This window comes from Hyperoodon ampullatus (assembly GCF_949752795.1).
Source record: "Hyperoodon ampullatus genome assembly, chromosome: 4".
Lineage (NCBI taxonomy): Eukaryota > Metazoa > Chordata > Mammalia > Artiodactyla > Ziphiidae > Hyperoodon > Hyperoodon ampullatus.
In genome coordinates, this window is record NC_136917.1 from 119205813 (window position 1) to 119494170 (window position 288358).

Here is a 288358-nt window from a genome sequence, read left to right on the forward strand (position 1 = left end):
TTGGGTGAGTTTTGTCAAGCCCTGTGCTATTTTGCCATGTGTTTATGTGGATATGTGTACAATCTGAAAACACTAAATAGATACACTTTTCACTGATCTTAAATCATAATGCCCTGGGATTCCTGATTCATTGAGTCCACTGGAGGGGTTGGGGTTGGTTGACATCGGAGGAAGGGTCCTTATGAGTAGAGGCAAATGGCAGTGGCACAGAGCTCAGAAGTGGGTGCCAGCAGATACTGGCTCAGGAGTCCAGGGACAAGGCCACACTTCCCTGCTCTTCCCTCCTCACAGCAGAGACCAGAGAGGACCCAGAGATTGCATCTGAAGCCTGAACTTCCCATGCACATGAAGAAGCACAAGCTTCCTCTCACACAGTGGTGAAAAGCACAGTCTCCAGACTAGCAACAGCAGCAGCTGAGAATGTATTAGAAATGCATTCTTGGGCCCTACCCCATATCTACGGATTCAGAACTCTGGAGCTGGGGCCCAGGCTTCTGGGTTTGAACAAGCTCTCCAGCTGACTCTTGTGCTTGCCAAACAAGCACAGCTTTATCCCCAGCTGTCCTCGTGGCTATGAAAATGGGTAAGAGGAAGATATCCAGAAAGATCAAACATTTATCTAAAACAAAGCATAAAAATATCCTTCAAGCAAGATCAAGTCTCCCATGAATTCCTCTCTTGGGTTCTCAATATAACCAGAAAATGAATAAGAAATTTTTGTTCACTTGCAAAGAAATAGAGAAATCTACAGTTTTGCCTCCCTGAATTGTAGCAGATAAATCTTTACCTCCCCATTATAATTTCCCAGTGATATTCATTATGAATTAGTTCAAATTTGTATTAATTTCTTGGGTCATCATCAACAAAACTGTTAGCAAAAATGGCCCAGTGTTGGTCTATTTCACTACCGAGTCTATTTTTGGTAGGATTTTGATCAATCTGTAATGAGTACTATCTACAGAAGCAAAGAGCAAATGACTAGGCCAAAAGGTCCTTAAGTTCATGGCAGGATAAAAATATTCTGCTTTGGGAAAGGGATATGGTCAGTCTTTACCCTGTGGCAACTTAAGGGCCTTTCATAGTGCCTTGGCCTTTGTAGATGCTCAATATGGAGTTGGTAAATGAATGAATGGAGAATCCATATGGGTTCTACAGCTTGAGAATGCCTTACGGAAGAGGTGACACGAGTTGGGTAGGAAAGGGTGGGCAGAGAAAGAGTCAGGGCATTTTAGGTGGGAGGAGACAAGGATACATAGTGGACTGAGCAAAGGCGTGGAGTGGGGTCTAAATGAGAAGTGTCTGGGACTGAGTGGATGGCATTGGAGAAGAAACGCTATTCACAGGGGGATCATGATGACCATCATTGTCATTACATAATGTAAATGAGGTAGTAGTTAAATGAGTACTCATCCTCTGATACGTTCCCTACCGCGCTAGGTACAGGGCACACAGTGGAGAACAAGATAGATGTGGCACCTGAATCTAGTAAAAAAATGGAAACAGGCAACGACGGGAGTATGATAAGTGTGTTGATGAGTGAAGTACAGGGGAAGGTTGGTAGCTCCCCTAACCTGGGCTGGGATCCAGTGGATCCAGAAGTCTTCCCAGATGAAAAGATGTCTAAGTTATGACCCGAAAGATGTGTAGGAGGGAAGAAGAGGTGTGCAGTAGGATGGGACTGGATGGGCGAACCGAGGGCCAGATTCAGAAAGGCCTTCTAAGCCATGTGAGAGTCTGAGCTCTACCCAGAGGGATGTGAGGAGGTTTTAAACAGGGCACAGGACACATTTGTTTTGGAAACCTCACTCTGGCTTCAGTAGAGAGAAGAGCTGAAAGACAGATGATTGATTGATGATGGTGACTTTAATTAGGGAAGTAACAATGAATGGGAAAGGACAAGTTTAAAGAGCTTGCTGGAAAAAATGATTTGTCGTGGCTTAAAACATGTCCATAAATTCTTTGACATCACCACCACTGAGAGGTGGAATGTATGCTCCCTCCCTTGAATCTGGATGGGCCTGTGACTTGAGTGGAAGTGATGCTATGCAACTTCTGAGACTAGGTCATGAAAGGTGACAAAGCTTCTGCCTGGGGACACTCACTCCCTAGTACCAGGTACTGTGCTGTCAGGGAGCCACGTGTGGATGTGCAAGGCCCCAGCCTCAGCTGAGGTCCTAGCATCCAGTGCCAGAAGCATTAAGTGAAGAAGTCTTTGAGGTGACTGCCTGGCTGAGCTCAGTCTAATGAAATGATTGGTCTTGTTTTAAGCCACTAATTTCTGGAGTATTTTTGACACAGCAATAGATAACCAGACCACTACCCTTATATCACCCAATTAAGGAGATATCTTTTCGTCTCTTTTTCATACTGTGCTGTACTCACCATAATTTTTGGCTTCTGTAGCAACAGACATTTACACTAAGTGAAAACAATCTACAAAGGCACATGGAGTTGGGGAGTAAGATGTTCTGTCCGTCAAATATTCTCATTAACAGAGTAAGTACACGCTTTAGGCAAATTACCGCAGAGTACATAGATGCTTCAGGCAAATTATTGATTGCAGAGAAACACCATTTTTCAAAGAAACTGCCAAGTTTTAAAGAATGAAATGGTCACTATATACTGAGCATACTTTTTCTTTGATGGTTTTTTTCTTTGCCTTTAGAATCGTCTATTATTTTGAGGTGATCGTTATGCACATTCATTACCTCATTACTAAGTTGCCCCTCAGTAAGACTTCTGGGAACAGGTCAAAGAGCCTGGTTTTGCAGTCTGCAGAGAACCACAGCCGGCAGCTGCTCAGAGCAGCAGGGCTTGGGAAGGTCATGGCTGCTATTTATTGCTCACGATCTCTTTTTTTTTGCTAATGAATAGTTGTTAGCTAACAACCAAGGCCACATTCACCCAGGGCATAATAGCCATTTGAATGCTCTCTGTGAATGCTGGAGAAGATAAAAGATAAGTTGAGGGACAGGAAGCATGCCCTATTATTCCCTAAGACTTTGAAGGTAGAGAAATTTAAATCCTTTTTTTTTTCTTTTGCAAAACACCAGACACACATAAGATGTAATTAAGATTCTATGAGGCAGAGAATTTTCTTTAAATGAAGCTTATGCTTCACAGAGCATAGGCTAAAGAAATTCTTTTGATATTTCTGAACAGGAGGAAGAATTCATTTGTTTATGTAATTCTTCAACTAGGTGCAAACACTCTGAATGCTACTGACAGTACTAACAAGAGTTAATGTTTATATAGCATGTTCTCTGTGCCAGGTAGTGTTCAGCTTGCTCTGCATTTATTACCTCATTCCGTCCACAGTAAGTCCACGAGGTGGTATTACTATTATCCCTGTTTAACAGATGAGATTGAGGGGAGCCTATGGCCACACAGCAAGTCAAGGAGCTCTTAGTGCTCTATCTCTGAGGAGATTCTCCTGTGTCTTCTCTGAGGAGACATCATGTGGTACAGTGGGAAGGGAAAGAGACTAGGAATCTGGATTTTAATCTCAGCTCCACCAATTTGGACAGGACATTTTCCTTGACCTGAGGAGGAGACTTAGAAGATTCCTCCCACTAGAGAACTTCTGGTTCTATGGATAACAGTAAAGTTAGAGTTATCTCCGGGTTTTGAAACAGCACTGAATAAGGAGTCTGCAGCGCTCCAGGCAGACAGCTGGGAGGCTTCACCATCATGTGGGCCCTCAGAAAGAAAAGGCACAACCAACCCCCCAGGTGCTGGCCTTCAAACCATCAACGGGCAGATCCTTACGAAGAAGCTCTGACCTGCTGTCATGACATATTTATTTATACAAGATAAAACATCCAAAGAGAGAAAAGAGAAAATCATTAACAAATGAGACGAACTATAGGACCAAATATTTATGACCTATATAGAAAACTAAGGAATACAGAGAGTGTTATGTGGTTTTTATTGGCATTTATTTTGAAAAGCACGTGGATTGCCCATGACCAAAGTGGTAACCATTTAAATTTTGGCTTATTATCAGTTCTGAGAGTTAAATTCTGGTTTTGTTTGTTCTGCTGAGAAAACAACAAGTTTTCTCAGGAACCTTTTAATTTCTCTTATTTTTGAGAAAACTTGACCCTACTGAACATTGAATGAAAATTTCAAATCAATATGGAGATTCACATAGGCACTATTATTTTACAGATGAAAAACTGAGCGCTCAAGTATCTTGTCTAGGGTCACAGGTAAATGATGACAGAAGCAGTGAGAAAATCCTGGGCTATTTCCCAGCATGGTAGAGTAGGGTTTCAGACCACTATTCTCCTGAAAATTAGCTGGAGGTGGCCACTTATAGGGAAATTCCTTCCTCTTAGTGCTTATTGGGTTCCCCTGGAGACCGTGACCATGTTCCTTCAAGGATCCTCAGCCCTTTACAAGGGGAAGCCTCCTTCCCGCGGGAGCCTGAGCTTTCTGCTTGCCTGTATCTAGATCTTCCTGGTGGCACGACATATGAACGTCTCAAGGCAGCACGCCAGCGCTCAATGATCTTGGAAATTTAAGGAGACGAAGTGTTAGTATACTGTACACTGGAGTACGATGCCCGATTTCTTAGGAAGCCAATAATTCACTAGAAGCAGGCCCCCTCCAACTCAGACCCATGGATGGTTTGAACTCAGGGTTACTCAGCCCACAGGGACTGGCTGAGCGGCTGGAAGGTCCGACGGCTGACTGTCCTCTTGTTTAATAGCACCGTGTGGGATTTCCTGTCACTGGGGGTGTGGCAGAGCAGAGCATCCAAAGTGTGAGTGGTGACCTGGCCATTTATGTGCAGTTTCCCATACAGCTCATCAAATGTGGCCATAAGAGTGGGCACATCCTTCACTTTTTCCCTCACTTTGACCAGCTGAAAAAAAAGCAAGAAGAGTAGATTGTTATATCTCTGCAAGATTTCTTCCGTGTTCTTTTTATCCTCCAAGAAGCAGAGATATAAATGCAAAAAAAAAAAAAAAAAAAAAAAGTAGAGTGTGCACCTAAAGTGGTAAAAACCAGGGTACTGGGGCACACATAGGTATAACTAACTATAAGGGATTCCATAAGCTGTAAACAACATTCAGGATTAGTACTTAAAAATCACCCCTGGTATTTTATAAAAGGGGGGTTCAAGTGGCGCATACTATACGATGAAACATACCAGGGAAAGGAGGTCAAACAGTATGGAATCAAGTGTGTCCAATTTAACGATCAGAGCAGGAGGCAGGGTCAAATGATGTAGGGCTTTCTAGCTCATGGTAAGTTTTTTGGAATTTATTCTGAAAGCCATCAGAAGGTCCAAACTGGGACATGATCTGATTTAGATTTAAAAAGCTGTGTGGAGAACTGGAGGGTACAAGAATGTGGAGCCTAATCTAGGGGCCCCCATCATAGGCCAGATGAGAACAGGTGATGGTTTAGACTGGGAAAGATATAGAAAAGATGGAGAAGTAGATATATATGAAGTATATTTTGGAGATTAAACTGAAAGGATTTATTGTTGAAGGGGAGAGGAAAAGGGAGGCATCAAAGACATCTTCGCAATTTGGGCTTTAGTAACCTGGAGATGGGGGATGTCATTAACTGAGATGGGGAAGATGGCAGGATGAGATTTGGAGAGGGGAAATCAAGAGTTCTGTTTTGGACAAGATTGAGATGTCTGTGAAACATCTAGGCAGACATGTCCAGAGGTTATTGGCTACACAATTATGAGGCATGGGGGTGAGGTCTAGACCAGAGGTATAAATATTAGCATCACAAGTATATGAATGGTATTTAATTCTACAAAAATGAGTGAGCTCAAAATTAGAATGTGAATGTGAGTCTATCACATATACACAGGTTGTGTAATATAACACAAACCTGCACACCTTCTTTTCAAACAAGGGCTCCCCACTGAACCTTCAGGTAAAGTTTAAACACTTCTAACATTCTTAAAAAGAATAGCTTGTTTAGTCCTCATGTTCAGGGTGAGATGCAGCAGCATATGGCTTTCAAAAGAAGCAAAGCAGGTGAGCCGAGCTGGAGGTAACCTTGATCTCACTGCACATACTACATCAGTTCTTTTTTTCTTTTTTCTTTCTTTCTTTTTTTAACGACCTCAGTTCTCTTAAATCACTACAAAAATAAATATTAAATGGTCTCACTAGGACCATCCTACAATTGAAGCAGAAAACAGTTGGTACGACACTGTTTGTTAATTAAGTTTTAAAAAAGAAGTCAGTAAGGAAAGAGTTCACGTTGGAGCGTTTTCCGTCACGGTGCTGCAGAAAGTCCGCAGTTCTTTTCACCATTCCTCTAGTGGCACAACAGCACCTTCTCACCACACATAAAACATGTCCAGTAACTGGTGGCATAGACAGTAAATAGAGCATTTGTAAAATGCAGAGTTTTACAACATAAGACTCCACATGCCATCTCACAAAGATATTTAGAACTAGCTCAAAAGCTGCTGGAGTTTTAGGGATCAATTCACTTCTCAACAAGCAGTCCCCTGAGTAGCCTCACAGCAACCAGGGGATACACTGAACTAGAGGGTGAGCTTTCTAAGTAAATCGGCCTTATAGGCTTTGGAGGGGAGAATCAGATAAAAACAATGAGTATTTTTCAGTGTGAAGTTTGGATGCTTTAGTCGTATAATTCAGGCAACATATTGATGGGCCAGGTCTAAGGAAGGATTAACATCAGTGCTAGTGAGAAAGCAGAAGTTGTGTCAGTGCTGCACACACATGCACATGATCGTGTGCTTTAAAACCAGTTTACACTTCTAGTTCCCCTACTTTTCTAAACACACTCCCAAAAGGTTTAGGTCGGTCACAACCTACACAGAGCTAAGACCTCAAATAGAAAGAAGCTTTAAATTTAATCATAACCAGTTCGTTTCCTGACAAGCTCCGTTTACCAGCCTTCAGGTGGGAGTGAGGAATGGGACAGGGCTGGGAAGGCCACAGTGTGGCAGAGGTGGGGAGCTGCCACCTGCCCTCTGCTGCCAACCTGCCATCTCAGGTGCTAGCCGGAACCCAGCTGGGACTGTGCTACCAAAGGCCAGGGAAAAGGGAGAAAAGCTGGGGGAGGACCAACAGCCAGACCCCTTGGTTAGTCAGAATGACTACAGCAGTATCATTACTAACAATAGGATCACTGCCAGTAATTTATGATTCCCTCACAGTCTTTTTTCCCTGTAGGTTATATATGACTAGCCACGTACAAATGACTAAATTTTGAATGACTTGCAATAATTCCTCTTTATGTGCTTAAGCCATCAGTATGACACAAGGTTCATTTGTTTCATTTTGTTTTCAATTTTTAGAAATTGCTTCTTTCTCTTCACTTTTATTTAATTTTATTTTATAATTTTGCAAAGCATTTATATGGTTCCATTAGTTGGTCTATTCAGGAGCTAAAACCACAGTTCTAATGAGAAAAGCTTTAATATGGTTTCATATCCGGCAGGTCTAGCACCTCTTCTTTCACAGAGTTTTCCCAGCTATTCTTGCTAGTTTGCTCTTTCTACTAAACCTTAACTACAGGAAAAAACCTAATGGTATTTTTATTGAAATGTTACATTATCACATTAACTTGGGCAGAACTGACTTTATGAGGTTAAGTCTTCCTATCTAAACATCCAGTAGGTATTTTTTTTTTTTAACATCTTTACTGGAGTATAATTGCTTTACAATGGTGTGTTAGTTGCTGCTGTATAACAAAGTGAATCAGCGATATGTATACATATATCTCCATATCTCCTCCCTCTTGCGCCTCCCTCCCACCCTCCCTATCCCACCCCTCTAGGCCAGTTTGTCTTTTTACTTGTTTAGGTAGGGGAGATTTTCTTTTTGTTAAGATGAGAGATACTATAGCCTACTGTTTGCCTATGGGGATGATCCACAGGGAAGGCGAGCAATAGTGATGATGTTCAAAAGAAGGTGACACAACTTCTGGGCTGATGCCCTGGGCTGGCTGGGGGTGGGGATGGGCTCCCAGGCTCTAGAGAGGTGCCTACTGTCACCACGGCTTCAGGAGGGAAGGCTGAGCAGAGAGAGAGAGGGGCAAGGAGGCTGTTGGTGCAGCAGCAGTCCTCCTCTAATTGCTTCTGTTTCCTCTGTGAAACAGGAAGCAAAGTCATCAACTGAGAGTGAGGAGTGGGGAGAAGGAATTGGATGCTTAAGGAGAAAGGAAAAAGGAAAAGAAGAGGGCCGACACCCATGAAGACAGTGTGGGGAAAAGAATAGTGTAAAAGGAACAAGCTTTCCTAGAATTTCAGAGGATATATTGTGTTAGAGGAAAAAAGTCTGCACCCACACATAGACATCTAGCAACAGGAACAACAGAGAGGTTGCCGGATTGGACAGTCTCTTTAAAGAGGTGGCCTACAGGATTAAGGTATCAAGTGGACAGTTTAAAGAGTGTTCTTGCACCTTTACAGGATTTCTGTGGAAACCGCCTACTCACCACTTCTTCTGAGAACACATGTTTTTTCACAAATCTTGATAGATTTCCCTCTGTAGCATCCTTTAGTATATCTATGAGGGTTTTCAACATGTTTGACTGGATATGGATCATAATCTGAATAAAAAGAAACAAGAAAAACAAGATTGAGCTAGTAATCAACACTGAGAAATGTACCCCGTGAGATAAGCCTACATTTATAGGCATCTACCCTGCTTTCATGCCATTTCCTAATTCATTTGCTTGCTCAAGTTCAAAGGTGCTTTGAATGAATGCCCACCAGCCAAAACTTGTTTTCCAATAGCTAATCAAAACACCACAACTTCAAAACTTGCTAAAAGGCAGAAATGGAGAGAACGTGGATTTTGGACTCTGACATACTTGGGTCAGAGTCTTAGCACTGGCAGTTATAGCCAATTGACTCTGGCCAGGTATTTAATCTCTTTCAATATCTTTATTTGTGAAATGAGGAAAATACCTTTACACCTCACATTTTGAATTACTGTGAACATTAAATGAAATATCAGCACGCAGGAGGTACTCAACAAACATTACTATTAGATTCTTCTTCCCTATTTCCTCTAGACTCAGAGGATATGACAATCAGACAATCTCATAAGACTGGCTCTGGGTCAAAAGATACCTTTATCCTTTTATTTTTTTGGTTAGGAAATTGCAGGCATACAGATTGTTCAAGTATAAAGTGGAAGCTGGTTAAAGTCTTAATGAGGCACTCCTATTTATACTATAGCTATCAAAACTGGGTGCTTGTACTTGGCTTTCAAAATGATACCACTAACTACCTTCCATCAGATACAATTAACATAAGGAAAAAAAAGAACACATTTCCCCCGCACCCCAATTACCAATGTTCACTAGTCTAATTTGAAAAATACAGCAAAGTTTAAAGAAAATGAGAATAACTCAGAATCCACCAACTAATGTTAACCATTGTTTACAATCTCATGTATTATCTTCTAAATATATTAATCCCCCCACCCCCCAATTTGATTCTGCTTTTTGATCAATTATTATAAAGTGAACATTTTCTCGTAGCATCAAGAAGTTTTAGGAAAAAATAAAACCTCATTTTTAATGATGAATGCATAGCAATCCATCATATAAATCAAATAAAGCAATACCATACTTTATTATATCAATAAATGTCATACATTTTAAAAAATTGTTACTTTCTTAGACTTGATTCCCAGAAGTGAAATTCAAAATCAAAGGGTGTAAACATTTTTAAGCCTCTTGATCTTTAGGAAAGATAGTTTTTCTGGGAGAGTTATTCCTTCTTTATACCAAACCAACTAAGTTCTCTTAATAGTCCATTTTATAACATTGTATGTTTGTTGAGCAGTTGATCGGGGTGAGGGGTTATCTTTGGTCCTGAAGAACAGAATGAAATGGCCCCAAGCAGCCTAACTCCAAAAGCCCTGATCTAAGTTGAGTTCTAGAGCACAGGCAAAACACTTTGTAGGGAGGGAACATTCCGTGGGTCTCTCACAGTCAGGCAGAAGCGCTGTCTTTAGTCCCGACTGTATTTTCAAGGATGTTTGTACAGCCAGCAGCCTGGGAAGACAGACAGTGTCTCATCCAAAGCAGAGGGCAGGTATGCTTACTGCCCAATTTAAGAGATTTGGGTTCCCCAAGTTCACAGTTCCTCTCTTAAAATATAATCCCGTGTGTGTGCAAGAAGCGTATAGACCTCTTCATGTCGCTCTGTGGGAACTGGGCTCAAGAAACTGCTGCAAAAATGCTAACCCGCTGGCTACTGCTATTGCTATGAGTAATAAACTGTCCTTCTCTCGGTGTCTTGTGTTCTGTACCAGCATCCACAAAACTGTGGCAGGTTAACTCGTTAGCTCAGAAGTGGGGTAAAATCTCCAAGTCTTAATAGTTCTTAACAGTTTTGTTAGTAAAAACCAATCCCAATTTGGTTGGCAGTGGTCTGTCCTATCAAGGGCAAGAGAAGTCTACCTTGTTGATGCCACATCTGCAGTGCCTGGCACCGAGTAGACCCTCAACAATGAGAAATGAGAAAGGGAGTGTAGGTCCCCTAGCAATTTACAGGGATTAACCTCCTGAAGCTCATGCTAGAAACTATTAATGATGTGCTTCTGAAAGATTTCAACTTTTCTTCCTGATTTTTCCCAGTTTCTCTCCTGCCTCCAGCAACTAACCCTGATTCAGCGGGGATTTCAAGAGTAAGGTTCAATACCTTGAACTATACTGCTGAAGGGCAACATAGATGAGGCAGTTACTGATGAAAGGCAAAGAAAAAATTTAAAGCTAGGAGTTTGTCTCAAACTGAAGTCTCAGGGTACAATTAAGAAAGCTACATCAGGGTACAGTGCATTGCTTCAATCTTACAGATTTCCATCAAAAGGCTAGGAAAATTGAATTAGCAAGGAGCAGGGGGACTTTTCGTTAAGAAAAACTAGTCAAAGAACACATACTTCCCACCCCTCTGATTTTCTGAGACCTCAAGAAATGTGTCACTGGACACCTTTGACCAAAAAAGGGAACAGAAGCCCTGAACATGCAGACATCTGCATTTCTTTTCAAGTTTGCTATATTTGAAGTAGAATAGCACAGTGTGGTAGAGACTGCTAATTTTCTAACCAATATCCACATTTCCCTTCTTTGTTTTGATAACAGAGCTCCCTAACTTTAACTGATGCTGTCGTGTACGGAACTCAAAAACTGTATTTCTCAGGTTTGTCTGCAACTAGATGTGGTCATGGGATCAAGCTCTCGCCATTAACATGTAAGTACAAGTTGCTGGGTGAGACATTTGGGAAAGCATTCTTAAAAGGGAACAACTTCTTTGTCCTCCTGCGTTCTCCTACTTCTTGCTGGAATAGATGTAATAGATAGAAGTCATGTGCTTAGGATAGGGGTATGGAAATACAAGAGGCCAGGTCCCTGATGACATCACGGAATGTCATACCAGACCTAGACCGACCACCTCTGGTTTTCTACTTGGAAGAAAAAGAAATCCTCTAATTTGTATAGACTCTTGTATTTTTAGAGTCTGCATTGCTTCCAGCCAAATGCAGTTCTTAAACATATAGGTGAGATGCTGCCACAAAGGGATTTATGAGAAATAATAAGTCCTGTCTCCTTTCCTACCGGTGTGGCCTAGAACTTCCCAGCATGAGCTAGAACTTTAGGGTGGCCTTAGTGAGTAGGAGAAACAAACATTACAACATTTACCTGTGTTAACAAATAAATGATAAAAAAGCAGTGAAACTCACCACTTGTCAATTCCCCTGTAAGGTAATTCAATTCCAGAATGGGTCTAGATTTCTAGAGAAGTGATTAGAATTCAAATAAAATCAGTGGAGAACTACCCTTTGTTGGCCTCTGCTACTTTCAGACATATTTGAGAAGTGGAAATTAGTCCTCTTACATTAAGCAGCGATGCTAAGTAAAGAGGAGGCTACAGTTCTTCTGCAATTGATGGGTTTAAATTGAGACTCAAAGGGCAGAGTCAACACGCACATGCCTCGATGAGATCATGTGCTCAACCAGTTCGGTGCGAAGCAAGCATGAGCCGGGAAACGGGAAGCCAGGCCCTCTGGGTCGTGTCAGCAGCAGGAGCAATTTCAATGAAAAGAAAATTAAGTTGAGGGGAAAAATTAGGTAAGTTCATATTCCAACTGACAGCAAGAAAAGATTTTCGTGTAAGGCATTAATTTTTAAAGTAGATCAGAAAACAACTTCATTTATTTCTGCTGATACTGACTGAACAGACTCTATTCAGTCTACTTGTTGGGTTTCCATTTCTGAATAATCAACAAATTGCCCTTAAGGATTCTAAGCAGATGACTCAGCCTTTGAGAAGCTAGGGCCCAGAATTAAATTATTTTTTTAAAAACCTGCTCTAATAACAGAGACCCAGAATCTGAAAGATTATTAAACCTGAGAATGGCAACCAGCCCTTTTTCACCATTCCCGAGGAAGGAAGAAGAAACAGGCTTGTGTTGAAATATGAGAGATTTAGATTGGACACTTGCAAGAATTGCCTGAGTGAAAATTTTTAAACAATAAAACAATCTTTACGTTTCTGGACAATGGATAATTCTGCGACCCAATTCATGGAGGGGATGGTTCATATTCAAGATCAATTCAAGGATCCTTACAGAGCGCTTGCCAGAAACATGCCCATTCATTCGACCACGTTGATCGGCCGTCTCCCCGCCCCCCAACCCAGCTCTCCCAGGAGGAGCTGTTCCTGCTGCCAGGACTGAATAGCCGAGGAATCTAAATTCAAGGACATGGAGTATGTGCACTAATAGCAGGTTCGTTTTTTGACATCCAGTCCTGTGTTCCTTTCACCATTCCGGAGAAGCAGTTAGCTCCAGTCCTAGAAAAAAGACGCACAACGCTAATCTCTGTAGGTCTGGAGTGGTGGGGAAACCCTAGGCTCTGTATGTAGTCAAACAGATTTGATTGTGTTAAAAACTTTGACTCTGCTATTTAATTAGCTGTGAGAACCTGGGTAGTTTACTTACCCTCTGATTCTTCATTTTCCACGTATAATATGGAGAAATACTGTTCTGACAGTGTTGTATAAAATAAACCGACAAATATAAGTATCTAGCGTGGCACCTTAGCTAAAATAAACTGAAACCCTGCCGATCTCACTCTCTTCCATTTCTTATCAACCCTTATCGATCCCCCCATGCCCATTTCAACTCTAGGAAAAGCGACTAATGACCCACATAAAACTCTCACACTCTCCTGTGTTTCTTTCCCCCCTGATGCTATGAACCACCTGGACTCCTAGCAATTCTACTGCTATCCAATCATGAAATGAGTGCATCTGCAGGCCACTCTCTCAGAAGCAGATAAATATATCAATACTTGGAGATGCTGAGCCGTCTACATCCAGTAGGAAGCTGAGAAGAAGAAAAAATAACATATGCGTCTGCTGGAAGACCGGGATTCCTAGTCTGTTTGGCTTACTGGCTCAAATGACCTGGACTTCTGGACTCTGGACCTTTGCCACCTTGGCCTCCTTCAGCTGAGAGCTTTTCAGGCTGACCTGCAGTTTCTGTTCAGGTGCCCAGTCTTGGGCCAGGGGCTGCTTGCAGGAGGCCATGGCACGTAGGGCTATCAGCTCTCTTGGGTTTCGATCCACTGGTGCGATTCCTTCCCTGTCTTTTTCTGTTGCTTCCTCTGCCTCACCATTAATGCCGTGAAAACTCATTTCTGGGACCTCTTACCTCCCTTTTTTGTGGCATTCATCAGTTTATAGCAGATGCATTACCAGGTTTTACAGATAAGTTCTTAACTGACAGCTTTGACACTCATCCCCACTCCAGGCTCCTGCCCTTTGCCAACTACAACATCTCTTTTTGGGTATTTTTCTTATATTTAGTCTCTCCCCTCCCAAACCCACCTCTTTCCCTTTTTTCCCCCCAGGTTCTCGACTATCACTGTGTCCATCTTTCTGGTTCCCTAGGCTCATCTTTCCCTCCTGTGTAGGCATTTTGAAAAATAAATTTGAGGTCAAATATAAGGTAGTCTTATCTCAGACTTCTTGGTGGAACTTGTTCCCCAGAATTTACCATAAAGGCTTATCTAGTCCTTCTCTTGAAAGTCATCTGGGCACTGGTCTGGGGGTGACATTTGAGGATAATTATGGGCAGAACTGAAAACCATGGGAGCTTGCCGTTATGCCCAATTCCTGTTCATGGGTTCTAGGATTTGTTAGAAATAAATAATCCTTTCTATTTAACATATTTCATTTTAAACAAATACTACTGGTATTAGCAAGCATCACTGAACACTGATTACATGCCAAGCACTAACTGTGTTGTGTTCACTAACTACTTTATATGCATTATTCTTTCAATTCTCCTAATGAAAGAATGGTACTATTACTACTGCTACTTCCGATAAAAGGAAAATGGGGTGGTAGAGGTTAAGTAACTTTGCCTAAGGACTCAAAACTAGGAAGAGAACTAGCAAACTAGAACCCTCAGCAAAACTAACCTCCCAACAGAGAATGCCCTTTCACCCCCATGCCTCCAGGCCCACAGCCCTGTCCTCCTTCAGAACACTGCTCAGCAATCTTCTTCTCCCCAGTTCTCCTCCGTTAGCGCCTGCTGGCCAGCCCTTCGCTCCCCAGCCTGGAATACCACACTGGCTATGACCCGCTATCCCAGTTCATGTCATGCTGGTGTTTACCCATTTCAGTTCTTCAGACAATGTTTTCCTCATCTTGACCCCTTGATGTTTCAGGAGACTGTAAGTTCCTGGACGCTAGGGGCCTTCTTTTCAACTCCCCACAACACACGTACTCAGCATACAAGCCGGGCCTCAGCAGGGCCTAGCTGAGTGGGGGCTGTGATGTTGTTAATGACAGGAGAGTCTCGTAGTCTTTTCATTGCCCCAGGAAGGCACAGACGACTCCCTGCTCACTGAAAAGGTGGGCCACGGCAGGCTGGCAACAAAGTAAGGATGAAAATGGCTCGCATTCATTGAGTGCTTACCAGGTTAGATGCCACCTTATGCCGTAGGTGTACTGACTCCGTGAGTCAGGTACCATGGATAGGATGTAATCAGCACGCAGGCTCTTCCTAAGTCTCAGTGGAGAGACTGCAGAGTCCATCTCCCTTCTCTCTAAATCGACAGCCTTCTGTAGTCATGTGTTACACCTGCAGCATTTGGCCACCTCTTATATCTGAGCATATCTGTGTTTCCCACCTATTTATACACTCCTGGAAACACGTATTGACTCCTCTCATAGGGCTCCATTATACCTTTCACACAGTGATCAATAAATGAACAGAATGGATGAAGACCTTGGGAGATCAAAAGTCATTTGTACACAGACAAAAAAAATCTAGACTTCATTTTATCACATTTCAAGCCTTACTTTAAACCATAAGGAAGTCACTTACATTTAAATTAGTGCAGATTATGCTTTCTGGCTTCATGATTTGAGAAAAAATGGATATAGCTTTTGCCAGCTGGTTCTAAAAGGAAGAAAAACAAGTCATACCCCCAAGGCATATAAACATTACTCTGCCATCATAAAGATCATTTAAAGATGTCAGGATAGTCCTATTCATGGTGCCCCAGGGTTTTGAAGTCCACAAAGAAAAAACGTTTTTTGGTAATCAAAAATGAACATTCTATAAAGTGTTTCCTACAGTGGCATATTACTGAATGTTTTAACAACCTGCCTGAGTGCCACGTTTTAAGATGGGGGCATAAAGTTGGCATTTCCCCTTCTCTCAATGGAATGAGCTTTCAAAAAAAAACAAGGTTGAGAAATAGAAATGCACACCCATCTTTGACATAATTAGAACATAGCAGAAACCTCAAACCACAGAAGAAATTTGCATTGCCAAAAACACTGGAGATGGAGCATACGCGAGTTCCAGACAAAGCAGTAAGAGGAGGACGTTGCTGCATGTCTCAGAAGGAGTGCACAGAGTAGTTCTCAAAGGTGAGGGCACAGCCTGAAGAACTAAATTCCTGTTTACAATGATGATAATAGAGTTTAGGACTAGTAATGAGGTCTTTGGATCCTTTTGGTGGCAGAGGTGAGGCTAATCAAGAATTTACACAGATCAGCCATACTTGCAGGAAACATTATGTCACTTATAGCAGCAGCAGAGAAGAGACTTTTCATTGAAAATCACCTACATGCCTACTCCCATTGGCCAGGAAGAAATAGAGCCAATGCATATTTGTAGACAAAACTCAGAAATAAAGAAAAGTCCTGCTAGCCTAGAACATGGCAACATGGCACTATTCTCTTCTGACATGAATCTTCTGCAAGTGGCTGGTCTAAGCATCTTTCAATGATGAATAACCAAAAAAGAACCAGCATGTAAACTATATAAAGACATTATGAGGAAGAAAGAAAAAAAGGATTACAGCAAGAAAAAAAACAAAAACAAAACTGGCTGATGAAGAACTCCCAAAGGAAAAATGTTTTCATGGGTATAAGGGACAGAAAAGAGAAAAACTAACAAGATCAAGTCACTCAGAAGTGGAAAAAAAAAAAAAAAATTCAGGCAGGCCTCAGATTTCTCCATAGCAACATTCCATACTAGAAGACAAAAAAAAAAAAAAAAAAAAAAAGCCGAAGAAAACCTCAAGTAAAGCAAATATCACCTCACAATTTTATATCTGGCCAAACTGTAGTTCAGGTTTAAAAAAAAAAAAAAGGGCAAATAATTTTAAATACTAAGAACTCAAGGAGTACTGTTCCCCCGAGGAATTTACTAGAACACATTTTGGAGAGCCTTAAATTAAAACCATTCCCTGAGCACGTTACATGGTAAACGAATCATTTGAAATTTCCACTTTAATTATTTGAGAAACTTCTCTGAGTACAGCCTCCCTCATTGATTTTCCATAGGATCCTGGCCAGCCCCGTGTAAACAGCAGTGCACTTTAGGCCCTCAACTATAAATGAAAACATTCTTTGGAGGCAGAGGTATAGATGTAGGTTGCCATGGCACCAAAGGCACTGGTCTCTTTATGGGGACTTTTTCTTTATGACAGAGTCAGAGGAAAAAAGATAAAAGCAAGAACAAATGAAAGTAGTAAAGTCTTGCATACTCCTAATTCACTTATGTGCACCCCAAAGCCTTACCTGGTTCAGAGCTAACGCCACTGCAAAACAGGATGCTCTCCTGGAGAGGATTTCTCCCTTGATGAGGGCTTCTTCTCTTAACGTGGTACAGATTGTAAAAGATTCAGGGCTATTCTGGGGGAAGACAGGATTGCTCAATAAATAAATGTCACAAACCTTTAGGTTAATAAGATGATTAATGGTGCCCAGTGTTTCAGATTTCCTTTTGGAAGAATTTCCTGGAGCCTATCTCAAGCCGCTTAAAAGATTAAGCTCCATATAGAGACTATTTGCAAAGAGACTCAGTTATCTATATATTAGCAGCTCAAATCTTAAATGAACTTTATTTTTAGCTCTTTGTCGGTTTTCTGACTTGGGGCAGCTTTACCCACAAACGTACAGGTCTCTTCTCATCCAGGCAGGCTGGTTTCAAGACATAGGTACCATAACATACACGTGTGAAGAGTCAGCCTGCTACTACCATATTAAATGATAAGAGTAAAGCTTAGCAACACCACAGAACTTTTCCTTAGGGGGTTTCCAATCTGAAAATATCCATGTTAAGTCAAATGTTTGAAAACATATCTGAATGGAAATCATGAAAGAATCCCATAAAACCTTAAAACAAAAACCAAACAGAAAAACCCACACACACCAGGAAGATGAGTGATATACAACATAGCAGACAGCAGTGGTAAGACAGAATTCTCTTCCTTTGTCTATGTTGTAGGTGGGTTAGGTTTACCAGAGCAGCATTAGTTCTGTACCTGTGTGTGTCTGTCATGGCGTGATTCGTAACTCAAATCCTAAAGGAAAACCTGAATTTAATGAGGGGACGGTTCCCAGAATTGGCTTGGAATTTGTAACAGCTGAACAGTTCAATTTTTCAACTCCAGTCTCCACTGGAGTGAAACAAGTTATTCTTGAACACAATATAGGGCAGCAGTCCCCACCCTTTTTGGCACCAGGGACAGGTTTCGTGGAAGACAGCTGTTCCACGGAGCTGGGGGTGGGGGTGGGGATGGGTCAGGCGGTAATGCGAGCGATGGGGAGCGGTGGGGAGTGGCAGGTGAAGCTTCACTTGTTTGCCCACCGCTCACCTCCTGCTGTGCGGCCCGGTTCCTAACAGGCCGCGGACTGCCACCGGTCCGCAGCCTGGGGATTGGGGACCCCTGTTATAGGGGAGAAAAGTCCTCTGGCCCTTTGTAAGTAGTAGAGTTAAATTCTCTCCACTTCAGTATACGCTCAGGGAGACATCTCTAAGAAGGTCAGGAAACTGTGTATCACAGTGCTGAAGAACCGATGCTCAAGTGTGTGTCATGTTGGCCTCTGTTCACAGAATCATCAAGTGGCAGGACTGGAAAGGATCATCTAGTAATCCAGCGGTCAGCAAACTACGACCCTGGGGCCAAAGCCAGCCTATGGCTAAAAATGGTTCTTAGATTTTTAAAGATTTGTAAAAACAAAAACAAAGAAGATGTGACTAGGACCGTAAGTGGTAGAGACTGTATGTGGCCCCCAAAGCCTAAAATATTATCTGGCCTTTTATAGAAAAAGCTTGCGGGCTCCTGAATCCAAATGCTTCATTTCACAAATGAGGTAAGTGACCACCTCAAAGCCAGTTCACGTTAAAGTTGAGACTAGACTCCACATTTCTCAATTTCCAAGTTGGTTTCTTCCCCCTGTAACCCAACTGCCCCTCTTGTTTTGGAAAATTGGTATTGCTGTGCTTTTCAGGGAAATGTTTCAATAGCCATGTTCTACCTTACTTAGTGTTCCTTCATTTTCAGTATAAAAAGGTTTTGTTAAGTTTCCAGTGTTAAAACGGCAAGAATGTGTAGAGTAATGCATGGAATCTTGGTCACTGTACTATTTCAGTTACCATTTATGTATTCAATAAGTAATAAAGAAACAGTCTACGTGCAAGAAACAATCCTGATACAGTAATGAGACAGGGATTTATAAGTCATGCTCTCTGTTCTCAAAGAACTCATTTTAATGTCACATACATTTATTAAAGATCACTTGTGAACCAGGCACCGTTAGGTGCTGGCAAATAAAGATGCCTCAAGGAGTTTACCCTCTAGTGGGGAGGATGAAATGTGCATCCACTTAGTAGATCAGGCAGTGTTATAAGTGCCATGTCTGTGAATACAAATAGATCACAATCAAGGGATACTGAAGGACAGAGAGAGCACTTCCAACTTAGGTGATCACAGAAAAATTCACATGAGGACAAAGTAGCCCTTGAGTTCACCAGTGAAGGATGAGAGGGCCACAGAGAAGACTGGTCTGGTGAGGTCCAGCAAGAGAAAGAGGCCTCTAAAGCAGAGTGTGAACCCAGCATGCTGTTTCTTGTTCTCATTATCTACACAAATGCCAGAAAAGATGGAAAGACGATAAAATTGCTTTTCCCATGATAAAACTGTCTGACATGGCTAACTTGGGTTTGCTAAAAATGAACATATTTAAAATGGAAATATCTGCACCAGATGGAAAACAGACTTCAGGGGAACTGAATTTTATTTGTAGAGAAAAAAAAAAAAATCCTCTCTCAAACATTACCCAAAATGCTCTAAAAGTTTAGGGAAGACAGTCTTACCAGTTTGTAGCAAACTGCAAAAGCAAGGACGTAAGTATCTTTGTTGAACTTCACATCTTGGTTTTTCATCTCAATCAGTACTTCCAATGCACCTGTCAAAAGCCAGGAGTGGGCCGGTAGTGTTAAATGCATTCAAGTGAGTTCAGAGTCCTCTACTATTGATTCCCAGAGTTCAATCTGTTTAGCTCCATCTACTGAAAAGTATACTTCAGCACAATAAAAACTTTAAAAGTCATTTATCAATTAACTAAATTTCAAAATAAATTATCAGGTCATACAGGAAGAACTAGTATTTTAAAACCTATTATAATTGCAGCATAAGTAAAATCTGGGGTGTTTAAGTCATGATGTGATGCAATAATGTTTTCACACTTAAAGAATGGGGTCTCCATAATTCAGCTACTCATCAGGAATATAAAGATCATTTTTACATAGTCCATTGTTTTTCAGCAAACATAAATTGTGATACTTACTTTTATATTTACCTTTGATAAACAACATATCCATCAAAATATTGAATGATGTGGAGTCTGAGAAGAAACCTCGTAAATGCTAATGAAGAAAAACAATATAGTTTAGTTAAAAGGTAAAACTATTAAGGGAGTACTTATACTGCATCTTCTCTGTCTAGGACTGTCTACATATTTTATTCATTTAGCAAAAAAAATTTAAATGGTGCCCACTCTTTTGGGGTCATGCCTTTAGCAATGGGCACAGTGAACAAGAGGCAAAAGATACGGCAAGAGATCTCTAGGTTTCAGAAATACAGTGAAGGACGTCTTTATGCAATGGGCTCTGTCAAGCTTAGAAGAAAAGAAGCAAGCCGGTTAGCCCTCCTGGGGGTTGTCTTGGAACCTGGGTGCAGAATATTAACACAAAGTGGCAGCTATAAGTATGCTTGAGGGCTAAGGTGGGAGAGGCTTACACAACTATGATCCTCTTTTGGCAAACGAATAATAGTTGATTATTCACTTTTTGAAATAACTCACTAAAACAGTGGCTCTCAACATTTTTAATGGGATGATAATGTGACATATGCTATTCAAATACACCATTAAATGTCTTGTGCAAGTCTGTTATTTTTTTTTGAGACCCTATTAGGCAGACCCTATTCTAGGTGTTAAGAATAAAGAAATGGGGGCTTCCCTGGTGGCGCAGTGGTTGAGAGTCCGCCTGCCGGTGCAGGGGACACGGGTTTGAGCCCTGGTCTGGGACGATCCCACATGCCGCGGAGCAGCTGGGCCCGTGCGCCACAGCTACTGAGCCTGCGCTCTGGAGCCTGTGCTCCGCAACAAGAGAAGCCACCTCGGTGGGAGGCCCGCGCACCATGAGGAGTGCTTCCCGCTCGCTTAACTAGAGAGAGCCCGCGCAGCGATGAAGACCAACGCAGCCATAAATAAATAATTAATTAAATAAAAATAAATAAAAAAAGCAAATGCAAAAAAATATTAAAAAAAAAAGAATAAAGAAATGATGAAGGAGACAAAGGCCCTGCCCTAAACTCTAGTAGGGCTTAAAATCTAGGGGAGCTTAAATTCTGGCAGAGGAGACAATGAACAAGTGAATAAAACAAGCAGAAAAAATAAAAATATAATTTCAAGTATCAATAAGGGCTGTGAAGAACAATGGAACAGGATAAAGGGAACAGAGGAGATGACGGAAGGTGGTCAGGGAAGGCCCTCTGAGAGGAGACCTCAAGGAAGTGATGCAGATGTGGAGCACTCCAGTCGGAGGCCACGGGCCTGTTGTCTGAGAGAAAACCAGAAGGTCCACAGTGGAGTAAGCAAGAGGGAGAGTGGCAGGAGATGAAGTACCACAACGGGACCTTGAGGGCATGGTCAGGGGTCTGAGTTCTATGCTAAGTGGGATGGGAAGCCGCCAGAGCAGCCCCGTCCATAGGGAGAGATTGCAAGCCTCAAGTGTGAGCCATGTATGTGACTCTAAATTTTCAAGTAGTTTCATTTAAAAAAGTAAAAAGAAAGATGTGAAATCAGTTTTAATAATATGTTACTTAACCCACTAAATCCAAAATTTCAACATGTAATCAATATAAAACATTATTAATAAGATACTTTACATTCTCCTTTTTATGCCAGGTATTTAAAATCCATCATGTATTTTACACTACAGCCCATGTAAATCTGAACTAGCCGCAGTCCAAGGCCTCCAAGGGTACATGGGGGTAGTGGCTACCATACTGGCAGCACTTCAGGGTTCTGGGCAGGGGACACGACAGGGTAAGGTGGAAGCAGGATTAGGCTTTATGGCACTTGACTCTAATTCAGTTTATTTTACAACTCCAGGAAACGTATACATACATGAATGTTTCATGCCCAGGTAGGTTAAAAAAGACAAAAAACTTTACCCTCATTTTCTTTCTTTTTGTTTCTTTTTATCATTATACTCATGGCTATGATTTATTACAGTGAAACGTTTGTTTTCTTTTAATTATAACATTAACATATGCTTATTACAAAATAGTCAAACAATAAAAAAGTATATACAGTAAAAAGTGAGGATCTCCTCTAATTCTACCCCCTGAAGATAAGCAGTAGTTTAGTGTATATCCTTCTAGATTTTTAAAACATATATGCTATAATGTAAATATGTATGTATATTTCTTCTTTTAGGAAAAAATAGGCTCAAACTAATCCATACTGTTCTTAAACCACCTTTTCTCTGCTTACTAATATATTATGGTCATCTTTCTAATACCCAGGGTCCTTAAAAGAGGGGCAAGGTGAGAGTTAACAGTTCCTCCATGGATACAAGACTTTATATGAAAAAAAGTAAGAGGCAAAAGGACAATTTAGTTTTGGAGATTCTTAAAAATGTTAAAATGTCCCAGGGGGCCAGCCCTGGCCCCAAAATTTAATAAATGTTTCTGACCATGGATGAATTTATAATGTCTCTGAGTCCCCGTTTCCTCATCTGTAAAATGGAAATAATAATAGTACCTACCTCGCCAGGGCTATTGTGGGAAACAAATGAAATGAAACATGTATAATGCTTAAGCATGATGCTGCAAACTTGGTAAATATTCAATGAATAATTACAAAACTAATTATTGTTACTTTTGCTTTTAGGAAAATAAAATCAGAATATGTGAAAAGCAGAAATTCTGAAAACAGAAAAGCACTTTACAACATAGCCTTCAACCAGGAGTAAAAATACGAAAACAGGAGAGAGGCACAGGTGAAGAAGAGGAAAGGCAGTCTTAAAATGGCAGCCTGCCTCCAACTATCCCTCACTAAAAGCTCCTCAAAAGAGAAGATGTCAGTCCCAGGTGGACACACATCCAAGGTAGGTAGATACCTTGTAATCCATACTTACACCTCTTCCACACCTGTGTATAAAGAGACCTACACCTCTTCATAGGCAATGACTCCAAGGAAACCTTAAAAATCCAGGGAAGAGCTCATTCCCTCAACCCAGCAGCCTTTCTCTGAAAATCTAACCCAGGAATAATGTGTATAGAAGAGCTTCCCTTCCTAACATCACTGAAAACACCCCATCCTCAGCGCAAGGAAGTCACCATGGCAGGGAAAGCAATTGGGAGACAGTAACCTGGTCTTTGATGAGCTCCACTGCAGATTCCTCAAGATCCAACTCGTAGCACAACCTCATGAAAAGTGGTCCAAACTTGTACTCCCCCAAAGTGATATTCCTGTTCTCTGCATGGTACCTGGTAATCAAAATAATTCAGTGAGCCAAACAGTGGGACCTGAGGAAAGACAGACCATGGCATGCACTCTACTAGGTGTTGGGGACACAGCAAAGAATGAGGTCCTCTCACAGTCTGGAGGGGAAAGTGCAGAATTAAAGATGACCAGAAGAATCCTGGCAAGCAGAAGTATACTAGGCATTTAAATAAACAAACAAGGTCGTTAGAGGCCCACATACTCTGAAATAAAAGAAAGTAAAAATGCAGATTGTAATCATCTCAATTTACCAACAACCTGCTAGGACTGAATGTGAGCATATGTCAGGGAATAGCAGGGGTCTTGTATCTGTAGGCCCAGCAGAATGGACTGTCTCCTTCCATGCTCCTGGAGAAGAGCAAGGAAAGGAGTGGGGTGATGCTGTGTCCCCCTCAAGTCTGGCTTTATCCCCATATGGGATGGCAAACGACCAACAGGTGCATTTTACAATTTAGACCAATTTCTCTGTTTTTCTTGGCTAAGGGAAAAGTATATGTGGACTACAGTCACCTAGCCAAACAAATTAAATGCAGCTTTGAAATTTTAGTTTTAGAAAAAGGCTAGTTTCGAAGACAGTGATGTTTTATATGTATGTGGCTTGGGATTTCTACAAGCAGCCAGTCTGCCAGTTAGAACTGGAGAACTGAAAATCGCTCCCATAAATTTCCTTTCAATAACCAACTCTTTCTGCTTTAGACACCAAGAAGACAATCTGGTGACAAAACAAGTACCTCATGATTGCATGTAAATCAGATTTTAGGAAGCTCTGATTTTAAAGAACAGAATATTCTTTTACCTTCCGCTAAAATCACTGAGGAAAGTCATAAGAGCATATGGATAGTCTATTTTAAACATATATACTGCCAAAAAGAACGATGAGTGTACTTTTAAAGATATATTTCATAATCCAATTATAAAAGTTACAAAAAATATTCATTGCTTCATTTACAACAGTTATGAATTAACTTATTATATCAAAATATCAAGTTGTATACCTTAAAAATATACAATTTTTATTTGTTAATTATACCTCAATAAAGCTGGAGGAAAGAAGAAATAATTACGTTATTAAAAAGGCAATATAGTGTCATGATTAAGGATTTTTAGACTCTGATTCCAAAATGACAGTTCAAATCCCAGCTGTTTTACTTACTAACTGTGTAACCATGAGCAAATTAATTAATGACTCTGTACCTCAGTTTCCTCATCTGTAAAATGGAGATAAGAAAAGAACTCAACTCAGAGAGTTTTTGTGAGGATCAAATGAGATGATATGCCTGGCACCCAGTAAGCCTTACACATATGCTCCCTCTTATACAATGTAAGGCACACTGAGGAGGACATCTTTAAAAATCAAAGTATTTCAGTAAATAATCTCAAGAGAAATGTGTGCCAGATTAAAAACAAAAATGAAAATTTTCCTAACTTAAATGATATTCACACTAATAAAAGTGCTAGAAAGTCACAGAGATAGTTAATATCACCTCTTCTTGACAAGAAGCATTCAAGTTAGAGGATCTAAAACCCTTCTATAAACCAAACAACAGCATGTGGTCCAGACTATGAGGAGATTCAGTTGTTCCCCATTTTTGGCTCAATAAAGAGCTTATGTTCCGGCTCGTTGCTCTTTTTCCCCAATGGGGGGCCGCCTGTCTCAGGAAGAGAGAGAACAGGTTGGTTAGGCCGAGGATCGACCGCCCCCCACCCAGCTTGTCCAGCTGTCCATAAGTAGAGGGAAAGGACAGCAACCAGGCAGAAAGTATTAGCGTCAATAAAGGGATTATGAGTCATACTTTGAATGTTTATGACAAAAATAAGAGTGGAAGGAGCATTTAGAATGTTATCCTGTTTTGTTACTCTTGTAAACATCTGATAGCTTTGGGTAGTAAAAAGAAAACTGAGTAAAACGAGCCAGAGGGTCTCAAATGATTCAACTGTATGAAACGGAAATAGCAGGTTTAGGTTTGCAGATATACTGTGACTGTGAATTAGCATAATCCCTTTTGGAAAATAATCTGGCAGTCTGTATTGACAAGCTTTAAAAGGTGCATGCCCTCCGATCCCCAAAAGGAAATAAAAGAATAAATTTTATGTATGGAGTTTGCTCATGATGGCATTATTTATCCTGGTGAAAAATTAGAAATAATTTAGATGTTCAACAATAGGGGCACAGTTAATTAAAATACCTAACCTATAATCGAACAGTGTATAGCCATTGAAATATGATTCCTAGAGTATTAACAGGCAAAAACATTTATGCTACAATGCTAATTAGAAAACAAGAAAATATCATTTTATATACACAGTAATAACTACAACTATGTAAAATAAACCCTACCTAAACCTCAAAATCTTCGCATGAAAAAAAATCAGTGAGAAAATATATCAAAATATTAACAGTGGTTTCTTGGATGTGGTAGACAGGCCCCAAAGGTGGCCGCCACCATTCCTCCCTGTATGTGCATGCAGCTCCGTCCTTCCAGAGGTGGTATCCTTTCCCCTCCCCGTGGATCGGGGCTGGCCGCTAACTCGCCCTGACCAAGAGAATGGGACGGGAGTGAAGACGTGCCAATCCTCGGCAGGCCCACAAGGCCTGCAGCTTCCACGTGTGCTGTGCGCTAGTGCAGCTCAGGCTGGACTCGTGAGCAGTGAGATTCTACCAGCAGGGGGAGGGGCTGCACGCAGGGGCACTGAGGCTTCAGAAACGCCAGCGAAGCCTTCTTGGACCTCCCGGCTCAGCCTACTAAAGCTGACTGCAGGTGTGCAGGTGACTTCAGCCGATAACAGTAAGAACTGCCCAGCTGAGACCGGCCTCAGTTCCTGACCAACAGAGTTATGAGAAATAATAATCAGTCGTCATTTTAAGTCATTAAGTTCTGGTGTGGTTTGTTATGCAGCAAGAGACAATTGAAACAGCAAACTGTGTGATGTAGGCAGTGTTTCTTCTTTCTACTTTTTCGTGTTTTTCAGAGTTTCAATGAAATTTGCATAATTCTGTTTTCCTCTTCCTTTTTAAAAATAACATTAATTTTTTCACATTATAAAATTAATAATGTCCCTTAGAGACAAGTTTGAGAAATCAGAAAAGTACACATTTAGATGAACAAAAAATATAATGTTTCAAAGAACCATGGTTAACTTATGGTATGTATTCTTCCAGTATTCCATATATGAATACCTCGTATTTTTCTCTGTAAAGGTACAGTATAAATGCAGGTTCATGTATAGAAATGTACCTTTAAAGAATGGTGAAAGGAAGCTGTTGATTTGGTGCCATCCTGCTCCCAAGTGACACCTTTGCTCGGTTTCCTAACAGCAGACTGTGATTACATATGAGTTCCTTCTGGCATGGGGAAGTCTGATAAGGGATCAGAGACAGTGAACGTAACAGGCATAAGCCTGTAGGGGGGAGGCTAGTTCGGAGTCCACTGAAGTGATCCAAGTGAGAGGCGTGAGGCCTGAGCTAAGACACTGGTAATGGGGACAGAGAGAGGAAGGCCAGGGATGAGAGACACCGCGGAGCAGACGCAGGAGGAGGGCAAATGAGATCAGGGGGAAAGAATGACAGGTCAGTGTGACAGCAAACACGGCAAGAGGAAGAAATCTGTGTAAGCTGAATGTGAAGACCTTGGGAACATGTAAGTGGCCTTGGTGAAGAGGTTGGTGATCTCCTGGGGCATGAATTATCTGTTTTTCTATCTTCGGCACCTGGCATGTAGTAGGAACCCAAGAAGTGTTCGCTAAATGAATGAATGAATATAAATGTGTGGAGCTCAGGGCAGGCATCTGGACAAGAGATTAGGAAGTCACCAGTTTAGAGGTGAGAGCTGAAATCTTGGAGGTAGATGAGATTGCTCAGGAAAAAGGAGAGAGCAGGAAAAGCCAAAGGCTGGCAGGATTTTAAGGAAATGCCTCACCTGTAAATGACATTTTTAGCCAGCTCCACATCGTCCCAGGACTCACACAAATGAAGTAAGGTTCTCAACTCCTCTTTCAAGATGAGCTTACTCTGGGTCAGTTTCTCTTCCAAGTTTCTCAAATAGGTTTCTGGAAGAAAGCACAGTGTGGTGGTCATCACTTAGGCTGCCTCAGACCGTCAGGAGGCTGAGCTCAGGGAGAAGGGGAGGCTAGAACCTGGCACAATGCAAAGAACCACTGAGAGGGGCTCATGGCCATGCAGCTCCCATCACTGGCTGGTCTTGAGAGCAGAGTGTCAGACGTGGTGTATCAAGCAGCGAATCTGTCACAGGGCACAGGCCCAGACCTCACTCCAGACTTCCCAACACAGAATCTCTGGGAGTAGGAGCACAAGAATGTGCATTTTTGACTACCTGGGTGATGCTTATGCACCGTAAAGTTTGAGAACTAACGTCCCAGAGGCTTAGCCCAAAGAACTGTATCTACAAGTGACCCATGAGAAAAAAAAAGTAACCGAGATATCCAAACCATCAATTGGCAGGGCACCTAGCAGGAAAACTGAAAGGAAAATGTGGTCAGCCCACAATGGATTACTCACATGATTCAGGAATACTTCACGTCTTTTTCACTTGATTCCATTTTACCACTTTTTCATTCCTCCTGGTCCCTCTCTACTCAGTTGTTAGAAAGCATGCCACAGTACTGCATAATGCACAGGGGGTAAAAGAGTCCTCTAAACAGCAGCAAACCCTCTTTTAGTAACAGAATCATTTCAAGGTGATCACAGTCTATGTCCCTTGTCTTGTATCTGATCAACTGTGGAGACAATCAAACACCAACAGGAAACACTGCTTCTTGGCATTAGGAAGGGACTGTATTTTTGGCAGAATGTAGGGTGAGATGCAAGGCAGCCACCAAGCAAACATCTGCTTTCCAGAAGGCAGGGCTGTTCTCAGTATCAGAAGCTGCGAAAGTCTACAGGATTTGTTCCAAGGCCCAGAGCTCCGAAGGAATGCTGCTTAAAGGAATGGCACAATATACATTAAAAACACAAGATCGGGAATCTAAGGCAGACACTGCTCTCGATTTATAAGAAAAGAAGGTCCATTAGGTTTGAATTAATGCAATGGACCCTCCAATCTCTAGTTGCAGAATCGTGTAATGGTTAAAGGTTTTAGAGTTGGGAAGACATGGGCTGAAATCTGGGCTCTGCCACTTGCATGCTATGGGGAGATCTGGGGAGGCCTGTCTCTGAGACAAGATTCATGTGTGAAGTGAGCACCATGATACCTACCTCATGGGGTCATCCTGAGATAATGTACGTAAAGCACTTAGCACAGGGCCCAGCATGTAGTAACTGCCAGGAGATCATAGACATATTGTTCTTATTTTCATTCCTCTGTCACGAGGATTTATTCTATTAAATATTTCTAAACAATTTCCAACCTAAAAGATTTTAATGGGACGTCTTTACATCTTGTATAAGTCCAAAATTTCAACGGATGTAATTTGTATTTTAAATCCATCAAAATTAAGTGCTTATCGTATATTACAGTCAGAGGTATCCTTCTTTGTGTGAGAGACACAAGGAAGGATAAGGTATGGTTCCTACCCTGAAAGAGCTTAGAGTCTATCTGTGAAGACAAGATATATTTATATAAAGCTACCTGAAAATAATGACAGAGTAGGTGACATGTGACAGTATAAACATAACAGGAGAGAAGAGAGAAATCAGGGCAGCAGAAACAGACCAGGTCTGGTGGAAGTGGAGAGGTACCAGAGAGGAAGGAAGGGGCTGGGTAGGGGTGGCAAAGCTGAGGGGGTGGGGAACTGTCGGTATGGGAATCAGCATGAGAAAAAGCACAGAACTGGGGGAAAAGGGGGTGAGGGGAGACCGTGACTAGATTAACAGGAAATCACACTGGTTCTAGAAAGGGTGAGATCCACTGTGGAGGAGCTAGGAAGCTGGAGGGAAGGGGCAAGTTTGTACATGATGTGGTATATAACAGAGTACCACTGTGGGTTCTTATAATGATGAAATGTGGACAGGATTTTATAAATACCTGACAGTGGAGTAGATTGGCACTCCTATTAATTGCCTTTCAGAACATATGCACGACTGTCACAGCCTTAGAAAGACTATGACAACTGGAATAACAACTAGATAGTGACACGAAGCCCTAACTGCGAACTTCACAGAGCTCCAGACGACCTGGGGTGAGAAGAAAAGACTGAAGTAAAATCTAGATTGAGTCTACTAAAGTGGAGATTAATGTTTTCCGTCCCTCTTATGTTCTTGTTCTGTAGGTGGTTTTGTACAACAGCATGACAGCGGACCTGTGAAGGAAGACTGCTTTCTGGAGAGATGAGAAGCAAGGAGGGTTCATTAGGTGCTCACAAACACCTGACAGTGAGAAGGAGGAAAGCTGGAAAAGTAAGTAGGACAAACAAAAGAGTTGTTATTAAAAAAGAGGAGAGCCTTGCTGTGTTTAGAAAGGAATCTGAAGTACTGGGAAAAACTCAACGTGCAGGAGAAGTGGGAATGAATGCAGCAAGATTTCTCAGATGCTGAAAGGGAATAGGACGTAGGGGGGTGGTGCCGTGTTTTTAGCTTTTTACAATAAAAATTTTCAAACATACCTAAAAGTAGAGAGAACAGTAAAATCACCTCCCACGTGCCCATCACCCAGCCTCAACAGTTATCAATGTTTTGCTGGTTTTTTAAAGAAACCTTTGTTTTAGTCTACTGATTCTTCCAGCACACAGTAGAAAATATGAAAATGCATCATCATCCATTTTTTGTTTCATTTTATCTCATTTATCTATAGATATGTATGTGTATACTGGAGATGCAATGCAAATTGTATTTTTTACTGAGGGTGGCATCAAGAAGTCTGAAAGCCAGTCATGTGGAGCAGTTCTTCTCAGACTTTTTTTTTTTTTTGCGGTACGCGGGCCTCTCACTGTTGTGGCCTCTCCCGTTGCGGAGCACAGGCTCCGGACGTGCAGGCTCAGCGGCCATGGCTCACGGGCCCAGCCGCTCCGCGGCATGTGGGATCTTCCCAGACCAGGGCACGAACCCGTGTCCCCTGCATCGGCAGGCGGACTCTCAACCACTGCACCACCAGGGAAGCCCTCAGACTTTATTTTGCAGACAAATTGTCTGGGGCCCGATATTTGGCATTTCTATCCACCTCTCACTTGCTGCTAATCCTTGAACCTCACTTTGAGTGGCACTGATCTAGAGGACTGGTTGCAGCACTAGTTTTAGTATTTCTCTGGGGTCCTGGGAGAAGAGACAAGAGAAGAGCGGTAGACTCTGCAGTAACAGAGTGAGGTGAAAGGGGCATGCGAGGGCAGACTAGGAAACCAAGAATAAATCATCTCAGTTTCTTCTGTGAGATAAGGTCATTGAAGAAGAGACTGAACAGGGATAAAGACAGAGGGAAGTTTAACGACAGATCAATGAAAGAAGTAATGAAATCGATTTGATTACCTTTGGTGCCAGGAAGATTACATGCAACAGCCACCTTCTTATGCTGAAAGTCCTTTAATTTCACAATATTATCTGTAAGTAGATATCTTTTAGCTAAAAATCAGAGAAGAGAAAGTAAAATCATTTTGACTGTTTCATACTTAGCAAATAACGTGTAGAGCTTGACTGTCTCTTTCTAATAACTGATCTTATCTTCGGTTAGTATAAATAACCCACCTAGACAGGTACAAATATAAGTCACCCTGGTGGGGAAAAAAATGTCCAAACTACCAAAGAATGCAAATCCTCCTCAAGACAAGTTTTGTCTGTGTGTGTGTGTGAAAGGAGCTAGTGATTAACTGGGTATGGGGATGGGTAGACAGGAATCTGGGATCTGAAAGACAGATAGCAAAACAGGTATATCTAGATTTGGTTTAAACAGGTAGAAGCATATAGGGTAGGGGAAAAAGCTATAGTGTGACCGTTGGAATTCCCAGGACTGTCATTTGTGAAATGAGGCGTTATGGCCTCTCAGATTTGGACTCTTGGTATCCTCTAGACACATCAGGAATCACTGACCACAACTTAGCAGAAATGATCAGTTTAGGAAACATCATTTCTTTAGGATGCTCGGCTGTGCATGAACTGGAGCTTGGCCAAAGAATCGTCCAAAACAAAAGCTCTGTGTACTACAATAACAATGTAACAACAAAAATTGCTGATTTCTAGAGAGGCAGTCCAGAGAAGGGGTTACAGTAGGACTGCCTGTGTTCAAACCCTTCCTCTGCCAGTTCCCTCTGACCTTGGGCAAATTACTTAGCTTTGCGGTTTCCTCCTCTGTAAATGAAGAATAGTACCTCTCTCACTGGGTGATGTGAGGAGGAAAGGAATGAATGTATGTAAAATGTATTACAGGAAAGCCTGACACAAAGTGTTAAATATTTTATTATCACTCTTCAAATTTAATCATTTTCATAAAGATATTAAGGGATAATTTTACAAATAAAGAAACCTGCTCAGAGTCTTTCAGACTGTTCGCTACAGAGCTGGACTCCAAACTCATAGTCTTTGACCTCCCCTCCCAAACTCTGCAGGACAGTACACCCAAGGCGGAGGGGGTGTTCCCGGGCGCAGCACAGCTCCATCCGAGGGAATACTACAGCCCCCAGGTCAAGAGCCCAGCCCATCTGTCCTTTGATTCCCAGGCACACGGGCGTCCACGACATCCAGAGGCCACCACTGTACCCACGTGCAGAGGGCAAGTGCATGCTCGATTGCTCTAGGCCCCTGAGTGAGGCGCTGTTATTTCTCCAAAGAGATGCCCGCTGAGGTGTAAAGCTCCCTTCTGTCCCATCCCTCCCCTCCTTCACGGCCCAAGGCCGCGGATACCTCCGAGACGGCAGGGGCTGCAGGTGGAGCCGAAGCCTCCCAACCCTGGATACACCAAACTCCGCAGCGCCTGCTGCGGTAGGACTTGCTTCGGAGGCCGAAAGGCAGCCGCCATCCTGTCCCGGGCCGCACCAATTGCGGGAGCCGGGGGGGGGGGGGCGTGGACTGTGCCCAGCCCTTCTTCCGCCCGCAGTCCCCCTACCGGCCATCCCTTTGGTATGCTCCAAGATGGCGGTCCACGTGGTGAGGCGCGGGATGCTCTGGGCGCGGAAAGTGTCGCTGCCTCAGCTCTCCCTGACAGGTTGGTGGCTGCTACCTTCGTGGGGCTGCTTCATTAGGCCCCTGAGAACTCTGTTCCTTGAGTAAAGGGAGCAGTGGGCTTTTAAGGGGAGAGGAAGTGCTTCTGGGATCTAGTTGCTAGAGAAACCCCTGGAGGTGTTCGGTAGCACAGAGAGGGGAGGTAAGGTCTATGACCCATCTCCTTCCCTAAGATAATAGTGTCTGCCTATCCAAAGGTGTGAAGAGCAGAGGAAGTCCTAGCATGAGAGCTTTTGCGTATGGTTTGCCGGGTTTGTGTGTGAGGGTGGTCATCTCTTTGCTGCCCGTTTAAAGCCCAAATGTGTCCCCCCGGGGCTATGAAATTTTTCTCCCTGTTGAGTTTCCTTAGAGGGGCGTCATAAACGTTCTCCTCAACACCTGACGTGTGGCCAGACCCTTGGTTTTCACTTGGTGAAGGAATTTCTCAGTACTAATCTCAGTTTACCTGATGACCTTGGGCGCAACTTTTGATTGACTTTTCTTTGCCCAAGTTTTCCGTTCAGACAATAAATGCTAATAGTTACTTTTAAAGTACTTTGATATCCGAATGAGTGACGGCTCACTCAAAGCCTGTTTACGGGACCTGCTGATGAAGACATTGGGAAAAACTTTCTTAATTCACAGAAGCTAAATCCTGACAGATGTATCTGATTATATGATTAAAATACAGTAATCACAACTGATTTTTCCAATGCCTATTATCTCCTCTTTCCAACATACCTCCTCTAGCCCCTGTTAAAAAGCAACACATACAGTTTTGCCCACACGCCTTTAAATATCAACGTGAAACCTTATAGCTGGCCACCAGAAGTTTTCTGAGAATTAACTGATTGACCTAGCTAATGAAAATGTTTCATGCCACACATTAGGTAAAGTGGTCTGCACAGTACTTGGTACCTCAGTAAGAATTAATTGTTGTAGCTGTTTACTAGCTTGTTTACTTATGTTGTTAGTAATGCTTTTCAATTTAAACAAGACCTTGGATTGTCTATCAGGGAAAGTATCATAGTTGCTTAGGATATTCGGGGGCAGTCATACTAACAAGGGAATGGAAATTAGATGAAGGTGAATTGAGAGAATTTCCAGTGAGCATTTTGATTGTAGTTTGAAATAGTGAGTTCATGATAGGTTACACCTGTGCTGTTCCATTGTAGTAGCCGGGAGCTATACATGGCTATTTAAATTAGTTTAAATTTAAAAATCCTGTTCTTTAGTTACATTAGCTACATTTTAAGTGCTCAGTAGACACCTGAGGCTAGTGGCTACTGTATTGAACAGTTCAGAATTGAACATCTCCTTCATTACAGAAAGTTATATTGCAAAGCAGGGGGTTAGACCACAGGTGAAAGGAGTCTTGAAATCAGGACCTGAAGGGTATAAGGCAAGTGATAAAAGTATGTAGGATAGTACATTATGGACCACTGGGGGTTTGAGAATGCTGATAAGGAGCTTTAAGTCATCAAAACATCTTGAACCATTACCAGATAAAAGAGGAAAAAAATTGTACAAACTCAGGACGAATCAGTATTTGGAATACTTTGGTGCTTCCACTGATTCTCCCTACAACATAATGGATAAGGGCAACTAAAATGATCAAGAGGATGAGAGAAATTTATTGAGATGAACTGAAAAAGTGACTTCAGTATGTGAAGAGGCTAGAGAGGGAAACTTTTTGGGCACTTACTACATAGTGGACATTAGGCTAGGTACTTAATATATGCCCTTATTTAAATTATGATACATATTTTCCTGTTTTACATATGAAGAAAGAGGCTCAGAGACCTGGTGTAACTTGCCCACATTTTTATAAAATTTTTTATAGCAAGGCTAGGATTCACACTTAGACTTTGTGACTCTAAAGCCTATCTGTGTTCACAATCACACTGCTTCCCTTTGGATGGAAAACATGTTTGGAGACATTTTACCAAAGGCCAAATTAACTATAAAATAAGTAAGTTTTTAATAAGTATTTACTAAACTTTGAAATTCTGGTCCATGGAGGTATCTTTTCAGAATTAAGCAGGGGAGATACTTGCTTTTTAGTGGATAGTTATCTTAGAATATTGTTGCTCTTAAAGTTGACTGGCTGAAGGGTTAGCAGGTTCAAGAAGGGTATATATATATGCTCTTGGGTGGCATATTCGGAGTGGGATTAAACGGGCTCAGAGATCTAAACTTGTGAGGCTGATAACATCCTATCCCCTTGTTACTTCAATGTTATCTGAGGGTCAACATCATCATCACCTGGGAACTTTTAGAAATGCAGAATCTCTGTTCCCACCCCAGACCTACTGAACAGAATCTGCATTTTATCAAGATTCATATGCACATTAAGGTTTGAGAAGGTGATCTAGATTTTCCATTTTGCCATTGTCCACTTAATGTCCTGTCTGGCTTCATAGAAATTCTTTGGTTTTAACGTTAATATACAGACCCCTCAACTACCATACAGAGATGGGAAAAACTTTAAATGATGTCATTTAAAAGTATCTCAGAAAGATGAATATCCTACTTTAAAAGGTTTACAGATAATGGAATGTGTCTATCTGAAGGTGTAGTAATTTCCTATTGCTGCTGTAACAAACTACCACAAATTTGGTGGCTTAAGACAATGTAGATTTATTACCTTACTATTCTATAGGTCAGAAGTCTGATACAGAGTCTTTTTGTGTTAAAATCAAGGTGTTGAAAGGGGTGTATTCCCTTTAGGAATCTCTAGGGGTGAATCTGTTTCCCTAGCCTTTTCCATCTTCTGGAGACCACCTGCATTCTTTGGCTCATCGTCCCTTTCTCAAACATCTTCAAATCGAGCAGTGGCAAGTCAGGTCCTTCTTATATACCTCTGTCTTTCATGCATCACACTAACAACCTGTCTCCCTCTTCCACTTTTTAAGGACCTGTGATTATATTGAGCCCACCTGGACTTCCCTGGCAATCCAGTCATTAAGACTCTGCGCTTCCAGTGCAGGGGGCTCGGGTTTGATCCCTGGTTAGGGAACTAAGATCCCACATGCCGTACAGTGTGGCCAAACAGACAAACCCTGAGCCCACCTGGACAACCCAGGACAGTCTTCTCACTTTAAGATCAGCTGATGTGCTGATATATTTTTTTTTTGCGGTACGTGGGCCTCTCACTGTTGTGGCCTCTCCCGTTGCGGAGCACAGGCTCCGGACGCACAGGCTTAGTGGCCATGGCTCACGGGCCCAGCCACTCCACGGCATGTGGGATCTTCCCGGACTGGGGCACGAACCTGCGTCCCCTGCATCGGCAGGCAGACTCCCAACCACTGCACCACCAGGGAAGCCCCGGATGTGCTGATCTTAATTCCATCTGTCACCTTAATCCCCCTTTCTCATGTACCCTAATATTCACAGGTTCAGGGGACTCGGACATGGACATCTTTTGGGGGGGGACGTTATTCTGCCTACCCCACTTGGTAACTCATTCCTATGTTTGTCATTGGTTTCTATTAGGAAGATTTTCCACTTGCCAAATTTAAATTCTTTATCCTTATACCTATTTCCTTTCATTGTATCCTCAATGGAGATGGAAAATGATTACTGGTTACTTTCTTATAAAGCAAACATTTTAAAGTTCATATATATATGAAAGTTACTGGGCTTATCTTTTGTAAATTTACTAGTTCTCATTTTGTTTTCGGTCATGTGATCCCCTTGAACAACTGCACACAGCATTCTGGCACTCCTGTCTTTCCCCACCATCACCTCCTCTGCTTTTTGTGTCCCAGTTCAAAACTCATGAACATAATTCTAGATAATTGTCTTTTCTGACTTTAGAGCAAGGAGGGCTGATTTCTTATGCTAGAATAAAACATATGCTAGGAGAAGAAACAGAGAATAAGTAAGAGAATGTAATAACAACAAATAGAGAATATTTAAGTCACTGGTATCCTGGAGTATATAGGTTAACAGCCCTCTCCTGAGCTCATGCTCACGTAGAAAAGGGCTGCCCTTGTTTCCCACAGAAAGGAGAGATCTACCTGGTTTTAGATATTGGAATTCAGTTTACATAGAAATGCTACAGTAAATTATGAATGGGTTATCTGAACTGATTGTTCTGGTTCTATGGCAGACTGTTAGAGCATGCAGAGACCTTAAATATCACCCGGCCAGTTCCTTCACTTACAACTGCAGGGTCTGAAGTTTTCCAGCTGGTAAAACTCAAACTAAATCTCAGGTCTGCTCACTCCTGACCTGGTGTGCAGCTACACACCTAATGTAATGCCATCAGTGCCGTTACATTTTGTTCATCCTTCTTGACAGATCTAGGAATGTAATGACAGTTTATAACATCGTTTGTATGAAAAATGTATTCTAAGTTCCAAACATCTAATCATTTAAAAAAATAATCCATTTGAAATGTAGGCACTTTTTAATAGTTAATATTTTTAAGAAATATCTTAGTTCCCCTTTGAGGCAGTCTTTGGCAGCTTTTAATATTATTGCTTCATTGCTTAGACTTCAAATTTAGACATATTATTCTAGTAAAGGTCTGACCCAACCTCTGCTGAAGGCAAGGGAGGGACTGGTCTTATGTATAAACACAGACTTGTTTATATTTGTTTTAGTTGGGAGATGGATAGAGAATAACAATAGCATTCAAATACTGTGCTTAATTGGCTCCCATGCCTTCTAGTTGTGTTTGGTTTATGGTCTGCTATGACCTTCAGGTAATAGTCTGCCATTCATTCCTTTTCAATTTTTTTAAACAGCTTTATTTAGATTTAGTTCACATACAATTCACCCATTTAAAGTAGTCAATTTAATGTTGAATGGGTTTTTTTTGTATATACACAGGGCTGTGCAGCAGCCATCACCACAATCAATTTAGGACATTTTCATCACTTCAAAAAAAACCCATACTCATTAGCAGTCACTCCCCATTTCCACCCAGGTTTTTCTGCCTGTCTACCCTCCAGATCTAGGCAACCAATAAGCTGCTTTCTGTCTCTAGATTTGCCGATTGTGGACATTTCATATAAATGGAATGACATAATACGTAGTCTTTTGTGACTGGCTTCTTTTTCCTTAGCATAATATTTTCAAGGTTCATCCATGTTGTAGCATGTATCAGTACTTAATTTCTTTTTATTGCTGAATAATATTCCTTTATAAGAATATACTATTTTGTTTAGCCATTCATAAATTGATGGATATTTACATTTTTCCTTTTTGGCTATATGAATAATATTGCTACAAACATTTATATACACTTTTTTAGGTGGACATGATTTAATTTCTCTTGGGTACATACCTAAGAGTGGAATTGCTGGGTTACCTGGTCTAACTCCACGTTAACATTTTGCAGAACTGTTGAACTTTTCCAATGCGGCTGCACCATTTTACATTCTCACCAGCAATACATGAGGTTTCTAGTTTCTCTACATCCTTATCAACAGCTGTTATTATCTGCCTTTTTGATTATAGCCATCCTAAGTGGGTGTGAAGTTGTATTTAAATATATTTTGCATTTCCTTAATGGGAAATGAGATTAAACATCTTTCCATGCACTTGTTGGCCATATGTGTGTGTGTGTGTGTATTTATGTGTATGTGTGTATCTGTGTGTTTTTTTTTTAGAAATGTCTGTTAAATCCTTTGCCCATTTTTCTGCTGGGTTGTCTTTTAAAATTTTGAGTTGTAAGAGTTATTTATATATTCTGGGTACAAGTCCCTGATCAGATAAATGGTTTGGAAATATTTCCTCCCATTCTGAGTTATTCTTTCACTTTCTTGATGGTGTCTTTGAAGCTCAAAAGGTTTTAATTTTAGGTTGCCGTTCATTCTTCCTCATTAATTCCTTGAGCTCATGTTTATTGAGCATTGCTATATGCCAGTCATTGTGACAGGTGTCATCTTGTGGGTTACACCAGATTTGGCTTTTTAGGTTTCTGCTATTTACCACTAGGGTGCTGTGTTACCAGGTAAGATATTACTCTTTGCTTTATGTGAAATAAGGGTAAATATGCTGATCCAAGTCAGATGGAAATTTTTTAGGACTAACTAATGATGATAAAGCAGTCTTTTAATGAGTTAAACAGCTGTTCAGCAAATATTTTGGGTTCTAAGAAGGAGTTTTAAGGCTCATCTAGGCTCTATGTTAGTGGAAACAAATGGCTTCTAGTCCTAAAGTAATAGGAACAAAATTAGCAACATTTTTACTCATAACATTATGGTAGAAATTTTAACAGGTTTTCTGCATCTTCTGCTTGTTAGAGGTTGAATGTATGTTGTCATGAACTGAATTGTAAACTGTGTAATATTGGTTACAGTTTCATAATAGATCTTTAAATAATCTAGTAAATGGAAAATATGGCAAAGATATGTTTAATAAAACAGGTATATAAACTGAACCTGTTGTGAAATCATGCCTGTTGAAGTCATTGTCTTTTTCCTCAGGTAAAAGATGCCTGCTTTCTGCAGCATATGTGGACAGCCACAAATGGGAAGCAAGAGAAAAAGAAGATTGTCACCTTGGTAGGTACTTATCGGGCTATTATGTGTGTCATTTCCAGTCACTCCATATATTCATATGAGATATATGTGAAATGATGCTTTTATGATAATCCAATTCAGATAAGCACATTTTTAAGCCTTAAAAAGAATTAGACTGTTGTTTCACATGCGGCAAAATCATTTTTTCTTTCCTGCAAATTTCTATTTCATTTTTGCCTTCACAGTTAGTCTCCATGAGTTATGTAAACAATTATTTTCTTTCTTGTTTTTTTGTTCATTTTTATCATATAGTTAGTTACCATGCAGCCTGACTATTTTATCTGCAGAATCAATCTTTACTATGATGGTTGCAAAATGATGGTTTTCCAAATTCATTAATACCTCCACATTTACTAATTATTACTCAGTATTTACTGTAAGCAAGAACCCTTTTTCTCCCATTTCTTTCTCTGTTTATTATCAGTATGATCTTATGGATTCCTCTTTTTTTTTTCCTTTAATGATTCATTACCATCCTTAGTTATTTTGGTAGTCCAGTTCTCTGAAATTTGGCTAATAGAAGCGTTTCAAGCTGGCTCCCAGTGTTCCATCTTGTACCTTTCTTGCTCTAGCCCTGAAATCAATTACAGTTGGCCCTTAAACAATGGGGGTTAAAGGAGCCCACCCTCAACGCAGTCAAAAATCCACATATAACCTAAAGTTGGTCCTCCGAATAAGTGGTTTCTTCGTAGCCAAGTTTCCGCCCACGGATTCAACCAACTGCGGATCATGCATGTAATCCTGTAGTAGGCATTTAGTGAAAGAAATTCATGTATAAGTAGACCTGCACAGTTCAAGCCTGTTTTGTTCAAGGGTCAACTGAATTTCTCCAAGGAGCACTGTTTCCTTTTACTAGGGAGTGGTATTAGAAACCAAGATCTGTGCACTAGGTGTCCCCCTTGCTACTATGGAATTTTTGCTTCTTTGCCCATTCAGTGGACAGAGCTAGGAAAAATATGTATACATGTACACATAAACATACATATGTGCACATACATGCGTATAAGCTTACATGTACATAGTTTACAAATTACGAAAAACATTCTGAAACCTGCAATTCCAGTTCATCTCTACAGAGTTCTTCCTTCCCTTCCTCTAGTCCATGTTTGTATCTCCCTTCCATACTGAAAATACTGGCTCCCAACAGGGACAGTGTTTTGATATGTCCATCAGTCTAGGCATTGCAAGTCATGTAATTTTCCTGTCTGCTACCCAGTAAGTGCCAGTAATGCCCTGCAGTCATTTAGACAGTCAAAAAGATACCCCTATATATTCTAAAATGCCCTTGAGGGCCCTTTGGTACTCCTTTTGGGAACCACTGTTATAGTGATGAAAGCACAATGGGCTCAGTTAATTATATTGCAGAGCTCATTCTGATGTGCCATATGTGAATTATAAGAAAAGTGCTATGGAAGTGCAGAAACGAGAACGAAGAATTTCATATAAGCTATTGTTAACACTTTCCTAGGTATGAAGGGAAAATTAGGGAACAAGACCATTATATTTGGTGCCTTGGTATGGGTCATCTCTGTTATCCGGAGACAAACCTAGGGAAAACTGTCATGGATTCCTGAGTGAGCAGATGCTGTTTGCCAAAGAATGAGCATAATATTCTGCAATGAATAAATATCACATGGAGGTAACTGTCTCCTCTCTGTTAAGATGAATGTACTTAGAAAAGCAGTATGTACCAGCTACCATTTACTGAATACCACCCTGCCAATAATCCTCTCTGTACATCCTGAGCCCCTATCGAGTCAGTTGATTTTTTCCTCATCCTATATTCTTACAGCACTTTGTACCTTCATTATGCAGTGTGATGTGGTGAAGAGTTTGCACTTGGAGGGGAAGACAGCTGGGTGTGAACCCCAGCTCTGCCAGCTTTCAGAAACTGTGCTTTAACTCGGTTCCTATATCTATAAATTAGGGATGATAATGCCCGCCCCAGGTAATGCCCTGACATATAGTAGGTGCTCCAGAAATATGTGAAAGGAACAAGTCCCTCGGCCCCTTGATTTTACTCATATATAAAACATTAGATTGTGAGGTGAGATGAGGTTTTGAAACTCAAACTGCTTGGAAGAAAAAGAGGCTGTTAGAGACAGAATTTTTTTTTCTGCTGTGTAAGAGAATGTAATTAAAACTTGCGTTCATACGTGATATTACTGCATGTTTTCCCTAATTCTTATTTGAGCCTTTGGGCTGGGGTATGGGCCCGGAGAATCAGGTAGTACGCCTGGGGCTACATGCCGATGATCGGGCAGTAGATGGCAGTGTGGCCACTGCGGAGACGCGCGCAGCCCGTGGAGCCCGGCGTTTGGGCGCTGGCTTTGGGAAGCCTCTCCACGCGCGCGTGCGCGGAGGGCTGCCCTCGGCATGTGGAGCAATGTGATTGGGCTCTGTGATCTGGTGCGGGCTTGCTGATTGGAGGAGGGAGGAGGGGGCGACATGAGGCTTTTACTCGGCGCGTCCCCATTGGAGGACGTGGAGTGGGGTGGAGTGGATCGCGGCTCGGGAGGGACGGTGCCTGGATATGGGCGTGGGCGTGGGCGTGGGCTTCGGCTTTGGCTTCACTGGTCTGAAGTGGTTTTGCCTCCATGCCGAATACTGCGGAGGAGACCTGCTGGGTTCTCTCGGATGGTCGTGCTGCTGTGGTGCCTCCTCTGTTCAGTCTCATTAGTGGTTTTCTGTTAGAGCCTTGGGGGAGGGCTGATGGGTATCTACCCAGCTCCCCGTCTGAGAGTAATTTATTACTACGGAGGTCTAGATTAACACCACGAGTGCCATATACGTACGCTGCAGTCTAGAGGGCAAGCAGGCCATGAATGCAGGCTGGGTCCTCTGACATAAAAGTCAAAAGGCAGCTTTTGTTCACTGCTAGCTGTGTGCCCCGGGTCTGTGCTAAGCACTTTCTCACACACTGTTCCGTTTAATGCTCCACAACAGCGGCCGAGGCAGCTGCTATTTCCCTTAAGAGATGGGAAAAATGAGACCAGATCCCAGCATTTGCTTAGGGCCATACGGTATCCCCTTGCCTTTCTGCTCACGAAACTTTCTTAGTGATTGCTGTAGTACCTGTAGCTCTACCTTAGTGTCTTCTCTTGCATTGAAGTAGTGGATCTCTTGCTTTTAAAAAATATTTTTTGATTGCAGTATAATATACTGAAAAGTGCACAAATCATAATGTACAGATTGATGACTTATCACAACGTAAACAAACCTGTGTAATAGAAGGTTCCTACCACTCCAGAAGCCCTTATTGTGGCTCCCATTACCCTCTTTAAAGGTAACCATTATTCTGACTTCTAGCACTGTAGGTTATTTTTTTTTTTCATGTTTTATAATGGAAAATGTAAAACATACAAAAGTAGAGTGAATGGTATAAGGAACCTTCTTTACCCATCACCTGGCTTCAACAATTATCAGCTTCTGGCCAATCTTCATCTCTACTTCCACTTATTTCCCCATCCTGATCCTTTGGATGATTTTGAGGCAGATCACAGACAGTATATCATTTTACCCATAAATATTTCAGTATATACCTCTAAAAGATAAGGATATTTTTAATACCATTATCACATCTAAAATATTAGTAATCATTTAAATATGAAATATCAAGTCAGTGTTCAAATTTCCCTTATACTCTGGTAAATTTTTTTTAATGGTTATGCACATAAGGTCCATACAGTGCAGTTGCTTATGTTCCCCTCTTATCTTGCCTCTTTTTAAATCTTTTTTATGGAAACATACAAAGGTAGAGAGAGTAGTATAATGAACCCCCGTGGTCTGCCACCCAGCTTCAATGGTTATCAATTCCCTGCCAGTCTTGTTTCATCAAACCCTACCCCATCACCAGATTACATTTTAACAAATTCTTGTTATCTGATCATTTTCTGTATATTTTGATACGTATCTCTATAGGTAAGGATTTTTTAAAAACATAACTATACCATTCTCATATCTAAAAATTAGTAATTCCTGAACATCATTAAATATTTCCTCAGTGTTCACATTTCCTCAAATGTCTTATAAATTTCTTTTTAATTTACAGTTTGTTGAAATGGGATCCGGATAAAGTCCATACATTGTAATATGTTGAGATGATTTTAATCTATAGGTTTCTCTTTCTGTCTTGGCAGTCTATTTGTTGAAGAAAACAGGTCTCTTTTGTCTTGTAGTTTCCCACATTCTAGATTTGCTGTTTTCATCCTTATGGTGGTGTTTAACATGTTGCTCTACCTCCCATATGTCCTATAAAACTAGCAGTTAGAGAGGAATCCTTGATCAGATTCAGGGGTTTTTTTGGGGGGATTTTTTTGGCATGAGTACTTCATAGGAAGTGTTGTTTACTGTTGTCAAGAGGCACAGAGCATTTGGTTGTCACTGTGATGGTAAAGGCCATTCGTGATCATTGCTTAGATCCATTTTTTCATTAGGAGCTGCAAAATGTTGCTATTTTAATTCTATCATTTCTCTCATTAATTACCCAGAAAATTTTTGTGAAAGAATTTCCTTTCATCAGCAGTTCAGTTATCCTGAGTTATAGTTTGTATGGAAGAGGCAGCTTCGAAAATAATAAATTGACCTCCTACCGTCCTCCAAAGGTTATCAGTGAGGGTTTTAATTTTTTTTTCTAATATTATGAACTCATGGACTTAACTATTCCAGACATTTTAATTCATTGCAGTTGATATTTTATTGAAAGAGCCATAGTTCTCCAGCTAGGCTTTGTAGAGCCCTGGGAATTCTTGAGCTTTCCAACTCAAATCAGAAGATTTCAATTTTAGACTGTTTCTGTACTGGGCTTCCCTTTGGTTAAAATAAACACTGAATTAAAGCATTGTCTCTGAAATTCCTGCATTAGCCATGCAGATCTACTGGAGAGATACAGGGTGAAAGTTAGCAGCATTAGCCAGTTAGCAGCTGTTACAGATTAGGGCCCACAGTGAATAGGATTCAGGAGAAAACCATTCTGGGGAACTGGGTAGGGTGCTGGTAGGAAGGCAGGCCTCATGGAGGAAGTTCCTTGTGTTCCATGTGAAGTTTGCTTGGGTTACCCTGCCAGGGGCAAGGGACTAGGTGACTTGAACTAAATTAGTTCCTGAGCCCTACTGAATTAAATATTTTATTTCTGATTTTTCATTTAATAAATAATCATAAAGTAAGGGATACCTTTCAGTTTTAGTTACTGCTTTTTTGTTTCTTTTTTTTTTTTTGCATTGAGGTTGAAACTGAGCACTGTGGTCATCTTTCATTAGCTGGACACTTATTAGCCGAGGTTTAGTTTTACTGTGTCATTTCAGCTGTGGAGGCCTTTGGCTTGTTGCAGTAGTTTTTCAAATCCTGCTCTTGAAGCTTGATGGAGATTTTCTGAGGCCTGCTTTCCTATTTGCATGTCTGTGACATGTATTCATTCACTAGGCTTCATATTTACTGTCTGCTGGCAGTTCTAGAGATGGGTCTGGCCTGTGCACATCCTCCTCCTTTAGTCTTAGTATATATGTATATGAAGCTTGCCTTCACATTTTTTTCTTTATTATTTTAAAGCTTCTGGTGACAGAAAGACAAATAGAAGGAAAGCTAAATGTCTATATTCAAATGGTTCTCAGGTTAATTTTTCCTAATTCCTTCTGTTATTTCCATACATGTTATAGGTCATCTATCCCTGAAACAAAAACAGAGTTTTAGCCTGTGTTTTCCAGATCACTTCTTCTAGGAAGTACAGTAATAACTTGTATCTAGTTCTTAAAGAATTACATAAATTAGGTGAGGTACTCATATGCCCAGAAAGAACTTAGTGTTGACTGAATGGGTAACAGTGATGTACAGTTACATAGAAATCATGAAAAACTGAAACCATCTAATAATTTCTCACCTAAAGCTCCCAGGGTTCAATAGAGGATCCATCGTGCCTTCAGAGAACTTCCTCATCATAACTTTGACCCAGAGACCACCCTCCTTTATAAGAGGCTTCTTTCCTAGCACATCTCTACTATAGATTTTGTGATCATTGAGGAGATTATCATTTTCTTTCTCAGAATTTTATATACTTTGAAGCTGTGTTACTTTGGTGCACACCAATTATCTTCCTGGAACAATGAATTTTTGGTCATTATGTAATGACCCACCTAATCTGAAAAACGAATTCTTTTTGCTTTAAATCTATTGTGTCTGATATTAATATAGCTATACCAGCTTTCTTTAGGCTACTTTTTGCTTAGTACATTTTTCATACAGTTATTTTCAACTCTTCATGTGTTCATATGATTTATATAGCTGGATTATGTATTTTTAAAACCAATCTGGCAATCTTTGTCTTTGTGACTGGAAAGTTTAGTTTATTTCCAGTGTCATTTTATGGTTGTTGATTTATTTGGATTTGTTTCTACCATAGTTAGTGATTTGTCCCATCTTTCTTTATTCTTTCTTTTGTATCTTCTTTTGGATTGGTTGTGGTGTTTTTTTGTTTTTTTTTTTTAAATTTATGGCTGTGTTGGGTCTTCGTCTCTGTGCGAGGGCTTTCTCCAGTTGCGGCAAGCGGGGGCCACTCCTCATCGCGGTGCGCGGGCCTCTCACCATCGCGGCCTCTCCTGTTGCGGAGCACAGGCTCCAGACACGCAGGCTGCCTCAGTAATTGTGGCTCACGGGCCTAGTTGCTCCGCGGCATGTGGGATCCTCCCAGACCAGGGCCTGAACCCGTGTCCCCTGCATTGGCAGGCGGACTCTCAACGACTGCGCCACCAGGGAAGCCCGGTTGTGGTGTTTTTGTTTTTTACATTTCCTCCCCCTCTAGAAATTGTATCCTCTATTTCTACTCTTGCAGAATGGTGGGTTTTACCATTCTAAATCTACATCTTTTAGATGGTTGCTGCATCACTTCTAGCATGCATATTTACCTTAAATTCTAGTGTTATTCACACTCTGCTGTCCTTTAGTCCAGTCACATAACCCCCAACCATGTGTTATTGTCTAATATTAAAGTTTTATCCTTTAAAACACACATACACACATAAGACATTATTATTTTAAACAACTTCCCCCCAAATTGAATTAATTTTATTTCCTTACCATTCCTTCTAGCATTTCAAGTCTTTAAAGGATCATCTTCCTTCTTCCAAAAACACATCTTCTAAAAAACACAACTTGTAAAAAGTTCCTTTAGTGAGTATTTGTTGCTAATAAATTCTTTCAGTTTTTTAGTGTTTTTATTTTTCTGTTAATCTTAAAAGATAATTTTGCTAGATATGTAATTCTATTTTGATTGTATTTACTCCCAACATGTTATTCTACTGTTTTCTGTTGTTTCTAGTGAGAAAACACCTGTTGGTATAGTTGCTTTTCCTTTGTAAGTAATCTATCTTTACTTTCTGGCTACTTTTAAAGTCCTCTTATTCTTCAGTTTAAGTGTAATGTATCATGGTGTGGGCTTAATTTTACTTAATTGACTTGAGATTTTTTGTGTTTCCTGAATCTGAAAATGGATATCTTTTATCAGTTCTAAAAAATGCTTAGCAATTAGCTCATCATATATCACCTCTCCCCATTCTCTTTATTAACTTCTTTGGGAAATTCGATTAATGTATTTTAGACCTCACGATTCTATTTTCTATATCTCTTAACTCCTTTTTTATACTTTTCATTTTTATCTATCTTTGCTGCAGTCTTCTAGTTTCTTGTAATTTCTTTTAGATCTTTTGGGTTGCTAATTCTCACCTCACCTGTGTCTTACCTGCTCTTTAACTTATTCATCGAATTTCTTTTTTACAGCTTTCTTGATGTATTATTTACATAGAATATACCGCACATAATTCAAGTGTACAGTTTGACAGGTCTTGACATATGTACGTGTGTATAGTCCATGAAATCATTACTGCAATCAAGATAATAAGCATATCTGTCACCCACCCCCCACATGTTCTCCTACTTCTTTGTAGTCCTTTCCTCTTCTCCCTGCCCACCTTCCCACATTCCCAGGAAACCTCTGATATTTTCTGTCATCATAGATTAGTATGTATTTTCTACAATTTTATGTAGTAAAATCAACTCTTTAAACCACTTAAAACATAGTTCTTAAGTTGGTGTATCTTGTATGACATAGGAAGTATAATTAGGGCCTCAGAGGTGTGAGGGCTGACTTTGTGGTTTAGAATCCTCAGGGAATGTATAAAAGTAATTTAATAGGTTCCAACTTAAAACATTTTTGAACAGCTAATATATCTACCTGGTTCAAAATGCAAAAGGAAAAAATGTGTAAACAATGAAGAGTTCCCTTTTCTTGCCCCCCCCCACCATCTTGGCCCTCCTTTCCCTGGAGTCTGTCAATAATAACACTTTCTTGTGTCTCCTTCCAGAGATATTTTACTGATCCTTTTTTTTTTTTTTTTTTTTTTTTGCGGTACGCGGACCTCTCACTGCTGTGGCCTCTCCCGTTGCGGAGCACAGGCTCCGGACGCGCAGGCCCAGCGGCCATGGCTCACGGGCCCAGCCGCTCAGCGGCATGTGGGATCCTCCTGGACCGGGGCATGAACCCGTGTCCCCTGCATCGGCAGGCGGACTCTCAACCACTGCGCCACCAGGGAAGCCCCTGATCCATTTTTTAAAGCTAAATCTATGCTAGGACTTTTAAAATAATGCTTTCTGCAATCAAGTAAATACTTAAAAAATTATACTAATATTTCTCTATCCTCTTTAATTTATATAAAAATAATTTCAGAAAAGAGCAAGAAAGAGCATCTGTTTTAATACTGACTTCATAATGTTGACAGCCATCTGGCAGGAGTTGTATCTGTTAGATTTTTCTTAAGAAATATGTATATTTAACAAGGTTCTTTTTTCTTCTTTGTCTTCACAGCTGACCTGGCATCTTTAATGGATAAAACATATGAGAGAAAGCTGCCCGTTAGTTCTTTAACAATATCACGGGTAAGAAAACTTAAATATAAAGAAAGAGAAAGAAGGCAAGAAAGCCACTTAATATACATGAGGCTCTGTAAAGACTATCTTTCATAGGATATATTTTTCCAGAGTATGGTATGTTTTTGTAGTTGCTAATAGATATTTTATGATGAAGTAGCAAATTTCTTTGACTGAAATAAAAGGTAATAAATTTATCAGACTCCAGTGTCAGTGATTACTGTTGTGTATCTGGTTTATTTTAATTTTTCCAGGATTTGGTATCATGATTTTTTTTTAAGTTGATACACCCTTCAAAGTGATAGTATTTACTTGTTAATATTGGAAGTAATTTTGGTACTTGAGAAAGTTTATAAAAGAATGGATATTAATGTTAATGTTAAACTGCTACAGAGCAATGGATGGGAGAATAATATTAGGCTAGGAGTCAGGAATAGGACTTGAGAGTAACCATTACTGATCACCTTCTATGCCAGCTGTTGTACTAGTTTCTTAACTTAGATTATCTTGCTATTCTCATAGTGGCCATATGAGGTAAGCATTGTTATCTCCATTTTGCATGTACGACTCAGAATGCTTGATGACTTTCCCAAGTTCACACAGTTCATAGGTGGAAAAATTGGGCTTCAAACCCAGATCTCTGTGACATTGAAGTTCTTTTCTGTTGCCTCCCTTAAATAGATCTTACCTTGTCTTAATGAATTTGCTTTATGACATTGGGCAAGTGGGCCCCTCTCAGTTTCCTCATATTCAGTATGGGGACAATAGTATTTTCCTCATAGGGCTGATGTGACGCTAAATTGAGATCTTAGGTGTGAAAACTCTTTGTAGAAATTAATGGCACCATAAAATTCAAGAGACTTAAATCTAAGAGAAGAAAAGTAGAGAAACCATCATCCTTTTTAGTCTGAGTCCTTTCTTTCTGCTCCTTGATATTTTCCTTTTAGTAGGGGAACCGTTTAGCTAGGTTATAACCTAAATTTTATAGACTTATCATTTTCATATTGGAGGGGAACTGAAAGACCACTGGTTCATCCCTTACATGATGTATAAAATTTCTGTATGCCATAATGCCTGGTGTTTGTTTAGGCAGCGCTTCAGAGTTTAAAGAGCTTTCATGTACACTTTCTTGTTGGAGCCTCGTCCTCTTCAGTGCAGGTGCCTTTATTCTGTTTATGCAGATGGAGCAACTAAGTTCCAGAGGGGCTGTGCCGTCTGTTTATGCCACACAGCATGCAATCAGGAGAGCTAGTTCTCAACTCCAGGTCCTGTGTTTGAACCATATTTTATCTGCCCCTTAATGAGATTTCTAAATCAAGTCCATAAGTCCTAAAAAGGGGGAGATCCATTAAGTCTCCCCCTCTTGACTTTTCTCTCCCTCTTCCCGAGGTTTTAATTATATTCACTACATCCATTATCTCCTACTTCACCCTTTTTGCCTCTGAGTCTTTACTTTAGAGTAGAATTCCTCCTTAGAAGAGTCTTTTCTGTTTGTTTCTCTGGTTTAGAGTTGAGCACACTGAAGGAGTTTGTGGTTCGAGGGGAGACTTTGCTGGTAGAAGAATCACAGGTTGACTGGTCCGTAGCAGAACCAAATCAGATAGGAAAAATGGTTATAAGACTGAGTTCTCTAAATTTAGATTTTTCCTCTCTTGGGCCATGTTTTTTCAGCCATTAGAGTCTTCATCCTTTCAGCTATGTGTTCCCATGTATTTGGAGTTTGGAACATAGAGAAAATATCAGGGTTTAAAGTTATTGGGAAATACCAGTGACTCATTATAAATACACTAAGAGGAGCTCTCTCTTGTTCTGAGCAAGGTTAACATTTAGTTTTTAAACAGTTTTTCTAACCAAGGTTGTTCTACATATAGAAAAAGAGAGGCCATTGTAGATTATTTGTTGGCATTAACATAGAGTGGTTTTGAGGATGGAGCCACACTACATGAACACTGTTCTAATAAAATGGGTGTTTTATTTTTAAGGTCAGTGTGTGACTTAGGCTCAATATATGGCATAATTTATATTCAACCAAAGGTTTCTTTTTTTGCCTTTTAGTTTGTGGACAACATTTCATCTCGAGAAGAGATAGACCATGCAGAGTATTACCTGTACAAGTAAGTTTTCCATTTTATTTGACTATATATTCTCTTGTTTCACATACTTTTTTAACACGAAAGGTGGTAAGTACTGTATATAATGTTCAGCTCCTTGCTTTTTTAAGTTTGTGCTTTGGAGATCTTTCCATATCAGTGTATAGAGAGATTAGACATTTTTTATAACTGTATCATATTCCACACTATGAATATATTGTTTAAACCAGTTCCCTATTGTAGGGCCATTAGGTTGTTTGTGCTCTCTTTTTGTATGATGCACAGTGCAATAATTAATAACCTTTTACATAGGTAATTTTGCACATAGTTCTCATAAGTGTGTATATTTAATATATATGTAAATTAATAATACACATGTATATATATACATATTTAATTTCAATAGCTGTTGCCAAATCGCTTTCCATTTGGGGTCTTACCAATTTACATTCCCACCAGCAGTGTATGAAAGAGGCCTCTTTCTACAGCTTGGCCAACAGAGGTATTTTCACGCTTCTTGACTTTTGTTAGTCTGATAGGAGAAAAAAAAAAATATGTCTATTTATCTTTTTCCTCCCTTTTTTATTTAGGTGGAAACACACTCTTTAAGTACTATTCAGCTCCTATTTTCAATTAACATTGTATTTTTAAACTTTTTCTACATTACTACATTTACTTCATTCTTCCTCACAACTGGGAACAATCCCACTGAACTACAGCTACACTCTCGCCTGTGTACAAAGAAGTATGTTCAGTACAGCACCGTCTATAGCAGTAAAAAGTGGAATAACCTAAAGTTCATTAAATAAAGGATTGATCAAATAAATTATGATTTATTCTTATAGTTCATTTTTTATCTATCAAATACCTGTCAAAATGATACCTTACAACTAACTTTTTATTGTGATTCGTTATTGTGATTTTAAAAACCAGATTTATGATTTGTTCCAATTCCTAGGCTGCAAAAAAAGACTCAGACTGAAATTTAAAATGTTTCCAGTAAACATTGTATTAGAATTTCCCATTCGATCTTTGGTTTTTTAGAAAATATTTATTTATTTATTTAGTTGCGGCAGGTGAGCTCCTTAGTTGCGGCTCGTGGACTCCTTAATTGCGGCTTGCCAGCTCCTTAGTTGCTGCAGGCAGGCTCTTTAGTTGTGACTCACCAGCTCCTTAGTTGTGCACGTGAGCTCCTTAGTTGTGATATGCGAACTCTTAGTTGCAGCATGCATGTGGGATCTAGTTCCCTGACCAGGGATCGAACCTGGGCCCCCTGCACTAGGAGCGTGGAGTCTTATCCACTATGCCACTAGGGAAGTCCCTTAACTTTGTTTTGATTAAGAGAGTTTTCAGTTATTTACATCTGGTTATATATTTTTTAAAGCTTTCTTTATATTAGGGAAAACATATCCAATTTTCTTGTATGTGATATTGCAAACTAGTAATAAGGCTTCTTTTTTTTCTTCCTGAATTGGGTAGATTCTACCATTGTTTTGGTGTTTTCTGTTTAAATACAAATCTCAAGTAGATAAGATTCCAAACCTTAAAAAAAATTATTTTAAATCTAAGATTGTCTTTAACAGTGTCTGAAGTTTAAATTCTAGGTGCTGAAATCATAATTGCAAGTGCCCTCCTACCCTTCATTAAGATAAACATAAATGGATCCCTTGATGGGAGTAAGCCCTGCCTTCCTTTAGTGGTTCTTTGGCACTGTAAGGCTCCTTTGGTAGTTATTTTTGCCAGTGGTGCAAGGTGTATTTGGGCCGGCACCTTTGTTTGCTTTGTTCATGGGAAAATGCAGAAAATCGTTCCAATTTATAAGTAGGAACTAGTTTTTAGAATTCCATCCTGTAGGACACAGTGCTATAGTCTTAGAAGAAATATGTCCCAAATTTACTTGTACCTCTGTAGCATATAATTGATTTCAGCAATTCAATATTCAGCATGTATTTACTGAGCACCCATTGTGTGCCCAGAATTTATCCAAGGTGCTGGGCATATAGTAGTGAATAAGTTAGACACTCTCCCTGTCTTCATGCATTGAAGTTTAACTGAGAAATTTAAGTCCTACAGAAAGACATTCTGTGATTAATTCTCCATATCATGTCCAGTTTTGTGAGGCCTGGAGTCTTAATGAAAGTTTCATAAAATCTCCCTGTTTTTATATAGGTCATATAGAAGACTCTTGTCCATCTTAAATCTGAGGCATTGTTTAATTTGACATTCCCCATCCTTTGCTTAATCAAAACTAGTGTTCTAACCATGACTTATCACTCTTTTATTTCCGTTCTTTCTCCTCCCTTCCATTGCCAAGAAAATTAGCTCTCTTTTTCTCAGATTTTTTTTTTTTAAGAAAGAAAGGTTTTTATGACTTCATGAGATTACTGTTGTATGTGTGTGAGACCAAATACAGCGCGTAAAGCTGCATCAGGTGTAGATGATGGAGGCTGGCCAGTATTCGTTCATCAGCTAAGTATCAACTCCTGCTTTCCAGCCTTAGAGGATATACAAAACATAGTAATGCCTCAGCAGAATTGCAGGTTAAGTTATGAACTCTTGGGGTTTCCCTGCTTTAATTGAAATCAAGAATGTTAATCCTGAGGACACCAAGGGCCTCTGGGATTTCCACCAGTTAGGTCTTCAGCGTTCATGGTTGCAATGCCTAACATTTCCACATGGGATGACTTTAGACATCTTGGAGTAAACTTACAATCACAGGTGTAAGATACGGAAATATGGGAGCAATTCATTAATCCTGCAACTAATAGCTTCTTGCTGGCCTGCCTGGAGAATTTCTCATTCCCCAGGCAGTACTGTCTTTGAGGGGAAGGCCCACAACAGGACTTTGGCTGCCACCTCTGTCAGTGGCACAAATCTTTCCCTGCCTCAGTCTGTAGAGACCAGGCTCTGCAAGCAGAATGTAATCCCCGCATCCTCTCATCTTCTAGTGATCAGATCTCCCCAGTGACTATGTAAAGGCTATTAGAGCCGAAGAAGTTTGGAAACCTGGAGTGATCAGTGGAGAGCTAGTTGAGCATCTGCCGTTGAGTCAGGTGAACAAGTAAGCGGTTCAGGGTGCTTCCAGCACATGCCGGTGTGTTATCATCCTCTCATTCCAGGAAAGACTCAGCCTTTGAATCTCCTGAAGTACACAGGTTTAAAAGTTTGGGGGCATCAACATTAAAGAGTCCCAGGGATGTTTTAAGGAGAGTTAAAGAGAGGCTGCTATTTAGATAGCAGGAGGGAGAACAAATGCTCAACCACCCTCTTTAGGCTCTGGGCTCCTCTCCGGGGGCCCACAACCTTTTGATCAACTTCTGCCCTGCCACTTACAAATAAAAAATGGGAACACCAAGGAAAGGGAAATGATGCTTTAAACAAACGAATAATGTAAACTAAAGATGATTAAGTCAGTTAATACCAGGAACGATCTAGGTTGACAATAAAGAAATTTTTTGAAAAAACCTGATAATACTCTACAACAAACCAAGAGTAAAAGTGATTACAACAATAAAAAGGCTAAATTGAAGTAAAATAAACAAAATATGAAAGTTAAGAAATAAGAGAGCAAAGCCTGCTAAGAACTGTTGGGCTGTAACAAAATAAAACATGATTAAGAGAATAAAAAAAACAAATAAAAAATAAAGCAAGATAAGAAGGATGTGAACCAGGGACTTCATAAACTGTGTATAGATATGGCTGGGAGGTTAGGAAAATAGGCACAGGCATGCTCTTGCAGGGATACTCTCAGCAGGCTGAATAATAAATCACTTTATGAGTGGTTTGCAAACTGTCTTCCAAGAAGCCCTCGAGCTGGTTCCTCACAGGGGCCTCCGGTGGGTGGCTTGGGGAGGAATAGGATGTGAGGGAGAGGCCAGACAGTCCTGCCACCAGCCCTCTGCTTCTGCTTCAGCTAGAAAAGCTGTGCCTCCAGCTGCTTTATGTATCGGGGTGGTGGAGAGAATTCAGGGGATTCTGTGAACTTAGATGAGAATAAAATTACATTTTTATTTTCACTCACCTCTCAGTATTTAGCATTGCCTTAAATCGTGAATATAGGCAACAGATCACAGTACTGTTAGCAGCGTCTATGTCTTTCTCACCAATAAAAATCATTGATTTTTTTTATATCTCATTATATTTGTTGCAGCTATCTTGACAAATTATGCTCATCACTGCTTAGAAATTGCATTTATAATTAAACTACTGCTGGCTAGTTTTGTTTCGTACATTAATGGAGAAGCACATGTGACCATATCTCAAGGATTTTTTGATGTTTTGATAATTCTATTTCACTATAATTGGTCTCCTTTGTTATCCTGTGCATTTAAAACATTATTCGAGAAGGTGCCATCAGACTGCCCGCAAGTTCATGCCGCAAAAAAAATGTTATAAACCTCACTGTGAAGGCGTTTTGCTTAGGCTTATTCCTGCTTCTTACCCCAGGCCTTTTGAAGTTTTCTAGTTCTTTGTTTTTCTTCTTACAAAGAAGGCTTTCTTTATTTTACGTTAGACCTTATAGAGTAAGACAGGCATATGGTTGATATGTGTTCTGTTATCCAAATGAGAACTTAGATACAGCCAGTCTCTTGTCTCCCTACTGGAGCAGGAAGAGGTTTGGCAAAAAGTGAGATTTGGACAGGCCCTGAGATGCTGTCCATCAGACTAGTGCTGGGAGGGTGTTGGGTAGGAACACCGCTGCTCGATTCCGGTATCATCACCCCCCTCCCCACTCCAGCCCTGGCTTGGCGAGGGGAGAAGCCACGGTGTTCCCCCTGTAGCAGCAGCAGAGGTTTGGTGGCACAGAAGATAAAGGTAAGAGCACAGCACAGCTAACGGCAGCTAAGAGGAAGAGGCTGCTCAGTGATTGGTGAGCATGAGAAGTTGACTGCTGATTCATGCTTAACATTTGTTAAAAAGAGTTTTATACGTCCCACTTTAGTTTTAAAAGGAATTGAGCAACCAATTTTTGTTTCCTTGCCAAAGGATTGATTTCTGCTTCTTACCCACATGCCCTCTCATTGGCTTTTGAAGAAAAAAGATTTCTTACCTTTGCCTTACTATCAGTTTATAGTGTTGCTAAGAATCCAATTTGCATCTTGATTTTACTGACGCAGAGTCTAAGGCATGGAGATTAACTGAGCAGACCCAACATAGAGTGTGTGTGTGTAAGCCATTGCCTGTCCTGCGCTGAGAAGGGAAGCCATGAGGATGAATGTGAACAGTGGAACAGTGCTAGAAAGACCAAGACAGTGCTTTCCCAGTGCAAGGTAATACCGATAAGGATTTCAGATGGGGCTACAATTTATTTTTAAGAAAATTGAGGCAGAAGGAATTCCATGGAAAGTACAGTCTAGAGTGTGGTAAAGCAGGAGGAAATTAAAATTAAGGGATAAGAGGAAATCCCTTATGTTTCTTATAGTCTGTGGGTTGTTGCTGTTTGTTTCCTAAGAACCATGATCTTAGCTTTTTCTCCACAATAGATCTCTTTTTGTGATCTGTCCGCTTGAGGTCAGTGTTATCGCATAGTGAGTTTATCTAGAATTCCATTTATTATTTTTTGGAGAGCGTGTCTTTTCTGGACCACCTAGTCAGTAGTTCTGAGCTCAGGACTCTCCAGATTGATGTGTGCTGCCCACATGCAGACACGTGAGCCCTGAGGCAGGCTCTGTGTCTCCCTTTCAGGAGATAAAACTACATGTCATCAGTGAAATTGTGGCATCAGTAAAAGCTGTTATTTTCATGGTTTATAACAAGCTTTAACAGTGGCTGTATTAGTATTTGATTACTGCATTAATAGAATGCAAACCCAAGCCATAAAAATTCCTTCTTCACTGAGGATGTTTGCAAATTGCATTTTTAAAGGCTTATTTAGACTTTCAAATAACTTTGGGACCGTGGCAGTTAAGAGATGCATGAAATTAAACTTGCTCCTTTTACTATTAGAGCATCAATAATTTGAACTGATAATTTAATCTGCAACCTAAATGGTCATCCCTAAGGATAAGTGATAGAAATTTCTAATGTCTATATAACATATTATCTCTATTTTAAGAATATACATTCTTTAAAAGGTAGCCTTTTGGTTGTTAGCAAAAATGTGGGGAATGCTGAATTACTTGTCACACAGTAAGAAAAGATTGTTGCAGAGCTCCATGAGAAGGTCTGTTTTTCTCGGAATACAGCTCTCTGTGTTGCCATGGAGAGTGGCATGCCACCCACTAATGAGAGGAAGCTAAGGTTGTGTGGCAGGCTGTGTGTTGCCAACAGAGTCATCCACACTGTACCTTGGCCTCAGGCATCTTTCATCCGTGGTTTAACTGACCTGGCAGATACCAAGCGTCCCTGGTTGGAGACGGATGGCGGGTCAGGAACAGCTGGGGCGAGGCAGATGGCAGCCTGCACGTCTCCAGGTCCCGGGTTGGCAGCCAGCCTTAAAAAGGAAGGACCAAAATAGCTTCATTTTTCAATAAGCAAAAATATCCACATGGTTCCTTAGAAGGTGAGTGCATTACCCCAGGCCTATGTTATAAGAATCCATTTCTGCCTGTAGGACGAGGGGAAAGTGGGAGTTTACTAGGAGGGGACACTGTTCATGAGCTTAAGCAGTGATCATTTTTCTTTGAGGGCATAGAGATTGTGTTTTACAGCACTAAAATGGAATTTAAAATTTTTCTGTTAGCATACTGCCAAGTCTCATTATGTTTGAACATTATTAAGGAAAGAGCCCAAGGGGGGCGGTAAATGAGTCTTAGAGCATTTTTTAGAAAAACATTTTCATACTTTAATATTGCCAAGTGCTTTATTTAGTTCTTATTTGCTAATCCTTGCCACAGGCCTGGGAGAGAGGTACTGTTAATGGCTCTGCATGAGAGGATAGCAGATTGTCACGAACATCGTCCACGCCTTGCCAAAGACCCATGGAGCCTCCACTCCTTCTGACTTTGCACTTCTCTCCCGCTGGTCTTGTTATTTCAACCTGGAGCCTGGTCGTAGGAGGAGTGTAGGGGTAACATTCAAGGGTGTTTTCTTGGCTATGGTTCTAACATTCCACCCAACTTGCCCAGAGTGATCTCACACCTTAGATACTCTCGTATTCCTCTGGCATAATGAATGGGTCCCTGAAGGCCCTTATCCTCGGAGGCCAAAGCAGTCCATGCTGCTACAGACATCTATTTATAAGTCTTTGTAGAGGCGTAAGCTTTCATTTCTTTGGGGTAAATATCTAGCAGTGGAATGGCTGGAACATATAGTAGGTATACATTCCAGAGTGGTTATACCATTGTACAATCCCACCAGCAGTTCCAGTGCTCCATATTTTTGCCAGCAGAGTTGGCCATGCTAACATGTGTTTAATGGTATCTCACTCTCACTGTGGTTTTAATTTGTATTTGCCTGATAATTAATGATGTTGAGCATCTTTTCATGTGCTTATTTTCCAGCCGTATAACTCCTTGGTAAAGTATCTGTTTAAATCTTCTGCCCTTTTTTCTTTTATTGAGTTGCTTGTTTTCTTATTATTGAGTTTTGAGAACTTTTTCTCTTGTAATCTTCTCTATCTTTTTATTCACTTAACAGTGTTTTTCAAAGAGCAATTTTTATTTTTGATGGAAGTCCAGTTTGTTAATTTTTTCTTTTATGAATCATGCCTTTGGTGTCAACTGAGAAATCTTTGCTTAACCCGACACCACAAAAATTTTTCTCCTATGTTTTGTTTCAGAAGTTTTATAGTTTTAGGTTTCACAGTCAGGTCTATGATCCATTTTAAGTTATTTTTTTTAATATGGTATGAGGTAAGGGTCCAAGTTAAATTTCTGGCATTAAGAATACCTAGTCGTGTCAGCACCATTTGTTGAAAAGACTTTTCTTTCTGCACTGAATTACCTTTGAATCTTTGTTGAAAATCAGTTGTTTATAGACAAGTGAGTCTCTTTCTGAACTGTTTTGTTCCATTGATCTCTGTTCCATTGCCTCTCTTGATGCCAGTACTACACTATCTTTATGGCTGTAGTTTTATAATAAATCTTAAAATTAGGTAATGTGAGTCTTCCAACTTTGTTGTTCTTTTCCAAAGTCGTTTTACCTAGTCTAGGTCCTTTGCATTCCATATCAATTCTAGAATCACTTTGTGTGTATGTACACACATACATGCATACATATATTATTAATAATAGAGAAATTAGGAGCAAGATGAATTCCAGAAATATATATTGAGTATCTGGTATATATTTAGAAATAAGATGGTAAGAAGGATCTTATAGGATATGAAGGGATATTGATTATGTGAAAGTCAGTAATCATTCTTTTTCCATTGAAGACAAATTTAAACTGTCCTGACAGAATTTCAGATTTCAAGTCTGTAAGACAAATGATTCTCAGTTCTGTTTAAAAGCGAATTTCCAAAGCCAATAGAAGGTTTAAGAGAAGTATTTTTTAATTTGCCAGAACTGTGGTGTGTTCAAAGGAAGGATATGAATCATTACAATCAAAAAGATTATAAATTGGCTGGGGTTAACTAGATATGTGAAACAATTCAACATCAACAGAAATCTTGGATATAATAAATAGGTAAATTGATGATATGTAACAAAATGTGTGTTTCTGAGAAAACATGCTTTGGGCAGGCTGGAAGAGGGGTTGATGTCGTGATCAGCAAACGTTCATAAAAGAGGCAGAACTTGAGACAGCCTTGAAGATTGGATGAGTAGAAGAAATGGGAGTGATTGTTCAAGATGCAGCAAGCAGTATAGGGGGGGTTAATAGAGTGAGGTGAGAACTGACCTTACGGGGATTGACAGGGGCCTACCAGGGAGTCATGGGAAATAAGGTGGGCAGATTATAGAGGGAATAGAATGCTGGCAGCATCACACGTTGCTAGTAGATATATATATATAGTGGTACAACTTCTGTAGAGAGAACTTTGGCAACATCTATCAAAATTATGAACGCACATACCCTTTGACCCAATAATTTCACCTCTAGGAACTTCTGACGCACAGCATACATGTGAAATAATATCCATTACAAAAAGATTATTATGTCCGTCAAGGCCTGCAGATACTAGTTATTTAAAAAAAAATTTTTTTAAAGATCCTTAAGATTGTTAGTCATCAGTAGATTCTTGAGAAATGTATATCATAAAACTTACGGGAAGGTTAATAGAGTAAGTTTTGGATTGAAAGAGCTAAGTGTGGGAGGGAAATTTATTATCTATACTTAAGGTGATAAAAGGCCTGTCCTGTGGTAGTTGACAGTGGAAATGAAGAAAGAAATATTTTGCACATAGGAAGGAAAAATCAATCAGCAGGATTAGTGACAGGTTGAATATAAAGCTAGAAAACAAGGAAGGTCAAAAATGAACTGAAAATTGAACCTCAGTTAATGAGGCTGGTCTACTTTAATAGAAGTGTTGAATTGGAAGCAGATTTAGAACACAGCAAGGCGGTGTGTTTTTCTCTTGCCTTTTCATTATACGTATACATATTTTGTAAGTTTGCTGCATCACATCTTATGCTTACTGACCACATTTGGACTGTTTGAGAGGAACTGGCCACAGAGCTTTGGAGAAAGAACAACTGCCAAAACATACTTACATTAGGGTCTACCTGGTGTCCTGGTACAAGTTGGGAACTTTTAGACTAGGTGATCTCTGAAGCCCTGAAGTCCTGCTAACTTTCAGAATCTGTGAAATTAAGACCTAGGAAGACTAAGCAACTTCCATGTGACAAGTCCAAGCTCTAGTTGTGGATGAAGGCCTGACTTGAAGTTCAGAGGGTCATCAGCTAGACCAGTGTGTCTCTTTGTGCCAGTTCTTTTTCCTGAGGCAGTCTAGGTAGTAAACCAGCATACTCAGTGAATATTTAAATACCTCCTAACAAAGTGACATGAAATTAATTAAACCTAGAAAAACCTAGCACATACAGAGGTTCACCAGTTAAAAATACATAGTCATGGGGGAAAAAAAGAGCCGAAAAGACTCTGAAGGAATCAGGATGGGAGGAAAGAGTCAGGTGACCTGTGTTTTCAGGACCAGTTTAGTTCCCACTTTGATCTGTAAATTGGAACCAGTTAATGAACTATCTGGGCTTCAGCTTCCTAGATGAGCAGCTGATCTTGGATGCCTCTCAAGGCACCTTACATACCTGAAATCTGTTTCTCAGCCTCACTGATATAGAAGCTAGACTTTATCACCAGGAGCTTCAGACTTTGAAAGCATGAGATTCTGGTCTTTGTTTAGTTTCTCACTCAGAGCCTTATTTATTTAAATAGTAGAATTGAAGTTCAGCCACCTTAACCATGAATATCAAAAGAACAACTAGCAGATGTAAAATTAAACAACAGAAAGAATAGGGGATCACTCATTCTCTTCTGGATTTGGGGGGCAGGCTTCTTCATGTACTGTCTTACTTATAAGTACCTTTAGCAAATTTCTTGGTATGAGAGTAGGGTATTCACTCTTGTTTTCCAGGGAACTAATTTCTGTACCATATATATTTGACATTTACCTATGATCTTTGTCTGAAAGGCCCACAAAACATATATTTTTGATGCCTTGCACGTACATGGGATTTAGAAGGAGAGGGCTAAAGTTGATCTATTCTAATAGCTGCAGTACCCTTTGCGGATTAAACCTAAAAACTCCTATAGTTCCTATAAAAAGGTATATCCCAAGTTGTTTTTTCCACAGTACAGAGTCCTTTAATGCAAAAATCTTTTTACTGGTTATTTTCATAACTGTGAAGTCATAATCATGGTACAAGGAATTATAGCTATAGGGCAGAGAGAAAGTATAACTGAATATATTACATTTATTAGAGAGACTTTGGTAGGGTTTTGTATTGAGGAGGTTTGATTTGAAGGTAATTAAGAGATCTTTTCAGGAGCTGGTACAATATTTAAGGGAGAGATGAGTAGATAAACAAAAGCTTCAGGAAGAGATTTGTGGGAACAGAGGTTTCAGTTGATTGCATCATGACTTTTGAGGCCAGTGGCAAATAAATTCCTGAGTATTTCCAGATGTCATGGGTCTAGGCAAGAGGACATTTGAGGAGCTAGAAGTATTTGATGTGAATTCTCTTTAGTGGTCTTGGCTGCTGTCATTTCCATGCCAGATGTTATGTTTGTTTGTTGTTGTTTTTTTAAACCAGGCCAGAGTTTGTATTTTGAAATCTGTTCTGTTCTTCTTTTTATTTTTTATTTTTTTATTTTATTTTTTTTTTGTGGTATGTGGGCCTCTCACTGTTGTGGCCTTTCCCGTTGCGGAGCACAGGCTCCGGACGCGCAGGCTCAGCGGCCATAGCTCACGGGCCCAGCCGCTCCGCGGCACGTGGGATCCTCCCAGACCGGGGCACGAACCCGCGTCCCCTGCATCGGCAGGCGGACTCTCAACCTCTGCGCCACCAGGGAAGCCCCTTCTTTTTAATATGAGTGCTGATACTAAGACAAATGTTATCACCAGTTTCATAGCTAATGATGGGCAAGGCTGGGACTTAAAACCAGGTGTTCCAACTCTAGGCCATTACAGTACATGAACACTGTATTTATTACACACCGACTGTTTCATGGCTCAGTGATGGATGCTACCAGGAGGGGAACTCAAATCGGTCATTAGTCCCTATTGATAAAAGCTCAGGCAGAGTTTTGATAGGAAGGACACTGAAATGATTCATTAAAACGAGGACTTTGTGGATCTTGTATGTATAGATTATTATAATCCTCCATTTGCTGACTTAATAGCAGGTGGTAACAGTTAACGTGTATGGCACATTTACACAGTGCTTTTAGACTCCAGCCAAAATGGACTGTTCCTCTCTGAATGTGCCCTGTACTTTACTGTCTTTGCCACTGTTCTTCCCTCCATTCCCCAACTCCTTCTATAATAAGAGTGCAACCCGTCTTTTAAAGCCTGTCCCAAATTCTACTACATCCATAAACTTGCTCTGATTTTCATGATTTGATTGTGATTTCTCTGACCCCTTGTATAGATTTTTCTTTTATCTAGTCAGGGGTGCTTATTTAGTTTGTTTTGTCTTTTGACTAATCAAAAATATGTGCTTCTTATTTTCCTTTACTTGAGAAACAGTATAATGTATTAGATAAGAGCATGGCCTCTGGAGCCAATCTGTCTAGATTTGAATACAGCCATCTATTAACTGTATGATTTAGTTACTTATATCCTCTGTCCCTCAGTTTCCTCATCCACAAAATGGGGATTAAAACAGTGCCTGTAATTTAGAATAGGTATATGAGACTTAAAGAAATGAATATATTATAATAAGGTCCTTAGAACAATCTTAGAACAGAGAAGGTTAGTGTTCAGTAAATTTGGCCTTAGTGTTGGTTTTGCTAGATTGTAACATCTTGAAGAACAGGGACTATTTCTTCCCCATACTTCTGTCCTTAGGGAAAATGTATTTTGACTCCAGTTTACGTTTCTAAGACTAATAGTTCCCATACATCTTCACCACTCCCACCCCAAGGGCATCAAGGTGCAAAGATTATCATGGCTCAGAGATAGGGAGAAATAGATGCTTATGAACACTAGTAGTTAAACACCCAGATGGAAAGGACATCACATTTTTTGGAAAGCTGTCTGACATTAAAAAGGAAGGGCTCAATGTATATACCCTTTTTTTTTTTAACATCTTTATTGGAGTATAATTGCTTTACAATGGTGCGTTAGTTTCTGCTTTATAACAAAGTGAATCAGCTATACATATACATACATCCCCATATCTCTTGCCTCTTGCATCTCCCACCCTCCCTATCCCACCCCTCTAGGTGGTCACAGAGCACCGAGCTGATCTCCCTGTGCTATGCGGCTGCTTCCCACTAGCTATCGATTTTACATTTGGTAGTGTATATATGTCCATGCCACTCTCTAACTTTGTCCCAGCTTACCCTTCCCCCTCCCTGTGTCCTCAAGTCCATTCTCTGGTAGGCCTGCGTCTTTATTCCCATCCTGCCTCTAGTTTCTTTATAACCTTTTTTTTTTTTTTAGATTCCATATATATGTGTTAGCATATGGTATTTATTTTTCTCTTTCTGACTTACTTCACTCTGTATGACAGACTCTACGTCCATCCACCTCACTACAAATAACTCAGTTTCGTTTCTTTTTATGGCTGAGTAATATTCCATTGTATATATGTGCCACATCTTTATCCATTCATCTGTCGATGGACATTTAGGTTGCCTCCATATCCTGGCTATTGTAAATAGAGCTGCAGTGAACATTGTGGTACATGACTTTTTGAATTATGGTTTTCTCAGGGTATATGCCCAGTAGTGGGATTGCTGGGTCGTATGGTAGTTCTAGTTTTAGTTTTTAAAGGAACCTCCATACTGTTCTCCATAGTGGCTATATCAATTAACATTTCCACCAACAGTGCAAGAGGATTCCCTTTTCTCCACACCCTCTCCAGCATTTATTGTTTGTAGATTTTTTGATGATGGCCATTCTGACAGGTGTGAGGTGATACCTCATTGTAGTTTTGATTTGCATTTCTCTAATGATTAGTGATGTTGAGCATCCTTTCATGTGTTTGTTGGCAATCTGTGTATCTTCTTTGGAGAAATGTCTATTTAGGTCTTCTGCCCATTTTTGGATTGGGTTGTTTGTTTTTTTGATATTGAGCTGCATGAGCTGCTTGTAAATTTTGGAGATTAATCCTTTGTCAGTTGCTTCATCTGCAAATATTTTCTCCCATTCTGAGGGTTGTATATACCCATATTGCTTAAGCTTTACCGCAGTCAGAAACCAGAAGGGGGCAGCAGAAAGTCACCTGCTTCCCATCTGTGGAGACAGGGAGAAGCCTGAAGAAGGTGATTTCCCATTAGGAACAACCTGCACCAAAACTGATCTCCGATAAGATGTTATTGAATAACCAATCAAAATGCAGATTAGACACAAAAAGAGAAGTCTGTTCTGAGGGCTGGGAGCATGACAGGAAAACATTTAAACAGTTGAAATAGAAACTGAGCGACTGCTTCCAGTGATTTTTAGCTCTGATACCTGTAGTGCACAAGAGCAGCTCAGAATAGATAAGGATGCTTAATGTTGTCAGCATTCCCCATTCTTTATTTTATTTTATTGGTTTTTTTCCCCCTGCTATAGAAACTTAGTAAGAGTTTCTATTTGTGTAGCCTATTGTTATGTGGAAAACCAGGCTGACTGCTGTGGCCCTGCAGGATAGGTTAGAACATATAAATTTTTCCATACTTTTAAACTTACGTTTTGCTTATGAAAAAATATAATGACATACTTTTTTTCCAATTTGTACAGGAAAAATCACTCGCTTGTTATTGTTTCCTGCCAGGCTTTTTACTACACCTTTGCATTTTATTTGTTTTAAACTATTTAACTCAGATTTCATCTATAAATTCAGTGTAATTCCATCCAAAGTCTCAGCAAAATTTTTTGTGGAACCTGAGATGATGACCCTAAAATTGAATGAAAGAGTAAAGGGCCAAAAATACTAAGACACTTTTAAGAAGACTAAGATAAAATGATTGATCTACAAGATAGATAACAAGAATTAGTAAGAAGCTACAATAAATAAAAATAAAATATTGCATTAGACTTAGGCAAACATACTAGTGCAACAGAATAGAGAGAGCCCAGAAATTTATTTATACTCATGGAAACTTGAGATGTTTTATATATCACAGGAGTAAGAATGGACTAGTTGATAAATGGTGTTTGGACAATTGATTATATGGGAAAAAAAATAATTCCTACCTCAAAATGCAAGTGCACACACATTTTTTTAAGTTAGATTAAAACTTAAATGGAAAAAGCAAAGTATAAAACTTTTATAAAGAAATATAGGAGCATATTAATATTTGTGTGACTTTCTGAAAGATTTTTTGAATAAGACAAAAAACTGATAAAAGATTGATAAATTTTAATGAATTAAAAATTTAAAGTTCTATATCACAAGAGATATCATTAGCAAATTAAAAGACAAAGACAAGGGAAAGATTTGCAATGCATGTAACTGGCAAACATTAGACTACATCTATAGATCAATAAGATAAGATGATTCAATAAAGAAATGGGTAGAGGATATGAACCAGCAATTCACAGGGTAAAAAATCAGAGTGGTCATAAATATATGAAAAGATGCTCACTCATTAGTAACATTTAAGTTGCAGATTAAAATGCTACATACTTTCACAATCATCAGATGCGAAAACAAAGAGTTATAACAGTAATAATTGTGGCAAAGTAGAGGAGCAACAGGAACTGATACTAGTGAGAGTTGAAAGTTGTATAGCACCTTAAAGAGCAGTTTGGCAATATGAGGTAAAAGTGAGGATGGGCATGGTCTTCTACTCAGCATTTTACTCCTAGAGAAACTCTGGCATGCACAAGGATTAACTTCTACGATTATTCATTGTAGCATTGTCTGTAATAGTAAAAATCTGGAAGCAACTTCAATGTTCATCAACAGGAAAATAGACAAAGTGGAATAGCATATAGCAGTTAGAAAGAACGAGCTAAAGCATGGTTCTCTTTTTTTTTTTTTTTAAAGCATGGTTCTCTTAAAAACATAATGAGTTAAAAATAGCATGGTGAAGAAACATACATACAATATGATACCATTTATGTCATTTGAAAACATGTAAAGCAATGCCATAGCTTATGTGTGTATATGGATACCTATATGAAGTGTAAGAGTGTAAAAAAGTGCCCAAGAATGATAAACAAAAAATTCAGGATGTTATTTACCTGTGAAGAAGGACAGTGGGGTAGAAATAAGATCAGGAGATGTATATAGGGGAGCTTCCACTGTATTTATAATACTCTGTTTTGTAAAAAAGAAAAAAGTCTGAAGTAAGTGTGACAAGATTTTAGAATTTGATGAAGGTAGGTAGTCAGGTACATGAGTGTTATATGCTCTATACTTTTCTGAATGTTTAAAATACTTCATAATGTGTTAATATCTTCTCCCACCACACAGAAAAAAAAATCTTTTCACATTTGTTAGAATACGTATTTGAACAGATTTGAGGCTAATTCCTTCTTAGAAAAATCTTGAGGTAGGGCTGGCCCCACTTGGGTCAGAGTTCACTTTGGCAGGACGGGGTAATAATATGTTTGGGCCAGCTTGGGCCAGATAACTACCCTCTTTCTAAGAATAACAATCTCAGGCCTGATACGGCTCTTTTCTATATACAACCATTTTAAAATATAAAAACTCATTTTAGTTCATGCGTTGTACAGCAACAGGCTGAGGGTTGGATGTGGCCCATAGGCCCTAGTTTTCCAACCCTTGATCTACACCCTCACCTACCTCCCTGTTCTTAAGATTTTCAGAGGGAAACATCCTGTTGTATCATTTCATCCATTCTTACTGTTCTGTTTTGTTTTGAGGGGAAAAAGTAGAGACTAAAGCTGAAACTAACTCCTAAGCTGTCTGATTTTGCAGTGGAGCGCGAGGAGAAGCAATCAGTTGGATGGCTGTTTTGTATCCAGGGTGAGCACGGGTATAATTATCATCAGTCCTGTGGCAAATGCTGGATAACAGCAGATGGCTGGCATGTGCTCCTTTTTCACACAGTTTCCAGAAGAAGAAAGATGACCTTGTTAACTGATAGATACCAACTCACACAAATATTGATATTGATTACTTGACCTTTTATTTAAGCATTTCTCTTCCATAACCACTATACAATGATTGAAATCAGAACATTTAACAGTAATACAATAGTATGATCTGATATACAGTCCATATTCAGATTTTGTCAGTTGCCTCCTTAATGTTGTGTATGGATATTTTTTTTTTTCCTTATCCAGGATCCAAACCAGGATCATGCAGTATATTTAGTTGCCATATCTCTTTAGTCTCCTTTAATTTGAAACAGTTCCTCATCCTTTGGAGGGGTGTGTGTATGTGTGTGTGTGTGTGTGTGTGTATGTGTGTTTCTTGACCTTGACATTTTTTAAGAGCATAGGCCTGTTATTCTGTAGAATGTCCCTCAATTCTACCAAAAAATAGGTTTTTCTGGTATTTCCATGGAAGGGAGGAGTTTGTGAATGGGAGTACCACAGAAGTGATGTTGTGTTCTTCTCAGTGCATCTTTATGAGGAGATGCATATTGATGGTTCATTCCTATATTGGTGATGTTAATTTTGATCACTTTATTAAGGCGGTATCTGCCAGATTTGGCCACTATAAATTCATTGTTTTTCCCTTTGTAATTAGTAAGTAATGTGTGGGGAGATACTTGAGATTATGAAATATCCTGTTCCTCATTAAACTTTCACCCACTAATATTGGCATCCTTTGATGATTTTCTAGTTGCATCATTCTGTCTAAATTTTAATTAGCATTCTATTGTAAGAAAGAACTTGTCCTTTCCCTTCATTTATTTATTTATTCATTTATTTCTATCATAAGGACTCTTGATTTTATTTTATTCAGTTAGTTCTGATCCATTACTTGTTTTGATGTTCAGCGTATCCCAGATTCTGTCAGTAGGAGACCATCTCTCTTGCATTGTTCCATCTCCATCATTCTTTGAGATTTTCTTATTTTCTAGTACAAGAAGATATTTTAGTTTTATTTTATACTTTACCTGCCCCAGTCCTGGAATTAGCCAGTTTGCCAAAGAGCCCTGGTTCTTTTTAGAGGAGAAAGGCATTCAGAAGTCAAAATCTGGATGTCAGGTGTGCTCATTGCTACTGGAGTGTCATTGTTCCCAGGCTTTCTCAGTGGTCAGAGCTAGAAAATCAATCTATCCATTCATCTATCTGTCATCTCTATATGTATATTTAAACCATCTTCTTGGTGGTGCCTGCAATTCCAGTCTAACACTTCAGGTTTCATTTTAATCTTACCCTTTACCTTATTTTGTAATTCCCTTCTGACAGTAAGAAATCCTATTCTCATTATTCTTTGTCATAGATATTTTGCAGATATTTTCTCTTAATGTAAGCTTTTCTCTTTAGTTTCTTAAAGGCGTGTTTTGATGAGAAGTTTTTAATTTTGATGAAATCTAATTTAGCAGTCTTTTATGGTTATTGTTTTCTGTGTCCTAAGTAGTTATTGCCTATCCCTTGGTCATAGATATTCTTCTGTTTTCTTCTTAAAAACATTATAATTTTAAATTGTAGTTTCAGTTTAATTTTAGATCTCTAATTCTTTGTATGGTGTAAGATAAGTGTTAGCATTCATTTCTTCAGTATGAATGTTTCTGTTTTCTGTCTTCTTTTCCATTGATCTGTCTATCCAGATGCTAATGCCACACTCTTAATTAACTGTGTTCTAAAGCCAGATCCTGGAGTCTTTCAGCTTTGTTCTTTTTCAATATTATTATGGTTATTTAGGTTCTTTACCTTTCCATATACTAGAACTAGATTGTCAGTTTCTGTTACACAGGCCCGCTGGGATTCTGTTTGGGATTTTGTTAAATCTATAGATCATTTTAAGAAGAATTGACCTCTTAATTAGGTCTTAATATGATGTCATAAAATATTGAGTTCCATCCTGTGAATATGGTTTCTCCCACTGTGCCCCCCCCCCGACTTTTTAGGTCGTTTTTTGCTTTTAGCAGTGGTTTATAAATTTCATTGTAGGTATCTGGTAAGTCTTGTGTGAAATTTGTTTCAAAGTGCTTTATGGGTTTTGATGTTATTTTTCTAAATTTTATTTTCCAGTTGTTTGCTACTATATATAAATGCAATTGATTTTTGTATCTTGACCCTTGTATCTCAAGAACTTGATAAATTCACTTATTAGCTCTAGTAGTTGTTTGGATATGTAGAAAACACTAAGGAATCTACAATCATGTTGTCTGTGAATAGAAATACACTTACGTCTTTCTTTCCAAATTATAGGCCTTTTAATTTTTTTCTTGCCTTACTGCACTAAGACCTCCAATAGAATGTTGAATAAAAGTAGTAGAAGCAGATATCCTTGCTTTTGTTCCAAATCTTGGCAGAAAGTGTTTAATATTTCACCATTAAGACTGATGTTAACTGTAGATTTTTCAGAAGTGCTCTTTTATCCAGGGGAATTCACTTTTATTCCTAGTTTCTTGACTGTTTTTTAATCATGAATGGATGCTAAATTGTGTTAAACACTTTTTCTACAAATATAGAGACTATCATATGGGTTTTCTCCTCCATTCTGTTATAATACTGAATTGCTTTGATTGGTTTTCAAATGTTAATCCAGCCTAGCATTCTTGGGGTGAACTCCCAAGAATGTATTGTCTGGATATATTCTTAGTTTATTAATATTTATTAGACATATTTGTGTCTGTGTTGTTAGTAATACTGGTCTCTAAATTTCTTTGCTTGTAACATCCTTGTGTGGTTTTGGCATCAGGATTATGTGATGTCATAAAGTGTATTGGAAAATGTTCTTTCCTTTTATTATCTGAAATTTTTGTATAAGATTTATATTATTTCTTCCACATTTGATAGCATTCACCAGTGAAGTCCTGTGGGCCTGGAGTTTTCTTAAGAAGATTTTAAATTTCAAATTAATATTTTGAACAGATATATGGCTTCTCAATGTAGTTTTATTTTGCATCTTGTTTTTATTATTGGTGAAGTTGACATGTTCTTACATGCTGAAGTGTCATTCATATTTCTGTGAACTTTCTTTTATCCTTTCTGCTGAGTTGTTAGTCTTTCATTGATTTGTACGACCTCTCACTGTTAGGGAATAACCTTGGAATGATGAATATTTTTCTTATTCCTTTTTGGTTTTGTTTTTTAATTATTTTGCTTTATGATAGTTTTTGCTATGTAAACATTTTAATTTTTTATGTAATTGAATTTATTTCTTTTATGGCTTTTGCATCAGACTAAGAGTGACACTCTATTCCAAGAAATTTTTCCATATTTTCCATCAGTGAATGTGTGCTTTTGTTTTGTAATTATACAAAACATACAATAAATAAATATACAATTCGTCTGGAGTTTATTTTGGTTTACTTATGTGAGGTACAGAGTCATAAATACACATACCCCCACCCATGCCTAAAGCAAATGGCTAACCAGTTATCCTAATGCCATTTATTGAATAACCCATATTTTGCCTACTGATATAAAATGCTGCCTTATCATGTACTAATTTCTTGTTTAAGTTAGGGCCTGTTTCTAAACCTTCTTTGTTGTTCCACTGATCTGCCTTTTCATCCATTAGAGTCACGTTTGCTTTAATTATTGTGGCTTCTTACTCTGTCTTAATATCTGAGGAAAAAGTCCGCAGTTTTGTCCACCTCTTTGCTCAACCTCCATTATTCCCCTTTCTCCTCTGTTTAACAACCTTATTAATGGAAATATTTTCCAAATACCTTATTTGAATATACATTCCATCTTTCCTCTCCCTAGTGGGGAGACTCAAGTGATGGTTGAAAGTCTCAGATATGTGACCAGGACCTCAAAGAGCATTTAGGGCATCTTTGTGCAAATAAGAAAAAGATTACTTCTTCTAGGCAGATAAATTAGAGAAAAAGCACCTTTTTCTGAAAGATGCAACCTTGTACTTGATTACATAGTTGCTAGGACTGATTTTAGCCCCTGTTCATAACTTTGGGCCACTTTACAAAGCAAACCTGTACATAACAGTCTTGAATTGCACTGCACCATACAAATAATGTAGTCAGTGAAAGAATTAGCAAGAAAGCCAGATGCATATTCCTTCCCTTGCCTTCTCCTTCCCATCTGAGCTGCTGGCTCCAGAGCTGGCTAGTTACATCATTCAGTAATGTGCTTCCTTAAGTGGGAGTACAAGTGACTGATCACGCTGACTCCCTGCCTTTGGGAATGCTCAGTCAGATTGGGATGTGAGTGAACAAACCTCTCAAAAGTCCATTTAGCCACCTGTCAATTGGAGTGACATTGTGGATCATCAAAATAAAGGTCAAATAATAATTACTTTTATCTCTACAAAAGTACATTGTCATCTCATTTTTGTTTATCATCCTAATATAAGAGCCTGCAAAACAGAAAGGGCAGATACTGTTTTTGCCCTTCTTTTGTAGATAAAGGATGTAAACCAGGGGAGAAACTTTTCCGAAGTCAAATGGCTAGTGAGTGACAGCAAAGGACCTTGATCCTAGATCTTTTGAAGTTCTGGTTCTTCCTCTAAGCCTGAAAGAACACTTATTTCCCATATCACCTAATCTCATAAAAACATTATTTGTCAGCTCCACAAACATCCAAACAGGTTAAATTTAAATGATCGTGAAATCGTGGTGATATGTTTCATCCTCCTGAAAGTACACTCTCATATTTCTGGCTAGGTGTTCATATCACCTTCCCTAGTGGTGCCAAAACACTCTTCTTCCTACTCAGAAACACCCATGTGGTAAAGAGAATAATAAAATCTTTTTAAGGACAAAGGCAAAAGTTGCCTGGTATTTGTTTTGATTCGCTAGTAGATGTGTCTGCAAGCCGCTGGGCTTTTAGAAGATTGAAAGAAAGAATGATTTTAAGAGTAAGGTTATATTCTGATACAGTCCAATGATAAATTGTCATGTTTATGATTCCAAAATTTTATTACATTTTAAGGAGCTGACTTTTAGATCTTTTTTAGGAAGATCTTTCCCCACCGTAGAAGGAACTTTTTAACTCTGAATAGAATACAGGTTTGAAACCAAGTCGGGAGACTCCTGAGGCTAGTTTTGGTGTCCGTGTTTGTTGAGGTTGGAGTCAGCGTGAAAGTAGTTATAAATGCCTTTATGTAATTTTTTTCCTTCCCTCTCTTTTTTCATTTCTAAGTATTCTCTTTGTAGAGTGTAATCATTTGGGCTCTGCTGTTAGATCTTTTTGGCCAAGTGCTTGGTAGTGATTCACATAGTTCATTTCATCTGGATATGTATTTGGAAAGCAGTATCTGAGCATACTTTTTTTTTTTTTTAAGATCCTGTTATCTTATTACAGCAAGGTAGTACAGATTCTTTTTGTTTTGATATCTGCATCTTTGGCAGCAGTAAATTTGATTTTGACTGCTGACATTTTTGACTTTGGACAAAATGTGCTTCTGGAGAACAACCAATCTAAGGTGAACTTTTTAAGGATAATGATTCTGTCTTATTTGATTTTGTATTCCCAGCAGTTTCATGTGCCTGGAACATAGTTGAGCCTCAATAAATATTTGTTGAATGAAGTCCAAAAGCAAATTAATGTCATTTAAAACCCTGACCACCTGCACTTTGTCTTCCTCTGTTTGAACCCATTGTTTGAGCAAGTAAGGACAAATATTTAGGCAATTTCAAATAAATTTCACCGTGAAAGGGAATATCTGTCTAGGGAAGTGGTGTGGGCTGACAGTAAGCCCTGGACTGCAACTTCCATGTAGTTCCACCAAAATGATTTTTATAGTCTGATCCTTGTCAGGTCACTTAGCCTTGCTGACCTCAGTCTTCTCATCTTTAAAATAAAGATAGAAAGTCATGTAGGAATGCTTTGGAAACGTTAACGTATTCTATAGGGTCTCCAGTGTCTAGATGGCTTTCCCTAGAGCTCTGCAACCCACCTTGGGAAGGTTTGGGGACCCTTTGCCTTAAACTTCAACATGTTTTCTAATGTGAGGAAAGGTTCATGAACCTAAAGGTAACACTTAGCACATTTCTGGCTCCTTCTGTATTGCTGTAGGAGTTCCTTCTCCTGTAGTTCAATAACATTTTCCTTGTCATTTCCTATAGCTAGGAACTGAATCGGCAGCAGATACATAGAACCTGAAAAAGCACATGGTGCCACTTTGGGGACTTGACTTTTGTTCAAATTCAGGCCACGGGAAGTTGCTCTTCAACTTCTTTACCTGGGTTAGGAGTTGGGGCAGTCATGTGTATACTACATCTAGCGATTCTCGAGGGAAGCTGATATAGATACACACTTTTTTCTTATCACATTAGGAGTTGGTCAGAAAAGGAAGAAGTGGGTCTTAGAAGTAGGAGGAGGAGGCAAAGTGGATATCTAATTTTCTAGCCTCAATATCTTTTCAACTCCGTGATAATAATAGGTGGATATATGTCCTCTCTCAAATTGTCACCCCCTTCTGTTGTTCTTCATGATTTACTTTTAATATCCTAGCATCTGTGGTTCACTTTTTATCTTCTTCACTGAGGCCTCTGACTTCTCCCTTCACGTTCTTGTGTCTTCCCTTCTCTGTTCTATGGAATATCATCCTAGGTCAAGCTCTAACCTGTTTTCTATTTTTATTTCAAGTGTCTATATTCAAATTTTGTTCATAGCAAACCTTCCAAGAAAATATCATTAACAAATTTCAAATCAGAATCCTGCTTTCACTTTAGTAGTCTAATCATTAGTTTCAAATAAGATATTTGACTTTAGTTAATGTCATAGTCTACTTGAAGTCATATTCTTGGTTTTTATAACAGAATCAGGCTTCTTTTTCAATTAAGACACTAGATATTGCTGTGTTTTACAAGTTATATTCATGGCTCCTTGGATTTACAATTCCCATTTGTAAAATAGAGATGTGAACATCATCATTCACTTATTTTATGACTCTTTTTGAGGCATCTGTCCAAGTAAACTATTTTAAGGTGACAAAACTTTGTGACTCATATGTTCTCAGTCATCAGTAGGTCCACTATCATATACTAGATTCAGAGTTAGAAGAATAAAATGATTACCCAAGCCTTTCCATCCCCTAAGGGTCATTCCTGTTCCTGATGCCACATATTTCATATATAGCCCAGACTGTTTATAGAATTTGGTTCCAGCCTAATTTTCCAGCCAGATATCACTAATCCCTAACATAAACCCTACATTTATGGAATTATCTTTCCTGTCATTCAGTTTTGCTTAATGGGTATTAATTGTATTTGATCTGTAAATTGGTCCCTGCTCTTGCCCTGGGGATTAATTCCTTTCCTTTTAAAAGTCTGCCAGATCTTAAGTGGCCAGACTCCATGATGCCATTTCAGATCACTCCAGCCAGCAGTAACCCCTGACTTGCCCACTGGTAGAACTTAGCTTGCATTACTCAGGTTACACTGATCACATGTGACCCCCCAGCTTTGTGAGATTGTCTGCATTTTGAGTAAACCTTATCTAATAAAACTTGGTAATTAGCAAAGGGCCTTAAAAATTATTCTGCATGCAATAAATGTTCAGTAATTGCCTGTTAAATAAGTAAATGAGTATCTGCAACTCTTCTTTCTTGAAATTTTACCACCATCTTAATCTGCAAGATCAGAATCATTTGTTTCCAGTTCTCCCCATAGAAGTACCCTGAACCTCATGTCTGAGCTCTCCTCACAGTGTAGTTGCTATTCCATCTTATAATTATTTCCTTCTCGAAGCCTACCACCTACCTTGTTTTTTCCATTGTAACTAGTTTCATAGGGCTGCTGTAACAAATTACAACAAACTAAGTGGCTTAAAACAATGGAAATTTATTCTCTCACAATTCTTGTTGGAAGCGTGAAATCAAGGTGTCAGTAGGTGTCCTACTCTCTCTAAAGGTTCTAAGAGAGAATCTGTTCCATGCCCTCCTCTTGGCTTCTGGTGTTGCGAGCAATCTTTGGTGTTTCTTGGCTTGTAGATACATTGCTCTAGTCTCTGCCTTTGTCATCACATGGCATTCTCCTTTGTGTGTGTGTGTGTGTGTGTGTGTGTGTGTGTCTTGTCCTCTTCTTCTAAGGACACCAGTTGTCCTTAGAAGGGCCCCCCTAATGACCTCACCTTAACTTGATTACATCTGCAAAAACATTTTTCCAAATAAGGTCACATTCACAGGTACTGGAGGTTAGGACTTCAACATATCTTTTGGGGGGAGGGGACACAATTCAACCCATCACACTCATTCTCTCTCTCTCTTTTTTTAAATGAAATTCACATAAAAGAAAATATACCATTTTCACTGTAAAGTGAACAGTACAGTGGCATTGAGTTTGTTCACAGTGTTGTACAGTAACCACCTTTATCTGGTTCCAAAACATTTTTGTCACCCCAAAAGGAAACCCCATGTCAATTAAGCTATTATTCCTCACTACACCCTCCCTGTAGCCCATGGCACCCATAGTCTACTTTCTGTTTCTATGGTTTTATCTATTCTGGACTATTCATATAAATAGAATCATACAATATGTGACCTTTTGTGTCTGGTTTCTTTTGCTTAGAATAATGTTTTCAAAGTTCATCCATTTGTATCATGTATCAATACTTCATTCCTTTTTATGGCTGAACAATACTCCACTATATGTACTTCATACAATGAAGTTAAAAAAAGGATTTCAACAGATTGAATGAGACCCATGTACATTGGAGAAGCAATTTGTTTTTCTCAGTCTACTGATTCAAATGTTAATCTCATCCAGAAACACTCTTTCACACACCAGAATAATATTTAACCAAATATCTGGGTATCCTGTGGCCTCATCAAGTTGACATATAAAATTCACCATCACACAGGCATAAAGAACTGTCACTTTGTTCCTTGGAGAATTCCTATGAAATGGAATTCCATCATTCTCCCTTCCATCAAGAAGATGGAACTCTCTTCAACTCCTTTTCTTTCATCTGCTTGCTTTTGTCACCCCATTCATTATGGAGAATTGGTTCAATACTGTTGTTCATGACTGTAGTATAGAGGTTTTCTTTTTATATATATGTAACTTTATTGGAGTATAGTTGATTTACAGTGTTGTGTTAGCCTCAGGTGTACAGCAAAGTGATTCAATTATACATATACATATATTCATTCTTTTTTCAGTTTCTTATGTAGGTTATATCACAGAATATTGAGTAGAATTCCCTGTGCTATACAATAGGTCCTTGTTGGTTACCTATCTTATATATGGTAGTTGTTAATCCCAGGCTCCTGACTTATCCCTCCCCTCCATGTTTCCCCTTTGGTAACCATAAGTTGGTTTTTGATATCTATAAGTCTGTTTCTGTTTTGTAAATGAGCTTATTTTTATCATTTTAAAAAATTAGATTCCAGGGGCTTCCCTGGTGGTGCAGTGGTTGAGAGTCCGCCTGCCGATGCAGGGGACGCGGGTTCGTGCCCCGGTCTGGGAGGATCCCACATGCCGCGGAGCAACTAAGCCCGTGAGCCATGGCCACTGAGCTTGTGCGTCCGGAGCCTGTGCTCCACAACGGGAGAGGCCACAACAGTGAGAGGCCCAAGTACCACAAAAAAAAAAAAAATTAGATTCCACATATGAGTGATATTGTATGATATTTGTCTTTCTCTGTCTGACTTACTTCACTTAATATGAGAATCTCTAGGTCCATCCATGTTGCTGCAAATGGCATTATTTCTTTTTTTTTAATGGCTGAGTAATATCCCATTGTATATATGTACCACATCTTCTTTATCCATTCCTCTGTCATTGGCTATTTAGGTTGCTACCATATCTTGGCTGTTGTAAATAGTGCTTCAGTGCACATTGGGTTGCATGTATCTTTTCGAATTATGGGTTTCTCCAGATATATGCCCAGGAGTGGGATTGCTGGATCATATGGTAGTTCTACTTTTAGTTTTTTAGGGAACCTCCATACTGTTCTCCATAGTGGCTGTACCAATTTACATTCCCACAACAGTGTAGGAGGGTTCCCTTTTCTTCACACCCTCTCCAGCATTTATTTTTTGTAGACTTTTTGATGATGGCCATTCTGACCATGTGTGAGGTGTGAGGTGATACCTCATTGTAGTTTTGATTTGCATTTCTCTGATAATTGGTGATGCTGAGAATCTTTTCATGTGCTTTTTGGCCATCTGTATGTCATCTTTGGAGAAATGACTATTTGGACCTTCTGCCCATTTTTTTGTTTGGGTTGTTTGTTTTTTTGGTATAGAACTTCATGAGCTGTTTGTATATTTTGGAGATTAATCCCTTGTTGGTCACTTCGTTTGCAAAGATTTTCTCCCACTCTGTGGGTTGTCTTTTCGTTTTGTTGATGGTTTCCTTTGCTGTGCAGAAGCTTTTAAGTTTAATTAGGCCCCATTTGTTTATTTTTTATTTTCATTATTCTAGGAGGTGGATCAAAAAAGATATTACTGCAATTTAAATCAAAGATGTTTTCCTCTAAGAGTTTTATAGTGTCCAGCCTTACATTTAGGCCTTTGATCCATTTCAAGTTTATTTTGGTGTATGGTGTTAGAGAATGTTCTAAATTCATTCTTTTACATGTAGCTGTCCAGTTTCCCCAGCACCACTTATTGTAGAGACTGTCTTTTTTCCATTGTATATTTTTGCTTCCCTTGTCTTAGATTAATTGACCATAGGTGTGTGGGTTTATTTCTGGGCTTTGTATCCTGTTCCATTGATCTGTATTTCTGTTTTTGTGTCAGTACCATACTGTTTAGATTACTGTAGCTTTGTAGTATAGTCTGAAGTCAGGGAGTCTGATTCCTCCACCTCTGCTTTTCATTCTCAAGATTGCTTTGGCTATTTAGGGTCTTTTGTGTTTCCATATAAATTTAAAAGTTTTTTGCTCTAGTTCTGTGAAAAATGCCATTGGTAATTTGATAGGGATTACATTGAATCTGTAGATTGCCTTGGGTAGTATAGTCATCTTGACAATATTGATTCTTCCAGTCCAAGAACATGGTATATCCTTCCATCTGTTTGTGTTGTCTTTGATTTCTTTCATCAGTGTCTTTTAATTTTTAGAGTAAAGGTCTTTTGTCTCCTTAGGTAGCTTTATTCCTAGGTATTTTATTCTTTTTGATGCGATGGTAAATGGGATTGTTTCCTTAATTTCTCTTTCTGATCTTTCACAGTTAGTTTGTAGGAATGCAAGTGATATCTGTGTATTAATTTTGTATACTGCAACTTTACCGAACTGATGAACTCTAGTAGTTTTCTGGTAGCATCTACAGGATTTTCTATGTAGAGTATCATGTCATCTGCAAACAATGACTGTTTTACTTCTTTTTTTTCTAATTTGAATTTCTTTTCTTTTTCTTCTTTGATTGACATGGCTAGGACTTTCAAAACTATGTTGAATAAAAGTGGCAAGAGTGGACATCCTTGTCTTGTTCCTGATCTTAGAGGAAATGCTTTCAGCTTTTCACCATTGAGAATAATGTTTGTTGTGCGTTTGTCATAGATGGCCTTTCTTATGTTGAGGTAGGTTCCCTCTCTTCCCACTTTCTGGAGAGCTTTTATCATAAATGGGTGTTGAATTTTGTGAAAAGCTTTTTCTGCATCTATTGAGATGATCATATGGTTTTTCTTCTTCAGTTTGTTAATGTGGTGTATCACATGATTGATTTGTGGATATTGAAGAATCCTTGCATTCCTGGGATAAACCCAACTTGATCATGGTGTATGATCCTTTTAATATATTGTTGGAGTCAGTTTGCTAGTATTTTGTTGAGGATTTTTGCATCTATGTTCATCAGTGATACTGGCCTGTAATTTTCTTTTTTTGTAGTATCTTTGTCTGGTTTTGGTATCAGGGTGATGGTGGCCTCACAGAATGAGCTTGGGAGTGTTCTTTCCTCTGCCAATTGTTTGGAATAGTTTCAGAAGGATAGGTGTTAACTCTTCTCTAAATGTTTGAAAGAATTTGCTTGTGAAGCCATCTGGTCCTGTTTGGAGTTTTTTTTTTTTTTCGGTACGCGGGCCTCTCACTGCTGTGGCCTCTCCCGTTGCGGAGCACAGGCTCAGCGGCCATGGCTCACGGGCCCAGCCACTCCGCGGCATGTGGGATCCTCCCAGACCAGGGCACGAACCCGTGTCCTCTGCATCGGCAGGCAGACTCTCAACCACTGCGCCACCAGGGAAGCCCTTGTTTGGAGTTTTTTAATCACTGTTTCAATTTCTGTACTTGTGATTGGTCTGTTCATATTTTCTATTTCTTCCTGATTGAGTCTTGGAAGGTTTTATGTTTCTAAGAATTTGTCCATTTCTTCTAGGTTGTACATTTTATTGGCATGTAGTTGTTTGTAGTAGTATTTTATGATCCATTGTATTTCTGTGGTGTCAGTTGTAACTTCTCCTTTTTCATTTCTAATTTTATTGATTTGAGCCATCTCCCTCTTAATGAGTCTGGCTAATGGTTTATCAATTTTGTTTATCTTCTCAAAGAACCAGCTTTTAGTTTCATTGATCTTTTCTACTTTTTTTTTTTAGTCTCTGTTTCATTTCTCTCTACTCTGATCTTTATGATTTCTTTCCTTCTACTAACTTTGGGTTTGGTTCGTTCTTTAGTTGCTGTAGGTGTAAGGTTAGGTTGTTTATCGGAGATTTTTTTTGTTTCCTTAGGTAAGCTTGTATTGCTATGAACTTCCCTCTTAGAACTGCTTTTGCTGTGTCCCATAGGTTTTGGATTGTCATGCTTTCATTTTCAATTCTCTGCAGGTAGTTTTTGATTTCCTCTTTGATTTCTTCAGTGATCCATTAGTTGTTTAGTAGCATATTGTTTAGCCTTCACGTGTTTGTGTTTTTTACAGTTTTTTTCTTTTAGTTGATTTCTAATCTCATAGCATTGTGGTCAGAAAAGATGCTTGATATGATTTCAGTTTTCTTAAATTTACTGACGCTTGCTTTGTGGCCCAGCATGTGATCAATCCCGGAGAATGTTCCATGTACACTTGAGAAGAATGTGTATTCTGCTGCTTTTGGATGGAATGCTCTATAAATATCAATTAAGTCAATTTCTCCCATTCTGTGGGTTGTCTTTTGGTTTTATTTATGGTTTCCTTTGCTGTGCAAAAGCTTTTAAGTTTAATTATGTCCCATCTGTTTATTTTTGCTTTATTTCCATTACTCTAGGAGACAGATCCAAAAATATATTGCTGTGATTTATGTCAAAGAGTGTTCTGCCTGTGTTTTCAGCTAAGCTTTTTTATTACCTACATACTCACCTGAGGTATTTAGTTGTTGAAATCATGATGACGAAATGGTTCATATTCAGCTGAGATCAAAGAAAGCATGAAATCTCTTGTTTCCCTTTGCTTTTTAAGCCTCTAAAAATGAGAAAACATGGTAGGCTTCTTTATATCACACAGTAGATATAAGTGCATTTTGGAACAGTAGCTCCATTCACTTAGATACATGGGCTTTCCTTGTAGCTTCTCTGGTCAGAGTTCTTTGGTTTTTGGGGGGAGGTTTGGGTTTTTTTTGGTTTTTTGTTGTTTTAAATTTTTATTCAAGTATAGTTGATATACAGTGTTGTGTACTTTCTGCTGTACAGCAAAGTGAATCAGTTATACATATATCCACTCTTTTTTAGATTCTTTTCCCATATAGGTCATTACAGAGTATTGAGTAGAGTTCCCTGTGCTATACAGTATGTCCTTATTAGTTATCTATTTTATATGTAGTAGGTCAGAGTTCTTTGATGTCATCTCTCTTTGTCATGGACTTTTGGTCTTCGAAGTGCTATGGTAACAGGAACTCTCCAAGTCTTTGACCTTCTTGTAGACCAACTCCTTGGGTGGATAAGCAGTACATGCTGCTACTCTAAATAATCCCAAATCTCATCTTAACTGAGACAGCCAATTCTAAAATGTCTTCTCTTTACCACCACCACTCCAATCCACACTGAATAAATAATAACAATAGTGAAACCCTACTACTGCTGTTTGGAGTGTCACAAAAATCCAATTCTTATTCTTCCCACCATAGCCTGGGATATGAAATTTTGGTCTTCTGAAACAGGCTACCCATAAAATGAATGCACATGAATCTACATGGGAGCAATGGAGCTATAATTCAGTTGATTCAATTGATTCAGGATTGTGGGTGAAAGTAGCAGCCATAGTGGTCAGCTCCTCCCTAGCAGCCCATAGTGACAGAAGAGAAAGACTTACCAGCCATGAGGGAAAAAGTCTATGTTCATTTTAGTGTAGGGAGAATAGTCTAAGCATTTGTGGACCTTCAAAGACAGTGTTATATTATAGATTCATAGTCTATTTGGAATGTTCAAGATAATCTAATTTACAGAGCTAGAAACTATGTCAAAAGGAATAAAAGACTTTCCCAAAGGTTATAGCTATTTGTAATAGAGTATAGTTATATGAAAATTCCACCAAAAATCATTACAGTTATAAGTAGACTTGTGTGGGAGATAGAGAATCAAAGCTGAAGCTTTAGGAACGGCTTTGGATACCTTGTGGGTTACCTGTGGGTGAGTCTCCTTCCTGTCAATGGTATATAAATAACACATAATTGCACATATACTGTATTTATTCTTACATTTATATTTCTTTCCGAAATTATCTTAGGGAGTGCCTTAAATCCTAAGCTTATCAAGGGTGGCATGTCTGGTTCTGTACAGGAACACACCATAGCATCTTATAAGAATAATAATGTCCTCTAATGCATTAGGCTTTAAGGAGTCTCATGTTTTCATCTTATTCTTGAGATCTGATAATACAGCATGAATCAGCATAGAGGCACTGAGTACAGAACTGGTAGACGTTTTATGGGAAAATGAGCATTATAATAGACTCATTGTTTTGAAGATCACTTAGGCAAATGCCTAAAATCATAGCACATGGAATAATTTCCTCTCCTCTAAGAGGCTTCTTTCTGAACGCTGCTTCCACTCTGCCTCACCCTTATATTTCTGCAGTTCTACCCACTACGGTGCCAAATGACTTAGCATTGGGATTGCTGAGAGAAAAGAAAGAGGGCAGTACATTAAGGCTCAGTTAATATAATTTACAAAATAAAATTGTCAAAGAGCTCTTGGCCAAGTTTACATCATCATTCCAACCTCACTTTGTAATGAAGAAAGTGAAAGGATTGACTGGCTACTTTGAAGAGTTCCTTTCCAGCTCTCCATCATCCTTATAATAGGATGCCTTGCCACTGAGTCAGCACGGGTCCTTTCTCCTACCTACCACTCTCCCAACTTAAGTTTCATTCTTTCATTTATACTTTTAGGTATTTAAATATTTGGAATGGCTGTAGCTCTGCTTCTTAGCTATAAAATGCGTATTATTCCATTTGATAGCATTTTCTTATGTGTGAATATATGTATAAACCTATAAGGGAATAAAACATATAATTCCACTATACATAGAATATATCAGATATACACAGATACACGTGTCTGTGATATCATTAGATGCATATAGTCATTGGCAGGATATAATAGCAGATAGTGACACTTGATTGTCATTAGTGAATAACAGTGGAAATGCTAGGGTTGAGAGGTTGCTGAACATCTATTTATAATGTTGCGTTCCAGGATCAGGAGAAAAATGAGAATGGCTTTCATTCAGTACAATTCAAACCAAATGATTTTATCTCTAACTTCTGAAATGATAAGTCAGAGTTTTCTAGCCAAATCCTCCTCCTTCTAGAGGGAAATCTTAATTAGAATAGACCTCCTGTTCTGTTGCTGATACTCTGGCTGGGGCATTAAGAAGCCCCAGTTAGGGGTGGGGGGGGGAAGAAGCCTCAATTACTGGCAGAAAGTTAATAGAGACTTTACCCCTAAATTCACCTAATTATGGTACCAGGCAGTATGCTTAGTTGTCAAGAGCTCTGGAGTCAGACTGTCTGGGTTTAAATCCTGGTCTTCTTTCATATTAATTGTGTGACCTTGGAGAAGTTATTTAACCCTTTGTTGTTCAGATTCTTCATCTGTAAAATGGGGATAATAACATACTTACCTTATATAGAGTCATTCTAATACGTAAGTGAAATAATCTTTCGAAAGCAATTAGCAAGCACAGTGACTGGAACAACATAAGAGTTCAGAAAATGTTGGGTACTGATTTTATTTTAGTTTTTATTGGCCGCACCACAAGGCTTGTAGGATTTTAGTTCCCCAACCAGGGATTGAACCCAGGTCCTCGGCAGTGAGAGTTCAGAGTCCTAACCGCTGGACCGCCAGGGAATTCCCCACGTCTGCTATTCTTATTTCAGATGTATATGTGTATATTGATGTGTATCAACAAAAGTATTACATTTAGATGCGAAAGACAAGCTCTTCTCTGTAGAGCTACTAAATCCTGCAGATTTCTTTGATTCAGTGAATAAAAGTGACATTCACATTTCTTGGCAGCAGGTTCTTTGCTGAAGAAAAGAATAGGGTAGCCAGAAAGCAAAAGATCATTAAGCATATCAAACAACAGTCCTGACTTTTGAATGACCTGAATTCACTAAAGTCGAATTTTTAACTGAACCCTTTGAGTCTTTGTTATCCCTTAAATTGGTAGAAAATAAAATGTACCTAAAGACATGGCTTGTGTGTAATGTCACATCCCATGTGGCATTTACAAGGAATGAAAAGTTTGGTCATATTTACTAGAGGAAGAGGTGGCATTATATGCGATATTGTGCTGTAATACAAATGGTTCTCCACAGTGTGCAAAGGAAGAGATTCTTGTTCCCTGTTCTTATGTGGTACTGAATTCACTAAATTCTGACATTTTTCTGTCTCTGTTAGACTGTACCTGTCTCTCCATGTAAAGCAATAGGGTCCATGTATATATAGAGTTTCAGGAAGGGGGAAATGGTGTTAGCTTTGTGTCAACCCTAAGAATAAGTGAGGGTGATTATTGTATTTCCCAGGAAGCTAGGCTATGGTGTGATGTATGTTCTCAGTTTCTCAGGCTTTGTGCAAACCTGCTACAGGATGTCGCCACATAAGTACCTTGATGCTCTGCTGGGCTTCAACCTAGGTTAGATATTCCTGTTATATTGGTTTCATAATCTTGTGGGATCCATTCCTCTAGCTTCTTGACCCTTAAGATGTAAATAAAGTGTTTCATTTTTAAAAAATCAGAGCAGACAAGGTACTATGAATATGGCTGAAGTTTTACCATTTAAGAAATTATTGCGGGCTTCCCTGGTGGCGCAGTGGTTGAGAGTCCACCTGCCGATGCAGGGGACACGGGTTCATACCCCGGTCCGGGAGGATCCCACATGCCACGGAGCGGCTGGGTCCGTGAGCCATGGCTGCTGAGCCTGCGCGTCCGGAGACTGTGCTCCGAAATGGGAGAGGCCACAACAGTGAGAAGCCCGCGTACAGCAAAAAAAAAAAAAAAAAAGAAATTATTGCAATATTACATAATGTCCTGCTTTCTTAAGAAGTAGCTAGCCAAGCTTGATTTACCTGTCTTTTTGCTCAGAGTAATCCTGAATAATGTTGTTAACATGATTATCCTTTTTTTCCCTAGGGAAAAAAAAAAGAGGTAATATTTAGGGATTGTGTCTTAACAATGCTCTTTTAAATTATTTATTTATTTATTTATTTATTTATTTTGGCTGTGTTGGGTCTTTGTTGCTGTGCACAGGCTTTCTTTAGTTGTGGCGAGCGAGGGCTACTCTTCATCACAGTGCACGAGCTTCTCATTGCGGTGGCTTCTCTTGTTGCGGAGCACGGGCTCTAGGTACACAGGCTTCAGTTGTTGTGGCTCATGGGCTCAGTAGTTGTGGCTCGCGGGCTCTAGAGCACAGGCTCAGTAGTTGTGGCGCATGGGCTTAGTTGCTCCGCGGCATGTGGGATCTTCCCGGACCAGGGCTTGAACCTGTGTCCCCTGCATTGACAAGCAGATTCTTAACCACTGAGCCACCAGAGAAGCCCTGTCTTAACAATGCTCTTAACGCTTAGCATACCATCCATGTAGGGTCTTAATATGTGTACACAAATGTTTTCAGTAAAATGGTTTAGATTGAACAAATAATTCAAAATGTAGTACTGTGATTTCTTTTTGGCCTTTTTTTGAAGGATATTAGAGTTGAAAGGGTTATTGAGAGACTTTTTTAGCGTCTTGTTTCATAATTTATTAAAATTGAAATCCAGAGAGGTTAAGTGTCTTACTCAAGATGTTTCCTTCTTTTTTAAACAGAGGATATTACTGCTGAAATAGTACATTTTCTTTATCATCATTACTTTTAACATTATATATCCATTGACCAACCATAGAGAGATCAAAGAGCCTGTAGATGTCTTCTGATTAAACGTGACAGATTGAACATATGTGCTTAACCCCATTCCCTACCAAAATCTCTACAAATATGTCAATAGAGGGTAAAAAAGATAAAAACCTACAGAATAAAGAGAACAAGAGAGGAGGCAACAAAATTTTGGAAGCTAGAAAACAGATGGACAGGAGGTAATGAACTTCTTAGCAGAAAGAGAAAGCTGCAACTTAAACTGGCAGGAGAGGAAATCTGGAAGCAAGGTGGTTCATACCAGAGGACCCTAGAAAGGCTCATAAATAAAAAGCAGCAGGTAATTCCCAAAGAAGAGATATGGGTGGAACTGAGGCAGATTAATTAGAGGTTTTTATAAGAAGTAATGAAATGCCCAGATTGTTTCTCTCCAACCCTAGCAGAAGACTGGTGGTTTTCTTTCTGGAGAGTTGAGGCAGAAAGGCTCTGGACCTGAGGATACAAGCCTTATTATGCCTCTCAGGGAGGAGACTGGGGGAGTCCTCTCTGAGCAAACTGACCAATGCAAGAGAAAAGACCTATGCATTCCTTGGGAGCCCCCCAACAAAATAACGCTGCCCAGCTACCCTCGCAAAAGCGTGAGATGGAAGATAAGAACCTGTTGTTTTCATTTCTACATTCCTGCCACGCTGAATTCAAGTTTAGTACTCACAGTGACACATTTTTTGTAAAGAAGGCTGTCTAAATGCAAGCTAACTACGTCTGGTGCTTAACAACAGCCAGCAATCTGTTTCAAACACTATGGGGAAAACCACCTGTGTTGGATTCATTACAAGCTCTTAGACGAGATATTTATCCTCTGCAGTTCCAATTTCCTACTCTGTAAAAAGGAAAAAGTGTATATAAAGTACTTAGGATAATGCCTAGTACATAAGTGTTCAGTACTTTTTAATTAATAATACTGTTACTCATTATCATCTTCTCATCATTAATCTCAGTAATAGTTAAAGATTTTGCACAAACTGATCCAGGAAGAGGAAGCTTTCCCTCAGTTTGATTTTTTTTGTTAAAAAAAGATCTAAATACTCAAAACAAGCAAGTGCTTTAGTATGTTGTACTCTTTTATAAGCATTCATTTCTAGAAATATATTGGGTTGGCCAAAGGGTTCATTCTTTTTTTTTTTTTCTGTAAGATGGCTCTAGTAGCACTTAGTTGTCTTTAACTTCATTCGAAACAATTTTGTTAGATTGTATGTGACAGCTGTCATATCAGCCTGCATTTAAAAAAAGACATCAAAATTGGTGAATTTTTGTGTAGCCATTTTACTATTGAAGATGGAAGGGAAAAAGCAACATTGTCAGCCCATTATGCTTTATTATTTCAAGAAAGGTAAAAATGCACCTGAAACACAAAGATTTGTGCAGTGTGTAGAGAAGGTGCTGTGACTGATTGAACACGTCAAAAGTGGTTTGCGAAGTTTGCGAAGATCTCTCGCTGGACGATGCTCCGTGGGCAGGTGGAGCAGTTGGAGTTGATAGCGATGAAATAGAGACATTAATTGAGAACAATCAATGTTATACCACTCGGAAGATAGCCGACATGCTCAAAATAACCAAATCAAGCGCCGAAAATCAGTTGCACCAGCTTGGTTATGTGAATCGCTTTGATGTTCGGGTTCCACATAAGTTAAGTGGAAAAAAACCTCCTTGACCATATTTCTGCATGCAATTCTCTACTTAAACATAATGAAAACATGCCATTTTTAAAACAAATTGTGACGGGCGATGAAAAGTGGATGCTGTACAATAATGCGGAACGGAAGAGATGGTGGGGCAAGTGAAATGAACCACCACCAATCACACGAAAGGCTGGCGGTCTTCATCCAAAGAAGGTGATGTTGTGTATATGGTGGGATTGGAAGGGTGTCCTCTATTATGAGCTCCTTCTGGAAAACCAAACGATTAATTCCAACAAGTACTGCTCCCAATTAGACCAACTGAAAGCAGCACTCAACAAAAAGCGTCTACAGAAACAGAAAACAGAAAACGCATAGTGAACAGAAAATGCATAATCCTCCATCTGGATACAAGACTGCATGTTTCTTTGATGACGAGGCAAAAACTGTTACAGCTTGGCTGGGAAGTTCTGATTGATCCGCCGTATTCACCAGACATTGCACCTTCAAATTTCCATTTATTTTGGTCTTTACAAAATTCTCTTAATGGAAAAAATTTCAATTCCCTGGAAAACTGTGAAAGACATCTGTTCTTAAAAAGTTTTGGGAAGATGGAATTATGAAATTGCCTGAAAAAATGGCAGAAGGTAGTGGAACAAAAGGGTGAATATGGTTGTTCAATAAAGTTATTGGTGAAAATGAAAAATGTGTTTTTAGTTATTACTTAAAAATTGAAGGCACTTTTTGGCCAACCAAATACTTCAGGTATTGCTGATAAATTAGACTTTCCTAAGGTTGCATGGGATTATGGAAAAATCCTAGAAATGATCAAATTCTGTGGTCACTGTAGCAACAGCTTACCCCATCTTTCTCTCCTTTTTGGAGCCTATCTTAACACAGGATTCTAAAACACAAGTTAATAGTGGTTAGTTATACGTATCCACACTTTTTCTTTTCAACGTGAGAAAAACTATTGTTTTTCGTAGATATCCCATTAACTCGGTGGCCCTTTACTGTTGTGTGGCTATCGTCAGCTGCCTTGTCCAAGTTGTCTGAAGGGGCTGATGGCACCATTGGGTTGGGGGCAGGAGTGGGAGCTTTCAGCCTTAAACTCTTTCTTGGGTGCCCGATGGTAGAAAAGTGATGGAAAAGAGGGTTCTTGGCTGCTTGGGGGGTGGGAGTGGGCAAAGGTTGCAGGTTGGGCAGTGGCTTGTTTGGTGGCAAATGGGTTGCCTTGTTGCTCTTTTCCTGATTTCCTAGGCTTAGATGGGTGGCATGTCCTATGTAGATACTCTTTCCTTCCTCTGAGATTCTACCCCACACACAGATCTGAGCCGTAAGCGTACTTGGCAGCTCTCTTCAGAGTGGTTTGGTGTATCTTCAGTAGGTGTCTGTACTCCTTAGTTGTTGGCTCCAGCCACAGGCTGCTGGGCACTGAGCGGACAGAGGACTCAAAGCATGAACTCTACTGTGCTGTAACCCTGCGTCGCCAAGCTTGTGAAAACCAGTCCAAGGGCCCGAGAGCACTAATGGGTAAATTAACTCCTCATCAGGTCACCTCCCAACTCCCTTCTTTGGGAGAAGGGAGCCTGGACCTTTTTCTCTGATAAATAAGATCAGAAACCCTGCTACCAGTCATCAGACTGACTGGCACACCCTGTACTGGCTGGCTTTGAGCCTTTGGGATTGTGAAAAGCCTCTCTGTTCTCTCCTCTGGTTCACCTTCCAGCACCTTCTTTGAGACCACGTCTCGAGGAGTGAGGGGTAGGGGACTCTTCGCTTTCTTACTGAGACTGTCCTTCCCCTTCTGTTCCATCCCTGTTGGCTAGTGGCAGTCAGGTGTTTGCTGCACAGGTGCCCAGCACCGTGCAAGTCACATCCTATGTGGAGAAAAGTAGTCCTAAGAGCTCACATTTAACTCAGCGGCCCTCAGCATGTGGCTGCCGTCACCCTGTCCAGGTTGCCTGAAAGCGCCGTTGCAGCCGTTGCACTGAGCACATCACATGTCTTCTCTCTCCAGCCTGAATTTCAATCCAGAGGTGTACCACACAAGTGGGAACAACTTTTACCCACATTCTACAAATTAGGATCCTGAGGTTTTAGAGTCAGTTTCCTGGGGGTATAACACAGAAGTGAGGTCCATCTGCTGCCAGATCTCGTCTCTACTTCTCTACTACCAAAAGCAGTTCTGACCCAGGCCTTAGCCTCAGGAAGGACACACTTGAGGCAGCGAGTAAGCAGTACCAGACAGAATGCCATCAAGTGCTATATCAAGTAGGCCATAACAATAATATTTCTTGTTTGTGTGCATATTTCTACTCTGCTTGGTTCCAAAAAGGATTAAAAGTTGTCAAAATACTTAACCCAATTCTCCTTTGATTTTCATAGTAACCCAGTGATAAAGGAATTATCACCTTTATTTTACAGATGACAAAACTCATTCTTGGGTTGATTTAACCAGTCAGTAAGTGAGTCAGGGCTGGGCTCCATTCAGATGTAGAGCAGCAATCACCTTGTCAGGGATGTTCCTGGTGACGGACGATGCTGATTAGTTTCCACAGGAAAAGTAGCATCCTAGCCTCCCTCATGTCTCAGGTAGCAGAAATTTTGTTGTTTCTGTCCCTACCCTTCTACCCCTGGAGAAGCACACATTACTGTGGTTTGGCTCAGTTCTCTATCAGACAGGCCCTTGAATACAGAGTTAAAAGGCATATGTACCCTAAAGTACTCAACACAGGACACATCCCTAGGCAATAAAGGTATAAAAACATGCCTGAGAGTGATGGCCACCAACTTTCCTCCTCTGGAAAGTGAGAGGAGGAAGGTACAACTTTCTATATGTAATATTTTTATTTTTAAAATATATTCAAAGAAAACAAAACGATTATTGGGAAGAGGAGAGAAACATTGAATTTACTTTTCTACTGAGAGCTGATTTTTAGAAAATTGAGTACCAGAGTGTTATGAAATAATCAGTGTTGTATAAATGAGGAATTGTATTATAGTGCTTCTGAATTACCCTTCTATGCTTGTTTTAGATGCTCACAAAATACTTGGTTTTTGATAATCCCAATCTAACCTCATTGAAGGCAAGAAGTATATTTGCTTATCTTTGTCACTTAGTGTCCAGCAGAATATCCTGATTCATAGTAGGCTGATGAATGATCACATGCAGATGAGAGCAGCTTTGTCCTCACCACATGCTCCATTCTGTTGGAATAAGTGATTCCATATAGGTACAGTAGCAGAACTATTCTCTCTAGTTTAACATTCAACTTTTCCTTAATTGTTCTGTTTAAAAAAAAAAATTTCTTTTTAACTAGCTCCCTTGCTTTTTTGCCTAAAGTTAGTGAAGGAAAAATTGTGCCTGTTCACTAAAGGCTGCATGCATTGTAGGAGCCGGGTACACGTGGATAGCCTATAGCTACTGCAGGTGAAATTGCACTTGATGTGCATTCATGAAGGACGGGCTCCCACTCCTTCCAGCTCACTGTAATTGTTCAGCAGATGAGCTAATGGCATTTAGGAAGCTAGGGAAGCAAAGGTATTTTCATAGCTTGTTTCTCTCTCCTCTCCCACAAAACATGGCCACGATCTGACACACGATCAACGGGCGCAGCCCTTTTTAGGATGCAGGAGATGCTTCCCTGTGTCTGTGGCTCACAATGGCAAACAATAGAGACTTCTGCGATGATATTTTGCCTCCCTGGTGTTCAAACTTCTTCAGTTAAGCCTGTCTGGAATCTATTTAAATGTTATCCATCAAAGCTTTTCTTTTTTTTTTTTTTTTTTAATAAAAGGGGGAGTGAACGTGGAACCAGAGCAAAGACTGTATCTTTGCCAAGATGCTCTCTCCTCTCCTTGTGACTCATCCTTAGAAAAGCAGAGGGACTTTGGAAAGCTGCCTGCAGTCACACTGAGACAGCTCTCCTGGCACTTTCAGACATTTTAAAAATTTTCTTAAGCAATAAAAGATGTTTTTCAAATTGTTCATTCCCTCCTTCTGGGCCAGCCTAACAGCTTTTGTTTAGCTGTAGCATGGTGGTTGTATGGAAGTCTTGCCAGCCAGAACAGACGAACCCAGGCCTTTGTTTTTGGAGTATTACTAAGGAATTAGCTCTTCCCTGTTTAAAATTGATAATCATTCTTTCTTAAATGATTGTTATCATGTTGCATTTGGTCATTCTTAAGAATTTTCTTAGTATATTGTGATGTACAATTTCAAATATTCAGCTATTAAAAAGTTTGGTTTTAGTATGGGGGTGCTAGCTTGAGCTAAATAGAGGAGCTGCTTATTAAATGTAGGCAGTCTGGTTTTTACCATTTGGCAGCACAGGAAAGAAAGGACATCTTAATTCTCTTACCTTCATGTATAAATAAGGATGTTTGGGTAATTGGTAAATTAAAGCTTCCAGAAAACCAGTTAGACTAACAAATCTAATCGTCAGTTTTCAAATTTCTTTCCCTTTTAGCTGCAAAAAATGATTATGTCCTTTTATGGTTCCAGAAACTGGCAAGTAATTTCTTAATATCCCTGTGACCACTCCCATATCACTCTCCCATTTTTGAAGGGTTCAACCATCTCTGCTCTAAGAATTACCACTTAACAGGGGTTTGATACCAAAAATAAGTAAGTTATGGTGGTGAACTATTTGGATGTTTATGCCTGCTTAGCAATAATTTAAGGAGTAAAAGAAAGTAGCAACATACATAAACAATTTGTGTTTTATAGGAAAGTTACTTTGGATGGCTGACTCTTAGATATAAATTGAATACAATGAAGGATTCATTTGAGTAGAAAATCCTTTACTTAGGGAGGGATCAATTGCTGAAATCTTTATTATCTTACAAAACTTGATCTCCAATTAAAATCTACTTTTAAGGACCTTGAATTTAATTTAGTGATTGTATCATTTCATCTTGAAATTTTAGATGCCAGTTTGTGAGGTCTGCTGTCCCCATCATAGTCTATGTAGACTGCCCAAGTTGGGTGAAATGATATTCACCTGACTGGGGAATGAGGCTAGTGGAATAGAGTAGAATCAGATGTGGACTGAATGGTAGCTTTTATCTTTGAGTCTCTGTTCTCTTATTTGTATCACTACCATTTTTCTAGTTTAATAGAGGCGTGTAAATGTATGATGTTTTAATGAATGGATTAGAGTTATTATTCTTCAGTCATTAAACATGGGAGCTGGAAGGAGTTTCAGGGGTCTGGTCTAGTTGAGTTCCAGTGTATTTTGTTTGACCCATACAATATGTTTTCAAAAACAGTATAACTAGGCAGCTACTTTGCTTGATAATAATACAAGTAGCTTTGTACCTATTGTCTTACATGCTTCTTCATGCTTTTTTTTTTTTGGCGGTACACGGGCCTCTCACTGTTGTGGCCTCTCCCGTTGCGGAGCACAGGCTCCAGACGCGCAGGCCCAGCGGCCACGGCTCATGGGCCCAGCCGCTCCGCGGCATGTGGGATACTCCCGGACCAGGGCGCGAACCCGCATCCTCTGCATCGGCAGGCGGACTCTCAACCACTGCGCCACCAGGGAAGCCCCCTCTTGATGCATTTATATTAACTGACTGGCCCCTGCAGACATTTGAGTGTATGATCTAGATAATCCTACCTTTTCATTTTACAGTTGTAAGAACTGAAACCCCAAGGATCGAGTGACTACAAAGTCAAACGGCTAATTCAGAGCAATTCCAAAACTGTTTCACCACCTGAGTTTTTTTTCTTTGTTTTTAGTAGGTTAGAGATCTTTGTCAAACTGCAGAGATGTTTCTTAAAGATGTCTTACAAATAAAAGAATTGAAAGGCAGTGGTGGAATAGTAAGAGTAAACAGTCTAGTTTATAGTTTGGGTCCTGGAGTTATCTTGCTTATCTTGGATAAATCATTTCATCTCATTGGACACCAAGATTCCTCATCCATAAAGTAAAGGAATTAGACTAGACCATTTCACGTCACCCAGTACAGGCCTTGGTAAGTAGTGACTTCTCAATAAATAGTTTAATGAACAGTGGTTATTAAAGGTCCCTACCAGCACTAAACTATAGATTCTCTAACTCTATATGAACTTTTCTTCCTTCCCCATCCCCAATTTACTTGGCCTGGATGGCTTTCAGAGTCTCTTCCAATCTTGAGAGGAGTCTAAGTTTTTTGATTTAGAACTTGTTAGGGGAGGTCTTTGAACTCATGTGCTCTATCGTCTATTCTCCTGTTTTTGGTTTCACTCTCCCATCAGCTTGTCTGTTCCCTGAACTTACTGCACTGCAGAATCCATGTATCCTTTTATGTATGATGGGAAGGAGGCAGCAGGGGGCAGAAGTGAGGAGTAGGTAGCTTTCCAGAATGACCACATATTATTTCACATTCTCTGCCATCTCTGAGGTTCTCTTTGTGCCTTGCACAAAAAAGGTAGCATTTCCTCCTGGCTTGGTCTGTTTATAGGCAGGATAATACTTCAAAACCGGAAGTGGATTATCGTTTCAAATATAAATAATACTCATGAGTTTCAACATACATTATTGGTATTTATACAGTCTAAGCAGGCCTGGTCACTATTGCCAAATCATCAGACACCTACTGTTGTAGGTCACAAAAAGATAGAAAACTTGTCCCCTGCCTTCTAAGAGCTTAAAGCCATAATAATGAAGTCAGTAGAGTTACAGAAATAGAAGCTAGTTATGAACTTGGGTTGTATAACTGGAAGTAAATCCAATCTTACCTTTTGCTGTAAACAGAATCCTTTGAGATTCAACTTTTCCATGTGTTAGAGAATCAAAATGTTTAAAACACTGTGATGCTTTTCTTCTTTATTTAAAATAAAAGATCTGATTCTTAAGAAATCCAGATTAGTGCTGAGCTTCTCTTCCATCAAAAATACCCCAAAAGAGATCCATAATCTCACACACAAAAACACATATAAATCCGCTCAACACCAGCTTAACTCTTCCCTGCTTTTATGCTGGTGTGCTTCGTACCCTGGGCCAGTCCTCTGCCTGCTCATTTCTTTTGTGGCAGACTTAATCCCGACAACTTCACTAAGCCTAGAATACTCCAGAAATCCGAAATGCTATTCCTTTGTCTTCCTCCTTTTTCTTTCACACCTCCCCCTTCCTCAGAACTCTTCAGATATATAGCCTACCCCTGGTTAATTAATATATGTGATTTTCCTGGCTTAGTCATCGTATTATTTATGATTTTGCAGAAATTATGTCTGAAGTTCCTAGCCAAAACTTTAGAAGACATCAGGAAATGTTGGCATTTTTTTAAAACTGGCTCATTTATGGGTCATAGATTTCCTACTGAAAACCAAAAATATTTCCCTTATCTCTGCCTGACCCAAGCCAGTTCCCACAACTCTATGTGTTTTTATAAATAGGACTGGTTCCAAAATCCAGTTTTTCTCAGCTTCCTGCTGTCCTGAGCTGAAGGCCCTCTTCCTTTAGCCTCACCTTACACTCCACCATCCTTCAGGCATGAAGCTAACCTGTGTATCCACCTTGCAAGTGGCTGGAGAAGCCCCACCAGGCGCTTCCGGGTGCAATTTCACTGACAGATCAGTTGTTGGCTACAAAGACAGACGTTTTATGCTTTTAGGACCATCGCCAGGAGGGCACCTCAGCAATCACTGTAAATACTTTTTTCTTCTCCAGTTCTCGCCACAAATAATCCTTCCCTGTTATCCACATGCATCACCTTTTGGAGGCTGACAAAAATAGTAGGCTTCAGACAAAGAACAGTTGGCTTCATCTGACTGGCTCCTGTGCTTTATATATTTACCATGAGAGGAGGAGCAGCAGAGCATAGAGTCAGTCTATAGGTTTTTTTCTTTCTGTATCTGAAGGGAGAGATGTCATCTTTAAGATTGTTTGAAACTAGAGGAAACTGGGTAGACCAGCAGGGTTAGACTACAGACCATCTGGCACAGGGTAGCTACTTAGTAAATATTTTCTTAGTGAATGAAAAATGTGTCCCCTATATTGAGAGATGTTGATCTGGCTAAACAATAGCCAGATCAGAGAGAAGACAGAATAGTTTAGGGATATATGTTCTACTTGTCCTTGCTTGTTTTCTAGTCCACGAATGGATATGGAAAATAGAGTATTTCTCCTAGAGTAGTTTCTTGGATGTGAAATGTTATTTCATTATACCAGGTGAAATGCTGGTGACCTCATTTTTAAGCCCAGGGTATGACAAATTTAGACTTTGACTTTGATATCTAGCAAGTCCCTCTGTTTTCCATCTTCACTTTAAAATGTGTTATTATGCTGCATTTATTTAGCACTTCACATTTGTAAAATTCTGTGCCTGTGTTATTCTCTACCAAAAAATCCACTTACTTGTTACCCTTATTAGAATGGCAAACAGGGATACCAAATGTCTCGTGGCTGTGTATAGAACTCAGAGAAAACTACTTGTAAACTGGATTTTAATTTTTTCAATTTCTATTTTGGAAATTGGCAGAATGTAAATTACAATTGAACTGAAATTATAGTTTTATTACCTTATTTGCTTTTCCTCTTATAAAATTAATAACTCTAGGGTTAGAAAGCATCTCGAGGAGGTTATCTGTATAAAATTTGCTCAAATTAAGCAGCAAACCTTGGAGAGATTGATTCTAAAGGAGGCATTAGGAATTTTTAGGGTTGATAGAACTGTTCTTATAGCTTGACAGTGGTGGTGGTTACACAACTGGATGCATTTGTCAAAATTCACAGACAGATTCACTGAAAAGTGTGAATTTTACTGTTTGTATGTTATATCTTTATAAACCTGTTTTTTAAAAAAGAAAAAAGCATTAGAACTTTAAAAAAAAAAAAGACATTTTTATCTGCTTAAGAGGTAGATAATGAATTCATTATGTACAAGCCCAAACCTGGGCATTTGCGAGGGCAATGTTTTAAAAGGAGGGGATTCTTGCTCTTGGTGCATCACTTAGTGCACACGCAGGACATATTTGTTGAAAAGTTAAAATTACCTTGGGCTTCCCTGGTGGCGCAGTGGTTAAGAATCTGCCTGCCAATGCAGGGGACATGGGTTCGAGCCCTGGTCCGGGAAGATCCCACATGCCGCGGAGCAACTAAGTCCGTGCGCCGCAACTACTGAGCCTGCGCTCTAGAGCCCGTGCTCCAGCAACAAGAGAAGCCACCGCAATGAGAAGCCCACGCACCGCAACGAGGAGTAGCCCCCACTCACCACAACTAGAGAAAGCCCGTGCGCAGCAACGAAGACCCAACGCAGCCAATCAATAAAATAAATAAAATTTTTTAAAAGGTTAAAATGACCTGAAGTTCCCCTATAAAAGTAAGAATCTGGGATCTCAAGCAAGAAAGTGGTTTTAATCTAGAATACTGATGTCTTTATTATCAGTTCCTATATTAGACTCCTATATTAGCCCCCTTTTTCAAACACTTGACAAAGATATAATAGTCATTAGAAAATTATTGCATCAGAACTTGGTTTTATTTGTGGTAGTTGGGGGCAGCTAATAATTGACAAAAGCAGAATTTCCAGCAGGATGCAAAAGAAAGTAATTATCCTTGTAGAATAAGAAAGTGCGTAGCCATGACTGAATCAGATTCTGGTTTGAATAATCACATGATACCCTCTTGCTCTTTGGTTCTAGTTCAGGGAAGCGCTCAAACCTTTCAATAAGTGCCCACTTTGCTTCATTGATAAGGCTCCCCGTCTGCACTAGACTCTGAAGCCAGCTGTGTTTTCTTCTTGGCACTCTTCCTGTCCTCCTTTTACCCCAGCCCCTCACTCATCTCCATGTCTACCCAGCTCGGGGGCTGAGGTTTCCATCTGTAAAGCCTGTTGCTACAGGATACAGAATTCACTCGGGAGGAGGGAAAGCTGCATGTGTGTGTTTAAGGATGGTGGCTCTCATAATCAGATAAATCTTGTGGAAAGCTTGCTCATTCATATGGAAGAGCCAGCGCTGCAGCTAAATGGTGGAGCCGCTGAGCTCCAGGCTCTGGCATCTGTGCATTAGCCCTGCTCAGTCAGGAGCGCTTTTATTTGTGATACTGAAATAGCTGGGAAGCATCACCACTTTTGCCTTCAACAATAACCTTTGGTTGAACCCATGGAGAAAAGGCTGTATCGCTTTTTTTTTTTTTTTAATGCAATGATGAAATTGGTCACAAATAGGAAATCCCATGTGACTTCTACACACAATGAGGTACCTCCTATGTAATCATAGTAAGTCTCTGGTGTTTTACTTTTCACTCTTGACTTCCTTTATATAACTGCTCTTCCCTTCTAAGATATCTCAAAGGTATCAAAGACTTTTTCCCCATGTCATGCATCCTGTGATTCTGCTCTCCTTCCTTCCTGGTGACATCAGTCTTGAATGAACAGTAGTGCTGGTGAATGCCCTGAAAAGCCTGGAATGTAACCTGATTTTTGAGGAGAGGAAGCTTCTCAGTTCCCGCCGTTTGACTTGCCTGGGCAAGTTCTGTCTTGCACTGTGGACAGAGTTATCTTCAGCCGTAGGATACCAGCTTTGGGGACTAGTAAAGCCGGAGCTTAAGAGCACACTTCATTCTCTCCTTCTCCTTCTTGTGCCCCTCCTTCCTTCCAAGAAAACACTCATGTCCTTAGGATTGTTGTCAAGTTTGCTTCTGTTTTGTAAGCGGGAAGTTCAGAATGTCTCTTGCCTTCATGAGCACAAGCATTGTTGGGGTTATTTGGGTTGCATTTGTTTATCTTTTCCCCACTCACACGGTTTGCCTAGCTTGGCAGCCTGCTGGCCTGGACAATAATAAAGCTTCTGTCGAGGTGAGCAAACAGCTGATGGCATGGGGCACAGAGGGGACTCCTACAGTAGCTGCCTGTAATCTGCCGGGCTGGTGGTCAGAGTAGGCAAGAACAAAAGCCAGTCTGTTTGCAGGCAGTTTGGAAAATCAATGTGTTAGTTGTGTTCCTGTCTCTTTGCCTTTCTTTTGGCCAAAAGGGAGAATGCTGGTCCAGCAGTTTGCAGAATCGTTCCAGGCAAGTACCCATTCCAGAGACTACCTGCCTGTCATATTTCCACTGGCTGTTCTGAAAAGGGCCCGAGTTTTTCTGTCTGAACTGCTTAAAAAGCCACTGACAGAGAATTCTTAAACTCAATATCCAAAGTTGGACCCTACTATTCCAATGTTTTGAGTGGTTTATATTCTAGATAGTTACTCACATAAGTTGTGTGCTAATTTTTTTTTAATGCTGATGAGGGCTTAAAAAGGAGTTTATTTGTTGCCTGACTAGGAAATGCAAGAATTGCACTTTGAGCAACATATTTCATAATATATGTGTGTTTGCCTCTTATTCCTAAATTGATTTAATATTGTCACTTAGTTGTAAATGTCCTAGTCATGGTTGTGTATCTGGATTATTAGGTCTTACAGAGCAGAGATCACACCAAGTAGCCCTGTTCCAGGATGGGAGAGAGAGTGAACTTAGTAAAGACCCATGTGAGTCTGTTGACACATCTTTCAAAGGACAGCCGTGCAGATGATTATATTAGTTGTCTTGAGTTACTTTCCCTTTAGGCTTCTAAGAAATAAAAGGTGATAAGGAAAGATTTGAGAAGAAAAGACTTTTCTGTTCATCCGTGTGTTAAAATTAGCCTCAGAAGGTTAGCAAATGGCTTTAAACAAATTTTCATTTGTGCTTTGAAGGTCTATAACTAGATCCTATCAATCTTTGTTCCTCTTTTTCAAAGGCTAAAAATGGTCTGCTGATTGTGAATAAAAGAAAAGGGTGTTTGGTTGGATGTGGTCTTGGTGCTCTTATTTTAAATTCCATCAAAAAGAAAAGTAATAACTTTAGTGGTCATTGGAGACATCCTAAAGCAGCAGATAAGATTTAAATAATTGTGGGTAAAGGAGATAATTGACATTTTTTGTTTTGTTTTGTTTGTTTGTTTTCAAAGGAAAAATAGACTAAACCTAACAGCCACTACTACCAAAAATACCTCTAGCATCTAGTCATGCCCTTTGCATTTTTAGTGTTTATCACGCCCCCCGCCCCTGTGTTATTGTTAAACTGATTTATATACCTTATTTTTGTAATGAGATTATAAATACCCCAAACAGGGAATTTACAATTCTACAATATACCATAGATGTTAACATAATGATCAATACATTATTGCATTTAATACGTGCTGATTAAAGCTCTTTTTAAATTTGTCAAAAACCTATTGTGGGCCACAAATTGTGTCAGGCACTGAGGAACCAGTGTGGAGCAAGGCAGTCACTGCCCCTACTTACTGCCCAGGGAGCCTACAGGCTAGCGAGAAAGCATCACCATCTTTAGGCAGTACACCTGGTATTTCACTTGACTTTTTTTTTTTTTTTTTTTAAATAAAATTAGCTGTTAATTGGCCATTACACTTTAAATCTCAGATTTTTCAGAGTAACAAGGAGTGACGCTCAGGTGGCTCAACTTTTGATTTTAAAATGTGAGGGAAAGCATGAAATACTAAAAGATATAGTTTGTTTCATTTCTATGGAGAGGATCTCATTAGACCTACTATCTAGGGCACTTATACAGTGGCTTTCTCTGGCTAGGTCACTCATCTTAAACATAATTTGACATACTTCTGTCCTTCTGCTTTTATCTAAAGGGGTTAATTCTGTAAAGAAAGAGTGAGAGAGACATTTTCCAGCCAAATCTAAGGCAGTCAAAAAACTGGACAGAGCTAGATGACTTTAAATCCATAAAGCATCTTCAGATCTTATTTTTGTCAAATCTCTCACCAGATCACTAATAAATAGCCTAAATTAAATACTACTTCTCACTTGCTCTCTTTTTCTCAGCTTTTACTTTGGCAGAGAACCTGTTCAGCAGGAAACTATCCCAATGCCAGATGGCAGGAAATAGCAGGTGGCAGATTGAATAACCAGCCTTTGAAAAACACCAGTATTAGCCTCTAGCCCCAATTCTCAAATATGGCACAGAATTCTTTCACTTTAAGTTTTTGTCTTGCCTTTTGTTTTTAAGAAAACTGTTTGAATTTTGTGGGGTCCAGGGATTGACTTGCTTCCTGAATGGTCAAAGTGGGGACTTCAGCTGACATGATATGATGTTTGAGGAACCGTCCCGATCAAAGCAGATAAACAGAGGCCTCCTCACACACTCACACCTCTCACCTGAGTGAGAGGTCTCCCCTCTCACTCAGCCTTGGGGCACAGACCCCCAAGGGCAAGGAGAAGCCGCCCCAACCAGTGTGTGCCAACTCAAGGCAAGAGCAGCCTTCGAATTCCTTTCCAAGTTCCATTCGTTTGTGGGAATACTGGTACTGTTATACACCTCAGCTTGGACTGCTTAGGCCTTTTAAAACCATGTGGGGAACAGTAGGAAGCAAGAGGAGATAGACTGAAATGCTGGAGTAGGGCTGTGAGAAAGCGTGAGATAGACTGAAGCGCTGGAATAGGGCTGTGAGAAAGCGTGATCGCGGACCCTGGAGGGCCTGAATGCTAAGTTTTGCTCAGTTTTTTTTTTTCTTTTTTGTTTTCTTTCAGTTCACTAAAGAGTGTCCTAATCTCTCCTAAGTGCCACAAGAAATAGCAATATAACTCAAAGCTGATTTTCCTCTAGAATTGTTATGCTATCCTAGTTTTCATTTTTGCTTCATCTGTTTTATTTTAAACTTCTAAAGTATAAGCTTCCACATGTCTTCTAATGCAATGTGTACTTATGTAATACCATGGTTAGTAGAGCATATTCCTGAGATCATTTGTGTAAATCTCATGTTAAAACAACGTATTGAATTGGGGGTATAAATAAGGAACAAAATTTTTATACTCTTTTTGTTTATTATTATTTGGCCTTCTTTTGCCCATTTCAGACTTTATAGTGAATGAGTTTTACCCTCAAGCTTTTATCAACTGTTGGTCTTTATGACTTTTATGATCACATTGACTGCACATCAGGACCTGCTGATGGAAGAGGGATTTTGGCATTGACATTTAAGAGTTAACCCCAGTTTTCTCTCTTCTTATGCTTTATTTAGATTTCGACACAGCCCCAACTGCTGGTACCTGAGAGATTGGACTGTCCACACCTGGATTAGGCAGTGTCTAAAATATGGTGCACAAGACAAAGCCTTATATACCCTTGTAAATAAGGTGAGTGGTTTCCTGGCATTTGCAGCTTATTCTCCTGAGTTTAGGTGATTTGGTGTTTGTACCATTACAGAACAACAGAGAATAGTACAAGAAGTAACTTCTAAATTTATTTGCCCTCAGAAAATCTTTTTAAAATGGAGCTGGTATAAATTAACCAACACATTAAAAGTAAACATTCCGGTAGCTGCGGCTTTTCCAAGCACAGTGACTTAAAAATGGAGTGGTAAAAGCAAAAGGTAATCTAATCACAAGAACTTTGTTGGTGGTCATTTCATTCTTGATCCCTAAGTCTTGGATTTTTTGCCTAGTTCCCTTTGGTGAAGTTTAGAGAAAAAGACATGACCATTTTGCTGGAGTGTGATCTCCAGAGCATTCAGATCATCTTACACATTTTTAAGAAGACAGACTTCCTAGGTTATTCAAAACATGTCTTCCTAAGTCCCTGACTCCTCCCCTCAAGCCCCAGAGCCCCTGTGATTAGGGTCTTTCTGCATGTTATACTCTACCCAAGGGTTGAGTCTTCATTCCCTTCACAGTATGAAATAAATACAAAATAAGCAAAAGTTTAGGATGTTATTATTGTGAGCCTCAAGCTACAATCCTAATTTGACCCTTAACAAGACTTTAACAATATTTCTGTGGAAATGTATTATTTCTATAGTGTCACTGGACCTTCTATGGCAGACCTCAAAAAGAAATACTAATTTTGGTTTGGGGAGTTCTTGTTCCCATGACTTGGGCCTAATTTAACTTAATATACATTTCAGATAGTTTGTGTGTGAGATGTTGTATTGGGTATGGCATTGTCCCAAAAAAGGAGCAATGTCCTGTCCTTTCCCTCAGAAAGCTTATAATTTAATAAAGTAGATAAGCAGGTTCACTGATAAATCTAATATTAGGCCGCAGGGGAAGGAATGGATTAAATCTTGCTCTTCAGTTCAGACTTTAATGACACAGATCATACTCAAAGAAGAAGATCCCTACGAAAACAAAACAAGAAGTTCTGGAAAGACAAAAAATGTCTATCTCATTTTCTACTCTTACTAGTCTTTTAGTGGAAAGAACACCAGACAAGGAGTCAGAAGACCCAAGCTATAACCTCATAAATTCTACCAGTTGCTCATAACTTCAGGCAAATAGTTATTCTATTCTTCTAGGTCTTAGTTTTTTCAACTCTTAAGTCAAGTGAGTTGTACTAAATCAGTGATTTCCAACCCTGGCTGCCCGTTAGAATCACACAAGAAGCTTTTAAAAATTATAGATGCTTTTCTCCACCCCCAAGATTCTAATTTAATTGATCTTGCTGGAGCCCAGGCATTGGTATTTTTTTAATTGTTTTTTTAAAAAATAGATTTTATTTTTTTGGAGCAGTTTTGGGTTCACAATAAAATTGAGCAGAAGGTACAGAGGTTTCCCACATGTTCCCTGTCCCCACGCATGCACAGCCTCCCGAGTGAGCCATTTGTTACAACTGATGAACTTGCATTGACACATAATCACCCAAAGTCCGTAGTTTACATTAGGGTTCACTCTTGATGTTGTGCATTCTATGGGTTTAAACAATGTATACTGACAAGTATCTACCATTGTAGTATCATACAGACTAGTTTCACTGCCCTTAAAATCCTCCGTGCTCTGCCTTTTCATACCTCATTGGTGTCTTTTTAAAGCTCCCAAGCTGATTCTCATTTGCAGTCAGTGTTGAGAATCACTGACCAGTTGATTTCTAAGGTTCCTTCTAGCTTTAATGATTTATCATTCTAAGATATTTTGTTTTTACCCTGCCTTAGGGATTAGTGCAGATTTGGTTGACTGCTTTGATGAATTTAAACACTGCCCATGAGCTACAACCTTTAAGCAATGGATTCTAAACTTTTTTTCCATTTCGGCACATCTGAGGCATTCTGTACAGCCTGCTGGTAATAGTGACTCAGTTCAGCAGTGATTTGCACCTGGGGTTTAGGGTTATCAGAATTTCTAAGGGCCATGATGGGTGTAACTGGAAAAAAAAGAATTCCTCAGGTGTTTCTGGTGGTTGATGGGAGGCGGGTGGTGGGGGGGGGGATGAGCCTACTGAACTAAGGATTTAAAACAGACACATGACCACAGCCTAGACCATTAGTAGTCAGACTTGATTGTGCGTGCAAGTCACATGGGAGCCATGGCAACTTCAGGCTTCTTGGGTCTTTAAAAACTAGTCTAAGAGACAAGAGATAACAAATGCTGGCAAGAATGTGGCAAAAAGGGATCCCTTGTGCATTGTCAGCAGGAATGTAAATTGGTACAGCCAGTATGGGAAACAGTATGAAGGTCCCTCAAGAAATTAAAAATAGAACTACAATTTGATCCAGCAATTCCACTTCTGGGTATAAATCCAAAGGAGATGAAATGACTATCTCAAAGAGATACCTGCACCCCCATGTTCATTGCAGCACTATTCACAATAGCCAAGCCATGGAAACAACCTAAATGTCCATTTACAGATGAATGGATAAAGAAGATGTGGGGTGTGTGTATATGAACATATACATACAATGGAATAGTTAGCCATAAAAAAGGAGATCCTGCCATTTGAGACTACATGGACAAACCTTAAGGGCATTATGCTAAGTAAAATAAGTCACTCAAAGAAAGACAAATACGTCATGATCTCACTTATATGTGAAATCTAAAAAAGCGGAACTCATAGAAACTGTAGAATAATGGATGCCAGGGACTGGGAGGACGGGAGAAATGGGGAGATGTTGGTCAAAGGATACCAGTTGTAAGATGAGTAAGTTCTGAGGATCTAATGTACAGCACGGTGACTGTAGTTAACAGTACTGTATTGTATACTTGAAAGTTGCCAAGAAAGTAGATCTTAAATGTTCTCACCACTACCACCACCAAAAAAATGGTAATTATGTGAGGCAATGAATTTGTTAACTAGCCTTATAGTAGTAATCATTTTGCAATATATATGTGTGTTAAATTATCATGTTGTACACCTTAAAATTACACAATGTTATATGACAATTCTATCTTAATAAAGTTGGAGAAAAAGCACTCTAAGGACCAGAAAATGCTGCATAATGTGATAATATGTGCTTTCTCATGGGAGTCCATTTTTGCATTGATATTCATACCTTCTGAAAAGAATCACTGAACCAGTGGAGTATGGTGGTTTTTTATTGTCTTGGTTTGGTTTGGGTTTTTTTTTTAGTTATGATGAATTGTTAGAATTGAGCTTTATTTTTCAGACGTCAGTTGTCTTATATCAGACACCCACTCACAACTTTCTCACCCTGACCAACAGTTCCAGTTACCAAACTGCATGAGTCACAGCTTCTATTTCACCGTCACAGATGCTGTAAAATGATAGTCAGATATTTTAAAGCTAACGGTGCCAAGCTTTTTCCTGAATAATACATAGGCATAAATTATAAACTGAATTAAATGAATATTTTTCCCCTTATCTTACTTTTATTTTCATTACAGGTCCAATATGGTATTTTTCCAGATAACTATACATTTAATTTACTGATGGATCATTTCATAAAGGAAGAAAATTACAAAGGTAAGATACCAAACCCAGTTCCATTTATAATGGATCTTCAGCTCCCAAAGGGAAGTAAATGTAGGCACTTTTACTTTTTTTATTTCTTAATGACTCTCTACATCACTCTTTCAGTCAGAAATAGGTGCGTAGTTGATTTACCAGTTGGCCAGATAGGGGAATCATATTCAGGTCTTTTTCCTCTGAGTTTCTGAAGTTTATTTGTTCATGTCTCTTTGGGCAAAGGACAATGAATTTAGTTAAGCAATAAACCTTGCCTGAGCTTCCATGGCTAGTTAAGATTATATTAATTCAGCTATTAGCTTGACTTTTTTTTAGCACCATTTGCTAACTTTCTTTTATTTAAATCACAGTTGTTGTAGCATGTGAAGTGTGTAAGTATGAAATCTTATATACTGGAGAGAGTAGTACACTCACTATGAAGGAAAGTCATTTCACCTCCCTAGGCTTTTGTTTCCCCATCTCTAAAGTAAGTGCATTGGTGAACTCTGAGATCTCTTTACCCCCAAAATCCTCTGACCCCATGGAATTAATTTAAAGTGGCTCTTACCTTCAGCTACAATAAGGGAGGCCAAGGAAAGATGGGGATGTGGCAGACCCTACAGAGCAGTCAGGTGGAGCCCTGCCAGTCTCCAGTGGACAGGGAAGGGTAGTACAGCACGCTTGTGCTTGCAGCTACGCAGACAGTGAAGAAGGAAAGAGGAGGCCATGCCACTGTGTAAAGATACACACTGGCTTCCCCTTCCACCATTTCATCCTCAGGCTTGGTTCTAAGGAGCCATGCCCGTGTTAGGGTAGTCACTACTTCAGGAATGTGGATGTGGACTGGTGGTCACTTATGCTTTTATGACACCTGTGATTCCTGTCATTGGGTTACATCCTCTTGTTTCTGCACACCAGCACCCTCAGCCTTTTCCAATGTGTCACTGCCTGGACTCAGTGATTAGGCTGGGGACCTGAGGACCGGTGACCTCTCTCCTTTCTCTTCTCCGGGTCTCTGCTTTATCTTCTCTCTCATAAGACTTGCAGTTGTTGACTGCCTAAAAACATTTGCTGTGCATTATTATTATTATTATTATTATTATTTTTGCGGTACGCGGGCCTCTCACTGCCGTGGCCTCTCCCGTTGCAGAGCACAGGCTCCGGACGTGCAGGCTCAGCGGCCATGGCTCACGGGCCCAGCCGCTCCACGGCATGTGGGATCTTCCCGGACCGGGGCACGAACCTGTGTCCCCTGCATCGGCAGGCAGACTCTCAACCACTGCGCCACCAGGGAAGCCCTGTGCATTATTTTTTGAAATGCTCATTATCCCTTGTCCATTTTAAACATGGACTTCCTGAATTCAACTAAAAGATAATTAGCTTTTGCATGTTTCATCGTCTGTTCTCTGTGAACATCAGATTTAAGAATCCTTATTACTCTGTTACTCTATCATTGGAAAATTATGTAGTAGCAGTTTTCTCCCCTCTCTCTTTAAATGTAATGTTGGAAGGGTAAAAGGAGTTTTGGGTTTGGTTTTTTTCTTTTTTTTCCTTCTAAATTCAGAGTAAATAATATTGAGGATTTTTTAAAATAAAGTTTTGACAAAGATTATTATTGTTTATGGCAAAAATTTAGAAAATGTTATACTTTTTATTGCTAAAATAGGAAATATCAAAGTATATAAATAATTATGGGGGAAAAGGAAATTACTTATACAGATCAACCTAATTTCACTTCCCAAGCTGACTGAAATGAATATAAATTAGTGATAAAATAAATTTGATTTATTTTTCATATGTAATTTTGGATTCAGTATTGAACAGTTGGCAAAACGTTTTTTTTAAACTGATTTGTAACTTTAACTGTGTTCTTTTAAAATATCGGTTTGTTGGTGAGATGGGAGTGTTTGTTTAATCTCTTCCAGGTTCTTATTTTGCTACTGACTTACTGGGTGACTCCTCCCTGGTCTGCCTGTCTATCTCAGTTTCCCTGTTTGCGAAAAATATGTAGAAATTCTTGCCTGTGGCCTCATGTAGAACCATGACAGCACACACAAAACCAGCTGGCTAGCAACAGCTGCAAATCAGTGCTAACTCTTATGCAACCCTATATGCAAAAATCGGTTAACAGAGCAGCTCAGGCAGTTATTCAAAAACATTTGTTGTGCCTGTGTTATGTGCAGGCACCGTATTTTAAACCAATATTAACATTCTCTGATTTAACAACAAATACTAAGGGAAAAAAATTGTTTGAATTTGATTTTCTTGCCTTCTGCCTATGTTGTGAAATATTGAGGGAAAATAAATTAGACCTTGCTCAAGGTCTGGTCTCCTATGATCAGCATTCATATGAAAACAAGTATCTTCTATGTTAAACTCACGGAATTATAACTTATGAATAAGCATTTCCTTTCCATTCTTTCAATTCTTTTAAATTGAGCCTGATTGTCCTTTTTGTAGTCATCAGTTTTCTGTCTTTGAAATAATACCTGAGATTTAGAATTGTCTCTAGCACTTGTTCTCTTTTGCCCAAACAGGGAGAAAATTCCAGAACATACAGTGGGGCAGTCAGCCGAGCCCCCTCTCTACTTGTCAGGGTGACTTGGAAAATATATTTGCCTCCTTTCTGTATGCCTTAGCTCTTCCAGCTGATGGACATGATACCTTAAATTTGCTTCACAGTTTATGAGGCATTTTCACATGTATTATTTTGTTGGACTGTCAACAGTCTTGTGATGTATGTGGGACAAATGGTATTTTAACATCATGAAGATGATACTGAGAAATTGAGTGGTTTATTTGACATCCTTGAGGACAGTGATACAATAGCACCTGATTCAGTACACAGTAGTGTGTACAATAGAAGCTGAAGACTTGGGAAAGACCTAGTTTATGGAAGAACTAGGAGCAGAGCCCACATTCTTAACTTCTTAATTCTGTTTATTTTTCTATCATGCCCCACTTAGAGTGTTCATAGTTAAATACAGGTTTGATGATGTTACCTAAAACTAATTACCTCTCATTTTTACTTTGATCTTCTTTCCAGATGCTTTATCCGTGGTTTTTGAGATCATGATGCAAGAAGCTTTTGAGGTTCCCTCCACCCAACTCCTCTCCCTCTACGTTTTATACTACTGCCTGGCAAAGAAGACAGACTTCAGTGTAAGTGATCTACCTTAAAGCAGCAGTGAGAGCCTTAGAAGAAGCAAGCAGTGGCTGCTCAGTAGGGATGTAGGCACCAGAGGAAACCTCTGCCCTCAGCATCTGGAAAAAGATGCCTGATGTACAGCCCTGTGGCCCCGTACAACCAGGAATGAGTGTTCATCCTGTACATTTTAGGTACTGGGTTCTAACAAACTGGAATTGGACGTTCTTCCACTCGGAAGAATCTCAAGGGAAAGTCCTTATGTACATTCTGAGACTTGAGCTAGGCTAAGTGCACCTCACACGTACAGAAGGTAATCAATGATCAGTGAGAGCTGGACATGGCATACCAACGAAGCAGTGAGGCAGCCAGCTTCGACCACGACCTCAGGTATTAAATACTCATTGTTTAATTTATGTCAGTATTTTCCTAAGGTTGCTCTGGGTCAGTCCAGGAGACTAAGTTTTGGTTTCATCTCTTAGGGTATTTAGTCATTGTTTATTGCTATCCTAAGAATAACAACAGTAACAACAACAATAGCTAATACTTAAATGGCACTTACTTTACACCAGGCTGTGTTCTTGGTGTTTTAGATTTATTAATTCATTTAATCCTCACAACTCTATGCAGATGAGAAGACTGGGGCACAGAGATGTTACATAATAACCACCCAGCTAGTAGGTGATGAAGCCACCTGGTGAAGCCAAGCAGCCTGGCCCTACAGTCTGCCCTTAACCTCAAATGTAACACCAAAAAATACTACTTTGGGTAGGAACTGAAAAGATCATCTAGTCTAGCCCCCATTCTAAAAAAACTTATTGTGTGTTTTGTTTTTGTAAGATGACTGTCATAGCCTATGGCATACCTCACGTTCGTTAGTTCATTAAATATATATTGAGCAACTACTACATTTCATACATTTCAAGTGCTCCTTATACAGTGGTGAGCAAAAATTTCCTTCTTACAATCTAAGATGAATATAGGCATTTAAAACAAAACAAACACACGAATATAAAATTATGACTATAATGATCACTACAAAGACGTCTTCTATGAAAAGCCTGTATGGTAGTGAGTTTTTGTTTGTATTTTAAACTTGTTAGGAAAGCCTTCTTCCTTAAGGAAATATTTCTTGAGTTAATATTTGAAGCATGAATATGAATTAACAGACTGAAGAGAGGAGGAACAATCCAAAAAGAGGAAATGACATGTGCAAAAGTCCTGTGGCAGAAAGAACATGCTGAGCAGAAAGGGGCTGGAAGAAGGTAGGAAGATAGTGTAGCTGCCACAGAGAGAATTGTAGGGTGAGATGAGGTTGCAGAAGGTAGGTCATGCTAAGCTGTTTCGTCTACATTCTAAAAATAGTGAGAAGCCACTGAAAAGTTTTAAGCAGAAGGGGTGGCATGATCAGATTTGTGTATCTGGGCTGTAACATGGGTTGGAGGTTGGATCAGGGCCAGGGTGGTTATGGTCAGAGCACTTAGGAGACTATCATGGTCGTCTGAGCAAGAGTAATGGTAGTGTGGGGACCAGAACGTGGTGGAGCTACAAAGTAGCTGATGACCGTATCTAGGAGGCAAAGAGCATGATGAGGAAGGAAGAAGATGTGGAGGCAGGGAGGTGGGGGTGAAGTCTGACCCCAGTTTCTGCCTGGGGTATCTGGACAAAAGGGTCACCATGTGTTTGCAAAGACTTCTTTTGATGAGGAAGATCATTAATTTGGCTCTGAATGTGTTGCATTTTGAGATATCTTTGAGACAGTCAAGAGATTTCACAAGGGAAATTGGCATCTTAATGGAAAAATCTGGACTGGAGATGTAATTTATAAATCCACGTGTAAGTGTCTGCAGATGAGCCACAGGCCAAAAGGAGAGTCAGGAATGTGTTGGAACAAACACCGTGGGAGGAGGTGGTCTGCATGTAGAACGCTCCTCAGAGGGTAGGTGAGACGAGGACTTTTATGAAATGCGTTGAACTTAGTGGTGTGAGGGCCATAGAGTAATGGAGCAGGAAACCAAATTGGAGTGGATTGTGGAGTGAGTCCGAGGTGCAGAAAGGAGACAGGGAGCATCAGCAGTGTTTTGAGATGTCTGGCTGTGAAGGGGAGTGGAGGGAGGAAGGAGAGAAGGAGGGTTTGCTTTGTATTAATGGGAGAAGCTGAAGCATGAAATGAGAAAACCTTGAGGACATTGGTAAAATAGCTCCTGATTTAGTCCATAACAGTACATAGAGTAGAAGTTAAAGGCTTGGAAGAGACCTGATATTTTATGTTAACACATAACGAGCCTTTCATCTAAGCAGCAGTGGTTGTATTTTTCCCAGTCATCCAAAAAATCTCTAACACGTCCATTTGCTTTCATTCATCTTTGTAAAAGTGCTTTTGGAAGAATCACCATTGCAGCCACCATCACCACCCCTGCTCATTTCTAGCACAGCAAGGATGCTGCTCATTTGGCTTTCAGCCCCTGTTGCATCCTGATACTATAGGTCATGTTTTTCCCTAAAGAAAAGAAAAAATGCTTCTAAGGCTCCTTATTTATTTTTCCCTGGGCCCCTTTTCATGCAGTTTTTGTGGGGGAAAATCAAACCTCCGAGTGATTTGCTTTTGCAAATGAAACGACCTGGTCCTTCATTACCAGCTCTCTTGCTTATGTGTGCTGCAGAAGCCCCTGAGGAGGCTTTGCTTTTCTCCCAAGGTCTTTGCTTGTTTCAAAGGTTTAGAAAAACCTTAAGAAATTGCACTTGCATTGCACAAAGGTCATTCCCAATAAAGAGGTTTGGGTGCCCCTTAACACCTGGGGTACCCCACTTATATACCTGGCTGCAATTGTAGCTTGCACACTTTGTTCATTCTCTGACCAGTGCAGGGCCACCTGAGCTTTGCGTTCTGTATTTCCAAGCTGGAACAAAGGCTCAGGCCCCTGTGTGCTCCTACTGCACCAGCATGGAGAAGATCACAGCCCTCGTTGTCTGGGGAGCTGCCAAGGCTCTCCTCGGGCCTGCCTTTACAGTGAGTCCCCTGTCCCTGCTGTTGCTAGTCTGCAGCAGCCTTAGCAATGCTTGTATTTTGCCCCTTCTTTTCCCATGTCTCATAAGGCTTCAACTTTATTGATGTGTAATTTTGCACCCTGGGTTGAAAGAAATGATTGCCAAGTGTTTCTGATTGCCTAATTGATTTTTGAGAGCCATAAATCTATCTAAAGGCAGCCTAATAGTTATATTTATTTGAACACTGAAGTAGGAGTCGTCTTATTGCTGAATTGTTTAAAATTCAAAAAGCTTGCTCTGTCATTTCATAGCAGTGTGAGTACAGGGCTAACAGCATGGGTAATCTTTGTTGATTGTCTCGAGGCAATGCTGGTCCAGAGTGTACGCTTTATTTTTATTTTGTTTTGCTTTTCTGATCGTAAAAGGAACTCTTACTCACTGCCCCAAATTTGGAAAGTAATGAAAAGTACAAAGAAGAAAACCAAAATTGCTCGTAATTTCACTGCCCAGAAATCTGTTAACATTTTGGGCATTTCTATTCTGTATTTTTCATTAAACATAAATATCTTTTCTTTCCAAAATTAGAATTATAATGTACCTTTAGTTTTGTTATTTTGCTTCTTTTACTTAATGTTATAACATGTTCTTTTTTCCTCTGTGTCATTAAAAATCACATTTTTGCATACAAAATGCATTTATGCATTGCTTGGCTGCACCGTGATCTGGTATATTCTGTTGCAGTGGGAAGAGGAGAGGAACTTTGGTGCATCCCTGTTACTCCCAGGCCTAAAGCAAAAGAATTCGGTGGGGTGGAGTTCCCAGTTGTACGGCTATGCACTTCTTGGTAAGCTGTAGGTCCTTACATTCTTCATGGATAGAACTGATGCATTCTTTTACTTCATAATAAAATTATAATTTGATTTAAATTTGCGAGTGAAATTCCAATACAGCTTTCATTTTTAGACATAAAACTAGACTTTGATGGCCTTACAGTTATGACCTAAGACAATAAAGCAGGTTCTAAAACCTCCCACCACTGGCAAGGTGAGAATTAGTTCTGATGGCTCTCGATTATATTTAGTGGTAATCAGTGTGAGGAAGGGATAAAGAAAGGAAAGTTCTGGCCCTCTTTTGGGAGAACCGGCCAGTAGGATCTTTCCCATTATTAACAAAGATCTTTCTGTCTCTTAAACCTAAAGTCCAGGAGGAAAGAAATTAAGAGTTGGAGTTGAACACATATCCTTGGTATTGTTTTCAGGTGTGAAGGAAGAGAAATTCAGAGAGCACATCCAGCAGCACTTGGGAAAGCAGAGAGGGGCTCACTGGTGCAATGTGACTGTGCCACACGTGGGACAGCTAGCTCTGCTTTAGACCCCGGGTTGCATGAGAATCAGACAGTCAGGAGGGCAAAGCCTTCTGAGGAGCAGCCTCGGCGCTTGGGTTGTGTGGAATCTGGGCAAATAACATTCACCCTAAATGTGCATAAAATGTGTCCCGATTTACACAGGTTTATTAAATGCATGTTATTTCATTATCCTTCCAGTCTGTCTCCTAAGTAGGTAGGCATTTGAGAAAGTCCCTTCTGATCATACATTGTGTCTGCTTACCTTTGTTTTTTGAAAATCATCTAAGTTACAGCAGTTTGACTGCTTTTGGAGTTGATCTTCACCAATAAAATGTAGTGTGGCATTCTCAGATGCTGATTCTGATAGAAACTGACTCAGAGAGAGGAGTTCATCCGGCTGGCGATCAGACTAACAAAAGAGTTGACCAGTCTTTTTAAAAATCATTTTCTCTCTACTTACCATCTACTTTTGATATTGATTTACACGTTTTTGGCCTTTGCCTTCAGATGAGCACTCAGGACTGTTACACTGCATGAATTGGCCGGGAAGTTGTCAAGGCTAAGAAAATGTACTTTGTTGTTGCTGTTGCTGAGCAGAGGCCCGGGTGTTTTGGGTCTGGGAGCATCAGATCCAAATCCCTTTGCTCTCACTGTGTCATGTGCTGCGCAGCCTCATTCACCTCCAGAAGCAGCTTCCCGGAACATGACTGCAGCCAGCCCCAAGCATCTTACAGGTCTAAAATTAGCTGTCACCTGATAAGCTTTGTCTGTTTATGTTCCACTACAGCTTTCCCAAATCCTCCTTCCTGGGAAAGATAAGTGAAGGTAGATTTAAGACCTGGCAGCTCAAGGTGACTTTGGTCATTAGTGCAGAAGTTTCTGTTCCCCAGGAGTCCAGAGACAGCCCCTGTCCTCACTCGGGGACCTTGCTGCCAGCCATGTTTTAAGCTCCAGTTGTGGTTGTTTGAGGTACCAAGAGAAACATTCATGTCCTGAGACCCAAAAGGATGAATGAGGACTATACGATTTAAGTACTGATGAAGCTCAAATAAAGGAAAGGAGAGCAAAGTGAGATTTTTTTTTTCATAAAGACAGTCAGTGGGGTGTTTTGGAGTATTTTGAAAAATGTCAAACATTTCCTGGCAGGGAAAGTTGTCAGACGTTGACAAGATTTCCAGTGTAAAAAAGTTGTGGAATTTCTTTTTCAGAGGAAGATTTTGTTCTTGAAACAAAACTAGTATTTCAGTTGTTTGACTTGCTTTATAAGGGTAGCTCCACTTAGAGGCAGATATAATAGCCTCTGTAGGGACTTCTCTGGTGGTCCAGTGGGTAAGACTCTGCACTCCCAATGTAAGGGGCCTGGGTTCGATCCCTGGTCAGGGAACTAGATTCCGCATGCGTGCCACAACTAAGAAGTCCGCATGCTGCAACTAAAAGATCCCGCATGCCACAACTAAGACCCGGCACAGCCAAAATAAAATAAATAAATAAAAAATAAATAGCAACCTCTGTAAATTTCCCTCAACCCTTTGATTCATATATCCTCATGATAATCTCCAGCAGTCCAAATGAAAAAGAAGAAAAATAAGTTCACATGACTTTATACTAAAAGGTGTATACATAGAATTTTACATTTTTCATCATACATCCATTCACTGAGTGGGATGAGGCTCTTGGTATAGGTTTGAAACGATCCTTCTCTATTTCTAGAGCTGCCAGGTAAGTATTCGCTTGTGCCTTCAAGTCCTCTGTCTCAGACATAGTGGAAAGCCATGGCTGAGCCTTCTTCATTGTTCTTTTTGGCCACAGGGAAGGTGGAATTGCAGCAAGGGCTGCGGGCTGTGTACCATAACATGCCCCTGCTGTGGCAGCCAGGGTACCTCAACAGAGCCCTTCAAGTAATGGAGAAGGTGGCCTCCTCCCCAGAAGACGGAAAGCTGTGTAGAGAAGCAGTAAGTTTCCTGTCTCTAATTCAGTGGGATTTATCATCTCCTGTTACTCATAAGTCAGGCTTTGGATTTGTTTTCCTTGTCTCCCCCATGCCCCACTTTCTTTATCTCTATAGGATCATGTACTTATTCAGGTGAAAAGGAGTGAAAAACCACAAACATTCTCAATGTTATTGACAAAAAGCACTAGAAAATAAGATTGATGTTGATTTTATAGTTCACTATCTGGGAGGAAGACCATTCCCCTTCCCTAAAATTCAAACTGAATTCAGTAAAGTACTGATTAATTCCACCCGACCCCTAAAGTAAAATCTCAGTAGGAGCTTGAGAGGTTAAGATTTCATTTTTAATTTTTGGCATTTCTGTCTCCTCATTTAGTCCCTGGAGACTAACTACTTGTCAATTTTTTCCATCATACAAGCTCTCAAGAAATGAGTCTAGGGACTAGAGATGGCACTGTCTTTCTTTCCTTCCATTAAACTATTCTGTGGTGAATGCATGATGCTGAGGAGATCTGGACCAAATGTTCCTTTCATAGTTCTAAGGCGTTCACTTTGCCTGGACTAGGACGCTGTCCTCCCACCAGCCTCAAAGCTCATCCCTCTTGGTCACCTTGGGCTCTTGACACTACGAAGTTACTAGAGTGAGCTCAGGCTACAGGAAAGCACGCGACGAGCTTACACCCGATAGAGAGCCAGCAGTGTTCGCTCCTGCCCAAGCAGCTATTGTAGCCAGAGTGAGGCATAGAAGGACATCAGTTGTTTCATTAACAGGGTGTAAAAGTTAACTCTGAGCAGCTGCTTATTTGTTTTGCCTTGATGCTGATCACTAGGACTCACCTCGTGGCTTCCGCTCAGTCACAGGATGCACAAGTCCGGCCCCTCTACTGGCTCCTTACACTGATGTCTAGTGAGTCCTTATGTTCCCTGCCAGACATTTACAACCAAGTATATGCATTTCTAAATACATTTTCATGTTTTAACCCTGCTGTAGTCAGTGCTGGTGATTGAAAACATAAAATTATACATAAATGCTTTGCCAGGGAAATACTCCTTCCAGTTGGAGCCAGATTTGCATTGTTTGTGTTCTGACTTCACAGGAATGTGATTCAGATGTCAGCAAGAGTGAGATCTGTGTCACATCTATGTATGTGTCTATATATGTATATACCCCACATACACATAGGGGTATAATGTATTAGTGGCATTAAAAAGCCTTGGAGTATTTTCTGGATTTTTGTTCTGCAGTGACATGGACAGAATTAGTCGGTATCCGTGCAGGTGCTCACGCCGGCCTTGACGTTGTTTCTGTCCCGTCTCTGATGATTAGGCCCTCTGAGGGTCGAGGCAGGTTGCCCCAAAATGAAAGTGGTAGGGGAGAGGGGTCAAAACAAAAGAAACCTTCCGTTTTATAGTTTTATTTACTTCCTAAGCCATAGAAATCACCTGTTACAATAAATTTCACGTATGCCTATCTGGTCTTTGTCAGCAGCTTATAGAGATTGACTGATCCCTAATCTCTGGATACCCTATGAGCTAAAATTTTTCTGTGAAGAAGGCACCTGCCTAGATTCAGAGGCTTTACTGTGCATTCAAAGTGGCCCATTTTGGTTGTGGTCTGTAGTGGTTTTTCTTTCCCTTTCTCCCAATTCCAAAGCAATTGAGGAAGAAAAACATGGAAGGGGTGGTACTTCAGTACCCATCAAGCATAATTCTTGGATTCTTAACCTGGGTGATTAAAAGTGAAATCAAAAGCTGCTGTGTTGATTCACGTATACAGATAATTCTGAGGTTGCTTATTGTTCCTTTTGTTTTGTACTAAGTGTTCATGCCACGGGACAGGATGTTTCTAGTGTAAAATTATATAACCATTTCTGTTCCCTGTAATTTGATAAGAGAACTCTTCTCGCAATATTTTAGATTCCAAGTTTCCCTTCCTTTCCCTTCTCCAGCCTCCCTTCCCAGTGCTTTCAGGGCCACAGGATGTTTAATCTCTGCCCCCCCTTTCTGCTCTGCAGCTCGATGTGCTGGACAGAGCGCTGAAGGCGGCTCTGACCGCTCCGGCCCAAGGGTCTTCAGAGGACCAGCCCCAAGAAGGTGAGAAGACTCAGAGGTCAGAAGAACTGGTGGAGCAGCTGGATGTGGAGGAAACAGAACAGTCCAAGCTTCCCCGTTACCTGGAACGATTTGAGGTGAGTTGTAGCAGAATTGAGTCCCTCTCAGCTGTGCATTAAGCATGCTTCTCTGCCGTGGTGATAGACCAGCAATCCCTTCATGCATCAGTGTCACACACAAGGGCATTAAAAACTGACATCAAAAATCACATTGTTGGGCCTCCCTGGTGGCGCAGTGGTTGAGAGTCCGCCTGCCGATGCAGGGGATACGGGTTCGTGCCCCGGTCTGGGAGGATCCCATATGCCGCGGAGCGGCTGGGCCCGTGAGCCATGGCTGCTGAGCCTGTGCATCCGGAGCCTGTGCTCCGCAACGGGAGAGGCCACAACAGTGAGAGGCCCGCGTACCACAAAAAAAAAAAAAAAAAAAAAAAATCACATTGTTGGGCTTCCCTGGTGGCGCAGTGGTTGAGAGTCCGCCTACTGATGCAGGGGACACGGGTTCGTGCCCCGGTCCGGGAAGATCCCACATACCGCAGAGCGGCTGGGCCCGTGAGCCATGGCTGCTGAGCCTGCGCGTCCAGAGCCTGTGCTCCGCAATGGGAGAGGCCACAGCAGTGAGAGGCCCGCCTACCGCAAAAAAAAAAAAAAAAAAAATCACATTGTTATTGCTTCACACAGGAAGTGGTCTTAAAAGAAACAAACGGAATTTTTATGTTCCTTGTCATACTTGAGCAAATCGGTCACAGTTTTGTTTCCTAAGGCAGCATGTCGTTACCCGCTACTCATCCCTGATGTCTGCCTGATGGGTGGGTAATAGTTTGCCTTTTCATAGCAATCACCTGACTTCAGCCCTGGGTGAAGAGGATCTGGTCATTTCTCCATATTGCATTGAACGTTCTTGATCACCGGAAACCCAGGTAGAAATCACAAAGCCGCGTTTGAATATGATGAAGATGAAATGCAGGCATCTTCTCTTGCTCGGCTTTGTGGTGTGCGCTAGGGCCATTGGAAATGCTCTCTGGACTATGTGGATGGTGTAAACAGGTTTCTGCAGGTTTCAGGACAGCCCTGAGCACTCAAACTGCCTGTGGTAGCTTTCAACTGTACGTTCCAAAATGCTCTGTGATCAGAGTCAGGGAGGAAGAGCCATGTTCAGATTTTAAGCCCTTGGCCTCTTCCTTGCTGTGTTTCTCATCTATTTAGCACAAAGCGGAAAAAAAAAAAAAATTGCTGCCTGAAGGAGAATTCATTGTGTGAAGCAGAAAACCTTCCCATCCCTCCCAGCTGACCCATTGTGTCCTTTTGGTGCAGAGGGCTGTATACTTTGCCAGAGTATTACATTGAAATCTTTGCAGTAATTATATTGAACCAGCTGTGGGAAATCTATTTCCCCTTGTTCTAAGGAGGATCCTAATACCTTTAGTAGCTGTTTTTCCCAGTACTTCTATAAAGTAATTGCTCAACTTCCCTTTTTTATAATTTAGAAACTGAAAAAGGAAGGTTAATCGATGTTTTCAGGGTACATGGAGAATTAGCAGCTAGGTTAAGAATTTACATACCTGTTCTTTCCTCTTAACTTTGCAGATTTAGAAAAGCTAAAAAGCAAAAAATCTGCTTAGCCCCATAGATTATCATTTACCATGTTCATATTGACCAAGGCTGCCCCATGACTCTTAAAAATTACCACCTTGGGCTTCCCTGGTGGCGCAGTGGTTGAGAGTCCGCCTGCCGATGCAGGGGATGTGGGTTCGTGCCCCGGTCGGGGAAGATCCCATATACCGCAGAGCGGCTGGGCCCGTGAGCCATGGCCGCTGAGTCTGTGCTTCCGGAGCCTGTGCTCTGCAACGGGAGAGGCCACAACAGTGAGAGGCCTGCATACTGCAAAAGAAAAAAAAAAAAATTACCACCTTTTTCTTTTTGCTTATATATTTAATCTCAGAGAATAGAAATCTGTGCCAGCATTAAATTCTCAGCCCTCACTCTTCCACAATGCATTTTTTTTTTAATTCACAAAAAAAAGACCAATATTTCTTGACTGCTAGTTATGTGTTAGGCACTACTGCGTTTCCTTTATCCTCACCTGGTGGTAGATACTGCGCTTCCTGTGTTACATGACACCAAGGTTGAGGGAACCTAGTCCATAAGTGATTGACTTTGGATGTGAACACAAGTTTGCTGACTCAGAGTTGAGTCCTTATTCTGGTGTCCCAAGCTATCTCCTTGGCCTCAAACCAGGTGGGAAGTGATATCAGAAAGAAAGAATTCTCATTTTATGCTTTCTTTTCTTCCTGGTGCCTGAATTTTATTTGTCCCAGGTAATCTTTTTGGGGCTCATTTTTATGACTGACCTGTCACACCAGACATCTGGCCACTCCTTGAAGCCCATGGACCCTTCCCACCTTCCAGCCCCTGCTGTTAGAGCAGGCCTCATCACGTACGCCAGTAAATTGCATTTGTTTTGTGGAACATGGGGTGTGTCATATATGCTAAGTCTGGGGCCATAAGTGTGTCTCTGATGATCTATATCTTGAAGCACTTAAGTAGATTAGTGTTTTTAGTACTTTACTTCTCCAGGAATACAATACCGACCAAATCGAGCTGCCGTTTCAGATGGAGCCGTAAGTAGTCAGGATGTCAAGGCTGACCTGCAGTGAAGCACAGCACGTGGAGGCTTATAATAGCGCAGGCACTCATGGGAGCTGTTTAGCATGCCGTTAGTAAGAAAGCGTTGACATGAATTCCATCTGTTGAAAGGAATACTGGTTAGGCAAACATTTATCCCAGTAATTCTAAAGGAAAAGCCATGGATGAACTTGCTCCATTTTACCAGCTGCTTCTGCCATTTTGTTTCCATCTTAGGGTTCTTTGTTCTTGGAGTTTGCTGCTTGGTTTGGTGCAGGTCAGATGTAAATGAAGGTTTCTTTTCTTGTGCAGTCTTTGTGGTCTAAAACAAGAAATCACACAGGGAGTCACAGCATATGGAGTTCCATTTACCGTTTGTGAGTAGAGGGGAAGAAATGACATGTGGTGCATCTTAGCAGAATTGCTGGGCTGAAATTTAAAAAAAAAGAGCAAAAGCTAACAGTGCCTGGATGAAAGGCAGCATGACAGGCTCCCAATAAAGTACCTTCTCCTGTGAGCAGAACGTGTGGAGATTTTGTAAGTGACTTAACCTCTTCTCTTTTCCTTTTTGTATTCTTTACCTACCTGCCCCTCCCACATCTTTTTTTTTTTTCTTTTTTTTTTTCCCCCTTTGTTTCCAATAGGCCTTACATTCTAAGCTACACGCTCTGGGCAAAGTTGAGTCAGAAAACCTTCTGACCCTGACCACCCAGCTTGTCAAGGAACAGCTCCCTACCTGTGAAGCAGAAGACATCGCTGCCTATGAGCAGAAGCTGCAGCAGTGGCATCTGGACTGGGTACATTTGATTCAGAGGGAAAAGGAGCAGAGGGACAGGGCCAAGCAGGGGCAGGAGGCTCGAAGAGCAGCAGAGGCATCTGCCTAATTAGGCCCCTCAGGGGCCACAGGAACTTCACAAGAGCCCACCTCAGGATCCACAGTGACCGTGAGGGCAGCCTCAGTGTCCTGCATCCACTTTCTCCTGTTCTTAAAGCAGACCCCCTAAGGTACAGAAGCCGTGCTGTTCACATGTCAAGCCATGTGACCACCCACCCGGATGCCAAGAAGACTGTGGAACCATGAAAGTGGCAAATGGTCAGATTGAAGCCACCAGCTAAATACCTTAAGTAAGGGCTCCCGAGGCTTATAGTGGAGTTCTTGGGGGACAGGGATCAATTTTGAAGACTGAAAATCCCTGATACCTAGCGATGGTGGTGGGAGAAGCCGTGACTGAAGAATCTGGTCCCAAGCACAAGCTTTTGAATGGTCTCTGTGTCCCCAGCTGAGGCCACCTGCAGGTCCTGAGACCTTGTCCCCTAGTCTCCTCTCACGTGCAAGCTCTCAGCCTGAGCTGGGTATGGGATGCCCGCACATCCCCACTTTCCCCTCCAAGACCTGAACTGGGAGAAGTTCAGTACAGGAGCAAACACAAGACCTGCTGGCTCTCAAATTTCAGGCACCCCCGGTGGCATTTTTAGCATGTAAGGGCTTTTGAGGAGAGAGCTAGCCCTAGCTCTGAAGCTTCCATGGCTTGACTCCCCATCGCGTTGGGGTAACTTTCTTACAAAGCATTGTCTCAGCTCCTCATCAAGTAGGTAAAGTGAGCCTTCTGTGTACACACGTGCACACACATACAATTTGTAAACACAAGTTTCAGTTAGAAGTTGGAGAAAATGAGAGATGGAATGGGGCTCACAGTGCATAGAAGACATGAGTGATTGTAAAACTGTCAGGAGGTGGAAAATTTCTCTCTGGGCTTTCTCTGTGGAAGGGGTCAGGGGCCGCTCTCGCTTGCTGTGTAATTTTGCCCTTATGTGTAGTGGTATACTTTTATGCAGGATTGTGCTTTTGTATCAAGAACCTGTGGAAATAAATGTTCTAGGATCATTTTGGTGTATTCTTCATCTTTGGGGGAAGGGAGGGAGAAGTGGGGAGTTTCATCGTCATTATAGTCACTGTGATTTTGAGCAACATATTTTCAACCCTCCTTCTCCAGTAGACTGTGGCCTTTGTTATAATAATAATCACCACAACCACTAACTTGTGTTCAGGACTCACTGAGCTCCGGCAACCCTATGAGGGAGCTACTCTTAACCTATTTTTGAAAGAGGAAACAAACTCAGTAACTTATGTGGGGTCAGGCTTGCACTGCTTCTCACTCTGCGTGTTCCCTCCGTACATACCTGCAGTCCGTATCCAACACAGGGCCTGAGTCTTACTTAGGAAGAAGGTCATGACCAAAAGTTGGTTCTGACATTTTGGTTTATCAAGGGCAGGACTTTTTCAGCCCTTATTATATCAAGAGGCAGGTTCAAGGTACATCAAAAGACGCCTTTTGCTCAGTAAATTAACAACCATCACACATGAAGCATCTGGTTGGTACTTCAGCTCATAGTTTCGCCTGCATTTTCCTCCTTGTCTGTGCCTGTGGCACTTTACTTCCAGGCTTCAAGAGACCACTTCACCGTGCTGCTGCCCAGCAGGAGTTTCCAAGCTCTCCACTCCCGGACTTCTTCCACACGTGTGCCCACACCTCTCTCAGGAACTCTCCCCTTTGACAGTCTTCCCCACCATCTACTCCCCTTTCCCCAGGCTCTCCTCCCCTGCGCTGTAGGATACCCTGCCACCCTCCTAGATGATGAGAGCTGACCACAGTTGTCCTTGGTCTTTTCACCAATATCACCGTCTGTATTTCTTCCACGTGGATGGAGAAACTGCTGTCAGTACCCTGGCCTCTGGGGATGACCTGAACTGTAACAGATGACCTTCCCTCTAGCTGACCTACCGTAGTCACAGCCAGACCTCCAGTCTTGTATCACTAATCCAAGATCTCACAGCCTGAAGTCGCATTCTCCCAGTCTTCCCTTTCTCTCATCATGTGACTCCTGCTGAACCAGCTCTTCCCTGTACTTTCCGCCTGCAAACCCTTAGCCTTTACCCTGTCACTCACACCCTCTTGCGTGCCTTCCTTCCAGTCTGGGCCCCGTGGTTGGCCATCCCACTGATGCATCTCTAATTTCTTCTCATTCCCTTTATCCAGGCCCACTTGCCATCCACGGACCTGTATCCTTGGAGCCACCTGTTATGGGTTGAATGGTGTCCACACACCACCACCAAGAAAAAAATATGTTGAAGCCCTGACCCCAATGCCTTAGAATCTGACCTTAGCTGGAAATAAGATCTTTACAAAGATAATCAAATTAAAATCAAATTATAAAAAGGAGAAATTTGGACAAAAGATAGATACAGAAGGAAGACAAGGTGAAGACACACGGGGAGAAGATGGCTACCTGAATGGAGTGGTGCATCCACAAGCCAAGGATTACAAGCCAACACCAGAAGCCAGAAGAGGCAAGGAAGGATTGTCTCCTGGAGCCACCAAAGAGAGTGTGACCCTGCTGACAGCTTGATTTTGAACTTCTAGCCTCCGGTTCTGCTTTTTTAAGCCATTCAGTTTTTGGTACTTTGTTATAGCAGCCCTAGGAGACAAACACACTGCCACTTGTTCTCTGTCTCCTTGCTTCTGACCCACTAAGTTTGACATACAAAGTTGTAATGTCAGGCTGATTCCTCTACAGATTTACAGCTGTCCTCTTCAACTTAGTAGTTCTTTCATTTCTCTTACTCTCGTTTTTACCTCAATAACTTCTCTATTGGGTCTGCTTAAGCCCTAGACCCTTGCCCCCCAGAAGTGTGAGCAGATGTTCCTGCCTCCTGCTTTATCAAGAAAATTTAGGCCACATAATACAACCTCAGTCTCCCTTGTTTCTGCCTTAACAGCTCTCTCCTTACCTGTTCTCTCCATCATCCCTCCTACTTCAAAGTGATAAGTGTCCCCGCCCTCCTTTCCAAGGTTAGGCTCTTCATTTGTGACCTGATTCCTTACCTGCCTGCCTGTTCCAGAGCCATCTTCTCTTTCCATCTTGCTCGTCTCTACAGATTTCTTCAAGCCTGCAATCTTATTCAAGACTTCCTTCCCTTTTAGAAACAAAAAAGCCTTTATCCTGCCATCAGTCAAGCTCCTACCCTGTCCCTCCTTCCTTTTGTCTCCAAACTTCTTAAAAGGGAATCTCCACTTACTGGTTTGTTGCTGGTTCATTAGACCCTGAGAATTTGGCTTTCACTCTGCTGCCTGCCAACTGCAGTGATTCTTTCCCCTCTGCTCTGTTTAGCAGCACTGATCACTCCCTTAGAAGCTTGGTGACTACAGCACACAGTCTATCTCTGTTCTGACACTGCTTTCCTGCACTCACAGGCCTCTGTGTGGCACATACGGTATGCTGGGCACCGCACTAAGAACTGTTGAGTTTACACAGACGAGTAAATGATAGACCCTACCCTCAAATAACTTATATTCTAGGGAGAGAGAGGGGGCAGGCACATATGCACCTATCATGCTTCATGCATGATGGTTAATTTACTGAGCAAAAGGCGCCTTTTGATATATCTTGAAACTTCCTCTTGATATAATAACGGAGTGGTTGAAAAAGCCCTGCCCTTGATAAACCAAAAAGTATCATTAGAGACACAAAGTGATATGGGTGTTCACAGGAAGAGCACTTCAAGCCCAGAGATGGGAAAGCTCTAATGAAGGGAAATCATCATCACTTGCTTTGTGCTTTAGTTAGTCACATAGGTCTGTCTCAAGCTGTCTTGGGGTAGAGATGGTCCTCTTCATCCCCATGGAGTCGTGTAAAGTCGGTGTTCAAGAGAAATTACTTTAAGTTGAACTGGAATGAACAGCCCACACCCACCCTGCACGTCCCCCGCTCCCCCACCAAAAAGAAGAAGAAATAGAAGAAAAAGGCAGAGTAGTAGTAGAAGAAGAAAAAACAATGATGAGGTACAGATACCTTGCTCTCCTCTTCTTGGGGCTGTGTTGCCTTGGCACCAAACTTTGCCTTTTGTTTTCATACCTTCTAGCTGGCTGTGGACATCAGATATGTGTGTGGGAAATTTGTCCATTTTACAAGTAGAGGCCTTGAAAACTGGTTTATCAAAGTCGTTTTTTCACTCTGAATGAAATAACATATTAGTGAGTCCAGGGATGCTGCTAAACCTCTTACAGCGCATAGGGCAGCCCTCATAACAAAGAACTATCTGGTCCAAAATGTCAGTGGTGCCAAGCTTACAAACCCTGGTCTAGGGTATATGAGCCAGGCAGCCACAGGAATTTTTGCAGTGATGTACATTAGTTGTTTGGGTTTTTTTATATAAATTTATTTATTTTACTTATTTATTATTTTTGGCTGCGTTGGGTCTTCGTTGCTACTCTTCGTTGTGCTGTGCGGGCTCCTCATTGCAGTGGCTTCTCTTGTTGCGAAGCACGGGCTCTAGGCATGTTGGGTTCAGTAGTTGTGGCTCACGGTCTCTAGAGCGTAGGCTCAGTAGTTGTGGCACACGGGCTGAGTCGCTCCACAGCATGTGGGATCTTCCCAGACCAGGGCTCGAACCCGTGTCCCCTTCATTGGCAGGCGGATTCTTAACCACTGCGCTACCAGGGAAGCCCCATTAGTTGTTTCTTGTCTAACTGTATATGAGTATAAAATATGCAGTGATAGAGGGTGGGCCGTTATCCTTCCTCAAAAAAGTCCATATGGAAAAGGATAAATGGTGATTTGTATGATTTTTTTTCTTTTTTTTAATTGAAGTATAGTTAATTTACAATGTTGTGTTAGTTTCTGGTGTACAGCAAAGTGATTCAGGTATATATATATTTTTCCATTATAGTTTATTACAAGATATTGAATACAGTTCCCTGTACTATACAATGGGACTTTGTTTATCTATTTTATGTATAGTAGTTTGTATCTGCTAATTCCGAACTCCTGCTTTATCCCCCCCACCCCTTTTCCCCTTCGGTAACCATCAGTTTTCTATGTCTGTGAGTCTGTTTCTGTTTTGTAAACAAGTCCATTTGTATCATATTTTAGATTCCACATATAAGTGATATCATATTTGTCTTTCTCTGTCTGACTTATTCTACTTAGTATGATAATCTCTAAGTCCATCCATGTTGCTGCAAATGGCATTATTTCATTCTTTTTTATGGCTGAGTAGTATTCCAGTGTGTGTGTGTGTGTGTGTGTGTGTGTGTGTGTGTGTGTGTGTGTGTACCACATCTTCTTTATCCATTCATCTGTCAGTGGACACTTGGGTTGCTTCCATGTCTTGTCTGTTGTAAATAGTGCTGCTGTGAACACTGGGGTATGTGTATCTTCTCAAATTTGAGTTTTTCCAGATATATGCCTAGGAATGGGATTGCTGGATCATATGGTAACTTTCCTTTTGTTTTTTAAGGAACCTCCATACTGTTCTTCATGATGGCTGCACCAATTTACATTCCCACCAACAGTGTAGGAGGGTTCCCTTTTCTCCACACCCTCTCCAGCATTTATTGTTTGCAGACTTTTTGATGATGGCCATTCTGACTGGTGTGAGGTGATACCTCACTGTAGTTTTGATTTGCATTTCTCTAATTAGCGATGTTGAGCATCTTTTCATGTGCTTCTTGGCCATCTGTATGTCTTTTTTAGGGAAATGTCTATTTAGATCTTCTGCCCATTTTTTGATTGGGTTGTTTGGTTTTTTGTTACTGAATTGTGTGAGCTGTTTGTATATTTTGGAAATTAATCCCTTGTTGGTCTCATCATTTGCAAATAGTTTCTCCCAGTCCGTAGGCTGTCTGTGATTTATATGATTTGCTACCTGGGGGTATGTAGCTGGAACCAGGAGTCTTGAGTTCCACAATGAAGCTGCTTCCTCCCGAGTCAATGGAACCGGACACCATTGCACCCAGTCGTGTGGCTGAGGAAGGGATGAAGTTTTGGCTTTAGTGAATCATAAAAGCAGAAAAATGTGGTGTGACTGCATTTTCATTAAAAGATTGTTAATAACCTTCAGAGCTGAACTTTTCAAACTGAAAACGATAAATTTTTAAATCTTACGTTAGAAAATGGGGAAAGGAGTACATTTTAACAAACATAGTTATGTCAGAAAGTTGCCTTTTATTCTAAATAACAACTTCTTCACTTGAAAATAACCTTTTCTTTCCTCATTGATTTGGCCTTTTCACTGACATTGCATGCGGCCATGAGGATGTTATTACCTGTATGGTAACAAGGAACTCCAAAGAAAGGATGGGGGCAACGCCCCTGAGAGTGTGGCAGTTACCACCAGGATCTTTGTTTAAAACAAAACAGTGAGTGACACTTTTGTGTTTTGTGTTCATTATACGTGAATGTGATGATTCCAGATCTGAGCTGGACATGTTCAGAAAATGGTTTGTTCTTTAAAAAGAAGTGTCTGAAAATAAATTCCATTATGGGCTTTAAATGCTAGATCAAGGACTTTGGGGAAGGTTTATAAATGTTTTATAAAAGGGACATTATATCCTCTGATATACCCAGTGGTAAGAGAATTTGCTTGCCCTTTTGGTTTCCATGATGCTTCATCTCTGCAGAGTTCAACATTTTAATTCTTAAAATGCCGAGGTTAATATGCCTGAGATAGTATCTGGAATAGACTCTGCAAGAATGCCCGCTGAGTTTCCTCCAGTGACAGTCTACTGGGCCACTGATGGGTGTCAGCGTTTTCCCCGATCGTTCACAAGCTATCATGTACCCATCTTGATTACACAAATTATATTTTAACAACTGCTCTTTGTGAATGCCCATTTCTACGTAATTTAATCCTAATTAAATAAATCCTCTCTAATCCTTACAGCAGCCCTTCAGGGCAGGGATTATTACCCTCATTTTGCAGAGGAGAAAACTAAGACTTATGTGAATTGCCTAGGGCCACAAAATTAATAAGTGGCAAGGACAGTGCTTGAACCCATGCTTGTCTGATTTCAAAGCCCCTTTCAAACAACCTACCCCCTACAATCTCTGTGCGAACCTGGGACTAAGTATGTTCATTCATTCGTTCAATCATTCAACAAATATTTATTAAACATCTAGTGTGTGTCAGGAATGGTTAAAATAGTCACTGAGGATACAGAAGGGAACAAAATAGACTAAGGTCCCTTCCCTTGTGGTGTTTCTAGTCTACGGAAGGAGACACATAATAAGTATATAACATGTCACCTGGTGATACATGATACAGAGACAAAGCAAGGAAGACGGAAACAGAGTTCTGGTTAAGTGGTGGAGGTTGTGGCCTAACACAGGACAGTGAGGGAAGGCCCTCCTGAGGTGACATTTGTAAAAAAGACCCACGCGGATGAGGCTGAGGATCATGGAGTCGCCGGGGGGAAAGCGTGGTAGACAAAGACACCAGTGCTGAGGCCCTGGAGGGAACTGTGCCTAGAGTGCGTGAGGAAGGCCCGTGTGGCTGGAGCGGACTGTGCAAGGCGCAGAGCAGCGGGATTTGAGGCCAGGGAGACGAGGGGTAAAGGAAAGGACCGGTGGTGAAGACCGCCAGCCCATCAGTAAGGACAGCTACCCCCTATAGTCACTGTGCCTTCCTGAGGTGACATTTGTAAAAAGACCCACATGGATGAGGCTGAGGATCATGGAGTCACCTGGGGGAAATATTTCAAATCATTATTTTTTCTAAGAATTTTTCTGTAACCTTCCAAATGTAGTTCTGTTTGTAGTTACTATAAATCAAGCTTTGGAAGTCCAAAAAATAAAGACTGCCTTCATTTTAGAAAAAAAATGCAATTTTCTGGCCACAAGGGCATAGTGCAGTTCACTTAAGTGTTGATATAATTTATAGTCAGTCTCCTTTTCTCTTCTGCAAAAGGTACCAGTTTTCTAAGTAAAAAGTAAACCAGTTTTCTAAGTAGTAGTTCTTAAAATTTCAGACTTATGAAAAGTTGGTAGTAGAATTTTATTTAGAATTTTATTTAACGCCTTAAGTATTCATTTTTTAATGAGTGCTTTAACATAACACATTGGGAATAGCTGCTGCAAAGTAGGCCTGCGTGTGATTTTTTTAAGTTGACATGAGCGGTCAAAATCGCTGATTCATTAAAGTTGGAACATTTTCTGTGCCCGTGATGAGTTTGTGAACCATGAAGAAAATGAGACTAAAAGATACGCAAACAAGTCGGATAATACTACAGTGGTTGCTGATTGTTGAGATTATTGTTAAACTGTAATTCGTAATTTAGATGGCAGTATTTATCTCTTTGTTGTAAACTCTCATAGCTGAATTGCTTAAGTACAAGTTATAGAATTTCAGTGCACTTAATTTTTAATGGAAAATCTTAAACCTAAATTGCTGATTTAAAAGGTACTGTACAACCATTGTATCTGTAAATAACTTTACTTAGCACCTTTTTGTCACTTAGAATAGTATGCAATACTACTTGAGTGAGCTATTTTGGAAGTAATACCAAGTTCTAGTGTTTGCTTCTTAGTATTGGACTGAATTTACAGTTCCGTTCTGGACATTTTGCACTAAAGTAGTCGAATCCATTCTTCTTTCTTTTTGTTAACGTGCTCTGTACCACTGGTGAGTGCTCCTTAGTTTCCTTACCTGCTGCTACAGAAAGTCCTTTTACATCCCAATGGCTATCGCCAAGGCCACAAAATAGAAAAGCTATATTTGTATGCAACACTAACCCTTTGACTGCTAGTGTATGTTTCCGCTTGCTGTGCCTTGTTACGGCTGCTTTTTTGTGCTAATAAAGTACGTTTGGTGTTCAAAAAAAAAAAAAGACAGCACACACACCAACTTTTGCCACTTTTGTATTTTATTGTGGAACTGAGGTGTTTCTTTTTGTTTCTTTTACATCAAATATCCTCAATGGAAGAGGGGATATTGCACACAAATATCATAAAAGCACTACATATTACTTTCACTGGAAACTAATTTTCTACATTAGATATGACTGGATAGGATAGAAGTGATGCAGGATTATAAGACATAATACCATACACAGCTGCAGACTGACACAAACACCATTCAGAACAAGAGAGAGGAGTGGGAGGTGCTTCTCAGCCAGGCTCAAGACCATGTCCTTCCAGGGTGGAAGGAGAAGGGCTGCGTGCAGCGCCGTAAGCCTGACTCAGTGCCGCAGGGGCGTTCTGAAAAGGGCAGCCCCGGTCTTGATGTCCCATCTCGATGGCTCCTTTTTGGGGGAGCTCCAAATGAGTGCAGAGAAGCTATTTATTTCTTCCCTTCCTTTTCAGTTGTTGATGCTGCCTTTTAAATTAATAAAGTCAGATTTTTTTTCATAGTAAATAGTTTTAATACCAGGTGAATAACCTAATCGCTTTCAAAGAAATGCTCATCCCCTAGGCTGCTTTTGGTGTGTTGTTCAGTTGGTTAAAAGATAAAAGCTTACAGTTCCTTTCAGATGGAAACAGGGTCTTTTCTTCTAAATCTGAAGCGCAAAAAAAAGTTATTAATCTAACTCACAATGTCATTACTGAGCAAGAACCTCCTGTGACAGGTGACTGAAGAGGCAAGAAAAGCAATTTCAGAATTGTAGAGCAGCTCCTGAGAGCTGAAATTTGGTAACAGGTAAAATGGGAAGTGGTAAAATTTCCATTAGCAAATGATTAAATCTTATTAAATGAGTACTGGAAAGCTCCTAAACTGTGTAAGCTATGGAGACACTTAAAACATTCATATACACTGGGGAAACCATTCACTATGACATGTAAGGTTGAGAAAAAAAAGCTTTTTTTTGGAACACCATGGAAAATGGCATTTAAGGGTTGGGAAGGGGGGAGGGTCAGTCACTGTATCCAGCCCCACCACAAGACTGAGAAAGCATGCACAGGGATTGGGTTTTGAGAAAGGGGATAGAATTAGTTAAAATTGAAAATGGAGGATCATCTCTAACGTTTAGTCTCTGTAGAAGTTTAAGAATACTACCAAAAAGTTCATGATCATGAGTGCTATCTCGATGGAATCCCATCATTTAAACAGAGTGTAAATTCCTTTCACTCAAATATTCAATCTATACAATTGGATTACGTAATCAGTATGAACAAAGCTCCTAGAAGTCTGTGTCAATCTTTAGCTCTCACCATGAATGTACATGGTACATTGTGATGGCTGTTACTAAACTAATTGTGTATTTATGAAACTAGCAAAATTAGGTTAGTCACACAGGTAGGAAAGGTGTCTGGAAGGACAGGAGCAACCTGTAATGTAAATATTGGTGTTCCTGTTATATTCAGGCTCTGTGGTCATCACTGAGAACAATGGATGGAGAAAGGTACTGATCTATTTCATAGGAAGAAGAGCCAGCTGACCAGTGACAGCTTTTGTATATTTTTTCCATTAAATTCCATAGCAAAAAAGAAAAGAAAAAAAAAAGGAGTGGGATTGAACGGTTATAATTGAAGACTGGCTATAATTTTCCTAAAATGTTTGGTTTTTTTCTTAAAGCAAAATAATGTACATGTTAAATAAATTTAATTTGGGAAATTGGAAAATAATTCCATCTTCTATCAAAGAAAAATCAACCAGAGGTCTGGATTTGGCAAGAAGGCTGGAAATCTGTTTCTCTTCCAATGCATCATGTGAACCAACTTAACAACTAATTATTAAATTATCATCTTGAGTATCTTAGAGGTTGTCTCTTAAAATACCTTTTAAGTAGGTGAGTTTATACTCACTGAAATCCTTTTTTGTCACAATGTGTTTTCCATCGTGTGCTCGTTTTTTTGTACCCTAAATCAATGCGTTGTTCTTAAGGACTTCAAAGAAATAGGGTAATAAATAAAAGCTGCATTTCTAGAGAAGCCTAAAAAAAAATAGAATATTAATTTTTTAAAAAAATTAAACATTTGAAAAATGTAATTCACAGCATTAAGTAGACTGCATTAGGTCCTCGGTGAAGGGACCCGGAAGAAGCATTGTTTAAACCTTCATAGTAGTTAGCAGTGCAAAACACACACTTATCAGACAAAAATAAACTAAAATGTTAATTCTGAAATAAATAACTAACATAGAAAATAAAACGAGGTGATTGTTGACTACTCCGTAGATCTTAGAGTCTGCAGGAGACGCAACTCGACAGAGCCCAGCACAGCTGTCACTGAAAAGTTTGCCACATCTGAACACTGGGTGCGTTGATCTGCAACTTGAAACTCAACGTCAGTTTTAATCATGATCTGGCTTCCCAGGTTCATAGTTCAATGATGACAATGATGGAAATGATCTCTGAACTCTACGTGATGAACCGTAGGAGTTGGGAATTCATTTGTTTTCAACGTATTTTTCTTTTTTTGTTTTTTCCAAAAAAGAAAATCCCAAAGCAAATTTTTGCTAGGGTTCTTTGAACTTGTCTTGGCTCTTTTACCTCATGGTTGAAGATCTTGAAAGAAGTACGTAGGATACCACTGGGTGATGTACTCGTAAAGGCCTGGAAAAGTAGCCATTCTCCCCCACTCTAAGATAGCGCATACTCAGATTTTTGTTATGGGACTCAAGGGGTGGGAGGTATCACTATTCCTGGTAGTGATGGGCTTTTAATAAATATTATTACTGCAATATCAGACTTCAATCTCACCAGAACTTCAAAAAACATTATTCATTTTTTTGTCTTACGAAACACTTAAAAAAAAAAAGACTGTCACTTGAAAATTTTCTTTGCATTTTCCTGTAAATGAAAACATTTGTTAAAAAGTTCATCTATGAAAAGTTCTCACATATCTAAAAAAAAAATTCTTCTGTACACTTGTTCCCATAATTATGCTGAAATTAATGGAAAATTAAAAAAAAAAGCCAATGTAAGACAAGGGAAGCTAAGTACTGTACACTTGCTGAGAACCTTTTCCACCATTAAGATTCACTGTTTTCCCAGTTCTGATCATAGAAGCCGTTTCAATCTTGAACTTGCAGTAGTAAAGAAGCTATGAAAGGCTCAACTTGCTTGGCTGAGGGGCCTGAGGTGGTATTCAACACGCAATGCTCAGCATCAGACTGTTGCACCAATCAGGCAAGCTCCTAGTACCCCTCCCACGCGCACACACATGCTCCTTTAACTGGAGTATCTATAATCCTACACGGATGTTTTATAAACTCGCTGTCTCACATTAAAAAATAAGTGCATCAAGTATCTTTGTACATTCAAGTCACTTCCTAAGGCAAATTGTCTACCATATGTACTCCCAACTGCTTTGGTATTTGCTTGTTTATCAGGGTGGACTTGGGTGTCTCCGCATGCAGGTTAATTGACTCAGAGTGGACTAACTGGGTGCACAGATGCTGGGAGCATGCCTTAGATCAATCTACTCGTGTGTTTGAAGAGTCTGAGAGTTCTGAATGGGGTTCAAACCACTTGCATGTCCAGTCTACACTCACTACATTTTGTCAGTGTGCAGCCTTCAAACTGAAGGAGCTTAATTAAGGCGTGAAAAATCTCACATGCCCTCATTACAAGTTTTGTTCTTTTCCGTTTTCTTCCAGCCAACTTGTTTTAGGAAATTAAGACCCTTTTTGATGACTCAGACTGACACAAGTTGCAAACTTTGCCTATGCAAACTACAGAATAGACAGAAAATGCAGACCTAACTAATGGTTATTTTCTCTTCTCTGCCCCACCCTGCTCTCTCTCTCTCTCTGGTATCTCACCAGCATACTCTACCATTACATCTCCTCCTCTTGCATTCTTTTTTTCTTTCTCATTTTCTCTCTCTCTCTCTCTCTGTTCTGCGTTCCCTCTCTTTTGTGCGTGCGCGCTCTCTCTCTCTTTCTCTCTCTAAGACAGATGCCTCTACCTAGCAGAAATCAGTTGGGTTTGCTAGTGCATGGTTTCCAAATGTTCAGCAGAGATGAGCTGGGGTAGGTAATTTTGCAGTAACTTGAACCCTAGTGTGGGAAGACTGCTACTTCCCTTAGCAATCAGCAAAAACTGAGAAATATTAGTGACTTGTATCACCATGACACAGTATAGCGTTTGGCAGGTAACAGTTCAGCGACTTATTTAGGTGAATTGACTTTTGTTAGAAAAGGTGGTTTCAAACTGAAGAATTTCTGGAAACAAAGTTCAAACCCTGTGGTGCGGCTGGCCTGGTTGTTACAGTTCAATCTTACATGCAGGGAAGGACTCATCTTGCATAACCACGGTACTGCTGCTTGCTAAAACCATGATGTTGAGCTCCTGCTGTTTCTCATGGGTCTCCTGGTACCATTCCCTCATCACTTCCGAGTCATGAGTTGGGATCAGGGTCACCTGCAGGGAGAGAGAAAACAGCTGCTGAAGAGCAGACCGGAAATCGGATGAAAAACAAACAGAACAACAGCGAGGTATTATTAATTAGACCATTAGGCCATTAGAAAAAGAAGGGCAAAGAGAAAAATCTTCTACTGTCCTTAGGAAATTCAAAGAACTTTTCAACTTAACGTTTTCTAGGAACCAGAATAAAGCTGCCAAAAAATCAGTTTTTCTGGGGGAGCTGAAGACTGGAACCAAAAGCACGTCATTAACTCACTGGTTAATCAATGAGTTGTCGGTTTTTCAGTTCTTTAGTGTTAAGAAGTGCTTTGGTTAAGGTGGAATTTCTTGTATTTCCTTTAACATAACTGATCCTAAGAATAAACATTTGTATCTTTGTGTGTGTGCTTAGGGGCAGAGGAGTTGGGTGGGTAGGCGGGCACTGGCTTGAACAGTAAAAATTCCACCTTGTATTCAGTAAGAGGCCACTGGGTGTTTCTCATTAGATTTCATATGATGAAATAACCAGCATTTTTATTTAATGTTATGCAAGCACAGTTTACTGAATGACTGTACAAAACCATAAGGAAAACTTAGATAAGCAAAAACCATAGCTGACATAGTATTAAGAGTGGTTCGTGCCTAGTTATGATGCTTGGGACCCGGGAGTATCCTGCTGGGGACCATTTTCAGCACTGCCCCTGCTGCAGAATCTCACTGGACAGCCGATTTTCTAAACGGCCATATTCCAAGTTTTGGTCTACTTGTGAAGCACAAAGGAGTAAAGACAAGTCCTTATCCACATCACATGGAAATATGACCACTTGGTTACATTGGTTAATATTCTTGGTATATTAGGGTGAAGGGCAAGTAATCTTGGTCCCATTTTGCAGATAAATGTATTATGCTTTAGGGTGGTAAAGTGGCTTTCCTCCAAGCCCCTGATGGCTGGTGGTAACAAGAATACTTTTAGACCGCCTTCTGTGTGTTAAGTCCACTTTGTCCTCAGGACAGTTTATGTGTGGCAGACCCCCCGGGGTACCTCATGTGGATCCACAGTCATAATGGTGCCTCATTAAACATGATCCCTTCCCTCTGCCTCTGGACACAGCTCCATGTGCAGTGCGGACACTGTCCTGGAGCTCTTACCTGCATGTTGCTGCCCCACTGGGCCTTCCCTTCCAACAAGGCGTCCAGGACAGCCCGGCTGGGCTCCTCAGCAGCGGGGTCATTCCCACTCACCACGTAGTAGGACGACCTCACTCTCTTGAAAAATTCAACATCGACGTTCTTACTATTGCTGTGGTTGGGAATATAGCACAGGTCCAAGTACACAGGGGGGCCTGGAGGCACAGCCGAGGGCTTGGATGTCTTGGTGTTTCCTGGCCCTTCAGTAAATGAACAAAAATAAAGAGAAAGCCGGGGTCACAGGAATGCGAAGAGACCCATCTGTCCAGTACACCTTCCCTACCCCTTCCCCAGAAGGTCCTCTAGGACATGGTGAGGGGGTACTGGGCATCCCCCTCTCTGAGAGGGTGTTGAACACTGGCGGTTTGAGAAAATATGACCTGGTTGTTCACCATCTCAACAGGAGAAATGAAGAATGGAATGTTTCCCTTTGTGGACAACCCATTGGGAAGAAGAGTTCAGGCCTTCCTCAAAGATGGAACTAGGTAACACTCCTCCTGAAAGAGCTACTAACGTGCATTTTAATTTGAAAAGTGGTCTAAGAAACAGATTTTTAAAGGACAAAAGAAAATATCTGCATTTCATAAAACACTGTTAAGCAATCTTTGTAATCCAGTTAAGATCTCATTTGAAAGCAGTTTTGCCCACAGCTGAATATTATACCCTCACATTCGACCTAGCCAGTGGTCAGATCTTAATAAACATAATATGATTTCCAAGACCCTCAGCACCTCAACCTCATTTATAAACTGATGAAACACTGTATTCTCTCCTTAGGACAGTATTCTAAAATGTGAGACGTCTCTCCTTAGACAAGATCGGATACCAAACTTTGGCAAGAGGAAGGGTCAAAAAGACTAGGCTTTCTCTAGCCAATCAGGACATACCAGACTGAGGTCAGGCGCATGTGGCAGCCAAAATTCCCAGTCTAAATCAGAAAGCCCGGGCAAAGTAAAGATTCAGACTAACCCCAAAGTTTCTGGGTACCTTGTTTGGTGAGCTGGCTTTCTGATTTGTTCTAATTAGAAGGTTTAAACTTTTTGAAACATTAATACAACTAGCATTCTAAGGCAGTGATTCTTTCCCTGGCCACATGATTAGAATCACTTAGCATGCTTAATACCAGGCCCCATGCCCCCAGAGTCTGGCTTAATTGGGCTGGGGTAGGGCCTGGGTACCACCATTTTTTAAAAGCACCCCAGCTGATGCTAATGTGTATCTGGTTTGAGACCACTGCTGTAAAGCCATTTAAAATACTAGCTGGATCCTATATATTTAATCCTCTTGCCTTTCTCCATGGGATGTATAGAGGCTGTCATCCCAGAGTCGAAACCAGCAGTGAATTCCATCAGTGGTCTAGTTTTATTTTCAGGGGGGTAGGGAAGTGGTGAGAATCAGCCAAACTGGTATTTGGATAAACCGACTCATTTTATGAATGGATTAGCCAGCCTTTATAATGAACCTAAGCTAAAAGCCCTCAACATATCCATGTGTAAGTCTCCCCGAGAATTCTGACTTGTAACAGAAGTGTGTGAGTTACATTTCTTCTAATGTTTAAAAATGTCTGCGGTTTCCCCTTGCACACTAAATCACTCCCGTCAACACCCTTGAACATTGCTCACAGCAGCCCAAACCGAGGGAACTGCCAGAAGTCGACCAGGTTTGTTTTAAAATTAATTAATAGTGGAATTTTATCTTTTTAAAAATCTACTGGGGAAGCATCTTCAAAGTAAGTTCAAATTAACTCACTTTGCCTCAAAATTCTCTCTTTAAGTGACCAAAAAAAAAAAAAAGTTTAAAAAATAAATCAATTGTGCGGGCTAGAGTGTATGTTCAGCAAGTTTGGTAGCAGATTTCAGTTGGATTTTATCTGTTTGGATGGATTTCATGTTTTCTCCTAAGTGCAGGTCAAGTTGTCAAGTCCTTTAGATCAAGGAGTTAATTATCTGGTGGTTTTCCATTAAGTCTAAGCATGAACTTCAATCTGAAATAGAATGCTGAGTCTCTGTTAGTCAGGCCGTGTGGTCAGAATGGGATAAGTAGAGCCTTGGATGCTTTTCTCTCTATTTGTACTGGGTACCCAGTGGTCAACTGAATTCGCTGGTTGATCAAACAAAGCATTGCCTTTAATGGGGATGCAACTCCAGCCTGGTAATTTTTTTCTATTTAAAAACTGTATAGGGCTTCCCTGGTGGCGCAGAGGTTGGGAGTCCGCCTGCCGATGCAGGGGACGCGGGTTCGTGCCCCGGTCTGGGAGGATCCCACGTGCCGCGGAGTGGCTGGGCCCGTGAGCTATGGCCGCTGAGCCTGCGCGTCCGGAGCCTGTGCTCCGCAACGGGAGAGGCCACAACAGTGAGAGGCCCACATACCACCAAAAAAAAAAAAAACAAAAACTGTATAGCTTTTAATTTTTAAAATGTTATAACTTTATTTTAAATGTTTTTGTTTTTTAAAAATGGAACCTAAATCTTGGACCTATGCTGCTTATTCCAGGCTTGGCTTGGAACTCTGGTTCTCCCTTGCCCTTTGAGAGCTCCTGGCCTGTGTCACCTCAGCTTGATTCTGGGGCCGGCGTGGCCGAAGCCAATGCCAACAGAATCTCCCCGAGGAGCATGAAACACACGTCCTTGGTTCTGAAGATTCAGAACAAGGCTGCGGTTGCTGTGTTGCAAAAGGGAGCAAACCCAGGGGTCGCATCTGGGAAATCAGAGCTGCCCTGGGCCATAAGCTGAGCTACCACCCCCAGACCTACAGGCTACACTGGGCTGAGATCTATACCTTTTGGCAGAAGAAAACAGTGAAGGGAAGGGAGAGCACCAAGTTGTGTTCTCTCACCTCCCCAGTACAAAGTCAAATGGAAACGCAGAGGCTGCAGTGAAAAGTAGAATTGTCGTGTCCTGTACCAGGATGCCAGCACCTTCCACCTACCTGCAGTCGCCGTCTTTACCGATTTGGATGTGGAGGCGTTCGCGGCATTCTTGGTCTCCTTGTCTTTCTCTTCTCCACGTGTGGTTTTGACCTCAGGAGTGGTGGTGGTTTTTGTTGCTTTTTCCACAGATTCCTTCTTCTTAGGAGAAGCCACTCGGGACACCTTATCTGAGGAGTCCTTCAAGGCCCCTGGCTTGGGTGACGCTGCAGAGGGCTTGGACTTCCCATCACCCTTCTTGACAGGTGAGGACGACTTGGTCTTTGTACCTGGCTTCTTGGTTTTGGTCTTCTCCTTCAGGTCCTTCTTCAGAGCTTTGCCCAGGTTCTGCTCGATGGCCAAGGCCTCCGGGTCCATCATGGACACATCAGGGTGGCGTGGAGAAGGGCTGCGGTCCTGCATGGGGGCCGGAGGTGGATCCATGTGTTTGTACGTGACGGTTTTGTCTGTGGGGATGGTTTCTGATTCATCTTCCGAGTCGATATTCGCATCAGCTGTGATGGAGGGGCACTCTTCTGTCTCCGGGGGGACATCAGAGTCGGTCTGGGATGGGGCTGACTCGCTGACTGAGGTGGGAGGGGTTTCATCACATTGTCGGCCCTGGGGCTTTCCTCCAGGAGGTGGTGGGGCTCCCCCTGACTGGGTGAGGGGCTTCTCCGATTCTTCCGTTGGCTCTTCACTGGCAAACCACTCGAGAGGATTGGGATTAATGAAGGAGGGTGAAAGCTCCGTCTTGGGATGCTTGTATTCACAGGAGGACACAAGGCATAAGTCAACATCCTGGCGAGCCTCGGAGGGGGACTTCTTTTCAGCAGTGTAGCACTGGTCTGAAGTCTCATAGGCATATGTAGACGCCTGGGGGGTTCTAGCACTTTTATCGGGGGTCTCATAACAGTATGCGGAGGTAACAGGGGTTCGTGTAGTTGTTGTCGATGTCTCATAGGAGTAACTTTCAGACCCAGGGAAACTGGCAGTTTTCTCAGTGGTCTCATAAGAGTAGCTGGAATCCCCAAGTGTGTGGCCACCCTCTTCAGAGTCATCATAGCCATTGCTGATGTCATCCAGGAGCCTTTGAGACCGCTCAGTCTTTTCGTAGCTGTAAGCACTCACTTCAGGGGTCCTTATTGTCTTCTCACTTATCTCGTATGCGTACCCAGACTCTTCAGGGCTCCGTGTGGGCTTTTCAGTAATTTCATAGGCATAGCCACCATCTTCGGGAGTCTTGGTGGTTTTCTCAATGGTCTCATAGGAGTAGCCTCTGTCACATGGGGATTTGGTGGTGCCCTCTGTTTTCTCATAGTAATAGCCACTCACATCTGGGGTCCGGGTAGTTTTCTCATAAGCCTCATAGTCGTAACCTTCTTCATCTGGGGACCTGGTTGTCTTCTCAGGTTTCTGATAGGCATAGCTGAAGTCTCCAGGTGTCTTCCCTCCACTGTCCTTCTCCAGGCTGGGTGTGGTCAAATCTCTCTTCAAGGCTAGATGGTGTGGCATCGTATCAAATAACATGGAGGCACGGAAGCCATACGGCTCTGCAGATGCTGCACCCATTGGTGGGGGAGAGGCAGTGTGGCAAGCTGCTGTGCTCTCTTTGACTGCAGAGGTAGAGTCTGAAAAACTAGGGGAATACAAAGGAGAGGACTCTCTCGGGGTGAGTGGAGAGATATCAGATTTTGGTGAGAGCTTCTCGCCTTCCAGACTTTGCACTTTTTCAGTGGTGAGCGAGGCATATACGGATATATCTCCGGGAGGAACAACATCAGATAGAGTATCTTCTTGGAGAGGAGAAGCGATCTGAGAAGGGGTGTGTGCGGAGGAGGTGGACGGGGAGGCCTCCACCTGAGAGACTGAGATGAGCTCAGAAAGATCATTATCTTGGGTGTAGGATGGCTCTTCCGTTGGTGGGATCTTGTGTGATAAACTAGAGTCCTGCATGTCAGAAGGACTGTAGTCCACCTCAGTTGGCCCATTTTCAGTGATGTGAAGCATACTTGCACCCACTGTAGGCTGATCTGGAGACTGACGACTAAAGTCCATAGCAAGGGAATGCTCAGGGGATTCCTGGCCAAATTCAATAGACATCGAGGATTGTTCAGATCTGTGATCTTGAACTGGTGTCCTAGACTTGGCTGTTTTAGGGGAGAAGTCTGGTGGAGAAATTGACATTGGTCGTGGGCATTCTTCTTTAGACGGAGACATTTCTGTTTCCTGGAAAGTGGTAGGTGTTTGCACGACAGACACTGAAAGGGAGTCGTCTACTTCAGTGGAATGTGGGGAACCAACCTCAGCATGCAGCGAGGGAGACACATCATCTGTTGTCGGCTCTGGAAATGAGCTTGTAGCCACAGAAGCTGTGGAGACCGAGGCCACACCCTCCATGTGAGAGTATGTGTCTTCTGCCACACCCTCATCCACAGGGGTAGCTGACTTGTCTGAGACAGTGCCTTCAGAAATGGACATCTTAGTGTCTTCTTTAAAAGATCCAAACTGACTGACATCTATTTGTGTAGGAGAAACATCTCCTCCTAACTTCCTTTCATCTAAAGCCAGTCCTGCTTGAGAACTCATGGCTTCAACATCATCAGTTTTCTTTTCTTGACCAAAGTCTTCCTTTATCGGTATAAAGTCTGTGCTTTTCCCTTCCTGTTTGTCTGGGGAAAGACCAGTGGAAGTCACATCAGAAACTGGACTTATTTGGTCTGGAAAGCCTTCTTTTCCATTCTTTCCTTCAAAGGGGCTTTCGGTACATCTATCAGGAGCCTTGTCATCCGCACTTGGAAAACTTTCATATGCAGACTCAGATCCAATTAGGGGAGGGCTCCGTAAAGGAGACAAAACTTTTTCAATAGGAGACTCCGAGTCAGGCACAGGTTCATCCATGGGGCTTATGGAAGCCCTTTCACTCTCATCTTTGGCATCACTGAATTCAAAGCTCACTGGGACTGCCGCTGGTTTTTCAATGACCTCTGTGGGAAGGTGACTAGATTTCTCATCAGTGGGAGATTGGTAGTACGGTGTGTGGCCAGCACTGCCAGTCACAGACTGAGATGGAGACACCACTTCCAGGGTCTTATCCTCAGGACTGGCACAGTGTTCTTCCACTACTTCTTGGGTCACCTCCAGAGATGCTGGGACTACTTCTGCCTCTGCTGAGACTTTAATCTCACTGGGTGTCAGAGAAAAGTTCACGCTACGTTCACCCAGCGGGGTCTTTTCTGTGGGTGATGATGGAGATGGACTCAGGGACGGGCTCTTAGGTGGGCTAAGTTTTTCATCTGAAACTGCTGAGACAGTGTCTTTGATCTCCAGCGTGGCACTGGCTCTCACGTCTTTCTCTTCAGAGCAGTAGGCATCACGTAGAGCAGATCTGCTGAATTTGTCTTCCTCCATGGACGAGGGTGGTGAGATGGTGGAGGCTGAAGCACTGTAATCCTTCCCATCAGTGGCATCTGTTTTTGACCCTTCAGAAAGTCCGTTGAGTGATGTCACAGCAGGTTTGGAGTATTCCTGAGGATACAGTGAAGACTCGTATTTGGTGACGTTTACAAATTCTTGAGATGGGGACTCGGTCTCTTCATTGTTGGTCTCGTCACTCATCACATCTCGAGGAGTAGACATCTCGTCCATGGGGGTGGGCTCGCTGGATATCTCAATGGTAGACTGGGTGTAGCCGGAGGTGGCAGTGAATTCTTCAGGCTGGTCTTCCCGATTCTCCTCGTCGGAGGCAGTGGCCTCACTCTCCGAGCCTCCGGGTAAAGTCTCATCGTGAATTGAAGATGCAGGTTCTTGGACAGGAGACTGGGCTCCTGCTAGCTTGGTGGCTGTGGTAAGGAATCCATACTGGTCCTCGGCACCGCTAGCCTCCGCAGCCTTGTCGACCACGGCCATCACGTAATCTTCAGCTTCAGCCTTTTCGGGCTCGTAGTCTTCCTCTCTGGCATCCTCGGCTCTGTCCTCCTCGTCGCCCTCCTCCTCGGATTGTTCAGCTTCTCCCTTCTCCAGAGCCTCGTCCCTGTCTTCTTCTGCTCGGTCATCACCACTGGCCACCGACTCCCTCTTCTCCTTGACGTGCCCGTCGGCCTCAGCCTTGGCGCTCTCCTCCTCCTCCGCCGCCAGGCTGTGCTTGGAGGTGCTCACACACACCCTCCCCTCTCCGTCCTCTTCTGGCTCCTCGGCCTCCTCGGTTTCCGCCTTCTCTTCATAGTCTCCGGTCTCGGAGGACTCCTCAAAACCCGCTCCTTCGTCTTCAAACTTTTCAGTGTCCTCCACCCCCTGCTTCTCGACGGGCTCCAGCTCCTCGGGGGTTTGCTCGCACTCACCCTCCCCTTCAGTGGTGGTGATTCCCTCATCGGGGGACTCGGCGGGACCTCTGGTGACTTCTGTCTCTTTCTGGATGACATAGGCTTCGACGGGCTCGCTTTCCTTCAGTTTCTCTTCATCTTCGATCAGCTCCAGCTGAGGCTGGATGTCTTTTGCTACGTCGACCTCTTCAGCCTTCAGCTCTTCAAAGTCCTTGGTCAGATCCTCGGGGGATGACATAAGGGACCTCTCGGCTTCGAGTTCTTTGGCGGGGCCAGTGGTCGCTATTCCAGCCGCTGCCGCCACAGCCGCTGCAGTGGCCATGGTGCCGGCGGCCACGGCCACAGCCTCTGCGGCCTTGCCTTCCTTCTTAACGACTTTAGTTTTCCCCTTCTCCTTCAGCTGTGCAGCAGCAACAGAATCTTTCTTGACAGTGTCTTCCTTCTTGGGTACTTTTGGTTTTAATGCAGCCGGTTTTTTTGCTTCAGATACGGGAGTAGGTGATTTCTTTGTGTCTTTAGGAAGTTTCTTAATTTCTTTTTTGGGTTCCTTTTCCTCCTTTTTAATTTCCTTCTTTTCCTCCTTCTTAACTTCCTTCTTGGCTTCCTTCAGCGGGGTTTCTTTCTTAACCTCTTTTTTGACTTCTTTTTTCTCTTCTTTCTTGATTTCTTTTTTGACTTCCTTTTTCACCTCTTCCTTTTTTGGTTTTTCCTCCTTCTTGACAGGTGTTTTGTCCTCCTTTTTAGCCACTTCTTTCTTTGGCTTTTCCTTTTCCTTCTCCTCTTTCTTTTCTTCGGGCTTTGCCTTTGTTTCCTTTTTCACAGTCTTCTCCTTGGTGACTCTGGGTTTGACGTCTGTGCCTTGCTTTTCAGGCCCCTCGGCTTTGGCCGGAGGCAGCTCTTCTTTGCTGGGCACCTCCTTTTCTGTCACTGGAGGTTTGGTTTCTGTTTTTACTGGTTTGTCTTTTTTCACCATTACCTTGTCTTTGCTTTCAACTTTGGGTGTCTTTTCCACGTGATTAGCTTTTGTGACTTCAGGGGTTTCTTCTTTTGACTCCTTTCGCCCAGGTTTGCTGGGGAGTGGCTTTGCAGCTGGCTTCAGGCTCTCCCGGCTGTCGGCCCTCTGCTTCAGTCTTACTTGTTTCACAGCAGGGGTGGCCACCTGGCCAGTTAGATCCTTCTGGGTGGCCAGAGGCTGTTTCAGGAAGTCCAAATGTTTGAGCTTTTCCAGTCCTTCCAGGATATTGTATTGGGTGCTGTTGCCAGGAAATAAGACTCGGATGATTTTCTCTGCAGGGTTTGCTGGATGCCACACAATCAAAGATGAGACTGAAGTTAAGTAGGAAATTGGGATATCTATTTCTTGACCGTTAGGCAGGATTAGTTCAGCCTTGTCTTTGTTGGTGCCAGTCCACTGCTGCATAAAATACTGCATTTCCTTGCTGCTCTTGACTGGGTTAAGCACATACATCTCTAGTTTACCAACTCCCATTTTTTGGAAAAGAATGACAGGATCAATGGTATTGCCTACACTTCTGAACAGAGGTTCTGGCTTCATGGACAATTTGTTTAGGTACTGGAGAGTGAAGCAAGCTTCTTCTATGCTTCTCTTCATCTTGACGTTTGGCTCTGGGTTTTTCAGATTTTCAGGTACATTGAGAAATACAACTCCTAAGTCGGGGGAGATGAGGTTTTTCATCCAGTCACTATTTGTGGTGGAGCCCTGGGACTGTTCTTCCTCGAGCTCTGCGATTTTCCGCTGGAGCACGCTGTTTATTCCAGGCAAATTGTCATCCCCAATGTGGGTGAGCAGGATGGAGTCCACTCGGTCCAAGTGTCGGATGAGCTTCCAGAAGCAGGATTTTCTTTCTGATCCTCCGTTGATGAGCATATTGAATCCATTCACTGCAAACAATGCAGAATCGCCCCTCCCTCCTGGAAAAATGTAACAGCAGGGCTTGGAGAGCTTCAGAAATCCACCTGATGTGGGAGGTTCTAGGATATCAAAGGGAGATGGGACTTCCACGGATTCTGAGAGATACTCGGTAAACTCGGAAAGTCCTTCCATTTCTGGCAATATAGAAGCGGAGTTGAGTTTAATATTGATGAAGTCTTGGAGATTATGTCTGTCAAGATTGGAGTTTTTCCAGTCCCCTTCTTCGGGACAGAAAAGGGTTAAGCTGGCTTTGTTGGCAGGATGGGTGGTACTCAGTAACTCCCCAATCTGGGATTTAAAAAATCATAAGAAACAAAGAAAGAAGAAGTTTAAGTGACTGTCATCACTGATCCATCCTCTCCATCTGTCACTAGGTATTACAGGATCACTGGATGCACACAGGGCAAATGTCAGAGATGTTGGTTGGTAAATATTTCCATACTGGTAAGTGAACAGCCTCTGTCCTGACCACTCCTACCATTCCCTTCTCCCTCGACTCCCTACTCCGCTGCCCCCGCCCCAAGCAGACCTCCCCCTCAGACCTCGCCACCATCTCTTCGTGCCCAGCAGCAGATCCTCAGAACTCTGCTCCACGTCTAAGACTAGTGACCATCTGGATGATCAGTGCCTGTGTGGTTATGAGATACTCTGGATACAACCCCTGGGTACTTGCCATGCAAAAATGCCCTTTAAAAAGCAACAAACTATCACAGGGGATGGCTCGGTGAGTCATTTCACCACTGATATAAAATGTTTTCTTTTATTCCACTGGGCTGGGCCAAAAGGACTGATGACACATTAAATGGATTTTGATATAGTGCACATGGTGTCAATTTTTAGAATTTGGTAGGTAGAGAAGAAAAAAGTTTGGTGGGGTTTTTTTTTTTTGCATCTTGGAGACAGGAAGTTATAGACTGCACATTACTACAAAAAATTACTGGTTCTGGCATCAGTTCACACTATGTAAAGCATGAGTAGTTCATCCAGCAGATTCTCTGCAAATACAGACACTCTGAAACCAAGATGGTCAGAGCAGTTGGATAATTATGTGAGCAGGTAGCCAAAATTTGTCCCCCATTTGCTCTTGTTTGAATCCAAGGTGAGATATTCTACTCTATTACAATTCCTGTTCTTTTCAGGGCAAGCTGGGCGTGAGTGGCTAAAATCAAATCTGGCTGAAAAGTTTTCAACACATTGTTTAGTACTGCAGGATGGGAATGCAGAAGAGTTAATTGGGACCAAAACAGAGACTGTGACTTAACGAAAATGCTGTTTTCTTTCTCACTCCATGTTATGGCCCTATGCCTAGTAGGTAGTGAGGGAGAACCATGCCATAAACTGCAGTCTTCTTCCTTCAGTTAACAGCAAAGCTCATAAATCAGCTCAGAGTTTCCAGTGAAAAGAGCTCTGTGTCCTTAATGGTAAATGATGAGGGCAAAGCAAAGATTTCATTTGGTCCAGGCATCCCTGAGCCAGTGGGTCTAAACTCTTCCCTTCTAGTATTGGAGTGGTTTTCTCTGTCTCATACAACCTCCTGGATACCAGCATTCTGAGGCTACTAGTATGAACGTTTAGAAGGGTTATAAAATCTGAATTTTCCAATGTTAGATTGCAGTAAAAGAGCCATTTTTGTTTTGTTAGCCTATTTGTCCTACATTTTATGTGAAGGGTCACAAAACAGCAAAACAACAAGTCTTTCTTTGACTTTGCTGTTTTCCTCTGACTTGACGATCTTCTATAAAAGGGATAAGAATCAACTATTTTGGAAGCTAAGAAAACTGATAAACAGCAAATAGTAGCCATCCTTGGGGGAGTCTTTGCTCAAATTATTTGCTGACCAAAGCAAACATCAGCACCAACTATGGCTTCTTGTCCAGTAATTAGCATAGACCCACATCACCATCACTATAGAACAGTTACAATTGTCTCAATCCTAATTTTCACACAGAGCACATGCAAACTATTCATGTCTTATAACACATTTTTGAGGAGAAATCCAGGATAACTCAAACTGCTGAGTCTTTAATAGTGAAATGTAAAAATTAAGTTTAGTTCATTTTAATTTTTGAAATTCTACCCTGAGGGGTATGGCAGGTAAAGGTATGATCTAGCTGTGTGCAGGGGGTATTCAGTCACTAGCTCTTTTTATGTGAAGTAGGTAATCATCAAGATAAAAGAACTTGAGGAATACCTCCTTACTTTCCATCTTTTCACCTCTACCCAGAGAGTTTCTATGAAACGAAGGAAATGACCCCCCCAAAGGAAACAAAGCTGTGCAGAATTCTGAGGAAGTCAAGGGCCTTGAAAAAACAGCAAAGAGGCTGGTGAATGGAAAACTATGACGTACAAGAGAAAGCAGAAAAGAAAGTCAGCACTGCCAGACAGGTTTTTTTTCACAGAGGGAAAATCCGGTTCCTTTGGAGAAGCAACAACGTACTGTGCATGAGACAAGAACACAGTCTCAGGCTGGAGAGAACCTGCCATGAAAGAGACAGATGGAAAGGGTCCAGGAGGAGGAGGAAGAACAAGCGCTACGGCCTTGGAGCAGCAGAGCAGAGACAAAGCCCCAAACTGGTCCCCCCAGAACCGGCTTCCAGACCTGTGCCAGCACGTACACTGGAGAGACAGGGCCTCAAGGGCAAAGACCGGGTCTCCAAAGTGCCCGCTCAACCAAGGAACAGGCAACAGCAACGAGGAGGAGCCAACAACGTGAGCAGTGACAAGGGAACCTGTGAGTAGGTCCTAGACTCGGGACCTGAGGCTTCCTCTAAAAGAGTTTGCAGTTCATCACCATGACAAATGCTAGCTAGTAGAGCCCGTTATACTAAAAGCTCCTGAATAGGCAGAAACACGTCTTCTCTATCTCTGTTACCTTTGTCTCCCCGGTACATCGTCAGGCTCAGTCGATGTTTGTTGAACCTCACTGAACTTGGCCAGTTCGATACGTGCTGTCCTCCTGAAGTAGACACTTGGGAAGTGACCAGAGCCCACTAATACTTCTCAAGCACACTGACCGCTACCCTCCCCTTGTTCTTACAGAGATGGGTGGGTGACATGACCAGAAGGAACATTGTTTGGGGCAAAGATAGTCTTTTTTGTTCATTACCTTTTCTAATTAAATGCAGGCATACTGGAAAAGGAAGGAAGATATAGGAAATAAATGACTTTACATTAGATAATAATATTAATGAAATAAGATTGCAATTTCTAAACCATAGCCTACTAACTACATTTCCTTTTGTGGTTAGATTACTTGCTTGGCTAATGAGGAAATACAGCAGACAGTGTATCTGTGGGTTTTAGCAAGATGTTTAACAGGATCTCTGCACGGTGTGACAGTAGAATTGGGTGACCTGTAGCCAGCCATATAAATTCTGCTCCATGTGAACCTGGAGGGAGGTCCACAATGGGCTCATTTATGTCCTGTTGGTATTGATGTGAATGAAAAGGGTGAAGGCATGCTTATCAGATCTGTGGACAGCATGAAAATAGGAGGCCTAGGCATTGTGGGGTGGCAGAATTAAGACATTTAGGAAAGCTCTTGACATTGGGATGATGACAACTAAGTCAACTCTAACAGAGGTATTCTAAAGGGATAAATGTAAAGTCCAATAAACCAGCTGGGAAAGCAGGATTGGGAGATGGGGCTTATCAACAATATCCATGGAAAAGACTCACTCGGAGATTTTAGTTGACAGTCAAGTGCATTTATCATAAAGCTAAAGAAGCTTAAATTTCAAGGCTCCTCAGTGGCCTGGTCCCCTCCCAAAGTCCTGTACTTAATTGTGTATTAATAATTTTGTTTTCTTTTTCTTAAAGGGAACCCTCCCCCAAACTGTGTTAATTACAGAGCTCCTCAGAGCCTGCATCCCTTCTTCACTGACGTTTAATTGTGGATGGTGATGGTCAAAAGTTAGTTTTAGACTTATTAAATAGAAAATCGTATTGAAAACTGTAGAAGTCACTGACCCTCACACTCCTAACCTGGTCAGTGACCCCTGGAGTATGGTGTCCAGTGTGAGTCGTAGCATTTTAGAGAAACTGGACCAAAAACAAACAAACTGAAATTGCTCACTCCTCCTCCTCCTTGGCCTTAACCTCTAAACGCTAGACCTGGGCCCCCTTCTCTTCTAACACATTCCTCCCTCTAGACTACTTCATCTGTTTTCTAATGTGCTGATGGCTTCCACATTAATGTCTCTAGCCCACTCTTAGTTCCCCAAGCTCTGGACTCCTACGTCTAATTGTCCGATAATGCCAAGGCACTGAAACATGGCCAAGACTGAGCTCCTGAGTTTCCCCCATCCCCACCCTACCCCCGTTTCCTGCCAGTGGACAGTGACCAGAGAATGTAAGGAACTTTTAATATCTTGTTTCGTGGAGAACACTGAGTAGAACTGAAAATGAATCTGGAGGGGAAAAAAATTGGCAGCACTGGTGAAGGGTGTTAAGACACTGTCAGGTGGAAAAGGGATCACATTCCTTCCATGAAGATACGATGAGACAAATGAGGAAAAACTTTCTAACAGAGAGAATGAAAAATGTCCCCAGGAGATGGTGATTTCACCATCCTCAGATTTCAGGGAGGGATGGGTTAGCCAGATGACTGTTCTATCTGTAGGCTCTGGTTTTGTCGTTGACCTCCAATGACTCACAAAAGCTGAAGCTCAAAATGCACTGATAATTCTATTTTTCAGTCCATTTATTTTTAGCTATTCTTGTTAAAAAATAATGTGTCATTTTTGGTTTTGCCAAATTGTGTTTCTGGATTCTCTGGAGTGACTAGTATGTTTCAAGGACTAAATAAAAGGAACAAGAGTAGACATCAAACGGCCTTTAAGATCCCTTAGTTACTGAGTCATTCTGTACTCAAAACCTTTTCCCAAGGCAACAATAGGCAATCACAGCTCTAAAAGCCTGCTAACCATTGGCCTGCTCCAGTGGTTTCCAATCCACTTTGGCTATGGCATCTTTTCTCCAAAGTCCAGAATGTAAAAAAGGTAAAGGCCCAGGCACTCTGGTTGGGACAAGGAGAAGTGAGTGAATTCTACCCTGTGTCTCCCCCTTTTCTTGTCTTCCCCCAGCACCCCTGACACCACTGATCTAGTCTGTAAGGGAAAGTTCTAGAGATCTTTTAACGTGTGTTGAGCATTACTTCTCCAAAGTATCGGGGTGGGGGTTATGGGGCCGGCAGAGGAGAATATGACAGAGCCTCTGGCCTTTAAAACGCCTGCCTGGTATAATGAAAATGTGTACCCTTCCGAACATGCCTCAGTGATTAGAATTCAGCCCTTGCACGGAGCTTCCATTCTCCAGTTAAAGCTGTTTCTTTTTCTTCTGTAATTAGTGGTAAATTCTGATATATGCACAGTCCCTTGTGCTAAAATTCTACTTTTGTGGGCTAGTAAAAATGATTTAAGCAGCAGTCTTCACAACACTACCTTATTGACACTGCCTTATTTAAAGACAGAGAGAGAGGTATTATTTGGGGTCCAGATGAGTGGATTGTGATACCTCCAGATTTAAAATTCTGGCAATGACAAACCCTTTTGTTTACATATGTCCTCTGTTCTATTTTACTGTTTAAAAAAAAAAAAAAAGACAAACCAGTGACATGGGGGTAGAAACCAACCACTAGAAACTAACCATGGAACTGCACAGGAATGTAGGAGAGGCACCTGTGTTCACGTAAATGAGCTGAGGGTTCAGGGCTGAACTGAACCTAGAGCAAGCCAGTTAACCGCCCACCCGTGGTACTGGGCCACGGGGCTGTTTCCAGGCCTCTGCAGCCCTCTCCCTTGCCCAGGCCAAGGTGCTGATAGTGGGTGTGACCTCTGAGCTACCAGACAGATGCCCAGCTGGCCCTGGGCAGAACACGAACCTGGGGACACAATCTTGCGTAAGATTCTGACAGTACAGTGATCACACACCCATCTCAGGGCAGCAGGGAGAGTGAGAATTAGAGCTCTGGCTTAGGAATCTCAATGCAAACAAACAAGGTTGTGAGGGAGCCCTGGGCCCTTTCTCACTGTGGGGGGAGCCTGGGCTATCTGCCTCGGGACCCAGATGACATCATAACTTCTGAAAGCTGGAGAAAAATGTTCCTTTTTATTCCTCCCCAGTGAGTGGAGAAACAGTGATGTCATCCGACCAGTCTTTCTACAAAAAGTCTCCAGGTGAACCTAATGAAGCTGGGCAGTTTATTTACGGCTCTTGCCAATGATGCAAAGTACACAGAGGCCTCTCTGTGACTCTCGGGGCCAAGGAAGATTAAATGCAGAAAGACAGATGGCCCTTCCCAACATCCATGAGACTAAGACGCCACCATCTCAGGAAGTTCTCAGGAAGATGGTTTTAAATAGATGTGGCAACTCCTCCTGTCAGCACATCCCTCAACCTCTCCATGTAGAAATCTGCCATCAGCTACGGGCAGCCCCAAGCTGCTATGGTGACAGCCCTGAATTGTCACTCTAACCAGGAGACAGAGGCACGTTATTTTGCAAAGAGAAGTTTCCCAACCAGATAAATTCTCAAGCAGAGATAACCAAATTCAAATGTTCGATCTGATTTTACCAAATACCACTAGTATCCTATAATTTTCAAAACTTCACATGTATCATCCTTGAATAAGACATATTCGTTAGAAATATTAATGATCAGGCTTCAGTCCAGCTACTTTAACCATCCTTCTCTTGGGGCATGGACATGTCCCATAGACACACCCCATTTTCCTACATGCCCCCCTTTCTTGGGCTATTCAAGCAGCCCAAGTTCAAACACTGGGGCCAGGCATTAAAAGTAAGAGTAATGAGAAATTATTTTTACCAGGATAAGTAAGTACATGCACTGAAGGAAGAGATCAGGGCAGTTAAATCCTACCCAAAATCCAAGAGATCTTTGGAGTATTCTTTCAGAAAACAGGAAACCTGGGTTTTCTTTTGGACTCTAAGTTTCTCCATCATCTCTGCCATCTGTAAAATGCTGACTGTTCCAACCCCCCTCCATCTGTATCTCGGGTACATTCAGAATGGTTCCAATTAATTATAGATGAGTGCTCTAAATTCCTCGGGTGATGAGCCACAGGACTGCAGGACACTGCACCACGCGGTTCTGCTTATTTCAAAGGAGTGCAACACCCCCTCCCCACCTCCTCCTATCTCCCACGAGCGCTTTCAAAGATCAGCCTAAGGCTACAACAATAACCGAGCAACTGTAAAGCTTGGATACTCCCAGACAGGAGCCTACCTCTTGATCGGTGAAAATCTCTATGAAGTTCTGGAAGGAGAAAGAGCCGGACTGGAGAATGAGCTCTCCGGTATTTTCAAAGCACTGCCCCGTCAACACGAGCAGCTTGTGTCGGGCGGCGTCCGTGATCATTAAGCGCACCTGAAACAAAGCACGGGGAGCATGAGCCATGGGGGGCACTGGAATCCCACCTTCAGGATCAGGCTGGCCCTTGGAGCTCTTGAAGTTTCTTACCAACAAGAATTATGCGTTCCCCGGTATTCACATTGCCCCTGGGGTGTTGGACAGAGCCAGTGACTGTGGTCACCAGCTGCCCATGAATGCCATTTTCCGAATCTGGCTACCACCAAGACAGTAGTAGGAGTTAACTTTCTCCCCTTAGTTTCCTTGTCTTTTTCAAAGCAGTCTCCACAGCTGGCAATCATTTGTTGCACAGCTGTGCCTACTAGCAGCGTGCAGTCCGTGACACATGAATATCTCACAGGCTGACTCACCAAGTACAGTCCAGGTCTCCCAACTGCTGCCTCAGGAAACATAGGTTTCCAGCTAGGGTCCCAAGTCAGCCCCTCCCACCCAGGACCCCTTTCCTGCCAAGCCATACACCGAACACACAGCTCCAAAAGCAGTCTCCAATGGGAGCAGCAAGGTGCCTAACGTTGAACTTGAACATAGACAAAAGGCTGCCCTGATTGGGAATCTTTTTAAATAGAATTGTAAACGGTTTGCACGAAAGAACTCTCTGTTCTTTAAGTGGCAGGGAGCCAGCCTGTCCTTCAGCAGAAATACCACTCCAAGCACCAAGGTTATTCATTCTGAGCCCAACTCAGTTTAGCACAAAGTGACTGCCAGGCATCATGCTAGGCACTAAGGGAGGGATGCAAAGTAAACAGGACGTGACCCACTGTCCCCACGAACCCCCGAGTCCAGGGAAATGCACGTGTGCCGGAGTAACTGTTCCAGCCCCATCTGCTCCACAGGCAAGCCTGGGTTCCTTAAAGAAATTCCTCATTTTTTCCTTCTTCATTTCTCACAGCTGTTCCAGGCAATCTGCCTGCACATATATTCAACGTCCAGCTTTTTTCAAGTTGCATCTACTTCCTGATTCTGATGGCCAAAGACAGGTTGCTAGCCCATCACTCACCTCACCTTGTGCCTTCAGGGATTGTCAGAGAGGCCCTGCTCCTCTGGAGCAGATGAAATGGGATCAAGACAGGCTGCATAATGACAGCCACAAAGTGGAAGCCAACCACATGTCCATCGGCTGATGAATGAATAAATAAAAGTGGTATACCCGTACATTGGAACACTATTCTGTCATAAAAAGGAATGAGGTACTGATATGGGCTACAATGTAGATGACTCTGGAAAATACTACATAAAGTGAAATAAGCCAGACACAAAAGGCCACATATCATATGATTCCACTGTCTGAAATACGTGCTCAGAATAGGAAAATCCATAGAGGCAAAAAGTAGATTAATGGTTGCCAGTGGTTGGGGGAATGGGGGTGACTGCTAATGGGCTTGGGGTTTAGGGGGGTGATGGACACATTCAGGAATTAGATACTGATGATAGTTGCACAATACCATGAATAGACTAACCCCCAATGAACTCCATACTTTAAAAGGATGGATTTTATGGTGTGTGAATTATATCTCAATTTTTAAAAACAAGCTACAGTCACAGAGACGCTCAGCATGGGAGAAGAGATGCTGTGGATACTGCGGGCCCCCGGGCCTGTGGCTTTTCTAACTAACAGCCAAGAAGCAACTCAATCTCAAAGGTTCCAAACTGCAGTAAAGACAGTGGGAAATGGAGGTGAAACAGTTCTTCTAGCCTGGGTGAGCAGGGATTCTTGGCATCAGCCTAGTTCCTATCTTACAGTAGGCTCTGAAATACCCACTCTCTCTGGCAACAATTTCATATGGTGGTAATAAAAATATTAATACTGAGAAAAGCCAACATATATGTTTCGGTTGTCATATGCCATGCTCTGTTCTAAGCACTTGACACTTCTGGACACAAAACTAAATGTCAGTGCTATTATGATCTCCATTTCATAGAGGTGGAATGAGACAAAGAGATGGTCAGTGACTTGCCCAAGGCCACCAGCTAATAAGTGGCAGAACCCAGGCAGTCCGGCAGCAGAGGCCGTGCTCCTGGCAGCTGTGCTGCCCTGCCTTTCAACAGTGCTACGGGGGTGGGCAGGATGCTCTGAAGGAGGCTTGCGTCTGAGAAGCCATTATTCTCCAAATGTGGGTCATGGAGGTCTCAGCCTGAAGGCTTGCAGTCTACTTCCCCTGCTACCTCCCAGCCAGGCCCCATCCCAGCAGCACACCCTCCGGGTACACCCCACATTCCACACCCCCTTCACCTCTACAAAATACTACAGTTCTGGCCAGTGTCTTCCACTCTGTCCTTACTGAAAGGGCCAGCCTCGGGTGGTACTGATGCAGAGAACCAGCCACTGACTAAGGGTACGGAAGCATCCCTGGACCCAGAATCTGTCTCTCCCTTGTCCCTCTCTTGCCACCTGCCCAGCCCCTCTCATCAGCTGGGTCTCCATCCACTGTGTGAGGCCCTGCGGAACCAGATACTTACCTCAGTGCTGACTGCTTCATCTGAGGGGTTGATCAGGACCACTGTTTCTAAAACGTCACTTCTGTGATGAAGGATCTTTTGTCCTGCAGGCACAAAAACACAGACAAAAGAGGAGACCTATAGCTTTTCCGAATTAAAACCGCCCTGCCTGCTTCTGGGACAGCAGAGGCGCTGCCGCCCAGGGCTCCAGGATTCCCCACTGTCCTGGGAAACACAATTGGTGTCACCAAACAAGATGGTCCGTGGCTCCACGGGCTCTCACAGCCCTCTAGTTGTCAGGGTTGATCGCCAGGCTGCCTGTGCGCCAGGCTGCCTGGGTGCGTTAAGGGTGGTTTTCATCTGAGACAAGGGGTGGATGCCAGTAAAACTCAACAGGGCTCTTGACATTTCCTTTCTCATGGTAATTGAGGATGTTTCTCCGTATCAGCCTTTCTTCTGGTGAGAACGGCGCTGAGCTTAACTAGGAGCCTTACTATGAAATGAATGACATCCAGAAACCCCAGCTAACAATTAGCCCAACAACCAGAATGCCTGTCTGAGGCAGGCTTACAGTCTGTTGGGGTATTCATTCATTAATTCACTTGCTCATAGAAAAGTGCAGAAACTGTGAGCAAATAAAGATGGAAGAACAACTCTCCCTCTGGAGAGGGTGGCCAAAAAAAAAAAAGACAAGCAAAGTGGATGGAGACCATGAAAGCAAGGGGACGTGGGGATGAAGGAGCCTGTCTGAGGAGGGCTGAAATTCTTCAGGGCTTTTGGCCACACCCCTGGCTCCCTGCACCTGAAAGGTTTTAGGAACTTCATGTGGCTGAAACCACCTCCAGCCAGAGTGGTCTGAGGCCTATGGATGACCTTCTACAAGCGTGTCCCTCCTCAGACAATGAGATGAAAGTGATCAAGCGGATGTATGGCCAGAGTGGGTGATACATGCTCTGGCAGTGGGTGACGGACAGAGAGAGCAGCAGAGGGGTGTCCCTCAGACACACGGCTGGGAGACACGTGCTTGGGATGGTGGAAAAGGAAGGACAATGAAACTCTGGTGACAGGAGGAAATGGAATAGAATCTGAGGGAGACAGACACCAAAGGAGAGTATACAAGAGAGGATGGCCAGAAAGCAACTGCTTTCCAGGCAAACAGTTCTTCAAAAAGCTAAAACAGAATTTCTATATGGCCTAGCAATTCCACTTTAGGTGAACTGAAAGTAGGAACTTGAAAAGAGACTTGTATGTCCATGTTCACTGCAGCATTATTCACAATAGCCAAAAGGTGGAGCCAACCCAAGTGTCCACCGATGGACGACTGGAAAACAAATTATGGTCTCTCCATGCAATGGAATATAATTCAGCCATAAGAAGGAATGAAGTTCTGATACATGCATCAATATGAACCTTGAAAACATGCCAAGTGAAATAGGCCAGACACTAAAGGACAAATAACTGTATGATTCCATTTATGTGAACTATCTAGAGTAGGCTAATTCACAGAGTCAGAGAGCAGATTAGAGATTTACCAGAGGCTGCAGGGGGAGGGATTGGCGAAGTTGCTGCTTAACGGGTACGAGTTTCTCTTTGGGGTGATGGAAAAGTTTTGGGAAGAGCAGTGATGTTGCATTAACACTGTGAATGTAATTAATGCCACTGAATTGTACATCTAGTAATGGTTAAAATGGCAAATTTTGTTTTTTATATGTATTTTACCAGAAATTAAAAAAAATTATTAATGCAGTGTATCAAAACCGTTGAACAGCACATTTTAAAGGGGTGAATTATATGGTGTGTGAATTGAATCTCAATAAAGAGGTTAAGAAAAAAAGAAGGTGGGGCTTCCCTGGTGGCGCAGTGGTTGAGAGTCCGCTTGCCGATGCAGGGGACGCGGGTTCGTGCCCCGGTCCAGGAAGATCCCACATGCCGCGGAGCGGCTGGGCCCGTGAGCCATGGCCGCTGAGCCTGTGCGTCCGGAGCCTGTGCTCCGCAACGGGAGAGGCCACAACAGTGAGAGGCCCGCATACCGCCAAAAAAAAAAAAAAAAAAAAAAAAAAAGAAGGTGGCTTTAGTTAGGGCTTTTTTCCTTTATATCATCAAGGACCAGAAGTACTACAGAAACAGAATATGTTGAAATACTTACACCATCACATTAACAAGCCCATTTTCCTCCACTGTCTTATCTTTGCTAACAGCTAATATTTACCAGTAAACCCCACATTAGAAATGGAAAAAGCCCAAACTAAATAATGGTTTCAGGCACTGTTCCAAGCACCTCACAAGTACTAACTCATTTAGTCCGCAGAAGAGCTCTATGACATAGGTACCATGATTATCCCCTTTTACTGTTGAGGACAGTGAAGCCTATAGAGGAGAACTAACTAGCCCCAAGTCACAGAACTAAGAAGTGGTCAAACTAGGACCTGCACCCAGGCTCCTGAGCCCTCCGCCTCACTGCTCTGTGGATGAGGGTTTGGAAAAACAGACATGGTGCAGACATCGAATGCCAAAGGGAGAGCTTGGGGAAAATCCAAAGGAATAAAATCAGAGATGTGCTCAAAGAAGCAAGAATTCAGAAAGCATTAGGAGAAGAATATTGGCAAAAAGAAGAAAAAAAAAGCGAAGGTGACAGAACACCCACATAAAAGAGGGTAAAGTTAAGGGAAGGTATATGATGTTTTACTACAAATGCCTGGAAATGAAGAAACTCCAAAACAGAACAATGTCACACAGTTCGAACAGGTGAAGGACTAAGCCTCAAGAAAAATAATTCAACTAAGCCATGGGAAAGAACATTTGTTTACTGTGAACGCTCAAGTCTGTAACTTATTAGACATGGCTTTTTCGCTTAGTTGTTTTTGCTTTTGACAAGCATGTGCATTTCAAGCTAAAGCAAAAGAACATCAAACTGAATTAAGCAAATGATAAAATGACAATCAGCAAAACATAGAAAACCGTCCCTTTTCTAGATCCTTCCATCAGTGGCCTCCTTGAAACAAAGACTTCAGGAGCTTCAGAGGTGAGATAAAATTAAGTGAAAGCTTAAGACTAAGGAAAAGTGAGTGTTCATTTCCTTGATCGTACTTTTGATGTGACTCTTTTTGGCACCCAAAGCCTCAGGCAGCATAATGCCAAGGTAGGGCTGTGGTCATGGCTATACTCTGTAGGAACCCACAAAAGTAGATCCAGCGAGGTACATGGAAGCAGCTCCTTCCCCAGAGCTCCTTTCTTTCCTAAGTGATCTACACAGTGCCCAGACCCTGCCAGCTGCACCCTCCCAAATGCAAGTCCAAGCACAAAAGCCCAGCACCGCCTGAGCTTTTGCCCCAGCACCCCCTCCCCAAGACACGCAGTGAGGACCCTCCTGCCAAGCCCCCTGGAAAGGGGTTCTTACCATCCTCAAGAAGTTCCTTTCCTCTTTGGCTTCATCACTTGCAAACAACACAAATGCCATGTGACAGCTGCCGTTTACCTCTACTCCCAAGTCAGGTTTTGGACCTGTTGGCTCAGGAACTCAACCAAGGATGTTTTTTCTGCCCATCTTTGGAAATACAGACAGCAGTGACACAGACACGCACCAAGATGCCATGGCTGCTCCTTCAACAAAAGCCTTTTTACAGGATGGGATTTGAATGAAGAAGGGGATTTAAAGAGAGAGAGAGAGAGATAGAGAGAAGCTTCAAGCTCTCATCACAGCCGACTGTTGGCCAGATTCTCGCCCCAGACGACCGACAACGTAAGCAGGGGCCGGGCCTTCCTGGCATCTGGCAAACCCAGGGCCTGCACGAGGGGCCCGGGCAAGCCATGCCCGCACTCCCACATCGCCAGGAGAGTGGGGTGCCAGCTCTCCTGGCGGCAGGCGGCTCTGGGCTCAGGCTGCTGCGACGCTCACGAAGTTGCATATTTGGGGAATGTTTCACACTGGGAAACAGGCCAGGCATTCTGAAGGAGAGGCCACCACCCTCGCCTGCAGAGGTCTCATTCAGTTGCTTCAGAAAAGAAGTTCCCAGAAGAGAAAGACAACACGGTTGCAGCCTCTCTCTTTGCCATTATCGCCTGCATTCTCCAGAAACAGCTCCCAGGGGAACCATTAGGCAGCCCAGATGAATAGTCGGGTCTCCTCAGCACTGGTCTGGGGGCACCAAAAGCGGGGGCTTGAGATGGACTGATTGTGTCACTTACTGCTGTGATAAGAAAAAGGTCTTTGAGGGCTTCCCCACAAAATTCAGGGTAATTGTGAAGGCTCAATCCTGGGCGGCAGGGAGGGCGGGGGGGACTGTCATGTGACAAAAAGGGGTCTGCTCCACCTTGGAATCAAAAGAGGAAGGCCTGGGGACCCCCTGAAGCAGCAGGGCCTCACACACAATGAGACTTTTGTCTGTGGGCTCCCAAAGGCTATGCTTAAAACTCAAATAAGCCTGTATTTTTCAGTTATTGTTGGACCCTTTTTAATGACTGAAATTCTGACAGATTAACTCAATCTATGTGTCTTGTAAGGTTGGGCTGTTTTAGTGGTTTACGTTTTACTGTATCCAGGTGACTTTGAAATCTCTGAAAGCAAAACGTCATTTTCTAGGTATGTAATTTTTAGGATGCTAATAGGGTCTTATCTCCACAGAATTAATATTCATCTAAAGATACACACACGCACACACACAGGCTCTCTCCTGGTTTCAGAAGGGTCTGACCGTGGCTAAATTAAAAGACACGCACTGTTGAGGAACAGCCATAACCAAGCCCCATAAAACTCAGAGCCTTCTCGCCGGCACACAGCTGGCCCTTCTCTCCCACACACATCTCACACGTCGGCCCCAGAACACCGTGGCCTAGGAAGTTGCGGCATCTCTGCTGCCAGAGCAACACCAGCAATGGTCTCAGCCCAGGCAGGCAGCCGCTTAATGAAAAAGCTGAGCGCAAAGGAGAGAGTGCTGGGCCCAAGTTGCAGGAGCGCTAAGAGATGGGAGAAAATCCTTGATGAAAATAATAACTAGTAATGCTAAAACCTTTTAGACTGTCTTTAAGAGGAATGATAACTGTATATCTTGGGGATGAATATGTAATTTCCATCTCCATTAATGATCACAATCCAGAACCTTATCCCTACAACTTGCTTTTCCTAAAAAATGAACTCTTGCGAGCATAATCAAGAAATGGATATGAAGAATAAAGACAGCTTCTGTATCCATTCAGTATCGAGGGCGGATGAGGAGGAGGGTCCTGAATCACTGATAGGGACGGACCAGTAACTGGGCCGGGAGAAGAGCCCTCTGCCCGCCAGCTCCCGCCGCTGCCCTATCTTCACCCACAAGTCCTCCAGCCCCTGGCCCTGGTGAAAATCAGAGTGGACTCTTTGTGGAAAAGGAATTTGATATAATGATTTAGCACTACAAAAAGGTCCAATGTGAAGAAGCAGAAATCTTAGGGTTAAAGAAGATTCTAGAGTTAGAAAGGGAAATGCGTGGGGTAAAGAAGGACTGTGGTTATTTAACTAAAGGTAAGGTTTGGTAGATCAAGAAAAGCCCGCAAGCACAGAAGGACTTGAGGTTAAAGTCTGTTTTCCTCAGAGGGAAGGGAGGGAGGGAGGAAAGAAAGAGAAAAGGACAGCAGTGAGAGCTCTCCAGCTGTACCCTCTCACCAAAGTGGATTCTCCAAGAGGAAACCTCTCACCTCCAACCCCGACGTGCAGAAAACACCCCCCAGGGTAAAATTTAGCAAAATGGATGAAAGCAAGAAGCGAACGGTACTCAGTGCAGGAACTATAAATTCATTACCAACTCGTCTTCCAGCAGCTTGTTTCATAGCAGCTTTTTTTTTTTTTTTTTTTTTTTTGCGGTACGCGGGCCTCTCACTGTTGTGGTCTCTCCCGTTGCGGAGCACAGGCTCCGGACGCGCAGGCTCAGCGGCCGTGGCTCACGGGCCCAGCCGCTCTGCGGCATGTGGGATCTTCCCGGACCGGGGCACGAACCCGTGTCCCCTGCATCGGCAGGCGGACTCTCAACCACTGCGCCACCAGGGAAGCCCCATAGCAGCTTTTTATTAGGAGTACCGTCCAGGCCTCCCTTCGGCAGGAATCCATGTAATGACGTCAAGCGATGGGTGAAGTGATGGGAGACGTCTGAAGAGAAGGGGAGCTGGTACGTAGGGACGGGGGACACCTGAACCTGCCAGGTTTTCTGGGGAGTCTTCCTTTCTTCCAGCGCCCTCACAGAAGGCCCTCCACCTCTCTCGCCCAAGGCCAGGGCACAGAGCAGGCCCGAGGCCCAGCCCGGCGGGAACACGGCTCCCAGCTGCCTTCCCACAGCGGGGGACGGAAGAGCGAGTCAGGAGGCTGCACCGCAGCGCACAGGCCCGCTCCCAAGAGCCTCTGCTGGTCCTCCCTGGGCTCCTGCTCACACCCCATCACTGCTAAGCAAGAAAAACAGAGAGAGAGAGGCAAGGCAGGGGTCGTGGGTTACTGGTAACAGCGCTTCTGCAAGGCCACAAAGCGCAGACGTCTCTTCCAGGGGCTCCCGCGGGAGGGCTCAGGGGAGGATCCAGGAGGAGGGCCGAGAAGCCCACCTAACAGAAGCCTCCCCTGGTTCCCTGGAATAAGAAACACCTCAGACAGAGGGAGAAAGTGACCACGAGGAGGGCTAGACAGCTCAGTCCCTCGCCCCTGCCACTGAGGCGCCCTTAAAACACAAAAGTGCTGGGAGACTCGGGATCTCCTGATTCCACGGTCCCCAAAGACCAACCGTGTCAGTGCAGACCACAGGACACCAGCGGTCAGGGAGACGACACAGATCCCCTCCCCAGGACAGTAAAACTCCTAATTCTAGAGGGAGTTTGATTTCCCAGGGGCTCTCACACATCGAAATCAACTATCTTTCTCATCTGTTCTCGCAGCTTGCAGCCTGGGGCTGGGAAGAGGACCCTTTCCAGGCAGGGTGTCCCAGAGGCACGGGGGAACAAGGCGGGGGGAAAGACAGCAGAAGCATGACCCAACCCTGCGAGCTGGTTTTCAGGTCACACAGGTGTGGGAGCACCTTCTGTGTGCTTCCCGCTATCCCACCTGGATCAAAAAACACCTAAAATAGGAGGCAGACGCCTGGAAGTCAGAGCATCCAACTCTTTGATCACCAGAGAGCCCATCACAAGGACACAGCAGTAAACCCTTCTGCCTGTAGACGGCTTCAGAGTTCCGAAAGCACTTTGTCCTCTGGGTAGTGATGCCCTGTTTAATCCTCATAACATTCCTGTGAAGGGGTGAGAGCAAATATTCTTTTTCCCTCTTCATGGACCAAACATCTGAGGTCTAATGACTTGCCCGAGGCCTCACCGACAGTACAGGAGAGCTGGACTAGGACCCATGTCACACGCCAGGCAGCCACTCATGGCCAAGGCTGTGACGCTATCCTTTTCTCCCTCTTTTCCTGATCCACCTCGTCCAAAATAAAGGTTTTCAAGTTGTGATGCCAAGATTCTCCTTTGTAAGCAGTAAACATGCAGCCTGGGTCAGCCACTGGTCAGCCAATGCCTGCCCACTCACTCACTCACCCTTCCAGCGGGCACACTGGCCTCCCACACACCCCGAGGCCAATTCCCTCTTTGTTTCTGCTGCACAATCGGAGCCCAGTTCTCTCCCACCTTCCCCCTGAAATTCCTGGAAATGGTGTTTCTTTTCTGCTGGAAATACATTTTTTCTGTTTCTGCATTTGTTTCAACCCCGATGTATGTTCCTGAGTGTCAAGTCACTCCCCAACTTTTCAGTGTTTGTTTTTTTTTTAAGAGAATAAGAACTCAAATTCCATTATAAACAAGTTCAGGAGACTTCACAAATAATTTTTTAAATTTAAATAAGTTGATCATTGCTTGGCAGTTTCTTTTTTCAAAAACTTAAGATATCTTTTGCATTAGAGAATTTAGTTTTAACGGAATTTGAGTCTATACCTATTTTTCTTTACATTTTCTGGACTGCACTATCTTTCTTTTTTGTTGTCGTTTGGTTTGGTTTGGTTTTTCATGTATCTGCTGGTCCTTCCACCTCATCATTCTCTTGGGTTCTCTGCCATCTTCTGCTTTATGTTTCCCTACCTTTAGATGCCCAGATAAGCAAACAACCCAAATTGCCCAGACTTCCGAGGCTCCCTCGCCCCAAGCACGTTCACCACACAAAGGTGCAGGCACCCTTGTTCCTGGGGGCAGGGGGAGCCTCCTTTTGCATTTCCTTCCCATCCTGTTCCAGCTGCTCACACTAGGAGCACAGCTCATGAGGAAATGGGATGCCAGGGACAAAAGGTCTGATTCCTTTTGCAGGATTCCCACAGTGCACCGTTACCCAATCTTGTTCTCCTAGGTAAACTTCTTCCCTTTCCCCACTCCCTTTTCTAAGGGTCTCAAGACAGAGGGATGAGAATCCAGGCTATCAAGGGTTAGAAGTGGAAGAGAGTGGAAGAAAGCTGTTTGTTTCCTTTTTCTTTCCCCCTGTTTTATGCTCTGGCTGAAAGAAGTAGAAATAAATCTCAGAGATGGTGTTGATGAAAGTCTGGCTCCCTAGAAAGCATCTACAGGGAAACAGTAGCACCCAATGTTGGCACCAGCTGAGGGTGATAAGATAACCTGAAGGTTGTTTCTTCAAAATGTACAGAGGCTACAGATTTAAAAAAAAAGGCATCGCCCTAGTGAAGGGCGATGTATTAACCTGTCAGGGCCGCCAACTCCAGAGATCAACATCTATCTAGCACTTTACCATTTGCAAAGCGCCTTCCTCTGTGCTCAGCCATTTAAACCTTGATGAAGGTGTTCCAAGTCTATGAACCCGGGTCCTCTGGGCTACAGCGAGGGGGGAGGTTTGAGTGCCCTGTTCTCAACGAAACCTGCTGCAGACAAAGAAAAATACGTATACGCTCCTCGCATAAGACAGGAGTCCTTTCTGCCTCTGAGATGCAAGGAGTCGGGCAGGCCAAGGAGAGAACCTCCTACCCATGAGCCTTGAGAAGGACTTGCCAGCCCTGTGGAAGAAGAAACTAGAATTTCCTCATCCCATAGAATGGGGGGAACTGAAGGAGCCCTGGCGACATTGCACCCCACTCTTCTCCCTCTACAGGAGAGAAAGCCGAGCCTCAGAGGCACAGCGGCCCATCATAGGCGACTGTTGTATTTGTACAGCTGCCAAAGGCAATTCCTATGCATATTGTAGACAGTTCTATCTGGGGGTAGGTGCTAAAATACTAACACTATCTTTCATTGTTATGCACTTGGTGGCTTATAAAATCTTTTCTACTTTGCATGTTATCTCAGAGCATCACAAAGATCAACTGTTACAATTATTCCTTTTTTACGGATGGGGAAATTGAAGCTGATGAAGCAGGTTGTCTAGTAAGAGTTAGCTGTCTTATCCAGCAACACAGGGATAAAATAAGCTGTTGAACTAGGTTTTAAATCTATAGCCCGTCTGAATCCTGATCCCCATTCTTGTCACTGCCTCCCAATGCTTCTCAGATTACTTTAGGAGTTTACAAGGTCTGAAACCTTGTTTTTTAAAAATAAGGTTTATCTGAGATACATTTCTCCTAGTATATTATAGAATACTACCAGAATTGGGGACCCAGGTTTGGAAATTCTTTTTGTATTGAGGGATACCTGCCATGTTCCAGGTACCCTGCCAAGTATTAGGTTAAACCATAAGATTGCCAATATTAGCTACTTTTTAACTCAAAAATGACACTTTCCTATGGTTCAACAATTAGACCTCACTTTCTTGAGATCAGAGTAGGTTTCGGAGAATGTTTTTTAATCTTACTGGTCTTTTCTTGCCTTTGTAAGAGATGTTATATCCCCTGTTTATTAAGACAATGTGAATTACTTAGAGAACACACCTTTCTAAAGTTTAATTTGGGCAAATTAGTGCTACCTTCATAAACTAGCATTGAGATTAAAGCACGAATGGGATGCTATACCTACCCTGAAGGGAAGATAGTTTCATGGGAAGACTTGGAATTTTGACAGTGTCTAATTTGGGAAACGTAAGTCAGAAGTAGTGTCTGACACACAGCAGGGAGCTCAATCAATATTTGATAAAGGAATGAATAATAAAAATGGCTAAGATATACTGAAACCTGCCCTGGGTCAGGCACTGACCTAAGTTATTTATGCATGGTTATCGCATTTAATCTGCACATTAACCCTATGAGGAAGTCATTAATCCCATTTTACAGATGAGAAAAATGAGGCACAGGGTAGTTAAGCAGTAGCCCAAGGGAATATTAATGAAGGATAGAAACCCGGGTGGTTAGTGTCCAGAGCCCAGGCTCTTAGCCAAAAAAGTCATTTTAAACGGGAGGGAGGAGGGAAGACAGAAGACAGTGAGTTCGATTTGGGGCACGCTGAGTTTGAGGTCTCTCCCGTGGGAGAGCCAGGTGGCTCTGTCCAATAGGCAGGCAGAAACGTAGATCTGTTGCTGAGGCCATAGGTTGGGCCATAAGACAGATCAGGGAGGCATCAGCATATTTTTAGTGATGCTCTTGGAGAAAGCCTTTTGCTGAGAACAGTGTTGGGAAATGCCACTATTTAAAGGGTGGGCAAAAGCAGGAAAGAGCTGGTGAAGGTGATGGAGAAAAACTCGAGAGAAGTGATGGTGCCACTGACTTCTCTGCTCACCTTCAGCCCCAGCCCCTGACGTGACCTGTAACTGCAGTGCTGTCCTGATTTGCAAACTTAAACCACCTCCACATAGAGGAGAGTCGAGGCAGAATATTGCAAATACATTAAATAATCCAGTAATAACTGATACCTGCTTTACAAATTCAACCCAAAGCATACGCACTTTGACCTATATATCCACTGCCGTGATACTATGCTTAGCCCGTGGGCATGGCTTTATTTTCTGTCTGGGAGACATCTGCCTGGTGGAGGGAAAAGACTGTAGGTTGGCAGTTCTCAGGGTGTAATATTCCCCACAGTCACCTGAGAGACTTAATAAAATGCAGATTTGCATGGCCCACCCTCAGGCAGTCTGATTCAGGAGGCTTGGGTGGGGCCTGGGACTCTGCATTTCTGCAGTCTCAGTTCTGACGGTTCTGTGGTCCCTTCTTTGAGAAACAAGACAGTGTAGATGCTGAATATGCTACTGCTCAATAACAGCATAATAAGTGATCTTATTTTAAATCATCCTCACATTGATTTTATGCATTACTACCCTAAGGTCTGAACAGACTCTAGAATTATTTCCCTTGGGAGCCAATGTGATCATTAAAGGCTCAGACGACTTTCCCCAGTAAGTATTGATTCTCAGAATCATTTGACAGTTTTATCTGGCATTTAATTTGCCATCAAACTTCTGCCATTGATCAAACCCAGGGAAACGGTTGAACTTTCACCCTCATCTGTTACTGTTCAGAACCAAATCATCACACGATTCAACCTCAAAGCCAGCTACCTTAAAAACAAAAATCAAATCAGTCCTTTTGGTATTGGCTATTGAAAAGGAAACAGAAAAAGAAAAAGAAAAACAGCTGACATAACATATATCACACGTACTAACTAATAAGTACTAATCCCCTGGTAGCTCTTAGCCATACACCAGGGAGAAACAGCAGGAGTTGAATTTTTCCCGGTAACGTCCTGAGGGGGCAATGCTACCCGCAGTAGTAGCATCAGGTTGAGGCACAGAAAACAGCTTGGTGATCTGCCAGGAAGGGACTTCTTGAGGTCAAGATCCTGACCTGGAAGTATGAGGCTCAAGGGACCTGATATCTGGCCTTAGCTGAAGTGGTGCCTCCACTGCCACTATCTGTAGTAAGTAATGAGAAGGTGGATACACAGTCTTGTGTTCCAGCTGCTATGAGTAAACCTGGTCATATCTTTTAAGGTACCTGGCATAAAGCCTTAGCCCAACCCAAGGGAGCTGTCATTTTGTTGTTTGTGTTAGTTCTGTTTATTTATACACTGCCTCATTCAGAAGGGGGGGTCGGAAATGGCTGCTCCGCCCAGCATCTGTATATTTCTCCTTTACATGTGCCTGCATTGTCCCGTCCTGGCCTGGTGCCTGGGCTGCCCAGAAAAGTACACCCAATTCTGATTGACCTGGGTCTTCCCTCTCCTAGGGCTGAAGGGTGATGCTCAGCACACCAGGGCCAGAGCCGTGATTCCTCTTTGCTTTCCTGTTCTTTGCCCTGAGTTATGTGCCCTGTCTGCTGACCCAGGATGTGAAGTTTCACTTAACAGCCTGGTCCTCAGCTTCTCTGACTCAGACGCTCTGCTCACATCTCATTGATTCCGGAGCACACTCTTTCCATTTGTAAAGGACTTTTCTTTAGAAAACTCGTGGCTCCTAGCCAGTCTTTCATGATTTCTGCTCACCTCGATCCCTTGCTGTGCTCTCACAAATGGCCCCAGCAGACTGACATCTTTGCTCACATGTTTTCCTCCTTAGTTTGCTCCTTTTCTTATTCTTTTTTTTATATATATTTATTTATTTGGTTGCACTGGGTCTTAGTTGCGGCAGGCGGGCTCCTTAGTTGTGGCTTGTGAACTCTTAGTAGCAGCATGCATGTGGGATCTAGTTCCCCGACCAGGGATCAAACCCAGGCCCTCTGCATTGTGAGTGTGTAGTTTTAACCACTGCGTCACCAGGGAAGTCCCCTCCTTTTCTTATTCTAAGTGAAGGAGAGGTAAGTGTCCCCCCGGCCACTCCCATGTTATCCTCTCTACTCTGTGTGTGTTGTTCCAACAGGCAGCAGCAGGAGAAAGATGTCAGGAGTTGTTTGTGGTCATATTTTTCACCAGTGCACTGAATTTTGCCTCTGGTCGTTCAGCCACCCTCTTATGATTCCTTAAAGAATTAACATAGGGCATCATTAGGAAGATTCCATCTTGATTTTCTATTCGTCTACAAGGTCTTCACAAGGCCACCATCAGTGGGGTACCACTGTATGTCGCCAAACCACACTTGACCTTCTGCGGGAGACTGTAGCTGAATGACTACATCTGCAGACTTAGGAAAATTTAAGGTAGGAAACAAGGACTAAATTCAGGGCCATATAATTAATTAATATTTACTTAGCAGAGATTGGTTTTTGACATGATTCAATCAAATCTGGCTAAGGGGCATTTTCAAGGCAGTGTTAAGTGTACTCTGAACCAACAGAGGTAGCTCTCCTGAAAAAAAGTCCAAACCCTGTGATGCAAAGTGGTTCTAACAGATAGTCAGTCAGTCGAGCAAATTCTACCCTCTTCAATCATCTTTTAAGAAAGACTGAAATTCCAGTTTAGAATAAGTTCAAAGAGGAAGGTAGGTAAATTGGGGACTTCGGGAAAACTTGCTTTTAAGAGAATCTCCAGATTTTAATTTCGGTGAGAAGTAACAGGTTCTCATAAGAAAATTAGCATGCGTAAAATCACTTTCTACATTCCTACTTGTATCATTCTTTATTGGTTAATTTTTATGTATTTATACACACGGAATATATGCACTTTCCATGTGTATGCTAAGCAAAGTTCTTAGAATGCATTACTCTTTGTCCTTTCACAGATAGAAGAGTGTGAGTTGAGAGTATGTTTTGTCCCAAGTAAAAAATGCCGACAGGTAAGCCGGCTCTCGAGAACAGACAGAATCAGGCTCCCCAGAGCGTCCTCTGCTGGAGCCCTGGGGTATAATTGAAAGAAAGAACATCAAATTCTGCTCCAGAAAACGGCACACTGAACACCTGCCCATTTATTTTGGAGTAGAGGCTGTCACTGGAGAAGCTAGAAAGGTGAGCCGGGTACACGAAGGTTGTAACAGGTACCACTGACTCGATTTGGTGAGGCTGGAGCACAGGTCAGAGCCTGGAGTGTGCTGGTCACGACCAGGGGCTGCACAAGTGCACTAGAAGGTTCCTGGCTCTTCCCAATCCGGGTTTTGGAATCTTCAGTACGAGGTTCTCCTATACAGAGAACCAAGCACCAGGGGGTTTGCTGCAGCCCGGACAGTTATTCTGCAAATCACACTTTAGAAAAGGGACAACTGTTCATCCTGCCTCCAGGCAAATCCAATACCATCCTCCCTTTAAAGCCTTAACTTTTTTCCGTGAAGAGGTTCCAGGACCTGCTGGATGTCTTCCCTCTTTCAGAGAAACGCTTCTGGATCAGGGTCTGGATGTGGTTCTGGAGGCAACTTCCTAACTGAAATTGGACCAGAATACCAGCCCCAGACAAAGAGGATGCTCCTTCTCTCACAACTTTAGGCTTCACAAAAGGAATCTGCCCTCAGACAACCAGGACTTGGGGGAAAATGGGCCAGAAGAGGATTTCTGTATATAAAATAGAGGCCTCCCCACACTGGCACTTGACTATGTATCCAGTATCTTTTGTGCAGTGTGGCTAAATGTTTAATCCTGGGACAAAAAGCCTTATAGGAAGTTTAAAACATCTGAAAAGATGCTTAAATTTATGCCACTTTTTGCTTACAACTCTTAAAGGATATAATCTGATGCTTTGATGTGTTTTCTATACTGTTGTGGAAAATATCTACATTGTCTTGCTATCAGACCAATCAACTTCATTATGAAATTTCCTAAATGTCTCATGTCTCCAAAACTGCTTTAAAAAATAAATTACATCTTTTTTTAATGATAAAAAAATTAAGGGTTATTGGGGTAAAGACAAGACGTTCACTTATCAATACTACGACCCTTGGGATTTTGATGTCACTGATGAAGAAAATATATTTCTCTTCCCTAGCCCATTTTTTTCAATATAAAATGTCTGTGCACTCTGATAAGCTTCATTAGAAAAACCATTATTTTAATATGTTGGTCTGTTTTTACTTGATTTAAAGAATGACAGTCATCCAAGGGTATCTAATGGGACACTAGGGTTACATGGTTTGACATGTTAAAAACAAGTTACTGAGAGAGTCTTTCCTATTAATGGATAATTATTTAAGTGGGCTCAGTTGCATGCCCTCCTCAGTTCTGCATTTCTGGCTTGGCCAGAAAAGTCGCAGAGAGAGAACCAGCTCGTGCTTTCTTATTAACATTTACTGGAAGCTGTGAGAACTATTCTGGAGTTTCATCTTGCTACCTCTGTATTCACTCCATTGTTTAAAAACAACCAACTAACAAAGTTCGGGCTAGGAAACCAGACCCTTCTGCTTACTTATTCTCCATAAGGTTGCGTGGGAGAGGGAGGTGCTCACAGAGCAGAATGCTAAGCCATTCTGTAAATCCACATCCCCCGTTTCCCTTTGTTCCTCCTCCCTTTTTTGTAGCGTCTACATTTGGGCATTTCTGCGCCGCCTCTTTGGTTTCAAAGCTTTCCAGCAGAGCGTTTCCAGTGGAAAAAATAAAGGAAATATAGCAATTAGCATACATTATGTGACTGTGCTAAACCAGCACACTCACAAACACGTCTGGGTGACAGGCAAGTCGGCCCTGTTTTGTCTTGTTTCCTGCCCAGCGCACAGCCTGCCATTTGCCAACCAGAGATGCCCGCCCCATCCCCTCCTCTGCTCCCAGCTTTCCCAGCCACTGCACAGCCCAGCCAGCCTAACTGGCTCGAAGTATTTAATGAGTTTCTAATTCAGTTTTGGCTCTGGAAGCCAGCCAGCTGCTGGTGCCTGGGGCTTGTATTTCTCTTTCCACATTATCAGAGGAGAGTCCCAGAGACAAATTGTGGCACTGTTGGACTTCCAAGGCCTCACGTTATCACAAGGGCTTGCTGGCTGCAGACAATAAAGGAGCTAAAGGCAGTCACCCACCCCAGAGAGCCGAGGGGAAGATGAGGGAGACACCTCTGGGTGCCTGGAAGCGATTTCTAGGGAGTGAATACTGCTCTGTTATCACTGGGCCCTAGTCCAGCAGATGAGAGCAAAAAACCAGACCACACTGAACGCCCTTTGGGCCAAAACCACGTGCTTTTGACACACAGGTGTCCGTCATATGACAGCACCCTGGAATACCCTCCACCACAATTCCAGTGGTCAGTTCTCTCCTCTCAGACGCGGGAAATGGGTCCCCGAGCTGCGTTGCCCCCTGGACTCTCATGTGGATCACAAAACAGCAGTACTGCTCAGAGGCGAGGCTCTGTGTGAGCCACAGAAGCCACAGGGCTCTGGGAGGAAATGCTGAGAAGACATTCTGAGACTTAAAGTGCTGGGACACACCGCATAAATTATGCAGTTTTTACATCATAGTCACACAAACCATAGCTAGGATGCTTCAACCTGTTCTACCCGGTCTTTCTGGGTTTTTACATATGTTGCTCCCTTTGTCTAGAAGACTGGTTCCCTCCTACTTACTTGGCTGCTTCCTATGCTCCTTCAGGTCTCAGAGACACATCACCACCTCTGGGGAGTCTTCCCTTAAGGGCCCAGCCCCAGAGCAGCTGGGGCTCACTCCCACGATCGTAAACATCACTCTCAGCTTCCCCACATGGTCAGAAATCAGGTTTCAAGATGGAATCCGGTGCTTTCTTACAAGTAGGTGCTCGGCATTTATTTATTATTCATCAGTGGGATGACAGTATGAAAAAAAGGCCTCCTTAATGGAAATCGTAGTTCAAGGTTTTGAAAAGAGTATAGTACTATTAATTGAATAATGGATGCCGAATCATTAAAAAGAGACTTTGCAAATGAGGCAGACAGGGATAGATATTGATTCAGACTATGAGTTATCCTCAGATATGTTTAAATAGCTGCATAAAGGTATCCCACATAAGCTGATTCCACCTATTCATGAATACCCGAGAAGTTGTTAAACAGGTACCTGATTGAATCTAGTCATTAAATAAAGGACTTTATTTTACCTACAAATATGGGTTTTAGATCCAGCTAATAATTACAAGCACTGTAGAGTCAAGGCACGTTCCCAGAGGCTGGCTGAAAGGGGGCTGAAAGCATGTTCCCAGAGCCTGGCTGAAAGTGAGGCCCGCACTGTAGAGGCGGTGTGAAACCAGGAGCTGAAGGTACAGCTGTCAGCAGTTCTAGCCTGGGGGCTCCTGGTCCTGGCTGACCACCGGGAGCACGGGAGGTGCTTGTGAAAATTACACATGGCTGCCCCCCGTCTAGACCTACTGAGTCAGAATCTTAGAGCCAGGGTTGAAACCTGTGATTTAAAAGCACTGGGTGATGATTCTGATCACCAAGCAGATTTGGGAAGCTCCGTTCTACAGACTGTTCTAGTGCTGGGGGGAGGGCTGACCTCTCCAGAAGCTCCTCTGGGGGCCCCTTGAAATCCTAAGTTCCAGTGATTTATAACCACATGTGACACTGTAAAAAGCAACTCCTCTGGGAAAGTTCTCCTCTTATCAATGTATCAAGATAGTCATCTCTAGGATTTGAAACAGGAGATAATCTAAGGGGCTTTCACAAGTTAGAAAACAGGAAAAGAAAGAGGTGGCACGCTAGAATGAAAGAAAAAGACCTCCGGCCAGGAGGAAGCCAGGAGAGCGAAGAGTCAAAGAAGTCTGGAAGGAGCTAGAAGCCAATGTGAGAACAAGAACAAATGACTGGGCAGAGGCCGTGTTTTACTTCCTGATCGGGTATAATTCGATTCACCAAATCCTGACAGAGTGCTGAACCTGGCATGACCCTAGAACTGTGGGGTAGTGGTCAGCAAAAAGAGCAGGATGGCCTGCCTTCTGGGCACACACTCTGACCCAGGAGAGGGAAGTACTCAAGGGCGTAACTGGAGACGTTAGGAAGGCTTCCGTACTAAGATGGCATCTAGATGGGAGTTAGAAGATGGTGGGGAAATGAAGCAAGAGGTGTACAGCCGGGAGCCCCAAGCCCTAGAAATAAGCCATCAGGGATGAGGAGATCCAGTCCAACTAGAAGGCCTACAGTCAGTAATCCAGGTTTGTAGAAATGTGAATTTGGATGGATCTATTCCTAACCCCTGTCTTACAGATATAGACATGAAGGTTCAGAAAGGCTAAGTGACTTGTCCAGAGTCACACAGCAAGAGAATGTGAGAGCCAGGAGTCAAGCGTGGGTATCCCGACAGCCAAGCTTTTTCCTCTCCTGGAAGGACCACTGCCGAGGCTGAGGATGCTCCCTCCCACAGAGCTTCGTGATCCCACGGCTCTGGGATCCAGATGCCTCCCTCCTGCACCTGCACTCTATCCCACAGCAAACGGAAGCATCCTGTTAAGTGACAGAAAAGGTATCTGATTCTCAGTCTAGATATTGCTCAGATTCCTTAGTGGAAGCCAAAGTGGACTGCGAGAGAAGCAACTGAAGCTCTTTTCTTAGGTTACCTATTTGGATCAGTGATGGCAAAAACATCAAACCTCATCCACTTAGGCTAAAACGGTCGGTCACACATCCTCTCTTCTTTTAGAAAAATAACAAACTGGAAAACATAACTATCTTATTTACAAAACAATATAGTGTGGAGGCAGGGAACTCTATCACAGAATGTCCAGTAAGTCTCCTCTCCTCAGGCTCCTTTTTTCCTGTCTTCGGAGACCCCTCGTGGCAAACTCTGGAGGATGGATGAAATAAAAATCCTCATATCCTGGCACAGGAAGGCTTCAAGCCAGGTGGTGTAATCACCGCCGAGCAACACTCACTGTGCTGTAATTAATATTTCTCCCCATGTGCATTCATAAAATGGAAAGATCTCAGAATGAAGTAGGAAGTGTTTTTTAATGATAATGATTTTATATTTACGAAGTCCCCACTGTGTTGGGTCCCTCACGATGCACATAAACAAAATCTTTGGGCTCCACCGAAGTGACAACAGCTAAGGAGGGAAAATCATGTGATCATCCTTATATTTCTTTAGAAATATTTCATTATCATGACCATAAGGTAACATAGGTAACCACAGTGGGTAAGGAAAGAGCTATCACCTTTTGTTTTTTTATTAACTTTCTTTTTAAAAGAATGTTTTCCTTTTCCTTAGAGCCATTTTATTTTCACCTCTCCTCCAAGGAGTAAGATAAAACTGGAGCAAAAGAAGATGCTTTCCCCATCATGTCCTGAACCTCACATCAAAGATTTTTCAAGGTAATTGCTTTGAAAAGATCTCAGAGGAAATGAAAAGGTCTTTAAAATGGTCCTATCGACAATGACTTTCATAGGAGAAAAAAAACTTCTGCCTCTGTTCTTGGTTCTTCCCTTTCTTTCCAGCTCAGACACTCCTCTTATCCATCATACCAGTTTTATCACCACAGGCCACATCCCTGATCACAGAATGTTAGGTCTTCAGCACCACAGAAAGTCCACTGCCTTTCACCTTGGATGGAGTAATGCTGCCTACAGTGCTGTCTCAGACCTGAAGGCCCATAAGGTCTCTGAACTGCTGTCAATTCTGGTTCTTTTCACACCTACCTTTTCACCACACCATCAACAGAGCCAGGTGTGACTTGAGGGTGCAGAAAACCCCAGAAGTACGTAAGAAGGGCAGAGGAAGCCAGGAACATCCCCAACTGCGGCCACCGCAACTTTCCCAGTCCGTCCATCGGCCGGACTACGGGCTGTTATGGGGTAAGAGGCCCTTTCAGTTGAAAAGAATCTCAGAGAGGGAAGCATTTCAGTTCCTTCATCCCTTCACTGTAGCACCAGTGCTAGCACTAATTAAGAGATTTCTTACAAGGCTTCCTGATATTGCCCATAGCACCTGTCTCCAGGAACAAGACTAGCCCTGTGCACTCTGCTTAAAATAATATATTCCAGAAGAAGATGATTGCATTATAAGGCTACTGAATTGATTAAAAAAAAAAAAAAGCACCATGGAACAACCAGCCACAGGGACATTTATGAACCCTTCTCACCAGAAGAGATTGCCAAAAAAGGGGTTTATTTCTAAACAGTGTAATAATCAGCCAGTCTATTCCCAGCCCACATCCATTTCCTAGACAATAGTCATGGCTGCTGAAATAACATCAGCTATTTCTAGCCAGGCAAAATAAATATAGGCTCAAAGAAAAGTATAACTTGTAGTAAAAGACCTAACACTATTGATCCTGATTAAAGATGTTATTCTCCTTTCAGAGTCTTTTCAAGTGGCTGCAGGAGGTCTTTTTGCTTAGGGTGGGGTTTAGTTCCAACTCAGCCCCCTTTTCCTCTGTCCCTAAAGCACAATAACATCTTCCTTTCCCCTGCTCCCCCAACCTCCTTTATGCTCAAAGTGAAAATGGAAATACAAGGAAGAGAAAAGAATGGGTTGAAACCTTCCCTTGCTCAGTTCAAAAACATATTTTTGCCCTTCTCCACAAAAACTGAAATAGTCCTCACATTTTGGCTCGAGAAGAAACCACAGAAAGGTAAGGAAGCAGAAAAGAAGCAAGTTGGGTGTGATTCTGATGGAGCCCCGTCCTCTACCAGATGAAAAGCATGATTTCCTGTGGACAGAGGCAGTGTGTGTGCCATTTCTCAAGTTAAACAACCATGAGGAAGGCCTGGATCTCACATTATTCGTGAAACATTGTTCCCCTGAAAATTGGACTCAGACTCAGATGTGAATTTGGTACGCAACTCTAGTTCCTGTAGGGCCCCTGAAATCTCTGTTGAATCTTTATAAATGTTCCTTTCTTCATTTCCATCATTCAATGGCTAGAGGGCACCCTCAAAAATCCACCAATGCCAACTTTTAGTGAACATTAAGAGAGTCTAGAAGGCACTTCCTCCTCCAGGGCATAAACTAAATCACTGGTATAATGATGTTTATCAACAACACAATATGTCAGCTTAAACCACATAATTTCACATACACAGCCAAGCTAGAAGATGGCCTATTGTTAATTACTTACCAGCCCTTAGGAAGTAAGCACCTAGCAATATTCTTCACTGTTAACCTAGCCTGTCTGCCTATTCAGGAGCTTCCAGACATTGGATATTTTTGCCCCTTCAAAAGACTCAGAGAGTTGTTGCTACTTTTAAGGATTCTTAAGAAATAAGTGCAAATGTAGGCATAATGGAGTAGTAATCTATTATTTTGACTAATTCCTAAACATCCTTCTTCAATGATGGATCACCTCTCTACAGCCTTTTATCAAAGACAGATTTTTTCCCCCCGTCTTGATTGTATAAGGCTCCTTCTCTCAACAGAGGCAGTGAAAGAAGCTGTAGAGAAAGCAAACCTGAGTTCAAATCCCAGCGCTGCAACTGGCTAGCTATGACGTTGGGCAGATTACTGAATCCCTCTGATCCTCAGGTTCCTCATTCCCATCATTAAATGGGAATAACAGGACCCACACCTCACAGGGCTGTAGTGAGGATTAAATGAGGTCTTGTTCCTTAGGAGCCTGGCATGTGGGTACTCACTAAATGGGCATAGCAATAATTACTATCAAAATTAAAGTCAGATATATTGCCCAAATATCTAACTTCCTGCATAAATGAACCCTTTCAATATCAAAATATAGACATTTGGGCTTCCCTAGTGGCGCAGTAGTTGAGAGTCCGCCTGCCGATGCAGGGGACACGGGTTCGTGCCCCAGTCCGGGAGTATCCCACATGCCGCGGAGTGGCTGGGCCCGTGAGCCATGGCCGCTGAGCCTGCGCGTCCGGAGCCTGTGCTCCGCAACGGGAGAGGCCACAACAGTGAGAGGCCCGCGTACCGCAAAAGAAAAAAAAAAAAATATATATATATATATATATAGACATTCATATATAACCCCCCTGGACCATCCCTGTGCTCCTCTCCAAGATGCCCTGTTTGTCTCTATTCAGTGTCCTCCACTCATCAGCTCTCACTCCTGAACTGCTCTGCCGTAAGAGTCCTAGAACAAGGACAGCACAGTGCTTTGTGCACCTCAATCTTACCTGCCACTTCCTTTATCATTTGCACTGAGCATGAGTTTTAGATCTCACCAAAATTCCAAGCTGCCATTGCTTTACCAATCAATACATCGGTGATCCTGTCCGAGTCATCCTAAAAACCACACAACTATAAAACAACACTGAAAAGTTCCCCCATTCAGCCACATGACATTTCCCTTGTGTATCCATTGCTGCTAGTGGGAAGGGAACCCGGTCACGCTTCCCAAACACCTCTCTTTCTTCTCTCCCATTGCTTTAGTCACCTAAATAGTTGTGCGAAATCAGGACAAGACTTAAAGTTCATTTCATTTTGAATCATTTTAGAGTTTCCCACTCTATCTTACTAATACATCTGATTATAAGGACTATAATATTATACAAATCAGATGAAAAAGGAATAATAACTAGCATTTAGTAGGTGCTTTCTATGTGCAAGACATTTTTTAAAATAAATAATTAATTATTTCTGGCTGCATTAGGTCTTCGTTGCTGCGGGCCGGCTTTCTCTAGTTGCAGCGAGCGGGGGCTACTCTTCGTTGCGGTGCGCGGGCTTCTCACTGCGGTGGCTTCTCTTGTTGCAGAGCACAGGCTCTAGGCGCGTGGGCTTCAGTAGCTGTGGCTCACGGGCTTCAGTAGTTGTGGCTCGCGGGCTCTAGAGCGCAGGGTCAGTACTCGTGGCGCACGGGCTGAGTTGCTCCGCGGCATGTGGGATCTTCCCGGACCCGAGCTAGAACCTGTGTCCCCTGCACTGGCAGGCGGATTCTTAACCACTGCGCCACCAGGGATGCCCTGGGCAAGGCACTGTTGAAAGTGCCCTGCATGCATTATTTCCTTTACCACTGTCATTTCCCATAGTCCAGAGCAATTACTAGAAGGCTTGGACTTTGCTTCTCCAGCCATGATCCATTAGGGGATGGCCTTGAATCGTATCAGGCAGGTACGGGCTCTCTAGTCATTTTTTCCACTTTGAGGGAATGAGATCAATGATTCCTTTTAGGTTTTGCTGCCCCCTTACTCCTAGACCCTCCCCCCTTCCCTGTAATTGAAGCTGTCCTCCCCAGTCAGTCCCCTGGGAGGGCGTGGGATCCCATATCCAGCTTGTCCCTTGCCTCCCACTGTCTTCAGCCCACAGCTGCAGCTGTGAACCTGTGTTTTGCTACTATCTGCATTTCAAATACGTTAAGAAAAAGCAAGAAATTAAATAACAAATTGGAGATTTGTGTTTAAAACAACGATAACAAAGGTCTTTGATTAACCCACAGTACCACAGAAAAGAGACTCATTACCACTGATGGTCCTTGATACACATACAGGGCCTCTCAGCTGATTGTCTCAGGATTTTTATAAACATCACCCTCTCAATCCAGAGTGAAAAATCACGCCTTTGGGTAGGAAAACTAGGTCAAGACAGATATAAAAGAAATTTACTCTTTGCATACAGTTACAACTGAAGGCAGTCAATCCTTCATACATCTGTTCAAAGCACATTTACTAAGCACTGACCAAGCGCTGGTCACGGGCCCCCAGCCAGTTAGGGTGGATGTGGGAGCTTACAATCCACTGCCCGGTACAAATAAGCCTACAGCAAAGTGATTAGGAGCCAGGAAGGTGGAAGGTCTGCTCCGTGAGATGCCACTGCCTCTCCGCTCTGACTCACAAGGTCTCCCTGGCCTCAGTTTCCTCATCTGTAAAGTGGGAACAGGTGGGGAGGGAGTTTGTACTGGCTTCCCTAGAGAGTCTCTTTCTGCTCTGACACTCCAGAGGAACTCGGGTACTTTGGTCTTGCTCTGTGTTCCTGTGTATGTCAGAAAAAAACAGTTTCCCACATTGTGCATGGAAAAGTACGGCAACAGGAGCTGGAACCAGAAGAACCATAAAGTCCCTAAATCTTACTAGGTCCTAGTTTCCTGGTATACAATATGGGAACAATGACAATTCTTATCTACAGGGTTGTTCCAAAATTTAAAAGAGGTAACATGAGAACTGCGTTGGAAGGCACTGTACATATACGAGTTATCACTCACATCCCTGAAATGTAACAATCTTCAGGATCAGGAATCGATAGCTTATCTCTCTACTGTGCTTAAGCATCTCTGTCATATTGTACGCTTATACCATTCAATTGGTACACAGTGGCTCTTACTATGTGGCCATGCTATACTCCATGATCAGGTGGCCTTCTGTTTGTAAGATGAGATTTTTAAAAATTTCCTGCCTTCATCTACTGTCTCCTTGGTCCATAAGTAAATGTTTGCTTAGCCAGACAGCTTTCTGTTTTGTGTCCTAAATTGAGTGCTTATCCCCAGAGGGGGCTTAAGAAACCCCATACAGAAGAAAGCTAGGCTGAGGAGCAGAAAGGGGTGGGTTTCGTGGGCAAGGCCCCCACCTCCCCTGCTGTTTTCACGCAGCCTGGAATAGCAAGCATGATGGCACAGGAATGCCATAAAGAAAATGCGGTGTTTCAGAAGCAGAGGGAGTGAAAATCGGGGGGCGGAGGTAGAGGGGTGAGCCTGAGGGGCTAGATGTGTGTTCAACGTGAAAATCCTTCACCTACCTCTGCACCATTCTTATTGGATGTTCTACCAAAAGGCTACTCAAAAGTGAGGGGGAAACTGTCAAGAAACAAAGTGATTTAGGAAATGTTTCAAAAACGGCCATCATGGAAAAACAGACTTATAGTTACCAAAGTGGAAAGGGGTGGGGAGGGATAAACTAGGAATTTGGGATTAATAGACACACACTACTACATGTAAAATAGATAAACAACAAGGACCTACTGTATAGCACAGGGAACTATACTCAATATCTTGTAATAACCTATAATGGAAAAGAATCTGAAAAAGAAAAAGGATATATATATATATGTGTGTGTGTATATATATATGTGCATAACTGAATCACTTTGCTGTACACCTGAAACACTGTAAATCAACTATACTTCAATAAATATATATACATACACACACACACACACACACACACACACACACACACACATATGCTTTTAAAGAAAAGGCCACCATAGACCAGAGAACATTACTGCTCTTCCAAGTCTGCTGATGTCGGGAACACAGAACGGAGACCCTGAATGTGGCTGTGTGAGCCTGGAAATGATGGGATGGTTGTGCAATTCCTTGATGAGGGACATTACCCTTCACAGACTTAAACACTATTTTCATGGAATCCATAACATATTTTTTTTGTTGTTAGCACAACGACCAGAAACTTTCAAGGACAGGAATACACAAAACCACAACCTCTGTTTTCGAGCCATCACACTCTCACTAAATCGCATTCTCAATCACTGCTTTTGTTGAGTTAGTCCACAGCTCAAGAACCACCAATGGCTCCCAGTGCCCTCAGGATTAAATCCAAGCTCCTCAGCCTAGAATTGAAGCCCTTTCCCAGACTGGCGTTTTGCTATACTCTGGGCGGGAACAAGATGTACAAAACATGGAATTACCTCTCTTGAGGAGTTTAACAGTCTAGTCAGTGAGGCCAGATTTTTGTATAGAAAATATTTAGAAAATATATGCTAGTATATATTCAAGTGCCAGGCCAGTGAAGGGACACAGTGGGTAAGGACATGGATTCATCTCCAATTCACCACACTGCTCAGCCCTCTATTTCTGGAAAAACACCTAATCTGTTGTCCAACCTAGAGTCTAGTATAATCTAGGCTTTGGAGCACGCTGATGACATTCAAAACTTTGCAGTGCGCCTGGATTTGTCAGGGCAAAATTTCCCCAGATAAAAGAGTCCCTGTTTAGAAGACACTCTCAAGATGAGCAGAGATAGACAGGAGCTGTTAGGATGCCTGTTTACAGTGCGAGGAGGCATGCACAAAGGGAAGCAATGAGGAAGCCCAGTCCTGCTGGGATCCAGGGCACCTGCAGGACAGAGGCCCCCATGAACAAGCAGCAGCTCCTCAGTCCCCCAAGCCTGGGCTCAGAGAGTGGTACAGTCGCTCACCTGGAGGCCTGTGCTACATTCACCCTTCTGTCTGCTAGGGGTCCTGTGCTTATTTATTCAGGAAACCCTGGCTGGCAAAGCTCACGAGCTCCACCGGACAGGATGCTGGGCACAGCTGAAGCCACAAGGCTCACCGCTCCCCCAGGTCCCTCTGACTCTCGCCTGCCCGTGGCCATCTGGATCGGCCAAATTAACTATAAGTTGTCAAACCTCCCTTCATGTTGTAGAGACACCACCTCTATGTCTGTTTACAAATAGATAAAGTTGTTAACAGCAAACTGGAACGGGACCAAAAACATTCAACTGATCCAAAAATATGTCAGCCTAACATACACTTGGAAGAAAGTCACTCAGTCTGTGTGGCATTACACGTGGGCCCTAAGCAGGGCCATCCCTGTTCCTTGGCCCCAAATCCTGTCCCCTCTGCTCATGAGAACACTCCATGTACATAACGTTCCTAGAGAACCTGACGGCCTCACACCCACTGCGACAGATACCACAGGGCGAGCGAGGAAGAGGAGACAAGTAATAAGGACAATCAATCCCCCAGTGGAAATATAAGCAAAATAATAATTCTATACCACTATACTTGTTTTGGTTTTGCTTTTGTTCAATATATGAGAAATTTCCAGCGTGTTTTAATCAGGAATTGGTCCCTAACTATAGTTCCAACCTGCAGGGTTTAGTCAGAATTTGTGTTTTGAATGTCATCGAAGGAAAAGAGATTAAAAAAAAAAAAAAAATAGACAACGTAAAAGCACCAGCACAGGCTTTGGGAGCGAGTCTGTGCAGCATGCTGCCCACAGGGTCCCACAGCTGAGAGCTGGAGATGTTCTGGGCATTTCCATTCTCATGTGCTATTCAAAGTCAACCTGTGGTCTCTAAACCCAGGGTAAGGGATGCCCTCTATCTCCTTGTTTCATGACCCACAGGAGGAAACCCAGGGAAAGGAAAGGGGAAAGTAAACTGATTCCGACATCTTCAGGGGTTTATATTCCTAACTGCCTATCTTATTCATCCCCCACTGCCCAAAGCCACACACCACCCGCTATGTGTGGTCCCACCCGGATTCAATTCCAACCCACCCTTATAAATCACCACCACACCAGCTTTAAGGCCTCAGTTCTGCCTGTCTTCACTTCATTTTTGAGTGCGACTATAATGGAAGATTGGTACCCACAGAAAAAATGGCAAAATACTATTGCTTCTACCAAATATTTCCTGACTTGAGCCAATTAAAAGACCTCATACCTTCAAAAGATCAAGTGAAGTGCTTCTCGTCAAGTCAACTGCGGCCCCTGCCTATTTGTGAAACAGCTTCCAGGGGGAATGATGTGTGCCCGGCCCCTCCCTCCTGTGAGAACTCGGAGGCTGAGAGCAAAGCCGGTTGCCATGCAACAAGGGTGACCTGTGGCCTCGCATGTGCTGGTGGCACGCAAAGAAAGACAAACCTATGCAAAAAGGTTCCGCAAATACAAGGTAACTGAGCGAACACCCGTCTATCGTCTGGTCAGACTCTACAGAGCCGGACGCCAGACACAGCAACAGTGCGATTTCCCGACTGACTTTTGTTTTCTTATGCTCACTCCAGGGACCCTGGACAGGCTTTCTTCTCAGACTTCAGATGGTCTGGGTTTCCCTGTGCTCTGCTGGGGGAACCACGTTGCTGTTTCCCGTTACAGCCAGGTCGGCCAGCAGCCCGGGGGGCCATGCTGCAGCCACACTGCTTTCAGAGGCCTAGCTGTACACTGTCCTCCCTTGAAATGGTATTTCTCAACAAAAGCTGTATTTTTTTTTTTTTTTTACAGAACCTGATTTATTTATAAGAAATGCCATCAAAAATAATATGGGATTTTCCAAATGCTCTTTTGTTCTGCTACTTTTCCCCTACAGTTGTTCAACATAATGCTCAGGGTGGGAAGGGGATAGAATAGGACTAGACCCCTGGGTTTTGGAGAAAAAATAAATTCTCATTTTGAGAAGTTAGAGGCTGATTGCTTAACTGTGTCACTCCACCCCTAGAGGAAAAAAAAATCTGGTTTTTATGTACATAAAACAGATACGATAATCTACAACAGGTAGAATAATCTACATACACACCTGCTAGAATGCTGTTCTGATTTGTACCTTTAAGAAGAACCACCCTCTAAATGCACTATGGAATTCTTCCTTGGATCCTTGAACAATAAAAGGCATTAATGGGAAAAACTGGGGAAATTCTAATAAAATCTGTAGTTTCTTTACTAGCACTCTACCAATGTTAATTCCTTAGTTTTGATAAAGGTACCATGGTTATAGAACTCATTAATATTAGGAGAAGCTGGGTAAAGGATCTAGAGGAACTCTCTGTACTACTTTTGCATAAATCCAGAATTATTCAAATGTCTGTATATCTAAAATTTTTCTATAAACCTAAAATTATTCAAAAATAAAAGAAATGTCAAAAGTGATTAAAAATATGCTCAGTCCACACACAGGGGTTATTACCTACCCAAAAAACAAGGGAGGGAGCTGTGACAACCACAGAGGGATAGAACCAGGACCCTGGGGTCAGGCCAGCTCGGCACTGCCGCCTTAGGAGGCCACCTACACCAACAGCAAGACCACGCCCTTTTCAGTCTCACAGAGATGGATTTTCTAACACCTGTAACAAATTTTGGAAGTAAAGGTAATGTCCCACTGTGGACAGTTTGGATGCCATAAATGAAGCAGCAGCTAGCATTCACCTATACTCACCTTCCCCAGAAACAATCATTATTGTTCATCTTTCAGTGTATTTCCTTTCATTTCTACACGCACATTTTTTACATAGTTGAAGGCATATTGGAAACACCGTTCTGCGGTCCTGCTTTCTTTTTTTTTTTTTTTTTTTTTTTTGCGGTACGCGGGCCGCTCACTGCTGTGGCCTCTCCCATTGCGGAGCACAGGCTCCGGACGCGCAGGCTCAGCGGCCATGGCTCACGGGCCCAGCCGCTCCGTGGCATGTGGGATCTTCCCGGACCGGGGCATGAACCCGTGTCCCCTGCATCGGCAGGCGGACTCTCAACCACTGCGCCACCAGGGAAGCCCCCTGCTTTCTTCACTTAATGTTCTTTCATAATTGACTTCCCGACATGAACCCAAAGCTTTGCAAACACAGGTTTAATGGCTGCCCACAAACTCCACTGGGCAACAGCTCTGCAGTTCACCCTAACCAGATACCCACTGCATCAGGGTGCATCCAAGTTGTGCCCACTCGGTTAATACACCACAGGGATGGCTTAAGAAAAAAAAAAACAGTCCTGTATCCAGTTCTCTCTGGGGTTAAGTTATTCCTCAAGGGTAAATGAGGCACAACAGGTTGTTCCAGAATGTTTGGGTCCATTTTGGCTTTGTGGTCAGTTAATGATGCTTAGAATAAAATGCCAGTGACCACCAGAGAAAATTTCAGCCTATAAGAAAAGAGAATGCAAGTACCCTGAGTTACATAGGTATAAAATCTTAAATGGATTCTGAATCAGAAATTAGTGAATAATAAAATAAAAATAGCAGACATCAAGACCTAGAAAACCATGGTGCTGTTTTAAATGAGCCAGTCTGCTTGTGTTGCACACTAAGTCAACACACTCATTTTTGTAAAAACCTAAATGGGAATAAATATCAGCCCGATATTAAGAAATGAGTGAAAACCTACGTATATAAAGATGCAGAAATGGCCTACGCCTAGCTCCTAGTGGAGAAAATGGGATCCCATGTGATACACCCACTCAGACACACACACACACACACACACAGAGCCAAATCCCAAAACAAACTTAATCCTGCCAAGATTTCTCTCCCCATGGTGCACTCAAGTGGCTACATCAATATTCAGGAAAAAACAAAAAACAAAAACCCAAACATACACAGAGAAGTTGGCTTTGAGGAATAAATTTCAATTCTTATTTTTGAATTTCATTTATCCCACTTTCTCCCTTCTGGCTATAGGGTATATGTAAGAGAAAACCTTCCTTTTGTTCCCCACCTCCTGCCCCTACCTCCACCCCATTTTCTGTTCCAACCCACTTGCCTCCATGCTTCTAAATAAAAGTTCAGAGGAGTGACAGAAGAAGACAGAGGCATCCCCACTGAGCAAACAAACTCTACCCAGAGGGCGTCCTGGGAGACTTACAACAATCTGTTTAGAAAATCAAGTTCTCCAATCTTAGGAAGCTGGACCAGAGTCTTACTAATGAGCTAACAATCTTTTCAACAAAGGCAACAAATTACCAAACACTTCTTGTCAAATATAATGTTCGTCAGATGTATGTTGAGAGTACACAGTGAAATAAATGTCTATTTTGAAAAAAGGGAAATTAGATTTTGCTCACCACCTCCCCTAACATGCTTGACTAGTACACTGCCCCAAAAGGGGATAAATCATTTGGTTAGAAATAGGAAATCTCTTCCTTGTTAGTTTGAAGGAACAGTGATGCTTAAGACCTCACGGATCTTAAAATGCTGAAGACCATGTCGCTTTCTGAACTCTAGAAAGAGCAGAATACTGCTCTGATGAGCGCTGGAATCACGTGGTGAGCTTGTTCAAAATGCAGATTCCTGGATCCCACTCTTGGAGGCTCCAGTTCAGCAGCTCTGGGATGAGACTCAGGAATCTGTAGATTTATCACATGCACACCCCCGCCAAGGGAGTCTGATGAAAGCTTTAGCTAAGCTGGACTTTCTGCAATGAATCTGAAGAGGAGAATACTGAAACCTAGCAGGGTAACATCAAGGACGGGTGGCCAATTCCTTAGACGGTGCCAGCAAAGACCTCCCTGCATGAGCGCGGTGTGTGTGTGTGTGTGTGTGTGTGTGTGTGTGTGTGTGTGTGTCCTCTGAATCCCCAGGGGACTAGGACGAAAGAGGACTTTAAGAAGCCCTGTGCTGCCTCAGGGTGAAATGAAAAATTCCACAGAATAAAGCTTCAGAAGTGGCTTCACTAAGCTGGATATGTTCTTTGGTTCCAAGGAGCATTGCAAAAGAAGTGTTTCAGGAAATAAGTATTTTACGAAATAATTCCTATTTTTAAAGTCTTCATACTCCTCATAACTACCATAAAATTTATTTATAATTAATATGGATCATTTGCTATAAACTAGGTACCACCTTTGTAAGAAACTGTTCTTCTATTTAGGGAAACTTACCATTTCCCTAATTTGGGTGATTTTCTCTCCTCTGTACCCAAGAGACGTTTTGGAAACCACCATCCTGAACACCACTTTGCAGAGACTCCTTTTCATTCTCACGTTAACTTTTCACTGGGGTCCGGTAAGAAAGCCTAGTTTTTCAGTCTATAAATCTGTCAGTGAAGACAGCAAACTGGCTCCTCCTCTGGTCCACTCTGTGTAGTCAGCAGGGTCTCCCAGGCAACAGCCACCAACCCTGGTCCATCCAAGAGTCACCAGTTTTCTCCCTTGACATCTCTCCCAAGTCCTCCCCTCCCAGCGGGCCACCCCAACTCCACCACGGATCGTCTGACTGCAGTGGGAGGAGAGGATGGGCAGACCTAGAAGGACACGTGAACACTGGCCAGTTCATCACTCAGCGGGGTGTCCTCTGTGGGCCTCACCCCAGGCTTTGGGTTTCCAGGGACTGAGCCTGCATTTCCCTCCCAGACATCTCCCCCATCTCTTTTTTAATCACTAAAAGGGATCCTTACAGTAATTCCTCTAACGTGGACTATAAATAACCACAGAGCAAGTGATAAGGCACAGGTGTCCTTCAGGATGTTGGCCCAGTGACAAAAGACAGGCCTTTCTGGTACAGCCTTACTGAGAAAGTGGCCAGCAGTGTTGATTCTAGGCTTTGCTCTTTTTTTTTTAAAAAAGAGGATTTTGATAAAATATATTCTTCCATCAGCTGTGTATGAGAGTATCCTTTAGCATATCTCATTGCCAATCAGGCTCCGCTTTTTAAAAAGGTTTTAGGTGCCCCAGAAAGGGGTTGATGCTGCATCTCAAATGCACGTACTACCTGTGTTTGGAATCCATTTGCCCCAGACCTATAAGGTGCTCAGAGGGTCTGCCTTGGAATGCAGGAGTTCTTTACCTAGAGAACGCTCTCCACTTGTATTCAAAGGTTTGGAGAATTGAGGAGTGAGCCCTGGTGCCAGACTGCTGCAGTCTGAGCCCCATCTCTCTACACCACTCACTGGCTATGTGACCTTGGGCAGGTTAAGTAACTAATCTGTGCCTCGGTTTCTTCCTAGTTAAATGGGGATGATAATAGTGCCTCCCTCTTGGGAGGTTGTGAGGATTACATTAGTTAATACATGTAAAGTGCTTAGAACGGTGCCTGGCACAAGGTGATCATTCAGCAAATGTTAGCTATTATTATTATTATTAACTCTCATCAAGAATGAGAAGCAGGGAGGGATATATTAGGAGTATGGGATTAACAGATACACACTACCGTATATAAAATAGATAAACAACAAGGATTTACTGTATAGCACAGGGAACTATATTCAATACCTTGTAATAACCTATAAAGGAAAAGAATCAAAAGAAAGAATATATATATTCTTTTTGATTATATATGTATGTCTATATATGTATATATATGCACATATATATATACATCTATATAAATGAATCACTTTGCTATACACCTGAAACTAACACCATATTGTAAATCAACTATACTTCAACTGAAAAAAAAAAAATGAGGATCAAGGCATGCTGGTTTCATGGAGAAAAGGGGAACAAACGCAGACTCAAAAGCCACTAGCTCTGTCTGAGAAAGGCAAGCATTCTTCCCTAGAACATGATTCACCACAGAAATCCCTAGAAAGGTGGCCTGCCTGAAATTATTTTTAGATTTAATGAAAAAAGCAATCTAGTCCAAATTTGATGAGCTGGATGACTGTGAGATCCAGCCCTGGGGCACTGTTCAGATTTTTGGTTCTGGTGTCATGCAGGGCTGAAATAAATTGATTTAAATGAGTTAATGAAAAATTCAGTCTCCCTCTTTGCAACTGGTATTGCAAGGGTTTCTGAAACAGCTCAACTGAGCAAGCTCCTTCCTTGTATAGATAAATGAGACCCTCTCCTTCAGAAAGAAAAGTATACATTTAATTTACGTAGCTTTTTCCCAGTCACTCTCAATGAGTCTCTGATTTGGCCTACCTCTTTATTCAGCTTCTGCCTTTCTGTCAGGATTCCCGACAAACTGCCCATATTTCTGGGTCTCACTTTACTCCTGAATGTAATTTAATGGATTTGGCTGGTCGTTCCTTACTGGACCCATGTGGGACAACGTATCATACTTCATGCATAATAAATAAAGGACATTTCTAAAACAATAGCGATGAATATATCTGAGATCTAGAGCAAGACCCTATAGGTGCCCACTGGGCATTATCATAATTAGCCAGTGATTTAGGACAACTCAATTTCCCACCATCATTGCCTTGTGCCTTAGGAAATCCACCAACACTTCACTCCTTCTTGAAGGAGATGCTTGGAGTCTGAATGGAATATTGTAGGTGAAATGAGGCCACTTCTGAGTTGTGCAACATTCCCCTTCAAAATCTTGCTGATTACGCAAACACTGAATAATTACACCGATTCAGGCATTATACTCCATCAGAATGACAGAGCATTCTCACTGGCACCCCATTTCACTTTGTTAATGAAAAAACAGCAAGCTTTTAAGACCACCATCCATCAAGAGAGAAAAAGAACTCATTCAGACTAATGACAGGTGCACGACAATGGAAACAGGATTTTTTTTTTTAAGTATGTGGGCTGCTGCCAAAGATTAAAATCATTCTGCGTTTCATATCATTCTCTTTCTTTGTGTTCCTCTGAGGTTTAGTATTTTCTTTCGGCAGAGAAATAAAAAGTTTGGTGGCAAGGGCTCCCAAATTCCCAGGAAGATCTTTCCATAACTTCATACTCTGTGGATGACCATTTTCCACTAGGGTTGTTTCATTTTCTTTAGAGGCCAATGCCCTCCCCGTCCACAGTCTAGTGGGCGAATCTGCACAAGGGTAGTTCTTAAAAAATATTAATAAGTGGAACTGAGGAGGGAGTTTGTCCCAGACACTGTCCCCCACAGCTGTACAAAACATGACCTGCACCAACACAGAGAGTAATTCACAAGCAGTAATTCACTAGAGATAGGCAGGGATGGGCCCTCTTCTAAAATCACACACAAGCACCAACAGTTTCCAGCAACTCAGATGGGCAAGAAAAAAGAGGGATCTGTGTTTCAGTTGTAAGAAGGAATGCATTCTAGGACCTCTCCCACACAGCCTCTTCTTGCCCATTTCTGGTAATGGCCTAGACTACCTCTCAGAAGCATTACTTGGCTCATTTTCCCCCAGTACCCTACAAAGCACTGTCTGAAGGATCCAACGATAACACATCATGTATTCAGAGGTTCTTTACTCAGCAATCTCCACTACAGGACATTCAGGCTAGAGTCCAGGAAGAAAAGAAAAGAGCTCCAAAACAGATACAACTAAGTCAAAGCACTAAAGCTCAAGGACTTTATTCCAGGGAAATCCCTCAAGGTTTAACACACGGGGTCAAGTCTCTCCTCTTTTTTTCTCCTTTAGATACGAGGTCTAATAGGCTTTGTTGCTGGATTTTTAATCTACTGCAGATTCAAAAGAACAAAATACAAGGAAGAAAAATGTTCCCCCCAAATTCATGTCCACATGGAACCTCAGGATGTGACCTTATTTGGAAATAGGCTCTTTGAAGATATAGTTAGTTATGAGGAGGTGATATCAGACTACGGTGGGTGGGCCCTAATCCAATGACTGATGTCCTTATAAGAAGAGAAAACAGAGACAGAGATACAGGGAGAAAACACCATGTGATGACAGAGGCAGATATTGGAGTGATCCATCTACGAGCCAAGGAATGTCAAGGATTGCCAGCAACCATAAGAAGTCAGGAGGGAGGCGTGAAACATATTCTTCCTCAGAGCCTCCAGAAGCAACCAGCCTAGCTGACATCTTGATTTCAGACTTCCGGCCTCCAGAAGTGTGAAAGAGTAAGTTTCTGGTGTTATAAGCCACCCAGTTTGTGATTCTTCCTTAGGACGGCCGCAGAAAACTAACATGGAAGAGTACTTAGAAACAACTGAAGGTAATTTAGAAAGAAACGACCTACAGCATGATACCAATAGAGGAGATCAAGATGGATAAGTTTTCTAAAAGACTATGAATTAAAAAACCATAGCTGAAGCTATATGGGAAAAGAATCTAAAAAAGAGTGGATATATGTATATGTATAACTGATTCACTTTACTGTATACCGTAACTAACACAACACTGTAAGTCAACTATACTCCAATAAAAATTTTTTAAAAATAAAAAATAAAAAACCATAGATGAGACCATTTAGTGTGATGGAAAAACCAACAGGTCCACTCTGCTAGGACACTGAAGGCATGATGACATGATCCAATTGTGGACGTTCATAATGATCACCTTGAATTGGTTTTTAAAAGGCTGGATTTTGTTCAGGGTGTTCAAGCAAGGCCTCACTGCACTGCCTCACCCCAGCGTCTTTGAAAGGAAACATATTTGCCCCTTGGACTGCACTGAACATTCCCTTTTATATAGCATCCCAACAAGGCAGTGTATTCTTCTGTTACTAAATTCCCAGGACTGATATGTCACATTTTCTTGTCTGGGAATCCTGGTCAAACTATACAGCTTATCTAAAGTAAATATAAAGATTTTCCACACTTAGTCAATAGTTGTGTGTTCCTGTAGAAACCACACACACACACACACACCCCTTAAGAACACAACAGAAGAATCCTTTATTAGAACACCAACATGTTGGCACCTAGACAACCAAACTTTTCACTATGGATTTCACACAAGAACCAGAAAATCTTATTTCTGAAGGGTCAACTATGCAGTTGGACCTAGAATGATTATATCTTTCCTTCAAATCACTTAAAAACTCCACGCCTCAATCCACCCACCCACCCCCAACCTATTAAGAAACAGAAAATCAAAACTGGAAGTTAAAAATACCATATGCTGAATGAAGTCAGTTCGCCGGGGTGTTGTTTGCTTGTTTGTTTTCATTGAAACTTACGCTGGAAAATTTCTCTTGTTCCACTTGGAGAGCAATTTTTTTCTCTGAGAAATCTCTTTTTCTTTATTTCAAGTCTCTTTGACTTGCAAAGTCTTGCCTTCTCAAATCATCTTTGAAAATTAGAAGTGCACAGCTTTATTTAACTACATTTAAAATAATCCATTTAAGATTGGATATTGAACTTGTTTCCATGTCATTATTTCTCAGTTAGCTCCAATATCCTGGCTTAGAAACGCCTAGGTACAGTTCTCGGCTCTTGCTCACCCATCAGAGGTTCCAGGTCAACACCGTGTTAAAGGACATTGAGAGGTTTCACAGAAAGCCTGCCCCTGCTCCTCCCTGATGAAAGGAGGTGGATGTGAAAAGGCAGGCCCCGCCCACAGGCAGGCAGGCCCCGCCCACAGGCAGGCAGGCCCCGCCCACAGGCAGGCAAGTTTCTGGCACCACATTCTCATCTGCATCATAAGCAGCGCCCAGACCCCCATCCCACAGAGGTACCTTAATCAGTTACTCCTCTTTACTGATTGGCCTGCGCCCCCAGTCAACTCAGGGTAGCTAGGAGGGCTGGGGGTCCACGGTGGGCACAGGGAGGGTGTCCCAGCCCCTAAGCCAGTCCCCCACTGCTGTCACTCACTCCTCCGGGCACAGAGCCAGGTTGGAGAGGGTGAGCAAATTGTAGCTGGTTAAGGCCCCACACATCTCCTTCGCTTTTGCCCTGTCAGCATTTTAAGATTTAGGGCTGGGGACTGCGTTCCAGAAATAATAAAAACCTCCCATTTACAGAAACACGTGGCAGGACTTCCCGGCCTCGCAGCCTCTCGGCAGCCCGCGCTGGGAGACACGGGCAGACAGCGTCTCATCAGGGAGGGCTTCCTTGGTCCAAAGGGTTCAAGATGCAGAGGAAGGTCGGCCAGAACCAGTGCAAATGATGGATTTGCTGTCGCCCCGACAGTAATCCAGAATTAGGGTGGAACGGATTGGAAAGGGTATTTTTCTTTCTCTAACCAAGCCTCTTAGTAATATGATATCATTCCCTTGCCTTAGGCTTTCCTTTCTTTTCTTTCTTTTTTAAAGCTGTGATCCTCTTACAAACCAAACATAAAATAGAGTCTCAGAACCTCTCCATATAAGGAGTTTCAGACAGACTGATTTTACACAATGTTTCTTGGGCTCAACAGAGAAAGTCATCCTAGGGCACTTTCAAGCTTTCTGAGTCATGCAGTACCGGGGACGGAGTGGGTAGCTCACACAAGAAAGAGCTTAACCTTTCCAAGCTCCAGGCTGGCCACGAGTGGGAAAGGTCAGTCTGGCTACTGGTCCCCGCTAGATGCATTAATGATTTCATGAGACCCATTCGGCCCACAGACAGGGCTGGCCTGCTGATAAAGTGCCTGGCACAAAGGTCTTTTCATCTATTTCTAAATGGGCATCCGAGGCCATTAAAAACCTGCTGAAGAAATTAAAGACTTGTGGCTACCAAGTCTTATTCAAGGACCTCCAACCACTTAAATCCTGGCACACTGGGTGACAAGTGTTCAGCCTTACCAGCCATACGCTGAGGTACGTTATGGTCACCGGTGCCACTAGCAAAGCAAAGGCAGAAAAGAGGGGAAGAGAGGAAAGAATGGGAGGAAAGAAGGAGAAAAGCTCACGGGCAGGAGGAGGGCAACGTGCAGGAACGCAGTGCAGGGAGTTACACGGTGGGAGTGGAGTCCTGGGGTGCAGGGTACTCCTCCCTACGCTGGCCAAGGTGATGCTGCAGGAGACCCAGACACCAGAAAAAGCACATGATGTCGTGGGCATCCCCAGTAATCGAGTGGTCCAGAAGGCAGGTGGAAATTGGACAGTGCACCACCACCCCACCCCCAGGAGTTGCTGCCTAGAGCTGGTTTAGTGTGTGGTAATCCTTTCAACCACAAGGACCCATACATTGAGGTTGGTATTGAGACAAAAAGCAAAAAGAACTAGGTGGACACTAGAAACAGGCCCACTTAGATCTTGGCCCTTTTCTTTTCCGGAGTTGTCTAAAGCCGGTGGCAATTTCCTCCACCTGCAGAGGTTTAAAGTGATTGCTTCCACAAGCACAATTTTACCTCTTTTCAGATGCACTCTTCTCACCTGAAAATTATTGGATACATGCAACCCTCCTCTTTAACATGTGCTTCCTATGTGATTTGCGTTCTTGTTTCCTCACGAAGAACTTAATACAGAAAGGATCTATTTTCCTTTCCTATTTCTCTGCAAAGAAATTTGTAAGTGATATTTAATAGCTCTCAAGGTGAGTTAATAGTTTTTCTCTCCATTCTGGGCACCTCTTTAAAAAGCTCTATACCAGGGTTCTTCAAAATGAAGTTTGCAATATTGTGGTGTGGCAGGAAATCACATTAGTGAGTCGCAACCAGTATTTAATAGAATAGAATAAAATAGAAGAGAAAATAATCCTAACGCACTGAAAATGGGAAGGACAGGTATTGTGAGAATTTTATTTCTATTTTATATGTATTCGTGAGTCACCACATTTTTTTATACTTCAGTTATGGTAAAACAAGTCTATAAAACATTCCTATACATCTCTGAATATAAGTTCGTCTGGGTTAAACAATAAAATCTCCTGCACTGGGCCCTCCTTATGTGCCAGTGTACTTACTGGATGCAGATCCACGGCCCCTAAAGTCTCAATTCTAAAACCACCTCTACCATTGATGGGATGAAAATTAACTTGATAATTGCAAACTTGAAATTTTTTCTTTTCCCTCATGGTTTATTACAGGATACTGAATATAGTTCCCTGTGCTGTACACTACAATAGGATCTTGTTGTTTATCCATTCTATATGTAATAGTTTGCATCTGTTAGTCCCAAACTCCCAATCTATCCCTCCCCCTGCTCCCTCCCTCCCCCTCGGCAATCACAAGCCTGTTCTTTACGTCTGTGAGTCTGCAAACTTGAATTTTTATATAAAAAAAAAATATTGTTAAAGTATACCAGGTCTGTTCACGTTCTGTGACATATCTCTGCTTTCATTTTGTGAGCTCCGAGAGAATGAAACTGCCTTTTTTACCCTCGACTGCAGTCCTTCTCCAGGATTTATGTCATAGTAACTTATTATTCAAAAATGACAGGACCAGGATTACATCAGACGCATCTGATTCAAGGGTGTGACCCCAAAGGGGCCTCAATCTGCCTCAGCATTGGCCAGACACCACAAGAGACTCACCTTATAGGGCTCAAAGCTGTATCAGAATGCCAAACTGCAAAACAGAATAAACATTCAGCCCTGGAAGAAAACTCAGAGTTCAGAAAGCTTGGTGACTTGCCCAAGGTTAAGTACAAAATGTATCAGCAGAGCAGCCAGAAGGAGAACTCAGGCCTCCAGTACCCAGCCCCAGTGCAATGCACCTTGATACAGATTAAATATGGCGGCACAGACTGACCCCAGAGGTTACCAGAGCTGGAGATAAGACACTAGTGAGTTTTCTCCTCTGTTAGCTGTATTATGTATTTACCCTAATGTCCTTAACTCAAACTGACATCTGTGGCTTTTAGTGCCATGTCATTATTCCACTTTATACTGGTTTGAGGTTTCTGAGGTTAGTGTTCGTAAGAGCTTCCCAACCTCCGACTCAAATGAGCTCTATTTTCCCCAGACATATAACTTACTACTGAATCTCATTTCCATGAGAATCACAAAAGCACTCATGACTCATGTCTCCAATGCTAGGCTTACCATTTTTGAAAAGTCTTATACTTTTCCCTTACTGTAAAATAGCATGTGCCTGCTGTGCAAAATGTAAAAAAATACAGAAAAAGATAAGGAAGACAATTAAAATAACTTGTTGACATATTAGTCAGTGACGACCCATATTAAAAATGTGGGTGTATTTTGTCTATGAATATACAAAAATTCTTTCTGTACAAAATTGTGATCAAACTGAAAAATACTTTCATATATCCTGCCCTTTACAATATTACACATCAGTGATGATTGTAAAGATTCATTAAATATACGAATCAGTAAAGATTCTTTAAATATATGCTTTATAAAACGGGCCAAATGGGGCATCCTACTGATGAATCATTATCCATTACACCATTCACTATTACTGACAACTTTGAGGGTTTTTTTTTCCAGTTTTTCACATATATAAATAATGTGGCAGTAAGCATCTTTTTACATAGGGGTGTGTGTGTGTGTGTGTGCGTGTGTGTGTGTGCATATCTCTGCTTATTTTCCACAGAACAAATTCTCTGTAGGGAATTACTGAGTAAAGGGTGTGAGTACTGTTAAGACTCCAGACATATATTAAAAAATTCCATTCCAGAAACGTTATTTATATTCAAAGAACAAAACATGAAGCTGCCTATCTTGTCCTCTTTGCCAATCATTGGTATACTTTTTTAAAGCCTTACAATTTATAGGTAAAAAATTGTACCTCATTGTGTTCATTTGTATTTCTTAATTGATAGAGAGGTTGAGTGTTTTTTATGTTATTATTTTATGTTAGTGGCCATTTTTTATCCCTCACTTTTTCCTGACCCCCCCACCAACTCCCTGCTGTGGGTGTGTCTGTGTACATATGTGTAAACTGAATGTTCTTATCTACCCATTTCTCTACTGAAATGTTAAGGATTTACTTTTAATTTATAAAAGCTCTTTATGTAATATGGATATTAAAGTTTGTTATATTTTGAGCAAATACTTTGGGAATCACTTTTAACTCTAAAACGATTTAAAGTAACAAGATGCATTGGTTTTTACATTGTTACCAGCATAGCAATAACTCATGCCACCTGCTGGTAAAAAAACAAAACAAAATAGACGGCAATTCTCCATGTTTCCAAGATAGGATGCAGAGTTAAGATAGGATGCAGAGTTAATACTTTTTCCATGCCGATTATATTAAAGTGTTGGAAACAAAAGACAAATGGTGGACTGGAGTGATTTATGACATTTCATGCACATGGATCTTATGACTAAAAATCTGTTCACTAAATATTTTTAAGGTTACTTCACTTAAACAGACAAGCTTTGATCCATGTTAGATATCATTAAGAGAAAGCAAAGTTTAGTTCTGAAGCCATCTCTGGAACCAATTTTAGACACAGGTATGTGTGCCTTGATTTAAGGAATCGTGATAATTGAAAACCCAAGTTTAAATATCAGATGAATGGAGAGAGGTGGCCTTATTATTTTTTTTCAAAAGGCATTTCTAGAAAGAGGTATCTTCAAACCAGAGCTTCTCCTACACCATGATATGCACTAGTTACAGATCATTTAAAATCGATACAGGCTTGATTTGGCCAGGCCAATTAAGGGAAGATGCTGCCACTTCATTTTGGATGAAGACGGGTCTTACCAGTTAAAGATCAGAAGGTTTTCATGTAATTCAAATGAAAAATATGGTTTAATGTGTGGTTTTCACGAAGCCACAGTTATGGAACACCTTTGTTGCCTGTACATCCCGAGGAAACTGATCTGGGAAATACAATCCACTCCAAGGTTCTACAGAAACAGGCTGTCAAGATGATCAACCACTAAAGCAACAGGGCCAACAAGTCACTAATTTCACTCCTATCCATGGAGGTCAACAGCCAAGCTACAGGATCTATCACCAAATGGTCTGTCATCCCTAGGAAGATAAACGGAAAAGCTGCTTTGTAAAAAAGCATCCTAATGAATGAACTGAACTGACTTTGTGGAACTGTGAACTATCATTCAATCCTTGAGACTGCTGCTGTAAACAAAAATGCCAATCACCCTAAGAACCCCACTGATTTGCTGTGCCATAAACACAGCCTTCAGTAACAGTAAAAGCACTCGGTTCTTTGGGTGGAAGAAGATGCAGAAATCTGAATCTCTTTACAACTTGTAATAACCGAATGTAAAATACTCAAAACTGAATTCAATACATGTTTAATAAAATAAATTTTTATATCGTGTTTGCAAAAAAAAAAAGATTCACATATTATTCACTCATCTTGGCAAACTCTAGACAAGATTTTTCTTATAGGCTGACTTGGACTCAGTAGACAAAATTTGTAAGTCTGCAGTTTATAATCAGGGGAGAATGCAAAACAACTCAAGAATATCCTCTAATTGGAAGGGAAGGGAGTGGCTGGCCAACAATTAAGTAGAGCGAACAAAGCATTAGACCAGGTATGATCTGGGGCAGCTGAGAATGTCTCCCTTTTCCTACCATCTCAGCTATCAGGCCTGGGGAGGTGGGGGCAAGGAGGTGGGAAACAGATATGTAATTATCCTAGAGAACCAAACCCACAGATGAGGACAAGCCTAGGATGACAGCACCATGCTGAGAGCTTGGAGAGGACCCTGCGAGGCACTGGGAAGATGACCTAACTGCCCCACCAGCCGCCCAGGAAAGAGCATCTTGCCACCTACAGAGAGCAATTTCAACTTCCAAAAGCAACTGCCCATTTCCTATTTGTAATATGTCTCCTAGGGATTCCATCTACACGCAGGTAACTTGTGGTAAGAGACCTGTCCTGTGTTTCAGATAATCTAAGGAGTACTGGAGGTGGGGGTGAAGGAAACAATGGCAAAGTTCCATAAATTCAGTAGAGAAACTCAGGGGAAACTCAGAGAGAGCACAGGTACCCAGGTGCGTCCAGGGCAGTAACTGGCACTTAACGTCGCAGGTAAGTGCTCAGCACGAGTCAGTGCCTTCTCCCTTCTCCTCATTCCACACAAGGGCAATGGGAGAGGTGATTCAGAGGGTCTAGTTCTTTCTAGAACACTCACGCAGAGCTTGGCACAGCTAGGTTCCCTTCCAGCACAACAATCAAACACTTTGACCTTTGGTCCAACCCAGCTGTGCTACACCTCAAAACCACACGTGGTTCAGGATCTTACTTCTAAAATGTCATTCTAACAAGCAACAATCAGCTAGGTAATTGAACCTGAGAAGTCAGATGAGAAAAAAGAAATAGCTTACCAGCTACCTTTCAAAGCAAGACAAAAATGAAAATGGAAAGGTCCCAGGGCAGTGTGGATGGAAAATTATCACCCGGCAGGAGGGCCTGAGTTGGACTGGATTCAGCCTTCTTCACAGGACGACTCTGTTCCAAAGAAACTGGATGCTAAGAAAATTCTGGTGTCCAAATATAGAGAACTGAGAAACATTAGAAGGGTTTGAAAATCTCCCAAGAAAAATCTGTGAGAACTTCTAAAAATTCTTCCAGCGCTGTGACAAAATTCAAAAAGACTGAAATTCCAGAGCCTGTCTAATCCAGGGACCCTCCATCTCCTCAATCTCACGGCTCCCAGCCCACGCTCCAGGGAGAGAATCTAGACTGACGAGAACCTAGGTCTGTGCCTGCAAGACGCTGAGGGAAATGGTGAGACAAAGGACAAGAGGAGGTTGCCTCCTTTACTCGCTGGAGTAATAAGGCCACTTCAGAACTATGTTCTGAAAGGAAATCATTTTGGGAGATGAAAAACAGCCAAAAGGTACCAGGCACAACCCTTTGAGGTGCAGGCACTACTGCTAGTTAACTCGACTGTACAGATGAACAAACTAAGGCTCAGAGCAATTCAGCTGCCCGAGGTCACAGAGCTAACTAAAAGCCAGAGCTGGCGTTTGAATCCAGCTTTCCTGATGCAGAATTATTGGTAGTTTGCTCCAAAGGAGGACAGGACTCCCTTTCCCAAGCCTGATCATGCCTTTCTTCCTGTGCTTATTTTTGTTGGAGGCACTGAAAAGGATTGATATAAATTATGTTCTCCTACGGACTCAGCTCTGGGACCAACGCATCCTTGACCATCAGGCCTCTCTCCCTGATTTATTTTTTCCACATGGGAAGGGAACTAAGCTTTCCCCTAAGATGTAAGGAATGAGACTTTAAGACATCCTCGATCAATGCCATCATGAGAAAGGGAAACATTTCAGAGGTGGGTGGGACCAGCCGCCCGCCTACCCTTTCAGCTGTAGCCACAGCCTTTGCTTTCCTTCTTTTCAGGAACATTTTCTGCAGCCAGGCCCAGGCCATTGTGGGCTTTGAGAAGAATGATATTCTGCTTTTGTAAGAAAGGGAGCAGATTTCCCAGGCATGCTTTGTGTCCCAGACTCTTTCACTAATTGATAGAGTAGCGCTACTGAGCACGTTCCCATGCATGCAGTCAGCGCATGTCTGCTTCTACGTTCTCAAGTTTTTCTTGTTTTTTTTCTTCCTTTTTAAAAATTTATCCTATGAAGTAAGACAACAGTTCCTGTTAACAAAATGAAGTAAAACCAAATTCTTCTTAATGAAAACGAACATGTCAGTAGGATTTCGCTCTTCATGCTAATCCCCTGTTTGACGGGTGATGACATCATCCCACAGAAGCTGGGGACAAATGTAATGTCCGCTGTAATTACAGGCTTAATAATGCAGAGTGATGGAGGCGCTGGGAGGGGCAGGCAAGCCCTTCCCACTGGGCCCTCTCTGTGAATACAATGGGACCCACGAATGCAGTGGTGGAGTCTTGCTGGGACAATACCAAAGGAAGCAGAAATCAAAGCACTACCTGGGCCATGGGTTCAGGCTTGATTTTTCTGATGCAAACTTTACGTCCCCAAGATACCAAATAAAACTGCATTTTTCTCATTCAACCAAGTAGAACTGTAGTGTCACAAAAGATAACATGTACACACATAAACTACTCACAAACATGCACAAACTGAAGGTAAAAAAGTTGTAATTCACAAGGTTTTCACATAGTGACATAAGAATGAATGTGTCACTTCATTTGGCAGAAACTAGAAGTTGCAGGTAGGAATTTTCTAAACTGTAAAGAAGAGGGGGATTTATATAAACTTTTGAAATGTGTAAAGCCTTGATTAGATAGAGAAATAAAGATATTTAGCTCTAGGGAACTTCAAGTAAAGAGAACTGATAATGTTACAAAGAAACCATAAGCCCAAACAAATTATGCTTGAATAATACTGTAGATTTTATGAGTAGCAAATGTTACAGGTCATTTGAACATTACATCAAGATGAATCAGCTTTTCCTGCTAACATTTCTAATTCATTTCCTTGAACAGCAGGTTAAAAGCATTAATCATTTACAAAGTTTTCTTTTAAAGCACTTTTATCTAAAAATCCCTTTAAAAAATATAACATATTTGGTAAAGTAAACTATTGGTTTATAGTACAGAATTCTGCACATTATTTAGAATAAGAATGGTATGCTGTTTACCATGAAATGAATCAAGTTTACCAGAGGATTTGTTTTGTACAAATGACATGTGTAATTCTCTCTTAAAAATATGATTTTGAAGTGTATCCAAGATGCCAAAATGGCACATTATGTAAGCATTACAGATTTTCACAAATGAAGATTATATCCTTTAATTATTACTTTGAGTTGGAATTAGGAAGGCTAGTGGGTTAATGTGGTAGCAGAAGTGCTTAATATATCCTTATGCAAATTTATGAATTTTTGAAACATTCATGAAAATATATAAAATCAGAAAAACTGACCATGGTGATTTAAAGTAAATAGATGGGGCTTCCCTGGTGGCGCAGTGGTTAAGAATCCGCCTGCCAATGCAGGGGACACGGGTTCGAGCCCTGGTCCAGGAAGATCCCACATGCCGCGGAGCAACTAAGCCCGTGCGCCACAACTACTGAGCCCGAGTGCCACAACTACTGAAGCCCACACATCTAGAGCCTGTGCTCCACAAGAGAAGCCACCGCAATGAGAAGCCCGTGCACCGCAACAAGGAGTAGCCCCCACTTGATGCAACTAAACAAAGCTCGTGTGCAGCAACGAAGACCCAACGCAGCCAAAAAAAAAAAAAAAAAGTAAATAGATGGCCATCTGCTGAAAGGTGGTGGGTAGAGGGGTTCAGCAGGGGGCGGAAGAATTGCACCAAAGGGAACTGAAATACACATTTTTGGACACACCTGAACACACTCTCCACCCCAGAAAAACAGTACCTATATTAACAATAGCTAACGTTTGTAGAGCATTTAGTATGTTCCATCCACCACTTCAATGCTTTACATGTCCTAATACCACAAAATTTTCATAAATCCTCTGTAAGGTAGATTTATAGATGAAGACCATAAATCCCCTAAAGGTGGGGTTTATAGATGAGAAAACCATGATACAAAGAACTTAAGCATGAGGTGCAGCTTGTATTTGAACATGGGCACTCCAGCTCTTGAGTCCCTGCCCTTCACCATTTTGCTGGATTCAAGAAGGTTAAAAAGGTTTTGACTCACTCTTTCAATATCTACCCCTAAGTCTAGGATGCAGAGACCAGAAGAAGATGTCTTGGTCCCTTACTGCAGGCTAACTGATAACTCTGTTCCCACTGCTCCCTGCCCCCTTCCCCTCCAGCTTCTCACCTTCAGAACCCAGCAGACACTGGGGGTAGAAAAATATTGCCATCCTGCATTACAACCTGAGCTGAATGGTTTCTCAGGAAAAGCGCTCGCAAGTAGAAGCAGAGAGAGGAAGAACTCAGAGAGCAGCCCATACTGTACACAGTCTTCCCGACATCTTATTTGTACAAAGCAGAACTGCAGGTTCCATCTAGTTCTCTATCAGAGGCAGAAGCTCTGACAGCAAAGACACACCACCGTTTCTCAGGCCTGCATCCCAAGCCACATGCTGGACCATGGACACGGGATGGGGATATGCACCTGAACCTGACTTCCAGGCTCTAGTTATGAAAGGGTGAAACTGCCAGCACCCAAGTGGGCAGTGGGGATCAGTAAGTAGTCTCCATAGCCCTCTGTGAGCCAGTGCTGTGCCTGGACAGACCATTCTCTGTGTTATAAGAAGAAGAAAATAGAAAAAAATGGGACCTTTGAAAAGACTCTGCAGCACAAGAAAAAATGAGCACTGTTTTGAGGCTTGGTGGAAAACCCTATCTCTAAAAATGACTTTCCATAGGGAAAAAAATAAAATTTTAGAAAATGACACTCGATACAAAAGATGGCAGACATCATCTCTGTGAAATGACAGAGAACAATAAAAATAGAATGGGCTGAATTATAGGTAGAGATTGAAAAAGAAGACAGTGGAATTAACAAAATAATTCTGGGAAAGACAAAATGCAGTAGCAGAAATTAAATTGGCAATAAAGGGCAGGACAAACCCTGCAGAATACTGACCGTGATGTACAAGGCAAATGTGAGGTGTTCTAGAACATGTGGCAAAAGATCAAAGAAAAATGATGAGACAGAGGATGAGTATAAAAACAACTTATACTATTATAAGAATTATACATATTCTTAAGGCTAAAATCAGAATGGGAACAGAGACAATGACAAGGATATATGGAAAAGAACTTTGCACCTGAAAAAAGACCAAAGTCTGCAGTCTGAAAGGGTTCAAGAGTATTTCAGAAAAAAATAATGAAAAATACTTCTATCTCAATATTTCTTTATAACATATTTTAATTTCAGATAGCATCCAAAGAGTAGCCAAGATCTGGGAGTGAACAAATGACTGGGAAAGTTAATCTGCATGCAACTGAATTTTTAACACCTTCACATAAAATCCTGTGTAGAACAAGAAAGCCTGTTCTATACTAGACTTAATGGGGAAGTCAGGTTTTCTTTTTCCCAATAAGGGACACTGGTTTCCAATAATACATAGATTGTTTGCTATGGTCATATCCTCCAGGTTAAAGCAAAAATATTTTTATACTTCATCAAGTAGGGCCAAGAGATATTAATTGCCATGCAAGAGGAGAAATGGACTTTTAAACCAGAAGGTAAATGACAAATGATCAGAGAGGTGATGCGAGAAAGCTGCTTATAATTGGCCTGAAAAAAAAAGAAAACATCAGTAAGAGATGTCTGGCCTAACAGAGCCCTACAATTACCAGGTGAGTATCCCTGAAGGAGGCACAGGGAAGATGCTGGGAAGAAGGTACTGAACGAACCTCTAAGAACCATGTATATGAGGGATGTTCCAGAGGGACTCAGGAACCATAATTATTTTGCAACACAAACCTTCAAATTCTGATTCAGAAATTTTGGTTGCTTCACTTCCCTCTCATTGGGATTTTTGCAGCCCAGCAAATTTGTAATTAAGCCCATGCTTTTAAGAGGCCAATGAATATTCAGATAGCTCTCTTTTACTTCCATTCTTAACTCAGAGCAAAATAGTGGAATACTTACAAGAATGTTAGTATCTTCACAGAAATATTTTAAAATCACGTCTATTTAATTGTTCCTTTATCCTGAGAAATGTGCTATTGTAACCTCACATCGATCCCTGTGAAAGTCAAAAAATGTCTGTATACTCTAGAACCTGTAAAACTAGGTTAAATTGCTAATGTTGCATTCAAAGGGAAAGATAAATACAGTGTCCAATGTTTCAATATAAAATAAAAAGCATTCATCACGAATCTCAGCTCTATAGTTCTCTCACTTTCCCCTTATAGGTCAGTTTCCTCTTTTATATCCTTATATAGCACCATCTTCTCTCCCCTAGTACTTAGCACAGACTGTGATACATATTTACATGACTATTTGATTAATATCTGCCTCCTTACCTTGACTGAGAGCTCCATGGGAGACCATGTAGGAGACACAGATTTATTTATTTTGCTTATTATCATTAACCTCAGTATTTGACACAGGACCAGCCCTATCAGACAAGCAATATATATCTGTGAAATGAATAGACTGAGTGTATATGTTTTTATGCACTGTTCAGCCAAGCAAGTTATTGTATCCTAAGAATTCCAAAGAACTTTATACTAACAACACCTCTTGCTTCTACACGTTGGCTATGCATATCAACTTTCCAGGCAAACCATTTTTTTTAATATGTAAATGACTTTTTCCACTATGGGTTGGCATTATATCAGAGTACTGAATATAAAAGGAATCTTAGAGGTAATGAAACTGAAGTAAATAAATGCTAAGTAATATGTCCACAATAGCACAATCTACTTAGCAGTAAAACTGGGATTGGAATGCATTTTCTATCCCTCACCTCCATCCTCCAAAGGTTCTATCCATTGCTTCTCAAGACACTGGCTCTTAACCAGAGCTTCTAGGTTACCAAGTCTCTGAAAGTAATCAATAGTTTGTAAATAAACATTTTGCCACACCTCAATGTTTAAAGGAAATCTGCAATAAAGAAATTGTTTGCAATATAAGTAATCACTACAAATTTTCAGATTTCTTATGCAGCTTATTTGTCAGCCTAAGAGCTAATTATAGTTTCTCAAACCCATGACACCTCTTCTTCATTGTCATACACATACCTAGCCAGTATTATGTGCCAGGCACTGTTCTAAGGTTCTTTATTAAGGGACATTAGCCTAAGGCCTCCTTAGTTCTGTGGTTATGACCTAATTGCATTCCTTTTCTCTTATCATTCAGTTGTGACTGGGAAAAAGCCATTTCTGAAAAGTTAGAATCCTGAAAGATTAAAAATCTAGCCCTACGATTACTTGACTCAAGGTCTTTGGTCTCCATTTTTTTCATTCGAAATAGGTTTTTGTTTGGTTAGTTGGTTTTTTCTTTTCCTTCTTTTTAAGTTGTAAGTTAGAGCTTGGGTTTTTTGTTTTGTTTTGTTTTGTTTTTTAACAACTAGTTTCATATTTTTGATGAGTCTGCTTACCAAGCATAGAAAATCCATTTGCTGGCTAAAGGATCCCAACAACAGAAATTTCTATCTGATGATGGAATCATATTTCTAGATGACCCCAGGGTGAGTCAATTTGCCAAATTATTTCATTTATATTTATATGCTGGAATGTTATTCCAAAGGCTCCAAATAGTCTCTGTTCTACGTATAAAACAATAAAATGAAAATAAGACACAGTATAATAATATGTATAATGAATACATAATATAATGCTCCTTTAAAAAGCAGACAACGATCTTGTCAGATGTTTTAAAATAACCCAAACCGGCATTATTTGTAGAAAAGAAAACTGTGATTGGAGTGTGGGGAGGGGCATATTAGGAAAAAGGGTAAGAAAAAGAAAAGAGAAACGGGGGAAATAAGATCACATTAGATTAGAAAAAAAGGCTTGAGTGATTGATACAGATGACAAAACAATGGAAGTAAAGGAGGTAAACCCACATGAAATGTCACTTTTTCATCAACGGATATTTACTTGGCTGTTGGAATGCTTCTTTAAAGAGGAAAGATGTTTTTGAAATAACGTAAAAGCAAAGTCATTCACGCACACACATGTAATTGCATACGTGCATGTAAATGTTTACACAATTTTAGCCACACAACCTGTCTATTCCCAGATCCAAAGCTATTCTAGACCATCTAAAAGCACAGGCCATAAGCCTTTAAAAATAATCTCACTTCTCATTTCCTTTACCACTTGGTTGGGTTTTTCTGTTTATTAGCTGATGAGGAGGGAGATGGTGTGATGGAGAAGACAGTTCTCTATTTAAAAAATCATGTTTTCATATGCAAGAGACATAGGAAGCAGAAAGGAAAAATGGCTAGGACTTAGGAGTGGGGTGTAGTAGTTGTATACATAACAGGACAATGTGAATGCAGTGGGCTAGCACATATTTTGCAAAGTCACATTTTGTAAAGCTACCTAGAAGACTGCCGTCGTCTCTTTCTCCCCTCTTCCCTTCTTTCCCTACAGCAGTTCTGAGCTCCACTGCAATATTTAGATCCAATAACTCTTCTTCAAAAGCAGTATAACTACCGGGGATATCCGATGTCTTATACAGAAACACAATGGTATTAGTATTGAGGTGGCCATTTGGCTAGCTCAGCATAAATGGTTTGCTCGCTAATGTTTCAATAACAACAACTTGCTTCTAATCAGCACACCCCTGTGTAGACAGTGTAGTTACCACTAGCGTTCGTAATGAGGACCCAAAGCACAGGGGACTTTCCTCCTGAATTATCTAAGGAAGACTCACTTAGATTGTTCTGAGCTTGGGTTCCAAGTAGGTGGCAAACAAAGTGTGTTCTCCCATGTGAGTGCATCTCTCTTGGCCCATGCTTCAATAAAATGTCAATATTTGCCCCCAAAGTACAATAGTTATTTATTAAAAACCCCCTTTGAAAATCTCACCGTAATCGGAAGGAAAAAGGAACAACAGATTTCTAAGGGCATGTTTTCTATACGTTGTTTAAATATATCCTGAGCTAAAGAAATAAATTTCGTTTAGGAATTCTAATTCTAGATAAATTTGAGGGTATATATAAAAGGACTGTATAACTAGATTCTAAAACTTTCAAAGAATAATAATCCCACAAGGAATTACTGGCAACTCTCTATTACCTAGAATATTTGATTAACCAGCCCACCAGTCTTCTCATCCATAGAGATATTATCAGTAATGTCTTTGGTACAAAGACTATTTCATTTGGGTTTTAGAACACTCTGTAAGGTTTGCTGTAAAAACATTACACATAGGTCTTAGGGAGTGAATTAAACATTTTTTACAAACATGATCAAATTAGGGAGAGGACAGATTGAAATCGTTACCTCAAAGGTTAAGATACCAACAGGCAATCACATGACACATTACCATAAAAATCACTTTCCCTTCTGGACAATCATGGCTTTCTGATAATGATTACCTGCATGCAAGCTGTACACTGTCAGTAATAATTTGACTTGAGCATTGCTTCCCAAAGGTGTTCATATCTGCATGTACTGACTTGTTAAATTGTGTTGTGCTAATTGATGGTTCACATGACAAGATATGCATAGCTGATCATGCTTATTAAAATGCAGGCCATTCTCAATTATCCGGAACAAACGAGGTCCCTGGCACTTTTAATACACTCAACCTACAGATGATCCCCAGAACTCAGGAGGTTGAGTCTTCAGCCTCCTTCCAAAGATCTCTGAATAAGTAACTAATCTGAAGCTCAATGCAGCACCAAACATCAACGTGGAAATTCTAATTTTAATGGAAAAAAATGGAGCTATTTCCTATTTGGCATTATGTAGACAAAATACTCAAGAATTTGACTTCTGAAATACTTTCCATGCAGGTGTTTGGCATCGTGCAAACACGATTAAGTTTTGTCTTGTTTGGTCTGTCTGCAAGGTAAAGACAGATGGGAAAAGCCAAGGGCCAAGAATTACCAAACTGGGAAATCAGCCTGAGTGTCATAAAGCCGTGCATCTTCCCCTAAAATTAATAATCCTAGCAGATGCGACAGGCAGATTTTCTAAACTAAATTTGTTCACTGACATTTTAAAACTTGGATTAAAAGCCATTGTAAGCTAAACACAGAACAGGACAAATTCCCTTCTACATTTCACAGATGAGACAATTTAGTAAAAATCCATGAATCACGGAATACAAAAACTGGAAGGGACTCAGAGATCATTTAGTCCATCCTTTCCCAAATTGTGTTCTAGAGAAATTTAGATCCCTGGGAGACAGCAGCAGTGGAAGTGACAGGTCAAACAGGTTAAGGACATTTACGGTTATACAAAATTAAACAAGTTTATTTACATGCAGTTACATACCTTATGGCTCCTCAAAACATAAGATCTAGTATGCCACAGTTCCCAGATTTATTTCACCATGGCATTCTTCCCCACTGACTATCTATTAATATTTTACAGAACTAAGTTGGCAGAACACAGCTTCGGATACCTCAATCTAGTCCAGCCCTTTGTTTTACAAGAAGGGGAAAGGCCTCATAGCAACTTTTCAGGGGGCTACGTGGGCGACAGTAATTTCAGGTGTGGCCCAGAGCTGCTGACTAGGTCAGGCTTCGAGGACTCTCTGGAGGGGGGCGGTCCTGGGAAGCAGCTCACAACAGACGTGTGCCCTCCCTGCTCTCTCCCTGCTCTCTCCGAAGTGTCCCTTCTAGCCTCGGGGCAGTGAACCGATTACTTCAGATTTATTTCCATAAAACCTTTCACTGCCACAATCTCTCTCCCAAGTGTCTTCAGAGTCTGCCAATGGATAATTTTCCAGCACTCAAAGATGAAGACAATTTTGAAATCAAGCCTCTACATTCAGTTCAGCAGTTCTGTTCTCACATGCTCTTTTTTGGGGGGAAGGGGAGGAGAGAGGGGGGAAGGAATCCTAAAACTTTCAATCTTTTCATAATTAAATTAAAGGGCTTACAATGTAGCTCCAAACTAGGGGATAATTAATTCAGTATGAATCCAAATTTCTTGATCACACAGGGAATCCAGTACATTAGATCTGTTGTATTTATGCCTCAATTTGTATAGATAATAAGATTTTAGTGCATATTTTTATGCCTGTATATTTTTTTAAATAGCTTGAACAAAAAAATTTACAGAAGGATTCTCTCCTGCAAAATTCTCATTTGACACATTATTATACCCTGACTTGTTCTGTTAGTTATCTTATTTTCACGCTCAACTGTAAACAACTCCCAGGAGCTAAATATTTAATGACTGGCTGATACTAGGACACCTTCTCAAAAGACATAATGTGGAAAGATTATCTCCTTTCCCAATATGATAAGGTATCCCTCCCTCCCTCCCTCTCTCTCTCTGTCTGTCTGTCTGTCTTGGATGCACACTAACATTAAAGGGAAGGAGTTCCATCAATCTGTCTTCATGCCTATTTCACTGGTCTTTTTCTTTACATGGGTCTACACTTCCACATGAGAATTTAGAATGCAGAAAACAACTGCCCAAAATGGCTGAGGAGCTCTGTACCAAGAGAGTGTCGTCAGCCTGAGATGCAGAATTTATTCCGTCTTGAGTTTTATGGCTACCAAGTTAGCTTCCCCAAATGTGACATTTCCACCGACTGACATTTCCGGAACCAAAAAGCAACATCTATATGGAGCAGCATCCCAGGGACAAGGTGCACCAAAATGCGGTGCTCCCTCAGGGGAGCAGCAGTCCCTTCCCCAGACTATCCACGTGAGATGCAAACAGGGAATCTATGAATTTGGTCCAAAATGCTCCACTGTGCCTCACTTACTCACAGCCTCCAATGAAAATCAGTTTGATCAGGAAGGAAAGGGCCAGCAAAGGGCAGGTTTAGAGGGCTTTCCAAATCAAGGCAATCCTAGGGATGTTCATATTTTATCTCAAACCCTCAGGTAATTAACTCCATAAGGCAATTTTTAGAGGCAATTCAGTTTGCGTCTTTAAAATGAGCGATGCTGTAACTGCGGAAAGGAGCCACATCTCATAGAACGCCACCTTCCCCAGGCTTTTAATGCTCATTTTTAATTAGATAATTTTATTTTTAAATCATATGTAGACTCTCGTATTGCATTTTCTGCAAGCAGTCACCTCTCTAGTCCTGATTGTAGGCAAGTCTTCGACATGGGTTAGAAAAGTTTATTAAAACAACATTATTTTTGTTGTGTGTTTATGTTAATTTCTCCAGTCCCTGTGGCCCACTTTTAAGTGCACGTCCCCAGGGGCACTTCTCACTTTCTCACATTTCTCTAGGACCAAGGAAATCTGACTTCACATGCAATAGAAATTACCCATAGACCGCGGCGGAGAAAACAAAAGGCGTAAGCCCTGGAGTATGATGTTTGGAGATACTTGATGGTTGCCTGGGTAGCGTTTAATTAGGCTTGGGTTGCGGCTGGGGTGGGGTGCTGGTACCTGGGTAACCTCTGTCACTGTGACTCAATCTGTGGTTGAACAATCAAAATGCAATGCTTGTTATGATGTCCATTTCTCACCCCTTGTCTTCTTTAGGAATTTGACTAAATCCACCCCCATGCCCTCCTCCTGTGTCTGTCTCTCTCACACACATGGTTTTTAAATTAAGGAAACACTCTTTGTTAGTGTCTTTTAAAGCTGTGAATGACGTATTTTCCCAACTAACTTATAAGCAGTGGGGATACCTAATTCTTCCATAGATCCCTTTACAAATTCCTTGCTTATTCCTAAACACTCAGAAATATTACTTGACTTTTTAAAAAGAAATCTACTAGCTTATGCTTTATTCCTCATCTTCCACCATCATTTCCAGCATGTTTTCATAGATGCTGAACAAAACATCCTACCAAAAAAAAAAAAAAAAAAAAAAAGCAGGCAATAAAAAGTAAAGGGACTGTACTTGCTGGTTGCTGTGTGGTGTGCTTTAAAAACAAACAAATACACACCCACCCCAGCAACAAATCTAGCAAAAACCATGGGCTCTCTTTGGTGTCTGGAAATGAAGACAAAAGCACTGACATTCAGCGTAAGATGCTGTCCTTGGTGGGCGACGGTAGCAGCTGTTCTGGGATGCACCGAGTGAGATTTAATGGCGGGGTTACTGACAGTCCCCAAAATGGCTACTGGGCCCGGGCAGCCAATTTTCTGCTAACTTCCTGCCTATGCTTGCCTATGTTGAGTGGTTCCGCAGTGCCCATTAGGAACTGCTTGAGAGCCATTACAGCCGGCAGAGTAAAGCATCCTTCTGACTCTGAAAAAAAAAGTGAGATGAATAGGTATTTCTAGGGTGGTCTGAATGAGCCGTCATTAACAACCCTGGGGAATGAAGGCACCTGCACAGGGCAATGAAACACCATTTTATTCCTCTGGCCACACTTGCACCAGAAAAAGAAAAAATATCACATGCGCTGTAAGGATCTATGGATGTAAAGGATCGCCAAATTTCAAAGCTGAACAAACTGCAAACCTCACAGGAATTAACGCCTGTATTGCATACACTACCAAATTCTGGATCTTCTCCTTGGAAAGTCTGGACCTCTCACTGTTTCAAAGGAATGCGGACGGGGCGGGGGGTCGGGGGGCAAGCAGGCAGTTTGGGGCAGCGTGTGAATGGGAGCACTTGGGTGGAGCATGAAGCTGGAGGGGCCGGGAAGGCTGAGGGCAGGGGGCGAGTGGAGAAAGGCGAGTGATTTGCATTAAAATGGGAGTCCCCTTCCCAGGCGGGCGGCATTGACCTCAATGGATGTTAAACAGAGGTCTGGTTACTTCAACAAAACTAAGGCTCTTTATTTGCCATTTTCTTCTAAGACCAGGATTCCTGCCATAACCTCATATGATGATGCAGTGAGAAAAGATGAGCCTGGTGGGCATGTGAGCAAGTGCCTGTACCTGTGCGTGTGCACGTGAGAGAGAGAACAGGAGGATAACGCATCTGCTTTCCCTCGGAAATCACAGGATCCCTGAGGGTCGAGTCAGCCTCTCGAATGCAAGTGAACGTGTATTTGTGTGCTTTATCTTCTAAAGGCTGGGAGCAGGACTGAAAACACATTCATTACTGGCTGTTATAGAGGGGTTGATGTATTCTAGGCACATACAATTAGGCTATAACTCTGTACAACGACAGACTAAACGTACAAGTCTAGACAGAGAAAGAAGATGACTACAAACATTCTTAGCCCTTTTCTAAGAGCATTTTAGTATTTTCTTATCATTCTACCAGCAAATGTTGTAAATCCTTGACTCTTCAACGTCAAAGGGATTCTCATGACTTAAATTCAAAGGGCTTGATTTTAATTCTCCGTCAAAAACCAATCTTGAGGCAAGATATTTTTAGCAGTCATTCAGCACAAATCTGTGGTTTATTTACCTCCCAGAGAAAAGGCATGGATTCTTAAACAGAACCACCCATATACACATTACAAAGTCAATCACACCCCATGAAGCTTTTTTGTGAATGCGATCTAGGAGTTACAAAACGAGTGACAAAATGTAAATATATCCAATCTTACTACTATTTATTCAGTTGACTAAGAAAATAAGCCATAAGAAATCTCAGTTTCTTAAAACTGGAAAAGTCTATAGTCACTTGTTGTTTGGAGAGAAAAGAAGAGAGAACCGAGGGGTAGGAGGGATCGGAAGACGTCACCCATGGACAGATCATCACAGCGAGACAGCAGGCTAGCAACCTCACTCACCTCAGCGTCCTTAGAGAGGCAGCAACAGGACCACTTTGCACATGGTCTTCAACCCTGCCCTACGGTCCTGCTATGGCAGCACCTTAATGCATCACCTCCATTTCGCTCTCACACCCAAAGGACCTTCCTAAACTCAGCCAAAGGATGTTGCTGTCTCCTGCACATAACCAGCAACTCTGTGCCTTCTGATAATGTCGATGGCAATTGCTTCTCTGAGAAACACCTTTCAAACCAATTTTTTAATTATTACAAAAAGGAAGCCAGCCATTATCTAAAGCCACTATTTCCCCTAGATGATAATAATTACCAAATATACAAATCTGATAGATTTTCAACAAGGGCCACAATTTTAATACTAGCTTATGTTTATTGCTTTCCCATGTGATAAGGACTGTTTCAAGATCTTTATACAAATTAATTCATTTGATCCTCATGAAAACTCTGTGAGGTAGCAGTGATCATCTCTGTTTTACAAACAACAAAACTGAGGCTTAGAATGGTTAGGTAACTTGTCAGAGATCCCACAGCAAATAACTTTTAGAGCTAGGATCCAGAATCTGCATCATGCTCTGTTGCTGGTGAGGATTGGGGTTAACAAAAATGTTGAATTATTTTTCTAGGCAGAAGTAGCAAAATGATGGAAAAAGGACTGAAATTAATTTTCATTCTGGTGTCCCTTGTCCTAGGAATGCTCTGTATTTGTTTGTTGTTTTGAAATGATGTTTGTCTAACACAGGCAATCATGGGACACTTTCTATAACCCTAGGAGATAGTCCTCTCTATTGTTAGGGGCAGAGAGATCTAAAGTTAAGTTAGGGAAAGAAGCAAACAGGAATGGAGAGTGAAATAAATTCCATTCAGCATGGTAAACCCAGCTCTGCTCTCATGGTAAGATTTATCAAAATGATTCTCATCCAACACAATTAAGGTACAAAAAACATACTGTAATATATAAACAAAAAGTTTATGATAGTATTTGAATTTGTACATATAAGGAAATATATGACTATTCCTCTATTTTGAAAAGACTTAACTGTTGAATTTTGACGTGAGTGAAAAGACTCGGGGGTGTTCTTGAAAGAATACATAACCTTTTCTCTCAAGATAACTGGTCTCACTTGAACCCTGCTTAGATGTGGCCAGGAGTGGTGTTACACCAGGGCTAATCAGCGGAGACCTGCCCTGGGAACAGAGACATCTGCTGAAGGATATTGAGGAAGTCAATGCTGCAACAGCTTTGAGCAAGTAAGATGACCCTATATGACTGACTATTCCAAGAATTAGAGTATGCCAGACTTGGACGGCACTTGGTGATCCCAGAGCTCACATTCTGGGGAACTGGAGGACCCATCACCTCATTATTCATAGTAGATGACCTCCACCTTTGCAGAGAAAGCAACAAATTCCAGCTTCCCGCTCAAAGTATATTTGTTCAAGATGACTAAGCTATTCAATCAGACCTGCAATCCTGAAGAAATAGGCCAACTGAATCTCAAAACCATATTTAAAAACTAGTACAAGATGTAAACTAGTACAAGGGAACACATCTGACAAATCTGGTTGTGCTGCTCGCGTGAGCTATTAGCTGCATTTGAGGCTATCACCAGTCTTTTATAAGGACTCTTCAGGGTTTCCCTGGTGGCGCAGTGGTTGAGAGTCTGCCTGCCAATGCAGGGGACACGGGTTCGTGCCCCGGTCCGCGAAGATCCCACATGCCGCAGAGCGGCTGGGCCCGTGAGCCATGGCCGCTGAGCCTGCGCGTCCGGAGCCTGTGCTCCACAACGGGAGAGGCCACAGCAGTGAGAGGCCCGCGTACCAAAAATAAATAAATAAATAAATAAATAAAATAAGGACTCTCCAATTCTTAAAAATAGCAACAGGGGTATAGTAGAATGAATGCAAAACAGATATATGGGCAACCCTAGCTCCTCACCTACAGCTGGCCCTCCGTATCTGCGGGCCCCACATCTGTAGATCCAACCAACCAAGGGTTGAAAATACTTTTTTTTAATTCCAGAAAGTTCCAAGAAGCAAAACTTGACTTTGCCACAGGCTGGCAACTATTTACATGGCTTTTAGGTATTATACATCGTATTATAAGTAATCTAGAGATGATTTAAAGTGTATGAGAGGATGTGCGTAGGTTATACGTAAACATCATGCCATTTCATATAAGGGACTTGAGCATTCATCGGATTTGGTATCCACAGGAGTCCTGGACCAAATCTCTACAGATTCTGAGTGCCACTATACTTGTGTCATCAGGGAGGACAATGAATATTTTATTAAAACTCTGCCAGCCTAAGCAAAACAAAACAAAAACTGTCTGGATTTGATGCAGTGTGCTAGAGTTTATGCTAGTCCGTATATGATTGTTAAATGCCTGCTCTTCTCACAAGAAGACAAGAGTAAGCAAAGCAGTGACTGTGTTTTTTTGTTCATCACTGTGTGTTCACCTTCTCCACCCCACAGGGCCTGGCACACTGTAGGTGCTATTTAGGTATTTTTTAATTGGCTGAAGGAACAGTTTTATTTTTTTAGAGGATTCAACCTTCATCTTGTTCCTTGCCTCTAAGTTAGCTCAGACTCTTGAAACTCTAAATGCAGAGGTTCAGCTGACTCCATTTTAGGGGCCTGAGGTACCTGCGTTAGCTTCTACAGACTATCAGTGAGTGGGGAAGACACACTAGATTTGGAGCCACTTAAAAAACAGATCTCAAATTTTCCCGTAAAACCCTTCAGTTTGTCCAGGAAAAGCTAAAGGCTTCTTTGGGCCCAATCCAGCGATCACCCTACGATCTCCCCTGACCCCAATTGGGCATCCTCATCCTCTAACGTAACATCTCTTCTCTCTAAAACACACTGACTTACCTGAACTGAATCTGACGTGTGCTTTTTTTTTTTGCGGTACGCGGGCCTCTCACTGTTGTGGCCTCTCCCGTTGCGGAGCACAGGCTCCGGGCGCGCAGGCTCAGCGGCCATGGCTCACGGGCCCAGCCGCTCCGTGGCATGTGGGATCTTCCTGGACCGGGGCACGAACCCGTGTCCCCTGCATCGGCAGGCGGACTCTCAACCACTGCGCCACCAGGGAAGCCCTGACGTGTGCTTTTATCCTCTGTTGTAGTCTTGGTTAGAAACCTTCACCCCACTCTGAATGCTTCCCACACAGGGCCTCACCCCCATGGCTGCATTCTGGATGCTCGGTTCTCAGAGCAGAGGCCCAGCCCTGCACAGCTGCACTCTTAGGCTGGGGAAGGAAGCTCATAACACCTCTTCCTGGAGCTGGCAAGAATGGGAGGGTGCTGTGTGTCCAGGCACCAATCTCTAGACACAGAGCCTAGCACAGCACTGCTACAACTAGGTCGGTAACCAATCTTTACTGTGGGTGACAGTAGGAAAAGAAGGGAGAATGGGCTACATGAGCCCATGGTAGTGGTTTGTGGGGGGACCTGACCTTCCTTAGTCCACAAGAGTAATACTAGGTCCCTGGTTCATAAATGGTTAATTCTTTAGCAATTCTTGCAGCCTTTCATTTCACAATATACTGTCATTCTATAAAGTCAAATACAAGTATGAATGAACACAATGAAAATCACAGGATTCATTTACCAAAAAAAAAAAAAAAAAAACAGTCATAGTAAGAAAGCCAGAACAACCTACAGAGAAAGGGTAAAAGCTTGAATTTTACATTTTGAAACATACTCGTTGGAAAAGGGTACTTCCCTTATTTTTCTTTTCATGAGATGAATTTAAAAGTCACAGAAATGTGCAAGACATAAAAATACAACATAACAACGAGAGAAACAACCATATACCGTACCTTTACTTCAGCAAATCATGCGCTGTCTGATAGTCTCTGGATCATTCTTTTTGTCTCGACGCAAAGTTACAGAGCTGATTTTCACATGGCTTTACAGCAAGTTTAACTTTTAATGAACCAGTTCTTGCTAAGTTTTTCTTAACACATTTATTCAACTCCATGCTTGAAAGCTACAATTCATTTGATAACTGAAAAGTAAGGGATTTTAAATAGCAAACTCAAAGAGAAGAACTATCCCAGTCTCGTGGGCATACTGCTGCAGCCAAGTGTGATGCATGAAGGCACTGACGGTCTGTAAGTGATTTCCAATCTCAGTATGTACAAGGCTATGTACAAGTATGTACAATGATGTAATCAGTCATAAAGGCTGAACCTCCTTGCTGGTTTTTTATCAACGCCAACAAAATTTGCAATCATACAACAAAATCATGTAAACAGAAAAGGGTGTTCTCTCTTTTACATAAAATTTAGGTGATATTTAAGAAATTGGCAGAGCTTTTGAGAAACACACTCCAGGTTTAGAGTCTTTATGGGCAAGTAACTCTGTTCATAATCCTCAAATGTGACTAAGTGGGAGAAGTATGGGTCACAGCTCACATGAGGAAGACAAGGTGGGTGAGTCTGCCTACATCCCCAGGCCTAGAGGCACAGGTAGACTACATCCCCAGTGAAGTGGCTAGTTAGCAGCAGCATCTTCATAAATGACAAATGTTTGTGTCCTTACCTTTAATTATTCTGTAGTATTCTTTTTCATCTCTGAAAGAAAGGCTATTTTGCAGTAGTTTGGAATTTCAGACTCTTTTACCCACGCTAAGAAAAGTAGGTGATAATGCAATGACGAAAATCATAATGTATATTTCATTCAGAGAGAAAATGCAGAAAAGCAGATATTTCATTTTCTTGAGAGGGAAGGGAAGTTATGAAATTCTGGGAGCATCCAATTTGTATTCATAACTTCATGTGAGTAAATTTAAATAGTTTACAACCCCTTAAGCTCAGAGTACAGTGAGATAAATATGAAATTTTTTTTTTTTTTTTTTTTTTTGCGGTACGCGGGCCTCTCACTGTTGTGGCTTCTCCCGCTGCGGAGCACAGGCTCCAGACGCGCAGGCTCAGCGGCCATGGCTCACGGGCCTAGGCGCTCCGCGGCATGTGGGATCTTCCCGGACCGGGGCACAAACCTGTGTCCCCTGCATCGGCAGGCGGACTCTCAACCACTGCGCCACCAGGGAAGCCCGCAAAAAAATTTTTTTAATTTACCCTAGAACTTAAAAACTTTTAAGACTCCACAAAATGGAAATCCACACAGTGACAACTTAAGAGTTAGTTGACTTTCCTAAAATATGGCTTCTTGCTAACCTAGTTGATAATAACAAACACAAAGAATCCTTTAGCAATAAGAGGAAATCTTTTCCATGCCCCAGGCAAAGCTTTCCAGCCAATGGCCTGTTTCTCATCCTTTCAAATTCTAGGTTGACTAATACTGAACTAAGCCTCACCTGGAACTTCAGGAGAGAATCTTGCAGAGTGTCGGGATACAAAAAGTTTCAGTTCTTGATCCAGGTTGCATTCGATCAGGTTTGTGTCCCATGATCGGATTCCTAAGGAAGGAAAGGAAGACAGATGACAAATCTCCAGTTACTCATTTCGAAGTGGTTTGGAAAACATCACGGTAGCATTTCTCAAGCTTTAAGGAAGGATGTGGAAACTCCTTTCCTGAAGAGCGTGGTGACCAGCAGTGGATGCCCACAAAATGGGAGGGCCGGGGAAGTCTCTCCACCAGGCCACAGGGGAAGGATAACTAGCAGTGTGGACTGAACTCCTGCCCCTCATAAAATGTAAATGCAGCTCTTCTGGAAGAGTAAAGGAAAACAGTTATTAGGAAAATGACAGGCTTTACTCCAGGGTGGGAGTAGAAAGGACAGGAAGATGGTGAGCCTGTAGCAGTTAGGGGGCTACCAGACAATTGCTAGCTTTCCCATGGTCCACTTGTACGTGGCTAGAAAATGTAGAATGAGGGTGGGGAAGCAGAGATATGGAGGCTGGCATTCAAGTCCAGGGCTCTGTTTTTAAAGGTTTTTGCAGTGTGCATATGCATTATCTGGTTACTTTTCTTTACCCCTCCCATGTTTGACCTTGATTTCTCAACCCCTAGATATCAATCAAAATTTGTGTGATCTTGGCTAAGAAAGCTGGATCTCAATCTTAAAAGACGTGGCCTCTCTGTCCTCCCAGGCATTTACCTGACTAGCTTGGCAGACAGCTCTTTCATTCACAATTGTTAGTTGTCCTGAATTTTCTTATCCAGAGGCAAAGAAATGTGGCAACTTTTTATACTGTATAAAACTTCTACAGAGTTGAGGGCCATGAACTGTCTATTCCCACAGAAGTTCAGGCTTCCGTTCACAAGACTGGACGCTGGGCTGAGGGGAATACGAGGGTAAGGAGTGCTGACGCCCCGCCTCCCTCATCTCTTCCTGCTTCCTCTCTCCTGACCTTCCAAGAGAGATGGCTAAAGGGTACAGCAGAGGTGGCAGTCCTGGGGAGCAGGCCAGGCAAAATTGGGGAACCTCAGAACTGGGAGTGTGTGTTTGTTTTTCATGTATTTTTATATCTTCCCAAATAGACGGCTCATGGTAGAGCCATTATGTAGGTAGTATCCTTGATTGTACCCCGGCGTGGAGCATCCTCAATTGCCGGAAACAAACCTCTGGAACAACTATCATTATTTCCTATCTACTAAAACTTGAACGTCCAGGGGTACCACACAGGTGAACTATCTCTAAATAAACACTTGGTCATTTAATCATTTTTGCTGGTCATTAGTCATGCATACAGACTTGGAAGTATAAATGGCAGTGTGTTATTTAAACACACCTCTTAAATCCTTAAGGCATACGTGCATTTACCCCCATTTAAATCTTGTTCAGTTTTCCTGTCTTGCAAAGAATGAAGGTAGATACACACACACACACACACACACACACACACACACACACACAACAAAGATTCTGGAAACTGAGTTGACTACACATCTAAAATATCTTCAGATGATACACCAAACACCTTTATGAATATGAGAAATATTTTCAAATAGTAGTACATCTACTACATAGAGGCAGAAATTTCTCACACAATCTTTGGGAAGAATTCAGGCATGCAAGAGTTAACATTCCTAAAGAGGCTAAATTACAAGGGAGAATTTTATGGGTCTCCCTGGAAACATTAACAGCCTCAGTTTGCATTTGTGCTAATGGAGTATTTAAATTTTAACAAGAAAGGCATGTTGTGATTTTGCGGATCTTTTTCGTGCAGAAATGATAAATGGGTTTTTTTGTTTGTTTGTTTCACAGAAAGCTTGACAGGCCAAGAGGCCTGAATTCATTAGAATATTTTACTTCCACGTATATATACTATGTATTCGGCTAGCATGGAAAATCATCGAGCTCCTGTCTGATCTGCTTAATTGGAAATTGTTGACTGGATTATCTGTGCTCCAGGTCTGAGCTCCACTTTGTCTTCAGGCTTGTCAAGTAGGGTCAATAAAGTTAATAATGAACATATGTATTAAAATTAAATTCGTATAATTTTTCTGCCTTTGTTCTAAGAAATGTCTAAATTGCTACATTATTTGAATGGCTTCATCTAGAGTTATACATAGACTTGTTCTTAGATTGTTGTTTGCCATTTTTCCCTTGGCTTCAATTAACTTCAATGTCATCACACATGCAGTTAAACATTTGCTTTTTATTTCATAAACTCCTGGTTCTATGATTTGTAATTTAGCAATGGAAAAAGTATGAAACAGTAGAAAAACCATTTAGTAATTTTTAAGTTACATTAGCAAACAGCTGATAATGTAACTTATACTCCCAGTGAAATTAACAATTCAGGATTCTCTTTTCAAGGGAGCAATTTCCAGCCAAATTACATCTTAACGATGCATCATCACTACTACCACTTATAAAGGTTACAATGGATTTACTAGTAATTTTAGTTGGAAAGGAAAATTTTGGAACCAAGCCACTTTCTATACCAATTTTAGAAAGAAAATACTGTGTAATTACCTTGTACCTTCTACTGGATAATGTTAGTAAAGGGAAATACTACTTCTCAATGAAGATTCATATTGCATTTAGTCAGTTTATATATCGCTCCTTTGTGCCTAAGAGGAAGCCAGCAGTGGCCCCTCTAAAGCTCACAGGACAAAAAAATGTCTTCTTTGGCTCTTCTCACATAGTCCCCTCCCTGAGTTCATGGCTGGAGGGGATAGTGGGGTGCTGGTAAAGAAGGTCTGAAGAGGCTTTCAGAAGCAGGTCATCCTGGTTTCCAGTGGGCAGTAGAAAAGCCATGGAGTTTCCTGGCCCTTTTTCTGACTATCCCCCCGTCCACGCCGGGTCAAGCTCTTCCCTGGGCCTTTGCTTCTCCAGCAAACTCTATCATGACTGTGCCCTTACAGGCTTACCCAGGTGGGGACAAAACAACCCCACCAGTTGGAGGAGATCAACCTCCACTTTTTAAACTGGGCCCAGCGAACATCTGTCACCCATGGGCAGCTGGCCTATGGCTAGGCATCCTGAGAACACCCCTACCTAACCTGGCACTGTCTTCCAGCCCTGGAAGCGAGTACCATCACTGTCCGTGTATAGCCTGATGACCAGGCGGGAACAAAGGATCATGGATTTCCATCTCAGTTCTCTGATTCCAGGGGTGGCAGTGCACAAAGGGGAGGCTAAAGTGCACATGAAGTTGACAGATGAAAAAAGGAGAAAAGAAAAAGGTGTGTGTGTGTGTGTGTGTGTGTGTGTGTGTGTGTGTGTGTGTGTGTGTGTGTGTGTGTATTGTTGGAGGGTGGGTATCACAGGACAAGTCAGGGTGAACGATAAGGAAGAATCAGGTCGCCTTATTTTACATAGGTTAGATCTTGCCAAGTTCACTGATCATGCAAGCATTTTTCAGGATTATTTAATAAAACCAACAATTTTTTAAAAACACCTCTCATTTAAAGGCGAAAATCTATATCCTGAAATAAACAATAGACTGAAGAAAGCAGAAAGAAATGACCACGCATTGTGTGCTGAAATGGTACACGGATTCTATCTGACTGCTATTTGAGCAAGCTCGTTTTCTTCCATGAGCTTTAGCTGCTCCCTCTCAGAAACAGACTTTGAATATTTTTTGCCCAAGTTCCTAAATTATTACTAAACTATAACCATAAGATTCTATTTTCAAAACTATGCTAAAACGTGATCTGAAGTCAGATTTGAATCATAAAGAAACAATTAAAACAAAGGAAATGCTAAATTCCATAAGGTTTTCTTTCCTAGAGAAAAGTTTTCCTATTTTTTCCCTTGACCTAACCTTCAATTTGCTTTTTTCCTTTTGTTTTAAGCCAACAATTTGACGTTCATAATTTATATGTTATGCGTAATGCAGCCAGTATCTTACAGAGTTCATCATTTCAAAGCATTGATGATAAATAATTTAGGTCTTGGCTAGCATTTCACATTAGAAGCAAGCAAAAGAAGTGATTTATAATAATTTATTTATTGGCCTAAAAGTTAGAACTTATTTAAAAAGTAAGCCTTTAGAGAAGATTAATAATGACTCATCAATTTAATGACCTTAAGTTTAGTGTCTGGCTTATATTTCATCATGGATCAAAGAACCCTTAGTAGGTAATACCAATTAAGCAGTGCAAGCAGAAAGGCATCTGCCTTTTGACTTTGAAACGTATGAAGATGAATATAATAAATTTAACAGTCCCCAACATGTCTTTTAATTCCCACCATGTTGTTGTTGTTTTCCTGTTGAAACAAAATGGAAATGAAACCCCAAATCTTTCCTGGGTTCTTAATTCTCTTAACCATCTTAGACTAAAAACATTCAATAAATGACATCAGAAACACTATAGTTAGCGAAACTTACATCTAAAAATCCAGGACATTAGATGTTACACACATCTATCTTATTATGAACAAATCCTGCTGATTCCCAATGTTAACTAGAGGAAAGTTACACTCTTGAACAGTAATTGAAAACATCAAACGGACACTTAGTATTCTTTATATGTTCTAGTTTCTTTTAAAAAAATAAAATAAAGCAAAGAAAACTTTTCACAAGGCTCTAGAATTAGTTTTGCAAGGCATGGATATATGTAGTCCATGTCCTAAAATAAACAGGAGGAGTGGAGGCTCTGCTAAAAATAGGCATGACTGTTAAGTCCTTCTTGGGGACTAATTAGGAAGGGGGCAACAGAGGTGCCAAAGAGCAGTTGGTGGAGCAAGAATGGTTTGGCATTGAGTCCTGCATAACTAACTAACTAAAGCTAGACCAGTCTGAGGAAAGTCTACTGTTTCAAATTTGAGAAGAAATGACCAGACCCTACATTATGCATTTTGAATACAGCTGAAGAAATGAATGATGGTCTCTCTTCCTTGTGTAACCAAGCAGGACCCTATGGGGCCTTCCTGGGACAGACCCTTCCCCTATATCCTCTGCTTTAGCTCCTCTCTGAAGTACCTAGATAGTAGTATCTGATGCATTACTTCCTGGCTTGTTTTTCAGATGCTAAAACCACCACCAAATGGAAGAAATTAACTACTTGATGACCATGAGCACATAGTGCCCATTACCGCCTTGTTACCTAATCATTAATCAACCAGAGAATTGTGCACGAGCTAATCACAAACCCTGGGACGCCCTCCCTCACCTTGCCTTTAAAAATGCTTCGCTGTGGGCTTCCCTGGTGGTGCAGTGGTTGAGAGTCCGCCTGCCGATGCAGGGGACACGGGTTTGTGCCCCGGTCTGGGAAGACCCCGCATGCCGCGGAGCGGCTGGGCCCGTGAGCCATGGCCGCTGAGCCTGCGCGTCCAGAGCCTGTGCTCCGCAATGGGAGAGGCCGCAACAGTGAGAAGCCCGCGTACCGCAAAAAAAAAACAAACCAAAAAAAAAACGCTTCGCTGAAACCCTTCGGGGAGTTCAGGGTTTTGAGCACAAACTACCCATTCTCCTTGTATTGGCACCTTACAATAAAGCTGCACTTTCCTTCACCACAACCTGGTGTCAGTAGATTGGCTTTACTGTGCAAGGGTGAGCAGACCCGAGTTTGGTTCAGTAACACCGGGTTTCATGAAGAATTTACTAAGCATCCATGCTGGGGTGTTTCAGGCCTGTTGATTTACTGCATTACCACCATCTTCCTACAGATCTATTTGCTGGACTTCCCAAAGAGCCCTAAGTCATCAAATGGCAAAAATCCAAGTCACCAGCGTCTCCAAACCCACAGAGCCTTTGTTAAGACAAGAGGGGAAATGGGAAGCAAGAGGAACAGATGATGAACGGCTTTCCCAGTCTGCAGCGCACAATCAGAGCCGAACCCCCTGGAGCATCTCTATCTTGCTTCACACAACGGGGTCCATGGGCACCAGCAACTACAGCCGTGGTATCAGAGTGACCTCTGGAGGAGGTCCAGCTGGGACCTGAAAGCTGAGGCGGCAGCGAATCCGGCACAGGGAAACAGCCAGCCTGCCCTGTTGCTAAGTCATCTTAGACTGTCGGAAAAGCTACGGGAGCGGTATTTTCACTTAGCACTGGAAGGCCCTGCAGCTTGATCTGCATCTGAGACCCCTGGACCCAAGAGAGTGATCTCCAGAGGAAAAGCAGCATCTGTTACTGTGCGTTAGGAAATGGCTCTGCTCACTCACCTGGTCGATTCTTAATGGGATCAATACTGCCATTTCAGAGGTACCTGCAAAAACCTGACTGAATCAGGGAATTAAAAATCAGGAAGACGGGCTTCCCTGGTGGCGCAGTGGTTGAGAGTCCGCCTGCCGATGCAGGAGACACGGGTTCGTGCCCCGGTCCGGGAAGATCCCACATGCCGCGGAGCGGCTAGGCCCGTGAGCCATGGCCGCTGAGCCTGCGCATCCGGAGCCTGTGCTCCGCAACGGGAGAGGCCACAACAGTGAGAGGCCCGTATACCGCAAAAAAAAAAAAAAAAAAAATCAGGAAGGCATGCTGACTGAAAAGGAAACCTGAGGGGGCTTCTGGGATTCCAGTAATGTCTGCTTCTTGATCAGGATCATACAGGTATGTCGTTTTGTGAAAATGCACCAAGCTCCTCATTAATGATTTGTGCCTTTTCCTCTCTATAAAATATATCAATAAAAAAAAATTTTTTTAAGACAGGAAGACAAATCTGAATATTATCACGAAGTGCTAGCAGTGTAAAACACAGTAGAGAGCACTTCACAGCGATACTTGAATGCCTCTAGTTTATCCTCAAACAGAAGCAGCTTGAATAAACCACCTGAGAAACGGGGCACTAAAAGGATATCAGCAGAGTAACAAAGCAGGAAAATAATTACATGGAAGGTGATTGCTGAACCACCTCCCTGCATGGGGCGCTGCCCACAAGTGGATGACTATTGCCTTTGTATAAAGGCAAGCTCTGAAAATTGCTGTTTGATCTCCCTGATGTTAGCTTGTCCTGCACTAACATCATGACAGGGCCAGAAAACCAGTGATGCTGCAGTGTTGGCACCTCTGTCACTTATGAGTGGTGTCACCTTGAGCTGGTCCCTTTATCCTTTCTGCCTCTCTGGGCACCCCCCATCTCCAAAATGGGGATGGTGGTCCCTCTCCTCGCACTGCATCGGGTGGTTATGAACCTTTTATAGATAGAAGAACACTTCCTGATGTATTATTGCTTCCCAGCAAAGGTGCTGACAAATAATATTTTTTTAAAAATACAAAGTCATTGATTCATACAGTAGCCACACCCAAAATCAGTACGTGTGAAATCTTCCAAGGAGAAAATGTGCAAATAAACTAAATTAGTACAGATCAGATTAAAGGGCTGTAGTTTGAAAATGAAGCGTTATTGAGATGCTCAAATGAGGCATTTCACTATTGACATATCCTATTCTTAAATATTGTTTCCCGAAGAAAATAACAAGACTGCTTGTTGCTCACTTTCTTTTCTTTTTTCTTTCTTTCTTTTTTTTTTTTTTTAATCTGAAAGGGAACATCAATGCTTTTAAAGTTAAACAAAAGAACCAGGTCTGCAACTCCAGCCCCCACCCTGCAGCCTTTTGTTCTGGGGACAGGCGACCGTTTCCAAATGCAGAGGCAGACGACTAGCGTTTATTTTTTTTCATCTAAAACAAGGTTTTTCTCTCTTCTTAAATTTATGGTTGGGGGGCGGGCGCGGGGAACGAGGGCTGCGTGAACGCCCTTTGTCCGCCTCGGGCTGCCGTAGAGACCGCAGTGCGGACTGCACCACGCCCACCAGCCGGTGTCTCCGGGCAGAACCGCTTCAGCACCACCCCGAGAGAATAGAGCGCGGGCTGGGCCTGGGGAGGGAGTAGCGACCTCTGTCAGGGCGAGGGGAGGTCTGGGACGCCGGGGGTAAAGGGAAAGGCAGAGGACAGACTGCCTACCCGGGGACTTCGAGCGCAACAAAACCGGGCTGGAGAGGTGGGGGCACGTAGCACCCCCAAGCCCTGGCGGAGCGCACTCCCGGCCAGCCGCGCCCACTGGGGGCGCCGCAGTGCGGGGGGCAGGTGTGGCGGGCGGGGGCACTGCGGCAGCCCGGGTGGGGCTGCGGGGCGGGTCGGTCCGCGCGCCCGAGGCTGCGCCCGCCGGACCCTCACGGCCCCGCCCAGGGTTCCCGGCAAACCGCTATTCGGCCTCTGCAGGGCGCGCCCGTAGTGCGCGCACCGGGCGAGGCGCCGGCCCTACCCGCGGGCCTCCCGCCGTCCCCCTCCCTGAGCCGTCACTCCCGAGGCCGAGACTTTTAAAAGAAGAAGCCCCACCCCACAACTTGGGGGTCCCATTGTCCTTGCTAAAAGCTGCAACCAAGGCCCCAGGGGCGGTAGCGAGGCAGGCGCCGTCTGGGAAGGAGGCGCAGGCGGTTCTCCATCTCCGCATCCCGGGGGGTGGGGGGGAGCGGGCGTGGCCCTAGGACTAGCCTAGTCATTCCAAGGAAAGAAAAGATGGGGAGGTTTTAAGCCAGCAAAGGCACTTCTCGGGGGCTGAGGTGTTTGTGGTGGGAATGATTCCCACGCGAGCCCTGGCACATGGTACTTCAGCCTGGGGTCTGCCGGCGAGGGGCAATCCCAGCATTTTGCGGGGGTGAGAGGGGGGCTGAAAGGAGTGGTCGCATCAGCGCCCCCCCCACACACTTGGTTTCCTGCGGTTGCGGCTTTATTGTGGCCTCTGCCCCTTTGACACCTGCATCTCATTTAGCGGGAGAGGCGGTAGCCAGCTGGGATCTGCCGACCCAGCCTGTTAACGGATCCGTCAAGATTAGGAGAGGCTCTCCCACTGCGTCTCAAATCTGATAATTCGAATTATTCTCCGAAATGAGCTCAGAAAAAAAGAGTCTGGACCGAGTGCGGGAAGTAGCGGGGAAAGACCTGGGCGCGGGGCGTGCCGGAGGAGAAAGGTGGCCGTCGCGCCCTGGGTGGGGTCGCGTTTGCGCGTCTCCCCAAACGCGTCCCCTCGGGGCGCAGGGCCTCTTACCGAGTTCGATGTTGCCGATGGCGCGTCGCAGGTGCTCCTCGGTCACAATCTCGCCGACGACCACCAGCAGGTAGAACTTGCTGTCGAGGAAGCGATGCGACAGGCTGGGCGAGGTGGTCGCCGCCGGGCTGGCGATGCTGCCGGACGGCTCAGGCTCGGTGGCTTCCACCACCACGGTCGCCATCCTGCCGGCTTGCTATGCCTCGGCGAAGTGCCGCGCTCCGGCCGCTCCTCTCCTCTGCGGCAGGAGAAAGGATTATCTCCGAAGGTGCAGTCTCCGCTCCGCCCCCTGCGTCTCCCCTCCTCCTGGCGCTGCGCGCCGCCTCCCCCTCCGCCCTCTCCTAGAGCGCGCGGCGGAGAGGAGTGGGGAGTGAGAGAGGGCGGGGAGGCGGTGCCTCTTTTATATGGAGACTAGGCAGGGAAGCGGGGAGGAGGAGGAAGAGGAGGAGGAAAGGACCACCCGGCACATCCTCACGGGGTGGCTGCCTCCGCTCTTCCAGCCTTTGGCCCAGAGCTGATGTCATCTGCAGCAAATCATCTCGCCCGCGGCCCGGAAGCTGGAGGGACGAGATGCGCGGACAATGGTCAGGGCAGGGCCGCGAGTCAAGGGGCAGGAGGACTCTAAGGGGGGAAAACACTCCCAACCGACACCCCACGCCACACCCACCGCCCGCTGCAAACCCTCACCCCGCTGGTGCAGGAGAATGGGATGGGTTTCCGTTTTCAGAGTCGGGATATTTTACCTTGTCCGAGGTGCACAAGTCAGGTCTCTGCCTTGTGTCCTGTCTGCGTTGAAGCCAGGTTCTCAGGAGCTGTGTTAACACAGCGGACCTGGGGCTGAGGGTACCCCGCCCGGGAAGATGGAACCTGTCTCTTCTTTGATGTGAATTCAGGAAGACATATTTACCAGTATTCACCACCTTCACTGTAAAGAATACATCAAAAATGCAAAACCTAAGCTTACCATTGTTCAGGCTTTGGACCTTACTCTGCAGGAGCCACTGATGAAAAAGTACTGGCTTTGTGGTGCTCGTGGGAAATGAAAAGAATGCAGATGCATTATTCCAGATACAGATTTTTCTTAACAATATGCTGAACAGATATCAGGCATAACAAAGAATAAAAAGAAGATACTGTCTCTACCCAGCAGGATTATAGTGACTATAATATACTTTTCGGTTCCTTGGGGAACACACAAGAAAAATTATTTCATGTGACAATGATGTCTTTTAAAATACATGTAGGGCTTCCCTGGTGGCGCAGTGGTTGAGAGTCCGCCTGCCGATGCAGGGGACACGGGTTCGTGCCCCGATCCCGGAAGATCCCACGTGCCGCGGAGCGGCTGGGCCCGCGAGCCATGGCCGCGGAGCCTGTGTGTGTCCGGAGCCTGTGCTCCGCAGCGGGAGAGGCCACAGCAGTGAGAGGCCCACGTACAGAAAAAAAAAAAAAAATAAAAATAAAATAAAATAAAATAAAATAAAATACATGTAGCATTGGGAATTTATATTGTCTTTGTCTATGTTTAGAATAACTCATAAAAATGTTGTTTAAAGGCAGCCTATCTACAACCATTTCTCACAAACATACTGAATATACTGAATATAGCTTCTGTCCCAGGAAGGGGGTGGTGGTGGTGAAGAAGGAACAAAACGTGCAAACACAGTACTATCATAAAAGACTGGGAGATAAGAGGCTTAGGAAAGAGGAATGGATGGAAACTAGAGTAGTCAATATAGTTTTAATACTAGAACGCATATTAAAAAAAAATCACCTGGATATACTAAGACTTCCAAAATAGCCCATGGTCTTAGCTGTTAACCACCCTGACTTATTGGTAATGTACTCTTTGCTCTTAGCTCCTTCCTGAAACCCTGACATGGTCCTGGCCCCATCCTAAATGCCGGTCTGATCAATGGGGACTAAAGATACCATCTGGCCCACAGCACTTGGGGTCTGTGACAATCTTACTGGTGAGCTGCACTCACCAGTGAGCAGTGACAAAGAGTTTCCAAGTGAGATGGTAACAGATCACATTTTGGTCAAGAGAAGGCATTCAATTGCTGTTAGAGAGATGAGGCCAGCACCAAAGCCCATAATGGGGGGAGGAGATATGGTGAGGAGCACTGTTTTCCAATTTCAGGCTTTGGAATTAGCATCAGCTAGTGATTGTCTTCCATTTCTCTGAACCGCCATTACTTCTATTTATGTAATAGTTTTCATTAGCTCTATTTCTTTTACTTAAATTTATTTTAAATGAAATTCTTTATTGCTGTATAGATGGAAACACTAATATTACTATAATTAGGATGTATCCTTAAGAATAAACATAATGAAAATAAGTAAATGATAAAATTCCTGCTATACACTGTTGTTATTTGCTGAAGACTCTGACCCTGAGGTGTACCCTAAGTTAAAAACAGAGATAGCAAGTGTTAGAGAGGTATTGAAGACATACTAGCACCAGAGTCATTCTCCGTTGTCATAACAGAAGGTTGGATGAAAATAAACAACAGAAGAGCCTTCTTACTGTATGAGCTCGTGCAATTAAATGCCATGACCATGAACCACCTAAGTCATTACCCACACTTTGAGAAAGAGACAAAATGGAAGAACACAGACCAGAGATGCTGACTGCCACTGTAAAACTTTGTAACTTTGGGAAAGTGACTTATTCTTATCTTCAGTCTCTTCATCTATATACTGGGCAGAATATATTTACAACTGTGTGAGTAACTACGTAAGAGAAGAGTAAATGATATAAATGTAAATGCCTAATACAGTGATCAGAATATAGTAAGCACTCTATTGATGAATAGACCTGTTTTGACCAAGTTTCTCAGATAATGAAGTAAAAGCACCCTTACAAAATGTGTAGGTGACATCACGTTGGGCACAACTACCAACACCTCTGAAACAAGAATTGAATACTAAGTGACACTACAAACTAGAAAAGTAGTTGCTCCCATCCCCATCTCAGGACAAAAAGATACAGTCCTAAGGAAGAAGGGGAAAACTAACATATAAGAGTACCTGTGCAAAAAAAAAAAAAAAAAAATGGGCTTCCCTGGTGGCGCAGTGGTTGAGAGTCCGCCTGCCGATGCAGGGGACACGGGGTCGTGCCCCGGTCCGGGAAGATCCCACGTGCGGAGCAGCTGGGCCCGTGAGCCATGGCCGCTGGGCCTGCACGTCCAGAGCCTGTGCTCCGCAACGGGAGAGGCCACAACAGTGAGAGGCCCGTGTACCGCAAAAAAAAAAAGAGTACCTGTGTTACCTGCTGCCACTTGACATTACCTGGATGTCCCAAAGGCCCCTCAGGCTCAACATGCTCCAAACCCAAATTATCTTTGCCCTCCAAACCTGATCCTCTCTCACTTTTCCTGTTTCAGTGAACGGTATCACCACCTATCCTGTGATCAAGCAGAAACCTCACAGGCATCTTGGACTGCTTCCTGACTCTCAGCCCCATGTACAATTTAGCATGGAGTCTGGTCAATTTGACCTCCTAAGTATCTTTTCAATCCTTCTACTTCTTTCCACTGTCCCCATCCTGGTCCAAGCTACCATCATCATGAGAGGTAGTAGTGTACAGGTTAGAAATTGGGTTCTGGAGTCAGACTGCCTGCTTTCAAGTCCCAGCACCATAGTTTATTAGCTGTGTGACCTTGGGCAAGATGCTTAACCACTCTATGCCTTGGTTTCCTCATTTGCATGGTAGAGATGAGTGCCCACTCACAGACAGGGGGACAGTTTAAATATGTAAAGTGCTTAAAATAGTGCCATATATGTAATAAGCACTCAGTAAGGGTTAGTTGTTTCTGCTATTGTTAAACATTTTACTATGGAAAATTTCAAACATATATAAAAGGAAAGAGAATAGTATAAGAAACTTCCATGTACCCATTATCCCCAATCAAATGATTTTTACAGTTTGCTTATTTAAATCAAGATCCAAATGAGATCCATATATTTCGATTGATTGATATGTTTTAAGTCTCTTTATGTGTTCCTACCCTTTTTTTTCCTTTGAAACTGCTTGTGGAATAGTAGGGACATTTGTTCTGCAGAATTTCACAGTCTGAGTTTTGCTGATTGCATCTCTGTTGTGTTATTTAACATGTTCTTCCATCTCCTGAATTATCTGTATTTTGAGAGTTAAATCTAAAGGCTTGATCACATTCAGGTTTGATATTTTTTTGCAATTATACTTCTTGGGTGATACTGTGTTCTTCCATCAGGAAGCACATAAAGACTGGCTGACCTTGTCCTGAGGGCTTGGCAGCCATTGATGATCATTACCTAGATCCTTTATTTCATTAAAGGTCAGAATATAATAATATTCTAATTTTATTATTCTTTCTTCATTTGACAGCTGGGAGACTTCTGTTCGGAGAAATATCACCCTGTCACTTGGTTAGCCTGAGGTACACTTACGCAGGAAGGGAAAGATAAACACATGATTCTCTTTATTTACTAATTTTGAAAATAATGAATTCCATAACATCCCTCCAAAGGTGATTAATAATTTTTGTATCATTAAGAATATAACTTAAGTCATTATTCATATTGATATTTTAATTTTTCAATCTTTGGGCAGTGATATGCTAAGATATTCCCAGCTCACATTGAATATACCTGGCCTCAGAACATGGAATTAGCCATTTCTCTAAGGAACCCTAGTTCCTTAAGAAGGAAATTGTATTTAGAGATCATAGTCTGAATACTAGGAGTGACTTGTTGCTACTATCTTAGTCATTGTTTGTAGATATTTTCAGTGGACAGAAATAGAAAGTGAATTTTTTTTCAAGATAATAAGAGTTCATACTGAAATTGCCTATTCAGGATCAGGACTGCAGAGATTTCGCTTACCCTTCAATTTTACAACGTACTTCCTTTGTCTTATGCCAAGAATTCCAGTTCTCAAAGTCACCAAGGGTGAAAGAATTAGAAGAGCAGATAATTTCTCATTTTCTTTATCTGAAAATATATACAAATTATACTCACAGGGGCTTCCCTGGTGGCACAGTGGTTGAGAGTCCGCCTGCCGATGCAGGGGACACGGGTTCGTGCCCCGGTCCGGGAAGATCCCACATGCCGCCGAGCGGCTGGGCCCACAGCCACTGAGCCTCGCGTCCGGAGCCTGTGCTCTGCAACGGGAGAGGCCACAACAGTGAGAGGCCCGCGTGCTGCAAAAAAACAAAAAACAAAAAAATTATACTCACAGGAGTCTCAGGTCAAAATATTTTTGCCAACAATGATTACTAAAAGTAGTTTAAAATTTTTGCAATTACTTTTGTTCTTAGAATGTGTCACACTAGAGAACCAAAATAACCCGTTGCCAAAAACACCAAAATGGTCATTTTTTGTTTTGTTTTATTTTACAATTCGTATACAACCCTCTTAGAATAACAGAATAGCAATAAAAATGCTACTGATATCAATAGGATTACTGAAAGCAATTTAGGAATTTTTTTTTGCAATTTTCTTTGTTATTAGATATATCCCACAGGGATGCAGTTTTAAAGTCACTTGAGTTAATTCCTTTTTATATATTATGCCACTAACTCCATATATAAATAGGTTCCTTTGTTACATTTTGTTCTCAGTTTTTATGAATGGATTTAAAATTTTTTCTCTTATCATAAGTGAGATGGACCATCTTTTTCATACGTTTAAGGATGATCTGCATTTCATCTTCTGTGAGCTGTCTGCTTATATCCTTTGCCCATTTTTTTTATTGGATGGTTAGTGTTTTTCTTATTGATCCGTGTCTATTTTTTATACATTAGGGAACTTTGCTTTTTTTCTGTTAATATGATTTACAAATATTTTTTCTCATTTTGGCTTTTTTGACTCTATGTATTGTAGATTTTGCCATGGGGAATATTTTTTATGTAGTTAAATTTAATTTTTTTCATTTATGGTTTATGAGTCCTGTGTTATATTTAGAAAGTCCTTTGCCATTCTGAAATTATGTAAGAAAAATTCACCCAGGGGTTTTCTAGTACTTTTAAGACTTTATTCTTAATGATTTGGATTTATCCAGATGAAGACTGGGAGACATAAATCCACTCATTTTGCCTCAGCTCCAGAGTTTGCTGAGAGAAGATTTTGCAATGACTTGGTAACCTATCTTTCTCCCCAGCCGATTTTGAATGTGTCAGAGCAGAAACTTTGATTTCATGTTTTTATTCCCTCACCTGCCCTGCCCTTTCATCCACTTCAACTCCAGCCCCAAGCTTCACCTAGTGTCTGGCAATTCAACAGTTCTTACTTCTGCATTTCTTGATGGCTAGAGGTAAGATTCTGCCTGTGCTGAGGTAAGACCTGCCCAGGAAGTGGCTGAAAAGGGACTGGGAAGTTCTCGGCCAGCCTTCTCATTAAGCTCAGGCCCTTACCAAGTACAAGCGCCCAGTGAGTCATACAAACACATGTAGAGGATGGCATCCTGAGGGAAAGAGAATTATAGTGGAAATAGCCAAGGCTGCTTGGAGACGGAGCTCCTCTGCTGGCACTGCAGACAAACTGCCGGGGCCACAGCAAACAGCAAAGCAATAACAAGCCGGCTTGGTGGGAAGCTGCAGACATAAATGCAAACTCCCTTCCCAGGCCACAGGCAAACGGCCCCTGCCCCAGGGACAACTGTAGTCTGAACAGCAAGATCCAACCAGCTTACAGTCAGGGAAGCCAACCCTCGCGGGCAGAGGTGCTCCGGGGTTGGGGTGAGGGGTGCTGTCTGGGGACTCTGGGGGAAACCTCCGGATGGCCCCAGGCCCAGGGAGAAGTGGCTCAGGTGTCCTCTGCTGAGCACTGGCAGCCACAGCTGAGTGCCTGTAACCCGCCGCAGTGTTCTAGGCCCCAGGAGGGCACAGAGAGTTGGCTCTTGGCTCAGGTGAGTCAGGAAAGCAACACGTGCACACACACATGTGGTGGAAGGCAGCAGAAAGGAATGCCCCAAGAGGGTCCGGCTTGCTCCAAGGAATGTGGAGAAAGAAGTAGGTGGCATCCGGATGGGAGGACCAGGAAAACTCAGAAGGAGGAAATGGCTGGAGGCCTCCAGCAGCCTGTGAGTGTGCTCAGCCTCGGGAGAGGGGAGGACCTGAGGCCACTTTGTGAGGCTATTAGGAAGGGGGGTGGGGTAGTAGGCAGAATAGTGCCCCCCACAAAACATTCATGTCTTAATCCCTGGAATGGGTGAATATGTTACTTTACCTGGCAAAAAAAGACTTTGCAGATGTAATTAAGCTCGGGATTTTGAGATGGGGAGATTACCCTGAATTATTTGGGTGGGCCCAGTATATTCACAAAGGTCTTTTTTTTTTTTTTTTTTGTGGTACGCGGGCCTCTCACTGTTGTGGCCTCTCCCCTTGCAGAGCACAGGCTCCGGACGCGCAGGCTCAGCAGCCATGGCTCACGGGCCTAGCCGCTCCGCGGCATGTGGGATCCTCCCAGACCGGGGCACGAACCCGTGTCCCCTGCATCGGCAGGCGGACTCCCAACCACTGCGCCACCAGGGAAGCCCCACAAAGGTCTTTATAAGAGGGAGACAGGAGTGTCTGAGTTAGAGAAGGAGATGTGATGATGGAAGAGAGATGTGATGAGCTGAGAAAGACAGAGACAGAGAGATTGAGATTCGAAGGTACTCCGCTGGTTTTGAAGATGGGGGAAGAGGGCCATGAGCCAAGGAACGTGGGTGGTCTCTAGAAGCTGGAAAAGACACGCAAATGGATTCCCCCCTTGACGTTCCAGAAGGAACGAACCTCTGCTTAACACCTTGATTTTAGGGCTTCCGACCCCTAAAACTGTAAGATAATCCATCTGTGTTGTTTTAAGCCACTAAACTTGTGGTAATTTGTTAACACAGGTAACACTTTGGGAACCTAATCCTTTGTGTCATGCCTTCTGGGAAGCTCCCACGTAGCCTGGCATTCTGGATGGCTATGTCCCAGTCCCACCCACTGTGGGCTGGGTCATGGGGAGAATGGGTCTGGGAACGAAGGATGGGGACTGTTTGTGAAGCTGCCTGATGCAGCATCTCTCACCTTTGTGCTTCTCATAGAGCACATTCAGAGTACAAGGTATTCACCCTCTAAATAGGTTGGAGCTGGGCAAGAACATCTGAAAACCACTGGGATTTAAAATAGCGATACGATCAAAGTTGCCCTTTAGAAAACGGTGGGCCATCTATCTCGAATCCCATAGTCAGCAAGTATCCGATTTCCCATTAGATGGTATTCAAGTTTTGCCATTTTTGAAAAGAGTTTGGTTCTGTTTAGAATTCCATAGTTGCTTATGGATTAGTTACTTCAGAGATGGATTCCTTCTGTGTGTACGTGTGAGAAGTTTTTAAAAGTGATAGGAAAAAAAGGGAAATCATACACAGAGAAGCAGAATAAAAGAAAGTTTTCTAAGATGTGATATCAGTGCACAAAGGGATAGTCCTTTATTAAGTCACTCATACATTTATTCAGTCAGCATGTCTTTCATAACCGTCTACCATGTACCAGATACTACTGTAGTTCCTCAAGATGCAACAATGAGAAAAACAAGCTTGGTCCCTACCCTCATAGAGCTTACTTTCCAGAAGGGAAGAAGTACAGATATGGAAAACCAGGGAAAGGGGAGAAACGGCATCTTAAACATTCTTTAGATGATAATAAAGGAAGGTTCACTGGAAAAAATGCCTCTGAAAGAACTGTGAAGTGGCACAGATTCAGTGTGGAATGAGATGGCATCTTGAATGCCCTTGAACCACTGTTTCTCCATCCACACCAGGGAGTGAGAAGCTGGCCACTAGGGGACATGACACAAGAAAGAGCCAACTGGCAGTAAGGAGTGTGGAGAATCTGCCAGAACTAAAGGGGCGTGGGATGATGACCAGACTCAGAGCAGCCCCCGTGTAACTGGCCATTTGTACTGCCTTCACAGCTTGAGGCAGGCTTCAGAAACATTGTCTCTCTCAGTTCCCATGCTTCCATTTTCCAGGACACAACACCGGCACAGGAAGGTCATTAGGACCATCACTGACAGGTATTATTATAACCTGGAGACAACATGACCATACTGTCGTTTCTCAGCCTTTTAAACCATATGCCCTCCTGTGGCAAATATAAAAATCGACTGCCTTTTAAGTATTTGAAACTTCAAAAATGTATTAATCATCAGGATTACAAACAAAACAAACCAAATGGTAATTGTAAAGAAGGTTCTGACTTGATCTGGAAAAGCATTTTACCTTAATCATGACAGCAGCATGAAGTAGGGGCACAAGGCAGGGAAGCATGCAAGAGGGGGCTACTTAGGTCATGTGAACACGAAGACCACTGTGCTAGTCTTTGAGCCACATGTGCTGTCCCCTGAGATTTTCATCCACCACCCCCCTCACTGTCACCAATGAGATGACCCCAATAAGTGATTACTGACAGCGAGGAAGTTAGACCATTGTTTGTCAGTCTGACCTTTCATCCTAAAAAATAATTATTAAATATTCAGTCAACATATTTGATGGAAAAATGTCACATTACCTAAATATAAATGATCTCTGAAAACTTCACTAACGTTATGTTCAAGCGTGGCATAGAGGTTTATCAAGTGAGTTTATAGTCAGGTTGCCTGACTTCCGAGCCCAGTCCCACCTTTTATTAGCTGTGTGTATTAGACAAGCTACCTCACCTCATTGTGTCTCAATTTCCTCATTTGAAAACTGTGCGTAACTATCATTTCTATATCATAGAATTCAGTCATCCATTCATTTACTCATTCAGCGTTTACTACATACACACTGGGTGTCAGACACAGTGCTAGTTGCTGGGGATACAGTCTGTTAATTGTCTAATGTCCTTTTAAATCTTTTAGGAGATATAGGTGGTGTCCACAGTTCCAGAGTTGATCTTATTTTTAAACTTCTTAGTTTTACTGGTTTGACATATTTTTGCTGCTTTTTTGGTTTGTTTTTGATAATACCTTAAAGTACAATCGACTATAAAAAATATCACACTATAATCCACCCATGGTTGTATTATTTTGTCCTTTCAGAGTCTCAGGAACCACAAAAGATACAGACAAGCAAAACAACATGCAACATATAATGCAGAAGATATACTGATAAAGCAACACGCATGCAGACTTACAAACAGAAGCTGACTAAATAATCTCTGGAGTGCCCTATAAATGTTTATGAATAAATAGAGCCCTTCAGATGGTTTGTGAAGTGTAGCAATACAGCCTTGGCCACTGCATTTTCCTCACAGTGAATCCTAATTCTATAATACGTAACAGCAGCCTGCCATCCAAAGACTGCAGTCACGTGACTGCGGGTGGCTTTCTGTTCCAAGGTACCAGTTAAACAGAACCCAACCTCTGAGCCAGAAATATTTGTTTCTGCTTCTTCTGAACTCCTACCAAAAAGAGAAAAAATCACTCTCAGAAGCTCTGTTCCAGCTCATGAATACCCATGGGATAGACCAGGGGCGTTGAGTATGAACATGCCTCTTAGAGTTGCTGGTTACCTGGTCTTCAGGACACATGCCTACCTTGGCCTCTGCCAACATCTCACTCCTGGTGGAGTTTTCCAGGGCATTTGATTGAAAGGTTTTCTTTAGTGTGATGTGACGACTCTACTAAAGAGAATGGAAATGAGAAAACAGGAAACCATGACCATATGGCAAACATGACAAAGAAGCCACCAAGATGTGGAGAAGTTGACATTACAATCTATGACACTCTTAGAGGAAATCACTGTTGGATATAACCGGAATTCATGAGATAACTATCACTGCTCGGGGTGAAAACAGTATTTATAAAGAGTATAAGGCTTTAAACTTTAACATGTAATATTTCAAATTCAAATCAGACTTTAAATATCTCATTAGAATTCTTTTAAACATGAAAAAATCTTTTAAAGATAGTCGGAATTTTGGCTTAAGTTTAGAGATATTATGGAATGTAGACTACAACTTCTAATTAAATATTTGTGCCAACTTATTAAGGTGGTTCTTTTAAACTTTCCATAAATATTTACAGCATGCCAGAGACTATTTCCACCTTCCCCCCTTTATTAGTATTATGTATACTTGAGAGAGAGTCCATTTTTAACCCTTCACTGCACATATTTGCTCGTTTTATTGAAATGATCATATAAGCAGATCTAGGTTATCACGAACTAGTCTCTAGCTCTGCCAAGTAACTTTTATTTTCATAAATGAGCCGTACTCTCTCTTTCCTCTGGACCTTTGCATCAGCTCCTCCTTCTATCCTAAACATCTTACCCCTCTTACTATGCTAGTTTCTCATCCATCAAGTCCTAGCATAGAGATAACTTCCTCCAGGGAGACTTCTCTGACTCTCCAAGACTGGGCTGGATCCCCTAGTCTCCCATGTTATCTTGTGCTTCTTCCTATCAAAGTCCATATAGAAATAGCTTAGAATTAGTGACTTATAGGTCTGTGTCTTCTTTCTAGACCAGTGGTTCTTAAAGTTTTTGGACTCAGGATATTTGGTACTCTTAAAAATTATTAAGGACCCTGAAGAGCTTTTGTAAATGTGGGTATCACTATTGATATTTATTGTATTAGAAATTAAAATTGGGAAATTCTTAAAATATTTTTATCAATTCATTTAAAAGTAATGGTAATAAACTTATTACATGTTAACATCTAAGGACATGTTTTTATGAAAATTATATTTTTCAAAACAAAAATTTCAGGGCTTCCCTGGTGGCGCAGTGGTTGAGAGTCTGCCTGCTGATGCAGGGGACACAGGTTCGTGCCCCAGTCCAGGAAGATCCCACATGCCGTGGAGCGGCTGGGCCCGTGAGCCATGGCCGCTGAGCCTGCACGTCTGGAGCCTGTGCTCCGCAACGGGAGAGGCCACAACAGTGAGAGGCCCGCGTACCGCACAAAAAAAAAAAAAAAAATTCAGAGAGAAAGTGGCATTGTTATACATTTTTAAATGGCATTGTTATACATTTGTACATGGACTCTGCTATCTGCCTTTGCATTCAATATGTTGCAATAAATTCTTTTGGGTTGAAGTATATGAGGAGAATCCAGTTTCACACAGATAGCTGGAAAAGGGAAAGATACTTTTATAACCTTTTCAGGCAATTGTGGATATTCTTCTTTGATACTATGCTAAAACTCAACAAGTGGTAGATTCTTAAAGTTTACATTCGATGTGTAATGTGAAAGCAAATCAATGCACTTTTTGTATTTTGTTACATTAAAATCCATTTGGTCTATTCTTCACTTTGAGTGAAATTCTTTATCCATGTGTGATTTTGTAACATACATTTTGGCAATCTGGAAAAGATTGGTTCACTGAATTATACACATCATTCTAATTTGATGATTTCATTATATAATATTAAAAAATTGTTAGTATCATTCTCATCAAACATATCTTTCATTATTGGGAAGCTGCAAGCTCTAGTTTTCCAAAACTCAAAGTGTCATCTGAAAGCTCAAATTATATTATTGGCAACCAATAACACAGGTTGTTTTCTTGAAGTGATAGGCTCACTTTTCTCACTTTTGACAAAACTTCTGCCAAATACCCAGGTTTGAACACAGTTTATATGTCAATCACCCTTTCAAGTGAAAACTGTGTTCCATTAAAAAGGTGGCTAGTTCAGCTTGTAATTCAAGCAATCACACAAGTGTTTTTCCTCTAGACAACTATCATACTTCAACATGCAGCAAAAGTGATTCATGCATAACTCCCATTTCATTACATAGAATATTAAAAAGATATATATTTCAGGTTGAAATTTAATAAAATTAATCATTTTTCCTGCTATGTCAAGGACATTCTGCAGTGAAAGTGGCAGGAGTGTTTTGTTTGTTTGTTTTTGTTTTTTTCTGTGCATGGGGGGTGAATGATACAATGATTACCAGTATGTGTGGTGCCACTGTCTTGATTCATGCTAAGGAACCAGCAGTTTTACTCACCATTACTTTTGCACTATAAGTGAAAATGCCAAAACAGTGGGAAAAAAGCAAATGCCATCTTAGTATGTATTATTAATAAAAATAGCTTTGACCTTGAACATAGCCTGGAAGGATCTTATGGACCCCTAGGGGTTCCCTGACCATACTTTGAAAACTCTGACTTAGAATGTGAGTTGTTTTCTTTTTTTATAAATTTATTTATTTTATTTATTTATTTTTGGCTGTGTCGGGTCTTTGTTGCTGCATGAGGGCTTTCTCTAGTTGCAGCGAGAGGGGGCTACTCTTTGTTGCGGTGCGCGGGCTTCTCACTGCGGTGGCTTCTCTTGTTGTGGAGCACAGGCTCTAGGCGTGCAGGCTTCAGTAGTTGTGGCTCGTGGGCTCAGTAGTTGTGGCTTGTGGGCTCTAGAGTGCAGGCTCAGTAGTTGTGGCACACGGACTTAGTTGCTCCACAGCATGTGGGATCTTCCCAGACAAGGGCTCGAACCCGTGTCCCCTTCATTGGCAGGCAGATTCTTAACCACCAAGGAAGTCCCAGAATGTGTTTCTTGAGAACAGGAACTGCTGTCTCAGTATCTGTGTGTCCCCAAGACCTGCCTAGCACAGTACTTGGCACATAAATAAATATATTCATTAAAGATTTGCTGAATGAATGAATAACTCAGAATAGCTTAATGTTCTGTTTGGCTAAACATTTATCTCCATTTGTACACAGAATGTTCTGAACCTAACTTATCTTTCTTTGATGACTCAGGTTTATCATTGTGAACATTAGCTGAAACACAGTGACAGCTCTTGGGATTTTGTCCCTGTAATAAATTGTCAAATATCTACTTCCTATAGGCAGTTTCACTGGCTGGTTCTTGGTTTGTGGTTTGTTTACCTCCTTCATTGCTGATGAGCTTTCAGCTATCACTTACTGATGATAATAATGTCATAACCTTGAAGAAATATCTCTAACTCCCTCTTTTTTATGCAGTGTTTAATCTGTAAGTTTACAATGGTAAATCAACTAGGCCAAAACAGATTCTGAGCTGCCACTTGAATCAAGTGCATGAGCTTTAGTGCATAGATTTTCCAAAATTTATTTGGTTAACCAGAGGCCTTTTTTACTTATTTATTTATTTATCTTAATTTTTTTGTGGTCCTGAGCCAACCCCTGTCTCCCTGAGATTTCAGGATAGCTGAGTTTGGTATAGATAAAGTTTTGCTGTATGTGTGATTGAAAAAAATATCCAAAATACACCAACTTATAATTCAAGGTAAATAAAGCCATATGTCTGTTGTTACTGAGATGAAGGTAGATCTTATTTTGAGAACTCTTCAAATTGCCATAATTTTTTAAAATTCAAATTATTGGAATGGGGAAAAGGAGCTACAATGGGAGTACCAGAAGATCTGCTTAAACAGAATGTGAACTTCACTGCTTGCTTCATCTTTAAAAATTTCATTTCAAACTTCTGAACTCAGCTTGTACTGTATTGCTTTATATTTAGTTATATTGTTTTGTAAGGTGGTTACAACTTAATAGCACTGTAAACTCATTTTAAAATACCACTTTTAAAAGTGACATCAATGCTTTGTGCTAATTCTGTTTTAAAAACTATTTTCAAAGAGGAGGTTGTTATATGAAATGTATCAGCCCTCAAAAATGTGCTCACAGAATACTGACTGTGACTTCTAAATGTACGGATAGCAAACTGCAACAAACATTTTTTTAGATAAAATAATTTAACAACATTTTCATGGCCAGTGATTACATCACTTCTCACATCTACCTTAGTTAGTCTAGAAACAGAGAAAGCAACTTACCTGTCACACACCTTCCTTTGCAGTGGTAACTCCAGGATATTATGCAAGAAAAGGGAATTGTCCAGGTTTCAGGTTTGAATGAGGAGAAAAGTTGTGAGTTAAGGCTGTAATTAGCTAGTCTAACAAAGAATAAAAGGCAGCTGGGCTCTAGCCTTTGCTTTTCCCAGGGGAGGGATTCCCCATCACTGGTGAGGGCTCGCCGATTTCCGTTTTTCTTGAGCTTTGAGGTCTCTGGGAGGGTGAAGACAGTTGTGAAGGTCCAGCTCTTTGCCTTGAGATCTGCAGTGAACCTGGATCAACCTAGGGGTGGAGGGGCTGGTAGAGTGGGGTGTGCAGCATCAGTCAATTTGGGGGTCCACGGGGTAAGGCTTCTAGACACATACTGGTAGATTCCATTCTTCTCCAGGCACTTGCTATTGTAGGAACGTGGCATTAAAAATAAAAATCTTGGTTGCCACCATACTTCCAAAGGTCTGGAGATGTAGCATGTCTTGTTTTTAGGCAGCCAATTGCAAACAATTAGCCTGATCAGGAACTCACCCAGGTTCTCCTCTCCTTCCAAGGCTGCACCTGTGAGATTAAGATTTGTCTAAAGACAATCAGTGAACCTCAGGTACGATATGCACCAAGTTCCCAGTGCTCTTAAAGTCAGAGCAAATACTTAAAATCAGCTGAAAGTTGGGTTCTCAAAGGCTTTCATGCCCACTTTCAAGCCCCAAATAGTGGGATTTACCAGGTCATCAAACTGTTAAATTCCTTTTGGGGGAGGATGTGTCTATTGTATCAGAAGAGTCCCCTAAATGTGGGACTGAAAGCTCAAACATGGCCTTCCATTCCTAAAAAAAAAATACTCTTCATGGTGGAAACCCAGTGTATAGCAGCCCTGGGTCTGGGCTTCTCTCTTTTGAGAAAATGATACACTACTCTAAACTGCTGGCCTCTCTGCCAGACAACCCCTCTGCTTCCATGCAGTTCCACTGGGCATAGGAAAACAGCCGTCCACTAAAAATCAAACAGCACGAGAGTGAAAACACATGGCAAACATTGGAAGAGCCAGGATGTGTCTAACGTGGATAGATTCCTTCTAGACTCACCTTGACCTAAAAGCCAATCAGGTTTCCAAGAGGTGGGGGACTATTAGCTGGTGTGAAATGCTCAAACCTTGACTTTAATGTAATTTAACATAGCACTTGTTAACAGTTGAACTTCAATATTCCAAGTCGACTCAACAAAAAGATTTGTTTTACCATGAAAGGGTAATAAAGAGAGTATTTCCTAGACCAGGATCAAGTTCTAGGGGCCCCATCCTGCCTGGCCCCCTGTGAACCAGAAGCAGATGCAAAGTCTTAGTGTACAAATATGAGGTGTCCTGGGTTTTGAAATGCAAATCAAGAAAGCACAAGAGTTTCTACAGGTTCAATACCAAAAGCTCAATTTTTAATAGTAATTGCATCTTAATTTTTACTGAACTCTTACAATGTGCATGGCACTTATGCCAAGTTTATGGGGATTATCTCATTTGAATCTTCAGATATCCCTATAAAATGGGTGCCACTCATGAACTGAACAAATATTTCTTGGGTGCCCTTATGGAGTTCTTATGTGCAACAGTGAACAGGGTGATAAAGTGCCTGCTCGAGTATGCTTACTTTCCAGTGGAGAGGGACAGACTATGAACAAATGGATTCTTCCAACCAGTAAACATTACTGATGACCTACTATGTGCCAAGTGTCCTGCTAAGCACTCAGGATACAGCAGTGACCCAAACAAACAAAAATGTCTGCCTTCACAGAGCTATATTCTAGTGGAGAAAAGACAGACAGTAAACTAAAGAAGAAAGCAAATTAAATAGTATGCTATAAGTGCCAAGAAGAAAAATAAAGCAGGGAAGGGAAATAGGGGAGACATAGGGTATAATTTTACATAAGGAGTATGGTGAGTTCTTACTGACTGTGTGCAAAATCAGTGTGTAAACAAGTAAACAAGATAATTTCAAAGAGTAGCAAATTGTGAAGACCATAGATCAGAATAAAAAAACAAACTTGAGTTTGGGGGAGAAGCTACTTGAGATTGTCTGGCCAAGGAAGGTATGATTGTATGGCGAAGGGTGATATTTGAGTGAAGCCTGCAGGGTGAAAAGGAACCAGCCGTGGGAAGAACGGTGGGGAGAGCCTTCCGGAAGGTTTGAGATGGGATTGAGTTCAGGGTGTGTGAGAAACAGAAGAAGGCAGCATAGTGTGTGAGTGATGAACACAGGGGAAGAGGCAGCATGGAGTGCATGCTCTCATTAGCTCATTTCCAGATGAAGAAAACAAGGCTCAGAGAGAGGTGCCCGTCAAGGTCAACAGTGTTGGGATTCCACTGGCTCTGAGGCTCATGTTTATAACTGTCCACATGTGCTCACCCCATCCTGGCAGCACACAGCTAGTAAACAGTTACAGGCTACAGAATAGGTGTGTAAGCAAACATTACGTGCCAGTCCAGTTGCCCCATGGGGACATTAGAACAGAAATACACCCAGGTTTGTGATTTCCATACAGGCTTACCCAGGGGAGGACTGAGGGGTGGCCTTGGGTGTCCAGTCTGTCACCTTGAACAGGGTCCTTCGTTGTTAGTCTGGCCTTCTCAGCACCTGGAACCCCAAGCGGGAGGAAAGACCACTGTGAATCTGGTTGTCTCCAGTCCTAGGCCAGGAGCCCTGCAGTTCTCCATTCAATGACTCGTGCACATAGTATTAACAACAGGTACAAGCAGGACGCCCGGCAGCTGCAAGTGGGGTTGCCCTGGGGATGTATATCGATATGTATATGCTAAGGAGAATGAGTCAAAGGAAGCTGGAGGAACCACCTTTTGTGTCCCTGTCTCCCTCTGGGCCCCTCTCTGCACTCTCAGAGCTTTCCAAGGAAAAGGTTTTTCTATAGACACTGAGGAAACTAAAATCTTTTTTCTCAGAATGGGGGTTTCGGTTCCCTGTTGTTGCTTATCCCCTTCTGCCTCGCCTCCCTCTACCCACCGTGAAACACTCTGTAACTCCAAGCTTGTGCTTCGGGGGCGATCTGGCTACTGCCAGCAATTCGGAGTCTTGACTAGAAGAGAGAACTTTCTGCCCTTTTACTTAAATCCCAGCAGGGTCCCCACTCTCCCTGAATCAGGCGATGGGATTGGCAGAAGTGCCAGTCCGTAGAAAGGTTGTCAGGTGCAGCTGCCCCAGGAAGGCTGGCTGCCTGCCTCCGTCCCGGCTGACGTATTTCTCTTGGGCACTGGTCATGCCACTCCTTTCACCTTCTTCCGCCTTTGTATCCAGAAGGAGTCCCTGACGTTCTTTTGTACCTCTTTCTTCCCAACTTTGAGCCCTTTCTGAAATGACCTCTTTTCTCAACAGTTCCCTGTGAATCTGTGATTCTGAAGTGAGCCCGTGTCACCCTCCCCTCTGAATCTCCCTTGGGCCCCAATGCACTGGGAATTAAGCCAACTGGCCATGCCAATCAAACATGGCTGCATTGTCAATTCCTGATCACCCCTTTTCTGAGGGATTCTGCCTCTGCCCATGTTTTTATCCTTACTTCTTTTGGCTTCTGATAAAACTTACCCTGACCCTACGCTTACCCAGCTCTAGCTCCACTTTGAGAGAAATGATTCACTTTATTTTACATTGTCTTTCAAATGCACTGACAACCTAATCACAGAAAAGTTCACATTGGTAGAGTGAACAGCAGGGTAAATGTTGCAAGAAGTGTCTCTTTTACGCTGGTGGAAAACAGTCTTTGAAAGGGAGCAGGTCAGAGGTTACAAACAGAGGCTCTGAGTCCATTCAGGTTCTTGTACCCAACAGCAGAAATGGCCACGGGCAAGTTACTTAACCTCTCTGTGCCTTAATTTTCTTATCTCTAAAATGGGGTGATGACAGTACTTATTTCAAATGAGCATTGAATGACATTAAAAAACAACCAAGTGCTTAGCACAGTATCAAGCACATATTAGGTACTCAGTAGGTGTCAGCTATAGTTACAGGAACTGCTGAGAGCATCTCTTCTCTTATCACCTCAGCACCATCTGCAAGCCTTAGGCAGTAGGGCTTATTTCTCTTCACCTCTTTTTCACTGGACTGGGTACAGTGCCTGATGTGACTGAGTCCCCACTACAGCTTGATGATGGAGTCATCATGGAAGTATGAGTGTAGCTTTAGAGTTTCTCCATCACTTAGCCCAAACTTGGAATTTATTTCTAGACTGTGTATCCCAGCCAGCTGAAGAAGGAGTAAGCAAAGTATACATTTCCAGGCTTCTGTGTTGGCCACAGAGCCTGACCTGTTTGATAAATTTCAAGCCACCTTAGGTTGTTGATGGGTTCTATGTTTGGATCCTTCGTTAAACCCAGCACACATGGTCATTGCTGATTTTCTCCCTGAAATAACCCTTACTTAACTGTGCTCCATTTTTCTATATCCCCATTTTTGACCTTCAGTGTTTGTTTTTACTTTCTTCGCATTCTACTAAATAGTACATGAATTCAGTCCAAAGGATTTGCTATTTTTCAGGGACAGTTTGCACCCCAAAGGAAAGCAAAAAGTATCTTTTGTCTCAAGGGTTTATTTGCATTTTAAATAGAACTCTATTTTTTTAGAACATGTTTTTGGCTTGAGCCTATTTATTCCCTTACCTATTGCTAATTTTCCTATGCTCCTGAAAATAACCTAAAAAGCCATTTATAAGCCTGTCTGCCCGGCGAGTGTATAAGCTTCAGGAGGCTGGGGCATCTGGGAACAGTACCTGGCTGATTCAATTTGTATCCATGGAGCTTGGTATATAGTGTGGCCCATAGGAAGCTCTCAAGTGTTTGGTGAATGAATGTGAGGCAATTTTAAAGACTGCTTCTTCTATAAAAAGAATCCTATACTTGAATTTTTTTTTTTTTTTTTTTTTTTTTTTTTTTTTTTTTTTTTTTTTTTTGTGGTACGCGGGCCTCTCACTGTTGTGGCCTCTCCTGTTGCGGAGCACAAGCTCCGGATGCGCAGGCTCAGTGGCCATGGCTCACAGTAATTTAGTGGGGAAACAAGACAAACTGGAGCATCTAGGTGAGCTGTGAGGCCTTGGGCCAAGGGCTTTTAACCACATGGCACAGATACTTGTTAGCAGAAAGAAGGAAGGAAGGAAGGAAAGGAGGGAGGGAGGGAGGAAATGAGGGGGAAAAATTTGATGTGCTTTCAGTAAATCTCTTTTCACCTATCTTATCTCCAACCTAATGACCTTAATGGCCTTAATGACTGGATTAGCTTTTCTTACATTGAAAGACATCCCTGGACTGGCCATTTCCTTGTGCTCAGTCATCAGCCTGGTGGGCTGCAGCGTGGCCGTAGCCTCCATCCTGCTCTGGCCACGAATTTTCTGCCTCACTCTCTAGGGGACCCCTAGTCTCCCTCCATCAGAAAGCAAAGCAGACCTGAGCGGTGGGGATGCGGAACTGCCCACCCTGGGATCTGGTTCCGGACCTTCCCACTGTGTTTGCTAAAGTGTATTCTACAGAGCGCTCATCCCAAAAGATTCTCCAGACAAGGAAGGACTTCAGAGAGCTTACGACCTTGTACCCCGGGAAACAGACTGGTGCAGAGCGTCATAAAAGGACCTCAGAGGAGACACAAAGTGGGGCTTCAGAGATGGAAGGAGACAACCCACTGGGAGGCTGAGAAAAGACTTCACAGACGAGGCAGCCTTCAGAAGAGCTTTAAAAGGGGCAGAGACTTCAAAAGATTGAGAAGCGGGGGCTTCCTTGATGGTGCAGTGGTTAAGAATCCACCTGCCAATGCAGGCGACAGGGGTTGGAGCCCTAGTCTGGGAAGATCCCACATGCCGCAGAGCAAGTAAGCCCGTGGACCACAACTACTGAGCCTGCGCTCTAGAGCCCACAAGCCACAACTACTGAGCCCGCGTGCCACAACTACTGAAGCCTGCATGCCTAGAGCCTGGACTCTGCAACAAGAGAAGTCACGACAATGAGAAGCCTGCACACCACAACAAAGAGTAGCCCCCACTCGCCGCAACTAGAGAAAGCCCGCGTGCAGCAACAAAGACCCAACACAGCCAAAAATAAATAAATAAAATAAATAAAAATTTTTAAAAAGAGATGTTATTATGTCAGTGACATAAATAATGTAGCTCCAAAAGTGGGGAAAATGGATTTGAAGGCTATAATTAAATATAGTTCAAATGTTGTTTAAAGTTAATCAGTATAGCTTCAGTTTGAATCTTTAAAGCTCCAAATTAGAAGGCAGTTAATCCTTTTCTGCTGTATTTGCAATGCATACCATAAGGCAAAGGGAGTGTTACCCCAGTTAAGTGCAATGGCAGATCAGAGCAGATGTCAAATATTTTCTATTTTAATATTGTAATTATAGTGGTTTAAAAGCAAATGTTAGAATAACCCTCATTTAAGCACACATGTATGTTTATGTAAGTTTTTATCAAAATTATTTATTAATGTTTCACTTTCATTTTTTAAAATGCTGTAAAAGTGGGTGAATCCTTCTTAGCAACCACCCAGTGCCTTATGGCGTGCTGTGGAGGATTCGGGAGTCCAAGTTCTCAGGAATCCTCAGCTGACACTATTCAGAAGGAACGGTCTCATGGGCATTATTCAAATTGCTGTGTGATAAGAACTTACCTCATTTTAAAAAAATTTATTTATTTATTATTTATTTGGCTGGGTTGGGTCTTAGTTGCGGCACGCGGGATCTTTGCTGCAGCATGAGGGATCTTTCACTGCAGCGCATGGGCTCTTCATTGCGGCGCGCAGGCATCTCTCTAGTTGTGGTGCATAGTCTCCAGAGCACGCAGGCTCAGTAGTTGCAGTGTGCAGGGTCTCTAGTTGTGGTGTATGGGCTCCAGAGTGCACGGGCTCAGTAGTTGTGGCACGCAGGCTTAGTTGCCCTGTGGCATGTGGGATCTTCGTTCCCTGACCAGGACTTGAACCCGCATCCCCTGCATTGGAAGGAGGACTCTTAACCACTGGACCACCAGGGAAGTCCCAAACTTATTTTTAAATACCTCTAAGTAGGCAGATTTTCAATGCTCTCAGTGACTAGTCCAGATTTTAATGGCCAAAACACGGGAAATTATTGGTCAACATTAGGGTACAGTACAAAAAAAAAAAATAGCACATTCACTTTGTGGAATACTGTGTGGCCATGAAAAAGAGAAGGCTCTTTATGTACTGATATTGAAAGATGTTTAAAATACATTGTCAAATGAAAAAAAAAACCCAGGGTGCTGAATACAACAGGTTATTATTATTTGGGGGGGAAAGTAGCTAGATATATACATGTCTTGCTTATACAGTTGGCCCTCTGTATCTGTGGGTTCCACATCTGTAGATTCAACTAACATCAGATTGAAGACACTGAAAAAAAATTCCAGAAATTTTCGAAAAGCAAAATTTGAATTTTCCATGCACGGGCAACTATTTACAAAGCATTTACATTGTATTAGGTGTTATAAGCAATCTAAAGGTGATTTAAAGTATACAGGAGGATGTGCATAGGTTATATGCAAATACTATGCCATTTTGTATAAGGTCCTTGAGCATCCATGGATTTTGGTATTCTTGGGGGTCCTGGAACCAGTCCCCCATGGATACCGAGGGATGGCTATCTATGCAGAGAATACCTCTGGAAAGATACACAAGAGAGGAGAAAACCCAATGGCTAAGGCACAGAGAAGTGGGGAATTTTTGCTGTATACATTTTTGAGTCTTGACCCATGTGACTATATTACCTATTTGAAAGTTAAATTAATTAATCATCACCTACAGAACACCTACATTTCTTATGCTATAATTCATATCTGGTCTCTGGGCTTCAAAGTCAGATGCTTCTCCATGTTTTCTGTGCCTTCACTTAGAAAAACAGACCATGGGGCAGTGTTCCATCTTGATTTCCCCTTATAAATACGATCTTTGAGAGGTTTCTCTCTGATAGCAAAATTATCAGGAAGAGAAATTAGGGTGTGTGGTGTCTTGATCCTTGAAAAGAGGACCTTTGTTTTCTGGATCATTCATTCAGTTTTCCCTGGAGAGGGGAAGAGGGTGACTGCAGCCTTCTCAGGCAGCTACTATAAGGTACTGGCAAGAGAAGTCCAGGCAGATCCCAAATCATCTTTGTGAACTGCTCTCATGATTGGCAGTGCCCCACTGCCCCAGGGATGGCAGGGAGAGGAGCAGCCCTCAGGACGTTGCTCTGTGACTTCCTCCAGTAGGGGCTGAGGAGTTAATAGGACCTGAACCTGTGAATGTGGCTGGTCAACCCTTCTGGGCAGAAATCTTTGTCCTCTGGAGGAGACAGGACAGGAGGACACACAATTGCAGCAGCTCACATAGCCCTGATGCTAAGCAGAATAGTTCCAAGATGTAAATCTCTATGCTGCAGATGCAAACCACAAACTCTTTTTGAAAAATCTGAGATCTTTAATATTGAAAAGTCCTACCAAAAAAATCAAAACAGGACTGCAATCATCTGTATTAGTTAAGAAAATGGTCTCCTTGAGAATAAATCGAAGAGCTTTCTAATTGCTCCTATTCTGTTTAGTGGATGTGGCGGTGACATTTTGTTCTCACAGAATCTTATCTACCTAAAATACATAGCAAAAGATGACAGCGTCGATGGAAAATAAAAGACACTTCTGTTCACCAGTAACTGGACAGTGATAAAAATAGGCACTTAGAAGCCACAGCTAAAATGTGTACTCAAAGTTCTATGCTTATGGGAGAAAATGGGTTCTCGGCTGATGTCTGAAAACTCCTCAGAGGTAGTTGTTCTTTCAAGAGGCCCCTCAGACCTCAGACTCTTCTAAATGCCCCTTTCTTTTTGTGCATCTCAGCATTTCTCAGGAGTTCAAACACGATGCCTTTGTTGGGCAATAAACAAAAAGTCCTGCTCCCTCTTCCCAACACCCCAGCATCAGCTGCTAAGAAGACATCTGACCCCCAGATGTTGACACAAACCTAGAAACTGAAGTTCAAGGCAATTAGTTGTTTGTCATTTCTTTCAGTAAGAATTTAAGCACCAGCTCTAAAAAGTTGAAGCTGAGAGGGTTGAAGAGCAAGGCAAGGGCCCTGGGGGAGGAAAAGAATGTTAAAGAAGAAAAAGAAAGAAAAGCGCCAATATTCTGCTTCACGTGAGCATCAAACCTCCATTTGTATCCCAGCCACTTCTTGAGCAAATTATCTGATCTCTACACCTCAGACTCCTCATTTGTAAGAGGGAGATAAAAATAACCCACATCACAGGGTAGTTGTGAGTATGAGATAATCAATGCCTATAAAACACATAGATACTGCATGGCACGGATAAAATGCTCACAAATTGGGAGCTATTATAATTATAATTATAATTATTATTATTTTTTTTGCAGTATGCGGGCCTCTCACTGTCGTGGCCTCTCCCGTCGCGGAGCACGGGCTCCGGAGGCGCAGGCTCAGCGGCCATGGCTCACGGGCCCAGCCGCTCCGCGGCACGTGGGATCCTCCCAGACCGGAGCACGAACCCATGTCCCCTGCATCAGCAGGCGGACTCTCAACCACTGTGCCACCAGGGAGGCCCTGGGAGCTATTATTAACATGCGGAGGTTGGGGAAGAAGCAAGTGCAAAGTTTCAAGTAGCCTTGCCTTGGGAGCAGCCCAGTTAGATCAGGGACGGGATCACATTTTGTTTTCCCTAGTGCAGGCCTGGAAACCACATGGAAAAGTCGGCAAGAGCATGGCTGTGCTTCTCTCATCCTGTCCCACCGGTTCTTGGGAAGATTGTCCCCACATGCAGGCCATAACTCCTGTGCGAGTCCCCGTCATCCCCCGTCTAATAACCGGAGCTTCCCTGTTTATCAGCAGCTCCCTGCCATGCTGTCATCCAGGTTATTCTAGACTTGATTTGTATCCAACGCAACGCTAATCAACACAGTTATCACACTGTAAAACCCAAGGTCACGTGGAGGTGAAGATGGGCTAAAAAATCTATTACATTCAATGAAAACAATATGAAAAAAACGGTTATAGGAAAACACGTAAACGCAAACAACACATCACCTTTCCGTGTGATTTGATGACTTGCTTCCCTTCCTCGAGGCACAGTGGCCTTCCCTTGTCTGAGGCACGCATCCTCTTTTGTTGCCCTTCCATAACAACAGCGGAGAGAGCTGTTCCTGGAAAATATTTAGGGACCCATAACATGTATAATGAGAACACGGGTGGATTTCAGTTAAATAATTTTTTTTTTTTGCGGTACGCAGGCCTCTCATTGTTGTGGCCTCTCCCGTTGCGGAGCACAGGCTCCAGACGCGCAGGCTCAGCGGCCATGGCTCACGGGCCCAGCCGCTCCACAGAATGCGGGATCTTCCCAAACCGGGACACGAACCCATATCCCCTGCATCGGCAGGCGGACTTTCAACCACTGCGCCACCAGGGAAGCCCAATCAAGTAGTTTCTTAAAGGGCACTTCAAGGCAGGAGATTGCTGCGCTCAGTTGTCTAGGCTGCAAGTTTCTTCCCCTGAGAAAAGTGAAGATGTAATGCAATGACACGGCAGAGGATGGGCTTCTTGTCCTCATGCCCACAGGCACTAGACCAGAAAGGAGAAGGATATGTCTGGACTTTTAAAGGTCCTTAATGGCTTCCCTGGTGGCGAGTCCGCCTGCCGATGCAGTGGACATGGGTTCGTGCCCTGGTCCGGGAAGATCCCACATGCCGCGGAGCGGCTGAGCCCGTGAGCCATGGACGCTGAGCCTGTGCATCCGGAGCCTGTGCTCCGCAATGGGAGAGGCCACAACAGTGAGAGGCCCGCGTACCAAAAAAAAAAAAAAAAGGTCCTTAAGATAACTTGGTAGTAATTTTAAGTTCAGCAGCTCTTCCACAGCTACTTCATTTTTTGAGCACTCCACCTCTCCTGGAGCTGATGCGGGTGATGTGCTGCAGGCAGTGCAGAACACAGAAACACAGTGTGGGGCAAATATTACAGGGATCTGAGCTGCCTGGACTATAAAGACAAGCTGTTCAGCTCCAACAGGGTTAAGTTGCTTTGTGAGTTCCCTAGACTGTCTGCATTACCTCAAACTATCCAGATTAAGTCAGAATCACCTGGGTGGAGGGCTTTCTTTACCTTTCTCTTGCCTAGGACGAGTGTATCTATTTCAGAATTCCTTCCAACGCCAATCTCTCTCACAAGGCTGAGCCTAATAATCTCCCGTTATGTCACAGTCCCTTTCATTTGTAAATAGCAGCAATGTGGAGAATAATATCTTATTATTATTCTTTCTTATTACATCTTTTAAGTTATATACATTGTACATTATTTATTTTATTATATCTATATTATATCTTATATTAGTATATATCTTATGTTATTATTAGTCTTTCATTGTGTACCAAGCACTTTCACATGTAGTTAGAAGCATATTACTGCATTGTCTGCATTGTAATTGCTCCTAAATATTTATATGCATAACCGGTTTAAAGGGGCCTAAAGGGTCCTGTAGTTTATTTTACAAACTGCTCTAAATTAATAGAGCAGAAGGCCAATATAACAAAATAAACAGGTCCTAGTCCACCTCTGGTCAGCTATGCTCCAGAAAGATAACAGCTGCATAAATAAATATTTCACACTGGCGTGAGTTCTACCCACTTGTTCCTGCCTTGCACAGGGCTGCTTCAGCACTTTGGCTTTATACAACACTTTTTGTTGAATAGCTCAGCAAGGAATTCAGATCTGTGGGCTCCTTTTAAGGGCCAATATCTGTACAATCCCCATGACTACAGCTTTCCAGCTTACGGGGGACTTTGGATAAAAGGTCTCTAGTACTGGGGGAGCCAGGTAGTTAGTTCCATCTTTCCAAATGGTTGGGGATACATCATTATTTGTTGGCTTAAAAGGATTTCCTTTTCTTTTCTTTTCTTTTTTCTGGCATTGTGTTTCAGCGCCCAGAGATGGCTTTGGTAATAGGAACTTAAGACTCCTCTTCCCCTATTAGCAGTGTTAGTAAGAAAAATGACACGTGGGGCAGTTTTATCTGTGTGGCCGGACATCTGACAAAATCTCTCTCTGTGCATTTGCATTTATGCAGGAATATTCTTGAAAATGCAATGTCCTTTAGGAGAGACAGAATCCATGGCCTATTATATAGCTATTATTTTCGTATGAATGGCCTCAGTTAGCCAAATTCGGTGAAACATCCCTAATTTTGAGGAGAATCATTCCTGGAAATATTCTAGCAAGAAAGAAAAATGTAGTACTTCCTTCCTCCATTTTACTGAGCTTGTCTCCTTGTTTTCTTCACAGCTCTTAAAGGGCTACAGAACATTTGAAGCTTGAGCAGAGAACCATGGCTCCCAACACAATTTAGAGAAGGGAGGCACCGTTTGGAGGGAAGCTGGCATTTGTGGAACAGACCTGCACCTCTGCCCGCCACCAGGAAGGGTCCTCCTGCATGGGGAGGTGGCAGCCACATCAGGAAAGGAATTCAAGTTTGCATCAGTTATTATTCATTGCAATAGTGCCATGTCTTCATTTAAAAAAAAGATGACCCAAAACACAAAAACAAGTGTTGCAAAACATGTAAGTATATTACCACTGTATTTTTCATTTTGCAAAAAAATTTGGCATCTGAGTACCTTACAACCCAGTGAAAACTGCATGCATTTTTTTTTTTTTTTTTTTAAGGTACGCGGGCCTCTCACTATCGCGGCCTCTCCCGTTGCGGAGCACAGGCTCCGGACGCGCAGGCTCAGCGGCCATGGCTCACGGGCCCAGCCGCTCCGCGGCACGTGGGATCTTCCCGGACCGGGGCATGAACCCGTGTCCCCTGCATCGGCAGGCGGACTCTCAACCACTGCACCACCAGGGAAGCCCTGCATGCAATTTTTAAGAGTGAGTGTGTGTGTGTTATACATGTATGTTTTATGTATGTATTGATAGATGGGATTTTTATTATTTATGCAAACACCACATACAAAGCATTATTACAAGTATTTAAACAGCACATAGTTTACCTTCTTTAAAGCTATGGGTGAGCGAGGCAGAAAAATGTTCCATGTTCCAGTAGGATGAACCTCCTGACATTAGACAAAGTCTACTTAACCTCTACAGCATGGTTGACATCCCGGATGTATCCATGACAAGCATTAGTACTCTGCTAACAACATCCTTAAGCGCACGTGGTATTGATCTGCTTGGGTTCCACCTCACTAACCCCAGCTGCTCCCAACATGAGGGAGAAGATGCTGAATAAGCAAAGGAAGGAGAGGACAGGCGGAGGGGACCAGTCCTTTCCTGCCCCCACTTGGGACAGCTTATGTGACCCTCAACCGCAGCAACAACAAAAATTGCAATGCAACCTGCCTTCGGTAGAGTACTGATCCTTCCTTGGAGGTCACATTGGAGGCCCACAGCATCAGAACATGACCCAGGCCCTGCATTTATCTCTGGCCCCTCCTCTTGCCCTGGAATCCTACAGAAAGTTCTCTTGCCTTTGTTCTCTTGCAACCAGAAACTGATGGAAGGTGGGCATTTTGGAGACCTCTATATGTTGTTCTACCACTTCTCTACTGGTGTCTCAATTTCCTCATCTGTAAAATGGATAGTACCCGCCTCACCGCCTCACTGATTAGATTTGCTACTGCCTATAAAGCATGTAGTGTACTGCCCAGCACAGGGCTACCGTTCATAAAATGTGTGCTGCTACTGCTGCTACTATCTTTGCTCTCTGAGCTGATACTGTAGGGCTACATGCAGAGCTGATGGGGATCCCAAAGGATGGAGAAAATACAATCTCCTCAAACGGTCTTGCTGACTTGCCTCTGTTTCTCTGCACAGGAGCAGAAGAATGTGGGGATTCCTTCCAATTAGACTGGAAGCCTCCAAGGGCTGGAGTATCTATTGGTTTTTTCAACGCCCTGCATTTGCAATCTGCCATGTTAAACTTTATTGTTTTATGTCTCACAATTTTTTTAAAAATAAATTTATTTATTTTTGGCTGTGTTGGGTCTTCGTTTCTGTGCGAGGGCTTTCTCTAGTTGTGGCAAGCGGGGGCCACTCTTCATCGCGGTGCGCGGGCCTCTCACTGTCGCAGCCTCTCTTGTTGCGGAGCACAGGCTCCAGACGCGCAGGCTCAGTAGTTGTGGCTCACAGGCCTAGTTGCTCCACGGCATGTGGTTCTTCCCAGACCAGGGCTCGAACCCGTGTCCCCTGCATTAGCAGGCAGATTCTCAACCGCTGCGCCACCAGGGAAGCCCTCACAAATTTTTTTAAACAGTGTTTTTAGTTGAGGATTTGCTCTTTGAGCAGTTTTGTGTAGGACATCGTTAAGGGGGAAAAAGGCATGCATATGTATTCCCAAGCAATTAACTTGTGAAAGTGGATATGAGCAAACCCAGAAACACAGTGCATTTTTCCAATTAAAATGAGAAACTGATTTCTTGATTTAACATTGCAAACACTGCATTGTTGTCCAGTATCCAGAAGCCTAGAGATGAGTGTCTAAAAATAGAACCGAGGCTTATTGGATGATTACTATCTATATCCTACATAAACATGAAAATTTTCTTTCCCTCCAAATGGTTAAATATGGAGATATGCTGAGAGAGAGGAGTTTCATGTCTTATTGATGTGACAGGCTCTATCTCAAGAGGTGCTTAATGCTGTGATAGATTAAGAGCACATTTCTTTAAATGTTCACAGCAGATCCAACAACTCGCTGTCTTCATCCTCCTCCAAAAATGCGTGAAATCCAAAGCTAAAGTCCTGAAGGCCAAAGGACCCACATGGATGTCTTGTTTCATAACTGGTGGCATGAAGCAGGGTCTTCCATGTGGCCCCCGCCTCTGCTCAGAGTAGGAGGCTTTTAGCTCTCTCCCTCAGAGGACAGAGTGGAGGGTGTTTCCCCTCTACCAACTGTGCCTCTTGCTTTCATGCCTTTCTCCTACTTCCCTTGTTACTTAGAACCCCTCCAGTCTACCCCATTCTCTGTGGCCTGGACACAGACATTTTGAAGCCACAGTTCAACTTCCCTGCAGCAGGAGAATGGGGGTGTTACAACCTCCTGCTGTGCCTTTAGTCAGGCATTGGATCCGGTGCTTCCTAAACAAGGGTGTATACGGAGGCCACAGAGCCGTTTGGATGTGCGGTGGTGTTGTCAGTCATCTCCTGACCACGGCACCTTTAGTGAAAGAAGGCCGGGGTGCCCCAACTCCCTGTAATGCACGGACAGTCCATACAATGAAGGGGTGTTCCAAAGCCCATAGAATCCTCATTATTGCTTCTAGGCTCTTCTAGACTCTAAGGCACTCTGGTGTCAACTGTAAGCCTCTCTTCCCTTATCTGTGACAGATCTGTAAGACCACTGACCCCTATTTTTACTTTTTTTTTTTTTTTTTTTGCGGTACGCGGCCCTCTCACTGCTGTGGCCTCTCCCGTTGCGGAGCACAGGCTCCGGACGCACAGGCTCAGCGGCCATGGCTCACGGGCCCAGCCGCTCCGCGGCATGTGGGATCTTCCCAGACCGGGGCACAAACCCGTGTCCCCTGCATTGGCAGGCGGACTCTCAACCACTGTGCCACCAGGGAAGCCCTGACCCCTCTTTTTAGAAGCTCCTCCACGCCCCACGTCTACCAGAGACCTAGGATAAGCTATCTGTGTAGTAGTGTTAACTCTGTGTGTAATCCCAGCTTCCAGTTTGGGCAAGATCCAACTGTAACGCCTGACCTCTTGCTGATGACATCATTTACAGGCACATAATGAAAACAGGTCTGAGGATGAATGTCTGACTCTAGCAGCAAGGCCTCCAAGTCCCTCTTGCTGGTGCAGTCCCCTCTAATCCCTGATCTGTGACCTTCTTCCTGACTTGGCCAATGGTTTTGTCTGCTCAGACTTTAGCTTGATTCTGGCCACTTGTCCCCAATCCTATTGGTGCGACATCCCTTTTCTCTACTAGTGGAGACTTTCTGCCTGGACTGCAAACGCACCGTTCTGGGCTTGGGCGAGAAATGCTCCCCTAGTGAGGTTACATCCAAGTGGAAGAATTACGAATGGTTTTTCTTTTCTCCTTGCTCCATGAGTCTAATTTTACTTTTTAACAGTGGACGTATATAGTCTTATACTCTCTCCCCGTTGTCTTTTATTTTTTTCTTTAGTTACAGAAGGAATATATGAATACATTTTTGCTACTAAAAAGAAATCTAACAACTTAGAGGTATTTAGAGTAAAAGGCAATCATTCCACTTCTCCCAACCCCCATTTCATTTTTTCCTCTCCAGAATTTGTTATCAGTTGGGTGTGTATCATTCCAAAATTTTCTATGCTTTTACCTATAAATATATGCATATATCAGTAATAAACTCAGAAAAAAAATGAAGGTTAACAAAGGGTCGTTTCTTAGCAGCCACGTGGTCCACCATCTTGGTTAGTCTCCATCATAATCTGTTTATCCTGAGATTCCTTCTATCTTGGTTCAAGTTCCTACACTGCCTTCTCAGGGCCTGATTGCCCTTCTCCAGATCCATTCTCCTGGCCACTCTCCATCCTTCAAAGCCACTGCTTCTCTCAACCTCACTCCTCTGCCATATCAGCACATTTGATGGATCTTCCCTGTTCATGTTGCTACCAGATTCCTTTCTAAGGAGGGGGTCAGGAGTCAGACGTTCAAGTATTAGACAGTAATGTGCAGGTAGGTAGCCACCATTCTCCTCTGGGTGTCTCAGAATTATACCTTATAACATACTTAAAACACTTTGCATTTCATCACATACTCCCTACAGGGTGATGCTTCAATCTTAACAAGTTTTAGGGAAGATGAAAAACATTTTTACCAGAACCTTCCACAGTTTACAAATAATGAAACCCTATGGTCAGTTTTTCAGCCCCAATGCAGGTACTGTCCCCTTAGACACATAGCTGAACATCTGATATGTGGAAAAATCCAACTGAGAAGCAGTAGCTAAAAATAGAATTTAGAGAAGCAATGAGTCATGGCCTAAATGAACAAATACATTAAACAATATATTAAATAGAACAAACTTGCCAAAGGAACATTGAGGCTGCCTTAAGCTAATCTTCCCCATCTCAGAATGTAGACGTTAGAGGGGCTCAGGAATATTGAGGATCAACAACCCTTTTCTGGTAACTTTATTATTTGCATGTGTTTTTTTTTTCTTCTTAAAGATGTAATTTGTACCCTCCTCTCTTCACCTCCCAACCCACACTTATTTTAGTCCTAAAATAAAGATAGGTTCAGACTGATTTTTTCTCCCTTAAATGACTATAAACCTATCTTAGAAATAGATAAACAAACTAGCTCTGTGGGCTTAGCAGGACAGCAGCATCTATGCTAATCCCTGATCAGCCAGGTGCTTGCCCTCTGGGTGACCTTGAAGTAAGACCAGCTTCCCTGCTCTTCCTGTTCTCCAGTTACTTCCCCAGACAGTAACATTAGCATGCTCTTCTGCCCTCCCTGGCTACAGGGTAGGCTAACAAATGCAAAAAGGAAGCCCTTAGTGACACAGGCATGATTAGAAGAGACAGGTCAGTGCAGACAGGAAGCTCTAAATCCTGAGTCTGGCTCCACCCTCATCCCAAAATCCAATCACCCCCAGCTGGGGTTCAGGCTCTGTGCTTGCAGTTGGAAGGGAAACAAAGATGAGACAGTCAATCTGGCTGGGCAGACCTGACTAAACCATGTGAAAAATCAGACAATGGTACTAGAAAATAAGTAGTGCCATCACCAAGTGTCACAGGATGTGATTTCTGTACTTGGAGTTTAAAATATATCCTCTGCAAGATTTTCCACCTTCCCAGGCTATGTGCCTTCTCAGGACTGCGGCTCTTAACTCTCAAAGTAGCATCTGATTCTGGCCCACCTGGTATTGCTTATTGTTTCATATATGCTTGTCTTCCCTACTGGTCTGATAATTCCTTGTGAGGAAGAGTCACATTTGGATTATTTTCACTTTTTGCCTATTATGGATAATGCTGCTATGAACATTTATATGCAAGTCTTTGTGTAGGCACATATTTTCATTTCTCTTGAGTATACAGCCAGGAGTGGAATTGCTGGTCCAATAGTAGCTCTATGTTTAACCTTTTGAGGAACTGTTAGACTATTTTCAAAGTGGCTACCCCATTTTACACTCCCACTAGCTATGTATAAGAGTTCTGATTTCTCCATATCCTTGTCAACAATTGCTATTATCTGACTTTTTGATTCTACCATCCTAGGGAGTGTAAAGAAGTACCTCATTGTGGTTTTTACGTTTTTCTGATGGCTAATGACGTTGAGCATCTTTTCGTGTGCTTGATGGCCATTTGCGTATTTTCTTTGCAGAAATGTCTGTTCAAATCCTTTGCCCATTTTTTAATTGGGTTATATATCTTTTTATTATTGAGTTGTAAGTGTTCTTTTTACGTTCTATATACAAATCCCTTGTCAGATAGATGATTTGTGTTTTCCCCATTATGTGGGTTGTCTTTTCACTCTCTTGATAGTGTCCTTTGAAATACAAACATTTTAAATTTTGATGACACCCAATTTATCTACTTTTTCTTTTGTCATGTGTACTTTTGATGTCACATTGTGAGACTCCATTGCCAAATTCAAGGTCATGAAGATTTACACTTATGTTTTCTCCTAAGAGTTTCCTAGTTTTAACTCTTACGTTTAGATCTCTGATCCATTTTGAGGTAATTTTGGTATATGGTTATAATGTTCTCTTAACACGACTGTTAACTGTCCATTTATTGTATAATTGAAAGAAAGTTCAAGCTGAGTGTTATCATTGATCAATCATTCAACAAGTATTAACTGAGGGCCTACTATGTGCCAGGTACTTAGGATACAAGAGTGGGCAAAACAGTTGAACCTTGCTCTTACTCAGTTCTAAATGTAGTGGGAGAGACAGATAGTAGCATTTCTCACAAATAGCAGTAAGGGCTCTGAAGGGAAAGTACAAGGTCATTGAAAAGAGTTCAGCCAGGGGACCTCATCCAGCCTGGAAGGCCAGAGAAGGCAGTGATCTGAGGGAGGAGGAAAAGGGAGATCGGCAAGTGTGGCGTGAAGGATGGAAAGAATGTTCCTATCAGAAGAAGCATCACTGAGAGTGAGAGAGGGAGATGGGAGGAGACACGATTAGAGAGATGGGCAGCGGACAGAGCAGGCAAGACCATTTATTAAACACTTCCTGTAGTAGTAAGCTCTTTCATATGCTGCATTCTTTCAAAGAGTTTTCATTCCAAAGCTGGGAGATAAGGTCATTATGTATTCCTTGAATGAGGAAACCATAGCTCAGAGAGGTTAGGTGACTAGTAAGCTAACCCAGCTAGCAAGCGGAAGAGCTGGGACACAAACCCAGGGATGTATAAGTCTACACTCTGCTCTTATGGGTCTGCTACACTGCCTCTTCTCAGGACTGAAGTCATCCTAATTCATCCCTAACGTGGGGAACCTCTGAGGTTTAGGTTTAGGAAAGAACGGGCTTCACTGACATGTCTTAGTAAAGGATCTTGGAAGAGATAGCCTGGGAGAAAGAGACTAGAGCACATGCATATAGGGCCAGAATCTCCTGGCCTATGAAAGTGGGAAAATACCAGCTGCCCTACAAATCCTTAGGGAGAAGCCTAGTCACCCTCATTGTCAGTCACCCAAGCTTAGCTGTCACTCAGGCAGAGCAGACACATTCTAAGACAAAGCCCTCTGGGGTCTTAACGGCCTCAGCTTGGAGATCACAGTGTTTTTCTAGAGGTATTAGATGTGAGGTTATTCTCGGCTCACTCCAAGGACTTCAAAAGCTGGACCACAACATTGAACCACCTCATGATGGTTCTTGCCTTGACCAGTGTGGCTGATTCTCCTGGTTAAAGAAAACCAATAAATCGTTTAATTTAATTATACTCTCCTCTCCAAAAGACACCTCAGCCTCTTAAAGGGTGGGATTGCTGGTGTGGATACATGAGTCTGAACTCTGCAGGAGCCCGGGGAAGACTGATACAGCAGGAAATTCTAGACTCAGATGAAATTTCCCACCTGATTACCCAGAAGCAGGCAGGCTGGTGTGGCCATACAGCTGTAATGGCAGCCAAATGCCCTCCTTCTCTGCAAGTTTGCAGGCTTTTAGCTTTCGGCTTCTGTCCAGCTGGAAGCTCACACAGGGATGATAAAGCAGAGCTACGGCAAAGCTTTATGAAAAACAATCTGTTAAAAGCAGACAAGGAAAGTTGCTTGTCTCAGACTACAGTGCTTCTTGAGATTTCTGTGCATCTCTCCCCAACCCTGAACCGGCTTTTCTCTGCTTCTCTGTGAGCGTGAAAATGAGACTAGGGACCAACTGGCCTCAGTGATGAGCTTTTGCTCTCTGAGTGTGTGGCTGAGTGCAAGGATGCTTGCTCAGGTAATAGGGCCTCACCACCTCCTTCCTCTATTCCAGCTCTTCCTCTTATCTGATGTTTTATTCTAGCCTGCATTATGGGAGGCAGTGTCACAATCTCAAAATGCTAACAAGGGTCAGGCAAGTTCCATAAATGACTGAAATGGGTTAGGAGTTAGGTAAGAGGGAGGAGTGTAAATGAAAAAAATATCTCCAGGCAAATTGGAGATTCCCTCTCTAAAAGGGGCAGCATTCACTCAGCCCCAATTCATTATTGCCACGCAAAAAAATTGGGCCACTGTTGGCAGATTTTATTATTTTTTTCAAGAAAATCAGAAATCCTGAATTTTATTAGACATTTCCATATTGCAAAGTAATGTCGGGACCAGACCCACTGAAGAGCAGATACAGCTTCATAGGCTACCAGCTTGCAACCTCTACAAAATAGCATAGGCCTTCAAAGCACAAACTCAGGATCCAATGAACTGAATTTGCATTCTGTGCTAACTGTAGGGCTGGAATAAATTATTTAATCTTTTACCATCATCATCAATTTAAAATTCCCTCATTGAGATGTTTTGAGAATTAAATGTGCTTAGCACAATATCTAACCTATAGTAAACTCTCAATAAAGACTATTTCTAAATCTCTGGCATTCCTATACACTAATGATGAAAAATCTGAAAGTGAAATGAAGAAAACACTCCCATTTACCATTGCAACAAAAAGAATAAAATATCTAGGAATAAACCTACCTAAGGAGACAAAAGACCTGTATGCAGAAAATTATAAGACACTGATGAAAGAAATTAAAGATGATACAAATAGATGGAGAGATATACCACGTACTTGCATTGGAAGAATCAATATTGTGAAAATGACTCTACTACCCAAAGCAATCTACAGATTCAATGCAATCCCTATCAAACTACCACTGGCATTTTTCACAGAAATAGAACAAAAAATTTCACAATTTGTATGGAAACACAAAAGACCCTGAATAGCCAAAGCAATCTTGAGATCACAAAACGGAGCTGGAGGAATCAGGCTCCCTGACTTCAGACTATACTACAAAGCTACAGTAATCAAGACAGTATGGTACTGGCACAAAAACAGAAAGATAGATCAATGGAACAGGATAGAAAGCCAAGGATAGATCAATGGAACAGGATAGAAAGCCCAGAGATAAACCCACGCACATATGGTCACCTTATCTTTGATAAAGGAGGCAGGAATGTACAGTGGAGAAAGGACAGCCTCTTCAATAAGTGGTGCTGGGAAAACTGGACAGGGACATGTAAAAGTATGAGATTAGAACACTCCCTAACACCACACACAAAAATAAACTCAAAATGGATTAAAGACCTAAATGTAGGGCCAGAAATTATCAAACTCTTAGAGGAAAACATAGGCAGAACACTCTATGACATAAATCACAGCAAGATCCTTTTTGACCCACCTCCTAGAGTAATGGAAATAAAAACAAAAATAAACAAATGGGACCTAATGAAACTTCAAAGCTTTTGCACAGCAAAGGAAACCATAAACAAGACCAAAAGAGAACCCTCAGAATGGGAGAAAATATTTGCAAATGAAGCAACTGACAAAGGATTAATCTCCAAAATTTACAAGCAGCAGCTCATGCAGCTCAATAACAAAAAAACAAACAACCCAATCCAAAAATGGGCAGAAGACCTAAATAGACATTTCTCCAAAGAAGATACACAAATTGCCAACAAATACATGAAAGAATGCTCAATGTCATTAATCATTAGAGAAATGCAAATCAAAACTACAATGAGATATCATCTCACACCAGTCAGAATGGCCCCCATCAAAAAATCTAGAAACAATAAATGCTGGAGAGGGTGTGGAGAAAAGGGAACACTCTTGCACTGCTGGTGGGAATGTGAACTGGTACAGCCACTATGGAGAACAGTATGGAGGTTCCTTAAAAAACTAAAAATAGAACTACCATATGACCCAGCAATCTCACTACTGGGCATATACCCTGAGAAAACCATAATTCAAAAAGAGTCATGTACCAAATGTTCATTGCAGCTCTATTTACAGTAGCCAGGAGATGGAAACAACGTAAGTGTCCATTGTCGGATGAATGGATAAAGAAGATGTGGCACATATATACAATGGAATATTACTCAGCCATAAAAAGAAACGAAATTGAGTTATTTGTAGTGAGATGGATGGACCTAGAGTCTGTCATACAGAGTGAAGTAAGTCAGAAAGAGAAAGACAAATACTGTATGCTAACACATATATATGGAATCTAAGGGAAAAAAAATGTCATGAAGAACCTAGGGGTAAGACAGGAATAAAGACACAGACCTACTAGAGAATGGACTTGAGGATATGGGGAGGCGGAAGGGTAAGCTGGGACAAAGTGAGAGAGTGGCATGGACACATATACACTACCAAACGTAAAATAGATAGCTAGTGGGAAGCAGCCGCATAGCACAGGGAGATGAACTCGGTGCTTTGTGACCACCTAGAGGGGTGGGATAGGGAGAGTGGGATGGAGGGAGACACAAGAGGGAAGAGATATGGGAACATATGTATATGTATAGCTGATTCACTTTGCTGTAAAGCAGAAACTAACACACCTTTGTAAAGCAATTATACTCCAATAAAGATGTTAAAAAAAAAAAGACTGTTTCTATTCTGCCTTGGTTTTCTTTGAAAAGACAGTCCTCCATCCTTGAAGAGCAGGTTTGCAAAGACTCCTAGAGCTGAAAACTGCTCAGCAACAGGCCCTGCTGGGAGTGGTGGAGCGGCAAGTGCAGTGGAGCAGACACTCGCTTTCCTGCAGCTCATCCAAGGCCAGACATCTAGCCCCTCCCCCACCAGGCATGCCCAGAAACTGTAGATCCTGCCTTAATTACCAGCAATAAGCCAGCTTCAGCCTGCAATGCAGGCTCAGGTCTGGAACCCCAGCCTCCTGAGGCTCTTATAGGAATATGGCTCAGCCCTTCCTGAGCCTCCTCCATCTACAACAATTTATTAAGTCCCTGGGCCCCTCCCCCAACCCCATGCAAACCTCCCTGCTGTCAGAAACACCCTGAGCCATGGAAATCTGAAGATCTGGACAGGGGTCCACCATTAGCTGCATTCTAACCCTCTGCATCCAGACAGTTCTCAAGGGCAAACCACAGCTCACAAGATCCTTTTCAGGTTGCATAATGAAAGATGGAGCCCCCTGTCCTTGACAGGACATTTTCTTCATTTGCTAATTTTCTTACAAACAAGAAGGAAATAATACATTCACTCAAGTAGGAAAGGAAGTTGAGAAAAGAAAAATAAAAGATTTTCTAGTATGGAAGAAAGGCAAGTAGCAAAGGTAAAAGAGTTTCTTTAGAGGAAGACCCTTTTCACACAACGTGAGTGAGTCAGTTTTGGGAGTCAGGGATGTAGGGAAAGACAAGCCATCCAGACAGTTGTTTAGACACACCCTCCCTTGTCTCAGCTGACGCCTGTGCAGACTTTAAATAGCATATTGGTGAGAACCTCGGGATTCAGGCTTGGAGACAGACACTTTGGTAAAAGCACCTTCTGAATCTGAAGTGCACTTGGACACAGGCAGGTAGGGGGTGCTTGGATAAGGCTGATTTCCCCCTCCCCTCTGAGCCCTGCTTTCTGGCTCAGGCAGAAACAGCTAGGAAAGTCCTCTTCCTGGCTTTTGTTTGCAGTGTGGTTCTCCGAGCCACTCTTCCTAGCCCCTGGGGAGACTAGGCAAGTGGCCCACACCTGCTCTTGGCTCTGGTGCCCTGAGGCCAGATGAAGTTGGTGTTCAGGGCAGCTGAGCCACCTCCATCTGCGACCCAAGGTTACAATGAGCCTCTGGGAGGGTGAAGCGGGAACTTCTATGCTCTCCACTGCCACAGATGGCTTTGTGCTATTTACAGATCAGGAGTCAATGGCATTTTGCAATTCACTAGTTCAGTAGTTATTAATGTCAGCCCAGTGAAAAAACACACACTTAATTAGAACTGAACAAAGTTTTAAAGTGAAGATTAAATGTAGCTTCCTCAGATATACAAATCTTTCAGGCATGTCTGTGTTTACCTAGATAATTCAGGCAAGGAAACTCCCACCAGCTTAATCAGTGTGATTACCAATCTAAGCAGACTCTAGCCCTTTTGCTTCTTTTGTAAAAATTAATAGATTATGGCAGGAGCTCTTACTTCACTGCAAGTCTGCATGACTGGTCACTGGGTGCTTTACCCCTCTGTTCTCTCCCCTATCCTTCAACCTCATTAATTTATTCAAATGGCAGATCTATAACCTCAATGAGCATAAAATCAGCCACACAGGACAAAAATAACATGAAAATGCATACAAAGCTCTTTGAATCTTTCAGAAATCAATTCAGACCAATTAGAAGCTTGGAAAATTAATAAAAAGTAGTGGTCATTTGCAGAAGCCCAGAAAGTTGGGGTGACACCAACCAGCAGCTCCTTTACACTTACAGATATAAAGTCCAGATTGGGGGTGCCAGATGTAAACTCATTGCACAGGAAAATTCATTCACAAATTCACATTTCTAAGGACGCTTTTTTCACTGGGATGGTGAATGGGGTCACATGATAAGAGAGAATTCAACTGGTAGAAATCTCCATCAGAAGTGTTAAGAACAATCCACAGGACTAGCCCTCTCTTGTTTTATCCCATCCCAGATTACAGTGGGTCCTGGATCTCTGCTACTTAGGACCAATGGGCTTGCTCTCTATTTGTGTTTCCTCAGTTGCCAAATTAAGGTGCTGGACTAGATACTTCCTAAAATTATTTCCTGCTGTTATATCCTGAATTCTAAGACACCTTCTTTTTATGTGTTCTCAAACCTCCCCAAACCACCCCATCTGTACCTCATGTGATTGCACAAGCCCAGCAGCCTCGCCTCCATGGAGGATGAGACAAGCAGTCGAGAGAACACTATCCCTTAACCTCGGTGTTTCAGCACCACGGAGAGCAACATGCTCTAAACTAACCCCACCCATTACCTTCAAACCCTTTGAGGTGAAATGCCTGTGTCAAGTATGTATGTGTGTATATGTGTGTGTATGTGCATGTGTGTGTATATGTGTGTGTATATATATGTATATATATACACATATGTATATGTATGCATATATTTATATATATACATACACACAATTATATTAAGCCTCCTTCAAAAAGTACTAATATATTATGTTATATATAATACTATATATTACATATAATATATTATATCCAATATAAATATATAATATAATTTAATGTGTATTTTATATGTATCATATGTCATATTATGTTACATTCATCTAAGAAAAACTATCAACAGAAATGAAGCCATTTAATAGATATATCCGACTCTATTTGCTCCCTTAGCCTTAAGTCAGTTGTCACATTAGAACAGAAACATTTTCTTGTGTAACTAAGCCCCTATGCCATTGTAGAATATTAGAGGTCAGTGGGTATAAGCTCCTCCCAGCATAGGAAACTCTTCTACAGTATCTCTGATGGGTAGCTATCACGTTTCTTCCTGATTATCTCCAGGCCCAGAAAGCTTGGTACTTCACAGGAGATTATACAATCTCTATTGTGAAGGTCCATCTGTATTAAGCTGAAAGCCGACTGCTAATAACAATTCTATCACGTTCGTTTCCAGAATATCAACCACTTCCTACCCCTCCACCACCAGCCCTCTAGTCCTAGTCACCATCATGTTTCATCTGGATTGTTGTAATAGCCTCTTAATTGGTCTTTCTATAGATGCCTTGACCCATATTAGCCGTTGGCAGTCTACCTCTACAAAGCATCCCTTTTAAAAGGAGTAAACCTGTAAAAATCTAAGTTATACTTATGTCACTTTACTGCTTTATATCCTCCAATGGCTCACCATTTTTCTCAAAGCAAAAGTGAAGTTCTTTATAATCATCTAAAAGGTCTTTCATGATTTGCCTCTCACGCCCTCATCCATCTCTGATCTCATCCCCTATGACTCTCTGCTTCATTCACTCTGCTCCAGCCACGCTACGCTTTTTTGCTGCCCCTTGAACTCCAAGCACACTCCTGCATCAGGTGCTTTGTATTTGCTGTTTCCTGTGACAAGAATGCTCATGCCTCAGATATCTACATGATTTATTTTTACACGCCTTTCTAGTCTTTTCCCAAATGCCACCTTAACATGGAAGTCTCCCCTGACCTCCTATTTAAAGCCTCACACACTCTCTATCACTATTTCATTCTTAGGCAGTAATTGGTAAATGCTGGTAAATGTTTAACAACCCATGGTGGGGGGGGGGGTGTCCCTGATTTGTAACATGTGCTCATGTAATATTATGATGTAATACTCCACCAATTCAAGCTATCAATATGAAGTTACTGAAGGCAAAGTTGGGAAAGGCTAACAGTCAACTCTCATCATCTGGTACAAGCCAGCTCAGCACACTATTGCAGGTAAAGGAAGGAAGGAGGATGCAGCAGAGTCTTGGGGCTGAGTGCAATGGTGGCTTTGGGGTTGATTCAGGAGAACCCCAAAGGAAGGAAAAACTCCTGGGGAAGGAATTTTGCTATAGTAACAGAGAGCCTTCAGCTTTATTTCTCTCTTTCCAGCTGCTTTTGGGACACCTGAACCTGGATGCTCTGTCCACTCCTCGAATGTCATATGTTGAAAGCCAAACCCTTGACTACCCTTCCAAACCAACATTTGATCATTTTTCTGCTTCTGTCCAGGGAACCACAATTCTCCTGGTCTTCGACCTCTTGTTCTTCTTTGCCTAACATGTGCTCCCAGTAGTGCTGACCCTTCAGGATGTTCTGGGATAATAAAGCCCAGGAGGACATGGGAATACTCACAGACAACTGAGTTTATCAGGAACAATCCATTGCTCCTTTCTCTGATCTGATTACACCTTGTAATCCTGCCTTTGAGGGCTCTGGGAGCCACTGAGTCCATGTCATGCTCAGGTAGGGCAACTGAACTGTTCTGCATCTCCAGGACCATCTAACAGCATTGTCAAGGCCCCGGCATAATTGTTTTCAGCCATCACTTCTACAGCACATTGATTTCTTGATCTTTTGAGGTTATGGATTCTCACTCCAGAAAAATATGCTTATGTACCTTCCCATAACATTTTGCATCTAACTTAAAGGGTAGATAGACCTACCTCCCGTGAAGCCAACTCTCTGATTCCCTAGGTATTCATGGCTTCTAGGTTAAGAGTCCTGGACCAGATCATCTCAAAGTCTTCTGCAGTATGGTTATTTTATACAGTATGGTTATTTTAGTTATTTTATGCTCCCCCAAGCTTGGTCACCTTCTGTCTTTCTCTCTGAGAAAAACAGAGAGAGAGAGAGAGTTAAGTTCTCCTTACTTAATTGCTTCTCTCCAGCCAAATAACAGCTTGTAATTATCAAATTAATAAAGCATCTCTGTTATTCATAATGTGCTCACAAACAAATGGACACAATCTTGTAAACTGTGTTTCACTGAAGGTATGACTAATGAGTTAATACACAAAAACTGAAAAGGAATTATAATATTATTGCAACTTTTCTTCCATCATTCAGAATGTTTACGTGCAATATCTAAGGCAAATAAAAAACAGCCCCAAATAAGATGCTCAGTTTCCTTTTTTTTTTTTTGTGGTACACGGGCCTCTCACTGCTGTGGCCTCTCCCGTTGCAGAGCACAGGCTCCGGATGCGCAGGCCCAGCGGCCATGGCTCACGGGCCCAGCCGCTCTGCAGCACATGGGATCCTCCCGGACCGGGGCACAAACCCGTGTCCCCTGCATCGGCAGGCGGACTCTCAACCACTGTGCCACCAGAGAAGCCCTACTGTAGACTTTTTAAGTCCCGGTCCAATTAGAGGGTTGTCATCAAAACACAGCACAGAATATTTTTTAAATTGTACTTTCTTTGCAGAACACCAGCAGGGAGAGGTCAAAGGTATAATGCATGCCTGGATTAAAGTAAACAATAACAAAAAGGAACTCACAAATAAATTATTTGTTATAATTAACAATTAATATTAGATCCGAAATTATTTTATTTTATGCAGGACAAAACCAACAAAAATAATGAGCTAGGTAAATTGAGGGTTTACTATGTGCCTGGTAATATGCTGTGTTTAATATGCACTGGCCCCTTTAAGACTCTCAGCAGTCTATGAAGTCAATGTTGTTATTATCCCCAGTTTGCAGGGAGGACGCTGAGTGTTGACCAAGGCTAGAAAGTGCTAAGTCAGAATATGAATCCAGGTCTGCCTTGCTCCAGAGCTTACTCATTAAACAATATTGCCTCTTGCAAGTAAAATTTTTCTTCTTATAAATAATAACAAACAACATCAACCTTTTCAAGATGAGAAATATGTTTCAATTGGATATTTGTATATTATAGGAAAAATATTGTCATATATTCCCATCAGGTAAAGCATCAAGTCTATCCTTTTTGTTGTTTTTAGCATAATAGGAGAATTTCTTTTTTCAAAGATTTATTACAGAAAAGTAATGACAAGTGGCACCTCTGTGTTTAGTGATATTCAATACAATTTTCTCTTAAAAATCATGAATTTCTTAATATTGTATACTTCAGTCTCAATTTTTTTAGAAATCGGAATCCACAGTTGTTTCCTTTTCCTTTGTAGAATTCTAGTTTTGTGTTGATTTGAATCAGAAACACTTTAAAAGCTGACTTTTCATTAAAGATTTTTTTTTCTTAGAACCTGATCCATGGGAAGTGAGTTTTTGTGGTCCACACATTCAATATACAGCAGGTCATTGCACTCCATCACTGTTGTTCACCTAGGGGTCTCCATCCCTGCAACTTTTTGCCTGGGAGAGACAATATGCTTAGCTCCCCTCTATGGATCTCGATTTCTTTAAACCAGTTTTAATAATCCTGTTCCTTTTGTCAGACACCCACTTTCCCAACCTTCCTTGCAGCCATCCGTAGTCTTGGAATCTAATTTTTGCCAATGAGATATACGAGTGAAGTCTACTAGGGGATGTTTTAGGAAAGATTTTATTTTCAGATAAAAGGACAGACACGAGAGGAAAAGCTTACTGGAGTCACGCCTTGTCAACCTTCTACTCAACTTGCTTCCTATGTGAACATGTTGCCTGGAAAGGCAACCTCCTTTGTGACCATGAGGTAACATGCTGAAGATGCCTGAGCAGAAAACTAGAAAGGCCTGGATCTTTTGTCTGGTTACTGAGCAGCTGAAACAAGCCTGCCACTGCCTACCTCCCAACTACTCAGAAGGTAAGAATACAAAATTTTTAATTGTATAAGCCACTGTTAACCAAGTTTCCTATTTCTTGGTATTAAAAACCTTTTTAGGGCTTCCCTGGTGGTGCAGTGGTTGAGAGTCCGCCTGCCGATGCAGGGGACACGGGTTCGTGCCCTGGTCTGGGAGGACCCCACATGCTGCAGGGGGCTGGGCCCATGAGCCATGGCCGCTGAGCGTGCACATCCGGAGCCTGTGCTCCACAACGGGAGAGGCCACAACAGCGAGAGGCCCACGTACCGCAAAAAAAAAAAAAAAAAAGAAAGAAAAAAAAAGAAAACCTTTTAAACTATTATACATCACAAATACATGTTAAATATATAAGACAAAGTACCCAGTGACACAGGTCAATGCAGTGATGGCTTGGTCAGTGCTGCTGAGATTAAAAGGCACATGCTCTTGCATTGGTGATTTCTCCACATTCTTGGGTATGACAGGTCACTCCCAAAAGGCCTGTTAGCACATTACAATAAGAACAACTATATAAATACACCTAGTATCTTTCATCTGTGTTCAATACAAAATACATTTTAGAAGAACACCTGCTGCTGGCATTGACCTTTCCTCCAAGGATCCACCTGTGAACATCTGCAGGCTCCTGAATTGGAAAAGGCTGACCCCGCAAGCCCCTCTCTTCCCACTTAGTCATCTCCATGGCTACAGCTCAGAGCCTTGGGTAAATATGCTGATCACAGAGTGTAGCTGTAGTGGGATGCTCATTAAAGGAGACCAAACACGCTCAGAAACACAATCCCTGAAGGTTGCACTTGGGGAGCAAACTTGAAGCAATCACAGATATAAGGCCTAAGAGTTCTCAGCAGTTGGTTTAAAGCCGTCATGACACCTCAGACTAGCACTCCAGACCCAGAACTGCATGGCCCAGGAGGGAATGAGTGGGTGATGCAGACCTAGGATGATGAAAGGACTAGGACACAGGCTGCCTCCTAGCTCACCCCTGGGGAAGGCTTTTGGCAACTCCCCAGTGAAGAAGGATTAGATGTTATCATCAGAGCTGAATGACTAGTTCCTTACTATTACACATAATCATGCTTAGTAAACTTTTGAGCAAAACGACATTCACTTTCTTTCTTATAGTATGGTAATGTACAATTAGTCATCGTTTCGCCTTTGTAAACTTTCAAGTGAAAGAGACCCTTCAGGGTGATGTCTGGAATGGATGGACCCAACTGGTGATTTTAGTCAAAATTCTCATCCCCTAAGTGAGCTCCAGTAGGTGAGCAGAAGCACCCCTCCTCCTCTACCCACTTAATGGGCATAAAGGGCTAATGCTTATCAAAGAGTCTGCCCATGGCAAACACCCACAGATAATAGCTTTCTCTCCCTGCCCAGACAGAATTCTCTCTCATCACAGCTTGTATTTCTTATGAATAATTGTCATTGTCACTAATGAGGAGGGTGATAGTCACACCATGTTCATCTCTAGTCAGATCTTAACTTAAAGTGGGCAGCACACTGTAAGAGAGACAATAACAAAATTCTTCCAGCCGAGACTGAAAATTCACATCTTTAGAGGAATGGCTGATGTACCGAGAATGCTCAGTCTGGACTAAAGAAGCCTTAGAAGAAAAGTGTTTGATAGATGTGTTCAACTCTATGAAGGGCTGTCATGTTGAAGAAGGCTTTGACTTGTGCTGTCCCCAGAGAATGGAAACAAGATCGATGAGTAAAAGAAGTACAGAGATTATTTTTTATGTCTACGTCCTTTGGCAGTGTGGATCTCAGGAATCCTGGGCTAACTTAAGGGTGTGTTGACATTGTTGGCTTGCAAATGCAAGTGACATGGACACCAGGCATACCCTTGTTCTAGCCCAAATCAGACCATGAAGATTTCACCAACATCTTGTAAGCTACCAATTGAACTCTGCTCACAATCCCACCCCCTTCCTCACTGTGACCTGTAACAGAAGGGACAGGAGACGTCTCTAATCCTAGCTTGTCTGGGGCCTTGTCTCAGAACCCTGACAACCAAAGATATATAACATCAGCATGAGCCTCAGTGTTATGCTTTGAAGAAGCAAAAAACCCCAAATACTACATATGGTTGGACCAGTTCCTAGGGGAATGGGTTTTCTGGAAATATTGATATTCTAAAGCAATTTGTTGGGGGTAATAGAAAAAAAAAACCTAGGAAAGCCATTATGTAAATATGAGGTTATTCATGGCAATTCAAAACCACCTGCCTTGAAGAAATAATGTCAGTAGAGGGGATATGAAAGTTTTCCCCAGTCTGAGTTATTATCCCTCCCTGCGATTAACATCAGGCCTGTATGATTACTGATGTTATTGCCACACTGCTGCACATCTTCTCTCCTACTAGAAGGTACTCTTTCCTTGGCATCCTTTATCCTTGAAACACTGAAACCCCCGACATCTATCATCTCACCAGTGCCCCTCTGGGCTTAGAGGAATGGTAATCGGCTCACAATGAGAGGAGAAGAGGTAGCACTTTTATGAGGATGAGGTAGTGATGGGGGACACGATCCCTCTTCCTGACCTCTGGCCCAAGTGTCCTGAGATTACCAGGAGGCCAGTTGTTCTTCTCTGTTACCAATACCTGAGCACAACTCTAGCTGCCTAAAAAAATAAACCAGGTGAAACCACACCTCAAGGGAAAGTCAAGGAATTTATTTAAAGCCAAAAAAAAAAAAAAATAGCCTCATACATAGAGTCTTTGAACACCTAATAATAATGATGAAACAATAACAATAAAGGAGGCTGTAGTCAGCTAGCTTTTTTTTTCTTTTTCTTTTCTGGCAATTTTTTAAATTAACAGCCTTACTGAGGTATAATTTTCATACCATATTGTGGAGAAAAAGGAGTCCTCCTACACTGTTGGTGGGAGTGTAAACTGGTATAGCCACTATGGAGAATGGTATGAAGGTTCCTTAAAAAAGTAAAAATAGTAGAGTCACCATATGATCCAGCAATCCCACTCCTGGGCATATATCCAGAGAAAACTATAATTCAAAGAGATACATGCACCCCAATGTTCACAGCAGCACTATTTACAGTAGCCAAGACGTGGATGCTACCTCAATGTCCATCAACAGATTAATGGATAAAAGAAGATGTGGTATATATACACACAATGGAATATTACTCAGTCATAAAAAAGAATGAAATAATGTCAGTTGCAGCAACATGGGTGGACCTAGAGATTATCATACTAAGTGAAGTAAGTCAGCCAGAGAAAGACAAATATCATGTGATACTGCTTATATGTGGAATCTAAATAAAAAGAGACAAATGAATCTATTTATAAAATAGAAATAGACCCACAGACATAGAAAACAAATTTATGGTTACCAAAGGGGAAAGGGGGGAGAGGGATAAATTAGGAGTTTGGGATGAACATATACACACTGTTACATATGAAATAGACAACTAACATAGTTACAGGAACTAGCATGGTTCCCTGTACTGTATAGCACAGGGAACTATGCTCAATATTTTGTAATAACCTACAAGGGAAAAGAATATGAAAAAGAATATATATATGTATGTATAACTGAATCAGTTTGCTGTACACCTGAAACTAACACAACATTGTAAATCAGCTACACTTCAATAAAAAAAATACTATCTGAAAAAAATAATTTTCATACCATAAAGTCACCCATTTTAAATCTACAATTCTATGATTTTCAGTAAGGCTACAGAACTGTGCAACCATCTGCACAACCTAATTTTATATTATTTCCATCATCCCCCAAAGAAATCTCCTATCTCTTCATAGTTACTCCTCATTTCCACCCTCAGCCCTAGGCTACCTCTAATCTACCTTCTATGTCTGTGAGTTTGCCTATTTGGACATTTCATACAAATGGAATCATGCAATAGGTGTTCTTTGATCTGACTGCTTTCACTGAGCATACATTTTTTGAGGTTCATCCATGTTGTAGCATATATCATCACTTCATTCCTTTTAATCGCCAAATAGTATTCCACTGTATGGATATACCGTATTTGTTTATCCGTTCATCAGCTGAGGGACACTTGGGCTGTTTCCACTTTTAGCCTATTGTGAATAAATGCTCCTATGAACATTCATGTACAATAATTTTGAATTTTAAGGATTTATGTAAAATCTCATCCTATCTCTACTTTTCAGTTGGCTAAAAATTGTTCTAAGTATTCAGATGCTTCCATCTGAGTGCCACTATTTGAACCTGTTTCCTTCTCCACATCTTTCTTTATGTCTGCCCTTACCCGTTCTTTTGTAACGGCATCCAGTACCAAACTGCTTGCTCATCCTCCAGAAGGCTTTACAGATTCCACCAACATATCTATTTAAAATATCTTATTTCAGACTGCATTCCAACTATCAGAATGTTCTAATCAATTTCCTTTCATTCTATCCTAAGATCCCCAAACAACCCCCATCCATCCCGGTCTTGTGAGGCATGGTATAATGGATGCTTTCAGGACATGGTGACATAAATAAGGGCCTGGTTCTTGGTGATTTTTAGGTGCAAAAATTAGATTCCAGATAGGACCAGGCATTAGGTAAAACCAGACACATCTTCTCTAACAGTTTGCCTTTTAACTAAGTAAGTAACTTGAATTATCCCAGCACTGATTATTGGGAGCAGAAGATTTAATTCCACTTTAGAAAGGAAAAAACTCACTCATTTAAACTTGGAATAAGTTTAGAACAGAGCAATGCTTCTATTAAAATGGTGTAAAAATCTTTTTATTCAGATCTCACAATATAGTCATACCTGTATTTCCTACAAAGAAAGGTAAGATTTCCACTTATTCTAATGAACACTTAGTTTATGATATCCAATTGGTAAACTTCATAAACTTGGCATTTTAGGAAATTGGACTCCAATAGCTAGAGGGATGGATTTTTAATTTCATGCCTTGGCATGAACACGTACACAAACCCAAAAACTATTAAAATTTCTCAAGATGCGTACAATTACTGACCTTTTTTCTTAAGGAAGGATTCCTTAAAGTTCTCTAACCCTAACAACCAATTCAGCCTACAACCTCAAGGACAATTTTTCAGGTTTACCACCTACATATTAAAGGAAAAGTTTGGACACATTTGTAGACAGAGCTGCAAAACTTGAGGAATTAAAAGTCCATGTATAAGCCCCAAGCCTGGTCTGATCCCAGGCCATTTTCTCCCAGGTCATCCTTGCGCCCTTTAGATTTCCGTTTCCAGTAGTCAGCAGGTATGTTCTGGAAGGTGAGTTTTCCAGCAACTCTCTAGAGCCCAGTCCCTCCCATCAAAAAATTGTGGTGTCCCAAGGCCCTTTTTTCTTTAATTAGTTCATTCAAGGAATGAGGCTGGTTATTAACAGTCAGTTTCTCCTTTCCAACATTTCTAGGGGTAGAGACTTTCATAAGTACTGCCAACAGAGGGAACAAAGCCTAATTTTTCCATCTAATCCTGACCCCCCTTTGTGGCAAGGGAGATTTATCCCTTTACTCATTTTCAAAAGATAGTTTACTGGAGGAATTTAACCTTCCTGTATTACAACCTGGAGGATGCTGTGAAGCAGAGCAGGATATACCATCCCAAAATATGCCATTTTGGTGTAAGGATTATTTTCAGCTGAAAGTGATGAAGAATCAACAGATGCAAGAAGAGTTCTTTGCCTCCCTCTTTTTTTGCCTAAAAGCAGGGCATAAATTTCCCTTTGTGAAGGTGTCTCCCACTTCCCAGGATGAGGAAAGCCCTCATATCACTGGAGACAAAAGGTCAACACCAAAACAAGTTTGTGCAAACAGACCTTAGTAAAATAACCCCTATCTTCCATTAATTCTCCCAAATATTTCCTAGTCACTTCCCTGTAATCTATTCTCCCTTAAATCCCAAATCCCCTTACCTTTGTTAAAATGATATATAAGCCCCCAAGTCTAGCCACTTCTTTGAGTTTCACTTATTTTCTGTGAACTCCCATGCATATAAAATATTAATAAAAATTGTATGCCTTTTTTATTGTTGTTAACCTGTCTCCTGTTAGTTTAATTCACAGGCGTCTAATTTCAGAACCTAAGAGGGTAGAACAAAAGCTTTTCCTCCCAGAAAATCTCCAGTCTGGATTCTGAGCATTTGTTAGTCAAGCCAAATGTAGCACCTGCACAAAGATGTGTCTAACCTATGTGTCTCTTAAAAGGTCTCACCCAGTAACTTTTTAATGATATGACCCATATAATGACCTGAACCCCTCCACAGAGCCCTGTGTGAATAAGTCCTTTAAAATTTACTTTTGAATGCCAAATACATGTCCAGGGTTTTTTGCCTCAGTCTGAGGTGACTATGCCATAATTCAGTCCAAACTGAATGGTTCTCAGAACACACCGTAACTGTTTTGGTAGTTATGGCTCATTAGGGGTCCTATGAAGTAACTTAAAGGAATACAGAAATTATTGTCCCTTGTAACTTGGGAGTCAGAAAATTCCCTTCTAAAAAACTTTATAATGTGCAAATTATAATATTTTTCCAAGTCTTACATAATTTTTCCTTTATCCCATCAGTGTTTAAAATAACAGTTATTCGACAGCAATTAGTCTGGACAGTACAAAAACAAACAAAAAGAAAAAGGATGCCATGACACCAATGTGCGGCCAATTGTAATTGCTCAATATTTTCTTGCCACAAGAGACTAAAATCATGGGCTTCCCTGGTGGCGCAGTGGTTGAGAGTCCGCCTGCCGATGCAGGGGACACGGGTTCGTGCCCCGGTCTGGGAAGATCCCACATGCCGCGGAGCGGCTGGGCCCGTGAGCCATGGCCACTGAGCCTGTGCTCCGGAGCCTGTGCTCCGCAGGGGGAGAGGCCACAACAGTGAGAGGCCCGCCTACCGCAAAAAAAAAAAAAAAAAGAGACTAAAATCAGATAATGGGGGAGGATAGGGTATCTGAGAGTTTTTTGCTTGGCTGAGTTATTAAACCTCTTGGAAGGATTATCTGTCTTCTTCATGATTATTAACACTATTCCTCAACAGTTTTGGGTCCAGAAAAGTATGAACCATGCAGCAATTAGAGCTGCCCTTTGAATAGAATTGGGACTTTGGGAGCTAGTGAATTTCCCATCAGTAGTGTGTTGTTAATTGAGGGAATGAATGAACCGCTGGCACTGTCCACTTGAGGTGGTTATGGAGGTGTGGTCTGTGCCCATGCTCAGTGGGCACAGCACAGGGGACTGTGGGGCTCGCTAATGTCAAAGGTTTTCTGAAACCCCACGCTTCCATGAGCCTCTGGTTAGCCTAAGGTGGCCAAAGAAAGACAGCTATAAGCCATCAGTATGTTTGATTTTATTTTCCACTCAATCTTTAAGTTCTTCAGGGAATTTAATGTGTTCTTCCTCGGTTTCATTGATTGTGCAATTCTGGTTCCTTTAGGAATTCTCACAATGTATCAATGCCTCTTAGCAATTTCTTATAAATAAACTGCAATCCCAACAAAAAATATTGATGGAACAATTTCTGCCCAAACCCTCTGATCAGGCTCTGATATAAACCTTCTGTTTTATTCTAGCCTGCTTTTTATTGCCTAATGAATAGAATTTCCTTTGGGAAGACACAGACTGTCATCCTTTGATTTCATTTCAAGAATTCTGAGGCAGTTTCAGTTCTGGCCCAAGGAGTTGTACAATTCTCTGGCTGGCTGAATCATGCTTTGGAAAAGGAGCTCTGAGAATTTATTTTGTAAGGTGTTTTTTGTTTTTTTAATTTATTTATTTCTTTTTGGCTGCGTTAGGTCTTGGTTGCTGCGCGCGGGCTTTTCTCTAGTTGTGGCGAGCAGGGGCTGCTCTTCGTTGTGGTGCGCGGGCTTCTCATTGCGGTGGCTTTCTTTTGTTGCGGAGCACGGGCTCTAGGCGCGTGGGCTTCAGTAGTTATGGCCCACGGGCTCAGTAGTTGTGGCTCACAGGCTGTAGAGCGCAGGCTCAGTAGTTGTGACGCACGGGCTTAGTTGCTCTGCGGCATGTGGGATCTTCCCAGACCAGGGCTCGAACCTGTGTCCTCTGCATTTGCAGGCAGATTCTTAACCACTGCGCCATCAGGGAAGCCCTGTAAAGTGTTTTTAAAGCTTTCAGGCAATAGTCAATGAATAGCTGAAATTCAGAATAATGCAAATTTATCTTTTATCTCATTCCATTGACCGAAGTCCTGTTTGAGGATTATCGTCTGATTAACTGAAATGAAAACACATTAATTGTCCCAAAACTAAGATTGGGACAGCACTGTGGATCTGGCAGCCGCTTCTGGGAAGAGGGTGTGGAGAGCCCCTGCTTTGTGTCTTTCTCAGTCAGCACGTGCCACATTTCTAGGCAAAGGAGAAGAGTTGCCTGGAATGTGATCCTTTCCCTGGGGGCCATGCTCCTGTGGGTCTCTCGCACACATCCCCGCACTGGCTCCAACCCAGTCTCCAGCCCTCTCAAGCAAAGGCATTTGCAATGATACTGGCTTAGATGATAGGCCCGAAAGTCTGTTTATTTGGCCTGAAAGGACTCAGGACAGGGCACAGGGGCATCCTTATTCATCTTTAAGTCAAGAACTTACTTTTCTTGTTTTCTAAGATCTGACTAAAGAAGGCCTGTTAATCCTAAAACAGGAGCAATTTAGATGAAGTATAAGGAAGACCTTTCAGATATGAGATATTGAACTGCCCCCCCCTCCAAGTGGAGTTTTCCTGGGAAGGAAGATGAACTATATCATCATTCAAGTTTGCTTCTGGCTTAGAGCTCTGAAATTTCTTTCTGGATATGGTTTCTATTTTTGTTGCAGCAGAAAGATTTGATTTCAAAGACAGATAGGAAAACTGTGTGTGAGTGAACCTCTGGGGCAGGAATTCTTAACATGAGGTCCCTGGCCTCTAACTGATGAGCAGCAGAGGCCTATGAACTCCAGAATTGTATGTGAAATTGTGTTTCCGTGGATACTGGAGGGAGAACAGTCATAGCTGCCATCAACTTCCCAAGGGAGTTCATGATGAAACAACAAAAACAAAAACAAAACCAGTGAAGAATCATTGCTCTAAGAGAAGCATTTGTTTAGTGAGGATGATTAACTCACTCTGATTCCAGCTGTTCCTTCATGAGCCTTTGAATGCAGTGGGAAGATGAGGAAGATGGTCGGAGAGGCTGGGACAGAGGAGCCTGATGGAGGGCTGAGTTCAGGGTGCCTCCACCCTTATTCATTCATTCATTCGCTCAACAAATATTTATTGAGCACCAACTATGTGCCAGGCGCTATTCCAGGCATTGCAGTATAGCAATGAACAAAAGAGATGAGGGGCTTCCCTGGTGGCGCAGTGGTTGAGAGTCCGCCTGCCGATTCAGGGGACACGGGTTCGTGCCCCGGTCCGGGAGGATCCCGCATGCCACGGAGCGGCTGGGCCCGTGAGCCATGACCATTGAGCCTGTGCGTCCGGAGCCTGTGCTCCGCAACGGGAGAGGCCACAGCAGTGAGAGGCCCGCGTACCGTAAAAAAAAAAAAAAAAAAAAAAAAAAGAGATGAGGATTCCTGCCTTTATGAAGTGTACATTTGGGGAGGTGGCAGAGAATAAATCATAAACACAACATGAGTATATTATATAGTGGAGCCAGATAAGGGGGACTCACTGTGAGGAGGGGAGGAACAAGATGGTGGAAGGTGGGGCAAGTTGTGCTCTTACACAGGGCAAATCTCCAAGAGAAGGTGTCATTTGATCAAAACCTTAGAGGCGAAGGAGTTTGCCTGGAAGATGTCTTATGTCTGGGGGAAGAACATTCTAGCAGAAGAAACAGGCAGTATGTTCCTAAGATGAAAGGGAAGGGAATGTCTGATGGAAGACCAGTAAGAAGCGATCCAGGTGAGACCATGACTTGGACCAGGGTGGCGGCAGTGGAAGTGGTGAGAAGAGGCAGGATTCTGGACGTATTTTGAAGGGAGAGCCAGTAGCATTTCTGTATGGATCGGGTATGGGTCGTATATCAACATTTCTCAACTTCTCCTCCTCCATGCCCCCTCATCACTGGGTGTTCCGCCCACCCTCTGTCCCAGGTTGGTCCATAGTCTACATCTGCACAGTCCAGTCCAGTAGCCACCAGCCACATGTGGCTGCTGAGCACTTAAATGTGGCTAGTCCAAACTGAGATGGACTTTAAGTATAAAATAAACACTCGAATTTGAAGATTTAGTCCACAAAAAGGTAAAGTATTACATTGGTAATTTTTAAAATATTGATTGTATGTTGAAATGATGATATTTTGGATGTATTGGGTTAAATATTAAAATCAATTTCATATCTTTTTATTTTCTTTTTTTTTTTTTTTTTTTTTTTGCGTTATGTGGGCCTCTCACTGTTGTGGCCTCTCCCGTTGCGGAGCACAGGCTCCGGACGCACAGGCCCAGCGGCCATGGCTCACGGGCCCAGCCGCTCCGCGGCACGTGGGATCTTCCCAGACCGGGGCACGAACCCGTGTCCCCTGCATCGGCAGGCGGACTCTCAACCACTGCGCCACCAGGGAAGCCCTCTTTTTATTTTCTTAATACAGCTAATAGAAAACTAAAATTATATATGTAGCTCACATTATTTTTTAACATCTTCATTGGAATATAATTGCTTTGCAGTGTTGTGTCAGTTTCTGCTGTATAACAAAGTGAATCAGCTATATGCATACGTATATCCCCATATCCCCTCCCTCTTGGACAGCACTGGTCTAGAAGATATTTGAGAGACCAATGGTTACATTTGAATCAAGAGTCCTCTGGGCTCATACTTTCAAGAATGGAGATGATTTGAAACTGCCTAAGAGTGATAAAGGGCAATAAATTTCCAAAATACCTAACATGCTGCTTTCTTTGAAAAAAATGAGCTGTTTACCCATGTGCAGAAACCCTGAGGTTGCCTCATCCAAACATCAACAACCAATGAGACCCAGCTTATAGGCACCCTTGAGAGCTCACTGCTCAGACAGCCTGAGATTGATTCCCCTCAAACATCTGCAGCAACACACCATGAAGCCCCGAGGCGGCAATTCTTTCAGTCCAAAACCATGACCTCCAACTGGAAGTATCACTTCCTATCAATCTAATAGCCTCATATGAATGTCTAAAACCTCTGGTGAGCTGGATGGTGTCTGGGCATCTCTGCTGAGGATGGGTGTGGCTGGAGCTATGCATTTCTGAATTCTTTTCCCCACTTATCTTGTTGCTTAGACTCTTCTCTATTTTATACACTCTATTTTATAGAGAGGGTTATGCTGAATACTCTGATTAGTAAAAATGCTTTTACATGCATGGGTCAGAACCTCTGAGGGGAGGGACTGGGGATTCACATTTTTATCAAGCTTCACAGATTTTGTTGCTCCCTTAAGTTAGAAAGCTGCTAGAGAGAAAGGGCAACACACACGGGTATGTAAATACATGTGTGCGTGTGTGCATGTGTGTGTGTGTGTGTGTTATGAGACAGACAGAGAGAGAGAGATCTAACAATAGAAGATCAATATGAGTGACCACAACAACAAAAACCTCAACCTATTTTCATTGCTTGGGAGGAAAATTCCGCCCCGAGTCACAGGCAGGCAGTTCTGGGTGGCTCCCACCTCGCAAGCTCAGGCTCTTCAGCCTTCTCCTCCTCCTGCCCAGAGCTGCCTAGGGCGTGGGGAAGGAAAGGATCTGTTTGCCACTTGCTAGGGTGTCCTTTTAAAGCTCTGGTCTCCTTCTATATTCCTACCCTCCCCCGAGTCCTGCTGATTTCTTTCAAATTCTTTGTCTCAGTAGCCCAAAACATCTTTAGGGGATAGCAGACTCTCCCCTCTCTGAGTGTGGGCACAGGAAATTTAACCCCAAACCCACTGTCCTCCTACTCAGCAGCTAGGGCTGTGGACCACAGCCAATACCACACACAAAACATCAAGGGCGTCCCCTCGGCCACGCACAAACGATGCTCTGCTGTTCCAGCATCTCCCTGTTCTGCTTCCTTCGGATCATAGTCTTTGGGGGAGACATGACTTTACATTTCTGCGGTGGAATTGACCCACGGAGACACGCTCCTCGAACTGGGTTGTTTACGTGGATTGCATTTGTCAAGAAACCATGTGACACGCAGGAAGCCATGAATGTCTTTCTAACTCACAGTGGCCTGGAGTACTGGTCTAACTGCACTGTCTCAGTTCTGTCTACTGAAAATGGTGGTGCTCCTACGTGGTCTGAGTGTGACCTGAGAACAGGAACACATCTCCCTGGGCCCGAGGGGAGGGAAGGGTGTTCCCACTAGGGGTGGGTAGGGCGTATGGGGAGGGCTCTGGCTTGGCTGAAAGGGGAGCCAAGAAAATTTCTCTTGAGTTCCAGTAACTCGATCATTCTCTCTACTACGGAAGAGGGGCTCCCAGCCTGGAAGGATTCTCAACGGGGATCAAGGGACAGGGGAGAGGGCTTTTTCTAGGAGCCTGAAATCATCCACAAGATGAGGGTCTGTAGGTGGGGCACGGCCCACATTTTATTGATCTCCACTGTAGTCTTCCCACCAAGTATCTCGAGACTGGTCCATGAAACGTTTCACACTTTGTGAGATTATCCTGCTTTTTAATATTTCTGACAGGTGTCCTACGGGTCCTTCTGGAGTGGCAATCTGTCCCTTCTGTTATGCTAATGTGCTCACCCTGTTTCCACTGTCTGGGAGAGGATCAGAGATGAAAGATGGCCCTCCTCACCCAGCTCTTCTCTCACTGGCATATTAAAAATACTGGAAGCATCCAAATGCCGCAGACAGACTTCAGAGCTTCACCTGATTACAAACCCTGCTGTTTATCTCACGTTTTTACTTGCACTGTTTGTTTTTTGCATTTCTTTTCTTACAGAGGCCCTCTCCTGCCTCTGTGGCTATGGCTTAGAGAGTGTTCATTTGTATTTCCAAGCTCTCTGACTTTTAATATTTGACCTTTGCTGAGACAGAAAGCATTTGAGAAAGCTGGACTGTCAGGAGAGCATGGACGACGTGGGGGCTGGCGTCAGTACAGAGTGGTTTCTTACCCACAGCATCTGTATCGGGTTATCTTTTCAAGATGATACCAAATTTAAATTGCATAAGATTAGAACATTTCTCGGAGCCAAATTATATATTTTTTTTGCCTTTAAAGGCTAAAATAGGATTTTTAAGACTTATGGAGGAGCTAGGAGGTTGGAAGGAGAGAAAGATATGTTGGCAGATCAACAGAGCATGGAGTTAATTATGTCTCTTGTACAAACCTGTCAATATTTTTCTTCTCACTTTAAAACCGCACTCTCTTTCTTCTGCAACTGCATTGATGATATTAACCCTTTGTGACCCTTGAGAGAAGGAGGCAGGGCTTTATTGGGGGAGAGTACTACAAATGCAAAACAAACAGGGCTAGAATGATAAGCTGGGTTGCACACAAATCACTTTGAATAATCTGGCTGAATAGGAAGCTGGTGAGAAGGCAAGGACCTTCTGACTCATCACTGTTTTCTGTCCCTGAATTATGGTTTCAAGAATCTCAGGGCTGAAGGGGAACCTTAAGAAGACCCAGTGTAATTCCCCCTACCCCAGGCTTTGCCCTCCCTACACCCTCTGCAAGCATCGTCTGGGCCCTTCTTGGCTCCAGCCAGGTCTAGGGAGCTCTGTGCTATTAGAACTAGCCTTCATATTAAGAGGAAATTTGTTTTCCCATAGCTTCCCCCCTTTGGCATTGGTATCTTAGGGCTTTGAGGAGATCTGGGATTACTCATCTCTGGCAGCCTGTGATGACCACTCATCACATCAGGCCAGAAAAGATGGCTCAAGGACACGCTGATTCCTTGGCCCTAAGCCCCAAACACACTGGTGTCCAAAATGGGATGCTGACCTACAGCCAATGTTAGCATCATTCACACCCCCATCCTTTCCAGTGTGCACCATGCACCAGCAACATCAGCATCCCCCGGAGCGCACTGAAATGAGTCTGGAGTCCCCTCCCCAAACCTACTGCATCAGAATCTGCATTTTAATAAGATCCATCTGCACAACCATAAGCACATCCTCACTTGCCCACGTGGCTTATGAAGAACACTGGCTGACTCTGACCCACATGCCTGACTTGGGGCCCCAGAATCTTGGTGCACAGCATTCCTGGGAACCAGCGACCCCGTCCAGGAAAACTGGACTTGCACAGTGGAGGTGGTGCTTCCAAGGAGGACACCTTGAAAGATGACAAAGACATCAGGTGAGTGCTTTGAGGAGGTGACCTTGGTGAGGAGCCCTGAGATGTTCCCCCAACACTGGGAGATACGAGCTTCAGGAAGCCTTCCTCCCTTCCTCTGGGACAGGCCTCAGGCCTACTTACTGGGAAGAGATCCAGCTCGATGACTAAGAGAACTGTGAGTTTCTGGAGGCTCTGTAAATTTCCCAAGTTTGTTGTTATTGTTCTCAGTCTCTAACAATTTGTTTCAAAAAAAGATTAATAGTATAAAACCACTTTAGGGGCCAACTTCCCAAAGACAGCAGGGAATCGGGGAAGCGGTGTATCCGTCTATCACTCACAGCAAAGCTTGCAGAGAGAGGAACTTCCAGAGCAGAAAAGATGGCATCAGTGTGGTAAGAAGGAAAAGGAGAGTCAGGAGCTGAAGGAATGGAACAGTGGAGACCTGAAGGTGGCCACCCGTCAACCATCACCGCAGGGTTTAAGTGGCAGGAGGACCATGTGGCTGACTCCTGAGTTATGGTTAACCTTGCACCGGAAGGTACTGGAAGGCAGCGCAATACAGTCGAGGAGAGCACGGCACTTACCAGCTGTGTACCTCTGGCAGACCACTTAACCTGTCACTGATCATTTTCCCATCTACAAAATGTAGGTTGTAATAGCATTGACTTCACAGGATTAATGAGAACATACTTGTGGTGGGCACGGTGTCCTCTTCCCAACCATCCATTCCACCCCAGCTGCTTAAGGCTTTAAAGAGTTTCTAGAACCCCATCTCCTCCACAGTGATTTGTTAGGGATGGGCAGGTCTGAGCCAATTTGGGTCTCTCCTACAGTAGGACAAACTGGTCCTCAAACGGTAGGACAGAAAGATACAAGGAGTCTTGGGTCTTTATCACTGAGCCTCTGAACGAACCAGTCCTGAAGGCTATCAATCTCTGGTCTCCAAGTTATGTGACCTAACACATTTTTTTACTGTTTCACTCTGTTGGAGTAGACTTTCATGGTACTTGCAGCCAGAAGTATCCATACAGATAGAAAGCTGTATGTAAAGTGTACCATGCGCAGCATGTAATAAGCTCTTGAAAATTGTTAGCACTTGCTGTTATTATTATGGTTATTACAGACAGTGTACAAGACACGTACAGACCTTTGCTGGAAAAAGCATCAACCCAAAAAGGGTATAAAGAATGAGACATCTCTTTTCAAGAGCTGAAAAACAATATACAGTGATCTACTGTAACCAGGCAACAAGAAAAGTCTTTTTTTTTCTTTTCCTCCTGTCTACCCCCTACCTCCACCTCACTTTTCACTCACAAGAAAATCACTAAGAAAACTAGCAAATTGAAAGGATTTAGTGAACTTTCATCAGCAGTAATTCCCAAGCCATGCCCTAACCTCTGAACAGCTTCAGGCCCTCCTCTCTGCCTTGATTTCTATACTCATACAATAGCAAGAATAGCAGCGTGCCAGTCAGAGGACAGGGGGCTGGACTGAATGCCATCTTTCTGTTTGTTTCTCTTCCATTTTGAGAAGCTTTTAAAATACCTAAAAAGACAAAGAACAATCTAACAAGCCCCCATGTTGTTGTGTTTACTTTGTTTAATAAAATAAAAATTACAGAAAATAGTTGGAAGACTCTTTGTCCAATCCTTCTTTCAACTGATAAATATGAATACGAATAGGTTTGATTCATATTTTTATACCCTATTTTTCTTCTATTCATATCCATGAATAGAATATACTATTTTAGCTGTGTTTTTAAAATTTACATACCTGGTAGGATATAATATAGTTCTAAAACTTGCTCTTTTCATTAGGCATTATGGTTTTAGATTTATCTTTGTTGATACACGTAGCTTTAGTTTATCATTTTTATTCAGAGTAGTGTTTCAACATAGACATTTAAGAGATTTTATTTATCCATTACTTTGCTAATGGACACTTCTTGGTTTTTGATTTTTTGCCGTCATAAGTATGGTAGCAATGAGCAGCCTTGTATGTGACCCATATCATTAGATCTCTTTCACACTAAAATCTATACCTCAAAGCCTAATGCATAAAACATTTAACTCATCAACACATATTTGTTACGCTTAGTTGGCATCAGAGTAAAACAACTGGACAAGAGAATCTTAATTAACAGCTCCAGACTTGCACAGGGACATGGTCTATAGCTTAAGGAGCTGTATGTACAGTTAGAAGTAAATATATACACCCAGGAAAATATAGCTAATAATGCAAGGCAGGAGATGCTAAGTATCAAATGAGTACAGTCAGTGCTGTTAGAACTGAAAAGATACGAGTGTGAAGTAAGGTGATGAAGAAGCAGAATGTCATTCTAGATCTGGAAGGACTTCAAGTAGAATTTCAACAGGCAAAAGATATTCAAGTCAGGGTCAATGATGTGAGCAAGGTAAAGAGGTGGGAAGCATTATAAAGTCGAGGCTCTAGGTGAAGGAAGACACTAGAACTCCAGTGCACTCTCTCCACCCCAGGAGGAGTTACAAATCCAATTGGCCAGATTCAGGACAATGATAGGACCAGGCTTTGGTGGCAGGGAAGAACATTGGAAATTTTAAAAGCTGATGCAAAAAGCTGGGTGTGGCCCTCTCTTCTCCCTTTTCTCTCCATGTGGCTGGATGGGAAAGATAGGGATCACTTTGGCCTGAGGGGAGCCATCTTGGTTGCTTTTGGTCATGAGTATTTGGGTTCTCTGCCTCATTCACATTAGGTTTGGGACTGGTGCTAAGCTCTGAGTTTGGGCTTAGAGGAGGAAGAATCTCCTTGTAGGCCTTGCACCTTAGCCCCGTTCCAGCCAAGTTTGCCAGACAGTGCTACAGATGAGGTAAACAAGTTGACAGAGAAATTTTGTGTAGAAGATAAATTGATTTGAAAAGGTAGGATTTGGGTCAGATTGTGATGGTCACTGAATGTCAGACTGTGGAGTTTTGACTGATTCCCAAGGACAGTTATGTTCCACTGAAGATTTTTGGGCAAAAGAGTGTGGGGTCAAGGGATGATCTAGGAAGACCGGTCTGAATTAGAGGGGAGTGAGTTAAGAGGCTATGGAAGAAACCCAAATGTGTGATGATCTGAAATTCTATTTCTGGAAGTGGCAAGGGAACTAGAAAAAATAAAAAGTAATGGCTGTGAGAATTTTCAAGACATTGAATAATTGGATATGGAGGAAGATGGAAAGAAGTATGATTATGATGTTTTTAGTCTAGGTAACAGATAATTAGTCAGAAAAAATCAAGAAGGGGGAACTTCCCTGGTGGTGCAGTGGTTAAGAATCCGCCTGCCAATGCAGGGGACACGGGTTCGAGCCCTGGTCTGGGAAGATCCCACATGCTGCGGAGCAACTAAGTCCATGCGTCGTAACTACTGAGCCTGCGCTCTAGAGCCTGGGCTCCATAACAAGAGAAGCCACCACAATGAGAAGCCTGTGCTCCACAACGAAGAGTAGCCTCCACTCGACGCAAATAGAGAAAGCCTGCTCACAGCAAAGAAGACCCAGCACAGCCAAAAATAAATAAATAATTAATTTTAAATAAAAAAGAAAGAAAAAATCAAGAAGGGGATCTGGGATTGATTAATGTTGAACTTGAGCTACTCATATTTCAATCAGGTGATAACATCCTTTCGGCTGTAAGAACTGTGAGCCTGAGGCTCAGAAGAGAGGTGGGGAGACGTGGGGTAATAATGAAAGGAGACATGTCTGCACTGTTGCCTAGTCTTTCATGTAAGAATGGTTACACTCACTGAATGCTGACTGTATATATCTCAGCCACCTTTCCAAGTCCTTTATGTGTACTGATTAATTTAATTATTACAGTAACCGTAAGAGATAGGTACAATTGTTATTCCAATTTTGCATATGAAGGATCTGAGGTTCAGGGAGTTCTAAGTACTTGGGCAAGGTCCCAAAGCTCTAGGAAAGTGATTGATCAGGTATACAAGCCCAGGTAGTCCGACCTGAGGATTTGCTCCTAACTACACTCTACTTTCTCAGTACTCAGACAGCCTTGTGCAATTGCACACAACACTGTTATAACCACTGGACAATTCACTGCTACTGAGTACCACTGTCTTTTCTGGATGATATTTAAAAGTAGGAAAGCAATGATGATGGATGTTCACTAAACTTATGGTGGTAATCATTTCATGATGTATGTAAGTCAAATCATTATGTGGTACACCTTAAACTTATACAGTGCTGTATGTCAATTATATCTCAATAAAACTGGGGGTGGGGAGCAGAAAAGCAAGAAAACTGAGTTATTTTAAAGATTACTCAAAGAAAATGATCCCCTTTGATCTGTGCAAGTGATAAATGTTTGAAAGAGGCTTAAAGAAGTTATTTTGTAGGTATCATTTCTTCTTCTTGAAATAGCTGTTAAAAGCCCTCTTTCTCCCTGCAGGCTTGTGGTGGGGGAGATGGTGCCTTAGTGTGTATCCCGTACACCTGTATTTTCTGCCATGGTCTATTTATATGCTTATTAGACTGTGAGGCCCTGTAAGGCTGGGTACTTCCTGGCACCTTTTTAGAAGCTTAATCTAATGTTTTATTAAATAAAGGAATAAATAAATAACTGACCACTTATACATGTGTTATGACATATCCCAAACCTTGGATATGTGCCAGGGAAACCTTCCGACAGCTGATGGTATCCAAACTGAGTTTTGAAGGATGAATTGGAGCTAGCTGGGAGGAGCTAGGGGAAAGGGTTTCTGGGCAGAGGGACTAGTTTATGCAAGAGAGAGCAAGGCATATTCAGGGAGCTGTCAGCAGTCAGCGCGGCTGGCAGAGAGGGGGCAAGGAGTCAGGCAGGACGTGAAAATGAAGAGACACACATGGGCCATGCTGCAAAAGCTCTCCGTACCGTAAGAAAGGAGTTTGGACTCTGTCCTGAGGGCAATGGAGAGCTGTTGAAAACATTTTTTTCCTTATTGATTTTTTTTTCTTTTCCAGATTTATAAAAATTGAGGAATAACATACATATGGCAAAGTGCACAAACCTAAATTTAGGGACCAGCCATTCTGGTTTCCCCAGGACAGGACTTTTAGTTTTAAAACCAGGTCAGTTCCAGGTAATCTGAGACAAGTTGGTCATCCCATCTAAAGTGTCAATTTTACAGATGTCTACACCATGGACCCTCCTCCTACATCAAGCTCTAGGAGGCTTCTTCGTGCCTCCTTATCAGTCAATTCTCCTCTCCTAACGTAACCACTCTTCCAAAATCTCTCATTATAGACTAGTTTTGCCTCACTCTGAACTTTGTATAAATGGAATTATACAATATGTATCCTTTTGAGTCTAGCTTTTTCACTCAACTTTATGCCTGTGAGATTCATCCTGGTTATTGCTATAGTTTGTCCCTTTTCATTGCTGTGCAATATTCCATTGTAAGAACATATCTCAATTTGTGTATCCATTCACCTGTTAATAGGCATTTACATTGAGTCCAGATTTTGGTGATTATGAATAAAGCTGCTGTGAATATTCTTGTACACATCTTTGGTCAACATATACACTCATTTCTGTTGGGTAAATACCCAAGCGTAGAGTCGTATGCATAAGTTTGGCTTTAGTAGCAACTGCCAAGCTGTTTCCCAAAGAAGTTGTGTCATTCTGCACTTCCAGCAACAATTTTGAAAATTCTTGTTTCTCCGCATTCTCAACTACTCCTGGTATTGTTTATTCAGTGGGTGTGAAGTCATATCTCATGGTTTTAATTTGCATTTCTGTAATGACTAATGATGTTGAGAATCTTTTATTGGCCGTTCATATGTCTTTTGCTAAGTGTCTGATCAAATCCGATCACTACAAAGTTGGATTGTTTGCTTTTTATTGTTATTAAGGAGTTATTTATATAGTCTGGACATAAATCCTTTGTGAGATATGTATTGCAGATATTTTCTCCCAGTCTGTGTGACTTGCTTACCACTCTTTTTTTTTTTTTTTTTTTGCGGTACGTGGGCCTCTCACTGTTGTGGCCTCTCCCATTGCGGAGCACAGGCTCCGGACGCACAGGCTCAGTGGCCATGGCTCACGGGCCCAGCCGCTCCACGGCATGTGGGATTCTCCCGGACCGGGGGCACGAACCCGCGTCCCCTGCATCGGCAGGCGGACTCTCAACCACTGCGCCACCAGGGAAGCCCTCGCTCTTCTTAATAGAGTCTTTTGAAAAGCAAAAGTCAGGATTTTAATTTTGAGATACAATTTATCATTTTTTTTCTGGTGGTGTTTTTTGTGCTTTATTTAAGAAATT

General features: G+C 42.1%; 3 protein-coding genes across 3 annotated transcripts; 1 reads left to right on the plus strand and 2 right to left on the minus strand.

Moving 5' to 3' along the window:
* Positions 1-4568: 4568 nt before the first annotated feature.
* Positions 4569-32347, minus strand: PTCD2 (pentatricopeptide repeat domain 2; the record flags this gene model as incomplete). Its single annotated transcript, XM_079702729.1, is given in 11 exon segments — positions 4569-4870; positions 8449-8562; positions 15366-15440; positions 17075-17188; positions 19656-19747; positions 20129-20207; positions 23223-23340; positions 27274-27403; positions 30771-30863; positions 32139-32299; positions 32301-32347. Coding segments are annotated over 11 exon segments (1248 nt in total). The 3' UTR covers positions 4569-4645.
* A 19-nt stretch (positions 32348-32366) lies between these two features.
* Positions 32367-119160, plus strand: MRPS27 (mitochondrial ribosomal protein S27; the record flags this gene model as incomplete). Its single annotated transcript, XM_079702730.1, has 11 exons — positions 32367-32439; positions 38876-38953; positions 47823-47893; positions 49940-49998; positions 100462-100576; positions 104054-104132; positions 107161-107276; positions 110989-111091; positions 113402-113544; positions 115559-115732; positions 118921-119160. The coding sequence occupies 11 exons, from the start codon at positions 32367-32369 to the stop codon at positions 119158-119160; spliced, it is 1251 nt and encodes a 416-aa protein (XP_079558856.1).
* A 13101-nt stretch (positions 119161-132261) lies between these two features.
* On the minus strand, positions 132262-223683 carry MAP1B (microtubule associated protein 1B; the record flags this gene model as incomplete). The annotated part of the gene is made up of 7 exons (XM_079704015.1): positions 132262-132417; positions 133549-133787; positions 136516-143035; positions 149993-150133; positions 152594-152676; positions 214472-214573; positions 223500-223683. 7 exons carry the CDS (start codon positions 223681-223683, stop codon positions 132262-132264), a joined length of 7425 nt encoding a protein of 2474 aa, XP_079560141.1.
* Between the last annotated feature and the right edge of the window lie 64675 nt (positions 223684-288358).